Source organism: Hippoglossus stenolepis, chromosome 14, assembly GCF_022539355.2.
Source record: "Hippoglossus stenolepis isolate QCI-W04-F060 chromosome 14, HSTE1.2, whole genome shotgun sequence".
In the NCBI taxonomy this organism is placed as follows: Eukaryota; Metazoa; Chordata; class Actinopteri; order Pleuronectiformes; family Pleuronectidae; genus Hippoglossus; species Hippoglossus stenolepis.
In genome coordinates, this window is record NC_061496.1 from 18,992,686 (window position 1) to 19,239,650 (window position 246,965).

At 42.1% G+C, this 246,965-nt stretch overlaps 7 protein-coding genes across 9 annotated transcripts; 4 read left to right on the top strand and 3 right to left on the bottom strand.

Moving 5' to 3' along the window:
• Positions 1-9,926: 9,926 nt before the first annotated feature.
• Positions 9,927-16,786, top strand: tmem161a (transmembrane protein 161A). Its single transcript, XM_047343132.1, has 11 exons — positions 9,927-10,078; positions 10,558-10,661; positions 10,755-10,838; positions 11,525-11,616; positions 11,836-11,992; positions 12,466-12,681; positions 12,833-12,976; positions 13,097-13,210; positions 13,365-13,539; positions 13,692-13,788; positions 13,953-16,786. Exons 1-11 carry the CDS (start codon positions 10,076-10,078, stop codon positions 14,255-14,257), a joined length of 1,491 nt encoding a protein of 496 aa, XP_047199088.1. The 5' UTR covers positions 9,927-10,075; the 3' UTR covers positions 14,258-16,786.
• A 1,635-nt stretch (positions 16,787-18,421) lies between these two features.
• Positions 18,422-31,537, bottom strand: mef2b (myocyte enhancer factor 2b). Its single transcript, XM_047343133.1, has 9 exons — positions 31,330-31,537; positions 26,993-27,073; positions 25,455-25,658; positions 25,094-25,222; positions 24,691-24,880; positions 22,910-23,058; positions 22,578-22,686; positions 21,950-22,052; positions 18,422-21,186 (listed from the first exon to the last, which is right to left on the bottom strand). Exons 2-9 carry the CDS (start codon positions 27,044-27,046, stop codon positions 20,874-20,876), a joined length of 1,251 nt encoding a protein of 416 aa, XP_047199089.1. The 5' UTR covers positions 27,047-27,073; positions 31,330-31,537; the 3' UTR covers positions 18,422-20,873.
• A 6,514-nt stretch (positions 31,538-38,051) lies between these two features.
• Positions 38,052-43,361, top strand: tmem221 (transmembrane protein 221). Its single transcript, XM_047343134.1, has 3 exons — positions 38,052-38,825; positions 40,452-40,537; positions 41,466-43,361. Exons 1-3 carry the CDS (start codon positions 38,524-38,526, stop codon positions 42,008-42,010), a joined length of 933 nt encoding a protein of 310 aa, XP_047199090.1. The 5' UTR covers positions 38,052-38,523; the 3' UTR covers positions 42,011-43,361.
• Positions 39,206-45,492, bottom strand: borcs8 (BLOC-1 related complex subunit 8). 2 transcript variants are annotated; one of them, XM_047343138.1, is made up of 6 exons: positions 45,340-45,492; positions 45,006-45,118; positions 43,510-43,574; positions 43,313-43,420; positions 42,600-42,691; positions 39,206-41,183 (listed from the first exon to the last, which is right to left on the bottom strand). In XM_047343138.1, exons 1-5 carry the CDS (start codon positions 45,374-45,376, stop codon positions 42,622-42,624), a joined length of 393 nt encoding a protein of 130 aa, XP_047199094.1. In that variant the 5' UTR covers positions 45,377-45,492; the 3' UTR covers positions 39,206-41,183; positions 42,600-42,621. The 2 variants fall into 2 exon arrangements, with proteins under 2 accessions (XP_047199094.1, XP_047199095.1); XM_047343139.1 differs by lacking the exon at positions 42,600-42,691.
• Positions 45,470-47,913, top strand: rfxank (regulatory factor X-associated ankyrin-containing protein). 2 transcript variants are annotated; one of them, XM_047343136.1, is made up of 9 exons: positions 45,470-45,732; positions 45,840-45,938; positions 46,095-46,196; positions 46,280-46,345; positions 46,448-46,548; positions 46,641-46,766; positions 46,889-46,955; positions 47,450-47,530; positions 47,627-47,913. In XM_047343136.1, exons 2-9 carry the CDS (start codon positions 45,845-45,847, stop codon positions 47,686-47,688), a joined length of 699 nt encoding a protein of 232 aa, XP_047199092.1. In that variant the 5' UTR covers positions 45,470-45,732; positions 45,840-45,844; the 3' UTR covers positions 47,689-47,913. The 2 variants fall into 2 exon arrangements, with proteins under 2 accessions (XP_047199092.1, XP_047199091.1); XM_047343135.1 differs by having other exon boundaries at positions 45,471-45,735.
• On the bottom strand, positions 47,885-50,563 carry LOC124854767 (nuclear receptor 2C2-associated protein). Its single transcript, XM_047343137.1, has 5 exons — positions 50,471-50,563; positions 50,215-50,305; positions 48,974-49,079; positions 48,776-48,843; positions 47,885-48,365 (listed from the first exon to the last, which is right to left on the bottom strand). The coding sequence occupies exons 1-5, from the start codon at positions 50,506-50,508 to the stop codon at positions 48,243-48,245; spliced, it is 426 nt and encodes a 141-aa protein (XP_047199093.1). The 5' UTR covers positions 50,509-50,563; the 3' UTR covers positions 47,885-48,242.
• Positions 50,564-87,777: 37,214 nt separating this feature from the next.
• On the top strand, positions 87,778-241,331 carry ncanb (neurocan b). The gene is made up of 16 exons (XM_047343242.1): positions 87,778-88,094; positions 123,970-124,052; positions 135,102-135,325; positions 135,438-135,606; positions 140,088-140,262; positions 142,653-142,780; positions 146,218-146,511; positions 147,496-148,353; positions 154,349-155,545; positions 175,335-175,451; positions 199,692-199,805; positions 217,003-217,161; positions 224,594-224,676; positions 225,125-225,269; positions 233,556-233,738; positions 235,130-241,331. Exons 2-16 carry the CDS (start codon positions 123,980-123,982, stop codon positions 235,264-235,266), a joined length of 4,056 nt encoding a protein of 1,351 aa, XP_047199198.1. The 5' UTR covers positions 87,778-88,094; positions 123,970-123,979; the 3' UTR covers positions 235,267-241,331.
• Positions 241,332-246,965: the final 5,634 nt, after the last annotated feature.

Consider the following 246,965-nt stretch of genomic DNA (forward strand, 5'->3'; position numbering starts at 1 on the left):
TTTACGAGGTTTTTAACACGAGGAATATCAATGGAGGTAACGGCAGAGCATGTTGTATGATGTAGAAACTCCACGCGACAGAGGACAAACTGTAAAGATCACCAGACACAGACTATTCCAGCCAAACAGCGACATCTATCGGCTGAAAGGCGGCGAGGGCGCTCGGGCCTGTGCGAGGTGTGTTCGGCCTAAATCCTCAACACGAAACTAACTCAACTCTCAAACTCACTACGGCATAAAATCTAATAACACCAATATTATATAAATACAACATGTATGATTTTACAGTCGAATATATAACGATCATTTGACTCTTCAGATGGATAAACATGCATGTGATGCGTGAGGCCTTTTCTCTTTTTAAATTCAAACAGATTTGCAGAAATACTGATGAGATTTGAAAATACTAAGTTTAATAATGAGCCTATAATGATAATGGAGGTGTATAAAGATGAATATTTCATCTCGAGGCCCTTGTATGAGTGAACGGTATCGAACAACAGCTCGCTACAGGCCGACATGACGCTGCAGAGGAGAAGGCGTCATTGTACCATTGTACAATTTTGCCGATAAACACGTGATTATCCTCATAATAATAACGATTTGCAGAAACATAAATATGAGTGAAGAAAACAGAAGTATGTCTTTACCCTACGACCAGTAAAATAAATACCGAGATGTACGTGATGTAGAAAATATCATGAGTGGTAGAGTGGTACAGAATTCTATGAATAGACTTTGTAATGATACTATTATGGGATGTTTTGGCTTTATAGAAATAACGGAGGTAATATTGTGGCTTTTACTATACATCATGCGTGAGAGCGTTTGTATTTATGAAAGGTAATGAATGACACAGGAAGTGCTGAATAAATTCATAACAGGCTGCAAAAGTACAATAACGATTTACAGAAATTTCTGAATTGTAAAAATTGAAAACTGAAATTGCTCTATTTTATTGAGATTTGTTTGAATAATATCGCCAGTATTTTAATTAAGAGTTAATGAAGAAACGTGGACCATTATCTTAAAATAATTTGGGTTTATTTAAACCCCTTAATGAATAAATCTACATTTCAGGACAGTAGATAAATACATAGCCTGATTCCCTAAAGCGTATAGTGTTCAACTTATCTAATTAAATTTAATACAAGTTGACTTTTTTGCAGCAAAAGACAAACACGTTTTTCATCTTTGATGTACAATTAGTCGTTAATCACGTGGTTACACAAAGAGTGTGTTGAAAATACATTGTCCTGTGTACAATCTTTGAAAAATACGATTTTGAGAAACATTTTGGTCTTTAAATGCAATAAAACACTTCAACCAAATACACTGCATCAAACGTAGCTCGTGGACATCCAGAGAACAAAGAGCACGAGGTTTATGAAATGTGTTTCTTAAATTAATATAACAAGTCATTCATTGATTTCGTTTGATTTTTGTTTCTATAAAAATGACTTGGAACCATGTGCCCTCTCTGTTTAAGACATCAAAAAACGTTAAATCCAATTCTTTCTAATTTATCTCAATCTATTGGACGTCTGATGATTTTATTACCAATTGGAAATTTTACTCTTTTATAAAAGTGAGAAAATAATATTTCTAACACATTTTTTTCAGTTTTGAAATAAAAAATAAAAAACTTCTGTATCTGACATGCAAACATTTAGATTAAACTAAATGGTGTGTATCACTGCACACATACACACATACACACATATACCACAGTGGCAGAAATGCACAAATCCTGCTTCTCTTCCTTCAAAGTGCCTCCACAATAAATCACTTCATTTGTGTCACATTCGTATGACTGTTGTGTGTCGTCACGCTGCCGAGCCATGTTCCCTTCAATTGTTAATAACTGTCCAATTCAAGTGGCCACTTCTGGGAATTGTAATGGCCGCTCTTCAAAGAGGCTTGACCTGATGCCGGGACATGAAGGTGTCAGAGGTCACACATGAGGACCAACAGGGAGCAAATATTTGTCCTGCCCTCGGTCGTGCCCCCCAATCAGCACCTAAGTATCCTACTTCAGTTAATTCCAATAAATTCAGAGATCGTTGAGTATTTTAAAATCTTCAAATAAATAAGTCCTCGAAACAAATTTTGGCGAAAACCAAAACTTTCCATTGTGAGCTATTATAAAATTCCACAAATATGTATTATCCTAATTATTTTTGTATTACACTATAAAAGGTAACACTTATGATTACTTACATTACATTAGTGCTCTTTACTTATTTGTCGCTATCCAGTTGAATCAACTCATGTAATGCGACTAAAGTACTTGTTTTGCCTAAAAGACGTTTAAAACTATTTTCACTTGGGTGAACTGGACTGCGTTCCCTGAGTAAATGAGAGCTTATATCCTTATATCTGTGGAAAATGTTGAACTCGTCTATTTAATCTTATACATAGTCAGAAAAGAAAAGAGCAACATTTTGAAACATCGAGCGAAGCAGCATCGAGCGAAGCAGCATCTCTCTGAGCGCTCTAATCTGAAATGTGAATATCTTGCTGTATTCACACGACTGATAACATCATACATCTGTTATGAGTCAATGAATGAGAAGTCTGATTGGTTCTCAGTCCTATAGAGTCATGTGCTGTATAGCTTTGCAGCAACTCACATATCATGGTTGTGGGAGAATTATTCATTGAGAAGAAAACACATTTGCCATTCTAGACAATTTTAAAAAATGGAAACAAATATTACAGTAACTGCAATATATTTTCATATGATGTTACACCTCAATTTTTTTCTATTACAGCCCCAATTCCTACAAAAGCGAATGCCGCGAAGTGCTGCAGTTAGATTCCTGAACCGGTGAGGAATAAAACTCTAATATACATAAACTGTCGATTCGCTTAGCAGAAATCATCAACTGGTCTTATGTAGAGGCTTTTCAAGAGAACGACATGTTGGCCTATCAGGAAAACCTGGAATAAAATCACACTCCAGTCTCCAGAATCATAAGAGATGATCAGAGACCCTCCGCCGTGCAGTAAATATCTAACTCTCAGTTTAGAGCCTGCAGGTGGAGGCAGGAGACAAGTGGCATCTCAATAACAACATCAACAATGATCCCATCCAGAAAACCAAAAAGGGCAGATCAAGAAACATTCGCAAAAATTGACTAAATCAATAAAATTATTCTAATAGATTAATCTCAGTTAGTCAAGAGCAGCTAAACAAACTTCCACTTTTCAATCAGAATAAAATAAACTTCAAAATTGAAATTCTATAACCACTTTCGATCACTGTCCCAACTACAAACTATCAACTTACATTACGGCAGCGTCTTCTGCTCCGTCCTGTGCTGAGCGAGTGAGAGATGTTGGTCCATTCCCCAGCATGTGAACACAGACTGGTGTTCCTCCTGCTTGCCTGGTTTAATTGGGAACAGGCGGAGGTTTATGCTAATGAGCGCTGACATCAGTCTTAACAGCCTCCTCTTGATAAAGGAGAGGAGCAAAGGGCCAAAGTCGCGCCTCTTTTCCCAGGCAATTCCATCGGTCAAGTTCAAGCTCAGCGCCGACGTGCACAATTGTCATTCAAAACATAATAATGCACGGAGGGAAATCACTGGGGGGGAGGAGAGAGGCCTGCAAACACATTTAGCTTCACATGTGAAACTGTTGGAATCAGTTGAATCAGTTTCAACATACGAGGTTGTATTCTCTAAAACAAGATGACAGGATAAAGCCACAGTTGGACGCAGTTTCACTTGTGTTTGGGATTTTCCATGAAAAAAATTCTGGAGGAAGTCACTTCACCAGCTTTTACTTTTAATCAGATAAATGAACACAGAAATGTTTGAGTTCATTCTAAAGCGTGGTCAAATTATTTCTTACTTTTCTCACTATCACTTTTCAGGGTTTGAGAGTTTTGGTGAAAACTGGTGAAATGTTGAAGTCACAGTTGTGTTGCCTGTTGTCAAAAAGCACCATTTGAGCTGCAGAGTCTTAGAATGACATGATATGAGCATTGAGCAACGTGAGAATGATGAGTAAAAGACATCGCTTTATATATTTCCTTTAAATAAAAAGTCTATAGCCTCGTATATAACGTTGTCTGGGACGGTGTCTTCTTTTAAGTCTCAGCTAAAAACATGCTTTCTTTGGAAGGCATATTGTTGAATTTACTATTATCATATTTTACATTATTTACTTCCTTCTATATTTTAACAATGTTTTCCTGTTGTGTAGTACATTGTAACTTGTGTTAAGTTATTATTATTATTATTATTATTATATCTGCACAGATCTAGATGAAGAATAAATGAGATTTATAAGGGTGTGAGATAAATGGGGGAGAGATTGTGTAAAAGAGGCTGCCACTTGATGTTGCTGATATTTAGTGTAAATGTAAATTTCTGCAAACATAGTTTCAATAGGCACAAAAAGATTAGAGAAAATTTCATAAAATATATCCTATTAAGTGCCAAATTACACTTATATTCTTATATCCTTATGTATATCTGCATATCTGCATGTGTGCATGTACATCACCCATCTGTGCAGGCTGGCCAGTGGATCAGCCGTGGGATCGTACCAGGAGCACAAACACTACGTTTGTGTAATTACAGTATAAGTGAGCAATCATTCGTGTCGTCGTGATCCAGAATCTGTGTGAGGACGAGACAAAGTAGCAGCTTAACAAGTTACAGCAGAATCAGGCCGAACTAATGCTCCATGTGTTTGAATAGGATCCGGGAGTGAGCTCATAGACCTAATGTCGGAACCAGTGGGCACTGTGGCTGTTTGGCTGGTTTTGTGGTTGAGGCCAGCATGAAAGAAAAACTACAGCAGATGTTACATTTATGTGTTTTGTTAAATCAAGGCCATGACACAAGGTCCGCCCAGGTCCACCGGTCCTCGTAGATTCAATCAAGCTGCACCAAATGTCACACACTCATATCAGTTCCATAAATGTGCCTGGTTCTTTTCATAAGATCCATGGATTTTTGTTTTACCTGTTTGTTCCTGAGTCTTTTTTTTTTTTTTTCCTTTCTGATTTTTTATTTTCACTGTATAAAAACATCTGTCCTGGATAATAATGTCCTGTTAGAAGAGGTGAGACCATTACGGGACAGAGGGCAATGGATGAGGGTAGAGGCAAAGATGTGTATGGGTAGTGTCGGTTGAGTTTGAACATGTGCTTGGAAGAGAGTAAACCTGAAGGGAGTTTGTAAATTTGGAGGAAAGAGTTATATATAATATAATAAAATGTTGTCAAAACTTTAACGTGTATATGTTTAACTTTGGCCAATAAACATTAAGTTGACAAAAAAAAAGAAAAAAGATACATGAATTATTCCCTGGGGAAATTGACGTTAAAAAAAGTAAAGAAATATTCCTCCAGTAGTTTTTGTGTAATCTTGTTCACAAACCAACAGACAGGGGTAAAAACATAACCTCCTTGGTGCAGGTAATGATAAAGGCAGGTGCAGGATAGTCATACTTCTCTAGATTACAGTATCAGTCTATTCTATCTTTGAATGGACTTTGACATGGTGGTTATTGCCTTTTTTACAGTAGAACAATTCAAACACAATGTGTTGAATATTATTGCAATGACTAAAAGACAATCAACAAGACACATACCAGGCTATGTGAGTGACACCTGCTATTTGACGGAAGAGAATTACCACATTCATCTCCTGTACATCATGTCTGACATTCACAACCATGATGTTTGATTTGATTGTGCAAAGACAGTAAAGATAATAAAGAGCGATCAGGGGAAAAGATGGTGAATCACCACAGCATCGACTTTACAGGCTCTTCCCATCCAGTCTCTTCCCGGTGATATACAGTATGTCCATGTCTGGTAATTAACAGTCATGAGTCACTCGTCCTATAAATAAATCCCCTGTGACAAAGCAAATCTAACCCTCCGTAGCTGGTTCCCACAGCTCCCCCCCACACTGCAGAGGAGGCAGCATTTAGGAATGAGACAAAAAGGAAAAGAGCGGGGAAAATGAAGGGAGGAAAAAAAAAACTTGGCGGTATGGGAGTTTCCTTTGACGGGGCACCATTGCAACATTTGCATATATTCAAATTGGGCAATGAATACCATGCACAGGGCGGCAAACAAAGACAGGCCAATGGGAGGCCTGCGTCCCTGCTGCGGGCTCAGAAGCAGCCGCCAGTATCCCAGCAGCACCCTGGGAGGGAGACAGGGAAGTGGTGTGGGAACCGGGAGGCCCCCGAGCCGCGCAGAGGGAGGGGAGCCACTTGTATTCCGCGGTGAATTAGCATTTTATTTGTGTCCATTTTCCTCAGTAATTTCTGCCACGCCACTTCAGCTACAGATGGCTAACATGGCAGAGGGATTAGCATTTGTGTAAAAGATGATAATGATGGAAGAGTTTTTCCACCCAGACAGAGACGTTTCTTCTCACAGTGTCAAAGGCGTTTTAGAGGTTGGGCAAATGTACATTTCAGAGTCCTTTTGCTGTTTGTCTCTCTGGCTGATGTTGGCCTTTAAAAAAAGTTAATGTTAGAGGATGCTATGGCACTGAGTAAAACAGAACGTATTTCTCTGTACACGAAGAGGTCATTAAATGATCAGTCCATGTAGAGTATAATGTTTGTGTATTTATCTTCAGCAGCATCGAGAGCAGGATAAACAAGCACCTTCGTTCCACCCTTAAAGGTAATATGCAAAAATAATGATTAAAGCCAGATCACTTCATTTCCCCTCAGAATTGCAGCCACTAATTGCCTCGGGGTAAAGACCAGAGTTGCATCAACACACTCGCAGAGATCAAACCACCACACAGAGTATTGATACGGAGCTAAACAACTCATTTTATGTTGTTCGTGTTTACAGATGCCTGCCCAGCGGTGCGTACTGCTTGCCCACCAGAGATGCTGCTGCCTCGTCGCACAAAGCTCTGTTTGATTAAACTCGCAGCTCTCACTGAAATGTCACGGCCGCCTGCGCAAATTCAGGGGGCAAAGGATCAGACACATCTTCAGCAGAAGGGGTGCCACCAATTAGCAGGGAAAAAATGGGAATTCAATCAAACTCGGGCAGACCACCCAAATAACATGGGCGCACGCACATGCTAAACACAGATTTGAATGCGGTGAATGGTTTTGGTAAGAGATCTTCGGAGAGCGTGCTGCTGGAAACACTCGGCACTGTTGGAGGCACATGGGGCCTCCGCATTGTGCAGAGGATGAGCTGACATTATAATGCATGTACACAGTGTGCATGTGTTTGCGTGTGTGTGTGTGTGTGTGTGTGTGTGTGTGTGTGTGTGCGTGTGTGTGTGTGCAGACAATCATTCTCATTCTGATTGACCAAGCATACCACACATGCAGGATGCACCAACGCACCCTGAGCCGTCGTCCTTCTCCCACATTACTCCCCAAACACCTCATGGCTTATTATAATCTGCGGCTAAGACATCATCTTAATGCATTTAACAAATTACAAAGGTATCGCTTTGTTTTATACAGCACACGCTTTGCCAAACCTGTTGTTGTTGTAAAGCTCTCTCCCACATTTTTATCCATCTTAATAGAAAAATAATGCTTCAATACATTTTTACATCAAAATACTGCCCTCCTCTTCTTTCCTCCTCTCCCTGGTGTCTGTGTGCCTTAATTCCTGAGTGGAGAGAAGAGACTTTAAACCCAGCAATTTGCATAATGTTTGTTTTCATCCAATGAAATGTTAAGATACGTGGTGGTGGGAGCATAAAACGTGGAGATTATCATTAGCAGGGCGTTCAGGGGTGTTGAGAAAGAACAAGGAACTAAGTTGGATATAATCTTACATTTTAATTAGAGAAGAGGAGCAGGGGGAGCAGACTTTTAAATTAAAACTGCTGAACTAGTTTCCTACTAGATATTGTATTCTTTTTCTATTTGAGCAGAATAGATATGCCTGACCTAAAAGACACATATTTTGACCCCTGTCCACCTTCAAAAACATCTAAATGGGCCCATGAATGTCAGAATTGGACCGTAGAGCAATGGAGGAAGGTGGAATCATCTGATGGATCCAGTTTTTTCTTGACATCTTGTGCACGGCTGGGTCTGTGAAGATTGTTTACCTGGGAAATAAATGGCACCAGGATGGATTATGGGAAGAAGGCAAGGCAGCGGAGGCAATCTGATGATGGGAGATGAAGAGATGAAACCTTGGGTCCTAGCGTTCATGTGGATGTTACTTTTACTCTTTCAGCAGGATAATGTGCACTGCTCAAAACCTGTTCAGGAATAGTTCAAGGTGTTGACTTTGCCATCAAATTACCCAGATCTCAATCGGACCGAACTGGGCTGGAAAAGTGTGCCCAATTCATGGATATCCTACATAACAATATATAGAGACAGACCTTTAAGTATTAGATCCTAAAGACAAGGTGCCATATCAGGAAACCTTCTAGGTTTGGTGCAGTCTATGCATCAGAGCTGATTTGACAGCACGAGGAAATCTACACAATATTACGCAGGTTGTTTAAATTGGGCTGCGGGATGATAAAACAATATAAATATATATCGCAATATAACTTTCATAAATAGCAATGTAGCAATGGCTCAATCTAATCTACATGATCGTTATGTATTATGTAAGTACAGTAAGAGGAGGTATAATGTATAATTGATCTATCTAAGATTTGTAAAATGCTTTGCTCAAGTGTCATTCTCTGTCCACAAAGAAGAGTTTTAAACCTTCGCTCAGGAACAAAAGTCAGTCTTTAAACTTAAAGACTAAAAGAAATAATAATGTGACATTAATCATGATAATTATTGATACTGGCAGCCTACCAGCGTTGCTGGATGGGAAATGTTGAAGATCAAAATTATCGTAATTTGAGGGAAACAACAAGAGTAGGAATGGGATGCTCAACACCTATGTTTTGAAGCTTTGTCGAGATTCCAAAGCTCAGTTGTTTTGAAACACTACTCCGATATGTGGTTAAAAACCGTCATGTGACCGTGGTGACACTTCGGTGCATCACACCGTACTCACAAGCATGATTGGCTGGAAAGACGACACATGAGAAGAGATGTGTAAACACAGAAATTATCAATATTCTACTATTCAGATTACAACTGATAATACTAAGTGTCAAAAAATGTATAAATTATCTTACATCATGGACATTTTGGCATTGTTGATCATACATCGTACAGAGGGTACAATCATTGTACAAATATGATAATTATCGCACATCTGGCAACACTGTAGCCTACGCTGATAGAGGCACAAAGGTGTTTGTAGTTGTAGTGGTGGAAAAGTAGTATAAGGTACTATATGTTAGTTACCCGCCCACTGATATTCTTCCTTAACCAATCCTAATTTTTCACCCAATCAAAGGAGGGAGCTGATGTTGGTGATGGTAGCTCATTACTTGTCTTAGCCAATAACTAATAATGTGCTTTGACTCATGCTTCTTAGTTAGTAGCAATAGACCCTTTTCCCAGCAGCCATTTTGTGATAAGCAACTCCTGTGTTTACTGACTATTTCATGTCGAAATGGCTGTTGTGAAAAAGGTGATTAGTAACAAAAGCCTAATCTAACTTATAGCCTCCTTATTAAACAAAATATGGAAAAATACTGTAAGTAATAGTTTTGCAATTAAAACTGATGTAAAATTCAAAAAGTATTATTTATAATATTCAACACAACACTTACTGAGCTTGAGTTCTCAATCAGATCAATGTAATGTTAAAGTGTAACTCTCACAGAAGGTACTTATAATTACAGCAGTAGAGTAAACCCACCACACACAGATTCACAAAATCTAAACCTTCAAGTAAAACCCAGGCGACTGAAAATACTCTAAAGCACAGTACTTCAGTAACGTGGCTACTTCCTCACCTCCCACCTCAGGGTTGTACAGCAGGAGTTATAAACAGTCTGTGGTTTCAGCTGACGTTTCACAGAGATTCACAGAGTTTCCCCCGGAGCCCCTGAACGCAGCGCGTGACTCCGGTAGTACATCCGGGACACTGCTCGGCTTCACATGTGTGTTGGTGCAGCTGTCAGCTGGAGAAGAGGAGCTGCTGAGCTCGGTTCGGCTCGAAACGCGTCTCTCCGCAGAGGAAATGGTAAAAAAAACCCGCATCCTGCTACACCCGCATGCTGTCACCAGTGTCAACACTCTGCTGTTTAATCCACCAACGAGCTCATTTAGCTCATTTAGCTCATTTAGCCCGTGTGGCTAACTGCAGTCAGAGCTTGTGTGCTAATGCTAGGTCGCTAGCTCACGCCTGCAGCAGTGACAGGTGGTGAAGTTTAGCTGCAACACATTCTCTATTCGAGGTTATTTAACGTGTTAGCTCACTCTCGTTAGCTTTTAAACTCCTTCATTTAAACGAGTGCATTTTAAAAAGTGAGTTAGCTTAAATGGAGCTAAGTCCACGTCCTGCTGGAACTTTCTTGTGTCTTGTGCTGAGTCGACACATTATAGTGTCATGATGACAGACTGCCACAGTTGTAGACAAGGCTGTCCTGCTGGGTGATGCATTACTGACACACCCACACACGCACAGATGGAGCTTCTCATGTTCGGTGTTTCCTCTGACAGGCTCTGGTGGGGATTCAGCTCGTGGTCAGCTTGCTGGCTGCCAGCATCATGCAGAAGATGGCTCCACACTGCTCTTTTGCACGTTGGCTCCTCTGCAACGGCAGGTACTGTCTCTCCTATAATCCGATTTATGCACCTCTATACACGTTGTGTGCCGTGCCCTGTTTATTTACATGTGGTCGCTGTTTTTCTTCCAGCTTGTTCCGGTTCAAACACCCTTCAGAAGGAGAGCTGTGCGCGCTGGCCGGAAAGCAGATGCCCAAACAGAACAGGAGAGACAGGTGGGAGTTGGGGCAAAGTCACATTAATGCAACACCTCGTTCAGACCTGGCATTTATATCCATCCTGAGAGACCTGCTCTCAAATAGCCTGCGCCAAGTCCATGTGTGAACAAACCCTAATGTGTCCTCAATTCATATCGAGATCTGATCACTCAAACCACTTTCAAGGTGGTCTGGGATGTGGCCACTTTCTTTTAGCTGTGTGAACACACACATGTCCTGGTTCCTGCTTTCTCAGCTCACCTTCTCTGACCTGCTGCAGTTTCTCTATGAATCAAACGTATTTTTCCTCCTTTCAGTGTCCTTAAATTCATTTTAATTTGTGGCCACCACCACGTTGTCAACACTGACCACCACATAATGATTTCTATATTTTATTTACAAAAAAGTCAAATCTACCTATCCGGTGTAGCAGAATGATGCGCTCTGCATTGATTCATTAGCCCTTCCTCGTGTGCTTTAGGGCCTAGAGGAAGATATCTTAAAAAAACTCCCATTTATTGTTCTTTGTGCTCTTTGAAATAAAGGTGCATAGTTGTACTTCACTGTCACTTAACCTCTGAGCTAAATGCCCACTCCAGTCAGACTAGCAAGTTTCTCTCTTAGTTTTTATTCCTCATTAAACACCATAACAAATGTGTATTTGTTTCTAACACGACCACATGTTCTCTTTGTGTTATTTCCAGACGGCAGAATGGAGAAAGCAAGCCTCTCACTGTGCCCAAAGACATTGACCTTCACCTGGAAAAAGCTCCAGTTAACGTCATTGACGCTCTTGGTAAAACAAACACTTCTCTGTCGACACTATAGTGACATTGTGCAAGTTCAAACAGTGCTTAGGCTCAGCTGTAGGCTCACAAGCAACCCAATTTACATTTGAAATATTTTAATTTTTATGATCCCTCCATCAAAGCAATGAATGAAATCTAATTTATATCAACAGCTAGAGCCCAAAGAAGAATACTAATGTTCTTTCTGTCCTTGTTTCTACTCTCAGTGCTGCGCTTCTTCCTGGAATATCAGTGGCTGGTAGATTTTGCCGTCTATGCGATGGGTGTCTTCCTGTTCACCGAGTGTTACTACAATGTGGTGGATGCCAGCAAGGAGGTCAATATTGGAGCTCTCTGGTGTGTCCTGACTGTTCTCTTCAGTGTGTATCCTTCAACTGCCAAGCAATCGCATATCACAAGTTAGCAGACACATCTTAAAACGTCCAGACTGAGAACGTACCAATCTTATTTCAAAGCTACAGTCTCAAACTTCGTCCATGATCAAATGGCAAAGATGATGAATGATCTAGTCACATTTGCAAAATTGTAACCTTTTATTATCAGGGTCCATGTTTTCTTTTAATATTTCTAGATGTTTACATTAAGTTTTAAGTTAGCATGTTTTTCCCGTGTCTGCGTGAGTTTTGTCCAGATACTCGAGCTTCCACCCACAGTCTGAAGACTCTAAATTGACTCGTAGGTGTGAATGTGAGTGTGTATGATTGTTTTTTTCTGTTTGTTGGCCCTGTGATACGCTGGTGACTTGTCCTGGACCCCGCTTCTTTCCCAATGTCAGCTGGGTTCTGCTCCTCACTATCTGTCCTTACCATAGTTTGTCCTTAATGTGCAACACTCAGAAAGACCCTTCACACTATGATGAGTCACTATTTCCGCTCTGAAGAAGGCGGCGAGCGATCCGTGTGCCTCGCCTTTGGTTTTCTGTCTCTGCTCGTGGCCATGCTGGTGCTGGTGGTCAGAGAGGATTACCTGGAGTTCGGCCTGGAGTCTGGCTTTTCCAACCTCTTTGACAACTTGGAAGTCTTCGCCAAACAGCAGGGCTACGCTGACTGGTCGTAAGTGCAAATCCAACCAGTGACTGAAACGCTGCTTTGTAAAGCTGAATATCAGACCCACCACTTTAGCTTAGTTCAATGCGTGGGGCAGCGACAGACTGTACTTGATGTATCTCTGTTAGCTAACTGTTGGATGTTGTTTTGACACCAGAATCCCAGTGACGAAGCTGACAGTGAAGCTGGGTCTCGCCGCTGTCTGTGCTTACATCGGTGCTCTGCTGGCTTTCCCCGGACTGCGAATGGCTCAGACTCATCTTGATGCTGTAAAGATGAACTCAGGCCGACCATTCATCCAGTAGGACACCATAAATTCACACTGCAGAAAACTGTTCTCCATACCTTTTTTTTATAAAAATAAAAAAAATACATTAGCAGTATTTAGCTCTCTCAGTGGTGTCCCTAATATTTCCCACAGGATTCTGCTGCAGATAAGTTTCCTGTCTCCTGTCATTGTGTTGATTCTCTGGGTGAAACCCATTGCAAGAGACTTCCTGGCCAACGCACCCATGGGGAAGACCTCTATCACAATGTGAGTGCAGATATACATGTGCTTATTTTACCCACTGCAAGCATCATAAATTCTCTAAACTAAAACAGCTATCAAGAAATGCAATGTTACACCCAAACTGTCTAGTGGGGATCTGGCTTACGCTGACCTTTGTTGCTCTGATCCTCTCTTGCAGAGTTCCCAGTGAATTATTCGACAGCGTGCGTCTGTGGATCATCGTGGTGCTGTGTGTGCTGCGCTTAGCACTGACTCGCTACCACCTGCAGGCCTACCTCAACCTGGCTCAGAAGTGGGTGGAGCAGATGAAGAAGGAAGCAGGACGCATCGCTGCCATTGACATTCAGAAGAAGGTCAGAACCAATATTCATGTTTTATGTAATAAATGAGCCATAAACAACTAAATTTCAACAATGGAGAGTTGACTTTTTGGTTTACTTCCGAGTTCAGATTTTCAAACTCTGTAACTTCCTGTAATGATTCAAGTCAACATGTTGTTTTTCAGGTTACACGTGTGTTTTGCTATCTGACTGTCATCACTCTCCAGTATCTGGTTCCTATTTTTCTCATCCTGTTTTCCGCACTGTCACTCAAGGCACTAGGTAAGTGAAAGGCCCACACCACCATCACCACAACCACTGTATTAATCTAAGATCCTCTGTTTGTTGAATATGAAGCTAGGAGCCCACTAGCTTAAATAGCCGAAATGGCTACTGCTTCAGACCAAATCTAGTCTATAGTAACTGATCTTTTATGACCCCTTCAGGGGACTTCTCTTGGGGAACGGCTGCAGAAGACACCCCCGGGGTCACACCGGCCCTGCTGATGCCCACAGCGGCACCTGTGCTCCCTGGCAGTCTTGATGAAGATGAAGAGGGGGTAGAGGACATGGACGAAGACATCCAGGCCACAGTAGCTCACCTGTCGGCGACCTTCACAGCGCTGCGGTCTGTCCTCACTCCACTTTTCTTCAGAGGCTTCTTCGCCTTCCTCACCTGGTGGGTGGCGGCCTGTCAGGTCATCAGCTCTCTGTTTGGCATCTACTTCCACCAGTACCTCATGCAGAACTAAGCGAGGAGGTCAGAGCGCCATGCTGCTGTACCTGCAATGCAACCATAGCCCTAAGCTATTTGTACTGTTGCATTGTATTGATGCTGCAGAGGTGGGACATTTCATTAAAACACACAACTAGAGACAGAATGCTCCAGGTTTTTGGATGAAAGAAGAACCGATCAAGGTTTGTTGAGGGAAAAAACGGTAGTGGGCACTGTCTGCTGCAAATGACTTTAAATGACCAGCATAGTACTGGTATCAATAACACCAATATACAGACAGAACTGGAGCCTGTATCAGGAAGCAGGGTAACTTAGTCTGGCTTTCTTTGGGTTTCCTGGCTTTACTCTGTCTGAACAAAAGTGTCACAGAGCTGGATAACAACTGGCTCACTTCCCTGAGTTGACGGGTCCACCATGAGCATGTTCATACAACTTACAGCTGTGGGAAAACCAGACTATTGCAGTAGAACTACATAATGCTCAGTGAAGTGAAATATAAACAACAAAAATCTGAGAATACTTGTGACTGATTTAGAAAACTATCAAACTATTCCAATGGACTCTAGAAAACCAGAGTCCTGTGGAATCACACCAGCAGGTGATGTCTGGCAAGATGTTGACAATCTGACCCATGAGCACTCAGCAGTCATTACTATATTATTACATGAGTACTTAGTACTTCGAACTTGGCCTTCATTTCATTATCAACTAAACGCGTGTAATGCTTTGTCCACACACAATATTTTCTGAACCACACTATATACACACAAGACAATACCAGCCACGCCACATTTTAGCTGCTGATATCTCCCAGTTTTCCCAGTGACATCACCATCACATTAACCATGCAGCATAGGTTGTCGTGGTGATCCATTCCAGTTAAAAGTGAGCCTGTTTCATGATATCAAGAAATTCAGAGTTAAATGGATAATTGAAGTCAATCATTATCTACTCACCACTTTGTCGATGGAGGGAAGGGTGAAGTGTTTGAGTCCACAAACCACTTTAGAGTGTAAGGGGTAAACTTTGTTGCAGCAGAATCCTACAATAGAAGTCAATGGTGAGTCCTTCTTCAGACGTAATAAAAACAGAAAATACATAACATGTTGCCTCCTTACTGCTTGTGTGGTGTCATCCAAGTGTCAGCAGGCCCTGACATTCATATTCGACGAGGCCATTAACACCATGTTTAATGCATAAAAGTCCACAGGAAGTAGCTAAGCTAGCGGCCATAGCAACACGATGGTGTGTCCGGGGGTCTGTGGTTGCACTTCGTAGGAAGATATCGGCTAAAAGCACGTTACCTTGTTTCGAGTCTAATACACTTTGGACTCAGACACTTGCGGCATGTTATGTTTTTTCTGTTTTATTACGTCTGAAGAAAGTCTCACCATTGACTAAAATTGTATTGTATCTGCTGCAACAAAGTTTGCCCCTGAGACTCCAGTAGTGTTTTGCGGACTCAAACACTTTTCACCCACCCCTCCATCAGAATAGTGGCGAGTAGATAATGAGTGAATTTTCCTTTTTCCGGTGAACTATCCATTTAAGCCCTAAGACAGCCGACTAACCCTCTAGTCTTACTTTGTGATCATCTTCCAGTTACTTCAATAAAACATTTTCTGCAATTTATCAGACATATCTATGCCAGTGTTCCCCACATTGTTCTTACGAGAACATTAAATGCTGCATTTTAGATATTTAATAATACCAGGTCGAGCGTTAGTGTTTGTCCCAGTGTAGATGAGACACTTTATTTTTATTTTATCTTAAAGGGATGTTTAGTCTCCTTTTTAAGGAACCGATTCAAGCGTGCTAAATGTTTGTTTTTTTTATTATCTTTTTCTGCTTTTACTGTTTTAGTTGTGACGAAGTAGTTAATCTCCGATCCAGCCTATTGAATTAAACACCGCTGAACATGCATCAGTGAAAACTGAACTTGAACGGTTGCTTTTCTATAACAAGTCTCCTTTTGATATCCTAAGTGCCTGGGAGTTGAGGGATTTTGAGTCGTCTTTTAAAATCTCCTTCCTCCATGTTGAGATATATAAATATATATATATATATAATGAGAATGAATACAATCTGTTGATGGATGAAATTTAACACTCCTGACCCATTTTTTTTATTTCTCATTTTCAAACAATATTCACTGGCAACATTTGTAGTTGCAGTGACTTCATTAGCTGAATTTACTTTTAGTTTTTATTGCCAATCAGTCGTGTACATGTCGCAGTCAATCTAAATTAGTTTTGCATTAGTGTGTTGTATTTATTTATTTATGATACATTAACTTCTGTTGTTTAGAAAAGATACAGATGTTTGAACTCTTATGTTTGTGGCACGTTTTTTGGTTTTGTGTGTTTTTGTTGTAGGTAGCTTATTTGAATTGAACGCTCTGAAATCATCATACTGTGAAGGTCAAAGGAAAAAGTTGCTTCTTTTTTAAAAATATTTTTCTGAATGCATGGTGTGCAAACGTTTGGCTGTAACCTGAACAATTTAAGTTTTGTTTGTATGGCTTAATAAAAAAACGTTATGATCACGTCAGTCTGATCTTCCCACTTAAATCTATCTTCCGCTGAGGAGCGTGGGAGATATCGCCGATTAAACATTTCCTTTTCAGGATCGTGGCTGCGATTTGACAAAAGACATCACGCATGACAATGGAGTGTCTCGCCGCTGAGCCGGTTCCTGACCTCTGACCCCAACCTCCTAAAGAGATCATTCTTTAATCACTGTTAATTACTATGAACCCGGTTCCCCCTGAAGGCTCCAGGAAGAAATATGATCCAACAGCCAAGATGAACAGTTGAATTTTCTGAACGTCTTTTCACACAAATTGCATCCAAATGATCCCCCATCTTTTCAGTGCAGCCTAAAATCATCCAAACTCAGTTTAAAAGCTTTATGACCTTATCAAAACATTTCGATTTATGCAACCACAGTTAAGGAACGTGACCTTTCTCCAGAGCGAGACCGGAGACGTTCCTTTGTCTGAACGCTGACATGATTTATGGTTGATATCATTCGACTTCCACGTCCAATCAGAAGGGTCTCTCCAACTTTGGGCAGGCAGGGCCACCTCGCTGGTTTTTATGTGCACAGCGACATGCTTTATTGCACGATGATCGCAAAGACAAATAAGAGGAGAAATTTGGGAGGGCACAAATAGGGAGGGAAAACATAAACTGTGTGGGACATGTTTGTCTCGTAAGAACTGTGGCCAACACGGTTCCTGGTTCTCATCTCATTTCGGATTTCTTTGTGGTCTTTCCTGGTACTGCAGCTTCCTCCCACAGTCCAAAGACATGAAATTTGGGTTAATTGAAGACTCTAAATTGACTTGAGATGTGAAAGTGACTGTGAATGGTTGTTTGTCTCTGTATGTTGGCCCTGTGATGCACTGGCGACCTGTCCAGGGTGCACTCCACGCCTCGGCCGATGTCACCTGGGATTGGCTGCAGTTGGCCTAATGAACTGAAAGGTGATAAGGTTGCCATATCTTTAAAATCACATTTATTACGTGCAAGTGGTGGAGGCCAAGTCAGGCAGCCATGGCTGGTTGTGGTTGCCATAGAAACCGGTGTGTGTGTGTGTTTACAGGACCCAGACATGCCCCACAGACTGCGGCCTGGCCTCGTCTCAGGGGAGCAGCCCAGACATGACCCCGGTGAGAGCCTCTTTTCATTCAAGGGGGAGAGACGACAGAGACGGACCGTCCGGGGCTCCACTCTGCTTTTTAGTTGAAATGGAAAAGAAGCCAACGGCTCCGTAGGGGCGAGCGTAAGAAAGTGTTCAGGCATAGTTACACAGTGAGATGACCAGCGTTAAGAAAGAAATGTGCTTCTTTTTTTTTTTTGAAGACATAAAGGTCTCCGGGCTTTAAAGTAACATCCGTGCTCCTCTCGTTATGTGGCTGCGTTTTGAGCTGCCTGACAGGGGCCAGACACGATAATGAGGAAATGTGTGCGCGTTCAAAAGACGGGAACCGAGGTGAATAAGACTAAACAAATGGACACATGAAAGCTTGATAGCTACACAACAGAAGGCATTTTATCTGTCTTTGTACTGGATGTTCATGAAGAAAAAGAACAGAATCCCATTTTTCCTTCAAAAGAAATCAAATAAAGTACACGTCCTTTGTAGCAGTAAAAAAAAAAAAACAGCCAAGCAAACATACAAATCAAACCATTTTTTATTTAAAAGAAATCACCACAAATGTCAAATAAAAAAAACTGTCTCTGTTCTGCTAGTGAAGCGTTCAGCGAATATGAAAAACAAAATCCAAAACATCAGAATACTGATAAAATTGCTTTTTCATGCTGATAATAAACCACATAACTGCATTTTTAAAAAGGAAAGAAAAGCGAACTCCACAGCAGCACTTGAACTTGAAGTCGTCCACCAGCCGCTTCACAGAGTCTGCAGAGTTTGCCATGACGCGTTTGTAAAACGTCTTCAGGGTGAACCACTACTTATCAATCGCAGATATTCATTAGATCATTTATCACCAATAGTTAAGGCTGCTCTGCAATTTAGAAGATGACCCCTTGTGGACAGTAAGCGTAACTCCAATCCAAACTCTGTAAGTACTGCATATCTACCATTTGCAGGACAAAAGTTGAATATGCCAAAAAAAACAACACTCAGATATCCAGTGCACAAAAACACAGTGCAAAGTAAAGTTATATGTAAAAAAAACAAAACATAATTTGTGTTTTTTTAAAGAAATATCCTCTGAATAATGAATTGGACTCATTCATTACACAGCGTCTCATATATTTCTAAATATCAATACACACTAAGCTAAGCCCTTCAGAAAGAGGAATTGATTGTATTGTTATATTATTTAATAGACCTGCTATAGATAAATACATACATCTTTGGGTGTTGCGGTATTTGATTGTGATGCATGGGGACTGTATTCAAACACTTTGGTCTTTATTTAAAGCAGATTGTCGTAAATCTTAGTATTGAGTTATATATTATATTATTAGATTTAAAGGATGAAACTATAATTATTTGTAAGAATAATATAAACTGTAATTTAGCTCATCCACCACTATAGTCTTATGCACAAACATGGAAAGAAACGATATCTTAAACTTTCCTGAGATCCACTGATGCCCATATTTTTAAAGGGTCAGTTCACTTTTTTCCCCCCCAAACATGTCCATGTGTACATTGATGCAGGTCACTTTAAATGTTCTTAATGTTACGCCACAGAAACTCATCAGTCCTCATTACCTCCGCTACAAGGAGGTTATGTTTTCATCTGTGTTTGTTTGTGTTACTTAGCAGCATTAGGCAAATGCTACTGGACAGGACTTGGTGGAAGAATGTGGTGTGGGTCAGAGAAGAACCCATTAAGTTTTGATCTGGGTCAGGGGGGGCGGATCCAGCGAATTTTCTTTTTCACTTTCTTTAACATCATGAGAGAGGACGTTTTACCACATTTTCATTGATTTCTCCGAAAACAATTAATGGATCTCGATGAGGAAAAGGTGCAATTTAGTTCAGCTCCAAATAAAAATCTAGGTCTCGTGAATTTAGTGAGTGAGTTCTAGTTTTGTATAAAATGTATTAAATCTATTTAATAGATCTTTTGTGCAAAACTCTCTTGATTCTTTGACTCTTTGATTGTAAAGAACTTAATTGTGTGAGAGATATCAAATAAACTGAACCTCCCCTGTAACTAACACTGCCTATAGGGAAATTTATATTTAAAAAAAACCTAATTTGGTTTGAGTGGCCATTAGAGTCTCATACTAGCTGAATTTGAGAATGAATCATTGTGCTGAATGAACGGATTTTGTCATTTCTTAAATTAGAAATGTCTTCTTAAGGAATCTTTTCACGGCCGGGACCAATTACAGTGACTAAAACCTGAAAAATAATATGCTACTCTCCTTTAAGATGTTCAGGCTCATTTCATCATTTCAAACAAGGCCAAGGCTCCATTGATTTTTAATGTGTAACTTTTTTTTAATGTGGGGAGGCCATGTTGCTGGTTTGGGGCTAAAGGCTAAAACAGATTGTACTGTAGAGACATTGCTTCTTCTGGCTGGTGTAAAGAGTCTTCTCCAGCTCCCATCTGCTTTTCATTCTAACATTTATACCAAGACAGTGTAGAGTGTAATTTTACAGCTATTTACCAATTAACACGCCAAACCTCAAACACCGGAGGCTGCTTTGAAAGCCCAAAATATACGTCCACACGTTTTAGAGAAATTCAGTTGGTCCCACTGTGCTGCTGTGACTAACTTCAATAAAGTCACAGAACAAGACAAACACGTTTCCGAATGTATTTCCTTTTGATTCACATTATCTCCTCACAGGAAACGTATATACTAACCAAACAAAAAGCAAAATGTCTGTTTTTATCTGTCTCCTCACGGGATCAATCGAGTGATGCAGAGAAATAATTTGCCCAGGGAGAGTCCAGCTCTGTGTGATGAGACAAAGAAAGGTGTTCCTCTCTGGGATGATGGGGACGAATCAACCCCACCTCGACCTCTTCTGTGTGTGCGTGTGTGTGCGTGTGTGTGCGTGTGTGTGCGTGTGTGTGTGATTGGAGGAAAGCTGTGTGAATGGGACATGTGGTGCTTACAGTGGACTGCAGCACTCAGCTATCTCTGCCAGCCGTCACTCATCTCTAAATGCCTGAGCGGCTGCCCTCCTTCCTTCTCATCCTGTGGGAAGCCAGCTTTGGGATACTCCTTCGTCTCATTGGCCGCCTGGGTTTCTGGAGGGCTATGGCAGGCTGAGCCCAGGTCGCTGATTGGAGAATGCTGTCTGAGGTGGTGCAGAGGAGGGGAGGTGGGCGAGGACCTGTGCTCAGGAGAGCTGCGCTCAGATTTGATGCTCAGGGTCAGGGAGGGCAGATGCGGGGAGGCTGAGGAGCAACACTGAGAAGGGAAGGAGCACCCTCCGCTGGACATCCTGGAAACAGCAAGAGGAAAGACAAGAGAAGTGAGAAAGAGAAAAACTTTGAACAAACGTCACAGTTCTCCAAATACGCTTTATGTGTCAGGTGCAACTAGATTACAATTCGTAACTGTGCCGTTTGGAATTGACTTGCCAGTTTCAACAGGACATTTCTAATTCTTATATATTAACACCAATAAATGATATAAAACCAGTGGTTCCCCAAATTCAACTGAAGAACATACATGAACGTATGATTCAATGTAACAAAACTACCCTAAAATCCAGAGAACATAACCCTACCAGAGTTGGAAATTCTAAAATCCCACAAAAAAATACACACACACCAAAATGGTGGTAAACTACAGTTTTTATTTCAAGTGTATATTTACTTTTTATGTATATATTACATATATATATTATTATGATTTTTCTACATATACATTAGCTTTTATTTAATTATTTATTCAATCTTTACTGATTTTTTTTAATACATTTTCTTTTTTTCTTTTCCGTTTTTTTGTTCTGTTTATCATATTGTTTACATTCCAGTTATCGACAATTGTGGTCGATCATTACTTGATTGTTTGCAGAATACACAAACTGTACAAAGCTATCATTTTGAGATATGTAACACATGTAACGTGGTCAGTGCTGTTTTGTAACTAATGAAGATCTAATTGTTCGAAATGTTGAACAGCAACAGTGAAAAAGAAAACATTCTATATTCTATAATTGACCCACACAGCAGCCCCACATTACATGTTGATATACTGACCCTGGACTTATATGGTGCTCCTGAGGCAGCTGAACTGTTTGCCAGGGGTTCACTGCTCCTCGCTGTAGACTAACAGAGTGATAAAAACCAGGCTGGCTGTACTCTGGAAACAGAGGAAGGACAACAGGAATATAAATTATAGTATTTAAAAAAGGAAACAAAATACATTTTTAGTATATATATATATATATATATATATATATGTATTTCACAAACCAGCATCCTCAAATAAATGGATATATAAGCTTCACCTGAAATAAATGTTAAAAAAAAATACCAATACCACTCTCATGCCTGTACTTTACTCTAAATATGAAGCTAGTATCATCAGCCAATTAGATGATCCTAGTTTAGCGTAGCCTACGGTTCGCCTGGGTGGCTGGATATACGTTTTTACTTCATGTGCTTTACGGGTGGATTTTGCTTCCTTTGCACAGAGCTGAAATCTCTCCTTGTTTCCAATCTTTATGCTAAGCTACGCTAACTGGCTGCCAGCAGCAGCTTCAGTTTTGCCACACAGACAGGAGAGTGATATCAATCTTTTGATCTAACTTTGTAATTGTTCCCGAGACAGATTCCTAAAATGTCAAACATCTCCTTCACAGTTTATTTTCATCTGAAGAAGTACCAGGGGGCGTTCCAGGGGAGGGAAGGCTGTAGCCTCCCAAACTGTGGCCCAGCTTGCCCATGGCCATCATGGAGCTGCCAGTGTGCAGACCCTGGTACAGGAGACCCCTCTGATGGACAGGCAAAGAGAAACTGATCACACATCACTGTACACACAGTAGACTATATAAAACATATGAATATTACAACTATGAAAGGTGTGAGTGAGTGAGAAAAAACTGCGAAAACTGCTTGTCAATCAGCGTGAGTTGGTTCAGGAGCACTGCTGCGTACAGAATGTGTCAGATGTCCCTGACACCTATTTGATCACACTGAATCATAACAGCCACTTACAGCAGAGTTGTGGTTAACACGTGTGGCGCCCATGGCCTGATTAGCAGCGTCCCCCCGCAGGTTGTCGCCGCCCAGGCTCAGAGACGGAGGGCTCTTCATGTCCAGAGCTCGATTCAGGTTGCCATGGGACAACACGGAGTAGCCGATACCTAGGCAGAGAAAGAGAAAAAGAAAAAATGAGCAGGAAGTGAAAGAGATGTGAGCTTGTTTCGCTCACAGAGGAATAATTTACTTCTTTCTTCACCTTCCCTCTGTGAAAATAAACTTCCTCTATTAAGCTGATACGAGATCTTTATAGGACAACGGGCCGCCATCACTTATAAGTTCATGATCAAATTTTAATATAGTGTTATGCACTGCTGAAAATGACAGAAACCATCTGGAATTTATCCTAAACAGTGTCAATTATTAGAAACATATTATTCATATATTTGAAATCATCGATTTTCAATAACATCATAGTTTGTTAAAATAGTTGGACACAGAAGAAGAGGCTGACATGACAGGTGTGATACGTTCTGTACAGAAACCACAAAACTGGTTACAGCCACTGTTACAGTGGTGAAGGGCCAGTTTCACTAAACACACCATGTGTGGATTAGTGTACGCACACACGCACACACACACACACACACACACACACACACACACACTTCCTGTGAGTTCACAGCCAGCTGCACGAGGTTGGCAGTACATGTGAATTTTATAGCAAGATTATTAAGCAGGAAGGCCACAAGAGCGTGGATGGATTTTCACACTTAGCTATTTTAGGGTAGAAAAATGTTCATTGCTCAATATTTCAAACACACGGTACCAATTTGGAATATTCATTTGTAAAAAGAACAACTATGAGTTGCTAATTCCCTTAATGTCATTGAATTAAAGAGCAATTTTCCATTCAGCACAGTATAGATTTAATGGGAGTAATCACTTGGTCACTGTCAGATTTATTTTAATTACATTTTGCAATGAAACAGTTTTATTGACCCAGAGTAACTAAGATGTTAAACATTGGTATTATGAATGAGTATAAAACTACATTCAATCACTGAATGAATTCAGTTATAGATGTTGTGTTGAGTCTTTGTTATAGACAGTGCTGTTTATGACACTGACAGGACTGAGGGTTCATGGACCACATAGAATATGTGTCAGCTACAACTAACTCTCACGTTAGTAAATATATTTCTACATGGAATATTGAAATACATCCCTTTTAATTCACGTTTGTATGCATCATTATCATTTCCACCAGCAGCCTGCTACGATTAAAGACACAGACGTGTAAACGGTCCAGCCAAGATAACAACATGAGGTCGTTTTCTATAGCCACAAATGCAGAACTCAAGATGAATAGTAGAACTGTATCCATTGAGCCATTGAGACTTAACGGCTCTATACTGAAGGAGCTCAGACAGCTCTTTCCATCCACAAGGATATGAGTAACAAGCCAGTGGGAAGAAGTAACCAGCTACTGGGGTGCAGGGGCCGTAAAAGCCCACATTCGGTGCCCCTGGTATGATTTAATACCACTGTTCCTTCATATACACTGAACTTAATTACATATTGTATAATTAAGAATAAGCATTCTCTGCAGGCAGGCCAGAGAAAACATCACAAAGAGCTGTTTCCCGGGCCACTAGTTGATTGGCCATATACAGTGATACCATCTCTTCAGCATCAACATGCTTTTGCACATATTCCTGTACGTTCTGCAAATACTACACTTTATAAATGAAATGATTCCCAGTGTTTCGCAGGATCAGCCGAGTTACACTCACCGGAGTGTGGAGACATGAACGCGGTGTGTGCGTGTGACGCAGCAGGGCTGGCAGAGCCGGGTCTGGAGCTGACAGATTTAAATCCAGGGGGTCTGTGGGACGCCACGCTGGCTGCAGAGCAGTTGGGGAAGCCGTTCTCGCAGCCTGCAGACACCAGGAACTGGGCCTCGGGTGAGAGCAGTGAAGGAGCCTGGAGTAGAAGAAAAGCAACAGCATAGCAGCATGAGAGGTGTGAGCAAGTCGGGTACATTTATGGAGAAAAAGTGTCTTAACCACTGAAATAATCAGGAAATTATTTAAGGCTTAAGTTTTAACTTAGGTCAACTAAGTGCTCTTCGGTTGTCTGTGTGCTCATGCTTGTGTACAATGTGGTGAATGCGTAGAAGTGTGTGTGTGGACTGACGTAGAAGCGCTGGCGTGCCACAGAGAGATCCATGCCTTCGCTGAGAGGATATTTTTCTGCAGCCACCTGCGCGCTCTCCTCAGGTTCCAGCTCTGCGTTGTCAAGACCGAGGCCCTTCCTGCGCAGAGTCTGATGCAGAACAGAAAGTGCACAAATTAGGAAAATATGCAGAGTGAATGCAGGAAGGTTCAGAAAAGTAAGACTGAGATATGAGGGGTTTATTCCAAAATATAAGACTATATACATTCATTTTTTCTAAAAGTTGCCATTTGATTTCATGACTATGCTTCCTTTTAGAAAATCCATTCTGTTATCTTCATACATTCTGCTTTATTTCCTTTAATAGCAGCCTGTAGAGTACCTCCAGTATGTCTGTGTTGGTGCGGCTCTCGTGCGGCTCGCTGTACTCCGTGTACTTGAGCAGCACCTTGTCCATGTCTGTGCTGGCGTACTGGAACAGGCGGTTGGTGCTGTTGAAGATGATGAGGGCGATCTCACAGTCACACAGCACGCTCAGCTCGTACGCCTTCTTCATCAGACCGAACTTACGCTTGGTGAAGGTCACCTGTCACACCAAAAACACACTGAGGATTGAGTCTCACCTTTAACTTTAGCTGATTACTGCTGAAGTCTGAAATCTAAAGTCAGGTTTAGGAAAAGACAAATAATATTTTCCTCATTATTGCTGCATGAATAGGTTGATTGGGATAATTCTATTTGAATCCAAATTGTGTTGTGGCAGAATTTACAGAGGCAAAAATATTATAATCTTGACTATAAAAAAAAATTGGATACAGATATATTGACCGATAAAAATTGACAATGTTTACTAAGATGTCGCTTTCAAACCCCCCTCACATTCAGATACAAACAGTGTTGACAGTTAAATATAAATATATAACTGTCAATAAATATTGACAGTATATATATAGAGATATTTTATCTCTCTCTCTCTATATATATAGAGAGAGAGATAAAATGAAAGTTTGTCACTGAAAGTTTTACAGTATGTGCAACAAACCACACAGTCTACCCTCAAACCCCTGATCCAGATAAGGAAAAACTTCGAAAACAAAACAAAGCTTATCACTAACAAAACACATTCAGTCACAAATATCAGATACAAGAAACAAACTGTATTCGCCAGAACCCTGAATATGATTTAATATATATTTATTGTTGTCTACACTGATCCAGATTTTTTTAATTTACAGCAGGGGGGTTGTTGTCCTTTTGGGCAAAATACAGCTCCAACTTTCATAATGTAAGTTTAGCAGTCAACAAAGTGAGAAAACAAGCTAAGTTAAAAAAACATGATCTTACTATACCTCACATTCTAGATGCCATAATGTGATTTTTCTTCACGCAGTTTAACTGTATCGTTCCATCCACAGGAGCTATGTCTCTGCTTCACAATGCAGAAAACCAACTCTATCTATTTACATCCGCAGCGTGATCCCTGCTCCACTGCACATTTCCACGAACAGTATGCTGCTGTTCTGACTAATGCATCTCAGAACTTGCAGTATGTCACTACACTACTCATACTACTTAATCTTAAAATCTATAAAATGTCAGAACAGAACTGTCAAAATCAATCAGGTAGTGTACAGTTCTCCAGAGCACGAGGTGATCTTCAAATGTCTTGTTGTTCACAAGCAAGAATCTAAAACCAGAAGAGTTTCAGTAATATAGAAGAGAGAAAAGCAGCAAATCCTCATGTATAAAAATGTATATTTGGTCAGAACAGTTGCTAAATAATTTACTGATCATAAACTAATTGATTAATTTATTCCCTTGTGATCACTGAATGTGTTAGCTCTGTACAAATGTCACTTTATATACTTAATATCAAACATGTGTTTAAAATTATTATATAAAGTATAAACCAACACCCACCTGTCTATTCCTCTGGTCCAGAATACGAGAAATCTGTATTTTCTTTCGTCCCATTCTTTCTGTCGTCTGTAACTCTGACACCTGTGACAGAAAACACAACAATGTTATCGTATCAGTACACAATGTTTGTGTTACTGGCATTAATGCTGCTCCAGCGAGAATTTAAGAAACACGACATTAAACATTAATATTTACAACGATCTCTAGTTCAAGACAAACAAAAGGTGGGTGACAAACACTTTCGGTGGGCACTAGATGTTTGGTTACTGGATCAAAGTTTTTTCAGTGGCAGCTTTAATGTTCAATATCTTCACGCTCATATAATTATGGTGGGAAAATGTCATCCATTTGGTTGTGACTCGTCTCCCTTCCCCCTCGGTAAGAGTAGGGTGTTTATTTTTACCACCATGAGGCGATGCAGTCTAAAGTTAGAGCGGCCCTCGCAGGACCAGCAGTCCACGCAGTCTAACACCCCCACAGTCTGGGTTACCCCCGGGCCCACAGCAGCAGTGCTCGGCTGCACCGCGTGGCCCCGAGAGACAGGGTTAAAAATACAGTTGGCAGCTCCTTTTAAAGGTTCAGCAGGCAATCGCTGAAACCAAACAGTCGCAGGAAAACGGTGTGTTTTTGAAAGATGGCCGAAGCTAAAAGCCACCCACTCCTCTCTCATGAGCGGCCAGGTCAGGGGAAAGGGAAAAAAAAGAAGCAGGTTTTGGATTCGGAGGGGCAGAAGGCAGAGATGTGGATGGATTGTGGTTAGTCTGAGAATGTCCATTTTTGAAAGTCACACCCGCTGTTTATCTGTTTTTCTTGGTCTAGAAAACCCCGCTCCCGCCCCTGCCCCTATAGAACCATATAGAGCTGCACACTGGAGCAGCGTGGGGATTTTTTTATTCACTCTTTGCATCATGGGAGACAGCCATGAAAAGACGGCTGCAACACCGTACAGCACAAACTCAAACTGAATTTCCCTATGTAGGAGTTATCTGCATTTTACACTCAATGTCGGACATGAAGTGGTGATCTGACTCCGCTGACCTGACCAGTACGTCTCCAAAGCCCCCAAAGGACTTTTCACTGGTTTTTCCCCTCAATACTCTCCGCATATGTGACTTCTCTATATTTAGTTCCCTGTCCCTCCTGATGGTGGCTGAGCGGATATGGCGTGCGTGTTCCCACGACCCCCGGAGTGCCCGGCGCCCCTCAACGTAAGCTTGGCACACAGGCATGTGGGGCATTTCTGCAGGAATCCACCTCTTCGCCGTCATTATTACCTTATAAAGTCCTGTGATATATATGCAGAGATATGACACACCTCAACAACTTACAGCTGCCGACATGCTCATCACCGCCGTTACCTCTGTGGTAAAACACACACAAAAACACTGCGGACAAATGGCTCTCGTTTTATAATCCATCCGTCTATTTATCAACTCGACTACCACAAAGCTCTGATCTCACAGCAGCGCTGGTACAGAAGTACGACAATTCAACCTCGCATCAAGGCATGTTGATGGTGAGAGGAGAGGGAAGTGGGACGTATGTGTTCTAAACAAGGCCAGAAAGATCTTTATCTCAGAAAGTTCCTCTAGTCTCAGATATGAACAAGGAACGGATATCTCTAGAACACACGACTTATCTGGTTAAATATAACATTACCTCCAGTCCAACAGCGAACAGGTTTGCGACTGAACTCTATGTGGTTTAGATGGTTAGTCGAGGGCCCGAACGCCGACACGAGCAGCAGAAGACTGGCAGTGCCTCACACCTCAGCTAATTCTAGATGTTTTCCCAAAACAACAACTGTCATTTCATGTCCGTGAAAGTTCCAGAGCTTGAGACCAGCCTCTGTTTGTGACCTTTCATCGCTACGATCAACTCCTGAAATCCTCAATGCTGACAAGAGGTGGAAAGAAAGGAAAGGCAGATATCTTTTTAAAACTCTAAATGTCGTCAACTAGTCCCTGAAGTCCTATGAAAAGATATGAATGCAAAACAGAGTCACTGTGTGTCTGTAATAGGGCAATAATTACACGTACACACTCACACACACACACACACTTGCCCCTGAGTCTTGACGCTTCTATGGGGAAAGACAGCACGTTTGTCACAGACCCTCCCAGAGGCCAGACAGTGGAAAAACCTGAGTGCAGACACACGGCAGGCACCTGCAGCCCTGCTCTCTGACATATACCCAGGGAGCCTCCGTCTTATCAACAACAAACAATTACACCGGGTTTGATCGGTTGTTGTGACAACTCTGGTGAATAGATTGCACTAGATGGCTTTTCTCACTGCAGTGAACTGTACATGCATGAATGATAAGGGGGGGAAAGAAGTAGGGCATTCGTAGAGTATTGGGGGTTCTGCTTTGGTGGTTTTCTTTCCATGAGTCATTCAGAGCATGAGATGTTTCAGAAACATGGTAAACAAGTGAATGCACATTAGCCAAAGAAGCATACAGCTTATTCTGACGTGGGAAAGTGCATTCATTTAATCACAATCCAAAAAAACGACATATCAGAATTATCCAAAGGCTGCTGTTGCTGTGATATATATTATTTGACATACCTTTCATTCATTCATGGGTTGAATGTAAACTCAAATCACAGTTGCCCCTTCTGTGACTGTTGCATTACGCAGGACTCCAAACCAGCAGCCCTCGTTTTCACTGTTTGATTCATTTTAGTCAAACGCCATATGTGTAAAATATGAAACCAGACCCATAGCTGCCTCCAAAAATAGAAGATGTGAACCACATTTGCATGAACCAAGACATTACTCATCCAAAACTCAAGTCGAAAAAGATTGATGGAAAATTATAACTTTGAAATAAACCGTGAGAAACAAACCTGACGTGCATTTTAAGAGGAGAAAAACAATTGTGCTGCGGATTATTCCTTCAAGATTTATCTCTCTGCTCACTTCAGGCCATGGCGAGGTTTCTTCAAACAGCGAACATGTTAACTTAAATAATGTCACGTTTATGTCAAAGGACAAGTTGCCCTATTCAGGATGGATGGATAAATGCATGTCTATGTGTGTGTGTGTGTGTGTGTGTGTGTGTTACATCTTCAGGGGTCACGCGGTTCATGTGCTCGCCGGGCCTTCGCAGTGAAATGGTGAGGAAATATTTGTCTAATTTTAACAGGAGATAATTGAATTGCCTCGATATTTTTTGATAGAGCCAGAATAGCATTAGAACACGCAGGCATGGACAAGCTGAACATCTGATCTGTCCACGAATAGAGAAAAAAATGCCTTTGTATAAAGTTGCTCTCGAGATCTGGCGGACTCACAATGGAGACACACCTTTGTGACAGCTGACGGACGGACACTTATTTTGGTGGCGGTTGTTAAACTGGCTGAAAAAAAGTTTCATCTTGAACCAACGGTCTCATTTAATGTCTGAGCAGTGAAATTAGGGGGAATATTCAATCTATATTCTATCTATCTATCTATCTATCTATCTGTCTGTCTGTCTGTCTGTCTGTCTGTCTGTCTGTCTGTCTGTCTGTCTGTCTGTCTGTCTATCTATCTATCTGTCTGTCTGTCTATCTATCTATCTAATAACTATCTACCTATCTATCAACTATCTATCTATCTATCTGTCTATCTATCTGTCTGTCTGTCTGTCTGTCTGTCTGTCTGTCTGTCTGTCTGTCTGTCTATCTATCTAATAACTATCTATCTATCTATCTATCTATCTATCTATCTATCTATCTGTCTGTCTGTCTGTCTATCAACTATCTATCTATCTATCAACTATCTATCGAATAACTATCTATCTATCAACTATCTATCGAATAACTATCTATCTATCAACTATCTATCTAATAACTATCTATCTATCAACTATCTATCTAATAACTATCTATCTAATAACTATCTATCTATCTATCTATCTATCTATCTATCTATCTATCTATCTATCTATCTATCTATCTATCTATCTATCTATCTATCTAATAAGTATTAGATAGATAGTATATCTATCTCAAAGGATAAACGTGGAACAGTTGGAGCTGCAGTCGAACAGCGAGCTAAAACTAAAAACAGCATAAATACATAAAATGTTGGCAGAGAATTAGGCCAAACAAATTGCCGACGTCATCCAAAACAGAGCGTGTAAGAATAGCCTGTCTGGCCACGAGTTGCCAAGCATCCCTGTCTAATATAGCCCGATCCATAGGCGGCTGTCAATACCACTGCAACAGGTAGTGCTCCCACAGCTGCTGGCTCGTGGATCCGAACACCCAGGAAACTCATTTACATTCACAAACCACAGATATTAACACAGAAACACTGAAAATGAAAATCAGAGCATCTTCTCTCACCTGCTCCCTCGATCTTCTCCTTCTCTGTTTCCTTCTGGGTTTCCGAGATCAACGCCCTAAGCGATCGGTCAAACAGGCGAGGGAGCGAGTGATGAAGAAAGAGGAGACATAGATGTGTGTGTGTGGAGGAGAGCGAGTCCCGGGCTGATGGACAGATATTCACCTGATGCAGCAGCAGTAGTAGTAAGCGGATGGTTGAGGGGAGCTGCTCTCTAACAGCTGGCTGCGAAGGCCCGCCTCCCCCCTGTCTGCACAGCCCGCCCCCCGAGCGCTGCCATTGGACACACTCCTCCAACTCCCAGCCTCCATCCGAACACCCCCCACCCCCCCACCCCCGAACAGGCCGTCAGCAAGTTCACTGCAGAAGTTACTCCACTTCTACTGAATCACTTTATTTTATTATGACGGACAGAAATTATTTTAAAGGGATAGTTCAACCAAAAACTTATTATCTACTCCCCACTATGCCGGTGCAGTGGTGGGTGAAGTGTTTGAGTCCACAAAACACTTTGGGAGATTCAGGGGTAATCCAACCAAATCCAATACAGTTGAAGTAACTGAAGACCAAGGCTACAAACAGAAAAAAAACTACAGAAAAAATAAATAAAATGCCTCCATGCTGCTCCTGTGGTGTCATCAAGTGTCCGTAAGCCCCGACATTTAAATTTGTCCTGAAACGGCTTCACTCGCACCATGTTTAAAGCCTAAGTGTCCCAAAAGGGTTTTGTGGACTCAAACACGTCACCCACCCCTCCATCAGCATAGAGGTGAATTTTTGGGTGAACTATTCCTTAAATGGAGACCGCCTAAAGCCCCCCTAATGGACTTCATTGAAGGATCCCGCTTCACGTTCTGAGAACCAGCGCTTCTCATTAATGTCCTCGCTTCAATACAATACAAAACAACTATAATGAGGGTTAAACACCGTCCAGTTAAAACCACACTAAAACAACAACACAATACAGAGCTGTTGAGCTAAAAGTGTAATTTCTTTAAAAATACTAAAAGTGATCCAAAATAGATAAATTCAATAATTCACATGACAGATGGGTGTTTTTTTTTCTTCCTGTAATGCCTTGTTCACCAGGTGAATGACTATAGGCCATCACAGTTATTAGAATAATGCCACATTGCATCTTTGTAACTGTTATAAGCTGTTAATTAATTTCCCTTGAACTGATGTGTGTAAAGCCATAATGTTTTTTTGCTCATGAACAACGTCTACATGAAATAATGAAAATAATAATAACAACTTTATTTGTGCAGCACTTTTCAATTCAAGTAACAAAGTGCTTTACAACAGACAATATGAAACTCACAAACACAAAATCAGAGAATAATAACAACTAGGGCTACGTTGTAGCACTTAACGGGCCCGAGCACACGCAACTCGGGACCTGTTGCTGTTGGTGGAGAGAGCGATCGGCGAGCAGGCACACGGCTCCGCGTTGCATGCGTTTTGCGCACTGCGGGAAGGATAAACGCTTCACTTCCTGCGTCTGTCACGAGACGTCGATCCTTGCCTGCTAATTGCGCATTACGGTCCACGGTATCAATTGCAGATCACACGGTGAAAATTGTATGTAAATCGAATAATAGTTGTAAAACAAAGCTTACTTCCTGTTGCCAGTAGGTGGCGCCATCACTATTATTACATACAGACTAATAGATCTGTTCAAGTAGGGGCTCTGATGTAGCGTGAGCAATTTTAAGTCGATTGGACAATGTTACAACAACTTCATTTTCACACTGATCAGTAGGTGGCGCTATGACTCTGCACTAATATTAATATATGGAGCTGTTCAGGTCAGGATTTTGAGCATAGGTCAGAATTTGGGGGCCGGTTGGATAATGCAGAATGGATTTACAAAGTACTTCCTGTCTCATTGCGAATCAGTAGGTGGCGCTATGACGCTGAGAAAATATTGACACATGAAGCTGTTCAGGCTTGGACTCTGATCATGAGACAGAATTTTGGTGGTGATAGGACAATGCACAGTGGAGTTATGACAACATTGTCTCCTTTGGCGAAGGATGAACCTTCGCCGCACCTCAATGTTTACACGGTTTGAGGAAATGTCACAATTCTGACCATGGTCCTATGACTTGACTGAGCTCTTTTGAGCTGCATATTGTAAAGCAGCCAGGAGCAGTTCATCAAAGTATAAAACATGTCACTTCCTGTTGCCAGCAGGTGGCGCTGTAATGATGAGTGAATATTGACACATGGATCTGATCAGGGCGGGACTGTGAATGTGTGAATGAGGTTTGAGGCTGATAGAACAATGCAGAGAGGAGTTATAATAAATCCTTCTTTCTTGGCGAATCATCAAGATTCCATGCCACGGTCACACCGTGTTATGAAATCCTATATACTGAGGTACTTTATATCTCCATCTTGTTGAGATGACACTCATCTCAATATGAAGTTGATCTGATGAAAGCCCTACGACAAGTTCGTAAAATAAAGTAAAAATGTAAGTAAAAATGTCTAAAATGGCCAAAATGGCCACTAAAGCCAAAATGGCGGGCTTCCTGTTTTGTCTAGCATATCTATCCAAGAGACTTTTTTGTTTGTTATGTAAAGACACATGGCCCTACCGATTTTTGTACATGTCGGCCAATCGTGGTGCCGGGGCTGCACTTTAGGGGGCGCTAGTCAGTTATTTGATCATGCCTAGGCCCTGAAAAAGCCCCAAAAGGGAAATAAAAATCCTTCGAAATACAATAGGGCCTCCCACCGGAGGTGCTCGGGCCCTAACTAGGGCTACGAGCAGCACTGTGCGGGCCTGAGCACTTAAGATCTCGGGACCTGAAGCGGCCGCGGGGAGAACAGGGACCGGGCGAAACGGCTCCTTGTTGCGTGCGTTTTGTGCACCGCGGGAAGGATAAACACGTCACTTCCTGCGTCCGTCATGCACCACTGGACCACGCCCACTAATCACGCATTACGGTCCACGCCATCAAGTTAGACCCCATGGTGAAAATTTGATCTAAATCGAATTTAGTTTTAAAACGAGGCTTACCTCCTTTTGGCAGTAGGTGGGGCTATCCCTATCACTATATACAGACTAATCGATCTGTTCAGGTCAAAAACACTCTTTTCTCTCTTCAGATCGTATAAATCTTTCACCTTTGCATCTAAGACATCGAAGGAATCTAACACCACTGACACTGTGACATTAAAGCAAAGGATTCATTAAGCAAATAATGACTTAAAAGTATTCATTAAGCAAATCATTATTTGTTGTCAGTTTGCTTAAATTATTTAATTTTTAATTATTTGCTTAATGAATCCTTTGAAGTGTTTTTGACCTGAACAGATCTATTAGTCTGTATATAGTGAGTCACAATCAAGTGTTATTCTTTCAGCTTAACCCTTTGATACACAACATGGGTCAAAAGTGATCATGGTCATGGGTCATGGCAATAATTTCCCCAAGTAAATAAGATCAGGGAAATTATTTTTAAAAGTTTAAATATTATTATTTGTTATACATCTTCTGTGATGTCTGCCTTTTCCAAAAAGATGAAAGCCCTGGGACAAGTTCGTCAAAGTAAAAATGTGGAAAATGGCCGAAATGGCCACTAAATCCAAAATGGCGGGCTTCCTGTTGTGTTTTTCACAATCCACCTCTAGACTGTTTTGTGCGTCTGGTCATGATACACAGGTGTCCCGATTTTTGTGAAGATCGGTGAAAGCTAACTGAGGGGCTTTTCCTTAGATGGCGCTGTTGAGCCATTTTGCCACGCCCATTTCAAATTACTCCAGAATTCAAATATTTTTTAGGGTTTGAATTTCCTGCAACCTTTGGTGAGAATTTGAGCATGGCTAGGCCCTGAAAAAGCCCCAAAAGGGAAATAAAAATCCTTCGAAATACAATAGGGCCTCCCACCGTCGGTGCTCGGGCCCTAATTATGATGAACATACAGATAATAAAAGCGCGAGACATCACATGATAAAATAGTTTTTATAAAGATGTGTCTTGAGAAGTGTGAGCCTGATCAACACCGGCTTCAGGAGTTGTTAGAATGATTTCCTCATTTATACCTTAAGAAGTAAAACTATGCACAAAAGCAAAAGTAAATAAATAATGTGCAGGAAAACAATATTTTAAATGTTAAAGCCACTGCCTTATGAGGACAACTGTACCGTGTTAATCATGAACCTTAATTTACAAGAGTGCAGCATGATTTAATTTCCATTCTGCACTGATATTAGTTTTTTATAATCAATAGAGTCCATTTTAATGTGGGCAAAAATAAAGGAATTGTAGTATTCATAGGAAATATATTATTGCAGTTAAATTGCAGCCTCATTTAAAACAAACATTTGACAGTTTCTGAGAATAAAAACACAATATTTTGTGTACGTTAGGGGCTAAAAACTTACGGTGGTTGAGGAGTCATTTCTTCAGCCATAAGAAGGAGGTTAATGCCAATTGGCAGGAGTTCACTCTGCTGAAGTGTCTTCGGGCAATTTACTGACTCCCCGCAGATTAATTAGGTTTAATATACATCTTTATGTGCTGTGACTCAGTGGATGAGGTCAGGTCACAGTTGCGTCTCCACATCATGGCTGAATTCTGCTGTTGTTTTCAGTAATTGCACAAAATGGAATTTTAACTGAAGTGAATTGTAATTGTGTGTCCACATACAGGCCTATATGGGTTGAACTAAATTACAGGAGCGCCTAACAGCATAGCTCATAACAAGAAGTTACATGAGTTTCCTCTGACTCCTATGTTCTCTACATGAGGTTCACAAGCAAAGTTATTTGTGGCGAGGCCGTCAGAAAGCATCACACTGAAAGCGTTTATATGCGCACCAGTGATCCCGGTTTCAGAAACCTGGATTAAACATAATCCCAGTTTTGAGAATATATGTATATTACCTGCAGTTCTCTGATAGAGACCAGGATAGATTTGTAATTCAAACACCTTAACTATGATTCTGACCCACCTGCTTTTCTCTGTTTATAACCTATGTAAATTAAAATCGCCCCATATAAATAAAATGTATTAATCTTGTTCTTATTCTTATTATTATCTCACAGTGGCTGTGGTGGTGAAAAATCTAGACAAACCTGCAGATGAATGATCAGAAAGCAGTATTATGTAACATGAATATGAATAGCCAGATTTTTCATGTTCCATGTGAACACTTTATCCAGAATAAAAACAGCCTATGTCTGAACTCTAAAAGAAAACCTGTGCACTTCTCCGATATAATGAAAAGGGAATAAAATGATCCAACACAAAGCTACGGGACACCGATGGAAAGCAGCATGCACTCAGCTTAAAAGATATATTTAGAGGTAATAACCCAATGAGCTGCATTATTGACTATTTTTGGGATGTGACAAGATGTACTCCTAAAAATAATATGGTGACAAATTATTTGCACAGATCGTCTGTGGAAGTGTGGACAACAGCTCTATTTCTCTCTCCCACACACACCGACGGGAGCAGACGCAGCAGTCTCACAGAGCCACACACACGGTTCGTGATCCCCAGAGGTTATCTCAAACTGGGAATCTGATGCAATAGTTAGTAACATCCCTGCAGACCGCCGCAGCCCGTACCTCCAGGATTCATCTGCACGGGCCACATGAAGCCGACAGAGGATAGAGCAAAGCCCCAGCAGCTAATCACCTGTAGCTAAGGGGAAATGGTAGTTTCTTCAGTGTGATGTTTATGCACGTACACCTTTATTCTTAGCACTGTAAGAGATCTGTCAATCTGACTGGAGGCTGAATGGAACCATGGTTATAACAGCCATTCAGTAGAAACTACAGAGAGATGAAAGTGCCTTTGAGAACCTTCCTCATCGAGTCCATTTTTTTTTTTCATTTTCCTGAAACTTCTCACTTCTGCTTTCGACAAGATCAGCCGCGACCCTTTATAGAGCCTTGTGGTGAGGCTGTCGAATTCAGAAATAGCCTCCATGGTCAGTGTACATGTGTGAGAACGATTGTTCACATTGTGAACCTTAATAGCTACATTCTTATCTGCGTCTCAACAGAACGAGGGTTGCACCTTCATCGTCTCACCGACCCCCGCAACCTCCAACAGAACAATAAGGCCTCTGTAGCAACAGTCACACACCTTAAGTATGTCAGGGTGTTTGCAGTCCGGCAGCGGTAGCCTATATTAATAACTACATTATATAGTGAATATTAAACATCTTAAATCAAGCATATAGCTATACCTGACAAGTATTAAACATTTTTATTACATGGTCGCAATAGGTGTAGGTTTCAGACCTTGTAAAGTAAGTGGATGCAATGAAAAAAAAAAGTGCATCCCTGGTATGTTTGGCAACAGTCAGACAGTCTGAGGAGTTGCAGCGAGAATAAAAGGGCTTTTCTACAATGAATAGAGGTGAGCTGAGGTGGTTACTGCTGCTGCAAATTCCTGAAAAGTTTGCTGTAATGTATGCAACTGCCATGGTCTCATTTTGCACAGGAACCATTTGAACCTTGAGGAGTCACATTTGATTAAAAATATATTATGTTATTTAATGCATCTTCCTTTATCGGCTTTTGCATTTGAAGCGAGTGGACAATCCCACAGTTATAGTAATCCTTTAATCACTCCATGAGGACAGCAGCCGTACGAATTAGGCTAATCTGACAGAAGACTGCAGAGGTTTCGTCATCATATCAGGGTATAAAAATGCACGTTTTCATCTTGACGATACATTTTGGAACTTTAGCAATTTTTTTTGGGGTGTAACTTTCACTTTATTAATATAAATGCAATGCACTTAAAAGGGTGTTTGATGAGGTGATGATGGGAAGATATAAAAAAGTTTGGAAGCCCTTTGTTCAGCCCCGGTGTTTTTGTGTTTGTTCAGTGAGCTCAGCCTGCATGTGGCGGCGGCATGTCCACGCATTGTTCCCGAGGATCCAGGAGAAAAAGTCCATTGTTGTTGGGAACTTTTTAATCTGGGGATTTAAAGCACATCACATGCTCAGACTGGGCAGCGGGGCGCGCAACAGGCGAAACCACCGCAAACAGCGGCCGTGTGGGAAGGAGAGCGTTCATCCTGGAGGGACACACGACTACTTTGAATAGTGTGTGTGTGTGTGTGCGGTGCCAGCGCACTTTATGGGAGTGTAGGATCGCCGGGGAGATTGTTTTCGAAGCGGATGCAAAGTTTTTACGCGCTGGAACCAGATTCTGGACCAAGATGACGCACAAGTACAGCCAGCGGTCCCTCATCGTCCTGTCTCTGCTGGGGATTTTATCCGCCATCATGTCGGTGCTGTCGGTCATTTTGATTTTCCAGCTCCAGTCGCAGCAGGCGTCGGTGAAGGAGTCTCCCCCCTCCACCTCGGCGGTCATCCCGGCCCATGTGTGGGCTGTGCTGCTGCCGGTGTCCACGGTGCTGTCCGCCCTGTCCCTCACCCTGAACCTCAGCTCCGTGTCGGTGTGTCTCCTGCACAGCTACTTCTCCACTGAGGTCTGCAGAGGAGAGCAGGACACCGACAGGTATTCACCTCCATCACCTGACAGACAGACTGCACCTGCAGCTGCGGCGGCCATTACTTCACTTTACTTATTAGTATTAGTATTACTTAGACAGATAGTTCCGGCCACTCCTGATGGGCTGCGTCACGTTTAAAGGCTTTAACACACCTGGGACCTCACTACACTTACAGTATCAATACGCACAGGAGAATCACCATTCCTTTGTCTGTACGTTTTAAAATAACAAATCAATTAATTTTTTTATCATTTAGAAGTTAAATGCTTAATTCATCATTTAATAATAATAATAATAATAATAATAGTAATTACAGGCTACTAATTAATAGTAAGAATGATAGTTTTGTGTCTGGTGGCAAAGGTAAGCAAGCTCTTGAAAGACATTTTTCTCTTTCCCTTGAATAAACTTTATTCAACAAAATCTTTAAAAATAAAACATGACTAGGAAAGAAGACAGCAATGAACATCATTCAGTCCACAATGGTGGCGATAACATTACAGTGCCATAACATGAGACAAATAAATGAGGAACCGACTGAAAAAACTGGAGAGGACAGGAACTTTGGATCAACATTATGATTATTATTCAATTATCATATTCTATCAATCTTTAGTTTTTTTTACTTCTTCACTGATGCCACTGTTACAGCCTTAAAATGCTTCATTTTAGCATCTGCCATTGTTACTTGGAGCCACAGTCGCTACTCTTTGGCCAAAAGTTACATAATTTCACTTTAACAATGACCTTTCACATGCCTTGAAACCAATATACAATCTAACGTTTCTGTAATAAATAATAAACATGGTGCAAATTAAAATACTTATTATAAAAGTCTTAAAGAGACACAACTTTATCACAAATTTTGTGGCTGTAGTTTGAGGTGAATGGGTTTGCTTTAAAACCTCCCCCTTCCAACACACATGTATTTGGACATTTAAATTGAAATACAGAGCAGAGCAAAACAATACTTCATCTCTTATGGGTTTGTAATTTCTAGTCTTTGATTGTAAGTGTACAACACTGTTGCTTTTAGTGGAAATCAGCATTTAATCTGTTTAGTATGTTTCTCCTGCTCCTTTAATTGTTCCCCTGTAAACCTCAGCCTTATCTAAGTTCAACTGTATTAAGTTTCATTAAAAGAAAACACGGCCTCAGAAGCATAAAAGCCCTCATGTGTCAGAGTGCAGAGGCCCGCACTGCAATGTTGTTGGTCGACCCCCACCTCACAACCCCCGTGAATCCCATCCAAACAATGGCCTTCCTCTCATTATGCACCCAGTGCACGGCCTCTAGCCGGTCCTTTCCCACGTCGGTATACAAATCCAAAAGTATGGCCCTCGACCTCCCCACTGACAGAGGGGACACTCCAAGAAAATGTGAATAGCAATGAGCTACACAAATCATTAAGTAACATACCCAAATAATCAATTGAATGTTTTAGGGCTCACACTTCTGATATGACGACTTATTGGGGGAGAAATAAAAAGGAGCAAGAGAAGTTTGATTATATGGCAAAGAAGGTGCAAAAAAAACTAAAACTAAATATTCATTCTAAAAACTAAAATGTTTAAGTGTACACATACTGCATCTGAAGCATGACATAAACTATATGACATTTCTTTCAACAGAGCAGACTGGTTCCTCTTGGACAGCAGAGCTGTGCGACATGTGGCTATTGGACTCTTCTGCCTGGGGGTCTCTGTCTACTTAGCAGGTAAGAACAAAACTGAATGAATAATGGGATTCTTATGTTTTTAAAGTCTGAATTCTCTCTTGAAGAACATTTTTGCACAATCTGACATGAACATATTCTTAGACACTGAAACACGAGTTGGAGCTGGGAACCTGTTGCTGCCTTCTAGCACACTTTTGTGTGTTTTCAATGTGAATGTGTTTTAAGCTTTTATAATTTATATGCAGGCTACTCACAGTATGTAGCCATCAACAATAAACAAAAAAAGAAAAACAAAACTAAAATCTAGCGTCCAAGACACTGGCATTACTGTTGATTTTCAACAGCAGAAGCAAAAACAGCTCTGCTGCTTTCTCTCTGGTCCGTCCAGCCAGTCCAGAGAGAACAATGCATTCTTTGAGCAGCGTCCATGACTTAAGTGTTTTTAATGCTGAACCTGGCAGCGCTGTGGTGCTCTGTTCCACTCAGCGGCTTGTACTATGGGGCCAGTGGAGGCAGTCACTCCATTGTGATGAGGAGGTGTCGTCCTTATGACCCCACATTAGCCACAATCATGAGGTACCAGAGCTGTAGAAAGCAAAACTGCCTGCTCAGGAAGTCACGTCACATCCCAGAGTTGTGCTTTTCTCCACCTTCCTTTGGTGCGCCAGAGTCAATGGTCCTTTTCCTGCCAAAAAACAGAAAATATCAGATGTGAACACTCTGCCTCTTAAATGACATTTATACAAAATTAAACACGTTTTTGTGATTCCAAACTCCCAAAAATGTGCCTATTAAGACTTGAGCAGGAAGCTGGGGTTTAGTTAGAAAATAACTTTCACAATCTGCTTTGAGTATAGTTATTTAGCTGATTACAGATTAACATTGTTTGCCCAAAATAGAGGGAGGTATTTAACCCTATGTCTGTGAATATAAATTATCTGATTTTCGCCTTCCTCTTCCTCTGCAGCAATGTCCATTTTCATGCTCCTGATATTTGAGGTGGAAACAGGCATTGCCAGTGCTTGTGTCCTCTCTTCAGGGATCCTAGTCCTGCTGGTCATTGTAATCCACTCTCTGGTCAAAGCTTCCCGAAGTTCTAAACGCTATCAAGGCGACCACCTCGACACCCTCTACCAGAACGACCATGGGAGCAGCAGCACGCCTGTATCTCGTCCCTGTGAGCTCAAAATTGGCGTGGACAAACCACGGATGCACCGCACCCAGTCTCACCTCCAACATCAGTTCGCCTACCCTCAATTGGGCCACCCGAGACAGCAAGAACAATACCAGCCGCAGCAGCAGTACTCCCCTGCTCAAGGCTCACAGGGACATGCTAGCGACAAAGATGGCTACAGCAGCAGTGGCAGCGGTCCCCGGATGCACAGGACCCTGTCGACTGAATCAGGTTTGTTGCAGGCCCAGGCAAAACCCTGGAATGGGGTCAACAACGAGATGAGGAGTGTCCTTGCACGCAAGTCTGGGATTTCTGCAAAAGACTCTACCCTTGTTTGACAGTAAGGAAGCTCACCCTCTGATTTAACAATATGATTTAAGACACTGGTGACTTTCATGTACAATTTTTCAAAAGGGGAATGTGAACACAAGAGTCATCTCAAACAGACGAAGAACTTTCAATCTGTATTATAAACACATGTTTATTCTGATTGATTACAGACAACATGCGACTGAGATTGAAAAAAATATACTTCACTATTATCAACTGATTTCTCATGCTGGTATTAGAATTTGTTGAAAAACATATTGAGCATATTTTGTATAATTTGAAGTATTTTGTATCTTTGAACTTGATTTAAATTCATTGCGATTATGTAAATACTTTATTTTGCTGTATATTGTAGCTTTTGCCAAATATCTGTCCACAATGTGCAGATGTGTTTTGTTTTTGTCTTAAATCAAATATGTAAAATATAATTCAATTTCAAAGTAGAATGATTTTTGCATTTAAATAAGACATTAAAACAATGTTCACGAAATCTGAAAAGGTCGTTTTACTGCATGTTTGACTTTCTGGCTGACAAAATGTCTCGCATTGAAATATAGGCCTAAGTTTGATCTTGTCATGTCTGGAGGAACTACTAACCTTGAACACCTCTGTTCAGAGGTCATGAGGAAGAGGGTGGGGCATGTAGAGCAGAGACAAGGGGACTGGGAGGGGGGGTCACATCATGACAGCTGCATGCAAGTGTCATTGGGAGGGGAAAAAGGCACAGACAAACACAACAGAAAATATGAAGCTCCCATTAACTACAAAGAGTTCAGAACAGGCCTGAAGAATACTTTGCAGCTATTGGGGGGATAAAGTGCAAATAAACAAGTCATAATAGCAGATGTCCCAAAATATCAACAAAAATAAATTATTATAAAATATTGATTAGATAATACGAACAGAAAAAAAGGTTATACAGGAACAAAGCTATGATGTGGAATAAAGAATGAAGTGGACATTTTTGTAGGGGTGGACGATCCGGCAAAGACTTATTTTCTACAAGTGTGTGACTTTTTTATCCATTGACGGTAATTGTGTTTGTGACTATGTTTGGTCTGCAAAGATAACTGTGCATGAAAACCACCTTTGAAGATAACCACCCGTTTGGCAAAGTGAGCAAAGCACTGATATTATCGAGGCACTTGGAGAGATTGTGCGCATTTTGTAGAAATAGGTGTTTTGTAGAGATATGTATTATTACTGCTGTCATATATCATCAAGGTTTCAAATATTCACACACACCGAAACCTCTACACTCTGGAGAACACCGTGTCTGTGTATTCTCAATGGTCACTGCTGCCTCCTACCTGCGTCCTTGAGAGTTGTTTATCTGTTCCTTCAAGCTGATGGCTTGACGGAGGAGGCTATCAATGTTTTTGAAATACATGCTGCTGTTGGTCATGCTCTTCACGGCACTGCAGAAAACAGAAGATCAAGTTAAGCATTAACAGTCATGGGAGTGGGCCAGTGGGATTCTGGAAATATGTTCTGTGCGTCTTCTCACCTGCACGCGTACTCCACAGTGTAGATGGCTCCTTGACTCTGCTCCTCCCAGCTCTGCATATCTGTCTGCGTGGGAAGTGACACAAAGTAAAAGTTACAAAAAATCCCACCAAGGTGAGATGGAAAATCCCATCATACTGCTAGTTGTGGCCTTTGGGTTTGATTCACATGACCTAGTTATATTCAGGAAACAGTCAGTTCTCATAGACAATGTGTCAGATTTGGGAAAAAGAGCTGAGTGACTTTGCTGAATCATTATGGCCAGATGAAGCACTGTGTGACCCAGCAACGTGCATGCTCTCATTTAACAGTGGGAAACACACTGACAGTGGTCTGAGAAGGGACAACCCACGAACAAAGGGTATCCTGTCTGGTCCAAAGCAACAGAAGAGCTAAAGTGCTACAAGTTGTAGAAATCTTACAACATGGTTATGACAGGTATTTGTCAGAACACACAGTGCATGAAACCCTGATGCGTATCATAATTTTTTATGATCATTAGTGTACATTTGACGTAAAGTTTGCATCCTGGTAAAAAAAGAACACAAAAGGTAAATTGTACATCGGTCTTCAGAAATCTATAGCTTACAAAGTACTATTCTCAGCTTTTTACTCACTGTACAAATTACAGCAAAAACACTCAACACACAGGTATACGGCTTCCAGGCTGAAAGCTACTAGACAACTATTTCAGCATCAAACACAAAAGACTTTGAAGCTTGAAAAGAAGAAAGAGACTTATACCAGCAAAGATACCTCTTGAATATTATAACTGGATATTGTTGAATTGTACATATACAGTAGGAAAAGCACAGATGTAAATAATAAAATAATGATTGATGAACTCCATTCTGTTGCTTCAGTTTTAGGGTCCTGGTGTTGTACTGTCTGACTCAGTGACACACTCGTGTTGAGACTTAACTGGGACCAGAGCCACTGTTAATGTTAAAGGTAAAACCTTTGCTTTTGCTTCTGTGAGGAGTCAAAGTATCTTGTGAAAATGTCAGTGACAAGAAGAGACAATAAAGGGGAAAATATAATTCATACGCTATATATCTTTATTAGTGTCCTCCTCAGTTTTATGTATTTAAATAACATGTGAAATTAAGAAGAGGGTCAACAGGCTTTTAAAGGTTCAGTGTGTATAATATAGTGACATCTAGTGGTGAAGTTGCATGTTGCAGCTGAATCCCCCTCACCTCACCCTCCAAGCATGACAGAGAACCTCTAGCCTTCAAGTGTCATAAAAACTCAAAAGGTGTATAGTTTGTCCAGTCTGGGCTACTGTAGAAAAAAACATGACCTGCTCCTGATGTAAACGTAAAGTATTTAAATATAAAGAGATCCCATTCTACAACAATTTGTACAATTTAGATGATCACACACTAGTGAAATCATCACTCTGATTATAGCCAATCGACCACCTAAACCTAACACACTGGACCTTTAAGGGTGTTTCAGTCTGCACCAGTGTGAATGGGTGGAAACCTCCATTACCTTGTGCTGCACCAGTTCAGGCAGCGACCTCCTCACGTGCTCCTGCAGTCGGTACAGAGCCACGGACGGCTCGTTGGCCAGCACGTACATGCTCTCTGTGAACTTGTCAGTCACTGCAGGGTCAAACACACACATAGACAACACGACATTAGACACAACACAGGGAAACGTCAGGCATCAGGGGGGACAGGGATAAGAGACGCTCGGCTCAACACAATCCTAGTGGTGCAGCGTTAGCTTAACGGCTAAGGCGAGCTAACGACTACTAGCATGGCTGCGAGGTGACAATGAGGTAAGCGACATGCTGATGCTAATAGATACAGCTGGTATTTACCCCGTCTGACTTTCAGCTGCATCTCCTGGTCCTCCATAGTGAACGGCGATGGTCCCAGTGACAAACTGACAGCAAACCAGCGCGAGCGGTGTCAGCTGACTCCTGCTCCTTCCGTGTTTTTGTTGTCATGTGTCACACTCCAATATTTCCGGACAGAAATAGCGATTGGGAAACAAACCCGATGTTCCCCCACAGAAACACGGTGGCACACGGGACCGATTCAAACGGGTTCGCGTCTCTTTGTGTCGACTAACCGATTGAGTTTAATAGCGAATCAACTGATTGATAAGCAGTGAACGGTGGAACCACTCCGATGACCAGCGGGAACCCACCGCGCGATCTGAAATGATTTACTTTCAGGAAGTTAGCGCAAATGAGACCGTGATGCTGGAGGTGGTGAGAGAATGATATAGATATATATATGCTCTGTAAACACACGAGTTCTACTTGTCTTGTTGGCAGCACAGCACGTAATCATCTGTGTCTTGTTTCTATTGCAGTGATCATGGAGGCCAGAGGTGAAGATGAGGCTGCAGATGTGAGAAATACACGTAACTCTGATGCATGTCCCTGCGACTCCACAGATGACAGGTCCTATGGTATAAGTGCCCTTCGAGTTTTGTATCTAAATATAGAAGTTATATATTATAAAAACTTGAATATAAGTTTCCTATAGTGTCTTTTTAAGCCACCTCATATTTAAAAGAATTTAACGGTGAATGTCTTGCTTCCGCCCACATGGCTGGTGTCTCCAGAGATCATGGATGTGGATGAAGACGATTTGTTCAGGCACTCCACCACTTTGACCAACAAACAGCGTGGGAATGAGGTCACCGTGCGTCCAGCGACGTTAGACTGTAAGCACAGGCACCGGTGCTCTGATGGTGAAGGGCTGAGAAAACTTTGCATTGTCATGACTCGCATCATTTATTTCCACCAGCTCTGTCCATACACCAGCTGGCAGCTCAAGGCGAGGTTTCACAAGTGGCTGCACACCTGAGTAAAGGTGAGGAGGCTGGGAATCGTCCAACAAGCAGAACAACACAATGCACCAGTATTAGGCCGTATAAAATGACTTCTGTTGGCCCGTGACCTTTCCATTTTGCAGACATTTCACTGCTCAGCAAGCAGGACGAACGGGGCTTCACTCCTCTGATGTGGGCAGCAGCGTTTGGAGAGAAAGCAGTGGTGGATTTTCTCTTGGAAAAGGTTAGAAGTAAGCAACTGATGACTAGTTAGAGATGCACATCATTAAGACCGAATGTCCCATCTCACTAATGTATTTTTTTTTTTTTTTTAAGGGGGCAGACCCCAAAACAATAGCAAGGGAGCGAGAGAGTGCCCTGACACTGGCCAGCTCTGGAGGTTACGTGGACATCGTCGAGTCTCTTCTCAGACATGGAGTCGACATCAACACTTACGACTGGGTAAAGTCATGAATTTCTTTTGTCACATGACAAGAAAAACCTGTAAGATTTATTTGTAAACATTGAAGTATAACTACAGTTTGATTTTATTTTTAATGAACACTCGTGTATTTTGATGTCAGAATGGTGGAACTCCTCTTCTCTATGCTGTACGAGGGAACCACATCAAATGTGTGGAGGTGCTCTTAGGTACGTTGCATGTCTACAAGTCATGATGCTTTCAAGCAAACTCAGGGTGTCAATTTCAATTTAAGACTTTTTAAGATCATTTCAATACCAACTGAAATCTAATTTAGGACCCAATACACATAAACTGAGAATATACTTGTACCAAGTTAAAACATTTATGTCCATTAGATTCCACTGCTTTCAACACAAAAGACAGATTGCCTCTTGAGCTCTTCCAGGCACCATCTTTAACCACCATAAACTAGTGAGTAGGCTGACTAGAAAGGCATTAGCTCACTGCATAAACACAACCAGAAACAGATGAACAACACAGCGCATACCAGAACTCTAATTCTTCTTCAGTCTGGCAGAGTAGAGAAAGTTTAGAGGTGACGTGTCTAATAATTAAGAGCCAGAATTTCAGACAGCCTTATTTTGTAAAACTGAATCTAAAGCATCAAACTTGAAGGACCCGCAGTCACCCTGAAATAATATTTTTAAATTTACTCTTTCAGCCAAGGGAGCAGACATGACCATTGAGTCCGACTCTGGGTACAGCCCAACGGCCTTAGCTGTTGCGCTCGGACACAAAAAGAGTATGTATTGTCTTTATACCTGACAAATCCAAGAGATTACTGTAAACAGAAGTTTTGCTGCAGCGAATTAACATTTTCATATCCTTTGTTTCCTAGTTCAGAAAGTGTTGGAGGACCATATTCTGAAACTCTACAAGCCAACACCAACAGCAACATGACAGGAATTTAAATAAATGAAACAGTTGATCTCAGATGACTTAGACCTCTGTTACAACTTATTGTAATAGACTATTACATATGCAGAGACATTTACACTTAGTAAGCTGCATTTGAATTTATAAAGCATTTATTCCATGTATGTGCATTACCCTGTGTGCAGTGGGTGAAGGACAGCAAAAAATGACTGTAAACAAGTTTTAATAAAAATGTATTTTTATACCGTTTGTTCTGCTGGAATGTCGCTTCAGTAAAAAGGCACAATATTGATACAGTTTACAAGTGAATACAAGTGCGTTTATGGTCACAGCAGAGCCACTTAATCTGCAATTAAAACTCTGGTTCAGACTCCACGCCAAGCCTCCTCTCTTTGAGTGACGAAGAGCGATTGCCTGACGGATTCCTGAAAGCGACCCATTCCAAAAAAGGCCTCATTCACATCAGCTGAGGAGTTGGCAGTGCAGATGACATGTTTCCCAAGTGCCACCACACCATCTCGTGCCCTGTACTTTACCCAGGGGTCATTTCCTGTCTCATGAAGGGGTTGAAAAAATGGTCATGAAGCCTTTTCCCCCAGGATGTCCAAGGAGTAAACAATTATTCTCCCAAAAAAGTCGGCACTATTCTCAAATATTATTTTTACTTTGGCCACTGCAGGAGCCTCCTGTATGGGAAAGCTGTGGGTGTGGAGTTAAGAACAAGATAAGTGTGGTAATAATGAAAAGCAGGTCCAGGAAAATATTATCAGATACTTAATATGAACCTAGAAAAGCAACAGGAACAAGAGTGACAGGTACAGCTGGAACTGCTGTAATAACCCTGGTCGAACAGCATTAATTTTACGTTAGTATGCATTTAAAAGAAAAGCAACACTCATTTGGCTGATACAGCAGCTGTGTTTAGACTCAAATATGCTGTAATAAATACATCATGCATGGTAAATTACAGATAATTCAAATGTAATATCTATTTCAACAAATAAAGAGAGCAGCTCTTCAAATTTAGTTTTTCTAATTTCCGCTGCAATGTGTGCCAAGTAACCACTCAAATCTCCCCTGATGAACACTGTGTAATAAGAATAAAGGATATCTGAAGGGAGTTGTTGTCTTCTGGGTAAAACTGGCCGATCACTGTGATGTCTCCATCTTTTGGGCAACCTACAGAAAGCACAAGTGGAAAATCATTAACATTGACTTAGAAAACACTTGCAATAGCAAACACTGAGATGTCACATCATCTGTGACGGGGTTTATCAAAAGGGAAATGTAGTCTCTGGGCGTTTTTTACCTTCTAGTCGGCATGTTTTTGCTGTGAAGCCTCCCTGGAACTGGACCTTTAACTCAGACACCCGGACAGACTGCGGGAACTCCAGAGACACCCACTGACATTCACCCTGCAGAAGATATCATTCCTATAATGACTTCCTAGCTGCTTTCAGACGTGCACTGAACTCTGCAGATCCTCTGTATATTCTCCAGAGGAGGTGCATGTGTGAACGCAAATGTCCGAGGGAAAAGATATGCAGTTTGTGCGGACTTTCTCCAACTGGCCTCCTGGTATAATCTGTAGAAATTCAGGAGAATTCGATGTGTGGACAGATTCACCGCGAGAGAGTGGGGGTGGGGTTAATGAAGCTTCTGAGATGCGACAGACGCAAAAATTTAATAAACAAAAAGAAAAAAGTGAAAGAGCGTCATACACGTAGAAAACACAGATGAAGATGTCAAGAGGGTTTGTGGTGATAAGAGCTGACGCCGGTGTCTGTGTGTTGTAAAGAAAATCACGTGATCTCAACAGTTAATACAACTGCTCCTGTCTCTGTCTGCTGCACCCGGCTGCTCCACCTCTCGCCTGAATAATGTGGAGGATTTGTTGCTCGTTATCTTGTGTATCTCTATTCCATACTATATAAATTGTAAATCAGGGTTTGGGGTATGTTGTGTGTTTACACTGAAAAAGTAACACAGTGAAGTCAAAACAGGAGGTACTACTGGGTACTAAAGACACTCTGATATGACTGCAACTATTCCCCCCTACAATGTAATAAAAAATCTCAATCTAATAGAGCAGGGTATTAGAGAATATCAATATATATAACTCCATCAATAGTAGTAAAAGAAAAGTCCAATATAAACCAATATTGTGGAAGCACAGTGAGGAGGTATAAAACATATTTGATCTGGTTCTGATTTGTAAAATGCTTTGCTGTTCATCAAGTGTCTCTCTGCTCATAATAAAGCGTTTAAAACCACAACGTTCACTCGGGAGTAAAATCTGACTTTAAACTTAAAAGAAAGATGAAGATGAAATGTGAGATTTATCATATTAATAATAATGATATCAACTAAAAAATGAACATTTTTTATCTTGAGTATTGTATCGTTTAGGAAAAAACAACGAAGTATCTGAAGACTTACCAGCTGCAATAATAGAAAACCATAACAGGCAGCAAATAGTACATGCTGTGCAAAGTACAAGGTATAAAGTAGTGTATGTAGTATATGTAGACAGAGCAGCAGTAGTTTTACCTGGTCTGAGTTCCAACATGTCTCTTCATTACTGTCAAACAGGAACTTCTTTCCAAACTGCTTCACATCTCTGTTCAGCACAGTGCTCACCCTGGAGAGAGCACAACAACAACAACACACCAGCTGTTAGCTACACATCTGCTAGCTTCCCTTACACAGCGCAACAACACGTGTACAGCTTAGTACGTGTTGTCATGACAGCTACGTCCCTAACGTGCAAGTCTTCATGAATACACTTGATTTAATGACAGTGTACCTGCTCTGTGTTTCTGTGCATATCACCGATGAAGCCATGTCACCCTGCTTAAATCACACACTGCCGTCAAGCGACGCGGCCACGAGGTGGTTTTTTTGCGACAGTGACGTGCATGTGCAGCTGTTTTATTTCCAGCCACAAGATGGGGGTCTCGTACCGCGGGAACAAGGGAAGAAGGTCCACTGTGAAGGTAAACAATTTATCATTTTTAGCCAAGCTCTCAACTGCTGTAGACTAGAGTTGAAAGCATGTGTGTGTGTGTGTGTGTGTGTGTGTGTGTCATGGCTGTAGAGAGGCGGTGCACGTGCTGACCTCCACCTGTGTGTGTGTGTAGCTGCAGGTGGTTCAGTCCTCTTGTCTGCATGAGCCACACAGATCACATAAGGATCGATCAGGAAGAGAAGGGCTGCACGGACTAAAGGTGAATCGATCAGAGAAACACTGCCCTCCTTTAAAATGGAACATGCAGAACAACAGAGGAAGTCCAGTGCAGGATGTTTTTATATACAGTCTGTGGATGTAACATGTGCGTTCAGGTGAATCCGTGCTGGGCTCTGTTGACTGTTGTGTTATTGATTCACAGCAGATTGGATCTTAAAAGAATCCAAGAACAGAGCTTTACTGCTTTTACTAGAGAGCACAGTTCTGTTTCATAAACCTGGGAAGCAATATGACAGGGTGTGTGTGTGTGTGTGTGTGTGTGTGTGTGTGTGTGTGTGTGTGTGTGTGTGTGTGTGTGTGTGTGTGTGTGTGTGTGTGTGTGTGTGTGTGTGTGTGTGTGTCTCTCTCTCTCTCAGACTACCTTTGGGACAAATTTCAGACTTAGGTCCTATTAGTTGCAGACAGCTTCTCTAATTAGGGGGGACAAGCTGGTCTGTGGTTAAGGTTAGTGTAAAGGGTTATGGAAATTAATGCAAATGTGTGTTATGTCCCCAAAAGTGACCTGTGACTGTGTGTGTGTGTGTGTGTGTGTCTGCTTGATTTTGGACTTTTTCCAGTACAAACACTGACCTTATCAGGACCAGTAGTCTTAATGGGGACAAAGGCCGGTCTAAATGAGGCAAAACATCATTCCTGAGCTCCTTGTTAAGGTTCGGGTTAAGATTTGAATTGTGGTTAGGTTAAGGTTAGGGTTCAGTATGAAGTGGTCACGGTTAGGCTGTTCACAATGAATGGAAGTCAATGCAAAATCCTATCCCCTAAATTGAGGGAAATAGTGGTTGGGTTAGTGTTAGGGGTTGGGTTAAAGAATGCAAATTTATGCAATGTCCTAAAAAGTGATGAGTGTGTGTGTTTGTGTGAGTGTGTGTGAAGGAGAGAGCGTGTACTTGGCTCATGGCTCATTACCGACAGAGAGCTCCTGCTGAGGTTTTGTCACGGTGCCCCCTCACTGCGGATAATCAATAGGTCTGAAATACAAAACCTGATGAAACCCAGCCTCCGTGAAAATTGTGCAGGGGACTGGGTAGGGTGACTGGACTGTGAGGCTGCGACACACACACACACACACACACACACACACACACACACACACACACACACACACACTCTTTGTGAACCTTATATTGCGCGCATTGCAGCATCGGTTCAGGTTTTACAGACTCATGTATTTGAGATTGAGTATAAATTGTGATGGAAAACTACTGTAATAACTTTCACTTCTCATATCTGTGAATGATGGTGACATACTGTATATCTGCGCATGTTTTATACAGGTTTTCATATATTTGCTTGTCAACAACATGAGAGAGTGATGAGCTGGCATTGCAGTTCATTACATGTAGCCTGTGTGGGCTGCTAATGCTGCTAACTAGTGGGGCTCACATGTGCAATCGTGGGCTCTTTTTGTAAATCAAAGACATCTTTAGTGAATGTGAGGCTATCAGGCACAAAACACCCAGCCAATAGTATAGTCCATCATATAACGCCATGTAAAAGGACTACTTGACATTCTGTTGTTATGGATGAACAAACTTGATATAATGTGTTGGCTTTAGAGTATTTTGGCCTTAATAAGAGCCAGGTTAGTATTTCTCATGTCTCCAGTCTATATCCTAAGATAGGATGGTCAGCCTGCTGGCCCTAGCTTGATATACAGTGCCTTGCATAAGTATTCACCCCTTGGACTTTTTCCCATTATGTACTGTTACTAACTGGAATTCAAATAGACTTAAATAAACTTTTCCCGTTTGATCAACAAAACATGCATAGTACTTTGGAGGTGCAAATAAATTTTATTGTGACACAAACAATAATGAGAACAAAAAGTTGACATCTGTTGGGTGCATAAGTATTCACCCCCTGTGTCAATACTTGGTAGAACCCCTTTCGCTGCAATTACAGCTGCAAGTCTTTGGGGTATGTCTCTACCAGCTTTGCACATCTAGAGATGGAAAGGTTTGTCCATTCTTCTTGGCAAAAAGATGAAGCTCAGTCAGATTGGATGGAGACCGTCTGTGAACCGCAATCTTCAAGTCTTGCCATAGATTGTCTATTGGATTGAGGTCTGGGCTTTGACTGGGCCATTTTAAGACATTAACATTCTTTAATCCAAACCATTCCTTTGTAGCTCTGGCTGTATGTTTAGGGTCATTGTCCTGCTGGAAGATGAACCTCCGCCCCAGTCTCAAGTCTTTTGCAGACTGCATCAGATTTTCTTCAAGGATTTCCTGTATTTGGCTCCATCCATCTTTCCCTCTATTCTGACCAGTTTCCTGTACCTGCTGAAGAGAAGCATCCCCACAGCATGATGCTACCACCACCATATTTCACTGTTGGGATGGTGTGCTCAGGGTGATGGGCAGTGTTGGGTTTTCGCCACACATAGCGTTTTGCATTGAGGCCAAAAGTTCTATTTTGGTCTCATCTGACCAGAGCACCTTCTTCCACATGTTTGCTGTGTCTCCCACATGGCTTCTGGCAAACTCCAAACGGGATTTTTATGGATCCCTTTCAACAAGGGCTTTCTTCTTGCCACTCTTCCATAAAGGCCAGATTTGTGGAGTAGACGACTAATAGTTGTCCTGTGGACAGATTCTTCCACCTCAGCTGTGGATCTCTGCAACTCCTCCAGAGTAACCATGGGCCTCCTGGTTGCTTCTCTGATTAATTTTCTCCTTGTCCGACTCTTCAGTTTGGGTGGACGGCCTCCTCTTGGTAGGTTTGCGGTTGTGCCATATTCTTTCCATTTTCTTATGATGGATTTTATGGTGCTCAGAGAGATGTTCAAAGCTCTGGATATTTTTTATAACCTAACCCTGCTTCATATTTCTCCACAACTTTATCCCTGACCTGTTTGGTGAGCTCCTTGGTCTTCATGATGCTGTTTGTTCAGTAATGATCTCCAACAAACTCTGAGTCTGTCACAGAACAGGTGTATTTATACTGAGATTAAATTGCAGACAGGTGGACCCTATTTACTAATTATGTGACTTGCAAATGTGACTTGTGAATGCAATTGGTCGCACCAGATCTTTGTTAGGGGTTTCACAGTAAAGGGGTGAATACATATGCACTCAACACTTTTCAGATTTTTATTTGTAAATAATTGTGAAATCCATGTAATATTTCCCCACTTCCAAATGATGCACTATTTTGTGTTGGTCCATTACATAAACTCACGATGAAATAAATTTTAATCTGTGGTTATACCATGACAAAATGTAGAAAAGTCCAAAGGGGGTGAATACTTATGCAAGGCACTGTATTTACTTTGCAGAAGTGAATCCAAATATACCTGCCATCTTGTGCATTTGGAGCCAGAGTCTGCACGGGGATGGAGCCGCAGTAGCAAATTCCCAGTCCAACCAGTACAAGACTCGACCAATCGTGAGTCAGTCTCAATCATGATGTTTCACCCTGTTTTTATAGTATCAAATGATTAAAACCAAACCTCCTGGAAAAAGAAACATTTGAATAAACGTCAGTGTGATATCAACCACCTGAAGTGACAGAAATCATCTTTGAGAATAAATTATTTGATGTAGTTACATTTTTGGTTTGGTCCATGTCCCATCCAATAACATGGAGGTTGGGGGATTTAGGACTTATATTGCATCTAGCCACCAGGTGGCGATTCAGGCGCTTTGGCTTCACTTTTGGGTTCAGTCATGTTGTCCATCTTTATATACAGCCTATGTGCAGACATGAGGGATCTTCATCTTTTCATCATCACATATAAGCATAATATAAAATGTTGAGTTATTCCTTTAACCCGGGCTTATGACTTGGACACAGATTTTAAAAAGTGTTTTTGCAGTGAACCTCTTTACCTCTTCTACCTAATGATAGACGTCATTCATTATTCATCATCAAAACCTCCTGTTATTCAGTTGCTGAAATTCTTTCACATCTTTCCCATTAGTGATCTTGGCAATAGATCACACTCTTATTTTTCTCTTAATGCTGCCGGGAGAGAACATGAGGTCGTGTGTGTGTGTGAGCGAAACATCTTTTCATAGCCTGAATGTGACCATTAAATATTGTTTCAATGAAAAGTACAGTACGCCCACTGTCCCTGGATGATGGAGCAACGAGGAACATTGCATATCTATTCAAGTGTGGACCTTGGAGCGTATCATTGTGAGAGCTGTCTCCTCATGTCTCAGTGTTCTGAACTCACCACTGACTAAGTCTTATAAGATCCTTTTTCTTTAACGTACTAGGAATGATAAGCATTGAGGCTGCAGCGTCTTTACCTCCACCAACCCTCTCTGTCTTTGGCAGCAGAATTGAGGTCACAGGTGAAACGTATATATTTTTTATTATGTGAACTATTATAAATATACAATTGTTCTTTTTGAGAGAAGTGCATCGATGTTGAAAATCTATTTCTTGTGGTCGAGTGTCGGGTTCAATATATTTTCACCAACATTGTAAAAAATAAATCATTTTATTTTATTATTCATAGGCTCCTGAAAAGAAAAACAATGTCTTTTGTTTGGGTGATTTAATAGTAAATACCATCTTTTAAAATTGAATTCATTTAGTGACTTATTTAACTGGCGCAGCAGCAGATTTGTGGCTAAGAAACTGTAATTCTGCAAAGTTCTGCAAGTGGAAGAGAGAGTGAAACAAGGCCAAGTGATACACAAGTGTCTTTGCTGGTTTCAGAATGACGTAGTTCCTCCCATTTGAAGCGCATAGGAATATTGATCGTAAATGAGCTGTGGACTAGGCCACTAGTGTGGCAGTAGGGACTTTGGTGCTACTAGTGTGGCGCACAGTGTTACTTGTAGAGTTTCTTTTGTAACTAGTTGAACAAAAGTGCCCTAGTTGCTGAAAAAGAGTGACTAGTAAGATTTTTTGCTCATCTACAGTAAGATGCCGAACTAGTGCTGACAAAGACCAAACTAGTGGAGGGGACTGACATGTGATATCAAGGATATGGAATGAATGCTCAAACGGCTTGCCATAGTGGTCAGACACAGTGCTGTCTGGAGTAAACAAACCATGGTCTGTAGTCGCTTTATTAAGGTAGAAGTATGGACCATCACATAGTTGGGTGCAAAATGTGCTCACAAAAAACAGATGATCTGCTCATGCACAAGTGAAAATGAAACGCAGTCTCTCTTACTTCCTGGAGAATCCCAATATCATCGACCTGCACAGCCGGAGAGCCCCTGTCCCCGCCCCCCCAAGCCACCAGTCTGACAAACGCATACACGGAAAACCAAGGGAACCGAAATCTATCAAGGCTGCCAACATTATTTTATATATATATACATTCATTTTCTTGTCTTCTATAAAGTGTGTTGATATTGATTTTTCTTAAATCAATATAAATATTTATTAAGTTAAAACAGCCGTATGCCTACATAATAAACATGAATCTAAAACGGCTATATGCCTACACACACGCACACACACATACAGACTGGAACAGGGACAGGGGCTCTCTGGCTCTGCAGGAGGATGTCTCTCGAGAATCCACCCATAAAAATAGCAATTTGGCAACGAGAGAGCAAGGGCTCTTTATCCAAAATTTTAACCAGGGGTGAAAAAATTGTATTCGACCCGTAATGACCCATTCAAATTCAAAATATACAGTCTCGAGGTGCATCAGATCATCTCAAGTAGTTTGTCTCCTGCTCCAGCAGAGCAAACAATCATGACACCCTAGCATCTGGGAAGCGGCATGTGGAAGTAACGGTCAAATGTGAGGCTGTTTGTCATCTTTGTACCCTGCAACTGCCTGGAGGTTGGATATCTTTGAGCGAATTGTGGCATGTCAAATTCGTTTAAACTTGATCTAGGAAAAACTGACAGCCCTGGTGAAAGCACAACTGGCTTTCAAAGAGAATGGGGAAATGGCAATCTGATCGTTCTTTGCATGTAACAACAGCGGCACTACGGCAACAACGAGTACGACCCTTTTTAACAATGTTCTGGTGCAGCAATCACTTTTTTCCACCATTTAAACTAGCAATGTTGGATTGGAATACAACGCAAATGCACTTGCACCATGTTGTTCAGGGCCAGGCACTATAGATCATCTAGACTGTTAAAACAGAGTTATTGTCCCATGTCATGTGAAATGTGTGCCTGGGTGGGTTGACTGTAGCGAGAGGTAAATGAACAGATGCTTCAGGAGGTAAAACAGTCACCATGTTCAATTCCAGAGTTTATGAACTGTGGGCACTTGTGCAGTTTGTCTTAATGAGTCGGGTGATTGATGCCTGCGCTGCTGTCAGCCGAGGGACACAACATTCAGGCTATCGCGCTGCAGCACATCAAGCTGTGGTCCACATAACGAACTGGCTGCACCAACTCTCTGACCTGACGGATGTTTTTTTGGTTGTGTACTTTGATTATGGAGAAGTCTGGAAACTGGAAACTTTTTTGGGGGCGGTGGGGAGTCAGCAGGTCTATACTGGTTGTGTATTCTGAGGGTGAACAAAATGGATGTGGAACTTTCTAAGTACCTGTTCAATTTGTCTCGTTGGGTACGAATCAGCAGTGTGTGGCAGCTGTGGTTAATGATTTAACACGATCTCAGCTGCCTAAAGCCACAGACAGCATCCGTCCCCATGCCGCTTAGTGGTCGTAAATCATTTTGTTTAGGGAGACAACATTTGGCATTCTTTGGGGGTCTTACTAATTTTAATAAAGCAGGAAATGGGCAGAAACGTGAGGCACATCTGTCGACTGCTGCAGCAATTAACACGGGATCTTGAAGCCGAGGCGGCGTTGTCTGGCAGAGCACCGCGCTCATCTGCGTGTCGAAATTTTCTGCTCCAGTTTTGAGTGAGATTCTCTAATTAAATCATTAAAAAGCAGAGCATTCGCACAATATGCTCCGCTGCCTTCATTACAAAGCACAATCACTTGTAATTTATTCACTCACAATGAGGGGAGCGTCTGATTTGATTCGTAGTCTGCGGCTATGTCTGCAAGAGCAGCGAGGGAGCTCACCGTCTTCTCTGTCCTCTATTAGGATTTCAGGCAGGGTAAAGGTGGACATGCACGCTCTCACTGCTTTAAATTACCGAGAGGTTGATGGATGACTAGAGCATGGTGGCACTCGGATTGTTATCCTGATGGATTGTCAGTGTTGTGTCCAAGATGTTGCTTGATGTATTTTCTATTTGGGGGCACATTGAAGTTATTTTGGAAACCTGATTTAAGATACAGCAGTGTAATAATTTTAGTTGCCTGACAACAGCGAGCTGTAATACAGGTGCACGTCCACGACCATGAGCAACACAGCACGCAAGCAGATCAAAGCTTTTGTTCCCCTCAGGTTTCTGCATCTCCGTCTGTGCAGCGCTGCGGTGGGAAGGATTTATGAACTGTGGCTGCTTCCACTTCACGCTCCAGCAGTCAGAATCCCTGCTTGCTCATGATGTGGTTGGAGGCCCACAGGACATGCCTCGCTCACCAATCTCGGCCTGCTGCCTCACTACAGCAGCCGCATGCCCGGGCCACCGAAGGCCTTCATGGGATAGTGAGGAGACAAGCTGGAGCGTATCATTTTACGGTCGGGCCATGGAGGATTTGTGGTGAGGAATAGCAGGAGATCACATGGTTCAGGGGATTTCTCTTGAATGCTCATGTTCAGGTTGTAGTCTGACAATAGAAGGATAGAAGAGAAATTAGTTGGATTATAAAAGCTGTGACATTCTGTTGTTTTTCGAAGTTGTCGGTGGATTTAGCAATTACACAGCAGTTACACGGCAGTGACGTTCAACATTGAGATATTCTCCGAGCTGTGGAGGAGAACTAATCCTCGCACCCTGTATTGCAGCGGGCGCGTCCAGCTGCATGCATGACCCCACCCCCCCATCCTCTTAATCTCTTTGTCTCACTTTATTCACAGCAGCGCACCTCATGAGCAGCCAAGCGTCGGAGCGGTGCATCCCAGACCCGCCTCGTCCGCCTCCAATCTGTAATGTCAGGTTAGGAACAGGCACTGCACTACATTGTCAGAGATCACTCAGCACCATTTATCGCTCGCTCTTTTCATTGTCAGATGGGATCATCGAGGGCTGGTACGCGGCCACATTGTTTGATTTCCTAAGTACTTGGTTCCAGGTGAAGTGCAGAACTTTACTAACCTGCCGCATCTCAAGGTGGTTTGGAGAGAGTGTAAACCAGTCTTACCACAAAAGGCAAAATCTGAGCAGGACAGAATAATCAATAAAAAAGACAAAAGAATATAAATCTGCTCATTTAAGCCTTTCACGGTTATATCGTCATCAGCGTCTATGTTTGCCGATAGGTGCTGATAGGAAAGCTTTTATTCTCAAGAATAAGCAATGCAGAAAAGATGTGCATATATGTTTACATTCTATGTAAAAAAAAAAATGTTTATCTTCCTGATTCCGAGCGTTTTCTTTAGTTATTTATTGTAAAGTTTATGGTTAAACTGTATAGTATTGAACTTTAATTACACTTCTTTGGCATAAGAGTTTGAGACAACATCTAAGAAACCATTGCCAATTTTATATTCTCCATCCCTCCATCCCTCCATCCATTGTCTTCAGTTTATCCTGGCTCAGGTTGCCATGCGTGGTAGTAGGGTATCCCAGACATCTCTCTCTCTCTCGCCAGGCTTTCCAGCTTTTGGGGGATCCCAAATGGAGGCTCATGGCATCACAATAACAGGCTGAAGTGCTGTTGCCAGGTTGACCACTGTAAAACCCCCACAGTCCGCTGTCTTTAGTTCCAGAGCGCAGTTGAAGCTCATCTCAGGATTCATGCTGGATTGGTTGTGTATGTTAAACATGTCACAACATAACATTTTCCAGATACTCAGATACCTGACTCCAAATACACATCACTTTGTCTGCTGGATGTGTAAAAAGAACCTTTTAACTAACAGTTTAATCCGAAGAATTTTATTAGGTGATAATACATCAGTGCAGTGTTTACAGATTGTTATGCTGCCCCCAATAGATACAACATTCATGAATGCAGCTTGAATATTATGTTTTGGTCTAAACAAACTGGATATTAACTGCAGTTGCATAGGTGCAAGGCAGATTACTCAGGAAGAAGTTTAGAGGGTATAGTCATCCTGATACAGATGCACGTCTCACACATTTTCAGGTCATGTTAAAAGATAAAAAAAAAAAAAGGAGCGATACATTAACTTGGTATGGGTTTTAAATGTCCACATTATATTTTAGGGACAAACGAGGTGAATTGTTTTTTTTCAAGTACAAGGTAATTATTCACACATAAAGGAGATGATGGAAGAGACAGGTGAGTGAATGATGGGGACATAAAAAGACTGTAATAGCGGGAAAAGTAGCCTTCTATCGTGTGGTTGTTTCATATCATTAGAGTGTGTGTCACAGAGCGAGGTCAGGGACATGAACTGCAAAACGTCTCTGGCAGCTGTGATTGTACAGACACCTGAACAGGCACAGCTATCAGGTTTAACCTCTACAAACTGCTTCCACATCAATTAAAATGGATGGCACCTTCAATTAGGAGCTCTCCTTCTCATTATGGCTTCATTTTCTCCCCGGATGTGACAGACAGCCGCAGCAAACACCTGCTGTGTGCCGTCTTTTTCTTTCTGTGGGTGTGTGTACAGTCAATAGGGTCAAGGGTGTTGTGCTGATAGATGTCTGTGTGTATGTCTGTGTCAGGTGAGCTACCTGCTAAAGCGCGCAGCAGTCTGGGCATGTACATGTGCATATGTGTGTGGGTTGATTGGCTTCCATGTGCTGTTTGCTTGCTGTGTGTGTGTGTGTGTGTGTGTGTGTGTGTGTGTGTGTGTGTGTGTGTGTGTGTGTGTGTGTGTGTGTGTGTGTGTGTGTGTGTGTGTGTGTGTGTGTGTGTGTGTGTGTGTGTGTGTGTGTGTGTGTGTGTGTGTGTGTTTAAGCTCCTGTCAGATGGGCTGCCTCTTTAATCTGTGCAGACAGCTTTGTAATTGGAGCACTGCAGACAGGAGACATGCAGCTGATAGTACACCCACAGTCTGAAAGATGGAGAAATAAAAGATGTGGAGGATGGGTGGGCGTCTGGATGGGTGAGTGTGTTGGAGGGGGTGGGTGGGGGTGCTTGTGTTTGGGAGTACAGGGACTGGCGGCAGTCATACTGGGGATCGGGGTCCGTGGTCCGTCACCGAGGCAACGGCATCATTGTCTGGGTCGATTCCCTCGATCGCCGCCTGCTCACCCACTCATTCTGGTCAAAACCAGCTGAGTGCCTGTCTGAATGGAATCCAATGGTCGCTATAAGAGCCTGCCCAATTTTCATTTCAATGCATTTGAAATGCAATTCAAACTGTTTCACTTTCATTCTCCTCCCATCACCGGGGCCCAACCATAATGTTGCCCTCTCCTCCCCGTCCCGGTCTCCTCCCCCAACTACACCCGCCACACAGGAGATGAACTCACCAGACAGGTGCCATACTGCTCAGAATGACAATTTGCCTTTTGGAAATCAGCCTTTGGCTCCATTGTGTTCCCTGGAATTGAGTTAGCCCATCAGCAGACGCTCAACAGCTCCCTCCTGTCCCCTCCTCCCCCCGCCATCTCCCTCTCTCTGTCTCTGTCAGGTCCTTTAATGTTACGTGAGGGGAGTGCTTCTGTTTGAACATGTTCATAATAAAAGCATATTTTAAATAGCCTTGCCTCTTATTCAACCATAGGAAGATGACTGTAATAAAAATACTGGACCATATACAAGTGAACAGACGGAAGGTATTAATTTTCATGAGCACAAATTCTATCTGTGCAGTATATTTTTATGATACCAAATGGGCAGATAGGGTGCAAGTGGCAACCCTCCATGATATGACCCATTGGTTTTTGAATGGCTGTTTTGAACCCTTGAGTTTAGTGTTTTGTCTTGCGCCATCTTGGCTTTTTGAAACCAGAATTAACCATATTTGGAGGAGCGGCGGGGGGGCCTAAACACGAGCTCGGGTACACTGCACACCCAACATCACCTGTGACCCGCTGCCATTGGATGGTAGTAGCTGTTTATCACACTGTGTCCGTGCCCCATTGCTTACCGTGCTTTATCAATATCTGAACATCTCTACTGTCAATGGGGACCATGCATCATGCTGTTTTGAAGAAGACTTGAAACAAGCGATGCAAACTCTGAACTCAATATGAAAACTGACTGATGTGAAAGATGAAAGGCATTTTCTCATAGACTTCTACAGAGCCTGACTTCTATTTGCCACCAGCTCTCTGTTGGGCAACAGAGTAAAGGTTTGCATTGGCTTCTTTTTCCTGACCCAGAGTCTACGTCTATTTTAGTCAATGATAGAGCATTTACAATTAACAAACAAAAGAGCAGCTTTAAAGTAATAGAGCCCCCGCACTCTTCTGTATCTTGAAGTCCCCTAAAGCAACCACCTAGCCCCTGTATCTCCCTCAGAGCTGAGGTGCAGCAACTCATGAGACATTATTTATGACCATGTCGGGCAGTATGCAGAGATCTGCTACTGCAGCTGGCCAACAGAGACACAGTCCTTGGTCAAGCCTAATTAACTACGGCGTCAAAAAGTAAATGAGCTATCCATCAGGAGAAGATGGCGAGAGACCCATCCATCTCAGGTCAACCTGAGAACATATGGTCCCAGATTGGATCATATTGTATCGCACAGGTAGCACAACCAACCTAGTTACTGATGCAGTCAGGCTCACATTAGTGCAGTGACGGCAGGAAGGGCTGCTCCCTTCAGGTAATTGGTCACGTACAACTCCCTGAAGTTAAATGAAGTTATTTGTTAGCAGTAAGAGCTTTTGTAACAGTTGTGGTGTCTTGTAAAGTACTTGCTCTTTGCCAAGCAGTGACAGATAAGCGTAAAATGAATATAGCCATTAGACGTCACATTAAAGGCTTTTGTGTCTTTATTCCCAAAGAGAGGTCAGTTTGTTTAACTGAAACTTTACTGCTGTCACTCACTGGAGGTAGAACAGAGATTTTATCGTGCTGTTTTATCTGTGATCAAACTAATGTACACCTCATTTTAAAGAATGAACAGATACAAATAGGTTCTTTGATCAGTACTGAGAACAATATTCATCAGGGAATAATAGTTAATTTTGTGTAGAACTGACTGAACATCAGTTATCCATTCTTTATCAGTGGACACATTTTGTTCTCCAGGATTTCATAAATGTGCATGGATGTATTAACTTGTTTTCAAAAATCCTGAGTGATATAACTGTTCTCTTTGGCCTCATTCATCCTCAACATAAGATATGTATATAGAAATGGTCCGAGCCCTCTGTCTGTACTCAGTGTTCATTTTGTCTGTATTTGTGAACAATACAGATGAAATGGAGCTACGCCACTGAATCATAGGGGCAGTGTAGTTCAAGTTAAAGTGAGACGACCGTAAGACACAGGGAAGAAATTTCAATCATGGCCGAACGTTTTGAAGAGAGTCTTAACAAGGCTGCCTCCTTAAAATCACTTCAAGGTCGATGCTATCTTCTAATTCTATGTTTTAGAAATGTGTTCCATTTGTGTATGCGGCTCTATTCATACACTAATGTATAGTGAAATGTGTTTTATTTATGTACACTCATTTACTAATTATACTGCATTATACTGCATCCCTCCAACATTTACTGGTTCTTGATTGTTTTATCCGATGTGATTCTGTTCCTCTCTCTAAGTGGTTTCCTGTGTCTTGAGGTTGACAGATGATTCTGTCATCTAGAATGTGAGTGGAAATGAGCTATGAGAAGGCAGCTAATTACTTGTCATACTTTGAACAGAATGTGTGTGTGATTATGTGTAGAGCCTCTTTGCCTTGTGCTGATTCAAGTTTTCTGTGCCTGTCTCTCTAGGAGGTGCTGACAAGAGTAGTTGTCCGAGGTCAAAGGCCAAAATATTGTTGTTTGACTGTTTGGGATCTCCTTCGTAGTGTATATCTGTGCTACTTCTCCTGACATGACAAATGGATCTCCACTTTTTGTTATTTATTAGGGATTTTACAGGAAATGGAAAAGAGAGCGAGAGAGACATGGGTGTCAGAGACTAGATAACCAGGGTGTTGGAGATTATTTCTATTTAAAACAGGATTTAGGACATTTTCACTCCTGAAACTCTGAACCAAGGTTCATATCTTTGTTACATTGTTTCCATGTGATCCAGTTAGATTTGGTGTCACATTGCAATTCATGATAGAGACTTAAGTATTTCATATGACATACCTACCCACTTATATTTGACATGGATTGGTTTTGAATACAGGTGTGTTGATATCTGTGTGTTATCAGTTTTCATTTCAATGAAGAAAATAAATGAACCGATTATTTTCATTGATTTCGTTGTCACTGTAATATCATTATGGGATTACTACCAGCATCACCAACCTCAGAGGCAGAACTTTACACTAGTTTGATTACGGCAAATATTGAATCATCTAGCTGACTAACATGACTTGTATGAATTATATCAGTAGGTTTCCTATAAATAAGACGTACAACAAGCAGCTTAAAACGTTATTATCCACAAATGGTTCAACTGCTACGGATTTACACTGTGTTGTTATGGAATATATGAGAGATTAATATCACAGATTTTAAAGTTGACAATTATTGATGTAACATTAGTTTACAGGGACAATTAGACATTTTCTTCTACTAATTATCCCCAAATACGACAATGTGTTGTTTGGATAATTTAAACACCAGTAATTTCAAGGCAAAAAGTTTCAACATTGCCTCTATCTCAGTTACTACTAATTTACACAGTTGGGTTAGAGACATTGAGGATGTCTGATAAGGCTCTGAGATGAGTTGTGTGGGTTTTCATTTGTAATGTTGCCTGTCTACCACAAGGCGTTACTACTGCTGCCCCATGTAACATGAAGCACAGCCACTGTGCATCGGCCCAGTCCAATACTATTGTTGATATTTCTGTTTTCTAAACGTTTGACTTCTTTTTTTTTTTTACCATTTTGGAATCGATAAGAAACGGAATCGATAAGCAGAATCGGAATCGTTACAATTTGAATGATACCCAACCCTACAAGCAATCCTGTGCCTCCTCTGCTTCTTTTGCTTCCTCAATTGTTTTCTTGCTGGCTCAACTTCATGCAATTGTTCCAAAAGTCCGAACTATGACCGAACCATGCAGTTCGATCTTTCGGTCGAACTAAACTGTCGAATTTAACACTTCTGCAGTAAGTTCTTTAATGCAGTTAGGTCTGGATTTCATGAATGTTCCCTTCGAGCAGAGCGCACATTATTGATATTGGCCAGCACAACACTCCGTCACTCTCCTACCATCACACATGTTATTGTCTCAGACAATATTATTTTATATGAGCCCCATCAGGCGCATTTCCAAAACTGGATAATTGTATTTTCCTTGTTTGTTTACATTTCAGATTCCTCTTGCAGTGTGCAGGTGCTGGAATCTAAATGAAATTACCTTAGCAGTGAATGGAAATGCTCTGGCCCAAAGTAATACATCAATGTCAAGCAGGACTGAGATCTGCTGGTGAAATATGATTTTCTCTCTATCTGTAGAAATAAGTTCCCAACTCAGTAGAATGAAAATAAACTGCTATATTTGCAGGGCACGGCCCATTTACCAGATGGTGGATGTGGATGGTGGGTAAACTGATTTTAAAAAAAGGAGAAATGACTTTATGTACTTCACATCTCGAGGAAGTAGTGAAGAATATGATGCTTGGTCCACAGACAAGTGAAGACATTACAGATGAATGTGGAACTCGAGCACTCCACGCTCTTTACTGCTGAATAAGATCATGAAGAGAAATTGGATTTTCAGATTCCTCTCTGCCACGACTGAGCTCGGTGCTGTGTAGTTCAGAGAGAAGCACGTTTTATGAGTGTGTTTTAATATTAAACCCTGCTCACTAACACCTGAATGGTCCTGCTGCAGCTCTGAAAGAGGTTTCAAACTGCAGCTAAGGCAGCACTAACAGCAACAATAATTGAAACTCCTGTAGTGCAGGAAAGGCTGAAGTGCTTAAGATGTACATCTGCTGGAAAGAGCACAAAACCAGCCTCCTGTCCTCTCTGTCTTTTTTTGCTGTGTCTCGCTCAACACTTTCAAATGGCTCCAAACCCCATAAAAACAATAACTGCAGTCGTTTTTATTATGTTGATGTTCAATGACCCTTGTGAAATAATTGGGGATAAGAGGAAGGTAATGGCAGTTTTTGGCTCATGTCCCTTATCGCCACATCACCTCATCTACAGACCATTTAGCCGAGCCCATGAACAACCTGTAAAAACCTTACGAGGGCTAGTAACCTGAATGGAGCTGAACTGAGACAGATAGTAAAGATCACACTATCCATTCCAGTCTGTACTCCGGCTTGTGTGTGTGTACTTGTTTTTGTTGCCTATTTAGGACCTTTTTCCACTATAAAAGCTGACCTCTTCAGGACCAATCATCCGCACCGGGACCATAATTTCATAACCATAGCCCGGTCCTATTGAGTCAAAATATAATTTCCGAGGGCCTGGTTTAGGTTAGGGTTAAGATGTTAATTGTGGTTAGGTTAAGGTTAGGCATGAATTGGTCATGGTTAAGGCTCATTTATGCTGCCTTTATGTACAAAAACAGATATGTCTGTTTCAAACGCTGTAAACCTTGGCCCACATACTTCCATGCATCCTTAAAGTTGGCATGTTTGTAAAGGAAAACATCCACTAGGGGGCAGCGCAGAGCACAGAGTTTCTGACAACAAACAACAAAAACGACTGTGGAGGTTGTGTTAATTTATCTGTAAATAAAGAGGAGAAAGCGGATTCATATTTCTTCCTTGTGTCCTGCGGTTGTCTTGCTTGAGCTCTTGGCTACACTGCCCCCCACGATATCTGGTGGTACTACTCTGTTTCATCTGTCTCCATAAACCTTCAGGGACCATGCACAGTCTGTGTCCATGTATATATCTAACACTAAGAATAAATAGGCTTTTTAGGTCAAGATTTTGGTTAGGCTGTTAACATTGAATGGAAGCCAATGCAAAGTCTAATAAGAATAACCCCACAAACCTGTGTGTGTGTGTTCAAATGCTAAAAACACCTTTATCCCAAGAAGAAGTTCTAAGTTCTTTAAATTCTGTGGCAGAAAATGGAGCTTGAAACATTATCAGTGGCATCACAGAAGGCAGGATTGTAATTGAAATTTAGTATAGTTTTTTTTGAATAACCTTTATTACTACCTCTACTTTATTTAAAAAATCGTTTGAGCATTTTGTCTTTATTAGATGGTGACTAAAGAAGCAACAAACGAGAGTAGGGAGAGAGATGGGATGGCACCCAGGACAGTGCACAGTCCGACACAACGCCTGTGGTATCCCCTGTTAGTATTCCACAGTATTCCACTGTATTTCATGCTCAACGTGCCCTATTTGTATTCAGTTTGATTTAGCTTGGCTCAACCTCGTGTAGCTGGAGTGTGTCAAGCCCTGCTCAAGTGGGTCCAATGTAGTGTGGAATTGTGGTTTCATGTGTGATTCAGAATTTGTCTCCAGCTATTTTCATTTTAAGTACATATTAACATGTATAAAAGGTTGAAAAATGTCGTGTAACCCATCAGCTGTGAAATATCCAAAGATATTCAGCTTCCATTCATATCAAATAGAAAAAGTTTGATATAACAAACTCATCCTTTGCAGAGGATGCACTTCATTTATAAAATTGATCAGTCCTGATGTCAGTGAAAGAAGGGGTCTTTCACAGCATCTTTCTGCTCAGTCACACTTTAGTTATTGATTCCCCCGACAGTTATGAGGTTCACTGGGCTGCCTGGCTATTTCTGTAGCAGCAGGGGTTAAGGGGAGCACAGGACAGACAATTCTCTTTGTTGCTCATTTCTCTATTTGTTTCTGCCCTTCATAGAGAGAACCACATCCACATATGGCACATCTGTGAGCTGGAAATGAAATATGCGATGCACTTTGATATCCTCAAAAATACTTGGCATCCACAAAACATTTTATTTTGAAATACTTCTTGTTATCATCAAATGGTGATGAACGAAGTTTCTGATTGAAGAGAATGCACAGCACAAAAGTACAGCTACAGTATTAAAGGTTCACTGTGTAAGATTGGGGTGAAAGTGATCTATTGGCAGAAATTGAATATAAGATAATCCTAGGGATGTTTTTACTAGCGTTTTTCATCTAAATTGAACCAATTGTTGTTTTCTTTACACTACAATGGGCCCCTTATATTTACATACTTACATCGGGAGCGGGTCCTCTCTACGGAGGCAGCCATGTTTTCTACCGTAGCCTAGACAGACTAAACACCTTTTGAGTTTTTATGACAACTGAAGGCTGCCACAGGTTCTCTTTCATGTTTGGAAGGGGAGGGTGAGGGGAGGGGTATTCAGCTGCAACATGCAACTTTACCACTAGATGTCACTAAATTTTACACACTGAACCTTTAAAGACAGGGAACATAATTGTGGGGAAATATTTGATTATTTAGTTAGGTATTATTTGGTATAAATCAAATTGATTACAATATTAATAACTGCTCTATGATTTGGCACCATAAAGCAGTATTATCAAAAAATACCAACCTGGTGAGTTAGTATAGCACATAGCTAAAACCCTATAGATCTACACCACGTCAATTACACAAACCTTCACTATGATTTCATGTTTCTACAGGAAAAAATGATGGCACCATAATTCTATTTGCTATGGCGGCTGTGGCTCAGGAGGTAGAGTGGGCCGTTCACTAACCAGTCCGCACTCATCCAGTCTGCATGGTGATGAGTCCTTGGGCCAGACATTGAACCCTAAATGGCCCCTGACAGTGTGTGAATGAAGTGGGATAGAACAAGGGATGTGTGTAGAAGCGCTGTTTGAATGAGTGTGAATGGGTTTCTGTTACTAGAACTGTGAAGCACTTTAAGTGGTCAATTAGACTGGATCAGCGCTATATAAATACACTCAATTAGCATTCAATTTAATGAAAACCTAAAAATCACAGTCCTTGAAAAGATGCTTTCATCATATAAGAGAGACTGTAATTTTACGTTGCCATAAATAAGATACAGTGGTGGTAATGAAGCATTGTGTGAGCAAACTCACCAACCTGCTACAAGCTTATCTTGAGTTAATGAATGATGATGCAAGTAAAACCATCCGACCTTTTAAGGAATGGAAGATATCGTCCATCCAAATGCATCGTTAAGCCTTTTTGTAATCAAATCGCACCATCATGAGATGCATTCAAATTCCCACTCTGGCTGTGCTTTTCTGCCCTTTTCTTTCATCCCTTTATATGGCACCGCTGTGGACGGGTGTGAGAAATGCATGTGTTAAAGCACTCGGGTTACAGCAGTTTGATCATGGATGTATATATGCAGTTTGATGTGGTTGGTGTATCTGCTGCAGATCAGATGCATATCAAGTTGTTGAGATGGTTGTGTATCCAGGCCAACATTAGTTGTGACACGGCCCCTGTTCCTCTGTGTCAGCCGACTGATTCATTTAGAATCACACATCTATTTTGACAGGAGCCAAATGTGTGCAGACAGCTATAACACACATAAGACCCTCCATGTTAGATTGCCAGGGACTATTTTAGCAGCTGTATTGAATTGATCTGTAAGTCAGGGTTGATTGTGTTTAGACTGTGTGTTTGTGTGTGTGTGTGTGTGTGTGTGTATTTGTTAGAGGATAATGAACGACAGATACAGAGCGAGAGAAGAGACAACCTCATTTAAAACATCCTAGATTGCGTTTCTCTTTCAGGATCAAACAGAGCAGTACGAAGCGTATAAGATAACATCTTGAAAGGGGATTTATTCCTTATTTCAAATGAAATCCAACAATGTACAATTGAATAAATAAGGACGAATACATCAGGCAGAGGTGACGTGATCAGAGGACAGGGTCTATCACCCACATCATTATTGGCGTTGAACAAATCTTGTCGAGATGTAAACTAATGATGGATGATTCTGATCTCTCATGGTTCTCCAACACTCACGAGAACCTTGTGCAGCACTTTATATGATATTCTCTCTCTTGTGCCAGCGCTGTGTGCTTCTTGGCCAACAGAAACTCTTTGTTCAAAGAAACAATTAGTTTAATTTCCCCCAGCAATGGAGCCAATTACAAATTTAAACCAACAATGAAGTCATAAGTGTTAACTTAGTTCCTTTTTTAAAAACTTTAAATCAGACAATAATAATGTGGCCCAGACATTAGGCCCCTTTGGTGAGAACAGTCATTTATATGAAGGAATGTTCACCTTTTCTCTGGATGGCTTTTCTCACCACAAATCACACGGTCAGAGGAAACTATAAACTAGTCCAATCGTAAACCAATTTCTCTTTAGAAAGATGTTTTTATGCCACTGATGACATCACCAATGGTCCTGCTCCAGCTTGGCAAGCACCATTCTACCATTCTAGTACTTTACTAATGACTATTGGTATGATTGTTTTTAACCCGATTAAGACAATAGACAATAAAACGCTGCCATGTTCACAGCTTTTCTGATTGCCTTGGTAAAGTCATACTTGGAAGCAATAATTGAATTAAGACATTGTGTATTCTGACCTTAGTTGCATTACGTAGACATCTATATGTCTTAATGGCAGTTTAACTTCCTATTGAGTGTTCACAGCTTTGGCCACTTCTACCAGTGAGCTGTCAGGTTGTGGTGATCCCTCAGAATTGTCGTCATTGAAGAGTAAGGTAGTATGTCATTTGAAAGGTACAAAGTCGACAAACAGCCGTACCTGTGTTAGTTACTTTGCAATCTATGGTGAATCAAAATACTTCAGAACACTGTTTCTCACATGCTTTGTTGTCATACTATCCGCTCAGGACAATAGCATCACAATATATCAAATAGCAATATTTTGGGAATCTTGGGCGTATGATGTAATGATGACATGAGTCATAATAAGACTATGGTCTGTATCATGTAAACTGGAATATGCATGTATAACCATTCTACTAGCAACTCATGTAAACATCATAATCCGAGCATGAATTATTCAGAATAAGGTTAATAGTCAGATTATTGGTCCATGTAAACGTAGCTAGTGACAGTATTTTTTACATTACTGCCTTGAACAGACCTTGTGTGTGTGTGTGTGTGTGTGTGTGTGTGTGTGTGTGTGTGTGTGTGTGTGTGTGTGTGTGTGTGTGTGTGTGTGTGTGTGTGTGTGTGTGTGTGTGTGTGTGTGTGTGTGTGTGTGTGTGTGTGTGTGTGTGTGTGTGTGTGTGACACAGTCATGTTGTTTTTCAATTCATTGCGCCTTCATCTCTGAAACTACAGTATGTGATTCCACTCTGTGTAGCAGCAGTCTGCCAACAACTACATTGCATTGTTGCTGTCTTATGGCAGTTTCAAGCTTCTGATTTCCAGTGGAACCAATCAGCTGCTTCAACAACTCTTTCAATAATAAATGAGACACAAAATAATGTCAGCGCATGGCTGCAGCTACAGGATGGCTTTTGCTTGCCAGTAAAAAAGAAAACTGTTACTCTGGTTGTGCATGACTAATGGACTTCTGGCAACTTGTCCATGGAGTTGCTGCCAGTGTGTGAATATGATGATAATGTTAACTACCCTAATGAGCTTCTTCTGCTTTCAGTATCATATTAAATAATTTTTATTGGAGCAAGAAGCAGCCAACAGCCAACAGCCAATGTGTCTATTTATAGCAACATATTTGGTGTAATGACCTTTTGTCCTGAAGGGGTTCTGTTCATCATCTCTTCGGGGCGTAATGACGCGTCAAAATACAGAATGCGCTTTCAAAAAACATGCTTATACATTAAAGATGCCCTGCAATTTTTTGTGTAAGCACTTGTGTGAGCCAGGGCAGATTAGAGCATCTGGACTTAAAGTTGCGACGTAAACAAAACATGTTCTTTCCCCTGATCCAGATTCACCCTGACAAACACCTCATGCCCGGCCGCTCTCCTGATGAATACACAATGCTAGAGTGAGGTGAAACGCAGTGTGGGGAGAGAGGGGCAGTGTGAGATTAAAGCTGTGTTGATTTGACAGAACGCAGGGGTTGTCTGGAGTTTATCAAATCAACACACACACACACACACACACACACACACACACACACACACACACACACACACACACACACACACACACACACACACACACACACACACACACACACACACACATGTATACACACACACACGCACACAACCCCAGGGCTCTTTCAGGACAGGACTACAAAGACTAACCCCAGCCCCACTGGACCTGGGTTGTAGATCCCCTTCTGCCACTAGTGCCTCACTAACCCTTTGCCTTTTTAACCCCCCGCTTTGCCAAACCAACTCCCCTGCCACCTCCCCTCTTACTCATCTTCTGTCTCCTTTCTTCGCACTGTTTCTTTTCTCTCTGCCCACTATTCTCACACAAAGCCATTTCTCCCCCCTTTTGCCCCCTCAGCCTCCCTCAAGCATAATATCCCCTCATTGTCTGTCTTGCCTTTTGGTTCTCCAGCAACTCAAATAAAATAATCTACATGTAGATGTTTGGAGTTGGTTAATATGATATAGTGTTGTGTTGAAATCTTTTGGCCATGACAGATTTCTTTCACAGTTTATTATTTGTATCCTTTTACTACCTCTGGGTATTTAAGGGCAGTAGCCAAATCAATAATCTGGACGTCTTTACGGCAATATTGAATATACTAGATTTTGCATTAGTTTGATGAATTATTATACCTTGGTTTGTACAGTATATCCACAAAGCAGACCCGTTCTCATCTGATATTATGCATTAAATTACCATAAAAGTTACTATATATAAATATGTCCAAATTGCAGTATAAATAAACAGTGATAAAAGCGTTTATTCATATCTTCTGTCAGTGACGATGTCGTGCTCTGCCATGATTTTCTATTTATTCCAGACTCTTGACCTATTTTTCTCCTCTTTTTCTAACCATGAAACTTGGTGGAAGGATTTAATATGCGTCCGGGAAAAACTCTGTAAACTTTGGTGCTGATCTGGATCAGGGGTCGGATCCAGGAACTTTGTATCCCTATCTGTAACATTGTGAGATAGGGGTGTTTTTCCAATATTTTCATGGATTTCTCAGACAGTAATTAATGGATATTGATGAAAACACTTTTAGGGGACTGACATTAATGAGTGTGTACAATTCGGTGCAGATAAAAAAATGCGGAATTTAAATGTGGTTTGACAAGGGGACTGTTGGGCCAAATCTACTTAGTGCCATTGTAGTTTAATAGTAATTAACTTGGAACTGAAGGAACTGGATCCAAACCACAATTTAAACTTTGACTTAGTTATGACAGAACATTTAAGTTGCACTTGTATGCATTTGGCTGAAACTGCCCATCTACTTGATGTGTAAGATGGTATAGTTGGCAGGGAGGTTTGTTTGGCAAAGTCGGGGGTGGGGGGAAGGCTTAAAAGAGTTGGTGATATACTTACGGCCTATAATGTATAGATTTATATTCTAATTTCTACTTATTGCATATCTAACAATTCAATTCAGTATTTTCCTGACCTCTCAATAGATAGCTTTTGAATGAATATCCTGAACTACATTGAGCCATCGTTCAGCTTTAAAACGTTTTCACGTTACAGCTTTTTTGCTGCCCACAAGCAAAATGTTATCAGCTATCTGTCTCTTCATTGTATAACCTCCTCACTGTTTCATAAGTCCATTACAGCACAGCGGTTTAGAATAGTGTGTCTCATACTGTCCCTTATGGTTGCATTTACAGCATTTAGTGAATGTGAGTACAAAATAGCACCACAGAGCCTAAAAAAAGCTTATTTTCTAGTTAAATGTCAGCTTTTGATCTTTGCACATCTTTCCACCAGATTCTCTCCATACACATGAGTTATTTGCATGTTCTGTTAAACACATCTTTTATCATTCTTCATCTTTATAAATAATATTTAGCTCATGTTTCGATGTACAGCTCCTTCAGTTTTCCTCGAAGACTTTGTAAAAGTCAAAGATGACCAGAGGTCGAAACTGATTAAATGCATTCACAATATTTTAATCTCTATATTCACATCTATGTTGAGGTCAGTCCTCACCCCTATATATAAATCTTTTCATAAAATAAACCTTGATCATATACTTGATCGAATGTTCAACTTTAATATTATTTATCAGTGTTAATTTGGTATACTTGTATAATGCAATTAATTTCAACACAACAGCATTGCCGTAACTTTTACAAAGCTCATGAAGATTTGTCCTGTTACCTCCACCGAGGAGATTATGTTTTCCCCTCTGTACGTTTGTTTTGTATGTTTGTCAACAGGATTACAAAAACTAATGAATAGTTTTCCCTGAGACTAGTGCGAGGACGGGATATGGGCCAAGAAAGAAGCTATTAAATATTTGTGCAGATCCAGTATTTTGTCATCAATCTCTTTAACATTGGGAGATAGGGCATTTTCTTATTCGCCAATGTCAGTCTTATATCCATGAGTTTGTGGAATTTGCTGCAGCTTGATTGATTTGATGGGAGTGTTGTTTAACTGACGTACCTGCTCCACAGAGTGTCATTGTAGTTGACATAGAGGTGTTGATCTTTTAGAAGTCATACTTGTTAGTTGGGTTATTGCTCTGACCTGCAAGAAAGTCTCATTATTAATATGATATAGTTCACTAGAACACTACCTTAAACACTAACCCTGGTAATTAACAAGGGAATTTACATATTTCCAACAACGTCAACAACAACAAATGTCACTTTTGTAAAGCGAGATATTGTGGCAGCGCTGTTGTTCTGGGATCCGTTAGACTACAGAGGAGTCTGATAAAGTTACCACTCAGTATGTTTACACCGATCTCTGCAAGTGTTTGTTGTTCTGTAGGGAATAGTCCTTCCAGCCAAATCCTAGTAACTACCTCAAAGAACAGAGGTGTTTACACTTCAGGTAACTGTATAACCACTGAATTGTTCATTCCATGGAGTGTTTGACTTGACTGAGTGAGACAGTAAATAAAACTGATGCTTTCATGTTTTTTGTGAAACGCATACTTTCGCATCCACGTTGTTATTAGCTGAAGCGGATTAACAATAAAGAAGAGAGATTTCTAGAGGTTTTTGCTGTAATGTTCAAAATGTATGTGACATTCAGTCACCCAGGGACCATATGGTAATGCTGTCAACGTGGCATTTAATACTCCAGGCACAGAGTCATAATAAACATAAAGCTTCCTTTCAACACAACCTTGCAACCGTCAGCATCAGTCACAGAAATTAAATTCTCAACACACTTGGATCTTCACATGAACCACACATCTGACTCGAGCATGGGAAGTTTCATAGGTTGTGTGTAAGAGGAACTGGCAAATAAATGGCGCAGAGGAGGGAGGAGGGGACGAGGGGACGCAACACCTCTTTAAGAAATGTCAATCCAGAAGATGCAGACTCGCCCATGTGTACAAATGGTGTGTGTGTGTGTTTGTACTCATTTTTGTTACACCTTGAGGACCTCTTCCAGTAAAACCACGGATTTTGTCAGGACTTCCTTGTGGGGACCAAACCCCAGTCTTAACGTAGGTCCTGGTTAAGGTCAGTGGTAAGATGTGAATTATGGTTAGGTTAAGGTTAGAGTTAGGCACGAATTGATCATGGTTTAGGCTCATTTATGCTGCCTTTATATATGAAAAGAGATACGTCCATTTTAAACTATGGAACCGCCACTGCCCACAAACTTCCATGTATCCTTTATCACTGGCCTTGAAATTGTTGCTAAGCAATACATCTACTAGAAGGCAGCGTGAAGTGGAGCCCCCTAGGATCTCTGGTGGTACTGCCCTTTTATGTGTGTATACCTAAGCATTCAGAAGACATGCACAAATAATCATAAAATGAACGCAGAGGGCTCCATTCGTTTCTTTGTATGAATCTAACGTTGAGCATAAATGAGTCTTCAAGGTCAGGGATATGGTTTTGTTAGGCTGCCTACAATGAATGGAAGTCAATGCAATGTCCTACTAAGGATAGCTGCACAAACTTGTGTGTGAGGGAGTGTGATAAAGAAAGAGGCGTCTCATCCACCTTCACAAATTCTCAATTGACGAGCATATTTGGCCAGATTTCTGTCTTAATTATGGACAAATGTCTAGAGAAGTGAGTGGCTTCTCGAAAATTGCCCTCTCCTGCTGCGGTAAAGTGGTTTACATCTTCTTTCCTGCCTATTGAACCTGCAGAGCTCCGCTGTGGCACAAATCCCTCCCAAGAAAGTGGAGTGTACATAGCTCTATCTGTGAGCCTCTCCCCCCTGACAGCGTCTGAGTCCTATGTATTTATTCTCCAATGAGATCATTAGAGGAGAAAGAGCTGGAGGCGGCCATATGGACACAACTGCTGCTCAGCTCAGTCTATTATTTAAACAAAGACCCAGTTGAGTCTCTCCATGTGTTGGCATGAGCACATATGTAGGTTGTATGACATTGACTGAATGGCCATATATCACCAAGTGACAGTCACATTTTCAGCATGCCCAAAGCCAAATTATTTATAATTGGCAAAATGTTGGTTTAATATTGAAGACAAAGGAATTACAGGACGTTTTTCTGCACCGAGAGGAGTCACATTGAATCGCGGGATTGAATAAGTCTCCGGTTAAAAAGATGACACCACAGAGCAAGACACAAGAGCTGAATAACAATGATGTGCAATACCGGTGCAAGCGAGCACAGTCACCGTTATTAGAAGTGTCATGAATAAAGAGATATAACCGGCTGATGGAAAGCAAAAAAGCTGCAAATGTGGCCTGAAACTGGTGCTTGACATGAAATCACTCTGTTCACATCATGTTTCTGCATCAGTCATTAGCCCATAACTTATGTTTCGAGATCAGAGGATTTTTCCTTTTAAATGGCCCATTTGAGCAGATGTTCGAAACATTCAAAATCCTACAGATGCATATGACATCTGACATTGTACATTACTGTAACAGCACGATCAACGTTTCTTGAATATTACCATAATGGAGGTAGTAAAAAAGCAGCTTGGCTACTCTTTTTTTTCTTTTACTGTCTGACTCCAGAAGACAAGTGGAAGATCAACATGAAAAAGAAGCAGATTCATTTGGCCTCAGGCATGTTTTGCCATGCTAAAATATGCATAGGAAGCTGTGATTATTATGCCTGCCTCTTTCTGTGGTAACTAATGCAGCTCAGGGTGCTAGTAATGACTGTAGCTGTGTGACTTTGAACAAATGACGAAATGCATTCCTTAGTAAAAAGGTCAAATCTGAGATTCTTGTCTCATCAGTTATCTAGGGGCTAATACATAGATGTGCTGCAGTTTGTTATGTTTGAACCAGACAGTGTATAAAGATGAATGATGCGTCTCCACCTCCTCCCACTATCCAAAGATTAAGTAAAAATACTCTGCATATGAAAGCTGCCATCTTATGCACCTGGAGCCAGAGTCTGCACAGTAGGGATCGGGGGATGGTGCGTCGAAAGTGATGTATGTGCTCGACCAATCACAAGTCGGTCTCAGCTGTCAATCATGACGTTCCACCCCATTTTCATAGCATCAAATAACGAATTAAAACCAAATTAACAAGAAAAACATTAAACATCTGTGTGATAAGAACTACTAAAAATGACAGAACCCATCTCTGAGAAAGATTTATTTATTGTGTACTTTGACTTTTTTTATTTGCTCCGTGTCCCATTTACTAACATGGAGGTGGGATTTATGACTAATATTGCAGCCAGCCACTAAGTGGTGATCAAAATGCAGTCATTCTGTCCCTCTTTATTTCCAATCAATGATTTCAACCAGCACGTATTCATTAATATATGTAAACAGCAAATAGCAAATTTCTATATAAACTAAGTTTAAATTAATAATTAATAAAAAATAATTTTGTAGTTTACAATGTGACCTGTTAGTGAACTTTTGTAGAGATGAGAGACATTTTATTTTAATTTTAAACTTAATTAAAGTAGTAGCAGGAAGTGCTGGAGGTCAGAGAACAGTGTGTTGTAAGAGCAGTGGAAAAAGAGGGCAGGAGTGAAATGATATGCACGACGTAGTCATCTGAAGTGAAGTCTGGGGTGAATAGATGAATAGAGCCAACTGTTCTGCCAATCCCAGATGAATGAGGGGCCCTACAGCTGGACATCGGACGGTTGCGCTGAAATCGTTTTTTTTTCCTGCTCCTCGATTGTACAAATTGTTCCCCGCACCGGTGTATCTACACATGCCGTCTTTTCAGATAAAGCCAAGCCAGGGGGCCCGCGACAGCAAGCTGCGTTTGGACGCTTGATTATGCTGAGAGAGAGCGTGGGGGAGAGAGAACGTTTGGAGACGCTTCAGCACACAGAACACTGCTGGGCCTCTACGGGCTGTGTGTTTGCCGTCCAGCAGCCGAGCGTTGCCGACAGAACTGCTTCCTTGTTGACTGGCCAGACATAAAACGCCCCTGTGGACTGATAGAGCTCTCTGTGGGGAGAGGGAGAAGATAAGGAGGGAAAAGGGTGAAGAGAGCAATGGGGAGAAACCAAGGATAGAAGAAGGAGAGAAAAGTAGAGCGATGTCAGAAAGGGATGACCAGAGGAAAATACTGCAGTTATTTGAAGTTTGTTAGTGCAGTGCTCCCTTTATAACTCTTGGAACTGGATATTATTTACTTGTTTTCATACCATTCGTCTTTCTGCGAGTCCAACTGTACCACGTGTAGACTTTCCCCGGCAGTGAGAGATGCTCAATGCTGCCTGGTGTCGACTTCCTTAACTCCGGCACTTAGCTTGTTTTCTATCATCAGTTTCCTGCCCTCTACCTCGGAGACTCCGGCGTGCTCGTGGATGAGTCCTCCGCAGTTTGGAACGTGGCAGGCATCGTCCATCTGGCTCTCTGCGCCCGCGCCTGCGATTTGTAGAAGTCACACACACCACTGACTGTCAATAATGATGAGCCAGCAAAGAGAGGCAGAGGGAGAGATGAGGTGGTGATTGCCGTTACTGTGTGTGAGTCGATAATGGAGGATATATGCCATGTGCCATTATGCATCTTACTGTGTGCCCATAACCCATATGCTAATTAATGCTGATTTATGCCTCATTATGTTGATTTATAGCAGGGCTACAGGAGGGCTGTTGACGGACTGTAGGAATAAAAAGACCTGGCTCTATTTAAAAATATGATACCACTGTTTTCAGGACAGTTCAGTAAAGCTTTGTATCATTCATTTAAAAATAATTTTACTTACTTACTATGATGATGAATAATACAAATGTGTTCCCGCACCATTAAATAACCAACCTGGGGTTTTTGCATGATTTAGTCATTTAACTGCAAACCATATACTTAATATTAGTGCTGGCCTTTTTCTAATGCATAACTTTGATTTCCTTTCATAAAATATCAAGGCTGTTGAAACAAAGAAAATGTGGTCATTTCTTTCTCTAAGAAGTTACTGTGTGCTGGGATGCTCTCTGCCACAGTATCTTTTAGGACACTTGCATTAAAGGCTCCAATGTTAGAAATGTAAATGTTGTACTAATAAGAGCTTAAAATCTGTGTTAAAGTTTTCTTAAAGTATAATCGCAACAAGCTTTAATTGCTCTGTAAGGTACGGTCATCCCCATACAACAAATGTGGTCCAATGATCACTGTACCTTTTAGCTCAGTTTTGGTCCCCACCACCCTGTGAGTTAAAAACATGGTGATAACATTGAGACTGAACCAACCACCAGTAAAACGACACAAACAGCTGAAAGGTGTTAAAAAGTCCATAATACTGAGGGAAACTGCCAAGGTGGGATGTAATCTGTCATGTGTTCATCTCATTGAGCCCTTCACATTAAAGATAATCATTTCATCTATTGTTAACAGAACATTTTTAATTAGAGCAGCTTTAAAAACAGTTTTAATGACTATATTGCATGTAACAGTGATGGTGTTCATTGTTCCAAACTGCATGTCAAAAAATTGAAAATGAAAGGAGAATATTGTAAACATACTTTTTATGAAGCATTACTGAGAATTATATGAAAGTTAAGGGGTCTAAAATATGCAAAATCATTTGTATAGCTTTGAATTCACCAAGAACCGGTGTTCATTTTCCCTCCTGTTGAAAAACGGATTATACACCTGAATTCCAGGAAATGCATACATACAAACATTAAATCTAGTTATAGAAAAATAGTGTAGGAGCTTAGTATAGGAGTTTAGTTATAGGAGCTCTTATTGTGGCGACACTTGTGCAAATGAGATCTGATATTGATATTCTGAAAGACGACCGTAAAATTGCAAGTCTCGTTGTGTTACTGTCAGGATTTATGGCTCAAGAGATGCAGCTCCTGGCCCTGTGGACCGTGACAGACACATTGACAACTGGCTTTTTCACAATACTGTCCTCTTTAAGGTTTATTGTAACAGTCAGTACTTCCAGTCAGCGATTCAAGGCTCTGCGAGCTCATGAACGATGAGCGGGTCCCACTGATTTTTGTGTGAGATGGGTTGGGTGACGCAGAACCTTTCAAACTGTAGAGTATTGTAAATGCTGCAGTGGTGCAGAAGAATGAAACAGACTCAGGATATTTTGTCCCCAGGAGAGCGAGGGGTCTCCGGTGTCAGTGCTGACGGGGCTGCAGACGCTCAGCAGCTCCTGCTTTGGTTTGTAATATAACCAGGCCGCAGGATGCAGTGTTTGATCATCACTTTGTCTCCCTGACCACAGCTGCTGTTTGAAACTGCTCAAACAGCGGAGGGGCATCAGTTACCACCGTGCCAGAACTACTTTACAAACATCCTTTTGTTTGATTGTCGAACATCTTACAAGATGAACTCTGATAAGATTAATCAACTCTGACCACAAAAAAGCTAAAATAATCCCCGAGTTTCTTTTCCATCGACGCATGGATTGGTGGAGACGAAACACGACAGAGAATATTGAAGTTATTTATGCACAGGGTGTGATTTTCTTTGATCGCACCTTCTGTCTGTCAGCCAACAAGACAGAAGGGGGAGAGCTGCCTGTAGAAACACAGCCAGGAGGTGGATTCCACAGTAATGCCCTTGGAAAGGTGCGAGTTGCTGCCACGAGAACAGATTAGTTGGCTTTCTGACTAAATATGCCAAAACATCAAATTTCAATCAGCTGTAACGTTAGTGGAAGATGGTTAAATATAATCTTGTTTGACCGAGACAATTTCAACTCTTTGTCTGTTGGAGCTTTCGAATACATCGTGTGGCCAATGTGAAATTTTGGATGTGGTAGTTCCAGTTGTAGTTTCAGACCATATGTCCCCTTATAAATGCAGATATGTTTTTCGGACTTTGAGTCATGAATAGTACGCTTTTTTTTTATGCAGCTGGCAAAAGCAAACAGAAGAGACAAAAATAGAATTGGAACAACACCAAAGGTCCGAGAGTTGATGAACATGGTGCTGACCTGTGTTATTATGTTCATGTTTGTACAGTTGGTCCATGAACCCTTTATAAACACACAAGTATATATTGAAACTAGCTTTCGTAGGAAAGTATTAGATATTTTGTCCACTTTTTAAAACTTTTGCATCCTGCCTGAGAACATCATTAAACCTCAAGCCAAATCGTCTGTGCTCCCTGCCTCTGCACCAGGTCAGTGCGGAGTCCTCTGATTGGTCATCTTTTTATCATAGCCCAAGCAAAGCCCAGCTTACAGACCTTTGTCTCCTCCCCCCTCAGCTTCATTCATTATATATCACCTGCCCCCACCTGCACAGCTTCATTACTCCCTCATTTACAGCTTCTCTGGTCGGCAGTGCTTAACACTCCTCCCCGTTCTGCTGTCTCAAACACAAGCATCAGCGACTCTTTGTCTGCCTCCTCGCCTTTTTTCTATCCTTTCTTTCTTTTTACGCCCCCTTCTCAGTTTTACCATCAGGTAATTTAACTCTGCTTGCAGGCAGTCATTCTCTGTGATGGTGAATGACTCTGTGCAGTTTGTTGATTGTGTTTTAGTGCTCGTCTCAGTCGTTTCCGGGTCAGTGAGCCGCAGCGGCACCAGCAGTGACCACTTCATTTATCGCTATCGTCTGGTCAGTCGTTTATACTTGCCTAAAACTTTGGTGTACGGACAAATACACGTTTGAAACTAATGATGTACTCATAAGTTTCCGCTGCACTTTTAGCCCATTTACACTGGACATTCAAATCCATGTTAGGTGTTCAGATTGCAATTTGCTAATTTTTGACCACATGAAACTACAAGTGTAAATGCACCAAAGGATCAGTTGTATTTTCAGTCCACACACAACAACTACATAAATAACAAACACCGTTCCAAACCAGTGAGGGTAACAGCACTAGCAGCCATTAGTCGGTAAACACACAAAGCAGTCCACTCCTCAGTCCTCACGTTATTCAAGACGAAACCAATTGAAAAGCAAGTAAACACAATAGCACAGTTTCATGGATGGCTACCGGCCTCTTGTATTCCTCTGTCAGTTGTTTGTTCTTTTCGTGGATCTGTGAAAATGAGAGGCAGATGTGAGCTGGAGAAAGGACTCAGATCTCAATGTGGCCAATAGAGACACATACAGTATTGACACCAGGTGTGAATGTAATAAGATTAAAAGAGATCTAGATACAATCTGATTTCAAATCCCATTGAGTTTGTGTGTTTAGTTATTCAATTGCAAACATTATCATGTTTTGGTTTGGACTATTCTGTATTTAATCTTTTTAATGCTAGTCTTCTACCGATCTTTGGTTTACTTTGATCTTGCTGTTTAATGTTTCTAATTGTAATAATCCTGTCGTTTTATGAGTTACACTTGGACTGAAAACCATTATTACTGTTATGATGGCAGTGCGTGTAGACTGTACACTTGCTTACTCACAGTTGAGGGATGAAATCCACTGCCTGAAGTCAGAGCTCTGTAAAAAGTACAAGCTGCTTGACAGCTTTGTCTCTGTCTCTGCTACCCGGGCATATTATAATTTGTACATGCAGTCTTCCCCTCTTGCTGTCGCAGTCACCTGATCATCCTCCTTCCTGATGTCCCCAATGGTCATGGGTTCTGGGCCATGCACGCTCCAGTGAGAAGAGTGTTTGTGAAAGAAGAGATATAAAACTACATTGAAATTACAAATATAAAGCTGTATCTATATCAGAACTTCAAATTAATTACAGAGGAAGTGTAAAATATGGTATCTTTAATGCCACTTTGGGCTTTATGATTGTTATGCCTTCAGAGCTGAGTCTTTGTACAAACAGCCCCTGTCTCAGATGAGGAAGCAGGAGTAAACTTTATTCTAAAATCCTCCCAGGGACAAACACATTTCTCTTCCCTGCCTAATTATTCCGCTGGGTTTCAGGGGTGGCTGGACAGTGTTTTAATAAGCCAGTTCTCCAGGGATTAATTTCTCTCATGCTTTGCCTAATTAAGATATTAACAAAATGTAATAAGCCTTAGCCAGAGGATGCTTCCAAGGAGCGCATTGTTTTTAGCTCCAGCTACCACATTAAAAATGTATTTAATCTAAGTATAATGTAGTGGCTGCAGAAGATAAACACATTTACCCCGAGCTATAAAGGCGAGGGATCAATATAAGCTTTTTTTTTGGTCACTTGTTTGTAGTTTGATTGTAGTTTGGTCATTCTGGAAAGTGGAGGAGAAGAAAAGCACAAGAAAGAAGTGGAGAGTAAACTTCACTGTCATGTCAACCATCACCATTATCAAAAGGTGTGGATCCTTCTGATGAGGACAAGACTCAGGGTTTGTGGTGTTGGAGTCCATTTGGTGCAAAAGCCTCTGTAGAGTGTGTAACTATTCTTTAATGCCAAGGAAAGTCTCAAGCACTGTTTTTAACTGTATGAAGCTCAACTAATGGTCTCTTTTCCAACTAAGCTTTGAATAAACTGCAGACTGAACAAAATGCAGCATTACAAGTTCTGACTATGGCCAGAGAAAGAGAATACAGTGAGAATACACTAGTTTAAAACCCCTTTTATTTGCAATTATTATCATTATATACTTTAAAATACTGCTCTTTTTTTAATTCACTCAGCGGACTGGCACCTGAATAATACAAATGCTTAAGTCTTGGTTTAGATGGTTATTTGGGCCTGGACCCATTCCGGCGTGTCCATATAGGCGATCTAGTCAATTGCCTAAAGTGACACTTTGGCAAGGTGTTTGATGCACACATGAAACTTTTGTATAGGAGAGATTTGCACTGGTATTATTTAGTTTGAGGAGCTGAAATTGGATTATTTGAAAATATGCCGCCATGACTCATGATATGGATCTGCAAAATGCCTGCATATTAAGCACACTAGTGTTGCACCAGATCCCACTAGTGATCTAGTGCACTAGCACCTTATGGCATATTAGCGTTTGTGTGTTGTTGCTCGCCACACTCTAACCAAAAGTAAGCATATGTTTCTGTGCTGTGTGTCAGGTTTTTGATACGTTAAGGCAGTGGTTGCCAAATGCTGTGCTGCGAGGTATGTCAAGGTGTGCCGTGAGATTGTGAGAGAGGTTTACAATATTATCATTTCAATACTACTATACTACTACAGGGCTCCAGAGTGGGACCATTTAAATCTGTGAATTGCGACTAAAAACGTTTCCTTTGTCGCACCGTTGTGCCAAACATTTATCTGGTGTGTCTCTGTATCTGATGGAGTCATGTCGCTTCCCCATCTCATCTCCTCTGCGGAGTTTACACTCACACACAGGCCCCTGGCTGGCCCCGCCCCCACTCATTCACACACGGGAAGCAGAGATGAGAAGGTGAACAAGGCGCGAAATGTCCAACAGTGGCGACAAAAAGTGTGAATACAGAGTTTCCACTTCAGACCAACGCTGTAACATTATTAGTGCCACAGCTTCAGGATCAGAGCAGAAACAGCGGTTGGTTTGTACCACGTCAGAGTCTCTTTCTGAGTGTCCTCCCTCCACACTCCTGCTGACCTGTGCTCACTTCACATTTTAACAATAAACACAGACGCTCATCCCAAGTTATTAGCACCTGAACAGTCCTGAAGTTGATTGTGTTTGTTTGATCGCTCCACAGTTTATGAGACATGTATTCAAACACATTGAAAATGTGACGAGCGGACACACACACAACATTGATTATTATGAAGGGCCTACCTTAGAGGGATAGTTCACCCAATAATGAAAATTCACTCATCTACTCACCACTATGCAATCCACCATTTACTTCAATTGTATTTGCTGTTTACCCCCGAAACTCCAAAAGAGTTTTGCGGACTCTAACAGTTCACCCGCCCCTCCATCGGCATAGCGGTGAGTAGATAATGAGTGACTTTTTATTTTTAGGTGAACTTGCAGTTTACATCTTTCGTTTTCTGAGATTTCTTTCTTATCGAGGCAAAGTTATTGTACACTGAAATTCCTTTAACTAAATCAATATTTGAACAAATCAAATGGAATCAAACCCAGCCCAAACCCAACGCATATGGAAACTGTCAAGAAAATGTATAATAGGTATATTACTGCGGTGCCAAAAGGGGCAGTGAAAAACTTTGGGTGCCCCAAAATGATGTGCTGGTGCATCTAAATGAAAAGGGTAAGGCGCACAAGTGCCGCCAATGATTCAAGAGCCCTGCTACAAAACGTTATGAAAAACTTTTTAATTCAATAATCAATACATAGGTAAATTCTTTTCCATAAAAAATCATAAAAAATAAAACATTGCAACCCTAATTTTCGCCTTTGGCGCAGTTGAGCTGTCAGATGATGGCAATTACTACTGTGTGACTTCGGTGTGCCTTAGGCAGAAAAGGTTTGAAAACCACTGCATTAAGGTACAGTATATAATGCACAGGCTGGTCTTCTTAAAGAGAAAAAGTTGTGTGTGTCTATCCATCAAAAAACTTATTTGAGTAAAGGAATATTCAATGTTTCCAGTTGGTTCTAGAGATGACAAAGTTCTTTGTATAAAGTGCATTTCTATATGAACAATATAGTTTTGTTCTGGTATGCAACTAATTTTTTGGGGCGGCTTATGAATCCATGTGGGATCGGCACTTATACAACTAGAATGCCACTCAGTAGAGGTTATACTTCTGCCAAGGCCCAACAGTCCCGTTATGAAACCACATTTATAATCGCTAGATCCGGATTAAAATTTGGATCTGCAACAAATTGCACACACTCAAAGAAACCAATCAAGATCCATGAACATTTTTGAAAAACACCCTATCTCGCAATGTTAAAGAAAGTTTTACAAAAAAGCCCGGCTCGGTACCAAAATTGAATGAGTTCTTGTTTGGGTCACCCCTAATCTGAATTTAATGGAAATTGTTTTTGTGTAATCATGCTAACTAATAAACAAACAAACACAGTCAAAGACAACAGAGGCGAATCTTTAACGATTGTGTTTGTCTTATGTTTACTCATAATATATGATTTTCAAAGTGTCCTTAATGGAAAATGGTATAATTTCCTAATTGTGGTGGGTGAGACAAACAAACAAAAAACTTTTTAAGCAAAGATGTAGACTTACGCTTCACTGTGCAACTTTCAACAGTGGCTTGATTTATTCATTGTAGATTAGAATCTTCAGTCTTCCATGCGCTGGAAACAATTAATGAACCAACATAAATAAATCAATTGGTAACATGAAAATGAATTAAGTTTGTTCAATTAAAATTAGCAAGTTATATCAACACAAGTGTGGACTTTAATTTGAAAAAACGAATTTGTTATTTTTTTGCCATTTTTTAAAAAGTTGGTAAATATTTTTCTTTTATCAGTGTGTTTATGTGAACGCTCCATAGATTCACTGTTTCAGCACCACGGACAGCTCCGCTGGTCTTCAGAGGCTCCAAACTTTCCTTCTATTGTGTTTTCTTCATTAAAACATCCTCTCTTATGTTATAAAACGATACTGCTGGCATTTGGAGAAAAAAAGACTTCTGCCTATAGATTCATTTTTTTGTTAAACCAACAAAATAATTAATGCAAGTGACCCGAGCTGTACAACTCTGCTGAACAAAGCGTTAATCTTCCTGCATGCAGCATGAACGTCTCATGGGGGATCGTTATTCTTTCTATGCAACAAAGCGGTGGGTCGCTCACACTGTCTATGAACGTTATAGCAACACCCCTTTTAAATGACTGCAGGCATCGCAATCCAACTGTGCTTTTAACAAGGACCATAACAATGATCTTTATGTTCTGCCATCACGCTATAAAGTCTAAGAAATACCTAGGAGGCATGTGCGCCTTATTGCTGTTGTGGTCAAATTCCCTCAGTCAGGTGAAACGTGTTGAATCACCGTTTTCTGCTTAAAGCCATGTCGGCTAAATCCCAGGAAATATGTGCTAATCTAATTTGATAGCCTAAGCCATCCCCATTGCATGTAGATCTGCAGGTCGAGGTCAGTGCCGAGCTGCCAAACAAGGTAATTCCATCCCTGCGGTTATTAATTACAGCGCTCAGACAAAGGCAGGGACAGGATTATAGGGCCTGGAGTATAGGACAGAGATGCCAAATCATGTCTGTCTATAACCAAACCCTCCCTCCATCCCTGCATCCCTCCCTCACTGGCTGACTAATGGCTCATTTATCACACTGAACAAACAATAACACGTCAGTGGGGTATCACTCACAAGCAGGAGCTTCCATTCAATGCAGTTTTAAATAAAAAAAGAAACAAATACTTTTGGCGTGAGATTGTGCCAGACGCATGAACTTCTCTCTTCTTTGCGTCACAACCATGACCAGATGCAGCCCTCTCAACTCACGAAACGCGCACGCACACGCACGCACATAACCCCCCTCCTCCTCCGCCATCCCTCTCTCTCTCTCTCTCTCTCTCTCTCTCTCTCTCTCTCTCTCTCTCTCTCTCTCCCTCTCCTGCTATTTGAATCGAGAGCCTGCAGAGCGCTCTTTTGTTCAGTAGCGCTCAGCTGCTGGAGAGGTGAGCACCACTCCGGCGGCCTCTCCTCCACTTCATCGCGGCTGCAGCCTCGGCTCCGAGACAGAGAGACAGAGAGAGACCCACTGTCTCTGAACACGACCCAGTCCTTCACACGTCGGCCTGCCCCCTCTCCGCTGCGTTTTTCTTCACGCACACTCGCGGAGCTGCTTTTTACGCGTGGTTGGATGGTTTTCGGTTCCCCCGTCTGCGGCGCTGTACACCACCTGCACCGCTCCTGGCTCAGGCTGCAGCATCGCTCCACATTCCTGTGAACCGGACCTCACTCAGTCCGAAAGGTGAAGGCGAGTTGTTTGCACGTGTTTTCTTTTGGCATTCCTCTGCGGGAAAAGCCTTTTAAAGTCAAATAGTTGTAATTTTTACTCCCAAACACGTGGAAAAAGGTGTTTGACAGATTTTGTTGGCTACGGTCAGTGATAATTTGGGGATGAGGATGTCAGCATTGTTCTAATGACAGAGATATGTGGCTTTGATTTGAACATTATTCATTGATTAAAAGCCTTTAGACTGATCTTATTAATGCTTATGTGGCAGATTTGAATGTGTCAGATATTTATTTCAGTTTTATAAAATACTTTTTAAAATTGTCATATTTTCTTTTTCGATCCTTGTCACTAAGTCCACGCTACAACCTGGAAATGAGGTTATTTTTCTTTTAGAAATCTTGACCGGTTTTACCATACTGTGGTGATTTTTATCATTTTTCTGCCGTATAGTCCAACTCTGCTGTAATACATGTAGCACAGAACATTTCCTCCTTTGTTTTATCCATGAGAAGCTATTTACAGTAGCACTACCACAAATGTCTTCATGTCAACCTTATTTAAAGAAATACAGTAAGTTACTGTGAATTGCATTTTGCATCATGCATTATTCTCATAATGCCATTCAAGATAAGATGAAACTTTATTGATCCACACAATGGGGAAAATTCAGTTGTTACAGCAGCAGGCACGTCAGAATGAGGTAGACAAGCGAATAAAAAATATAAAAGGCAATAGAATAAAAAAAAGAATTAAATAAAAGTTTGAGTATGTACATTATATTCACCTTTGTATGAAATGTTATAAGGAAAGTGCAGTGGCACAGGATGATTGTACATTGCGGTATCTAACCGTATTTGAGGTATTTAAATGTATATATATACAGCACAGGTTAACAGTGTATCCGGTCTGTCCACCTCTGGCCACTGCTCTTGCCCCTGTAAGGCTGCAGGTGAGGCAGATATAGGGAGAGAGGGAGTCTGGTGAAAGCCAATAGGCAGCGGCGCCCCCGGCTGTCAGCGCTGTCAGCAAACCAAAGCGGGGAGACCCGAGACATTATCTGTGGATGGCACTCACACACGCTATTGTTTCTGGTGGAGGGTGAACTTTGCTGTTACAAGGCAGCACCTCAAGTCTACAAGCTGATCAAAAGTGAAGCAGGTCCGTGCACTGTGGCGGGCTGCCACAGTCATTTACTGCAACATGGCTGCTATATACCTTTCAGGGCAGGATGTTGTTGGCAGTGGAAGAAAATGAAAGTAAAACAAAATTGGGCTTATTTTGTCTTCATTGTGGGTGTATGGCTGTGTGTCAGGTGGAGAATGGCAGCGGGAGTGGGAGCAGAGTTGCTCATGACCCCTTGGGAAATTAAGCAGAGATTCAACCAAGCAGTTTGTGAAACGGTTACTTGTCTCTCTCTCTCTCCTGCTCTGGCTCTGTTAGCCTCTTAGTCTGTCGTTATTTTCAGCGTGTCTCTCTTGTTTGCACATACAAAGGCACAACACACAGTCGCTCAGACAGTTTACCTTCAGTGTCCACAAGCAGTCCCTGGCAGCATTGACTCTGCACTTCTTTTCATTGATATTGTGTCCATCCCTAATGCCCGTCATCACACATGTGTGCTTCTGTATTTGGCCTTAACACTGGCAAACTGATTCTTTCTGTCCTGGGTCATAGTTGGTACCTGCAGACAGGCTGGCTGATTAATGCATGGATGGAGCTACTGTTTCCCAGCTGATGTAGAAGAGTCTCCCAGCTTAATATTCATTCTCTGCCTGACCTAAGATCAAATGTTCACTTCTCATTGGTTGAGCAGCTGTGTGCTTGCCATTTTGTACATGATACATGTTGGCTCCTGTGTGTGTCTGTTGGCTGCTTGTGCTGCCCGCTCCTGAACTGTGTCGGTGAAGTATCGTCATCCTCAGCTCCAGCTGCACTAATAGGACCTGGCTCCACATTAAACTGCTCTTTTAGTCCTTCTGCTGCCTTTCACTTCTTCTTTCCGCCTCTTGCGCTGTCTTGCATATTGTATCAGGTGTCTGTTTTTGTCTCCCGGTCCTCCTCTTGTCGCCTCGCTCTGTTTGGACTCCTTCCCTCTTGCACCGGATCACTGGCTCCACTGTTAACGGCATTGTTCTCAGAAGAAGTGTTTCCTTCTCTGGCATTGCCAGTTCACTGCCCACATTTTTTCCCATTTTCTGTCTGATGAGGCATTACAGTAGATGAACAATATTCCTTTAGAGAGAGGTCTATCACGTCTTAGTGGCTCCACTCCAATTGTGGTCAGGAGCAAAACGCAGCTCAAAAATGTTGTCATCACACCTCAGGAGTATTGGAGAAAATGAAAGAAAGCAGAGGGGCGAGAGAGAGAGAGAGAGAGAGGGTGTGAAGGTGCTAACAGACTGGGAGAATTTTCACAGCATTATCTGCTCTTTGCATGAGGATGTCTTGTCACATATTTCAATAATGTGTCTTTTCTGCCTGGCTGCGCTCAGCTTAGCGCAGACACTTGTAGCCGAGGACGTGAATGGGCGAGAATTCAATTTTGCACTTGAGTAGTGTCCAAGCAAGTGAATGGGGAAACTGAATTTTTTTACAGAGATTTTGCAAATGTCGAACATTAATATTCCTACATTGAACCCTTCTGCCATTCTTAAAACAAACAAAGCAGCCCTTGGCACTGGAAGAAACGAGGCAGATCAGCAAAGCGACTGCACAGAGGATCTCTGAGCTTAAGTTTGGCTGTTTGACTGTTGAAGGCCTCCAGCTATAGTTGGAAGAAAAGTTGGCTGATAATTTTACAGTAGAAAAAAAAAAATTCAATATAATGTTTTTATGTTATTGCTGAAGGTTGAAAGCTATTGGCCCACTGCATATGTTGCACGTGGCTATATGGTGTTTGGCAGTGGTGTGAGAAGGGGTGGGAGGGATGCTGTCGGTCTCCTGCAGAGAGAGACTAATTTACAGACTTAGAAACCCTGATCCAATTAAGCAGTGGAAAGCCTCACAGCAGCCTATACACATATTCAATTCTGTTTGTGTAAATGATGGAGGACAGTGTGCCTTCTCTTGTCAGATTAACGTCACTTTGTGTGTGGCAGTGGAGCACCTATGCTCGCCCATATGACCATAAATCATAATTTAGGCTGTGATCCATTTGGCACCTCCATTCCCTCCGTCGCAGGGTCGTTTCATCGGCTTAATGAAGGCTGTACCTCTGCTCGCTGGCGGACGTCAATCCACTTGATTGACAGCCCTGCATCCTTTCAATCCCCCAACTTGACACCACGGCGCAGATGGAGTCGAGCCTAAGTGGGCCGTTGTTAGCTTCGCCTCGGCTAGTAATATAATAGTTTGGCATTGGCCGCTATTGAGCTCGCCACCGCAACAGAGAGCCAAGCAAATGAGCAGCACGGTTGGGCCAACGTGGTCAGTGGCAGAGCAAACAAAGCCTAGAGGTACAGAGCCAGAAAAAAAGGTAGTTTACACACAATCCCTCCAGACGCAGCTCATGAATATTCATCAAAGACCCCCGTCCCCCTCCTCTTCACCCAGTCCTCTTCGTCCTCCAACCCTGCGCTGCACCCCTCTCCCACCAAATGTATTATTCAAAGAAAGCATTTTCCCTATTAAATACTATAAATAATTAATGACATCTGGTAACAGTTTTTGTCAGCCGAATTAATGACAGGGGCACAGTCAAGTGTCTTCCAGTGATTGTAGGAGGGGGTGTCGGAGGGTGAATTTCCTCACGGCTACCTCTCCTCTCCTGGCCTTTTCTTTGTCTCAGCACCAGTTGAGTGCGATGCCTCCTTTGTTGAAGTCAGGTAGCGTGTCAGTACATGTGAATGAGATTGTGGCTTTATTACTCACTCGCTAAAACACCCTGGAGGGGAAAGCAAATACTAGATAGCTGTTTATTTTGCTATTATGCCAGTGTTGTCCTGTGTGAGTTAATCCTCAGGAAAAGAAAAGCTCCCTGTGGGCTCTTTATGTGGTTTCAGCACCGGACAGCTCCTGAAGCGTCGTCTGTTTTGTCTACCTCCTCGTTTTTCTTTCGTGGTTAACAAAAACTCGACAGTCCCATCTTCGCCAGACAAAGTGAATGACTACGAGGTGCATCACTGAAGGATACTAAGTAATGTAATGTTGGCATCAGCGCTGTACAGGATGCATGTGTCAGACTCTGATGAGCTGGTAAACAGAGACTGCTCAAGAGGCCTACAGATGGCCATTGTGTTCCACTCTTGTGTGCTGCCATTCCCAAAGGAGAAGTGAATTTTGTCCCTTGTGTGCAAGTGTTGGATTTTAATTTGTAAAGGTAGAGGAGCCCCCCGGATCTGATTGTGTATTTCCAGTCAGGAAGGTTGTGAATATAGCTCGAGAAAAGCGAGACACAAGTGGGTGGAAGAAGGGAAACGTTAGAGAGACAGATTTCTGTCTGTCTTCCTCTACCTCACCCTGTCTGTGGTCCACACAGCGGGGATATTTATGAAGCCGGTCACCAGTGTGATGCCTATAAAGCTGTCCTTGCTAATCAGAGATGCATCTCTGGGGTTGCTCAGACAACTCAAAGGGATTCATGGGAGAGAAGAGGAAAGTAGTATAATTAATTTTATTCAGATCCTTTGCGCCAAAGTTGGGCTGATCCATGCTTGCTGACTTCCTGACTTTTATCCTCCTCGTTAGCTTTGTTGGCTTGTGCGTGACAGTATTTGACCGTCATTATGTGCACAGTGCCTTAGTCTATAGTTTCTGTAAAATATTTCAGCGTCAAAAGGTTTGTTGTTAGTGTATTTTGTCGTTTTGAGAAAAAAACCCAGCTCTGCTTTTTATTCCATACACCAACCAGAAAAAACAGGTTCCTCTAATCCTCCTGTCTGGCTCCCTGTGGGCGCTGAACTATAATTCTTTTTTTTTTTTAATGCTTTTTTTGTTATGCTAATATGGAAATACTTCCCTTTTGATATTTTCCCGCATCACTCAGTTTTTTTTAATCATGCAGCTTTATACAAAGTAAGACAGACGCATACCTACAGACAGAGACAATCAAACACAATGACACTGCTAACTTGTGCTCATTTACCAACTTAGTTTAGCTTAGCATACTTGGCGCTAAACACAAAGTACAGCTGAGGCTAATGCAAATGTTATTTTGCTTGTGTTTGGTCACAAAGTTGTGGACATAATGTAATGTTGACCTGCTGGTGGTGAAAGTCAAGGGGTCCCCAAAGTTACTTGTATCAATCCTGAGGGGAACAATAATGTGTGTTTCAACTTTCATTACAATCCATACAACAGTTGTCAAGACATCTTACACAAAACCACAGATTTCAGTCGTGAGGGTCTGTGCACTGTGAAATTGAATTCTGTGGTAATCTTTGTTGTAGATAATTTGTTATGAGTGCAAAAACCCAATTGAAGCTCGCATTATCAATCCAATACTTACTAGTAAAAAATAAAAAAGGCCCAACTCTTGGTGTTTGAGTTAAGCGAAGGTGTCCTCACAGTTAGGCTTCCTCCACTCGTCTCTATGGAACTTCGTACAAAATTTCACATGGCTGTAGCACAGAATCTCACAAATGCTTTTGTTTGTGTCTTGACCAAAGTGATGGATCGACTGAACGTCATCACCATCAATAGAGTCATTAACTTGTCTAAGAGCAACAAAGTATGGCATTCACCGGCAGCCATTCAAAAGGCTGTCAGCAAAGATTCAGACAAATGAGAGACAGATAAAGACACAGACAGACAGAGAAACAGAAGAGTGACAGAGTGATATCTAACAATCCATCCAACTTATCATTGCTATAATTGCTCAGTGTGTCTAATATCACCCCCTCAGGCTCTTTACAATGAGCAGAAGTAAAATTATAGTATCTTATCCTATTAGAATTTGATTCCTTGATTTCACCTCAGCTCCCCTGCAGCACCTCAGGATGTAGAATAAAAAGTGGAGACACTATCAAATTGATTAAATGTGGAATTTCTAAGCATCACAGTCCTGCCAGTTCTTTCTCAAGTTGTTCTGCAGTCCGTAGAAGATTGCCATCGCTGCACAGAGTGGTGGATGAGGGGTGGATGAGGGGTGGGGGGGCTAGCAGATGTGTTTGTGTGAGCAGGTCATAGCTTGAAAGTTTTGTTTCAGGCCTTTGTTTAATGTGGGATTTAACCAACATTTTGGGGAAGGAGTGCATTTAGTGTTTCTTAAATTGTTCAAAGGAAAACTTTTCCAAATCAGGTGAAAAAAAAATCATTAACCTTGGTGGTCAAAAGTACAACAGAATACAGAGGTTACTTTCTTTGGTTGCAGATTTTGTTACGCACTAGGCTGTTAAACAATTAGCCTTTTGTGGCTTCCTGCTGCTGAAGCTCTGCACACAAATCCCTCTGTGGTGGTTTGAGTAGCTTTTAATTTCCGTTCTGCTAAATTCAAAAATCAACTCTTAGGGTGGTTAACAGTTCAGTGTTTGTAAATAACTGTCATACTGCAGAATTAATGTAGATGAAAATAGAGCATGCGAAATGCAGAAAATGGGGAGATGTTGCTGCAGTCAAACAAATATTAGTCGGGCAAAGAATCATTTATATGAGAGAGTTCTTGCTCAAACATCCCTTGTTTTCCCTTGACCCTTTCAACTACTAAATTGAGAAATCTCTCTCTCTGTCCTTTGATTTTCTCAACACCGCCTATGCAGGTGTATAACTCGAGGAAGTGCAGTATCAGTCAAGGATTTCTGAATCTCTTTCGAGAAAATCTAAATGGTACAGACGTAAAAATATTCTATATCAGAACAAAGCAACCAACCAACAGTCAGAGCTGTGTCTCAATCCAGGGGCGGCATCCTTCAGAGGATGCATTTGAAGGATTGCACCACAGCGGGGTAACCTCCTTTTATTTCCAAGAAATGAAGGTTCCAGCTGCTGGATTCTTTTCGCCCCAACCTATCCCAGGTCCTGTGCTTAAGTATCATGTTTCAATTTGAACTGAACAGCTAATGGCACACACATTAAAAAAACACCAAAGCCCGTTAGAACTTTCTCATTGTTTCTTACTTCCGCTCTGTTGCTCGACTGTTTCATTATGATTTGGCCTTCACGGTCAACCCAGCCCACGAAGACTACCTCCTTCTCCTCCGAAGGATGCAGCCACTGAATTTAGACGCAGCTACAGTGATATGTTATATATTTATTCTGTCTTTGATTAGGACAGAAGAATTTTGCTCTGTGACATCATAAAGGATGACAATGTCACCTGAAGTGGACATTCTTCATCTGTTCTCAAGAAAGCTGACATGAGTGGAGAGGTGGAGCTCCATTACAAGGGCAGTGCGGCAGCAGGACAATTTACATCGTGCCTGTATTCCAGGGTTTTTATGAGAGGCATAACTGAAATGTGACGGCAATTTCTACGCCATCATCACCCATATTTTGGCCGGGAGTGGCCATGTTCTGCTGTAAAAAAAACAACTAACCACACACACTGCAGCCCAGAAATAACACAGGCCAAGGAATCAAGCCCTACCAACAGGAAGATTTGGAACAGGACTGCAGTGTTCACGATCAACCATGATGAAATACTGTATGTCCCCCTGTGTCCTTTCTCTGTCAACCTCCTTTTTCGCCCCTCAGCTGTAATTAAAGAGATTGTCCGTCTGTCCTGATAATTGCCCTTTGTGCAGAAGGGCTGGAGCCCTCCGGTTTACTCTTTGATAAATTTGGCAACTGCTCCCAGGACTGTTGCTAGGGCACCTCCACTGACTGAGCAAGCCTGTGACTTGGCATGTATGTGCTTCTCGGCGTGCGCATGTGTGATAGAGCAGTTTGTCCAAGAGTGTTGCTGTTCCCAGGAGTCCAGCTCTGTGCTCAGATTGATTGGGGACTGCTGTCGGTGATGGATCTGTCTCTGCCCCAGACTGGTGGCTGAGCTGTTGATCACTGACCACTGTCTGTCACTGTGTAGGGGTTACTCCAGCTGCACTGAGGACTGTGCTTTACTGTGATTGTGTCTGTGCATTCGTGAATAAATAATTGTTTTACTCCGACTCTTCTTATCTCTGTTTACTTGCGCCGTCCAGCCGTCACATTAGTGCTCGTGGGCCTAGCAGAGAGCGGCAGAGAAAACAGAGCAGCGTGTTTGTTGAAGGCATAATTGTAGTAAAATGACTCTCGTCGCTGATGTCCTTTTCTTTGCATTAATGTAAGTGTGGACGTGTGTTCTCATAATGCTTGCTGATTTTGTCGTGCACATGCTCCCAAGAAAAAGGAAAAAAAACCACAAACTCCAAACGCAGAAAAGCAGAAGGATTTCCGAAAGCAGTCAGGGCAGCAGGCACCTCAGGCGTTTGAGGACGAGGCCTAATTGGCCTCATCTTAGTGTGACCTTCGTTGTTTTGACAGAGGGGGGATCAGAGGGAGACACTCCAGAGCTGAGGTTATCCCATCTCTTCGTCCCTCTTCTCCTCTTCACGTCAAACCCCTTGGCTCAGCAGTGGAGAAAGAATGTTCGGGCGGCCATTAGCTGCCTCCCTGAGCTTTTCCAAAAGGGTCAAAGCTGTCTGAAGCTGTGGAGTGGATGTTTTAGCACTCACCTTAGTGTGTTTGTGTTGGTCTGTGTGTATCTTGTGTTTGTCTTGGCTGTGGCAGCCCAAGATGCGCAGGCCGAGAACGGTCCAAATAGCGAGTCAGCTCTCCAGTGCGTGATGTGATTTACTGCTGAGCCATTAGCAGTCAAGCTGTGTGGGCTTCAGGTGTTCTCGGAGGGAGAGGAGAAAGAAATACTCCCCGACGCAGCGCACACAGATTTTAAAAGTTCCCCTGTGATTTATTAGGAAAACATTTTCCCCCGGTCCAACCACCTTCACTTCGCCACCATACAAGCTACAGATGCATTGAGTTTGCACGCACTCATACGCTCAGTGCTGAGGTAGCAGGAGAGCAATTTGGAGTGGATTTAAAGAGGCCAGTGGAGAATCACACTGAATCAATCCTGAAGATTCTCGTTACTGAACTGTGTGTGCAGGAGGATGTACTTGTGTGGGGTGTTGTGGTGCCACAGACATCACCCTCTCTTCGCCTGGTTCCTCCTTCCATGCGTCTCTGAATGCAACTCATCAACGTCACATTTGACCTCTCGCATTTTTGGGCCAAATCCACAATCATGCTTCTTGATTTCTTGATTGCGCTGTTCGTCGTTAATCAGGATCTGAGACAGGACAGCAACAGACAGACGCCAGCGCATCCGCCCACACCGCAGCAATCACAGCAACATTTCTTATCTATCACTAACGGCTTTGATTGGCTACTGTTCCCCTGCAACCACACTACTGTTGCTGCTGCTGCTGCCACGGATGAAGCTGTTCAGGATTAAAAGGATGAAATTAGCATTATAAACAAATTCTCAAGATTGCTATTTGAATGGAAGTGCCATTTATAAATGGCTGTAGGAAGTGGTGTGTTTTTTCTTTCTCTTTCAGATGGATCTTGCTCTTGATCACTCAGCGTTATGTGTCCCCTGACCTGGCTGGTTTTATTTCGGGGCTGAGCTTTGTTTAAACTGCCCACCCGTGAGCCATCGAGCAGCGGTATATGGCCAAGTTGCTAATGCTTTTTTCCCTGCCCGAACCTCAGGCAGCTAATCTTGTCACGGCGACGGATCTGACCAGTGGCTTTCCGGGCCTCCTGTGGCATCTGCTCTTTGCATCGGCCACCAGATAAATGAGGTGTTTGCTTTTCTCTGGCAGAGCGGTAGATTTCAGAAGGTCAGAGAAGGTGGCGTCACGAGGGAAGTGAGCTCCGCTGGTGCAGCTCATCACTCACTTCTTTAAAAAGGAATAGTGGTTCTGAATCTGGTGGCCCATTAACCACAAATCGTGTATGCTTTAGGTTACTGCCATCCATTAGCAACCTGTTCCAATGCTGTACAGTCACACAGGTTGAAAAAATGTTTCTGCAGTTTTTACATCTTTGCACATTTATGGGAAGTCCAACATTTCAGATTTGTATCTGCTACTTTACAAAGGTTTCGAATCCGAAACCAAACAAACATCACTGTCTTTGCAAATCTCATTTTTGGATGATCCGTTTTTCAGGCGTGATTTTCAGATTTCAATCCTTTTTAGCTGCCATTTCCCAAGGTTTTGTTGCAACATCTTATTTGGCCTAAATGCTAAGTAGAGTTCTCAAGACTCGCTGCTGCCATTAATAAATCAACTAAATGTTCACTGTGATTAGATACAAGCGTGTGAAACAGAATTAGATTTTCCACTGACATGAATTAGAAATGGGGCCTCCTAGAACGTTGGGAAATACTAAGATATTCCCATTTTTTCGCCATTTGGATGGTTAAGTCTTTCAACTAGATTTAAGGATCTCAATGTTTTTTGGATTGATTGCGGTGAAATGCGGTTATTTAATAGGGGCCATGCACAACACAACTGTTGAGGCAGAGATCGCTATGTGTGGTTATTTGCATCTGCGGTCCCTGGGCAGGAAAACCTAAAAGCCAATACCAAGCACTGCCAACAGAGCCACTAGCATGGCTGGGGCGTATTGTGTTTTTTCAAACATGGCTAATGAAGGGAAATTCATGGTCTGACAAACCGTAATCATAGTGGAATACATTGTGTGTTTATTGTAAGGAAGCAGGATGTCAGTTTGGATGCACAATGTGACATTTGAAAGCTGTGCAATGGATTTGATGTAGTTAGTCTTTGCAGATATACAGTGTAATCCACAGATTGGGGATTTTCTTGTTGTAATTAACTGTGGGGTTGAGACTTGCACAGAAGTCCTCAGAATGAAAACATTTAAGAATCTGTCATTTCTTTCCTTTTTGAGTATTTTTGCAGACTTGTCTGCATGGCGGTGCCGTGGTTAGTTTTGTTGCCTCACAGCAAGTAGGTTTTTTTTCAGTTCCTTTCTTTGTGGAGTTTACATTTTGTTGTTGTTTTTCCTGGCTTCCTCCCACAGTCCAAAGACATGAAGGTTTGGGGTTAGGAGAGTTGTGAATGTGAGAGTGAATGGTTGCTTGTCTTTGTATGCTGGCACTGTGATTCACCGGCAGCCAGTCCAGAGTGAACCCCGTCTCTCGCTCGATGTCAGCTGGGATATGCTCCAGCCGCCTCCACAGCCCTGAAAGGATAAACGGTACAGAGGCAACAGAGAAACGACAGGGTATGACATGCAACTATGGTCTCCTGCTGGACTCAAACTACCAGATTTATTAATCTATTATACAAAACAACAAAAACCTTTGGGGTGAGAAGATTTTTGTTTTCTTTCGATGGGTCACCCTTGAGTGAAACTATAATTGAATACAATCTGTGCCAACATCCTCAGTCAGCAACTCTCCCTCCGTGTACCGATGTTTAATATTCTTTAACCTGTGCGTGCTACGCCAACCTTCCACTCAGCTACTTTCCCACCGCTCCTCACTCACCTCCCCTCTTCCGTTTCTTTCAATTAAACCTTCCGGCTGATAATTTACTTAACAAATTTCCCTCCCGGCACCGCCCGCCCCCCCGTCTCGTGCCTCCGCTCAGCCACTGCGAGGTATTGAATTAGTGCCAGGTGTTTGTTTTTCCTCTCTCAGTAAACATTGTTTGATGAGTTAAATTAGCTTTGCAGACGCCTCCTCCTTCAGAGAGAGGAGACGTGGCGTGGGAACAACAGTGTAACTGAAGGGCTCTGGTACAAATAACTGAGTAAATAAATAAATAAATAAACAACGACACACTGCTTGAGCACCAAGGCTTCGGATTCGTTCTCGGAGTTCACGGCCAGGCTCTCAGCTTTGATTAGCTTTTTAATGTGGAAAATAACAAAGCCCACTTAGTCTTTTGGAGTCAACATGCTTCAGTGCCCTTTGTGACTTTCCTCATTCTGTGGCCTGTCTGGAGCTGTCTTTTCTTTTTTCTTCCTCAGGTAATGTTTAAATCCCCCAGCGTCTGGATGTAGCCAGTGGTCTGCAGCTAGCTTCCACTGTGACTCATTATCTTGCAGCAGTCCGGGCTCTCGTGTTCGTTGTAATTAATTATACAATCCCTACATAAATATTGAGCGCGTAAGGAGCTCATACCATTAACATGGCGACTGTGCGCTTCTGATCTTCTGACTCACTGCTTCTTGTTTCTTTGTTTGAGCCTCTCTCACACCCAGAGGGAGTCATTTCACACAAAGCTGTGGCATAATATTAACAAGATATTGCACACGAAAGCTTTTATTTCTTACAAACATCTAATACATATATGTAAGACAAAAAAAGGAAGTTGTAAAATATCAATAAAGTATCAAACATCTCTGTCTCCTTCCCGTGCTTTTCAAAAAGATCTAAAAGTCTTTTTCACCTCTTTCCACTGTCTGTGTCTGACAGAAGAGTTTAGTTTTTTGCCCCACACAGCAGCAACAGTGATAGCAGGTATTCATCTGTGGTCTTGTAGCTGTCAGAGTGGATGAGGGGGAACAAATTTTTGAGGTAGAAAAATGTCCAGTTCATATCTGGACTATCGTTTTAATATTCTGAAATGAAATTTTAAAGATAAAAAGATGTTGCCTGACAAGTTGTATCGAGGGAGTTTGGTAAAAGTTAAATGAAATTAAATCCAGAGAGAGAGAGAGAGAGAGCGGTGTGCCGGTCCGGGCAGCAGTCCAAATTCACTTTATGTGTATTATATTAAAGGTTAAATGAATAAGTTCAACTTTTTGAGAAATGAACTTTCTTGTTAAGAGTTAGGGAATGACAAGAGGGTCAATCCTGCTGTCTGTCGGCTAAATATGAAGCTACGAGCAGCAGCTGGTCAACTCCAGCTCCTCTTAAGGCTCCATTTCCCCAGTCGTGAAATCACTGTTCCAACTTCAGTGCGTTTGTGCTTTGAAGTCGGAAAGTGGAAACAACACTGTAAATAAAATGAGTTGGATTTATGTGTTAAGAACATTTAGACAACACTTTGACCCCTTCCCAGTATTTGCATGACAATGCAGAGCAAAGAAAAAGGATCAGGTGCGACAGGCATGTAAATCATTTAAAACATATCTACGTTAATCATAAAAATGTCTTTACTGGCTAAGAAGTCTTGTGTTTGGAGCTTGTGAACTGGACATGCAGTTTTCAAGTGAAAAAATGTGACAATTTCACATTAAAAGCTACAATTTGAAGCTGATTGTAAAATTACGTGAGTTTGATTATAAGTGATGACGTCAGCAACTTGGCAACTCACATCCCCAAATCTTTGCCGACTCTACGCCGACTTTCCGAGTTGTTGTTTTGACGAGATGCCATGAATTTTTGGATTATTCTGAATGATGATCAGACTAAAGTTGTGGATATATATACGTAATACTGAACATATCAAGACAGCAGGTAAACATGAAGAAGTTTCGGTTCACATCAACCAATCAGGAGGAAAGATCTGCTCTGTGCCACTGAAGTTGCTGAGAGTTTACACAGTTTAATGGACAGACTTTGGAGTTGAATCCACTTCTCATCTATTTCTTAGCATGAAATCAATTACTCCTTCATTGTGTTGCACGGTCCTGTCTATACAGCACTTCCTTAATTTCCACTCCTGTCTCTCACATTATAACACTGTCATTGCTCTGTCTCTTCCTCTGTCAATGTTATGATGTGTTGTGAACACTGATCCAGACACTTGAACTGCTATCAGAGACACATTATTCACACCCCACGGCTGGAGAATATGCCCCTTTTCTCATAATGCAATGCATTGCTTCTCCAATGGATTATCCAGTGTCTGTTAGCTCCCTCTTTGACTGCAGCATGAAGTCCCCCTCCAGTGAAAATCAAGTGTTAATGGATATTTCCATCTTTTTTTCCACCAACACTGCAGTTAACAAATGCGGAAAAAGAAAACGTATTCAGAATGCTAGGGTTTGTGATGTAATAAACTTAAGCAACCAATCCTTTCAACTTGTGGGTGTGGCTTAGTAGCTAGAGAGGGCTTCTACTAGAGTACGGCTCTGGCTGCAATTTTCTGTCCGAACCCGAAAAAAAACTACCCTTGCCAAACCCGGCAGGCATTCTGTTTTTTGCGTCCGAACCCTGAGTCGGTTTTCCCTGATTGCAGTGTAAATAATCAAATCGATAGCCCTGCCAATGTGACCCAACCTGACTGGTTTGGTCCCGTCAGGGTCTTGACAGGCTCCTGACAGGCTTTGGTTCAAGTATCCACTCTCTAACTCCTACACTCTGAGATAGCTGTGAGTGATGGGTGGGGCCATATCAGCATAATCATAGATCCCAGTCACAAATAAGGAAGGAAGCTGTTAAAGTTACATTTAAGCTGTTTTAAGGTCCTGAGGGAAAACATTTTAGGAAAAAACTTTTAAATATGGATTATTAAAGAACAAAGAAGAGTTTAAAGTGCTGTAATGAGCTACTGGAAAGAGACTGTAACCTCCAGCCACTCTTAGTAACCCAGACCAAACTGTGAGTCAGCACCGTCAGAGCAGGGAAAGTAACCTCTATAAACAGATTGTGAATATACTGAGTGTATATAGAGGGGGACACGTTTTTGGAGCTAGAAGCCTTCTGGTTTCTGTTTGTAGTTTGACCAATCAGGGTTGAGCAGTCCATGGCTGCCCGCAGGTACACGTGGAGTGAAAAAGAGGTGAAACGCATCGGCTCTCTGAGTTTTAATTTATCTGCATTCATATGCAGATAGCTGTTGATAAAGATTAGCCAAAATGTCTTCTGGTCCTAAAACACCTCCAAAAAGTACAATTGTTTGTGTTTTGTGTGGAGAGACCTTCGACCTGTTTGAAAAAAGAAACTAGTTGGACTGTAAGCAGTGAAAGGACAACAGAAGATTGAGTCTTGGTTTGGATATCTGCCGTCTACCCCAGAAACCCCAAAATATTGGTCCTTCCCTGCGGACGCATATGTTTTGTCAGACGAGAGAACAATTTTCAGGAGTCTTGCATCTTGGTCTGTTTACCCAAAAGGTTTCGTCAGTTGTATTTGGTGATTATGTAGTGATTTGTAGATATTCCATCCTCATATTTAACTGCAAATCTTCATAGATATTTTTCGGGGGGAATTAATTGAACATGTGTGAAGCAGCCATTAAAATCCAATGTGTCCCTGGGCTCGCAGCACTGCGTCTGGGGAAAGGTTGGGAATGGAGGGATGAACGGCAGACGTTACTTGAACAGTTGGCTGCACCGACAGGGCAGCATTCATCAGGCAAGTTACCACATACGAGCCCCAAGGAGGGGGGGGGGGCTAATAGGCTGCATTAATAAACACATTCACATAGTACACCAATATCATCATCAGTGCATGTGAGATATGAAAAGCAGATTTTTTTTTTTCTTTCATGGAGATAATTATGGACCATGTCTCTGCAATTTGCCTCAGTGGCTGTAGTGGGACCCATTACTCGATGTAAGACTCCTCCATCGCACATCATGACTGTGAATTCCCTCTACAGTGGTAATGCGCGAGGGCAGCTGAGAACCTGTGGCTGTGTGTGGTAGCGATGAGATGTGTAATTAGCCAATGCCGCTTGACAAACTGCTGCCGGTGCATGAGACATGAGGGGTAGAGGGTAGAGAATCGGAGAGGACAGAGGTTACTGTAGGCTATAAAATCCAAGGTCGATCCATTTTGGGTTTTTTTATGCAATCGTATTTCAGTGTTTTATCTGTATCTCAATACCAGACCCATATCTGAACTCCCCTCGATTTAGACACTTTCCATTTGGGGTGTTCCAGAGTGGTTTGAGGACCGTCGCAGTATTCAGGACAAATGGTTGAACAGGGAACAAGGCTAAAGTATGAATCAGCTGGTTGGTTTGCACCACTGAGTGTCCAGGTGGAAGAGGTGGAGGTTAACGTCACCGATCAATGTAATTAATTGCTGCAATTTAGTCATTAGGTGTTGAGTTGGAACCGAGAGCGGAGACCTGCGGTGTCGCAAAGAGAGTCGCAAAGAGAAAGAGATGGAAAGAGAGAGGGAGTGAGGAGGGAGGGTAGAGAAGTATTGACCGTGTCCTTTTTTCAAGCGGGAAATAAAACTAACAATGAATCAGATTTAATTACACTCACAGAAATCGGTTATGTTATTGTATAAAAGTCATATTCTTTCTGCCTGTGGTATAAAGTGTGTGTGTGGGTGGGGGGGCGATCATTGAGGGGATTTCTGAAAGGGCCCCTGGAGCGAGACCTTCACTGGGTCTACTGCTGCCGAGACACTCGTCAGTTCTCCCACAGAGAGGGAGGGACGGCAGGGAAATGGATGTAGTGAGAGAAAAAAGAAAGGTAGAGCAGAGAGAGAGAGAGAAATATAGCTGAAAGAAATAATCAAGGTAAAAAAGAAAAAACTTTAAAAAAAATAGAACCACAAAAACGAACAAGATATAGTAGTAATATAATGTCAAATTTGAAGTTGATGTAACTTTGAATAACCTTGAGAGGTCCAGTTTCCGATAAGTGTAATGCCTGCTGAAATATCAGAGGATGTCAAATAAAAATGTATTTTTTTATTAGAATAAGGAAAGCTTGTTCTGTCTCAAAAACATTTACACACATCTACATTTCAAGTGGTCGCTTGTCGTCATGTGATTAATGACTATCACTGGGTGATATGTCATCGTATTGTTCACATGGATTGTAAGACAGACAATGGGTTTGACTTTGACACTGGAGACTTTCCATCTAATCTAGTTGACCTTTGATAATGTAGGTTTCAAATGAATGAATCCTTTGCTTGAAGCTAATTGTCTTAATCCACGTTGAAAAATCCACAGGGCCACTGGGTAGAGTTTAACTGTTAACTTCACACAGAAAAATAACTGCCAAATAAAAATGATCCATTTCCAAATATGTCAAAACTACAACAGCACTCAGTAGAGCACATACTTCCGCCAAGGCCCAACATTCCCCTATAATTCAATCAAGCACACACTCAAATGTCTTCTTGATCAGTTAAATATTTCTTGGGAAATTGGTAAAAATTTGCAACTTTCAAAGTTAAAGAAATGTTAAAAAACATCTGCTTCTGCAACCAAATTTAATCGGTTCTTTCTGATCTATATCACATCCTGCAACCAAGTTTTGCGGTAATGCGTCTGGCAGCTTTTGTGTATTGCAGTTTATATAATGCAGCTAACTACCAGACCTACAGGTTCTTTTACAAGGCCCAGACTTATAATCTTCATAGGCAAAGTGTTTCATAAACGTTAGCATTATTTTTATCTTTCACAATGTTGGTGGGGTGTTCATTGCATGGATTGTAGTAACTTAGTGGAGGTATAATAGGGATATGAATGTTTTTGTAAAGGTCACATTTGTCATTATGGGAGATGGTAAAATAGTATGATCCTGCTGACTCCAGATCAGAAAAGTCCCTTGTAGTTCAATTTAGATGACGATGACAAAAATAACCCATTTTGTCTTTTAAGTACGAGGACTTGTTGAAAGAGAATGTAACATTATGGACGAGCAGAGAAAACATTACATTTGGGGGGAGGGAGTGAAGAGAAATGCAAAACAAAAATATAGAACATATGAGGACGATGCTTCTGAAGATATTTAGATGAAGGAAAAGCCGGAGGGAGGGGACAAGGCAAGTTTAAACAAGCAATAAGTAGGACGTCATCCAGAGAAATTGTCTGCTCCCGGGCTCTCCGTCTAAAGATTTTGTGTACAAGTGGGTTTTCATGTAACGGATGGTCCGAGGAGCCTGCCCTGCATCAGGTCGGCCCGATAAAGAGGAGAAGGATGGTGTTGATGATACAGGCTGCCTCCTCTTCCTAAATCATCCCCAACTTTGTAAATCTTTTTTCACTTCTACTATTGTCAACTTAGCCTCGTCTACCTCTGTTTTCTACTCTTCGTCTTCCTGTCTTTCTTTCACAACTCTTTGTCAAACCTGCCTCGTGCCCTGTGTTTTCCTCCCCTGTTCCACTGCTGACTAAACACTGCACAGGCTGGAGCAGGTTACTCTGGCACACCAACGCAACTTCTCTCTGATATTCAAATGAGCCTTTGCATCCTTGTTTGTCATCACTTCAATGGCGTATTTGTGTTTGAATGTGTGTGTGTGCTCATGTGGTGTTGAATCTCTTATTTGGAGTATCACCAGCTAAAGGCATTAACATCGGTCGGGTGAGAAATTAGAAGCGGGGCTGATTAATTCCTGGAGAAAGGGGGATTAAAGCACACATCCCTGCTCTACACTCTTTGGTGTGGGACCAGAATTTACTTGCACTGTGGTTGAAGGTGGCTACTCGGTGCTGCCACTGTCATGAATAATCACCAGCCTTCAGGAAGATTCATGCTGCCACGAGCCGCTTGGTGCAAAACACTTAGCCATTGCACATGACACTGAGGGCTTGATATATGACGGGCTAATAGCTCCGCACTCCAGCACCAATAATGGGGCAACAACAGAACTATTAAGCTATTATCAACATGATTAGATCCACCACTTAACATAAATGGCAGCTGTATCACAACGGGTGAGTGTAATCCAAATTAGGATTGTTTTTTATTTGTTTTTGTTCAGTATAAACAGAATCGGTTTGTGAATATGCAGAATCTGTAGATGAGGGCCGGGAGCTTCTGGTTTCCATTTCTAGTTTGACCAATAAACGTTTGAGCAGGAAACAAAATGACAAAAAACACCAAGGCACTCTATTAAAATGCCTTTGTTTTCATGGCATGGTCTCAAAAAACAAAGCTCCCATGCATTTCAGCATCTAGCCTTCGTCAGGGAGTCAAACAGATCTTTGGCGATTTTGCGATTAACATGTTGAGCTAAACATCACTATCTGATGGAGTTTTTATGTGGCCACACCCAATATCTGAGTAGCAGTTTCCTGTCCTTGGCTGTCCTCCCCTTCTCAAACCTTTTCACATTTGAGCATGCTTTAGTTGCCCACAGGTAAACAGTCCATGTGGGAGCAAAAGAGGCAGAACACAACGGCTAAGATGCATCGGCTAATTGCTTTTTAATTTATCTGATTTCATAACCAGATGACTGTCAATATAGATAAGTCAGAATGACGTCTTTCATCTTGTGTACAGCGATTGGAAGATGGAGCCTTGGCCCAAACATCTGTTGTCTATACTGGAAACCCCAAAATATTGAGTGTTGAAGTTAATTCATTCAGGCTCTGAGTGGTGTTGGTCTAAAGGAGGACTTCTCTTTAGGACGTGTGTGTGTGTGTGTGTGTGTTTGAGCATGTGGTGTGACATGTTATTGGGAAAACACACCAACGCTGTTGAGTTATCATTACCATTTAAACAACATTCCTGAGTGAACTCCTTTAGCGCTGCGGTGCTGAAATGATTAATCAACTCACAAGTACAAAGTTAAAAGTCCCCCATCTCTTCATCCTTTCTTCTGAGCAAGTGAAAGTATAATAAATGTGACCAGATTTACAGGCTGCTAACACTGTTCATCACAGTAACGCTGGTTAATTTACTTCCAATAAAGCAGCAGTAGAAACTAAATCACTTTATGACTTCATATTCAGGCTGGAGCACCTTCATTTTTTTCTTGACTTTCCCACTGAAGGTGGATTCAGCGGAGAGGAATTAGCACTTAATAGTTGGCTTTAATTTCCCCCCGTCTAATCTGTTTCATTACATTAACTCAGGTGATAAGGCCACTTATCATTTCTTTAAACGCTCCAGTACAGACTCATGTAGCTCCTAAAACTTGTATGCTTGAACTAATTCTAAATGCTGAAGTTTTGGTAAAGTTTTAATGTTGTTAATCTCTATGTGTTTGTCTGGTAATTACTTGGTCAAGTCTCGTCACGTGTAAAAGAGATTTTTAATCTCATTGGAACTAACCTGAATAAATAAAGAGCAGTAAGTAGATGTAGTAATGGGGATATTTTGTAATGGATAATTTCCCCTCCATTAAAAAAAAAACCATCCACACACAATCGGTCATTTTAATAAAATATCTCCCTCCAGTCGAGAAACACAAAATGACTGTAAACGCTCGAACAAGCCACCAGGCCGGTAGGTGGCGATGCAGTCTACTTCAACCATCCATCAAATACCACAGAAAAACACTGTGGTCCAAGTATTGTATTGTCCAAGTGTGTATTGGCGATACAGACACCTGTGAATGCCAGTAATGTGATACTGTAACTTAGCTGCAAACAACAGTTAGCATACGCTCGATGTCATAGTTTCCCAAACGATCCATTTTACATGTTAACAGTGGTACACGGAAACTGGAGTTTTTGAAAATCTCCTCTTTGAAAAATGTTCTGTTTTAGTGACTTAAAATTCCATTTGCATGGAGGAAAAAGTTATTATTGCAAAATATCAACATTAGTGTGGATATGGCGTTAATGTGCCATATGTCAAAACCCGATGAAAATGTAATTTATATGTATTAAATACAGATTCCCTATTGAATTGGAAAGTTTTTGCAGATATAAGGACAGCAACAAGGACATATTTCGAGCAAGCCGTCTGCTGTGTACATGAAATACAACAGCCATTATATATATATATATATCGGAGGACGTCGAGGATTTTCATGTGTGCACGTTGTAGGGGAAGCATCCGGGATCCGAGGACTGTCAATTACTGATAGGAACACGATAGAGCTGAGCTGATCAAAGGTTTGCCTCATGTAGTCTGGCCTCTTTGTTCCTGTCTCAAGGGATGGGGGAAGGGTGGGTGTATTGATGCTCTGCTACATCTGGTTCACACTTTGAGGGCTTCTCATCAATTCCTACACACACAAACACACACACACATATATATATATATATATATATATAAATATACACACACACATTAGTCCACATCAGAAAACAAACACAAATTGAATGCACATGGCTTCACACAAACTTGAACGCACATCCGTGAACACGTATGCACTGACTCACTCATCCGAACATGAGAAGGCCCAGTGGTTTGTCACATCACACATCCGTCACAGCCGTGTGCACAACACGTAGGGGCACGGAAAGCTTCAAACTGTGTCAAAGTGATATCACGCATATCCCTGTCGTGGCTCCCAGAGAGACCTGCCAGGTCAGGGAGATGATCGCCGTGCCTGAGATTGCTTCTGAGTTTTGCCACTAATTATTTCATGCCGCCATTTGAACTGTCTGTTGAAATCCAATTATCAGCCGGTCTGTGTAGCTTACAAAAGCGGGGCAGCGACTAAAGGGAGGGGGGGGGGGGACTGGGAGGGCTATGAGGGAGATAACATGTCACAGGAAAACACATCGTCAGGCTGTGACATATGATGGATTTCGTTGAGGGAAAAGCATCGTACAAAGATGTTTAGACACTTTAGCAAAGTGGGACCACATGGGACCACATGGGTGTTAAAGCCTGCAGTAGTGAGTCCCTGCTTGTACTCCTGATTGGCTGGACCCTTTGACGCACGGCTATTTTAATTACCTCAGCCAAGGAGGTTATGTTTTCACTTATGTCTGTTTGTTTGTTGGTTGGTTTGTGAGACATAAACACAAGTGTAGAAATTACAGTTCCCAACAGTACCCTCCTTTTTTAAAACGCCTTTCTACAGATGAATTAATTAAGATATAATAAGATATTTTTAGATTTGTAAATCTGGTACGTAGATTTTGTCACTTTCAGGACAAGACAGGATAACTGCTGTTTGAAGTCTTTATGCTAAGCTGAGATAACCAAATACTGCCTGTAGCTTTAGGTTCACCTCACAAATACGAAAGTGGATTTTATGTTATATTTTGCAACTCTCAGCCAAAAGGTAAATAAAGGTCTTCCACAAAATGTCAAAGAGGAGCCAACCTAACTTATAATACGGTGTCAAAGTGAAAGGACGCCTCTGGACATCTCTGTCGTCGATTAAGAACTGAAAAGATGACGGGATGTAATTTGAAAAGTGTAAACTTTGCAGCGGGGAGTAAAGCAGATAGCTAGTTTTAAATTGATCCCTGTGGTAGCAGGCTGCATCATAATCACACTGCAGAAACAGCCTAAAACTACCAATCAAGTGCACCTCGAATGAAACTGCGCCCCTCTGTGAGATCTCTATTTGGGTTGGCGGCACCTTCTTGATGTATGGGGCTTGTGCACAGTGTAGGTGGCCTAATGCATGCTCAATTTCTCTCTCTCTCTCTCACACACACACACACACACACACACACACACACACACACACACACACACACACACACACACACCCCTTAAAATCAGTTTATCACGCTTGGACATGGCTGGGGTCCCTGCAGGTAGCCCCCGCATTTTCAGACAGATGGAGCCAGAGCCGCCCTCAGATAAATAAGTAAATAAAACTTGGCCTAAGGCAGGTCTCATCAAGTCTGATTCTTCTAAATGAGTGTGGCTGACAATCGATCTACCTCGAGGACCCCAGACTGTCTCCGTCTCAAACCTGGGAATCATGCTGGGACGGAATTCGGAACACCGCTCAGCAGGAAAGTCAGAAACAGCCAGGCAGCGCCATTAAACCCCCCCGACTCGCTCACTGAAATCGCTCTTTCCAATCCTCAATCTCTCAATCTTTTTTTAACCGAGGTGTGTTAACTCTCCCTGCAGTCGTTCCTCTCATCTGCATCTCCAACGGCTTCCCCCCCCCCATCAGCGTCTCACACCTTCCTCACCCTCTTTATTTACACCTTAACAGCTCTCTCTCTCTCTCTCTGTTTGGCCATTTTTAACGGTAGAGCGGAAACATCTGCACACTTTCATGACTCATTAGTCATTCTAGGAGTGATTATTTAATAAGTCGAGACTCTGATGCTGCCGCCACCGTCAGCATCCACCTTGTTTTATATTCACCCTCCCTTTTCTTTCCCCCGCTGGCGTTTCTTTTCTTGGTGCTTTGAGCGTTTGATTTCTTCCTCTTTCATTCCCACACTTCGATTCCATTTCCCCGGCACAGTTATCACAGCGCGGCGTCTTTCTCCTTCACACCGTGTCTTTTCTCACACTGTCTCCATCTTTTCCTCCCCTGTCAAAATCAGGTTTTCTCCGGCCGCTGTAGTTCCAATTCCAATTTCTGCTCAATTTATTCGCTGTACTGTGAAGCTCCTCATCTTGTCTCTGTCTCTCATCACTAAAAGAAAAAAAGAAAAGTCATTTATTTGGAACATTTCTGTCTCCGTTTCTTTCCATGCCATTCACAATCTGGGAGATTTTGTCAGTGCTAAACTATCGTCAATGTGCACACACTAATGCTGCTGCCAGTTTTCTCTCTTTTCAGTTGTGTGTCACTAAGACCAACTTTCTCTCTCCTCCACTTCAGGCATTACTAAGACATATTACCCACAATTCACTCATTTTATTCCATGTATAGAAGAATCAAGCCAATATGGAACGTGCAGAAGAGATTATTGTAAAACTGAGGTGGATAATAATAGTGCACTTTGTCAATATAATCACTCTAGATGATTTCTGTGTAGATATTGTAGTGAAACATATTTATAATCTATTTATAATTAATTATCTCATTTCTCATTTGTTTCAAACCTTTAGCGTTAAGACATTATGTTTCATAAAGTACAAATTAGTTGAATACTCTCGCTATACTGTAATGACTGTTTTCATTCTGCAGTCACAGACACTACTCATTGTTTTTACACAAGTGGTGGGTGTATTCTTACACACACACACATTAATATAATTTAAGCCGCCTGCAGTTCACTGTCTTTCCTTTACTGTGTTTGTCAAACGAAGAACTTAACTGTTTAAACCTGATATGAGTTTTAGCCACGTTAGCAGCCATGAAATTCAATGCAGACATTCATGGTCCCCAGATGATGAAGTTCCTGCTATAGAGGAGGCTGCTGTATTGTCCTTGTTTCATCCCTTTACTCTATTGGAGCTTGTTATATGTAATGTACAGATTTGGAAAGTCTAAGCTGCATGATTACATTATTTTATTCATGTCTGTGGGAGCCAGCAGGAGGTCAGTCAGCTTGACTGAAGAGCGATATAGCGCACACGCCCTAACAATATCCTAACACGCAAACCTACGATCATTATAATATGATACAAACTAATCATCACAATGTTAACACAGCACTGTGTCTCAGTGAAGCCACGCAGGGCTCCTGGCATGGCTGTGGTCTTTCTTTCAGCCTTTTGCAGTTCACGTCTTTATTTGAATATAATCCCCCTAAATGTTTCATACAAACATGATTTGTCTCTGCCGCAAAATTACTTCACATGTTATTAGCTGTAACAGTCAACAGCATTTTACTTTTTTGCCCCCACACACACACAAACACGCCTGATCGGAAACCTACAGGCATTCTTGTTTTTAAGTGTCAGAGCCTCTATTAGGTGGACAGCACAGCCAACCTGACTGAACCAGACACAAGCCCCAATATCATTTAAAAACAATGGGTTCAGTTCAGGTACCCACACTCTACCCCACACACATTATTTTTCAGGGGCACCTTCACTGCATCCTTGGCAACCAACGCCCAATGCGATTGTGACTGGTTTAAAGAAACACAAACAATCCAGAGGGTTTTTCTTTGCCCACAGCAGAATGATATTAGCTGCAGCCAGACTATTCTCCAGCGCTGACACACAGCGCTGTGGTGAAAGGGCACACTCCAGTCTGTCTGAGTCCTCACTGGGTCAGAGGCTCCCTCTCAGGTGCACGAAGCACCGGGCCAGACATCCCGCCCCCACGAACATGATACAAACACACCATCTGTCTGTCTGCACCCTGCTGATTTGGATGTGTGTGTGCACACAAAGTATCATCATTATCGTGTGTGTGTGTGTGTGTGTGTGTGTGTGTGTGTGTGTGTGTGTGTGTGTGTGTGTGTGTGTGTGTGTGTGTGTGTGTGTGTGTGTGTGTGTGTGTGTGTGTGTGTGTGTGTGTGTGTGTGTGTGTGTGATGACTAACTGTCCATCAAAACAGCAGATTACTCCCACCACTGGGCTTTAATGTGTACGTGTGTGTGGACATTGAAGTCAGAGACGAATGCTTCTCAGTGTGTTTGTTTATTAGATAATTTTAAGAGCATATATATGGATGAGATGGAATTTTGAATTTGAAAAGCTTAGATATTGGATTGGACTGTTGTAAGACATAAACACTGGACAATGTCAATAAATTGGGTTTGGACATTTTCCACTGGACAATGTCAATAAATTGGGTTCGGACATTTTCCAGTGTTTGCCTTTCGCAGATGGAGAACGCAGCAGGAGAGTGTCCAGGTCAGACACATTCACAACAATAGGAAAATGATCATTGAGGCGGGCAGTGGTGCCTGAGTAGAGCACACAGCACACAGACGGAAATAAGTTGTTTTATTTACAGCACATCAACACTGCCGTTGGCCCCGTATCACCAAAAGCTCTCGAATCTGGTTGTCTTTTCAAGTTCAAATCTTTGTTACCATCTTCAAAGTGTATACATTTTACTCAGGGGGGCTAGCAGGAAAAGTTCAGGAAAATGTCTAGAGCAACTGACTTGGATATTTGCGTTCTAGAACCCCTCCAGAAAATATCAGCGGTTCGTGCAGTCTGGAGTTGAGTGCATGTCTGAAAGCAGCTTTGGTGTCGCATGGGGGTATCTGAATATCTGTCCTTATTCCATCGATCGCTCCCCTTCTTTTCCAACCCCTCCTCATCTCCCAGGCTGCTTCTCAACTTCCTTGAGAAAAAATACACGAGATGATTAGATGAGTTCCCTCAACGACAGACAGCTCTCATCCCTCTGTTAATCAGACTGGTCTCTTGGTGTGGCTGAACGGTGTGACAAGGGAGGAGGAGAAATGAAGGAAGGGAGAGTTTGTCAGGTTAAAGAATGGAATATTTGCTGTTTTTAGTTATTGCATGATATATTAGAGGGCTTTGTGACCTAACATACAGACATTACCTTCCTGATCAAGGTTCATGGGTCTGTCATGAATCATCCTGCATGTGCACCGGGGTAAAACTATAATTGTATTTCTTCATAAAGACCATATCCGCATGATGCAGTGTGACTCCAAGACATAAACCATAGTATTTACTTATCACTCTGCGCTCCACCAACGCAACTTCAAGGCTGCAGGTCAAGAGCCAAGCTCCAACTCGCTCATGACACTTCATCTGATAAAAATCCTGCTGATCAATTGACCACCACTGTGTTTATTCTGATGGGGGGATCTGGTGCAGGGTTGATAGTGCGAGTTCTGACGGACTCCCGGCCCTTTGCCCCGGCATGATTCAGTGTCCCTGCTCCACTGACTTTGATTAACTGAGGAGTCTTTACAGCCTGCAGTCAACAGCGAGGATTTACTGAATCCCAGATGCCCCTGGATCCTGCAGAGAGGGAGCGAGAGAGAGAGAGAGAGACACACATTACAGCAATGTGCGCGAAGGAGAGCGGAAATACAGTGCGGAGTGGAGTGACAGAGAAAAGAAACAATGTAGAGAAGAGAGGAAAAGGGTGAGAGTGGAGTGGAGGAGAAGTACAAACCTGGCTGCCAGCCCAGTGAAATATGTCCTGCTCTCAGACCTGCCTTAATAAACTGATAAGATCCTTTCACCACAAACACATACGGCTATATACGAGGTATATTGTGTGTGTGTGTGTGTGTGTGTGTGTGTGTGTGTGTGTGTGTGTGTGTGTGTGTGTGTGTGTGTGTGTGTGTGTGTGTGTGTGTGTGTGTGTGTGTGTGTGTGTGTGTGTGTGTGTGTGTGTGTGTGTGTGTGTGGAAGGATGTGGGTCATACATCTGACTTAATAATGAACCATGGCATAAAAATACTACAAGGGGATGAGTATATATTAATAGATATAATTTAATGTCTTCATGCTTTATTGTGTGTTATATGACATGTAAGCAACCTTGACAGAGACGGTAGTGATACATGGGTGAGCTAGATTTGCCAATATTTAGTTACAGTCTTTTGATCAGAGAACCTAGGAAATCTACTGATGACGAATACAAATGTTAATTTTAACAGAAAAGGGTTCACAAGCATTCACTGGTTTAAAATTTAAAAAAATCTTATCACCTTTTTTTATGATTCTGAATCATTATATTGTGTTTTTATATAAAAATCATCTGGAGGTGACACCTTGGACTCTTGGAACTTCTAATGAGCATTCATTTCGATTTTAAAAGTAAATGTCATTGAAAACATGTATTTGTCCTTCATCCACACCCTCTCCGTGGGGATGAGTAGACTGACAGTCTTTTGTCTTTCGTGTGACACTGTATTCACCACTCTGCATTCTTAAACTCCTGTGTACAAGATGTCGGGCATTTTTTTCTTTCCCTGTGCACTCGTCTCAAGACGCATTTAAATTCCAGGCGAAGACAAGCAGGCGGCCAAGGAGACCTTGATGTGCCCAGAACAAGTTTAACATTTGCCACCATATAAAGTGGCTTTGCAGCTCGGCAAATGAGAAGCCTCAGACATTTGAAAATTGCCTGGCCGCCCTTCCTGCACGTACAAAGCTTTGTGTCACCTCATTTTTCAAGAGAATCTCTCCCTCCGTCCCTCCCTCCTTTCTCTTCGGTACAGTATCTCACCCTTTCACAAGATCTTTTCTCATCTTTTCTTCTCCATTTCTCACCCTCGCTCTTTTTCAATTCACATGTACGAGATGACCTTGTCTTTTCCAGCCACAGAGAGCAAGGCAAAAAGCATTTAACAAAACAAATGAGTGATAGTCGATTCCAGCCTTCTCTTGACCAGGGTGCCTGCTGTTTGTTGGCCGGTGGTCAGCTGCATTTTATCAATAAGGGAGAGCGCGGTGGTTTTCAGCTGTAAGTAATAGGTTTCTATATAGTTTTGGGCAGCCCTAAAGCTTATTCCTGCTCTGCACCATCACACTGCTCAGCAATGCCATCTCTGCTTTGTGCGGTAGAGCCTGGTGTTGTGTGGTACTCAGCCTCTCTCCTTTGTCTTTTCCCGAAAATCATGTTTATTTCCAATTGAAGAATTTTTTGCAAAAAAAGCCAATAAATGAAAACATTGATTCCACCCCAAGCACTTACTTAACGCACAGTGAGCGATGTGTGGGTTTATACGTGCACGCTGTGCAGTAAAACACTTAACTTTAATTGACAGCACTTTTCAGCTCCGTGGTGATAACGCCTGAACAAGCACGGCCTCATCCTTGCTTTTATTCTCTCTCTCTCTCGTCCTTCCTTTCATCCCTCTGTCGGTCTTTGCCCAACTCCTGATTAACTGCACTCTTCATGTGAGCACGACGAGAGCGTATTAATCATAATCTGCATTTCTATAGCACCTTTCCACATAACAGTAACAGACAGTTTTACATCATAATATTTATATATATGTATCAGTAAAACCTTATTGAGAGAATGATGAAAAACTGAGACAGTAACAATGAAAAACATTGTTTCACAATTCTTTTTTTCTTTAGTTTTATTGTTACATTCCTTGTGTATCTTTGACTCCATTGTCCTGCGTTTTCCTGATGTGCTGCTCGACTGTATATTTTGAATTCAAACACATCACTACAGGTTAAACACAGACTCTTCCCCCCACGTCCAAAATGACTGTTCGATTTTCAAATTAAAAGTGGCAGCCGTGCGTCTGCATTTGGGTCCTCATCTGATTCCAAAAGTGACATGGAGGGATGATGCATATCCTGCCTGTGCAAATTTAAGACCTGAATCAGGCAATACAGATTTTTTATCTTGTAATATTTCATAATGATGTCATTATGACACAATGATGAGTGGTTGATCTAAATAAGCTATAGATGGTGTCTCTAATCTTATTGATTAAGCAAATGTATTAATATACTATAAGTTGTCATCTTCTTACATAGTGATATCAATCCTACTTCATCATTGATTATTTTTCGATCTATAGAAACTTTAAGTCGTGTCTCTTTAGCCATAGGATGCAGAGATGCCTCAAAAAAGGCACAATGAAGAATGCCATTTTCTGATTCCATTGTGACTTACTTCTTCATGACGTCCCTTATCATATGATATTATATCATCAGGAATAATCATCTGATCAATAGAAACTTTAGATTGTCTCTCGAGCTCTGTTATTATATCTCAGAAAATATGTATTTTTGACGCTGACCTTTGAATTGAAGTAATTCATCTGCACATACCCTCCCAAGTAATAATCCCTCCAACCACCAAGACTGAGTAATTTTTCTCTTGTTTAAAAAAACAAAACAACCCTGCTTCCCCTCACACCAGCATGCAGGGTAATAAAATAGAACCAAAAGCATCCAAGTGTGTGTTGAGTGGAGACGTATGCACAGATGCATGCGCTAATGAGTTTCTATCATGTGCACGCACGCAGATGTGTGTCTGAGTGCGTGTCTCCAGACTCTCTCACGAGCATCTGTCATTCCTCATGTCATTCTCCACTCTACTCACACTCCACAAGTGCACAGGTACATTTGCATTCCCATAGGTATTTTGTACACCGCACATTCAGTGTTCATAATATCGCAGACTTCATTATAATGCAGAACTCTCGGAAGCCTCCTCCCTCATAACTGGCATCTTCCTCTTCCTCTCAGGCGGTATGAGGAAAATGTTACTGCCTGTGTGTGCGCAGTGCATGTGTGTATGTGTATGTGGGAGTGTGCACGTGTGCGAGTCCTTGTGATGGAATGAAACTGTCTCTGGCGTGTGCTGTGTCTAAGCCCATATGGTGGGCTCTGAATCAGATGGCAATTTCTTCATTTTTGGGAGCCCAGCCACAGTCTCACACTGGTCTTCCAGCTCTCTTTCTCCTCCAAGCATATACATACAACGACAGGCCCAGCAAAGCATCAGGGGAAATTTATGGCTGCGTAAGATTTTGGTTCCCTGTCAACTCCCCCCTTCTCTCTATTTTCGCACCCTCTTTTTCCTGACTTCGTCTTCCTCTGAACAGCCCACCACCTCTTTCGTCCCCTCACAACCTCTGTCTTTGCCACCTCTCTCTTTCTTCTATGGTGATTGGGCTTATCAGTGTGTTATCAGTGACTCATCTGGATTGTCTTCCGCTCAGTGTCTTCATTTCTGGCCCACAGCTTCTTCTTTTTTTTTTTTTTTCTCCTGGCGGAAACCGAGGAGTCCTGCTGTTCCACCTTGTACAGGTTTTATCAGCCGGAGTGTAGCCACCCACTCATACATTGTTTTCATCTAAGTGCTTTTATACTGCACCTCCCAAGCAACGGCAAGAAACAGAAACCACAGTGAGGATGATGTATTCCATAAGACAGGTGCAAATGCAGAAACGGCCCCATTTGTGCAGAAAATTCCGAAGCACTAAAGCCATTTATGTTTGACGCAGTTTGACAGGTTGCTTACTAAAAACCTTGGTAATATCCTCCTGGAAGGAAAACAGTCTTTTGTCACCTGAAGGGTAGCCTCATTTTTCACTCTAAAGGACTTATCCATAGACATTGATGGGACTAACTCCCCCTGTGAAACCTGCGCCATTGTGTGTATGCCTGAATGAGTGTGTGTGTGTGTGTGTGTGTGTGTGTGTGTGTGTGTGTGTGTGTGTGTGTGTGTGTGTGTGTGTGTGTGTGTGTGTGTGTGTGTGTGTGTGTGTGTGTGTGCGAGCGCTCATACATGCTGCAGGAACAAGAGCCATGTGTGGTGATGGAGTGACAGACAGGCAGCCTGAGTGATTAATGAGCCCACTTAATAATGCATCCTGGTGAGGGGAAGAGTGACGGAACAATTTGAGAGGAGCAAGGGAAATAAAAGTAAAAGAGAGAAAAAGAACATAGAAATTGTGAGTCGTGGACGCAGATGGTGGCAGACGTTGATTGGCAGCTAAATTTTTCCCAAATATAGACGGACAGAATAAGGTGGAGGGTGAGCGGGAACGACAGATGGGACCAGACCTGACTTCTCCGAGACAGGCTGCAGGTCGGGCTTCTGACGGTGTTACTGACAGGGACAGAAAACAAAGTGCAACAGCTTGGCTCTGGATCTTTCTCCGGTGTGTCTGTGTCTTTGTCTGCCTGTCTGTCTGAAAGCACCAAGCTGTCTGTCTCCTGCTCTGTGTGTCACAACTACAGTATCGGTGACAGGCTTGGTAGGGAACAGTGCACCTGTCTGACATTTGGAGACCTGGCTGGATCTCTCCAGCTGGTATTAAACACAGCAGGAGAGCTACCACTCACTCTGATTTAGATCCCTCAGGTTAAGTTTGGAGAAGTTGGCACTTAAATGTTGAATGACAGTCCACTAATCCCGCTCTCTGTAGTTACTGTTGCTACCTCTGTCAGTCTTTCTGTAATCGCACCCACACGTGCATTTTATTCTGATGACAATGTTAAATGTACCACTTCATTTTTTTAAACGGGTCTTAAGTTACTCATGAAAGTAAATTAAATCTTCTCATCTCTAGCCAACCATCGTGGATTTTGTGGACTGACAGTACGTCTGTCACTAGCAAATCATATCAACCACAGCGTAGGATATATTATTTATGCTGTAACCGTGAGTTGTCTTTTAAATGTTTCTTGCTAATTAGACTTAAACCATAATCCTCTGAGATCTTAAACACATGTCTTTAATATAAATACTGACGCTACAGCAACATAGCTCATTCAAAAAATCAATATCTCCACCACCTAATAAGGAACAGCATGGTTGGAGGAGGTTATGTTTTTACTGCTGAGCTGATTTCGGGTGGAGCAGAGGCCATTATTCAAGGTTTTGAATAAGGGGCTGATCAAGGAATTAGTTTTCATTTCATTTAACATTGCATTTTTTGAAATTTTGGGGGATTTTTCAATATGAAATCTATATGAACAAAATTATTTCATGTGTAGAGTGTTGATATCTATAAACAGGTTGCAGATCCCGCTAATGATCTGGATGTATCTGGCCTCAATACATGTTTATACCATATGGTGAGATAGTGGCCAATCAGGCTTGGCAGAGGTGTTCGTTCTCCCAGGTCCCTTCAAGTAAAGTAAAGAATAAGAGTCAAGCAAACATGAAATGAATGTTATTAACTCCAACATATGCGAGGAAGGGTTCAGAGGCTTCAAAACTACTTTATTTTTATAAGGAAAGAGAAAAAGCAGCATTAATGATAACCAATAAGTTAAGCAAATGCACATAATCTAAAACTAGTTTGGCCGGAGTTATGTGTAAACTCCCCGACAACTAAGTAAAGAGCTCAGCAAAAGAAGAACACCCAAAGCTCGACAGTCGTGCCTTGCTGCGATTGCTAAGTTATGATTGGACAATCACATTTTTTTTAGGCGGAGCTCAACGGAAATTGATTTATAATCAAGTTAATCAAACCTTTGTAATATAAGACTGCAATGAAAAATTCCAACCTACATCTTCCATCACCGTCCAAACTGTGGCTATGGATGTGTGTGTGTGTGTGTGTGGGGGGTGCAGCTGAGTCTACAATAGAAGGGAGTGTAATGTCAGGTCTGAATCAAGGGAATTTTCAGCAAGTTGCCTGTCCCCTACCTGCTTCTGCACACACACACACACACACACCTACATTTACGAAACTAGGATTCTTCTAATGGCAGGAGTCCTACAGTGGAGATACAGTAGATGGATAACGATGCATCACAAAGGGAAAGAAGGGCACGGATCTGGCAACACAGAGGTCAGAGCCTCTGCTATATGCTCGAGAAGAGGCCCAGTCAAAAGAGGAAGAAAAGGTTATTCAGCTGTTGCACTTTGAATTCGTCGTGAATGTGTGAGCTTCAGAAAAGGCCTCAATGTAATAATAATCAATAGCAGAGTAAGTGCGCTTAGAGAGAGGTGAAGAAATAATAGATGGAGTATATACTAGTATAGTCACAGTAAACATAGCCTTGACCCTGCGAGCACACATGAGGAGCTGCTACTGATGAACTAAAGATTTGAAGAAAAAAAAAAGAGAGGGTATGAAACTGGCTCAGTATTTCATTAAAAGAAGAATCACTTGCGTTTTCATTGTGGTTGGGCTTTAAACCGTATAATGAAAAAGCCAAAGCAGCAGTCCAGGTAGCCTTTCTGTATCCATGCACAGTTTAATTGGAGATTTATGAAAGCTGCAATACAACAAACACAAACTGTCCTTTTAGCTTCATTTTTAATAACCCAGACTTTACTCTCCAGTGTAATGTCAGGTCTGTTGTGTATCTCCCATCTAATTAGAGCAGGCCCTGTGAATGTGATGCTGTGAATCATTAGTCAGAGGTCCAGCTCTGTTGTTAAAGAGGCGTGTTTATTCCCCTTTGTCACCAACAACAAAGCAGCACATGAAAGAAGCTTCAGGGTTTCAACGAATTCAGTATCACTGTAAAATGAGCAAAATATCCCAAATAAAGACTTTGGATACAAGTATACAAAACATCTGAAAAACAACACAGAGGAGACGATACCTCAGGCTTCGAGGTTATTGAATGTGTTTTCTTGTTCCCTTCATTTAAGGAAGCCAGCATTTTCTGTAAACTCTAGCAATGAAAATCAACTCATTAGGGTTTTCTTGAGTCATATCATCATTAATCTCGACAAAAAGATTCTGCATTTTAATTTACAGAATCTGTAGGCGGGGGAGGAGATTTTGCGGGCTAGTTCGACCAATCACGTGTGAGAAGGCTTTGGCTGCCATCAGTCCATGTGGAGATCAAATGCATTGTTTATCAGCGTATCTATCTGAATTCATATGCTGATAGCTGTTGATAGAAATTATAATAATGTTTAAACTCGCTAGTTGTGGGAAAAAACTCATACTCCATTCTCACATCTCAATGTGCTGGTCAGACTGTGAACAGCAAATTGAAGCCTCAAGCCCCAAAACATTTGCCGTTGCCCCCGGAGACTAATTTGTCATCAAACGATGAACGATGGGCTCCAAAGTTGTCTTCAATAATGTCAAAGTAATGTTAGAGTTAAATGACAGTTAGCTACTTATATAGCTGCATTCAAATGCTTGTTAGATGGCACAGATAATAAGCTAAGAAAAAAGTCATAGAAGGCCTTAAAAAGTTGACACCAATTTGGAAAAATTGCTGATTTCCTGATTATAAGCATTTTACACAAGTAAACTAACCCATAGTAGTTTATTTTTCCTACCTTAATAGTACTAAATGATTTGTTTAGTTATATGATTTGTATCTGTCACATATACTGTGAATGCACAACAAACTCCTACACATTTAAATCAGCTTCAGCTTCAGCTGTGGCTCAGCAGAGCTGTTTGGTACGAGGTCAGTGTATTTGTCCTTGGCTGCATCTACTGAGATTGACTCAGAGTGACCAGCGCTGCTGTAACTGACACTGGCTATCTGTTTCCAGCATCTCTGCTACCAGCCGCCAAACCCACCTCCTCCTCCTCCTCCTCCTCCCCCAAACTGCTCTCCTGTCCTCGGGCCCCGCTCGGCCCGCCGTGTCTCCGGAGATGTCACATTCATTATTTACACTCAGGGTTTCTGGGGCCCCACGGCGCTGGCTGACTTACCTCATTTGGTCTCTATCCCTTGGCTCTTGTGACACACACATATTACAGTAGCAAATAGTCAAATTCACAAAAATAAATGCACAGATTTATTTACATGAACATAAACACGCACGCACACGAGTGCAAGGAAATTAATTCAGCCTTGTTCACCTCTGTTTCCATTTCTTGTTTCCTTTCTCGCTCTAGGCTGTTGTAGCTACACAGATAAAACTGAAAGGTTCTGAAGACTGCAGAAAACTGCAGTATAGGTCATAAATCCCGCCTCCTCCATGTTGGAGGAGGGGACATGGACCAAACTAAAAAGTCAAAGTACACTTCATATACATTTTTCTCAAGGTTTCTGTCATTTAAGTAGTTCTTACCACATTGATGTTTAATCAAGTTAAAATTTGTCTAGTAAGTTTGTTTTTAATTAGTTATTTGATGCTATAAAAACAGGATAAAATGTTATGATTGAAAGCAGAAACTGACTCACGATTGGTCGATTGCATGATTCTGTGGGACCTGGCTACATCCCCTGATCGCTACTGTGCAGACTGTGGCTCCAAATGTGCAAGGTGGCAGCGTTCGTCTAGGTGCTCTTTTAGCTTTATTTCTGGATAGTAGGAGGAAGTGGAGAGAGGTCGTCCATCTTTATGCACAGTCTGGCGGTACAGGCAGAAATCAGGACATTTGGACACCAATGCAAAATTTTACTATCTATTATTAACTCTGGTCTTACTTTTAGACATTGCTGTTTCTTCTTCATGTCGTATTTTCTGCAACTAAGCACTTGAATGCTCATGTTATGTGTTTTCAAGTGTGTTAGTGTGAACGGAAAGTATTTCTGATACGGAGCTAAAATGCTTGTCTGGATGGAGATTGTTTTATTTAAAAAACACTTTTTTTGAAATGAAAACCAGTGTGAACGAAGCCTCAGTGTTCAGCCCAATTGGCTCCATGGTAACATAGATTTCAACCCAGTGTTGAAGCTGGAGCTCTTCAGTATAATGTGAGCATCATGCGTCTCTGTAATACCCTGGAAATCTGCCATTTCAACACACTCATCCTGTGTTTTTTTTTTTTTCTTCCTTTTCCTTAGTGTATGTTAAAGTAGGGTTAACTACCCTGTAAACCTGAATAGTGATGCACTTTTAAAGACAATAGTTAAACAAAGCCCTTAAAATATCATTCTCTGTGAAGTATTGTGAAATGAAAAGAAAACACATTTCTACATTATACTTGCAAAAGATCAAACATGACGGCTCTTAAAAACCCTTAATCACAGTCAGAGCTTCAGCGCACCCACATTATGAAACTGTAAAGTGAAGAATGAACTGACAACCCTGTAACCTGAGGCCCTGTCGAGAGAAAAGGAGGAAAACAAAATCCCATGAAAAGGAATTCCTATGAGTGACTTATCCAAGTCTACGGTGTGCATTAGAAAACCCTCACGGGGCGAATGTGTTGATTCCAGTTTCCTTTGTGAACTCACGCTCTCTCCCTCTCTGTTCGTCTGTGTCCAGGTGCAGCAGGATGCAGGGTGTACTGCCTGTGTGTGGACTGCAGCCCCTGCTGGCCCTCCTTCTGCTTCAGACTGCAGTCTGTGGTGAGTACTCATTACACTGGAGGCCGTCCCCGTCACCGGAGCCTCAGTGTGCTGTGCAGAACCTCGCATGATTCTACCAAACATTTCCAGCCAGTAACCTCTGGTCTCTCGCGCAAGTGTTCTGCCACACAAATCATCAGCTGCTTTCGGACATGCACTTAACTGGATAATCTGGAGGGGCTGTAGGATAGTGTTGGAATGAGCCCATATGTGAACAGAAGGAGATTGTGCAGAGAATGCACCGCGAGCGAGTGGGCACGTAAATTACATTTCCAACAAACAAAAGACAAAAGAAAAAAAGGAGCACAAATGTCTCCTGATGATTAAGAGAGCTTTCACAATAAGAGCCGACCCCAGTGTCCACGTGCTGTGAACAAAAACACATTAAACATTTATTCATTACATCTCATACGCATCGGCTGCAAGTTCAGTTCTTACCCAGCTCTTAACTGCATCTTCCCAAAAATGCCCCAAACATCTGAAAATCTGTATTTGAATTCTAAATTGTACTTTCGCAACTTGTGCACCCCTCATCATGCAACTTCAATACACGAAGCACCTTGGATCAAAATACCATCGAGTATGGCCCTGTTACATATGACTTCCATACCAACCTTGATGCACACAATGAGACAAATGATGCTTTCACTGCGATTCATCTGGGATGAATGTCTGCAGCGCAGGGGGAGGACACGGGGACTGGATGAGAGGCAGGGTGATGTGTGAGTAAGGTAATCAAGCATGTCCCTCCAATCAGAGATGAGTAAATCCCACATCAACTCGAGGAAGCCAAACAGCAAGCAATCACTGTGTGCTGTAGGCTGAGCGCTCCAAGTGAGAAGCATTGAGAAACTTCAACTGCCACATTTGTTCAGATAATTGAAGTCACAGGTAGCTGTTTGTATGGTCTGTATCTTAAAGCTTAGAAAATCATTAAGATTCCAGTGTAAGGTCAACAAATTGAATATTTTGTTACTTTCTTATACATGTAAGATGAGGTAAAAAGGAATACATTCTCACATTACAGAACCAGGAACTGGTGCTTTTCCATAAAAATGGCTTTTAAATGATTAATAACTAAATATCTGCTGATTAATTGTCTGCTGATCTAATCACATCAAATATTCATGACTAACAATCAATTTAAAATCTGTCCTGTGTTCAGTTGACACCAATGTGTGGGTGTCGTTTGGTCTTCATTGTGGACTGTGGCTTGGTAACAGCTGATTCAACTGTTACATGGGAAAATAAGCCAGTGAGAAAGTCTGAGAAAAGCTCAGTGTTTGATTTTCTCCCCTTGGTTTTTCACACTGGTTAAAAATGAGAAAAACAACTGATTCACACAAACAGAGAATTCTCAAGTACAATAGAACAACACTGTTCTAACTTTGGCAGAAAAATATGTCTTCATGCTGGTGCTTTTCATTCATAGAGAGAAGTCTGTTGGGAAAATGCTCATGAAACTTTCAGACATGTGTTTTCAAACTACTACAACAACCCATCCATCCATTATCTATAGCGTTTATCCTTTGAGGGCTGGAGCCAATCCCAGCCAACATTGGGCGAGAGGCGGGGTTACACCCTGGACAGCTCGCCAGTGTATCACAGCTCCAACATACAGACAGTTTAGAGTCTCCAATTAACTTAACCCCATTCTGCATGTCTTTGATCTGTGTGAGGAAGAAAACCCATGTAGACAAAGGGAGGACATGCAAACTCCACAGAGAGAGGCTCAGGCCGCCCTGGGATTTAAACTAAGAACCATTTTACCACCGTGCCACCTAGTAGCTTAATTAGTTTAGCCAAATTATAGAAGACAGAAAAATAATGACTCACCTGATCTCTAGGAAAGAATGGTCAGAATTTGTGATTCGTAGTCGTGCTCTGTTGTAGCTGTCGCCTCACACGTTAGACCTGGTCACGCTGATGTAACAGAGTCGATACCTTGAACTACTGCACTTGCAAAAATATGGAAAACAAAATTGTGAAGCTCACATTCATGCAGTCAGACCTTTTGAAATGGAAGCTCATTAAAACGAGCTTTGATTCGGCTGAAAAGCTGAAGTTTAGGATCTTAATCCTCCTATTATGTGTCAGTAAATTGTCCAAACTCTGGAGAGAGACTTGACATTTAGAATCTTTCTGTATATCTGTTTTACTGACTTCTTTTAAACCCTCTCTTTTACTGAGAAGGTCAGTGTGGCAGAAGCACATGATAGGGTATACAGGAAAGAATGTCTACCCCGTCTTACAGTTACTTACACAGAAACTTGTGTGTAACTCATTCTCACTATCAGTACGTCTGGTTGCTCCACAGCCTCCCCTGCACGTCTCTTTGGCAGTTTATCCATCCATACCACAGAGCTCTGCAGGGAAGAGAACACGGATTCACATCCCTCAGTCCGTCTTTGCCTTCCTTATTGTCTCCTTTGTTCTCCCTTCCTGGGTATCTGCATGTGTTTGTGTGCACGTATAGGACAGAATGCACGCCTCCTCGTTGCTCCCGTTGGCCTCCCCAGCGGTCTGCTCCTCTCTGTGTTGTATTGTTTCTGGCTTCTGTTGCGGCAAAAGTTATTTATTTATTTATTTTTTTTTACATCCACCGACCTGGCACCGGGGCCTTTCTGTGACTCAGGGCCTCAGATTCACAGTCAGAGATGATGAAAATACAGCCAACTCCTCTGTCTCTCTCTGCGTGGGTCTATGTTTGTGAGGAAACCCTCAGGTTACATCTGCCAGGTGGTTTAGGCAGCCAATTTGCAGAGCAGCAGAAGCGTAACACACACACACGTATACACGCACACGCACAAACACTCGGCATCTCCTAGGAGCCTGACAACACACACAATACATGTGCCTGTCAGAGAGTGTATGTCATGCAAATACTCCCTGCTCCTCTGCTCTGGAGGAGTTTAGTTAACGTCTCCTGTTCTCGCTTTCTTCCTCAACCTTCCTGCACATTGTACTTTTTTTTGTTTCTGGCTGAGCGACCCTGGGAATAGTCAATGGGAGGTAGAGGAGTAGAGGAAGGCTTGGCACTGAGGCTTACCCCACAACACTGTGCTTGACAGCCCAGAGATTGGAAAGCGGGTGGCCGTGAGGGGGAGTAGGACAGATTAGGGGCGAGCCTTTTGCTCGGATGCGTTTGGGTTGCTGATCACGTGGGCATTCCTGCACGTTTGGTACATGCTCTTCTGTAAGTAGCTATGAATTTAAGATGTTGCATGTTACACAAGATTTATGTGTCATTATGCCTCAGAAGGTGCAGAATTAGTCACAGCAGCAGCAGGGAGCTCCTGACATGGCCTGGTTGGGAGTCGGCTCAGACAGGGAGAGAGCTGCAGTGACCAGGAAAAAGAGGAGGAGGAAAGAGGAGGGTGTCCCGGTCCAAACACGTTTGAGGGATGATAAGAGTTTACAGTAAATGATTGGAAAATTGGGGAAAATGGGAAATGAGAAGATGGGAAACAGATGAGTAACAAGGAGGGGGTGAAAGAGGCAAAGTCACTTAAGCACTTGAAAGGAAGCACTTAAAAAAGAGGGATCCCAGAGGCTGCAATAATAATCGTCTCCTTCACAGACATTCGTGCTCCGCAGGTAAATTTCCTACTCTCCTTTTTTCCTCCTTCAGGCAAATTTCATCCCTCATTTCCGTAAAAGTTAAAAAAAAAAAAAAAATCTAATCTCTTCGAGTCGATCACCAGTCAATCACATGTCACCTGTAATCACACAATGCCTTTCCAAATCGCTCCCTCATATCCAGCAGAAAATGAACGGGGGCAAACTTTTGTGTTGCCGAGGGCCACATTCAGCAGGTCCTCACTGTAATTATCAAGCGAACATCAAGCGAATTGTCGAGGCGGTGCGGTTGCATCCCGAGTTAATGGAAAGACATAATTAGATGCAAATTCACCCTGGGCAGCACAAATTGATTTAACTCGTATGCAAAAAAAAAAAAATTATGGGAGTTAGAAATGCATCAGAAAATGTGCACATATCCCTGGGCTTCGCGAATGGGCTTCATAAACCTACAGAGTGAATGTAGAGAATCCTCTGGTGGGATCTGAGACCAGTCAGAGGCCCCCCAAAATAATTTGAATAAAACCCCACAGGAACACTCCCACTTACACAGTTACTGTCCAGATGTGGTCAAATTTGTGCAAATGATACGATGCAACAATTTTACTTTGCTTTCTGTCTGAACACAGTTTCCATATTTGAGTATATATTATATTCCATGGTTACAAATGTTACTCTTGTCCAATGCAAGCTTAGTGGAAAATGTTGACCGTCAACATTTAGACAAACAAGGTCCACGTCTGTCTGCTTAGTGGTAACAAAAACGAACTGGGTTCAACTCTTTCTGATGGTTGTTCTTTCTCAGGTGGTATTATGCAGAAGGCCTGATCACTATCTGGGTTTTTCAACCTTGGCCCTATGTTTATAAATCTGAGTGTGTAAATGAATAGTGCTTACAAAATCTTTTTGAACTGGTCTAGTTCAGCTGCTGCTGGACAATAGCGACAGTCCGGTCTCAAATTGGTATTCTGGGTCTTTGCTAAGAGTCCTTACAACGTTAGACATCAGATCTCGTAAGACTTGGAAGCAGGAAGTGGAAATGTGAGTGATCATATATAGAACAATAACCAATTAAGAGCTTATATTCTGCAGATGCATGCAAACATATTTATTTGTTTCTTCACAGCATTGTTTCCTGTCTTCACAGTTTTGTTTTTGCAGTAAAAATTATCTGGGGATGTTTTTTCACTAACTTGCACTGTTAAAGTGAGAATAACAGAGAATGTGATAAAGTAGGTGGAAGGGGAAGTAACACTGGATTGATGGGGAAAATAGAGGAGGAGATGAGTAAGAGAGGAGACAGCGAGTGAGATGAAGGTAAGAAAAGACAGGAAGGTATGGGAAGAAGAAATATAGCACAGAAGAAAACATCAGGTGGCTGAGAGGAGGCGGAGAATAGTAAAGGAAGGAAGGTAAGGGAGTAAGGAGGAGGCGGGTAGGAGTTGGAGGGGATGGTTTTGGGGAGAAGATCGCAAACCAGACAATGTCAGCATGGAAACATCATTTCAATACCCTGCATGATGTTTGTCTGACAGACCTGCTGTGTTTAGACAGGCAACATGAAAACACACACACACACACACACACACACACACACACACACACACACACACACACACACACACACACACACACACACACACACACACACACACACACACACACACACACACACACACACACACACACGTGTGTGTGTGTCCGCGCACTTCCTGTAGTGGAAAGGCGTCTGCACTGCAGTGAAACACAGACCAGTGATCAAACACAGTAGAAAGAAGCAGGACACCCCCTCATTCAATTTACATTATACACTACGCAGCCTCAGATCTGTTCTTTGAAGAGGCCACCAAAGCATTGTAGTGTGTGTGTGTGTGTACTTTTATCTTTCTGAGGACCTATGAGACTCTTTCCCCCTCACTTTTTGGCCAATCATCACTTTCCGACTCCCTCAAAGGGTTGTTTGGTAATGCATTCAGTGAGCGTCCTCACAAATATAGAAGTGTGTGTGTGTGTGTGTGTGTGTGTACACTTGCACGCGCATGCTTGCATACATGCGTATGTTTTCTGCCATGCTTAAAAGTTCTTTCCTTACTCCATCCATGGTACCTCTGTTGCCATGGTTATCATTTGAGCATCTTTCCGCCTAAACGATAGCGTATCAGTGTTTTAGAGCAGCCACCGCTCTGTTCATGTTATCATTTCCCTGTCCCTTGTTTTCTCTGTGTGTCTCTGCACGTCGAGCAAGGTCTTTTTAAAAGGATGCATTTCCCCACATCCAAAAAACAAAACAATAAAAACAGTGAACAGTTTTGTCAGACCATCCAGTCGCACAAAAAAACAAACCCACACTTGCCGCAGATGCTCCTGAAATGTTTTATTCATATAAGGAGATAAAAAATGATTCACCTTCCTCCTCCTCGTTCCAAAGTTTCGCTTAATTCTTGTTTGTATGTTTTTTTTTTTACATACCATGTGTTTTATAGCAATTTAACAGGCTGTTCGTTATATCTTTGATTTGTAATATTTACTTTTTAATGATGAAATGAGATGGACTTACTTAGAAAGAAGGTGATACAGTATCTAATTGTATATTCATGGTTCCTGGAGATCAGTGGTGGAATCTAACTGAATTTATTTATGTACTGTACTGGGGAATTTCCATTTTATGCTACTTCATTCTTCAACCCTAAATATCCACTGCAGTTTTACTCCACTGCATGAGTCTGTGGGCTGTTTTTACTTGGTACTTTTCAGGCTTAGATTTTACATATAAAATATGATACATTTCTATCAAAAAACAGTATACAAAATGGTTCAGAAGAAAGCGAGAGAGAAAGAAAAATAGAAAAGGGAAGGGAAGAAGGAATGATGTTCCTGATTGTGTTCGTATTGCGGTGAAAATGCTATTACCGCCCACCCTGTGTCTGTGTGCAGCCCCGTGCCAGCCACATAACGGCTCTCCGACTGTGTTTAATAATTCGAGAGCACCTCTAAAGCGAAGACAGATGGGCCAACGGTGATGATCACGTAGACGCCGCACTGTGACCCAGCAGCAAGAAAATAAGAAAATCCCAGCTCTACCTGCAAGCTGCTGGAAGTTCAGCATCCAGGTGGAGCTGGAGCGACGAGCCTGCCCTTTCTTAACGCTGCACACTGACAAAGACACAACACGCGACGAGGTCAATAAAAGAGCCGCCTGTTAACATTAAACAAAGTCCTCCACACTGACTCGTCTTTACAATCCGATGTTTTCATTAGGAGGAGTTTTAGCTTTGCCCATTTTCACCACTTTCCTACATTTTGTTGACATTCAGCTCCAGTATTTTCTTTTCCTTTTTATAACCCAACATCCAGTTGAGCCTTGTTTGCAAAAGGACAACAAAAAGCAATATGAAACACAAATAGATATCCAAACAAACGGCAGTCTTGTTGGGGTTACGCCTGTGATAACATTTCCATCTAAATGCAGATTTGAGGTAGCGATGGAATTGGGGGGGCCCAATCACCATGATGGAGGAGAGTAATGGTTTGGTTTCTGCTTTTTGTTTCTGCTTTTTGTTTTATTTTAACCTGGTCTCCTTCACGAATCTAAATCTAATCTCAAGGAAGAATCTGTGTGATTTCAGGTGATTTAGTTGTGAAAATTACTGCACCAGCCGGCAAACAAAGATAAACATTTGTCCAAATAAAGTGGACGGAGAGAGTGAAAGGGGGGGAGGTGGGAATGAGATTGCGATTGTGAAGGCTGGCACATACGTAACGAAATGTTACCTAAATGGTGCTCGCCCGGGTGGAACTTGGCTGGAAACTGGCAAGCAGATTAAACATTGTTGATGCCTCCAAGCTGAAGAAGACATTTGCCTGTTTCTGTTCCATGCAAGGTCTCTGCAAGGTGTTGGAGAAATTGCAGTTTCTCTTCTTGGACCGCACTTGGACTAACTCAGCGAGTGTCTTCTGTGTTGAGAGGGAAGGGCACATGCGTGACTGTGTGGTAAACAAAGATGAGTGCCACATCCTCCAGGGGGATAAGGCAAAGAGAGTGACAGCAGGGAGAGCAGGGAGTGGAGTCTGATCGCCTCTTCTAAAAGATGTGTTTAAGTGTGTGTGTGTGTGTGTGTGTGTGTGTGTGTGTGTGTGTGTGTGTGTGTGTGTGTGTGTGTGTGTGTGTGTGTGTGTGTGTGTGTGTGTGTGTGTCTGTGAGAGCATGTATGTGCCTCCCGAAACACAACAATGCATCACCACTTTTTCCATCATCTCCTCTTGACTCCTTTTCCACGTTGCATCACTCCAATTCCCCCTGTTACACGTCTCCACCTTTTTCACTTCCATTTGTGTTTTCCCTCGCTGGCCTCCTCCTGCCGCTGTCACTCCTGCACTGTGTTCTGCCGGAGTCAATTGTGCCTGTTCATCTTTTCCATTCGCTGTTTTGCCCCCATGTCAGTGTGAGAAAAAAAGTACACTGCTGCTTCTTTCAGGTATTTAATAGTGAATCGTTTTTTATGTAACCCTACTCCCACTGCAGAGAATATTGCAACACTGACCTTGAGCACAAACTGTGTTCAAAGAGACTGTTTGTGTTCAGCAATGTCTTGTAACTCAAAGTGTCATTTTAACCTGCAGTTAGTGTGGGATGTAAAATATTTTTCATTTGTTAAAAAAAAAAAATCCAGTCTAGAACATTCAAATAAAAGAAATGCTCATCCAACATTATAAATAAGATGATATTAATATGATAAAATATGCGTTGGCCTATTTGTTTAAATGTTAAACAACACCACTCTCATGTCTTAGCCTAGCTTAGCATAAAGACGGAAAGCAGTACAACAGCTAGTCTCTAACAGCTAACTCTGTCAAATTATACTAAATCTGCACTTCTAAAGTCAACACATATCTTGTTTGTTTATATGTGTCAAATAGTGTGAAAATGACAAATGTAAAAATGAGGTGCTCAACCATGGACTGTATATAAAGATGGACCCCACTTCCTCCCGATATCCAGAATGCTGCCATCTTTCCTATTTGGAGCTAGAGTCAGTGCAGGAGTGACCAGGAGATGAAGCTGCAGGATCAAGGTCCCGGCGATACATGCGCCCCGACCAATCGCGAGTCAGTCTCAGCTGAAATCCATAGGTGTATTTCCCCCCAAAAAATACATTATTTTTTTTCTTATAGTAATATCATCCTTCAGAAACTGTCTTGATCATAGCTCTTAGTGACCCAAAGTGCTTTGCTCATTTATTCCTCACCTCCCCTTTCTTCTCCTCTTATCCCCCTGCCTTTGAAAGACTGATGTATTTTCACGGGTCATCTCACTCAACAGGCTTAACTCTAAATAAGAGGCCAATTCAAAGCACAGGTCCTGTTTGATACAAGCATGTGGAGCGACACAGATCAGTAGCTCAGAGACATTGTCTAAGACGTTGACAGTGGGAGAAGCAGAGAAGTGGGCAGTTATCTGCCTTCATGTGTCCGAGGGGAAGATTTTATGAGAGGGTTGATGCTAAGGTATCAGGGAAGAGACACTCAACCTTTTAGCTTGAGCATAACATCTGAAGGAATGAGCCATGACAGGCATTTGCTATTTGTATGTGTTTGAAGGCACATTCACTATCGTGTGTGTGTGTGTGTGAGTGTGTGTGAGTGTGTGAGTGAGTGAGTGAGTGAGTGAGTGAGTGAGAGTGTGTGAGTGAGAGTGTGTGAGTGAGAGTGTGTGAGACACTGTAATGGCATCAAAGACGAGGCAAGTCATCCAAAGTTGAATGATGAAGCGGCTCAGAGACAAATCAAATCCTGAAAATAAAACATCAGACAAACATGCATTGTATCTTTGTACAAAAGCTAAACATGAAACAAAAATGAGATGAAAAATTGTCGGATGTGAGGAAAAGCTGAGTTGAAATGCTCATTTGAAAGCTGGCAGGCTGCCGTACTGCGGGAGAGGAGGCAGGAAAAGAGAATAGCAGGAGACGGAGGCAGGGATGCCGGAGCAGGGAGGCGGACGGAGAGGTTGAGTGACGCTCGCAGCAGTGTGCCTTTGACCGCTGGAAAGACATTGTTCCACCAATCTGCCATTTAATTACAGACAGGAGGGGCCACGGCTGTAGCATGTAGCGCTTTACCATGCATCCAATCAAACAGGCGTGCAAGCAGGACCACACACACTGTGTGCACTGTATACTGACACTAATGAAAAGAAATCAATTGTCTCATTTTCTCCGACGTTCAACCTTACTGTTGGTCCCACCCACTGAGTTGTTTTTTTCTGATCCTTCATCTTACTCACTTTGTTCTCTTTCATGCTTCACTTATTTTTACAGCTTAACATTAGGTTTCCTATTGTAAAACGTTGGCATGGATAAAAAGAGGCAAGCTCACTGCGAATGTACTGATGCTGGACTTTGGGGCCGATGAGACTTAGTGTCTTGTTTTAGCAGTTTCCTCAGGAGTAATTCTGTAAGAAAGGAAACAGAGATAATAGACGAGGTGTAACGCTTACGTCTTGTTACCACATGCGAGTGAACCAGAAGTGTATTTATTCTGATGGCAACCTCCATGATCCATGATGTGTTGCGAAACATCCATCCCCACACTCTTTCGGTTCGGGATTGTCTCATGTACGTTGAAAACATTTAACTTTTGTGGTGGACAAAATTCACAAAATTCGCTTTCTCCCATGTTTGCAGTGACTCCTATATCCATCCCTAAAGAAAATGATTTCAGTTTCTTGAACACTAGGGGGCGAAGTGTATGAAACGGAATTGCGAGCACGAAACTGTGTGGAAAAGAGGCGTTAAACCTCACACGCCGTGCACACTGGATAACCATATACAGACACAAACGCATGTACTACACAGATGCTAGCAGCACAAAGATGATAACCTCAATTACTATTGTGTTAGAGTGGGATTCCCATTCCACTGTAAATGAAGCACCTCTGTCTTTTCAGCCAAGGTGACAGAGGATTAGAGTAGGATATGAAGGTATGACTACCGGTGTAAAATGAGTTTTACAGAACAAAATGGCAGATAACGAGCTGCTCTGAATGCACCACATTCTCCTACGACTATAACCTTTCCCTGTCATCAGTTGCATTAATGAAAGGGATTTTTGTATCTCTGTGGTGCAGGTGTTACAAGGCTGCAAAGAGGTGGTTGGTATTGATCCAATAATGTATATCACGGTGATGTATGGTGTCTGAAAAGACTTGCCTGCCTCCCACGTTTTAGGAAGAGAAGTAATGGTCCTCTGGATCAATAAGCAATAATCTGAGAGGCAAAATGAGCCTCTGTTCTTTCCCTTTTTCTTCACAATCAGGAAGAGCTGATGGAACAAAAGAACCTGGAAGCAAAGCACATGTTATCTTCTACAAGAAGCAATTACCCAACATCTCTTTAACGTAATGAGAAATAACGTTGTGTAGCTTCATTTACAAGACGGCATTGATTATCTTCTCTCCTCTGCTCTCCTCAGGCGTGACCAGTGCCGACACTGTGGTGAATATGCGCAAAGTGACCCATCTGACCATAAGCGAGGAGCTATCCAAAACCGTTCTCCTCCCCTGCCTCTTCACCCTCCGCCAGAGCTCATCCCATGAACCGCCCAGGATCAAGTGGACCAAGGTCTGGGGCCAAAGAGGCTCTGACGGCCTGCAGAAGGAACAGTCCGTCCTGGTGGCCAAGGACAATGTGGTCAAGGTTCGACTACCGATGAGAGCGAAGTGTCTGGCTCAGTGGTGATTTAGTTGTTTACCTCGTTCATTTTCATCATTCCTTTTTCCCTTCTCCCCCCCCGCCTGTCCTCTCTCAGGTGAAGAAGTCCTTCCAAGGTCGTGTAACGTTGCCTGGTTACAGCATCAATCGCTACAATGCCAGTCTTGCTCTGACAGGGCTGCGTTCCAGTGACTCTGGTTTGTATCGCTGTGAGGTCGTGGTGGGCATCAACGATGAGCAGGACACAGTTCCCCTGGAGGTCACAGGTGAATAACGCACACTCTTTTACCCTAAGACAGCCATTTTGAATTTAACTCACACTTGGGTTGGGAAATTTCGTGCTCGAGCATACCTTCACTCAACAGTGTACTGTATTAACATAGGGAATTTGATGATTATGATAAGGTCCCAGGAGTTGTTATATAGTATAATTAAGCAATTTGATAGCTAATAAATCTAATTTCTCATTAATTGATTGAGGTAACAAAAGACCAATTAAGCCTGTACACAAGTAATTAAAGATTTGATGAAGTATTTAAATTAAGCATCAAATAATTAACTGCTGTGGCTACAACTTCACTCAGAGGAAATTGGTGCATTTGGATATAACACACCATATCTTTGACTATGTACCAGAAATATACCATTAAAATTCAAACAAAATTTGTAATGTTGCTAATGTTTTAAAAATAATTTTAAAAAATATTTTTGTTAAATGGGCACATTTAAAAACAAGTATTGACCAAGGTGCTTAATAAAGCAAAGATTAAGATTGTTCCCATCTGTAGTTTGAAGTTAACACCTTGCCATAGCTATGTTTTCTTTTAATGTGGATCGATGGATCCCACATATTAGTCCTTAGCTCCATAGCTTTGAGCACACATCATATAGTATATTTTGAAAACTGTTCCTTGTTCAAGCACATTGAATTCCTCGAAAATGCAAGATAATAGAAAAACTGAGATGACGCGGCACTTCAAGGGCAAATCTGATTTCAGATGGGCCCAGTGCCCCCCTGGTCCCGCCCCTGGATCCGCCCCTCATAGATATGATAGAATATTTAAGTAAAAGTACTAGACAAACAGTGTGATAATGTAATGTTCGGGGGACACAGTGCAAAGTATGAATGTTTTTACGGTGCTGAAAATTCTGACGGGAATGACCTCCTGTACTGCTCCACTGTGGTTGAATGCGTTTGTGACTGAAGTTGCTGTTTAGCTTGTCAGATGTTTTTTATTCATTGTCTGTGATTGTCTGTAGTTTTGCTGCCATTGCGTCCATTGCCACTTCCTCCTAAGTGCTTAACTTTGACCCCACCAAAGATCCAGCCTTTTTATTCAGTTTGTTTTAGTCTGTTTGCGTCCTTAGCTTTGATGCCTGCTCCCCAGCACACCACAGCATAGAAGATGGTGCTTGTTTAGGAATGTTGATAGTGGACACTCATACTCATAAAGCATTACTGTAATATAGAGAGGGAGGATAAGAGGGCAAGCAGAAAGTACTCTTGTAATCATGATTATAGTCATAGTAATTAACCAGTACTCAACATCATTTATCTCATTATAGACAATATGCATGTTTTTACCTACACATGCTTTTGTCTGAGCACATCAACACTCCACTCTTCGGTTGTTAAAGCTCCCTCGTTGCTCTCAAGGTCCGCCACTATGAATAATAATGACCCTGGTTTCCATGTCAGACTTAATACAGCCATTACAGCCAGGGCTGTTGACTGTTCGTGCAGAATGTATGATGATGGGGGAAAAGGTGAGGCAACTAGAACACATTACGCATCATTGACCCGGTGCCACTCAGGTGCTGTTCATGCACTGAAAGCATAATGAAACCAATAAGCTAGGAACCCAGCAGTTTGCGCTATTGACAAATAGTGTTACTCCGAGAGCTCTGTATTGCTCTCAGTGGCTTAGCTAAATAGACAACCCATTTAGTGAATTATCCGTTTCCAGGACACCCGTTTTTTTGCACCACACCACCAGAAGGCACTTCACAGTAGTGTAACAATAATTACTGTGTCAGAGTATTTTAGCTGCAGAGCTTTCATCAGATTCTTTCCAGGTCACTCGCTACTTTTAATAATAAGCTATTATCATAATGACCACAGGGAATCAGACAATGCATTAGCCACTTTACATGATGCTGCTGCTCGCCACAAATCCATGCTAATGCGAATAGCAGCTGGAAAAGCCCAGTAGCCCTAGACACAGCACGCTACAATGACTACACAGTCTGCAATCCAAAGTAGCTCATAGCCTCCATTCTACTGCCTGCACACGGCTCATATGTGGAAGCATGGGCATGTGTGTATGCGTTGGCATGAGCCTCTATGTCTGTATAATCTCCATATTTCAGGCAAAATACTTTCTGGTTGTCTCAGGCGGGCGGAGCACTGTAACCCCTCTCCATAAAAACACTTTACATTTAGTGAGCAAGACCCCTGTCACCACGCTTGGGAGAACCCGTGTCCTCCCCCTTTTGGCCAATCGATTAACACGCTATGAAAACCACTCCTTCAGAGGGAAACCAATTACAAAGCCGGCGACGGGTAGCCATTTCCAGGGCTTAGTCTTAATTGGCAGTCACGCTACATGGCCGACCGCAGCCGTCTTCACACTAATTCTACTCAGTGCTCAACGTATTAATTAGCAGGTATTGATACTGCTCGGCTATATCAATATCATATTAATCCAAACTGCCCTCCTCATAAACTTACTTGAGTGTCTAAGCCTCAGCGAGATGCCCTCTCCTCTTTTAATTTCTCCGTCTTGCCGTCTCTCTGTTTGTCCGTCGTCCTCTTGGCACATATTGACTGGGTAATTGGCTGCGTCTCACCAATCACAACACAGTGCCATTGATTGTGTGTGTCAGCCATTGTCTGTGGTGAGGACAATAGATAGTACATCAGCACTGGGCATGGCGAAAAGCTGCCGGAATTATTTGTGCAACCTCTGGGATGTAGCAGACTTTTAGCATGGGTCTATATAGTTTGTACACTCCAAGTTGGAACACAGGCCTCCAGATCCGCCTCAGCGTTGCCTGATGTAGGCTTTAAGTGTCTGGAGGGATGGAAATTCAAATACTTGAGCACAGGCGCTAGCCAATCAATTCAGGTTAATCCAGAAGTGAGGCTGAGGCAGCTGGAGAATCTGGTCACGTGTTCCTCTGATTGTGGATTTTATTACCCATGTACTTACCTTTAGCATTGCATATGATTGCGAGCATGGGACACTAGCCTGAAGGCTGGCTATGTTGTGTGTCCCAAGCATCAAACTGTAATTGTTGTCGTTAATACGATCGCGCCAGCACCATTGGTCAAGCCCACTATCAAGCGTTAACACAATCCATATGTGTGAGTCTTGTGTAAGGAATGTAAGCAGGGGAATAAGTGAGGCTGTGTCTCCATTATTCACCTACCGGCACCTCTGGATAGAGGCTCACAAGCAGTTTCCCCCTTTTTCAGTCTTAGTGCTAAGCAAAGAAATAAGCATCTTTTCCAAGAGGCAAGGGACATCGACTGCCACAATGAGGGCATCCTACAGTCACCAGTGGTGCCTTCCTCTCCCTGGAGACTGTGTGAGGATATAAAATATAAAAATAGTTTCATGAAGAACTGAGTATATGACCCTCCTGTGGAATGCGACCAATACGAAGAGGAAGCCAATTTGTCTCACTGGTGTATGAATTAGCCAGCTTGCTATAGAATCTCTGTTTGAACAAGATCCCGGAGCCACAAAGGAAGAAAGGATGGAAACCGAGAAATTAGGTAGAAAGAGAGGGAAGAAAACATTTTCTGCTCCACATCTAAGGATGAGACTGAGATGACGGACTGGTTGGATGCACTGCTGTTGGAAACCGCTGTGCGAGTGTGTCACACAAACACACAAGGCCCGCCTTGCTTTTCGTGGCCATAGCCCGAAGAGCCGATGCTCAAATTGCAGCACAGGCCTCCACCTCACTAGAATCTCTGTCCCTCTCAGAGACAGCCGGACAAAGATAAAGGAGTCGTGTATGAAGCCAAACGCCCGCTTGCTTCTATGTCACTGATTGCTGCAGGGCGAGGTGAGGATGGACACTTCTGAAGCGATTCCAATCCCATTTAAGTGGAATATATGCTCCTTTCACAGCTCAGGAATCAGTGTCTCATTCTTTTCCCATGTTTTTATTCTCAGTTTTTTTGGGCTACCTTTTTTTTTTTCAACCACAATTGTTCGCCTTCCTATCGACTTCTCACCTTCTCTCTCTGTCACTGTGGTTCAGCACATACATTTCTTTGAATGCAGTGCATCTCTCTCTGTTTGTGTCTGCCTTCATCGTCTTTCCATCACGGAGGCAGACCGAGTGCAGCAGGATGACACTGTGTGTGTGTGTACTCTTCAAGCAGTAAAATAAACATCACCACTGTCTGTCACATGCTGTATCCAAGGGTAACATCTCTTTTCTCCAACGATAAGCCGACCAGCTCTCGGATGCAAATGAGACTGGCAGTGCACGGGTTGCTGAGGCTGAATGTTTTTGTCTCCGCTTGCACAGATGAAACAATATGATGAGGACGTCTATAGGGCTTTTGTGTACGTGTCTGTGAGCGTGTACATATTCGTGTTATAATGGCTCAAGGTTGCAGTTCATAAATATTTCTCTAACCCAGAGGTCGCAGGTCATAAATTTATGCAAGTGTTTTTTGGAGCCCCCACCCTGTTTGTTATCATGTATTATTATCTGTTTCCTCAAGGTGTGGTATTTCACTACCGGGCCCCTCATGACCGCTACGCTCTGTCCTTCACCGACGCCAAGAGGGTGTGCGTGGAGAACTCGGCGGTCATCGCAACACCAGGCCAGCTGCAGGCTACCTTCGCGGACGGTTACGACAACTGTGATGCTGGCTGGCTGTCAGACCAGACCGTCCGGTGAGGCTTGTATATCTGGGTATACACATGCTGCATGTGGTTCAAAAAGTCAAAGGTTAAAGGGATTGTTCACTTAAAAATGAAAATTCACTCATTATCTACTCACCACCATGCCGATGGAGGGGTGGCTGATAGTGTTTACTATCGCCGTGGTTACTAATATAATGTGACAAGAGTCATACTGTCAGTAATCCTCACAATCATAGTAAAGGCTGATACTTAAAGAATAGTGTGTATGCAGGAGAAAAGACAATGATGAAGACTCCTGGTCACAGTTGGCATGGAAACAAATAAATGCAGCTTCAGCTTGAGCACTTCTTCAAATGATAAGAGTACATCCTGTAATATGCGCAGTACTTACCTGTGGGGAAAGTCATGCATCATCCAGCATCTAATATATAAAAATAATTTTTTCATGTTTAAAATGTTCAGACAAGGCTGTGTGTGTGTGTGTGTGTGTGTGTGTGCGTGCGTGTGTGCGTGTGTGCGTGCGCGCGTGCGTGCGCGCGCGTGCGTGCATTCTGAACCCACCCTCGCTGACTCGTTTGTCGGGGGTTTGAATTAGCGCTTAATTTTCCTTCATTAAAGTTTATTTACCAAGTTTTAATGTCGCTGTCTGAGCTCCACGCGCTGAGAAAACAGGAGGCTTGTTCGGTAGCAGTTGTTGGATTTGGTGTTAGATGTATGGACTCTGCTCAGACAAGGACACGGTTTTTACTCGCACAACAGATTACAACTACCAAGTAGAATAGCAATGCCTCTTCCATTCATCCCACACACAAACAAGCACACAAAACCTCATATCACAGTCCACACACACACACACACACATGCGGCCTTGTTTCAAATACACACACTCTCTCAAAACTGGCCCGGCAGATTTTTTTTGTAGCATGAGCGACGTATATATCACACTGCACAGTCCAGTGGGAGATGCTTTCTTCCATCAAACAGAAAAGAACAATAGTCAAGGAAAGTCATGGCTAGACTATTGTCAAGTCTGCACGAAAAGCATTCTATTGACGTTCCCCTTACATGACAACCATTTCTGGATCTTCTTGACAATACGGTAATTGACAGTCCTGGAGAGAAACTGTTTGCTGACAGCTTATGTTTGTTTCTGTGTCACATTTTTTTTTATCATTTTCAAATCGATCAAAAATTGTTATAGAAATAAAAACTAAATGCGCTCTGCTTCTAAAAAAAAGTGTCTAAAGACAGAAACCTACTGTATGTGGAAGTTTGGCAGCGTGAAAGTCAGTTTGATCTTTTTTGGAGATTTTATAAACGGAAACTGTGCCACGTAATTGCTTGTTTGCACAACGGAAACACTGTAAACTACATCTGCCCTCTCTCAGCTGTCTGTGCTTCTGGGTCCACATTTTAATTTCAAATCGCTGTTGCTCCAGAAGCAGACTGACTGCTGTCTTCCCAACGGTGTGTCTCACAACCTTCTCGGGGGATATCGCTGCCCTCCCTCGTTTTTCGTTCTCTCGTTCTGTCTTGCGCTCCTGTTGTTTTCACTCGGGGGGGGATTTCTAATTGGTCCGGCTCCAGGAGGCTCCGAAGGGAAAGTGTCCAATTAATACGGAGGGAAACGATACAGACATCAGCCGTTGCTCCATCAGAAATAAAGAGGCTGAACCCAGACTCGGTTCTCTTGCTATGCTCCGTGGGTTTATGACTCTGTGCAGGAATGTGTGTCTTCTGCATGTATATTTGACTCTGTGTTGGTGCATTTGTGAGTGTGTATGTGTATGTGTGTGTTTTCCAAGCACTCCATAAGTCCCTGTATACCCAGCATAATCTTTTAATCAGCTTCTTTGCCTGTGCCCAGGTGCTGCTGGAATCAATGTTCCTAGAGCAATAATTGCACAGTCGGAGTCTGAATATAGTAAACCGCTGTTTTGTCGGCCCCACGCTGCCAAGCCGCTGACGAAATTCATGATTCTCTCAAAGGCATTACTGTTAGTGCTCGAGCATTTAACACGTTCCAAAATGCTCACGGAGCAGTAGGGTAGCGTATTTGTTCTGTTGAAACTCATGATGAGGGCAGAATAATTAAAATAAGAAACTGTACTTATTGAAGTGTTGTTGTGACATGTGTACCTGACTGTGGCCTTTGTGTCGTGCTCACGGGGGAGATTTATGTGTTCATTTTATTCTTTCAGGGAAATGTATTTGGATAATCTCTGGGAGGAAGAAATGCTTAAATTTGTAGTATTCAGAGGAGGCGATGATAAAAGTGTAGTTCAGTTTTCATCTTATTCTGTATGCGTGTGAACACAGACTCATCCCCTGGGAGCCAAGTTTGTCTGTGGCTGCCTCTTTCAAGGCCAGGCTATATTAATCTCCCTCTCCCTCCGTTTCTCTCTCGCTTTTCTCCGCAGGTATCCCATCCAGTCGCCTCGGCCAGGTTGCTATGGCGACCGTGAGGACTCACCTGGAGTCCGTAACTACGGCAATAGGGCCCCCGATGAGCTGTTTGATGTTTACTGCTTTGCTGAGCAGCTTCAAGGTAGGAGTCAGGAGCTCGAACCATAAATTTGGGTTTAGTCATGCACGGGCACACTAAGCAATCGGTGCAGCGCAGGAACGCTGTGACTGGGACTTAATACTGTGTTAGCGCTGAAAGGAAGAGGGCAGAGTGAGAGGAAGGGTCAGGGAGTCAATACTGAGTCCAGCTGACGTGTTGCCTCCTCAAACCTTTCGATTTTCAGTGCTACAGGCAGATGTGGCAAAGACCTAGAGCAGGTGGATACAATGTCTGTATGTGGATGGAACATCTTGAGAACCGCTCATCTTATTGGCTTGACACATGACTTGTGCAATGTTAAGAGACCAGGGAAGTGCAGTGTCGAATTTGGTGTGATTTGGACACGTGATACAGTCAATATTGAGGGTGGGGCACTGTGCCTTGTTAACAGTCTGGGGACCAAGTTGAATGTGGCTTCTTCTACCTCCTCAGACAAGCTACAGGAACAGATGTTTTCACTTCCCGTAGTGAGTAACAAGCACCATCAGATAACCTACAAGTACGGCTCCACTCAAATGCTGGACTCTATAACCACGGGTGTCATGTTAAAGCAAGCGAAGAATACGCTTATATGGACTTATTTTTCCCAGGGAACCCAAGTGTCCTTGAGTTTTTCTGACTGCAAGTTGAGGCATCTTGAATGTGTGTTTTCCTATGAACCACTGTGTGTTCACCTGGGGATTCTGACCATGACTAGCCACAACAAATGTAGACACAGCAGGAATGTCCTGTGAAGCTTTTGATTTCATGCTGATGCAGTGTACATGGGGCTGTATCATCTACCTGAGACAAACAGTTTGAGATGCTGTGCCTTTTCTAGCCAAGGATACAAAAGAAAACGTGTGAGGAGTGGTTTAAACAGTGTTTATTTTACATATTCTGCTCTAATGCAAGCTTTAAACCTCAGCAAGTCCCGCTGAATAACTTTCTAGTTACCTCACACAGCTTTTTTTCCATCGTAAATGGCAAAGCATGACGTATATTATGACCGTTTACCTGGAACATTTAGCGTCCGCGTTTTAGCAAGATGCAATGTACAGTATGGCCATCAAACATATATTTAAGGCCTTCTTACATGCTCCTCAACTAAACTAAAACTATCAACTAGTCAACTGAAGATGGACTTTTCAACCAACTCATGGAATGAGCCTCAATTACCTGACTAACGGCAGCATGGGAAAACTGTTGGAGCAGAAATGAGAAGCCTGCTGTATAAAAACACCCCACTGTTCCAATAATAATCTCCCGACACTGTCCCTTGACAGACATAGCACCAGTAATTGAGGGGTTAATTGAAAAAGTGCTGCAGTGAACAGCCAATATGAGAACCCACTTCACTTTGAACCCTGGTGGAAGATGAGCTTCACACCTCCTGCTATGTAAGGGAAATGAAAGTCATCATGTTATCTATTTTTGCATATCTAGTCTAGTTCACCGTTCAGTTCAAGAGCAGGAATGTATATTTGATTGACTTATTAGTAAATCCGCTGGGAAATTAATCGTTATAGACTTAATATCTTGCAATGTAAGTCATACAAAACAAAAGAAAAACATTTTTCTGACATGATATTTTTATAAATGGTCCTTTGATCACTGTACTGGTTGTAAACATGCCTGTGTTCACCCGTTTATTCAAGGTTCAGTAAAGTGTTAAGCTGGACCCCAAACTGGAGAATTAGTGGTTGTTGCTGTTGCTGATATTGAACGTATAACGTGTCCAGATCGCACCAAATTCGACACTGCCCTTCCTTGGGCTCTTAACAATACACCTGTCAAGTGTGAAGCTGATAAGATGAACAGTTCTCAAGATGTGTGTTCCACAGAGCGGAATTATTAGAAAGATAGATGAGAGTGTGTATGGTAGATGAATCAATAAAGTAAATAATCATTAGTTGGACAGTTTAAAGAGGTTAAAGATAAATTACAACAGCTGGCAGTTGGCTTTTGATACAATGCTGTTGTTTTTAGACGTTGATAAAGCAGTCAAATGTAGTCCTCTGTTCGTGTGACGCTCTCTTCTCACTCAAACACCACACTCTTGTCATTGTTGTGGTGTGTTTAAGACATCTCTCCTGTACACAGCCCTTTGTTTCCCTTCCATAAACCACACCTCCATCCCAGCATTCACCTGCAGCCTCGTAGTTTAAATCCCCACGGGGAGAAAGCACTCATCATCGCAGTGAGTCCCTGCTGTGCTGAGCTCGGCGTTTCTTCGTGGGTGGTGACGAGACCAGAGCCTCGATATCAACACTACACGTATTCTACTTACAATCATGCCAGTGTGAAATGTGTTCCCCTTCTGCATATTCAAAACCCAATCAGAGACGCAGCAGGGTTTGAGCAGCTCAATGGGGTGACTTTGTGCAGGCCACTTGTTATTAAGTGAAGCCACCACAACTGTCATTAAGTGAAACAGTTGTAAAAATATTTATAGATTATTTTAAATTACCACCTCCAGACTTTGTAAACAGTATTCTATAATATCATTGAGTCAAATTAACAACCTGATTGAAACACGCAGGAGATAATTATCTGCAATCAAACTGGAAAGTCTTTCTGCAGCCGTTCCAATAAATATTTCAGGCATCTTCTAGCTATAGACTCACTCTTCACACAATCCCATTCTGCTTCTTTCTCCCTTCATTGTATTCACGTCTTCACCCCTGACCTTTCGCCTCTCCATCTCAGTGCCATAAATCAGTAATAGCTCCTTTTACTCTCCAGCATAAAGCTCCGGGATCCTCACGTCAGACTCGCTCCTCTGTTCAGCACTCCTCATTCACACTTCCCACTCCACCAGCTCATATTTGTTTCATCACTCCCTGAGTCACTAGTGGATCATCTGACCGTATCATTTCATTTGTGCTGTGCAGACACAGTGGTCCTCCCGAGCTCACTCTCTCTATTTTGCATCACTATGTCAGGCACATCACCGCTACCTTTCTTCTTCTGCTTCAGTCACTTCTCTGCGCTTTCTCCCTGATTGCAACTGCTTTGAACTCAAAGAATTGCCTTTATATATAGTCTCTACTTTGAATTACTCATGATTTGTATTATTATTTTAGGTAAAAATAAAATGTATTCTGATGCATAGCAAGTAAAACCTTTCTTTCATCCCTCTGCTTCAAGTCTCTTCCTTGTATTGCTTTGACAAATGATGAAGAAGATGGCTGGAACGGTTTTGCATTTAAAGTAAAAGAAAATGCTGTCAGACTCATCTGCGCTCAAAAAACAAATGTAACTTGAAGTACAGATCTCACTTTGTACAGCACAGAACACAACAATAACTAAATCAATTCTCAAAATCTGAACCTACTGAACAAAGGTGATCTCAGTCTGACAATCCCTCCTGGCAATCAACCCTTAGCTGAACTCCTCACTCTCTTCCCCTCACTTCTCCCTCCACCTTCTCCTCCCAGGCGAGGTCTTCCACTCCACGGTGCCTGAGAGGCTGAGCCTGGCCACGGCCTCCACCCACTGCCACTCCCTGGGGGCCCAGCTGGCCACTGTTGGGCAGCTGTACCTCGCCTGGCAGGCTGGTGTGGACCAGTGTGACCCCGGCTGGCTGGCGGACGGCAGTGTCCGCTACCCCATCAACGTCCCACGGAAGAACTGCGGCGGGGACGAGCCCGGGGTGCGGACCGTCTACAATAACCCCAACCGCACCGGTTTCCCTGACACCACAGCGCTGTTCGACGCCTTCTGCTACCGAGGTGATAAACTTGTTTTGGTAGTTGCCATTGCAATAATACGGGCTCGGAGGGGGTCTGGTAACTTGTTTCTATTCCGGGGTTTTTAATTAGTAGAAGATGTTTATGTCACACATGAAGTAGTTGAGAAGAGGCTGTGTGACATTTGCATTACCCTCTTGTGGTTTTGAGGACTTGGATGTTGTGCGTAGGGAAGAGAGAGAGAAGGGGATGATGGGAAAGAAAGAAGACGATGAGTAGGGTTTGATGTGACTAGTCTGCAGAGGATTTCCGTGAGACATAGCTTGTGTCTGACCTTTTAATATTTTATCTTCACACCATATACATTATAACTCACCATATATAACCACATATAAGTTTTGCATTTAAAGAGTATTTTGGTTTTTCCGGCTTTTAATGATTGTAGCAGATCACAGATAGATAGATGGGGAAAAAAAGGAAAGCATGACGTTTTCATCCCTCACAATGACAGCTTATAAAATTTTCATTGAAGCGAGACAATTGCATAACCCAATAATTTTAAGAAAACAAGAATGGCATGAGAGCGGAGCAGCAGTGTAGCTGTCAAAACAAAGAGCTGATAGATTACACTCATCGCAAATTTACATTATTATCTAAAATAAATGATGATAGTTCAAAGAAGATAACATTTTGTAACATGTTTTATTTAGTAAGAGAAATTTGGTCTGTGTAAAGATTGTCAATGCAATCTGCTAATATGACATGAACAACATAAATCCATGTTTTCTCATGTTTGGATTTAGTAAAAGAATCAGAGCCACAAATGAGATAAAACTGTCAATTCAAAAACCGTGGAGCAGCTCTGATATAAATTTTGTGTTGGATGGCAATAACAGCTTTACTGTCATATGAGCAGAGAAAAAAAGTGAGGTCAAGTGCTACATTGTGCAGCAGCATACAAAGCAGAGCAAGTGACAAACGGCACAAACGTTGGTTTTAGTGAAATGTTGCTCTTGTGTGTTGCAGCACGCCAGCCTGCAGGGATCCAGACTGCAGAGGTTCAGGCTTCACACCAGACCGTCAACGCAGCAGCACAGGCCACCTCCTCAGTCACTGAAGCCCAGCACACTTCCCCTTTCCCCAAGACTTCCACCTGGACCGGCCTGGTCGACCTGGACAAAGCAGGAGTGCGCTCTATCGCCGGGATCGACAACTCCTCTGAGATCTCTGAGGAGCATGTCGTCATCCACTTAAGGCCTCAGGTGGGTTGGAAAGACGGACAGGATGTTATGAGAAGCAGCCAGGAGAATGATCCTCAGATTAGCAGCAACACCTTGGGCCTTTCTGACCTTGAGAGCGTAGAGAGTCATGGAGGCTCTGCCCACGAGGAAGAAGACGGCGGCTTTTTGGGATCTGACAACCCAAGATTATCCTCCACAGCCTCTTCAACTCCACAGCCTCAAACCACCAACAGTGTGCTGGCCGAGTTTGTGAACACTCTTATGAGACCCTTAAGGCACTGGGCTGGAGGTGGGGAGGGTGAGAAGACGGAGAAGGGACTTTCAGTGCCTGAGGAAAACGTAGGAGAGAACCAGACGCAGGGTGAAGCATCCAGCAGAAACCTCAGTGTGCCCAACGCCGTCAGAAACAAGGGCAACGTGGACAACGCCATCACAGAGCAGAGGAGCGGGTTCTTTTCCTTCAGGGCTCCTGCCAGTCGACAGTCGAGTACAGCAGAAGGTCTGTCAGAGCAGGAGAGAGAGGTGATGCCATTGTTTCGCTTAGTGCCTGCAGTCAAAAAGACAGGGCATATCCAGACCAGCACCCAGGCAGGAGAACGAGTCTCCAGCACGTCTGCAGATGCCCCTCTGTCCACTGCTCATGGTAAGAGCCCAACACAAATTTCACGTATTTCACCTTTAACCTTTAAAACAATTAAAATACAAAACGAAGAAAAAGAAACACGGGTGATTGAAACGGTTTTATTCCAAATTGAGTCGTGGTGCAGTTAAATGTTGTTGGTAAATGTAGGATCTTTTTAAAAGGTCTCTGCCTCTCCATTCCTCTCTCTCTTGTTTTTCCTCTGAGTAAACTGTAATATATTCCTCCACAGGGCAATTTGATGTATCTCTGTAAATTAAATTAAACAAAACAGTAATAGCAAACTAACAAAAAGGGCATAGCATGTACGGTAGTGCACAAGGTAGAAGTGGAGCTTTAATTTGAATAAGTCTTAATTTTATTAAAGGTTAGCTCACATATGTGTTTAGAGAAAAGCAAACCTGCATCACACAGGTTATTTTTAGGTGTCATTGATGTGCTGGGTTTAGCTGTTGAGTAATGAATAAATTAAACTGATGAGAAAAACAATGCAACTCCACCAGATAAAGAAGGCAGTTAAAAAACCTACTCGAGTGAAAATCAAGGTTTTAATCTTGTTAACGTGTCCTCATGCGTTTTATATGATACATATCATAGCATGAAGGAACTAAGCTGAAACACCATGGCAGAGTACTTCCACCTTGGAACTGCAGTGTTTTATTGACGAACTCGAAAAACCAATTCAGACAGGCAGTACATTTCCCGTAATATAAAGAACCAATCATAAACTCGTGAGGTTGCGCTTTCTGTATTATTTCGCTAGTGCATTTCTCTGATGCACCTTGTTTCGCCATAGCATTACGTAGATTATCAGTTGTAGCCATGCACTGTATATAAATATGGACGAAGTATCCAGGATACGAACGCTGCCATCTTGCACATTTGGAGCCAGAGTCTGCGCATTAGCAATTAGGGGATGGAGCCGCGCTAGTGACGTCCCGCAGATATATCCACGCGGCCAATCAGTCTCAGCTGTCAATCATGATGTATCACCCTAATATCACATAATATCACCTATTGCAACGAGTAACTAATTAAAACCAAAATTGACAGAAATAATCTTTGAGAAAATAATATTTGATGTGTAAGATTGTTTAGTTTGTACCATGTCCCTTCTGCTAAAGAAGGAGGCAGGGCTTATGACCTTTACTACAGCCAGCCACCAGGGGGCAATTCCACGATACCACTCACCATTGTGTACCATAGAGTAACTCGCAAAAAAGAAAACAAGCAGAGGTTTGTGTGTTTGATGAGCAGAGTCGCTGCTGGTGAGCAGCTGAGGGGTGGGTGAAGATAGACCCTAACGCTACATTAGTAATTTTCAGAAGTAGCAATGAGTTTCAGGGGTTTGATCAATGCTAGAAAAAGAACCTGAAGGACTGCTGAGACACAGAGAATGTTGTGAGGGCTTTAGGGAAGAGGTCTATTGTTATTCTCAGTGTGTGTGTACGTGCACATTGCATGTGTATGTGTTGAAGAACCTTTACACCCTGTCAGACGGATAACCTCTAGCAAAAACAGAAGAGGGGGAGTCGAGCAGTGGACCACCGGCAAGGTTAGAAAAGGTTAGCTTATGTCTTATTGAAAACACCCTGGCTCCAAACCCCAAAATCACTTCCTCTAGTTAAGTTCAGGGATAAAGATGGAGTAAAGATTAGAGGAACGACTCGTGGCTGGAAGGATCCTGGACCAATAACCACTGGAGCAGGGTCCATTTACACCACGTTACAGCTCAGGAAAGAAATACACGGACAGAAACTAAAAAGAATGTCTATCACGCCCTTGGGTGGAAAAGGCAGTTTTCTTTTAATGGCCACCACAAATAACACATCCTTGGCATCAGAGAAAATGGGAGGATACAAAGTAAGACTAACGCTCTCCCACAGACAGCCAGAAGAATTCAATAAAGGTGTTCAGCTTTTTCCACCTATAGCAATTGCAGGCTGTATTCATATAAATACTCACTGCTGTTCTACCTGAAATTCAATGCCACCCCCCGAGGTATTAATGAAAATCCAAGCTTTACTCAGTATGTATTATTCACAACCGTATCCAATTAGCGTGGAGGTTGGGTTGCTCTGCCATCCCCCCTCACCTCCATCTTTGTCTCTGCCAATTAAGGCCCGGCTCTCTGAAGGTAGGCGGTAATGATCACTACAGCGAGGATGAGTGGCACAAGAGGGGGATGAGTCGGCTGAGGAAGAGGGAAGAAAGGGGGAGATGGAGAAAGGTGCTGAGGAGGAGATGATTTCTCTTCTTAAACCAGCATCATTGAGCTGAATTAACTCTGTTTTACACATTTCATTGTAAATGATAACTTTAATGCTCAACTCTCCTCAGTAATTTATTGGGCCAAGTTGCCTCCTTGACTGGATTTTAAATATTGGATCAAACTTTTTAGAAAATTGGAAAACAGTCTCTGAACTAAGGGCCATAAGTTTAGTTTTTTGGGGGAAGTGGGTAAAAGTATTTGTCTTCTGCACCCCAGTCTTGATGAGACTAAAATAATCTAAATCGATTTTGAGTTCCATTTTTAACTGATTTACTTTAAGCAGGGAAGCTAAACCTCTCCCATGTGCCCGCTGTCATGAGCTCCCCAAATGACAAGCACTGAACCATTAAAGATATTGATTTATAGATTTTTTTTTTTTTAATGGTCCACTGGCTCACCCCACCCATGAGGCGACCCCCTCTCCGTGCGCTCTGGATGGCCAGTCCGGCTATGATTCAAAACAATCACTCAAAATCAGCAGGGGGAGGAGGCAGAACGGACAACATTAATTTGTTCACAAACTTTGATAGTAACAAAGAAGGTGCTGGATCCAGACTGTAAATAAAGATGGATGACATGTCTCCTCGTCCTCCCACTGTCCAGAAGTGAAGCCAAAACATCCCGGATACAAATGCTGCCATCTTGCATATTCTGAGCCATAGTCTGCCCAGTAGCAATCAGGGGAGGGGAGCCGCGATATTGAGGTTCCACTGATACATGACCAATTGCAAGTCAGTCTTAGCTGTCAATCAAGACGTTTCATTAACAGACATCAGTGTGATGAGAACTGAACTACTGAAAATGACAGAAGCCATCCTTTATCAATCACCATCAGGTTGGTCCATGTTGTATTTACTAACATGGAGGAGGCAGGGTTTATGAACTATGGTGGTGAAGACCCGTTGGCTTCTCTTTGAGGGAGCTGGCTTGTCGTCCATTTTCATAAACAGTCGGGATCCAATCCCTCTTCAGGATCTGCTTAATATTGAGCCCTGAATATAACGTAGTCATGGCAACGGGTACACATCCCCCTTATTAGGAGAGAGTTTACATTATATGGCAAATTTGGACTTTAAATGAGTATTACAATAACAAACTACCAAAAATAATCTTTGCAGTCAGAACTTCACATCTCGTCAACCCCATGAACTTTGGAGTGTGTGTGTGTGCGCTGACTCTAGATGCTCCTGACAGGATTCACGTGGCCATGCAATAACGTCTGCTCAGTGTTTTTTTTTTATTGGACGACATATCTACAGATGGGCAGAGGTGGCCATTGTCTCTCTCACTCCTTCCGTCTCGCTCGTTGTCAGCCTCTGCTCCCGCAATCTAATAAAATGACTGTGTGACTGGAGGGATTCTCTAGGCTCGTTTACTCCAGTAAAGTGGAGTCAACACAGCAGAACCACTCACAGTGGAGGCACGAAATGACTGTCTGAATGGGGTTTATTATGAGTTTGTTTGTGTTGGTGTGCGGTTTTTCCACCAAACAGATTTACAGCAGTGGAGATGAACTTTAACCGCGCTCTGAGTAGCACCATGAAATCAGCCAAGCCGACGCCTAATTGTCTCATTTTATTTATTACATGGGTCATTACATAGATGATCAAACCAGATTAATGTGTTTAATTACTCTCACTTCCATCCGCGTGTGTAGTAAAAGTATGTAATTAGCTATTTGGATTATTAATAGCACAATTACACTGGGCTACACGGCTCTTATGGAAATGAACCTCAGGCTCATAAACCTCACTTAGGCATGAGGCAACAGCAGAGCTAATGAATAATTTACATACATTTTAATATTTGATGCATGGACATATTTGTATATGTTTTCCCTCTCGTGGTAATTTGTTGTGCTGCGTTGTGTTGCGTTGCTTTTAAGACATGTTAACTGAACTGAGGAAAGCCAAACCATGCTGAGCGATGACGGGGGTAGCGATGCTAGCCGGGCCTCTCAGTAACACCGCTGTACTGCTGCTCAAAAAAAAATAAAAAACACACAACAGCCGTGAGTCACACATGCAGACGCGATGAATTATTGATGGTGTGGACAGAGTCTGGTTTAACGTAAGCTGATAACCACTTCATCTGAATAAACATGTCTAGCTGGAGCCCGTTGCGGAGCGAGTCATTCGCCGATCACGTTGAGAGTGTTCCTGTGTTTTTCCACGTGGCTTCTCTCACCACAGGCCAGCGCATCCAGCAGGCTATTTTGGGTAAAAGAATCCACACGGAAAGAATGAGAAAACAGGGACAGAGAAGTGTGAAATGACTTTGAATACATCTCTCCATCCGTTTGGTGTGTGTGTTCATCGGCCCCTCTCTATTTGTCTACAAACTCCAGCAACCTCAGTCACCACGCTGAGCGGAGCCACTGGTGGGGAACGAAGCTCACAATATCCAACTTACTGTAAATAAGAGTTCACAGCTACTTTCAGTTCTCTACAAACAAACAAGCAAGAAAGTTATGCTGAACTCCCAGTTACATTTTGAAGTCTTTAAACTACATTTTGACAGACTCCAAAAATCTCCTCATACATTAGACATCATACAGTACAGGCTGATGAGAAATTGGTTGTTTTCCGTGTGGGAAATGACGACCCTTTATTAATTGAACTGTACATGCCCTGCATCTCAGTTTCCCTGATATTTTAGCGAGCGAATGCAAGAATGAGTAAAAATTGCATGGCCACTGCTAGAAATATTAAATTTAAGAGCTGCCTTGGAAAAGCAGAGACTGAGAAAGTTATATTGTTGAGGTCAAGAACTGCTTTTGTTTGATCTGGGCTCATCATTGTGAAACTGATTTCTCTATATGTGAAAAAGATAAGTGGTCAAAGTGTTATTCCAAAAGTTTTGAAGAAATCTTGGATGGATCAGATTTTGGCCTTGTTAGACGATTCAGTGTTAAGACCCACAGAAGGAACTAAAAACTTTTTTTTGCATGAGAGTTATAACAATTTTGGTCATTTAACATGAATTCTTTCTATATTTGTGTTCTAATTACTGGTTTGAAGTGGACGGATCGCAATCTTAAGCCAGTTTTAGGGTTAATTGTTTTGTGTCGCCAGGCAACTGGCAACCAAATCTAAACAGTGATCTGTGTCTTTAAACCCTGTTGTGTTTTCGTTTGTTTGACTTTTGTATCGTTACAAATTAGTGAATAGTTATGGTTGTATTTATATATGTATGAAAACGAATGAATGGGTGTGTACAATCATGTATATGATATATATCTATTTGTTTCAATGTAAATGCTGCTCATATTCAGTAGTTAACTGTGAGTATGAATGTTAATAACTCAAACTCACATTCTTTACAAGTGGGGACACAGTCCCAGAGGATGTGGACTAAATTTCTACACACTGTCTGCTCTCGGTTGATTAATTTCATTATCCCAAACAGAAACTGGTTTGCTCTGGGCACAGAAAAAAAGAGCAACCAAAACAAATTACAGACATAGTCCACACGTGACTAAAACCCATATCAGTGAATAAACACCACACCATGCTCATCCCGGTAAATGCAGCAGACTCTAGTCCAGGATGAAGATACCGTTTCATGTTCCCATAATACCTCTGAAACTCTACTCCCTATGTGTGTGCCATTTGGCTCATGTAAACCAGGCTCAATTTTTTAATTGGTTTTTCCAAATCCATAAAATGAAATCCTCCTCCTCCCCCGATAATCGAATCCTATCTTCTGTCTCTTTGTTCCCTGTAGAATTCACTGCACCAAGACCCAATGAGGGATCACCTCCCAGTGGACATGTCAACATATCCGTCCCTCAGGGACCCAGAGGAGTTCCAGCTTTTGCTCCAGACCCCAGCAGGCACTTTCAGTGGGTCATTGAGTCCATGCGTGTCTCTAAAGCAGGACCCCATGGAAATGTGGCCTACGTGGGTAAACATCCAACCTGGGGGCCCATGGAAGCCAAAGCAGGGCCCCTTGAGGTTATGACCCTTCCCACCTCCCTTCGACAGGACAACCAAGAAAATTATTCAGGCGAGGGGAGGGATAAGGACGTAGAAGAGGCGACACCTCCATCAGCTGGTCGAACAGTGTCAGAGGAGGAGAGGGAGATGGAGGGGAGCGGAGAAGGAAGCAGGTTTCCTGGTGGGTTTGGAGTAAAAGTCAACAATATGAGCAGCGGTGGTGTCCAACCGAGCCTTGAAACAGAGTCCTCGCTCAGCCAGAGTGAGCTTGTGACTGTGTCTGAGCTCACCACCCTGTCCCAGTGGCAGCTAGTGGATCAGCCCGCCACCTCACCTCATTCTCAGAAGACAGACACAGCAGAGGAGGCCATAGGGGGGGTGTTCTACGTCCGCCGGCCCACTGAAAACCTCTCCTCAGCCTCCTCACACAGAGGGAAAGATACGTCAAACTCAGGATTTACTCCTGTTTTTAGGAAGAATAGCAAAGACACAAGCAGAGAGGAGTTGGAGACTTCCACAGCCGAGGCCTTGATGGAGGTGCTGACAACCTCTGCGGTGACCACACCGGAGCTTCTGATGACCAGACACACTCAAAGGACAGATCCTACAACAACAGACAATCCCTCTCACAGCTCCCCAACAGAGGAGCCATCTATTTCCATTTCATGGGTTCAGGAGGACAAAACAAGTACACCCAACATTCAGGAAGATCGAGCCACTCCAGCACCTAGTGTGGGACCTCAAACGACTACGGGAGTCCTTCAGTTGACTACTCTTGCATCCGACTCCAAAGTTGGCGCCACAGAAATGGAATCCAGGTCTGCAGTGTCTGACTCTTTCATCGTGGGCAGTCGGTGGACACCTTTCAAAGGAGTGGGCCAAAAATCCGAGGAACACAAGGCCAAGGAGACGACGGACAACAAAGACAGAAGCAACCCTTTCGGCATTCTCATACCCAACTGGGCCTTTGGTCTCATCCCTTCAGGTACGTGAGCTCCCCGGTGTTCCAGATGAATGAACCTCACTGTCATCATTATCGTCATGATTATGAGCGATTATCTAATCAGCAGCGATTTATTGGATTATGTATGCAGCTCAGTGACATACGGCACAGTAACAGCAGTTGTACACGGCTGCATACCCTCCACCTGGGTTCACAGCCTGTGCTCGGTTATACTTTAAATACACCTCTATTTCCTTACTCGCCCTGTCTCCTGTTGTTCCATTCTACATCTCCCCTCTCGCTCTGCCTCTCTGACAGACGTCATGCATTCTTAATCCAGGCCTGTTTTCTTTTCTGCACTCGCATCCCCTTTCTCTCTCCATCCCTTCCTCCCATGTTGGTGTGAAGGGAGCTCCACGCAGCGAGCCAGTGCACTGAGGTGAGACCAACTAGGTCTCAGTGAAGTAATTAGTGGGTCACAGCGAGTGCAATTAGGTGAACCAGGGGAGAGCCAGAGATCCTGGTCCCCAACAAATCAATGTAGACACAAACTACGAGAGGGAGCTCGTAATTGACTGCGGCCTCTTCTCCGCTCTCATTTTCTAGTTTGGCCATGTTCAGCTCAACTCTCATTTCTCTCTCACTCTATCCCTGAACTTGTTGTACGTAATAAATATCAGTGTCTGTGCCGTTTGTCCTAGATTGCTTGCATTGATTTTCTTTGATAGTTAATCGACTTTCTACTGTGGCAGAACTTCACAAAGCGAATTAACATAACACAAGCTGTAAACCCAGGGCCACTTGTCACTTACTCATCTAAAATTGTGATCTTAACAACCAAAATATGTTTGCTTACTGTTTAATGCACCTCTCTTTGGAGACAGCGATGTTTATTATTGTGTGTTTTTGCTACACTAACACTCATCCTCAGCCAAGTGTTTCTGCTATTTCCTTGGGTTTTGAAAATACATATTTAAAAGGTATGACTCAGAAAGTAAGTCATCCTGCTCAGTTAAGTGGATTTCTAAAACTTTTCTTCATATGGAGAAGGTAGGAACTCAGTAGGTGCACTTATGTAAAGCCTTTCGTGCGACAAGTAATCATGATAGCAACCTGTTTTAAGAACATCTGTCTGTCTGCATGTGGCTCACATATCTCCAGATCCACTCATCTTGTCTGCTTCACACTTGGAATATGTATCGTTAAGGTCCCATGGAAGTGTAGTCTCGATTTTGCTGCAATTTGGAGACGTGATAAACTTTGTATAGACAGCATGACCAGCGGGGTCCTGCGTACTGAGTCGAGCTTCACCAAACAGGTGAACAGCTCTTTGTGCAGCAGAGGTGGTGTTGATGCCAATTCATGTTCCTGTGGACTGAGTCCTGCAGCAAGTTTCAGAGAGCTGCAACCAGTATTACCACAGCAGGCCAAATAAACATCCCAGACATATTCAGAACACGCACTGCACTAGTCTGTCTATAAAGGCAAAGAAAACTTTAATACAGTAACTTAATTCATGTAAAAAGAAGTTGAAAAACCCTTTTTAATAGTGTACAGATGATATATTTCATAAACTGTGAAGGTCCTTCCAGTTGAAGAGTCTTACTATGCATTTACCTACTTGCTCACTGAGCGTGCATCAGAGACCTTCTCCTGGGAACATTCACCACTGGACTGCATTCTTTGTTTTGTCAATCAGAAGCACGCTCCACCAGTAGTGGCCATTTTCAATGTAGTGCATCAGTCTCTGAGGTACCTTCTGCGGGACATCGAGGTTTTAATTGAAAACACAGCAGCAAACCAATAACAGCGCAAAGCCTCCATACGAGTCCATTGTGTTTGCTTGAGATGGTTCAGGATATTTTCCATTTTCTAAATGCCTTCTTTAAACCCTCAGCCAGTCATTTCAGTCAGTGAACATGTAAGACCTTGAGATTGATTTCTATAAAAAAAGGAACATTTTGAATTTTGTAATTACAGCTCAAGCACACAAGTTTTCATTATATAAGACCACTCAAAGAAAACAGTCAGGACAAGAGCACTGTTTTTCATCAGTATTTCTGATCTGCTGACATTTGAATGGAGTGAGTGGGCCGTGCTCTGGTTGAGTCATTAGAGGGATAAGACCCCTCCCTGTGCGTGACCTTTTGTAGTTGTCAGTTATAGTACAGGGAAAATTACAGCAATGGGTTGTCTGCCCATTACAGCCGAGAGATAGAGACAGGAGAGGAGGGAAAGGGCAGGAGGATGGACAGGAGAGGAAGAACAGGGGGAGGGGGTTAGAGGAAGAGAGGTGAGAGTGTCCTCCACAAAGTGTGGGTAGGAGTACATAAACCTCTTTAATCGATGATCAGAGACTTCACTAACACAGTCCCATGGGCCTCCAGAGAGCACATCGTCCCTCCTCGTCTTTTTTTCTTCTTCCTCCTTTCCTTCCCCTTCCTTGCCTTTCCTTTTATTTCTTGTCCTCTCCTCTCCTCTTCCTCTCGTCTTCCTCTCCTCTCCTTCTTTCTTTACGTTCCTTTTAATCGGGACCGTCTCAGCGTCCCTGCGTCTTATTTGCCCATATATCAGAGTGATTAGACACTGGTTTTTAATGCCTCATCCAGATTTTCCAATTCATCAGTCACTCTGGCCTCCAGCTAAAAACCCACACAGATGGGTGGACGTTCACACACATAAAAAGTGAATATATGCAAAGAAACAGCAGCACAGAAATCTCACTCAGGAGTAAACCTTGATAATCCATCCCACATGTTGAATCACATGAACACACAGTATATGTCTTAATCCTCCAGCTATGAATGTTGAGAGAAAGTAAACACATTTCATTCTATTTATTTATTTTTTTTATCCATATCGCCATTTCCATATTGGATAATCCTAGCGACATTGTTTAGTAAAGTTTGAAACGGCACAGAAAAAGTGTTTTTAGAGCACTGGCAGGCAAACCGAGTCATACAGTGATGTCAACTGTCCGTCCGGCCTCTAAATGACCAGTGGCCCGTCTGATACTCTGGCAAACAGGGTGCCGGATAACCCTGAGTTATAACCAGCTCGACCCAAGCCTCGTCTGTGACTCGAGATGGAACAGACCTCTGGCGACATCAATAACACTGCAGCCAGCCCTCAACCAAATGAGAGTGTTAAATTTGGAGGAGAAGAGACAGTAGGTTGAAGTGTGTGTGTGTGTGTGTGTGTGTGTGTGTGTGTGTGTGTGTGTGTGTGTGTGTGTGTGTGTGTGTGTGTGTGTGTGTGTGTGTGTGTGTGTGTGTGTGTGTGTGTGTGTGTGTGTGTGTGTGTGTGTGTGGTGGAGGGTGAGGAGATAAATGGACCCAGGCCTACACTGGGGTGGCGTATCATCAGTATGGGTCTGTGGTTAGATTCAGTTTGTCTGCCGGCTGTCAGAGTCCTTGGATAGGTTGTCTGGAGCAGTGAGGGGGCACATCCTCAACGCTGCATATAGAAAAGTCGATTGATTTCCCTGCCTCTCCCTCCTTGTGTCTCCCGTCATTTCTTTCCTCCTCTATCCCTCTTTCTCTCTCTTCTACTTGCTTCCCCCCCCCCATCTCCCTCACTCCCTCGCCATCTCCCTGACTTTATGTCTTTTATTACTCCTCTGGTCACTGTTATGAGACTCCATGGCATAATGTTGTCATAGCCTCTTGAACTCCAATGTGGAACAACACAAGGCAGTCAGTTGCCGTCTAAGCGCATCTGTCCCCTGTAGGACCCTCAGCCTCAGCAGGATCCTTGTCACCTCCTTTTAATTCCTAATCTGTCCCCCTCCTATCTGCTTCTCATCTCCAACTTTCCATTCTTTCTTTCTTTTTATGGTGTAATTCCACCATTTTTCCATATCAAACCCTGCTGCTGAATCTAATCCTGTGCTATTGGCTGCTGCTTATTAAATGAATGGGATTTGTTAAAAGAAAAGCCTTGAGGGACGCTGGGCTCCATCGCTGTGTGGGTTGAAGCTGTGTTACACATGGCTCTGTGCTGACTGAGCAGAGGCTCTTTGTATCCTATTAACCAGGGAAATAACGAAGCAGCCGGCGTGGTGAAAATGAGCCGAAGTAGAAGGTGGTGAGAAATCCAGTGCCTCCAGGATGTTGAGCTCGAAACAGTTAATCAAGACTCAACCGATCCTCCTGACCTTCGGTGTGACCTTGCAACTTTGCCCAATTACCACAACTTTCTTCACACATCTGACCAATCCCTGCGGTTCCTCACATGTGTGACTGATCATAGCAACAGCCCATTCAAAACGTTGAGCCACACATCACTAAAACCACTGTCCTGTGTCTGGTTGTTAACATGCAGACGTGTGTGTGTGACACAAACTCATAGAGACCAGATTACTCCTTTTTTATACTGCGTACAATGTTGTAGTGCAACACAAAACAAAAGTGAGTGACAAACTCTACTGCAAAACACATCACATTGACAATATACATACCGACATCATTATATGACAAATCAGGATGATACAAGCTGTTTAATCCGGAATTACAGCAAGTGCTGAAAAAAGGCATGCTGAGTTAAATGTGTATGGTCAGTGGAAACATTACTAAGTTACAAGTGATGGAGGCAGGCTTGCATCTTTGTGTGTGAGTGTGTGTGTACGTGCTTGTGTTTCTTCAGGATGTCTGTAACCCTGAACCGTTACAGCTAAGTCACTTTCTGCAAAGATTGGTTTATAGTGATTCAAGTTCCCTGCAGGTTTAAGGAATTATACAAAAAAAAGAAAAACACAATTTTCACAATTATCACTTGCTCCCAGGATTTCATTGCATTCCTAATAACATCCTAACTTGCATCGTAATTCTTTTTAAAAGGTTGCTGTGAGATCACACACACATGGGAAAAAAAAATGTTTTATCCGCATGCGGCTTAAACACTAAGATTAGTAATAAGTATTAGTTAGGAAGGTAGCAAATAAAAACTAATATATAACTAAAACTAAGCATTATGAAAACAGTAGAAAAGAATAAGAATGAAGAGATTAAGACACAACACTGAGGAGAGCACAGAAAGTCAAACAAATTGTATATGTTGAATTTCATCTCACAGCATTTTTCGGCCATCAAGAGATTTTCTTCCACATGACTGTGAGCTCAGCAGATCATGATGCATGTCCGTCAATAGAAAATAGTGTAGTACTGAGGTTGGAAAGGTCATTGAACATTAGCGTGAGGGCTGATATGAAAGGCAAATACTTGCTACTTAGCTCAAATAAAATATCTGTCCAGTGGCATTTTGGGGATGGAAAAGTATTGAATTACACTCGTAAAAGTCATTGAAACAAACAGCAACGTTTGTAAAGTTAATGCGGCATCGAAATGTGAGTTTAGTGTTGTGCAGTGAGCCTGAACCAACATGTGAAAAGCCGTCTTAAACAGGTATTTTTATGGCATCATAAAATTGCTTTATTATCTTTGCTGTCACAACAAAACCTGGTGATTATTCAGCCTCAGGAGCCCATCACAGGCAGCTGTATTTTATTTTCCAGATCCTATGACCCATAGCTCCCATTATGGCAGATGAATGACTGAGTCTCTTGACTGTTACTGGCAGCAGATCTGCAGCAGGATTAAGAAAACCGAGTTGGGTTTTTGTGTTCATGAATATTTTCTCTTCTTACTCTCGTCCTCTTAAAGATCAGTCGATGTTCTGCTAATTTTAGTAGCCCAGTAACAATGGACACTTTGCTCTGGTTTTCAGTTTCCCTGGGCACAACATATGCTTTTTAATCATGCCTTTGTTTTATCACTTCACTGCCTTAAGCTCACATATATCCATAAAGCATTGATGTGAGAGATAATTTTATTTCTTATATTTAACTTTAAAAACCTACTTTTGATTTGAACAATAATCAGTGCTATTCCCATGTCAATTAATATAATGAGCATTTGTTCCTCTGGGCTTTTGGACACGACACAGTCAAACAAACACACTCGACGAGGAATAGAAGTTGTAAAAGTGAAACATTTAGCCACATGGTAGATGAAAACATCAACTGCTTGTTGGAGCATTAAGCCGCCCTCATCTCCTCAGATTTTATTGGAGTCGTTTTCATTCAGCTGCCTCTGAAAAGTAGATAAGAGGAGACCTCTGTTGAGCCATATGTCACCCCATTAAAAACACAGTCAGTGATTCCCACAGCGTTCTGTTTTTTTTGTTTTTACTATTTCTTCCCAGATGCATCCCTATCTGTGACTTTTTATTGTCAAGTACAGCCTTAGGGCCCCCGAGGCTGCATAAAGTTTCATAGAGCAGCGAACAGCATCACCTCTGTGTGCCACCGGTGGGGAGATGACGGGAGGGAGAGAACAAGCATGGCAGGGAGCTGTCACAGGGAATATAATCCTCTGTGTGGAGTCTTTGTGCGGCTGTTTCAGAGCGGAAGAGACCAACCAGGATGGGCTGTTTGGGTAACTGTTCCAGCATTCTGCATTCCTGCTTTATCCGAATAAACGTCAGGGAACCCGATTCCTTTTGCTGAAAGAACATTTCACTTTTCTATCTGTGTGACCTATTGGAGGACGAAGATGTAAGAGGAACTCAGTAAACAGCCGTGCTGCCTTTCAGATCCGTTAACTTTTATCGCCCCTTAAATAAGATTAATCGGGATGTAGATTTATTAAGATGGGAAACTGCTCAGCAGACAGTACAAATGGGGGCTCTATTATGCCTGTAGCACATCCAACAGAGAAGAGATGTTACTCTTGCATTTTCATTCTCCATTTGCAGTCAGTCAGACACTCGTACGTCTGTCAGCGACTCCGCCAGGCACACGTGCGGCCACGCGCTGATGAAAATGGAGCCGCCTGCCATCAAGGTTAACAGCGAAATGCACGATTTCAAATTGAGGTACTTTCAAGCTACACAGGAGTGGCAGCCGAGAGGATGAGTGCGCCCAGCTGTTTTTTTTCTCCGAGCAGCCAGATTGCCTGTCTGACTCTCACCGGCAGATCGGAGCGACGGCAGGGGCGCTTGGCTCCCGGCGTCAGTTGCAAAGCATCACGCAGCAGCCAGCCCACAGCGGGTGGAAGGGGTTGAGGAGGTCTCTTCATGTAGGTCATGTCAGACACACCCATCTGTCCCAGCAGGGGGGGAGGTATTCATAGACAGGGAGACGTCTCAAGAGGAGGAGGGTTTCTAAATGGGTACAGGTGGTGGTTATGTAGGTGTAAATTACAGAGTCTGATGAGATTTTTAAAGAGAAAGGGTTTGTTTGCACATTGTGATGATTGCATGAAGGTATGTTGGGCAACTAGCCTCTTCACAGACGTCCCTCTGACAGGGGCAGTGTTCGGTCTGTGATGGTTTTCTGTGAGCGGGTGAAGGAGAACTCAGAAGCAGCTTATGTCTCACGCTGAAGGGTTTATTGCAAGCTTGATGTACATCAGAGACCCGGGATGAAACAATATCAACGTTAACAGTGAAACATGAGCAACTGTCACCCCTCAAGTCTCCTCTCCTCCCCACCTTGCATCCCCCATTCCACTGACACGTCTATAAAAGGATTGAGTTGCTGTCACTTTCTATAGCTGCTGAAAACAGCTATAGAAAGAGACTTAGAGCCTCCGGATTATCTGCAGATTTTCTCCGCCTGGGCTCCTAGTATCAAGTCCACAGAAATTCGTGAGAATCCGATGTGAGAACACAGTAGGGGACCCCACACAGAAGACTCAGACGGAAATGTCTAGAGAGTTTGTGGTGATAAGAGCTGACGACAGTGTTTGTGTGTTGTCAAGAAAATTATGTGATCGCAGCAATCGAGTTAATACGTCACTTCCTGCCTCACCTGAATAATGAGGAGGATTTGTTGCTGTTGTGAACGCGTCTCTTCAGAGAACCTCCCGCTGTGTTGTGCATGTGTGAAAAGCAAACTGCAGGTAAAGTCTGGACCCAATTCTCCGGACTTTATCTGCAGGTCATGTCTGAAAATGGCTTAAGTAAATGTAAGTGTTCCCCCACACCTACATCATGATGTTGTGTCCCTATGTCTTGCTTCTGCTCTAATTTAGAGAAGGGCCTCTCTCTCTGGGACATTGGAATTAGATTCCCTGAGCCTGGACGTTACAGTTTACAGCTAGTTTTCCCTTTATCGATAACCTGGCCTTGGGTATTGCTAGGAGAGAGGGGAGTATGTGTAGATTGAGAAGGACACTGTCTTCTTAATAGTTAACAAATAGCTGATGTGCGCACACGGTCGGGCAAAGGAATGTGTGTGTGTGTGTGTGTGTCCCTCTATTTCTTTCCGGTTTGGAGCATATTTATATTGTGATAATTTAGCAACTCACCGCACAACACGTTAGATGGCATGAGCAGGGTCAGTGAAGGCTTATCTAAGCCCACTTGTTGTTTTTCTGAATATTGGCTCCGAGTTTGGTGATTGATCACCGTCGTCTCAGCCAGTGCGCATTATTGCTCTCATCCCTTTTAAGCAGCTGTGCCAATCACAGTGGGACATGATGAAAACCGCTGAATGGAGACAAGAGCAAAGCAGCTTCTCCAAGCAGTGAAATAGTGTCTTTGAGCTGCAGCATGGCAGAACAACAGACATCCAGCACTGCAAAATGATGTGCCTCTGTTAGCTGGATTTATATTGGTGGAGATAAAAGTCTGGTTAGCTTGTTTTCCATAATGATGCATCGTATTATGGTGAAACACAGTGATCCATTCATTAGCTATTCTGTAAAGTTTGTCAAGTCATCATCAGATTTCAGCCAAAACTGTGATCCCCTGTCGTGATGACAGTGTATTATACTGAAGAATTGCATTTAAATTGCATTCTCCTTGTGTGCTTTTCCCTTTGTAATAAATTAAACTTTTGAATCATTATCATAATAATGAAATGCTTTTCTTGGTACCCACAGATACTTTATAAACAAGAAAACATTTATGAAGAAGTTTTGCAGCAAAGTCTAGAGTCAAAACGACAATAATCAAGGTTTCCACAGGGTCTTAAAAAGTCTGACAGTCTAAAATTCTTAAATATGTCAAAATATTACGTTCTAGGTCTTGAATATATTTAAGTATACATCTTAATTATTCGACAATTTAACGCTACTTCAGTCACGCTTCAAAAATTAGGTTTCTTGCTTGCATAGTTTGTCATGTCTCTGTGGGTTTTACATCTTTTTTCAAGAATACAGATATTAGCACGCTGTAATCAAACTACAAACAAGACCAACGTGCAGCTGATTACTGGGTCTACAAACATCCCTGTCAGAATTGATCTCAGTACACTCGGCTTGGTCGCTGGTAAGAATATAGATACCTACTGTCTCTGCCTGTAGTTTGTGAGATAACGTGACATTTAAAAGGTTATTCTACTCGGCTACTTCAATGTATCTTCAATTATAGGAAAGTATTCTAGGACTCTGATATGCCTTCATATCTGTTGTACTTCATATCTTACATTTCTTTCATAATGGTCTTAGAAAGGTTTTAAAAAGTCTTACATTTCATTTTTTGACACCCTGATAAACTCCATTGGTTCATTAAGCAATTTGACATTTTCAAGCAGAAACTGTAGAGGCCTCTCCTTTTGCCTTTTGGTGGATTTATTGTGTCAAAGTATTCAATTATAAGTAGATTTTGATATGAAGTCAGGATTATTCTGGCTGGCTCGAAGATTTACGTTAACAACTGAGTAAAACAAAGACCCAATTGTAGCTGGACTGCCGACACCCCTGTTTCCACGACTCAATTTGCATTGAGCTCCTCTATGTTGCATCTAGCCTCCTGCACTCCCTGCATACTTGCTGCACAGAACACAAACAGACTATAACTGTTAATCTGTGCTATTTGCAAACCATTATGTGAAATGTAAAAGTCCAAATAGTCAAACAATAGTTAAAACCATTTGTTCAACATCTGTCATTTAATTAGATGGCACTATAACAATACATGCATGATTGCACTTGATGTGTAACACCGCATGTTCCTTGCAGTAACCAAGTTACAATATGAATAATTCATAACCTATCACTGACACTGGCGGTTACCCGCTTCTCTTTTTCCTCCTCTCGGTTGACTGTGTCTAAAATATTGTTGGGTAATTCTCTTTAAAAAAATGCGGTTGATTCAATATTGTCATTTCACAAAGCCCTGCAAACTGGTGCAAAGACACACTGAAGAGAAGAGAGGAAAAACACTCACAGTGGATAGAATGTGTTTGTGATGATAAGCCAGGATGGATTATTTTCCTGCTACTCTTGACAGCTCAGATAATGAAATTTATTTAGGACGAATGGAGACGCCACAAGTGCCGCTCTTGTAACAATAGACCCTCAATTTCTTCGTCAGTCTCGCCATGCTGGCCCACTGAATTGGGTTGTATTGAATTGCTGGCGAGTTGCTCTTCGCTGGTCCTCGCCAGGCTGATTCAGTGTGACGCTGGGTCCACGAGGTGCTCACTAAGAGCACATCAGCTGCTTTCTGCTGTCTCAGGCCTCTGGCTCTGTGGCTAATTGCAAGTGTCATGCTTTTTCCTAGTTTGTGTAAGTACGCGTGTGTGTGTGTGTGTGTGCGTGTGTGCGCGCGCACATGCATGTCTGTTTGTGTTTGCTTGTGCAGAGAGGAGGAACACATTTTACGCAGTTGAAAAGAGGTGAAGTTGAAAATTGGAAGTTTCAATTTACAATGACGGGGACGCTGCATGGAAATAGAATCAGAGATGCTGTTCTAAAATTGTCTACGTGAATTTTTTACTATTGTATTTTCGTACATTGTTATTGCAAAAGTCTCTTCTAATTTAGTCAGGCTTCTTTTTTTCCTGCATATCCACAGCTCCATCTCTTACATACACCGGATTTACACCAGGGGTGGAGTCATTCAAATGTTTAGAACAGAATTTAAGGCCAATGCTAATTTACTCAACACATATATCACACTGACCTCGTCAATGCAATGACTGCTTCACTTTGTTGAGGCGTCTGATGTCAGATGGTAGTGATGACGCAGCTGGTTCGTCAGGTTTGAGTCGGGCAGTTTCCAGAGTCTTGGCCAGACTATTAAAAAGAACATCTAACCTGTCAGATGTCATTACAGGCTCTTTGTTTATGCTGGAACGTGCACAGTGGGACCTTGTTAAAGTTGCACTTGCCGGAGCTTTAATTACACTTCAAATGGTTCACGTCAGCTGTAAGAGTTAATTGGTACCATGGAGGCTAAATCACACACCCACATATGACCGTGTGATCACTGACTTCTATGAGAGGTTTTCTCCTCATCTCCATGAGTGTTTTTTCCTTTTGTTTGTAAAACTGTGTGAGAATATTTGCACGACTCAGACGAGACACCTCTCAATCACACCCTCCGCGTTTGCTGAATTTCACGGTGTAATCAACAGTTTTCATTACGTTGTTGAGCGTTCTGGAATGTGCATGTTGCTTCTCTCGATGTGTGACACAGTGACATGCAACTAAACCAACTTGGATCAATATTAAAACAAAGTCATTTCTTTTTATGACCATGTTAAACTCGGTTTGGCAATTTGTTACTTTAGTAGTTCGCCTTCTAACTGTGCCAAAGAGCTGTAACCTGACTCATCTCTTAACTCATCACGTTTCGAGTTGTAACGAAGCTCTAGAGTGTGTGTGTGTGTGTGTGTGTTTTTTTCATCACTGCCTCTCCACGAACTAGGAATACCACTCACACTCCAGGGACAAACCTAATGGGCTTGTTAGTCATTATTTTATATTGTATTTCTTTTATCACAGGAGAAGTTATTGCTGTTATGAGATACTTATTTTGTGTTTGTGAGTTGCTTTTTTCATGTCTGTGTTTGAATGATCTTGTGCGCTGATTAAAACTGCTTCATGGGCCGTATATACCCATGATTTACAACATAAAGATTGGACTGGGAATAGATAATATTACTATTTAAATAAATAAAAACTTGGAACGGTTTTGTGTTTTGGCAAGGTTGTCGTTGTCATTTGAGAAATCCAGTGTTAATTGCAACTTAAACCGTCTATAAAAAATTTATGCTATCATCGGATTACATGTGAAACTGTTAGACATTACAGAATGCAGTCTCCATCCATCAAGTGTTGTTTTCACCCTTTTCACCCTTGGACACACACACACACACACACACACACACACGGTTGCGTATATGCTGCCAGATCGAGCAGACAGACAAAAATAGCTGCCCCCTCCCCTGCAGTGTTCATCAATCCTAGTTTTTCCGAGGTTGCTCTCCTCAAACTCAGTCCAGTAATCACATCTCTCCACCTGCTTCATCTACAACCTTCCCTCCAAGACATGAGCACAGTCCCAAAGGATGCAGGGTGCAGCCTCTCCACTGGGCAAACTGAGCCCTCGGCTGGTAGAGCTGCCGCCCCAACCAGGCAAGGCCTCAACCCGCAGAGGCCTGGGTTCGATTCCGACCCGCGACCATTTAGGCATATCTTCCCCCACTCTCTCCTTCCCCGCTTTCACAAGCTTACTACTGTCCTATCCATTAAAAGTGATAAAAAGCCCCCAAAATAGATTCAAAAGCTTGAGCACTGACTTTCTGCCACTTAGGGAAGAGCCAGTGGCTGAACATGTGCTCTGACCCCCCTTTGCTGAAGAGATCAATTAAAATGTTTATTATTCTGTACAACAACTGACTTTATACTGTATGTGACTCCTTTGATTAATAGTGTTGAAGTTGTCTGGCCTTTTTACAACCACATGTCCAGATTCATTTCATCACTTATTGTTTTGCATCACAGTTTTCACAGTTTTGCACCAGCTCCATTTTCCTCCTTCAGCAGGTAAATGAAACCTCTGTCCGTCTACGTTCCTCCTCTTTTCTTCCTCCACCTTCTTGGCCTCCTTATCCGCCCTCATGTAGCTCACCTCTGTAAATCGATCACTGTGAAGTAATCTGAGACTATATTAGGGTCTGCATCTCTGCTGTGCTAGAGAAGAATATTAGAGCAGGAATGGGTTTTTGTATTTCCCCTTGGTCTGTAATCATTGCACACACACACACGTTTGTGCCGCTATCCTTTCTAAGACTTTGCAGCAAATTCAATTCATTGTGGAAAGCCTAACCACAACAAGTCACATTTTTCCCAAACCTTAACAAGGGCCTCAGAAATAACATTTGGCCTCATTAGGAGCTCATTATATAATTGTGTGTATGTATGATTGTGTATCAGCTATGTAATGAGAGCAAAAATTCCAAAACGTAATCCTTAAAAGACTATAGCTACTTTACACAAAGAGAAAACAAAGAGAACTAATAAAATATTTACCCAGTTTCTCCCCTGTAAACATCTAACATTTGCATATGTAAACTGTCCAATGAATAACTGACTACATTTGTGATTGAACGTTACTTCTGCCAAAGAGGTTATGTTTTCACCCTTGTCTGTTGGTTGATTATTGGTTTGTTTCTTAGCAAGATTTCACAAAATCTACTGGACTGGATTATCACTAAACTTGGCGGGAGGATGTGGTATGTGTCGGGGACGAACCCATTACATTTTGGTGCAGATCCAAAGAAATGGGCGGATCCGGGGAATTTTTTCCTCACTTTCTTTAACCTCGTGACACGGGCGTTTCTCGACATTGCCTTTGATTCCTCCGAGAACAGATCATGGATCATGATGAAAAAATCGGACATGTTTGGGGACTGATATTTATATTTTGGTACAGATCCAAATAAAAAACGGGATCTACTGAATTTAAATGTGGTTTCATAAGGGGACTGTTGGTCCTTGTCGGGGGTGTGTGCTCTACTGATTGACATTCTAGTTTTGGCATTTATTTCTCTCCTTTGTTGGATTTGGCTGCAGCAAGGCTTCCAGGTTTCAGTACAAATGGAGTGGCCAAACATCTCATGTACTTTGTTCTATTTAAAAGCGACTTTGAGTTATATGCAGAAAAGTCTGCATTTAGTTTTGCTCCCGATGCAGGTGCTGTGTTGTTGAACCTGATTTAGGTGACACTCAGCATTGTCAGGGCCACTTTCACTGATCCATAATGTATGTTTTCTCTTGCTCCACATCAACACTGAATGCATCAAACACGCGTTCACTGTAGCAATCGTGCCAGTGACAATATGAATATTTCACCTTATACAGGCTCATAGAGGCATTAGAGAGATGACGATGACTGTATTTAAGCCGTTTAGCGCAACCATCCACATGGCTCTTACTGTTCCGTGTGCCTCGGTACCTTTTAGGGATGTACTGTAGCATTAAATTTTAACGGGACAGCTCTTGCCGGGCCCAGGTGATGGCTTATCACGCCCAGAGAGAAGGAACACTTGAACAGGCTGAGGCATGATCTGTCTCAGCAAAGCTATTACAAGGTTCAGTGAGTCTAAGCACAGCCACACAACGGGTGATAAGCAGGTGTATCCACAGTAAATGCAAGTGCGTGCGTGTGCAGCTCTCCTGAATGTGGGTGTGTGTCGCACGTTTGTTTGTGCAGTTTCTCTCAGCACAATTTTTTCTGCAGACTCGCACTCGGATGAATTTGCGAACCACTCAGCTTCAGACTTCAAAACATTTCCGACTATCGCAATCCTCTTTCATGGTCCTTTCTAAATCCCGGGTGTATGCGGGCGTTGACATTGGGGAGTAGATTTCCCAAATATGCCACAACGCCAACATAATCTCTCTCCTCACAGGCGTAGAAAAAAAACGTCAGATGACCTCAGAGAGCAAAGAAATGTCACACACAAGAACATATTTCAAGATATTCTGCCCAGCGCTGAGAAGAAGTCGCAGCATCTGTTCCCGAAGACTTTAACTTATCTATCTTCCGAGTGTAAATTACTGTCACAACACAAACCTCAGCCCTGAGATCTGAACCCGTGCGAGCTTTAAATTTATTTCTGCCTGTCTCCGTGTTGTGTTTATGTTTCTACACAGATTGTCTCCCTCCTCTCTTTTCAGACTCGTGCTTGCTCTTCTTCCCTCTATCTTACACACAGAAAAAGGAAGACACACAGTTGAGATGGAAGAGGCAACCTATTTTAGGACTGCCGTGTAATTAATCATAAGCTAGCAGCGAGCATTAGGAGAGGAGGATATGTATGATAGCTCCCTGTGTGACTTTCTGTCCCAACCTTCCTGACATTTCCTCTCTCGTTCTCCGTGCATCTCTTCCTCTTATACTTGTGCTTCTAAATTTTAATTTGTATCCTGTCCTTTCCTCTTCCCCAAGGGACCAAGGGTTTTCCCTCTATTAGTCAGTTTGTTATTCTGTTCTCGTGTACACACACCTATACGCACAAACGAGCTGCTTTCACACATACACTAAACTCCGGATATTGTCCTGAAATCATCTGAAGGAAGTGAATGTGAGAATACAAATATCCGAGTCATTTGCAGGGGGAAACTCTGGATGATGTCTGAAGGACCACATGTCGGATCGGGCACTTTGATGATGTTTCTGACAAGCAACAGACGCAAAACTGATTAAAAACAAAAAAGACTACAAATATCTCAGAAGTGAAAATAGGTGACATACACATAGAATGGTCTGTATTTATATGGGCAACACTTCTCTATGAGGGGCAATTCAGAGATCAGTGTCTTGCCCAAGGAGACTTTGGCATGCAGATGGGGAAGAGTGGGATCGAACCGCCCCAAGAAGATGTCAGCTGAGAAAGAAAATGAGATTCGAGAGCTCTTGGTGATAAGGACTGACGGCACTGTTGATGTGCGGTAAACAGATACATGTGACTTCCACAGGGGAAAGTTAAAAGTTACATCCTGCCCTCTGCATGCTGCCCTCCCCCTCGCTTGAACACTTTGGAGATTTTGCTGTTGTTGTGAACAGCATCCATAGAAACTATATCCTAGCACATCTCATTTGAAGTTATCTGTGAAAGGCTGATTCATGCAGAACATTTTCCTGTACTGAGATGTTGCTGCGGTCACACAATCCATAACCGCTCAGTCTCTCCTGTTTTCTGTACGTATGATGTTTCTGCTAAGTGTGCAGGATGCAGACAGATGGTGAAGAGCACAGTCTCATTTGGGTGTAATAAGTCGTTTCTAATTGTCTGCAGATTGGATCAATGTCCTATTCTGCTGCAGCTCAGTGCTTTGTCTGTATTACTGCAGACAGTGCAGCCAACATTCATCAGTGCTGGTGGATGGTATCTGAGGAAAAGTCCTCTTTATCTCATTATTAGGGCAATTTTGCCAGAAATGGTTGAATTATGTCAGAATAACTGGACCAATAGGTATTCACTTTTCAGGTCTTCAAGGCATTTAACACATGCATGCCCACACACACAAATGAACACAGATGTCACTCGCTGGCTTTGCTCAAATTATCCAATCAGTTGGTAATAACATCCACTTAAAACCTGAGGATTTTATGCTTTACTTTTTAAGTTGTCACTCATTTTTCATGATGCTGACATTAACAGAAGCTGAGCTGCAGTTTTACTGTCAGTGTCGTGATTGACTCTGACAGTCATCATAACGTCACCTTTTGGCTCTGGAAGTGATCTTCACTGAGGCTACTTGATGACCCAGTCCTCAGCTGTCAGTTACACTGTGTGCATCGCTGCATTTTCCACTGTAGCAGATACACGTCCACCTGAGACACAGTGTGAGACGTTTGTGTGGCTCTGATTTAAAACCATGAGCACATGCAGAGATACTCAGATGTCAGACAGGCAGTTTCACACTTTCATACTGTGGTCAGATGACGTGAAATGGCCCACAAAGTCCAGTTGGAGAAACAGGTTGTTGTTCTATTGTTGTGTTTTTAAACACATCGACTTCTCCTGGATTTCTACGGACATTATACTAGGAATGTATGTTTCTATGGAGAGTGTCTCACTCGGACATTAGCGTTCACTCCTCTGGAGAATATACGGAGGTACTGCAGAGTTTAGTGCACGTCTGAGAGCAGCTTGAGACATTTTGGCTCCATATTCTGGATAGTGGGAGGAAGTGGATAACCATTGAATCTTTATTTACAGTCTATGGGCATGACAGAGAGCCAGCATGGACAATGCTAGCCCCATGGAGGTAGCTCACTTAAATGGAATGCAGTTATAATGTTGTTACAACACCTGTGCATCTCCCTCTTTGACCTGCCAAAATGTCTGATGCAAAAAAGGTGCAGTGGATGGTCGTTATTACTAGAATCGTGTTTTCTTTCTCTGTTCTTTTTCTTAGGAGTCTTCTTCTGTGTTGTTTTGCTTAATCATGCGTCTCAAACAGGACAGCTCTGCTTTGGGTATTTGGTTTAATTTCTGCCTCGGGTTACTGTTAGCACCAATTCTTTTTCTTTCAAAGCTTCATGCGATTTCCAAACTGCTTTGCATGCAGCATTCTTGAAAACCTTATATGGGGATAATACAAATCCCCTCTCTGTTTTGCCTTAGGTTTTTTAACACAACCAGTTTCAAGGGCAAACACCTGGAATCTGGGATAGAGCCATAATGCATCAATGCTACTAAACCAGGACACACATTATTGTGCATTAACTAGTTTCCAAGCATGATTCTCTTATATTCACAATTTTCAGCTTTTGCAACAGATGCTGGGTTCCCTTCACCTCAAATGAGATGTGGTCTTTATTTTACTTTTTGGCAAAATTATTTTACCCAATAAAATCCGTACCATTGAACTGAAAGACCTACCTTTTAGTTGAAAGTGACCATTTGGAATTGAAGGTACTTTTAGCATTTTTATACAAAAGTGATACACAAGCCACTTTGAAAAGGTTATTCTACAAAAATGCTGTACTTTGACACTTTGGATTTGTTACCCCGAGTGGGTGTAATCCAAGTTAGCTGATAATCTCTCTCGCCACCTATTTTCCCTCAGGAAAACACTGTGTTTTTAATCAATGTGACAGAAAAGTACAATACATAGCCAAGTTTTCCACAATTTGGCAACAGCAAAACCATCGTTTGTATGCTTTCATATTTTGAGTGAGTTTTAAATTTAAAGCACTCAGGATTCTTTGAACTGAAGCTTCACTACAAGCTACTCAGAAAACAAAGCTCAACACAACATGGCTACCTGTGGACTGAGGTCAACACAGGGGAGCACAAAATGTAAGTCTGTTCTCTTCCCTCAAATAGAGGGAGACTATACTCTCCTCCCATGGCTGGGGTGAAGACTTGGGTCAAGTTATAGTTGTAGTGATGCTCTGATACCTGGCAGGGGTCAGTGTGAGGTTCACATCACAGATGGTTGAGGTTTTTATGCTTAGTTTAAAGTGAGAGGGAACACAAATTGATGGTGATGAAGCATTTGGTTTCATGGATTTGAACTAGTGTCATGTTAAAGATGTGAACTGGTTCATACATTTTCTCTTATCAAACAGAAAGACTAGTACTTGCCTAACTGACAACAGCAGCCCACACAGGTGATGACAACAAGTATGTGTGTATAGTCTTTAGTGCACTCCTAGAATTACAATATGACACTAAAACTGACCATGGTGTAGAGTTGCAGGTGTGAAAACGCCCTTAATGCTTATCAGCCGACATTCACCTCTGATGGATGGATGGATGGATCCTTTGCTTCACCTCTTACTTTCCTCCATCTGTTCTCCTCCATTACCCGACATTAGCAAACCCAACCAGGCGCTCAGTTTGACCATATTCAGTGTGCAGTTTTTATTTGACATGTCATGCGCTGCTCAGCACTCTCGGATTTTATCTCCATCAGTATATCATTAACCTTTAAGCAATATATGTTTTCATATCACGTACAGTATTTCTCTCCCCCTCTCCGCTGTTGAGTTAAGGAATGAGCTTGTCTCTAATGGTTTTTCTCATTCAACGTATCACTCTTACGTATTTTCCAAGGCAGCCCTTCCATCATCTCCCCTGCCCAGTGTATCAACAGCAGCGATGGGAGTCTATCACCCTGCTTCACAGGAAATTGAACACACACTCACATTATATCTCACCAGCATGCAATGATTCAGACCAGAATCCAGAAATACAAGCACACACACACACACACACATACTTGCACACAAACATAAACCCTCACACACACATAAAATGACAGTATTCCCAGACTTTCAGAGGAGCAGCACTCTGTGTTCTGCACATCATCTCTGCACTCATATATGATTAAGTGAGTCTGGCTGTTATTATGGGGAAGATGCAGAGTATAAGATGGCCTGACAGATTGTGTCAGGGGCTGCAATCCCATCAGTATTTGATAATAAAAAGACACTTAATCTCGCCAGTCCTTCATGGCCCAGAAAAAATAAAGAATCCGGATGCCCGCTTTGCGCTCTTACCATCCTTGTCATATTCTCCTCCCACTGCTCCATCTAAAAATATAAGAGCAATAATTACGACTTAATCTTCTTAATATCCGCCATTCATCCGCCAAAACACATCCCAGGGACAGGCGTGCAGTTATAGCACAGCAACGGAAAATCTGTTTATTATCCTCTGCGACGCACTTATGTACCATAAAAATACCAGTATGTACGACTGGGGGATGATCAGGAAATGTATAGGGACCTTGTGCTCGTGTGTGGGACCTGGGATGAGAGGCAGGAGAACAGCAGGAGGGGGTCGACTCTGCACGTTGTCCTTTTCCCGGCGAGCAGCAGACATGATAAACAGTGGGCACGACAGTCGCAACAACAGCCAATCTGTCACCTTGCCGAAAGTCATAGAGGCAGGGATGAGTCTGCCCACTCTTCTCCTTCTCCCATCTCTGTCAGATGGCAGCAAGAGGGTGGGCTGGGTAAGGATAATGAGACGGTTATAATGCCGACTCATGGCCTTGTCATGGTTTGTCAACACTTTCGTAATTGCTCCTCCTCTGTAGTAAATAACTCACCGGTCCCTCTCTCTATTTTTCAGTGGAGAATAACCCGTGCCAGACCAACCCCTGTCTCCATGGAGGGAGCTGCCTGCAGGAAGGTGACGGCTATAGCTGCTACTGCCCTCAGGGCTTCTCTGGGGAGAGCTGCGAGATCGGTGAGTCACTGCCGGGTCAGGTCTGAGCCAGGGAAGCCTGCGAGGTCAGCGGCTGCACATGCATGCTGTGTCACTGTATGCTAAATAACATTTAGCTGTTGTACACTTCTGTGCAGTGGATTCAGGAGGAGAACACCAGTGATTTTTTTTAGTTGGAGTCTGGATCCAATCACAAATGTCAAGAGCAGCTTCCCTGTCAGATCCAGTAGTGCTTGGATCCAGCTGCCTGACTGAAAGTGATCTGGGAATATCCATATGCTGCAAGTCACTCAGTTGTGACAGAGGCTGTTCAATATGTGTGTGTGTGTGTGTGTGTGTGTGTGTGTGTGTGTGTGTGTGTGTGTGTGTGTGTGTGTGTGTGTGTGTGTGTGTGTGTGTGTGTGTGTGTGTGTGTGTGTGTGTGTTCACCTTCTGCCCCAAGAGTAGTAGGCATCTCTTCCTTCCACTCTTCCTTCCACATTGAGAATGTGGCTGTCAGAAAATGGTACTGTCTCAGGTGTGTGTGTGTGAGAGAGAGAGAGAGAGAGAGAGAGCAAGAGACACAGACAGACACTTAAGGACACATGGGCCCCAGCGGAGGGATGAGCTCAGTCAGGGGTGGAGCAGCTGATTAAAGTGTCGGCACTTTAATCATGAGGGAGGACAGAAAAATAAAGGAAAGAGAAGGTAGAAATGGTACATGGCGAAAAATCGCAAAGTAATTTTCTTACTCTGAAGGAACATGTGGTTACAACACGTACCCCACAGGATTCGAATGAGTTTGAAAACATCACAGTTGGTGCAAAAGTTGTTGTTGACAGCGTTCAGCCTGGCACATTGATTCTGGGCCCTGGCCAAAGCATCGTGGGTTGAATGATATTGTAAATATTAAAGTACATACATGAGCCACACTGGTGTAACGTGGGTGTTTAAAACTCCTGGCTTACATTTTTGGCTGCCAAGGCTTGTCTGTTCTTTTGGCAGCTACCTTCTAGTAACACATCTTATTTTCAATGTTTAGCTCCAGTTTCTGTTTTCAAGGCCTTTTGTAGCAGATCAGTAAGGTCATCCAGTTCTTCCTATTAAATATGTGGTGTTTATTTGAGTGAAACCTCTTCGATGTGTAGACACTGACAACAAGATGCCACATAAACAATCACAGAGCTTATTGACTCATCCTATTTTATAAGCTCTATGTGTTCCACGTTCATGCCTACAAAGACCAGATGGGGTTTAACGGGTCATTACTTATGGACAAAGGTTCATAGATCAGGGGTCAGGGGTCAAAAGAGGCGTATTGTCCTGGGTCTGTTTATCTGATAGATGTATGTGTGCATTAACATCATCGGAGAGCAATCAACATTGAAGCTTTGGATCAATAAGTTGTGACAAATGTATCTTAACTGCATGAATTACACACGTATTTTGCAATGATCTGTTGCGATCAATTTGTTTGGTGTTTTTTATTGACATAGATAAAACGTATTGGTTTTGAGAGGCTATTGGAATAAACTAAGACATTTCCGCCGACAGTTTAAGAGAAAAATATTTTAGTTCTGCACTTTCCTTCAGCCTTCTTCTCTCAGGAGTGTTTAATTGCTTTTTCCGGTGTTACTTTAGTGTTATTATGTCACTGAACTGCTGCAAATCTGATATTTTTTAATATTAATCATAGCTAAAGGCAAAAAGGTTAATTGCTTGAAACAGCATATATACAACCACAATTTAACCGACACAACACAGACAAATTAAGCTGTAGGAAATATACAGTGGGTCATAATCTCTGTGTTGCATTTCACACACACAGCTGAGCTTATTCTAGGCCTCTTGTTGATAGAGCCAGAGAGGCATATTCACCAGTATCCTCTGCTCTGCTGCCGCTCTCCATGTGAAATCATTATTTAGTCAAAATGAGGCAGTGGCACCACAGCTGCAGTGATCCTGTCTCCAGGACCTGGCTGCTAGCTGCAATTATTTGGGAAGATGCATTTTGGGGAGCTGCATTATTAATGGCTTGTGTTTCTACTGTGAGTCAGTGGTTAATATTTATGAGAGAGAGAGAGGGAGAGAGGGAAAAGATAGTGTGGACTTCTCAGCGTTCGCACTCCAGCCCCACTAGATCCTTATCTTTGTAAAGTTCTTACTTAGTAGTAGTAATCATTCTAACTCATTCAATGGTATTAGTACCAGCATACCTCTGTCAAGGCTAATGCCTTATCTTGCCATGTTGAAGAAAGTTTTTTAAAAGTTTCAAGTTCCACCTGTTTATCTAAATCCACTCCGACATATGGCCCCTCATTGGGTCAAGCCCCAACCCTCCACAAAGTTTCATGGAAATCCGTTGAGTAGTTTTTTCGATCAGAATAGACAAAGAAATGCAAGAAATCCGAACCTCCTTTGCGAAAGTAATAATGTAAAAACACCCACAGAAATGTAAGCTTAACTGTCGCTTCCCTTGTAGAGTAGAGTACGTACTACATGTAAAGGCTGAATCCCATGAAACCCAGCAGGCTGCCTCAAGAACCTACTGCAGATGGCACCGAGTCAGCAGGTGGTTGGCAAAGTAACATTCTTACCTCCACGACCTCCACAATAGATATGGAACTGACTTTGATTATCATTAGCAATGCTAGGCTAACCCTGAGCATTAAAATGCTAACCACTAGCATACCTAAGCTAGCTCCTAAATATACGTGGAAACATGGCTCGTGATTTTCACAGTTAAAGCTGCTTTGCATGCGTTCTCACTGAAAACGAATGATGCCACTGTTGTGTCATTGTGACAATAATGGAATACAGATAATGACGTTCTGTTTTTAATGGCTTGTTGTTGGAGTAGCTGTATCTTGGTTGCCGGTTTAGTGCAGATAAGTTTTTTTTTCTAAGGATCTCCATGATAGTAGCAGGGCTGCATGCAAGATAAAACAGTAAAACATGGAATAAACAAGTCAACACTGAGAAATGTGGGTAAATTTCAGAAAAATATTTTCCTGGCAGTAATTTTAGTAACATGTTTTTGTGTTTTAAATACCATGCCATCTGAGAAGATCACAAGGAACATGGTTTGAATATATGCTTTAAGCTGACTAATATAACTGTCATCCAAGGTATTACAATATACCATACCTGCCACTTCTGTAATGACACCATTTATATGTAAGACAATATAGTGATTAAGTCAAACTTGTTTCATTTATTAGAGTGTGGATACCTGAACCAAGCACGCCAGGAAAGAAAAATGCAGCTCAAGTCATCATGTGACCAGTTATAAAAGAGCTTTTACTGTGAAATAGCCATGTTTGTATGTTGTTTTTTGAGCAAGCTGTATGTATACTTGCAACTATCCTATGCTAATGGTTAGCCTAGCAGGTTGGCTCGCCTCGGAGAGAGATGACCCCGGCTCCTCATTTACCACTGCTGAGAAGGATGTATACTGGAGCCTCCACCAACTCTTAATTTTGTCTCGTACCCTGCTGCATGTCACCCTCTCCCTCTCTCCTGCTTTTTCTGTCTCTCTACACGTCTATAGAAAAATTATAATAAAGGCAGGAATGCCAAAAAAGAAGAAGAAGGAATCTAAGCTCGAGGTTGTTCTTTCCTTTTGATCATTAGAACCAGTTGGTGAAGCCTGAATCCTGCAGCAGAATAAGTGATTAATGAGACACAACACAGCCTGTCACTTTGATGGCTATGTGGTGAGATACAGTAATGAATTATATTTTCCTTCACCACAGCTGGAATGAACATTTTTTCACAGATATGACAGAATAAAATATAGCCCAAAATAAACAACTAAAAAAAAAAAGCCACCCTCAGGGATTATACGCCGCTGAAGATGTTCAGATAAAATAGTCAAATATCTCTGTTTTAGTGTCTCTAATCCTTCCTGTGATGTACACAAAAATCTAGATAAGCAGTGACGTACAAGCAAGTAAAAAAGAGGCTCACCGTCCTGTACAGCCCTCACACAACCATGGTACAGAGGTGTTGTACTGACTTTGATTGATTAGACCTCAATCAGTTTTGGTGAACTCATTAGGATGACATTATGTCTGTGAAGATTCTCAGTCATCCAGGTCATGGTATATCCAAGTGCTAAATGACAGGTCAACAGGACTTGGTTGAGTTACTTGAAGACGTTTCACCTCTCATCCAAGAGGCCTCTTCAGTTCTAACTGAGTGCTGGGAGCCCCAGGTATTTAACTTGTAGGGTGGTTAGGAGTCGTTTAATTTAACCTGAGAGTCTGGGCCCACCCTGCTGTTGGTTTCACTGGGAGTCGTTTTTCCGGGTCGTTGAGTATACTCAATCGCATTGTCCAAAATATTCTTCACAGGTTATATATGTTTTGGAAATAAATCTAAAAATGCAGCTCAAACAAGCCATTTATACAGTTCCCCTGAGAGCTCAACACACTGCAACTTAAGAAAACACATATAAACAACGTGTCAATAGAGAAAACACCTGAATCGATTTGACAATACATATGTGGCAAATAGAAAAGGGCTGCAAGTACTAACAACCCAACCAAATTCTACACAACCAATCACTCACAACACGACCAATTACTCACAACACGACCAAATACTCACAACACAACCAAATACAACACGACCAAATACTCGCAACACAACCAAATACTCACACCATGACAAAATACTTACAACTCAACCACATACAACACAACCAAATAGTCACAACATAACTAAATATTCACAACACAACCAAATATTTGTAACACAACCAAATACTCACAACGCGACCGAATGCTCACAGCAGGACCAAATACAATCAAATACCCACAACTAAATATAATACAACCAAATACTCACAACATAAACAAATACTTGTATTACATTTTGTATTGCTGTGCATGTGTTGCTGAATTGATGACAATCTCGATTTACATGTTTTTTTATCTATTTGTTCATGTTTTCTGAAACTGTCTGCCTCGGAGCTCTCAGATACATTTAGTAGTATGGACAGGAAACCAATACCAGCATGTAACCAGGACAAAGTAGGCTACATGTATATTACTACAGTTTTCAATTTGGAAACTTTACTTTCTAAAACTACACATGTGTAGCATTAAGTAATAAAGTTGTTTCCATGTGGTTAACTTAAAACAAACTTAAAACTTTTTTGGGTCAAGTAGGAAAATCACCGGTGTAACATGAAAACTAAACATTACAATCAATACCTGCACTGTTTCAAATATGACAAGCCAAAATGTCTACTGTAAAAAACACCACTGTTCTTTCTTTTTGAAATTCATTAATGTGCCAGTAATCTGAAAATGTTTTGACTGACAATTCGGCAAGTGTACGTAATTCTTGAATTCAAAACAAACACACAGTGAAGTGCTGACCAGTTTAAGCTTCAATGAAAGTCCACAAAAATGTTAACATGTCGCACAAGTTTTCTCCAAGTAAACCGTGCTTTATTCACTAATAAAGGTGTAACTAATAAAAACACTGACTTCAGTGGACCAGTATCGGCATCACAGCCTGTTCTGCATGTCTGGCTCACTGCCACACTGCCGACAGAATAACTCATCAAAAACTCATTTTCCTGCTATGACAAGTCATATCTCATTATTCACAGATTTATCTCAAGCACTGCAAACGTACACTGTTAATCTACACTACACAGCTCTGCAGGTGACAGTTCATTCATTGCTTTATGGAAACATTAGAGGATTAAAAATATCTTAACTCAAGGTCAATTTACTAGCTTGTTTTGAAGCTTTTCAACCACATGGCCCTCCTCAGCTCATTGTTCAGCTGCCAACATCAACACAGACAACTTTACTTTCAAGATGTTAGAATCACAGACAGACAACTATGCAGAGTGTTTGTTCCAGTCAAAGCACCGACACAAGCTGAGGAGCATACATACATATGCATGCTCCTCATAGCACCACTTTTCACTTTTTCTCTCTTTTCTTTTGCGTCTGTTCTCCACACATGGAAAATCAGGTCAACACAGCACGTTATTGGCATGTCAGTTAAATTAATGAAGGGACATAAACTCCCACACATTTCCTTTTCTCAAAGCCTGTGCCTGCAGTAAACATGTTGATATTACAGCATTAAAAGGGCTTTAAGTCCCGTAGTTTTATTTAAATTCAAGAACCTACTGATACAGAGACAAAGTATTGAGTGATTGTTTTAAAAGTAAAGATACAGCTTTCTGTTTATATTGTCTCCTTTTTTCCTTTATCATCTCTAAAACTGAAATCGTATTCTTTTTGACAACTGCTGCTATTTCTGTCAAGTTCACGTGCCGTTTGTTGTACAGGAAACACATTTCAAACAAAGAATGTGTCGTGGGATCAAGATGGAAAATATCCCTGTAAAAAGGAGGGAATTACTCTGATCACACTATTCTCTTCTCAAGTTAATCAACACTGTTCTCCCTCCTCTCCTCCATCTTTCCCACCAACCAGTGTGATTCTCCCCCCCTCCATTTTCTCTGTAGCTTAGAGGAGATAACAGAACCTGAGCTGCTTCACAGAGCCTCAACAGTTTTGACAAAAGCGACACGCTTCGTGGGCTGTGTGGATTGTCTTTGTCTTTGTCGTCCTTATCAACATTCCTCCTTTATTGCTCCTCTGCTCTTTAACAACTCCTCAAGCAGATCAATCAGAAACAAGGAGCAGAGTGCAGGAGGGCGTAACACAACGTGTGTGAAAAGGCGTACACACTAGAGTTTGGATACTTAATCTGAGCCCCAGAAATGTTGACCAAAGTTTTGGACAAAAACATTGACGTTTATTTTTGACAGAAATTTAAGATTAAAAAATGTAGACCAAGAATTTTGACAACAATTTAGTCACAATTTTGGGATAAAGATATGACAAAAATTTTGGACCAAAAACATTTTTCATTATTCACAGATTTATCTCAATCACTGCAAACGTACAAAAAATTATAATGCTACCCATGTTGGCCGAGCTATCTACTTGATTTTTTATCCTGCACATGCCCATTATCAGGAAAAGCCTGACCCAGATTTGGGCTTGATCAGTTTTCTCTCGGGCTCGGTTGAGTTTAATAACTGTAACACGCACCTATACACTCTTATCACCATCTGAAAACCTACAGTAACGTTTAAAGAAGTTCCAAGTCAACCTCCACCAAACAGAATGAACAGCAGCATCTTGTACAGCACCTGGCCACAGGGTTGGTTTTCTGCTCAACAGACATCACACCTGATTTTTTTTATTTCATTTTTCACCTCCCCACACACTCTGGCCTCTTTTTCCAATCATGGTGATTAGATCTGAGTCTCCTCTGCCGCTTCCTTCCTCTCCATCCCTCCCCTGTACTTTGAATCGAATTTGATTTTTCTTTTCCTTACATTTATTTCTCTGACCACATCTTCATATTTTTACTCCTGTTGCTGCCTCACCCGCCCTCTTCTTGTCATTTTTTTACCACTCTCCTATTTTTTATTAATCCTCCATTTCTCTCTATTTTTCTTTGTCCTCCTTTTATCACCCTTTTTCTCATTTTTCTCTCCCCTCTACAGCCCACTCCATCTCCCTGCCCTCCTCTCTTCCTCCCCTCACCCCTCCACCACCACGCTGCTCCTTCGCGAGACCTACAGTGTAGCGCCGTATTTGAAATTGCTTGGCAGAGCAGAGATTGGGGTGAGAACAAGTCTGTAGCAGGCCCCCTCCCCAACAGCATCTCTCCCAAATAACACATTTCATTTCCTGCCACTGCACTTCCTCACTCACCCAACACCTCTAACCTCTCTCTGGCTCCCAGCTCATGTCTCTACCCCTTCTCCTGCTCTTTATTTTCCTATCAAAAACCAAGACAATTATTTATACAAAAATGCCTCTGTACTGATGCATAAGATGAAACTTATTCAAGTTCACACGGTCGCTCATATCCAGACTCAAATCCCCAAATATGCTCACAAGGTTGTGCACAAAATATCCTCTATTTTTCTCCTTTTCTCCCAGAAATGGACTCTGACACACACACACACACACACACACACCCACACCTGTTTGGGCCTGTCCTATATAAAACCAATATGTGCTCAAGACTATGTGAAGAGCTAATGCATAGCTCATGTTTAAAGAGGCCACGAGAAACGGTCCTGCCGGGTTTCTGTATTAGCTAATTCCTCCTCTGGGACCCACTCCACTCACATCAGCTCGTATGATTGAGTCTGAAAGATTCATGAGGCTGAGGCTAATAATATAACCGGCCCCTAACGCACCTTAGCAGTGTGTCCACAGATCTGAGCGATGAGGTCAAAGATGACAGGGGGGAAATGGGGAGGGACAGGTTGTATAACTGAGGATTATAAATGTTTTATTGTAGGTACACACAGGCTGTTGAGGTATTTGTCGGCAGATCCCTAAGAATCTGGGGGCTTTTGGGGCGAACTGAGGCAGAGAGTGAAATTGGCAATATGTTTGACCTAGAGCTGCTGTATAAGATATAGCAAAGAGTTATAACCCAAAGCACAGAACCAGAAAAGAAAGAAACCAACAGACAGATTGATTCTCAGTGAGGTGCAAGGGTTCGTAAAAGAACCCTTGCACCGCTGCTGCCATGCTGCTCCCCGCAGGACATCCCATTCATTACTTCATTAAGGAGGGAATAGATTTATGTGTTTGGCTCCAAATTCTCCAAGTTCTCGCAGTTAGGTCAATATGCTGTGGAGTTTTACTGCTATTTCTTGTCTTCTGCTTCTTCTGCAATGTTGCTTTTATTGACCACAGGGGTGAAAGAAAACACCATTATAAAACAATGGTTCATATAATGATGAACAATTTGATGGCTCACACACAACAACAACACCTAATAGACATAATAGATTCCTGGAATACTGGAAAGTCAGATATTTAATGGAAATCTGTTTCCTTTTCCTGGCAAAAATACTGTAACTCTATAGGAACTTGATATTTGTATTTCTTATCTGTGCTTGTGTCCTGATGAGTGAAACAAAGGTCCTGTTCAACATTAGCTATGGTCTGGGGTGAAAGGGGCTGATTGAATCAATTTTCTGTGGGAAGCTATAAGATTTTACACGTTAAAAATAGTAAAAAACTGAACCAATAGAAAATCAATATGTGCTGGGAAGTGTTGATATTGTGGCAGTAGCCACAAATAAATCAACACCTCCCAAAGACTGACACATAGAAATAGGACACATTCGTGTTCACACTGCTGATAGAATGTGGCAGAATGCGTCCCAGACCCTGATCGGACCTGGAATCAACATTTGTCTCGAGTGATATGATCACAAGTGGAGAGCTGTGAGTATGTCAGTTCTTTCAAGGCATTAGAATGCATCTCCACATACAACTCCCATTACACTTGTGCTCAGACTTCACTTTCCCGCCCTGTTAGCCATAATGCACGTATGTCATTTCTGTTTCGCAAAGACCAAATTATGTTGCATTTACCCAGTCTGACTTTAAAGAGAGAGAGAGAGTGGGGCCAGGAGTGGCCGAGCAAATCAATGCACAGGGCGAAGCTTGACTCTTGAATGATTCATTATTTCAGCCGTTTGAAATAGTAAAGAAGAAAAAAAAAAGAAAATCAATATGTGGAGGTTAGTGTTAATTGTACCAGCAGTCACAAATAAATCGGTACATGGGAAACACTGAGAAGTAGTAAAATGTTTTCAGTTCATTATCAAACAGTAATGGGTCAGAGGACGTCGCTGTGGCCCAGGACACATTTGTATTCATAAGGCTAAAAGAATGTGGCCACTTTCAAGTGTCTATAAAAAACATGCTGGCAGTTCAGCAAGGGGCTTAAAGTATCTCAGCATACAGATGAAAGTGGAAACAATCTCAGTCCCAAGTCTTTTTTTTATACCCAGAATTCAAACTGTTCCTTGAGTCTATGTTTCGGCCTCAATCTCCAAAAACAGAGTACAGACTAGGTTTCAATAGATGGAGCATTAAGGGCAAGACAAACACCACAGTGGGTGCATGTGACAGTTTCCCTTCCCCTGCACATAATAATCACCTCAGCTGAGCATGAAGATGGTCATATGATCACACGAGCATTGAAAAGTTAAGATCATACGGAAAAAAACTGAGGTTACATGATTCTGTATGGTAGCATTGTATTTTTGACACAACAAAGATTAAGCTCTGGTAATTGTTCTGCTAAAAACATGAGGGCACAATGAAATAGTCAGAGAATGTGAAAATACAACATTTTATGAGGAATTGAAATTTCTTGTTTACCTAAGCAGGTGCTGCAGTCTGACAGTAACACAACAAATGACTCGGCACAGATGAGCCATGCATGGGGCCGGACGGGACAGTGAGTGTGCAAATGGCGGAGTGTGTGTGATTGATGACCGGCGGTTTGTCACAGTTTGTCGGCGGCACAGGAGCTCTTAACAGGCTATGATGGGCTGGATCAGCCTGCACTCACATGCCTCATTAATTCATCCACACCGCTGGATTCCTCAGTCAGCATTATGGCTGGCAGCACCCCCACACCCCCCACCACCACGCATACGCTTTTACCTCCGATCCCTCCAACAACACCGGGAAGACCTGATTGGAGCTGCTCGGAATGCAGCTGATTCAGGCAGTGATACATGAATACGCAAAATCTGTCTGACACACTTACACACACAAATGCAGTCTAAAAAATGTACAATTTCCCCTGTTATTAAAAAAATCTAACATTCTGCCTCCAACCTGCACATGGAGACCCACAGATACAAGTTCAGACACCTGTGTGTGTGTACCGTCAAGCAGTTAAACTTTGTCCACACTAGATTAGAGTTAGGTGAACGATTTAATTTGCTAGTTTTCAATCAGCTTGGACGCTCTTTCCTCTGCAGACTCCTCAGGACAATGAGAGACAAAGGACACACAGGCTGCAGAGATGAATGAGAATGAGCTGCAGGGCTGTGTGTGTGTGTGTGTGTGTGTGTGTGTGTGTGTGTGTGTGTGTGTGTGTGTGTGTGTGTGTGTGTGTGTGTGTGTGTGTGTGTGTGTGTGTGTGTGTGTGTGTGTGTGTGAGAGAGAAAGAGAGAGAGAGGGAGTTCTGCATGCAGTATCTCTTCGGTATAAACACAGTGCAGATTAATGAGCTGCTGGCAAAGTTGCCAGTACACTCACCCCTCTTCCTTTATCTCTTTTTCACTCTCTCTGTCCAACACACACACACACACACCCTCCCTTATACACACACATTCACACACTTGCCACTTCATTTTGACCGCTCCTTATGTAATTTAATCGTCAGCTAAGGTATAGAATATGCACGCATGTGGCTGATGATTAGCTCTGTCAGTGTGTGTGTGTGTGTGTGCGTTGCTCTGGATGAATGGAGGCAGTGACTACATACACTGGATGACGGCTGTAGGAGGCAGTGAAGCATATAAAAGCCGGCCACGTAGAAAGCGGGGCAAATTGATTTCCCTTGAATACCAGGAACTGGGCTTTAATAAGCGTTCCAGAAACGACGGCACAACAAACACTCGCCCACTGGGACACTGGTTCATCTTTATACTTGATGACTTATGTCATCAAGTATAAAGATGAACAGATCACATGTGCTGCATTCACATGAGAGGTCACACAAACATAAAAAAAACATACATACACACTGTGGTGACCCAGTAATACAAAGAGGATTTTTTTTTTCTTATCTTCATGTTAGCAGACCAGCGATAAAAAAAAATAGCTGAAGTCAAGAATGAGAGAGAGACCAAGGAGCCGAGAAAAAGAAGGCGACACAGCAAAGATGATTGAGTAGATAAAGTCCTTGACCAGGCTTCAGTACGACTGACTGTTAAATACAAATTACCTTAAAAACAATGAAATCCTCCTTATAGTTTACAAGGTACCAGTGATTAATTGATTCTGACACCACTAAGGAAAAAATGGATAATTTAACTCTAGGATTTGCTCTTTAAGTATGTCAGAAATAGTGACAGGAGGCAGAGAATAGCCTGTCATTCATCCCTCTGGGGACCTGCTCTACTTTAAGAGTACAAGTATTGCATTTCTTAAGCGTGTAGGAGTAAGGACAGAGAGAGGAGGAAGTGAGTAAGGAAGGAGGGAAGGTAAGAGCAAAGGGAGGATGGCAGGGTAATGAGGTGGAAAGAAGGAAAATTAAGTCTTCGAGGGGAGTGAGGAGAGAATTCAAAGAATGATGACAGATTGAAACAATTTAACTAAAGCCTTGTCTACACTGCTTTGAATATAACCACAAACCAGAGAATACAAGAAACACTCAATCAACCATGTCGGGCCAGTAGGTGGCGATAAAGTCTACATTAACAATCTGTCGGATACTAGAGAAGAACATTTTCAGTCCCAGTAATACATGGGCAACACCCGTGAATGTCGGTGATGTGGTGCAGTGATGCTAACTTTAGGTGGAAATGTGTAATGAGACCTAGCAGTGCTAACCAAACGAAGAGAAACCCAAATGTTGCCCCATTGTTGTTTCTGAGACGTTTGTAAAAATCTGTTTTAGTGAATTAAAAGGCTGTTTGCGTGTAGACGAGAAGCTCAAATGCAGAATGGTGTGGACAGAGCATAAGTAAGGAAGGAAAGAAAGATAGGAGAGGGAGGAATAGAAGAGGAGAAAAGGAAGGAGTCAGCAGGCGAGATTTGACAGTGTGAGCAATCCATTTGAAGAGTTGGGTGTGTATCTCCTTTAAGGGGAGTTGAGGTATGTTAATGATCACCCTTGGGTGTCCAAGGTAGATGAAGTTGTCAAAGAACAGGCCAGACCCTGCACGGCCCTGAGGGACGCCGCCACCACCACTCGTAACACCACAAGCCCAGAAGGGACACCTGTAAACCCACAGACTCAAAGGAAATTAGCCCGGTAAGACTCACAGGGCGAAGGAGGATAAACTTGCCATTTAGAAATGTCCAGAGGGAAGGAGAGAAAATAGAAGGTGAAGAGACTCAGAAGTGACTAATGAACAAAAAAGTGTGGAGGGAAATGGAGGAGGAAGGGAGATGGAGGTGGAAATAGGAAGGAAATGAGGAAGAGAGAGGGAGTGAAAGTAAATAAGATCTGATGATTGTCTGGATGTATTCTGCATTTCCTGTCATTTTAAACCCTCCCTCTCTCTGTGAGGAGATAGAAATAGAGTGTGGCTTTATGATACTGGTGACAATGTGGCCCATTGCTCAACATTTCCTGTCCCTGGCTCTTTTTATTCCACTGGCCCCCTCCCACACAAAATATTAACTGAAGACGGAGCCATTGAACACACACAGGCTCACACACACACACACACACACACACACACACACACACACACACACACACACACACACACACACACACACACACATTTAACATCAGTGAGCAGAGTCGGGCTGTCAGGGCTGAAGGCTAGCAGAGCGATGTGAGATGTTGTGACACTTTACCTCATTACATTTTCCCAGTGCTGTTGTGATTGTTGCAGCGGTGCTGTCAACCAAAGAGAAGACCTGTCTGAAACATACTGTGGGCATACGCATCCGCCCACACACACACACACAAACACACATGTCACTGACACATTCCCAAATCCACAGTGCAGCACATGAATTGAGATCTTTTCCTGTTTTTATATTTCATGTCGCAGTGTGAATTTTTTTGTGAAATGTCTACAAGGCAGGTTTTAGGCTCACTTTGCTCGATTCCCCCTCGACGCTCAAGGAAATCTTGTAAACCCTGACGATTTGGATCGTTGCCTGCGTGCGGCTCTCACTACATCGTCTGGGCTGCTAGCTGTAATTGCGTCTGGGGCTAGTGGTGAGGTAACATATCCCTGTTCATCCTAATGTCTTAGCCAAGTATAAGGGAAGGAGAAAAAAACAGAGTGCCTGTTTTCACTAGAAACCCCAGGATGAAGGAGTGCGGATCCTCAGATTGGTTGATCTGCATTGCTGTGCGCTCTCTGGGGAGCAGGACAAAGCCTTGGGCTGTACCAGAGCTGCAGCGTAGTCTGTCTGTTTCCTCTTCTCCCTGCTGATCCTGATCCCTTTGTAATCCACCCGCACCCAAACACAGCTGAAGGCACAGGACTCCACACTATACTGCTTACACACACACACACACACAGACAGACACACACACAGCTCAACACAGAGTGCTCGCAGATATACAAGTACAATATCTATACTCTATGATCACAGAATGTACCTCATATATTTCTTATTCTTTACAATACATATCGATTAACTACTCTTGAAAACACTGAAAAAGTTCATTCTTAGTCTTGAACAGAACAGATGACTGAACATGTCACATCCATTTCCCAGGTGTCTTGTCCATTTCAATCATATTACATGATTTTAGTGGAGTTATAAAAGTTCAGATTTCCATTTTTTCTGAGCTCAGATTTCTCATCCATGCGGCTTAAAGGTTGAGAGTGAAATTTATTCTAGAGCTTGGAAACAGGAGTAGACAAATAGTAGAGACCCTGGAGATAAGATTGTTTTGTCAGCTAATGAAGTTTTCTCTGCATGATCCATTGTGTTAGTAAAACTTGTTTACTTCACTTTCAACAGACCTAATTGATTTTTGTTGTACCAATGAAAGTGATTTTCTTTAAAGTTGGTAAACAATGGAAAACAATGACTTGCATGCATAACTCTAACCACTGTTATTAACCATTTTCCTTTACCTGTTAAACAGAAATATTAAATGATCCTGATAAAGGACTGGTGTTGTTTACACTGAAAATCCTGCAGAGAGGAATATTATCATTTTGAAAACCAAATCAATGCTTTCAAAGGCACTAAAATGTTTTACAGAGGAAAACTGCTGGGTTAGATGATCATTCTTTGTGGGTTCATCGTGATTAGAAAACCTCTTCAGATTTCATGTTGTCATTTGATCCAGTAATTAATAAATATTAGTGTTGTTGCCAAATGTGACAAAAATGTGTGCGGACAGAAAGATGCACAATGTAGAGGTATGAGGTTAGAGAATCACATGGTGACTTCACATATGTACTGACTATTTGCCATACACACACACACACACATATACTAAGTTTATGCTTGCAGCTGTGAATATCCAATCTGTAAACACACACAAACACACGCGAATACTAAATACACAATCTTTACACTAACAGATAGGGTCAGGGTGAGGGTCAATTCATTTTATGCTCATGCTCATTAATGCCGCTGCACGCACACAAACACACACCAACATTATAGTTATCGACACAACACAACATGGTCCATTGAGTGGGCTCGCTGTTGTGACGAGCGCTGGTTCAATAGAAAGGTATCCATCTTTGCAGAAGGGCATGGAAATGTCAATGCCCCTCAGCCAGCCAAAGAAAGTCAATCATCCAGGGTCCCGCACAATGAAGGATGACAAACACAAAGCCATTTAGTGAAAAACCTTTGTCTCGCAAACATTTCCATTTCAAAGCCTCCATTTTACAGCATGTCATGTCAATTTATTTTTACATAATGTCGTCTGTGGTTTGGAGGCAATTAGGAGAATTCAAAAAGGGCTGACTAGATCTGTCACTGCTGTTGGTTGATAACAGGGCGGACCGGCACCCGCGGTGTTTGTTCGAGTGTGTTTCTGCATTGCCCTGCGTCACAGAAGGACTGATTGGGATAGTGCTCGAATGAATGTGTCACTGACAAAAAAAAATATGATCCTCTCGTGCCGCATTAATATTGTCCCTTCATGCCCTCCATACCGCCGTGTCAGATGTGAAGTCTGCGGGTGGCATTTACTGTTTCAAAGGTTCTCTGTGTAATTGGTCATACAGCTGTTTGGTCTGTACGGCTGGCATTTGTGCTTTTCTGTCTCAGTCAGGACAAACTCAAGACCTTATTGCTGCTTTTCACATGTCCATTCCTTCCATAAACGGAGGTTTGAAGAGACTGGAGGAAATTCAACATACAATGAGAATTTCTGTGCTCACCTACTATACTCTGCTTGTGTGAGTCTATTACTGTCAACACAATTCTGATGCATGTAACCGTAGACTGTATATATAGATGGACAATATGACACCAAACAGTGAAGTCCAGTTGTCCCGATCGTCCCTGGTGGTTGGTCACATTATAAGTAATAAATCCAGCCTCCTCCATGTTAGTGGATGGGACCAAACTAAAAAGTGGACTTTTGTAAATTTAGCTAGTTTTTATCACACTGATTAGTGCTCACATTTCTTACCTCTTACCATCTCTCTTTTAACTTCTCCGACAAGCTTATGTTTTCACCTCTGTCTATTTGTTGCTTTGTTTGTTTGTTTGTAAGTAATATTATGTAAAAACTACTTGATGGATTACCGTGAAACTTGGTGGAAGGATGCAGAATAGGTCATGGAAGAACCCAAACATTTTTAGTGCGGATCATTGGGCAAATCCAAGATATTTTTTCACATTCGTAACATTTGTTGACATCCTTCCTCCAAGTTTCCTTGCAATCCATCAAGTAGTTTTTGCGTAATCTTGATTACAAACAAACAAACGGACACATTTTGGGGGAGTCACAATTGACCAAAGTAATCGTGCCTGGGACATTTTACATTTCACACAGGCCTCACTCATTAAGAAGGGGGTGGGCCAAGACCATGTAGGAGACTTCCAGTGTATTGTTACGACACAATACCCAGGAAGCGCACCCAGTCGCTCAAGCATGACGTTTCTGACTTAGAGGAACTATAACAAAACGCGCAAGTGTTTTTTCCCCAGAGTTTTTGGGTTGGTAGACATGCCAGATACCCACATTAACCTGTAGAAGCACTAACAAAGTGGAATTTGCATGCTATGTCCCCTTTAACTTAAATCGAGAAAAAGTGAGACGCAGCACTGAATTTCACTGCCCTGCTCTTTCACACAGTCATTGGGGTTAACAAGCAAATGGCTGTAATCGTAACCCTCTCAATAGACATTTGTCGTACTTTTAGCATTCAGAATGGGCAGCCGACATCTTTACTTCCCCTCAACTGCACTCAGCTACACAGCAGGCACAGGAGCAGCAATCACTTAAAATCACAGTCAGAATGAGCCTCTTAAGACAACGACCACAGAGGAAATGTTAGCTATTTTTGTGTCAAAGCAAGATGTCGAGTTAAAAAATATCTTTGATGCTTCTCGCTTTGACGTTTCCTTTTATTTGATGTCGTGGGTGAATATTTATGAGTGTTTTGAAGGAGAGAATAGGGTATTTGCAAAACAGCTCACGGCTGCACAATCAAAAAGATGACCAGATGAAGTCAGATGGCAAAAATCATTTCATCTTAATAAGGAGAACTCTACTGATCCAGTATCCTAATGTTTAACATGTTTACAATGCCGTTTCCTTAACATTACATTTTACAGTTGATACAAAAAATAGATGTAAGATTGCGCAGCTTGTCATATTTGAAATGTCTTCAAGTACCTTATTAAACTCATGTGTTACTGCAAACGGTGTTACCAGGGCAAAAAAGCCCAAAAAATCATACATCTTATTTGAATATCACTGAGATAAGATAAGATCAACTTTGTTGATCCCATACAGAGTAAATGCAAGTATTATGACAGCAGATAGTCAGAATGAGGTAGACCAGAGAAGATGCAAAATAATAATATTAAATATAATAGTCAATCAAATAAAAAAGAATAAAATCAAAATACAGAGAATATAACATAATATACACCTCTCAATAAATAACTCTTGTTTAAGGAAAAGTTAACAAGCACAGTAACCAAAGACAGACCGAGCATACATACAAATTATTGGAAATTTTCAGCAGTACCAACACAGCAGTGATGTGCTAGTGTCCTGACACACCTTAGTGCTCCTCAGCATAACTGCAGCCAGAGGATAAAGCACCAGAGGTGTGGGCAGGTGTGGCTCAGAAGGAATAGTGGGTCGTCCACTAACCAGAAGGCTCCTCCATTCCACAGGCCAACTTGTCCTTGGGCAAGATACTGAGCCCAAGTGGGAGGAGCAGTAAATTACTGACAGAGCCGCTAAAAACTGTAAAAAAACAAAAACCTTCTCACGGTCAAAACATGTATGAAAAGACCCCAAATGAACACTGTAAGTGGACTTAGTGGAGCTAAGGCTCCCTGGGTGTCTGCCCCAGACTTGGTGGGGCTGCGTCCGTAGCCAGGTGTAATTTTTTCAATAAAACCATGTTGTTGCAATGGAAATAATGCTTTTCAGTTTTTTTTCAGTGTCTGCATAGACCTCTTACTGTGTAAGCAGTGAAACCAAAGCACTAAAAAACAAAAACACTGTATGACTAAGCATTTGTTTATATATCGCAAGTCATATCATCATCACAATATTCAACAAGGTTATCGCATATCACATGTTTTCCTAATATCGTGCAGCTCTATCACAGATACAGACCATTTACCGTCAGTCTTTCACTAAAGTATTAAATATTCACAATTAAATAAGAAAATGATGTTGAAAAACTCTGAATGAATGTGCTGGTGTCATTTGATTAGATTTGATTGACAGTGTCCAGACTACGTTTTAACCAGCAACATCAAATCCATTTAAAAAAGCCTTTATATTGTCATTTGTGTCAAATGTGGCCTTATAATTAATATATAGAACTCCCACGATTCTTTAATACTCACTTAGACTCTTCACATTTGATTTAAACAGAATATATTATATCAGGAGTTGAAGAGACCTCCACAAAATTGGCCACTATTAGCCAGGACTCTGCCTCATTATTTGAGCAGAGGATGTTCTTCACTTCCCAATTATTAATAGTAGAATAGACTGTTTCTAAAGTGGACTTTGTAATGTTAGAATCCTGCAGAGTTGAGTTTGACCTTTACAAAAAATCTGTTCCTATTTCACAATAGCTGCTGGATGGCAGCAGAAAGTTACAGAACTGCATATTCCCTCTCTTGAAACCATTTCATACTTTTTATGGCACAGTTACTAGACCACTAAAATAATATATCTTGTTTAAATGCATTGCCAAGCCCAGCAATCCGTCTCTCTGAGCCTTTATTACCCTCTGAGTGGACTCTCTCTGCTTGACTCCCTGGCAAAATCTACAAGGATTTATAGCCATGAAATTGCTGGTTGCATTTGAGGTGTTGTTTATAAAATGGAGAAAGAGCTGTTTACTTTTTATTTGGCCCCAGCATTTACAAACTCTGCGGCTTTGTTGAGAATTGAAAGAATGAATCTCAGAGTTGCAAAGTAGAGAAAGAAGCTGCAGAGTTGCCAGAGCCGGAAACAGAGGGACGGACGAGTGGGTCCTGGTTGATCCTGGGCTGGACACAGGTTTGGTGGAGCACACAGGTTATAAGAATTGAATCTGATCTATTGGACATGACAAATAAAGCCCAGAGGGGAACGGGGGGGGTGGCCCAGGGCCTTCTCCCACCTGTTTTCTGTTTGCTCTCTGTCTCTGCCCCTTCTTTCTGTCTCCCTTTTCAATTATTCATATCCTGGTTTTCGACACATGCCTGCAGTAAGTCTCCAGATATCCTGTCAGCTGACACCACCCACGCTTTGTCTGGCCGCGTTCTCGCCATCCTCCCCCATCTTCCTCTCCCTGTCTCCGTTCCCCCGTCCTCAAACTCGTCAGAGCCGGGGATAAACAACCCGAGCAGGTTACATATTTACATCTGTAATCAAGCATTCCTATTCAAACTATGTATTTTCCAATCAGCGGTGAATCACATTTAAACCTCTATTTCATATTCGAAACTCCTCTGCCATTATATTAGCTTCATCAACTTTCTCTCAGTGATTTGCTGCCACTCCTGACAGATCCAAATGACCGAAAGAAGCATAGTAGCATCACTAGCATGTTAGCTGCACCCAGCAATTACCACAGTGGCTGGCACCTGCTTATCCCCCCCCATCCGTTTCTCAGCCAGCAGATAAGTGGAGCACTGCTCTCCTCCACTCCCCTGGAGACTCCGCTAGTGCCCAGGCCTGATTTCGTTGTACCGGGGAGTGAGCCAGAGAGTGATTGACACACATACAAATGCACAAATACAGACCCACAAATGCACACACACGCTGCCACCTGCTTAAGTTGGATGGTTGTCTCATTAAGCCAGTTGGGCAGAGTGGAGACTGAGTGGACTTTGAGTGGATGTGGGCCTGCTGTGATTTGGCCCTCATCGCTCTGTTTGAGGAGAGCAAAGGGAGGTAGACGCATAGACACTGTTGGCACAGACATATGGAGCATAGCGATAGGAATAATGATATCTTCATGAAATCAGTTATAGCATGACAATGAAAGGTCCCTCCTCTACTCAAAACATGTTTTGGTTTTTGTTACTTAAAGATGTTTAATTCTTGAGCATTGAAACACTGTGACTTAATAAGTAGATGGACTTTAAGTTTAGGTCATATTGTTCCAGATGCATGTTTTTATTGTTACCAGATCAATATCAGATTTTTAACATTAACGTTTATTAATAAATTTATAATAAAAAAGTGATGTATTCAATACTAAGTAACATAATTGAATAGAATCAATTATAACAAAATCAGCATGTTGTGTGTAAAACTTTATCTTTGAATAAATATCAGACAAAATGAACAAATGATGAAGATGAGGATGATGAATATCCTGTAGAGTTTTTACACAAAAGATTGTATTTAAAATCTGTATAGATTTGTTTTTGTATATAAATACACAACAGAAACACTGGTTATGATGATACACTTAAATATGGTCAGGGTTTCCAATGAAATATCCAGACTCTGGCAACCTGCCACATTCTAATTTGTCACTCGACATAATGAACCAACATTTTTTTACACTTTCTCATAACGTTAAAGATCTTAACTTGGTGTGTGCCGCGCTGTTGACGGTGTGCTCGCTCGCGCTGTGGTCCTGTCACTCTGAATCTGTTGCTCTCGAGAGTGACCTTCGTTACAACCATAGATTGAATTGATTCTGTGAAATGCTGATGGTGAGAAAAACGCTGTTCTGCAGATGACATTTTATTATTGGAAAAACATATGTTTCCCTGTTTATGCAGTATGTCTGTTTGATCTCTGGTGGACAAACTATGGACACCTGATCAAGTGATGCATCAGCATGGACACTTATTGACGCAGCTCTGTTTTCTATCAGTGTTGTTGTAGACAGGACACATGAGCGTTACCTTCACCACACTCAAACCCGGAGCTACTGTTTCTTTCAGCTGCTAATCAACATCTCCATCTCATCAAGCTCTTAGAGGTTTGCAGAAAATCTCATTAAAAACTGTGAGTTTTTGCCCCAAGGCTACGAAACTGGTTCTGAGAAACTAAGAATGCTAATCTTTAGAAGTTAAATGTCTTTCTGAATACACGTTTTCAAAGGGGACAGCACATTGAAGATTGGTTTGGTCTATATATATATATTCATTTGTACCATTTGTGTTTAAATTTCTTCAGATATCTGTGAACTTGAACTTGAATTGCCCACAGTGGCACCATGTTGTCATCACGGATAATACCACTGTATCTACCTGCCTATTGTGGCCACTGTATAGCGGATGGTCCGAGCTGTACTCTTCTGACCCCAGTGCTCCTGAAATGCGAGGGGTGGTCCGACTCTTTACCCCTGTGCTGCAGGACTTAATGAGGCCAGATGCTGGCTCATATTAGTCCCAGTAGCTTTTTCTTTCTCTTTTTTTCAAACAGCTGTACTGACAACCTGCTCGTCTGTTGGTTCACAGCGAGTGCAAGGGGAGGGATATTTTCACTGTCTATCGTTCATCATGCCGAATATTTCAATTACACCACAGAGGTTCATTCGGGGATCTGTTCTCATGTTGTCACATTTAATATCAGACTATTGTGTCACATCATTCGCTCCAGTCTCTAGCTGCACCTGTGGTCTGCACCAGAAATAATAGGATTTTGAATATCTGGGGAAATCATGTGTTTTGTCTGCCTGATTTAAAATATATCAATAGCAATAATATCAAACTGAATTTTTATAGAGACACTAAATACAAATATTCACGCACACATGTCATCACACCTTTTAACTTCCTCAGACTAGTTTGACTGACTTGGTTGGACTAAAATACAGCGACACTGTAACACTCTGGTACCCTTTTTCACCAAAGGCAGTTCCAGAACCAGTTTGGATCCAATGCCTGATGTGGAACCAGTTGTTTGTGTCTCTACAGCCAAAGAACTGGTTCCAAAAAGATGGTTTCAGAGTCGCGAGCGGGAGAGGGGCGAGGGAGCAGAGGGGCTGAATAAAAGAATGAATGCGCCTCTATAAAAAAATATTTTACTCAATGATTAAACATATCGATCATTATGTGAGGATCAGTGTTCATAACCTGGTGGTGGTTAGAAACAAACCATCATTTAAACTGTAGCGGGTCAGAGATGTCAGCTGAGTCAGTGTGTGCATCAATAATATATAATGCCAGTTTGTGGTTTCATTTATACACTTGAGACTTAGAGACGTAGACTCTGACGTATTTGGTGACGTAATGGCGCGGCTCTAAGGCGGCTCTAGCCCATGGAAAAGCAAACTGGTTCTTAAAAGGTTTGCAAATTGAACATAATCTGGACCAGCAGCACTAACACTCGGATCACTTTGGTGGAAAGTAGCTCAGTATTCTCTTGTTAGAGAGGAGTAGACCATGGACCAGTCCTTGATGTATCCGTTAATTGGTTTGACCAGTCTTTCCTCCAAATAATGTGGCTAACAAAAAAAAAAAAATGTTTATTGATTGTCACACCTCTACTCCTGCCCCCTGTGTGATGAAGGCTGAACCAGTGGCAGCAGTGTAGCAAACGTATTCGGTCCTGGATTAGAAGCCTAATTTTGATGCAGATAAGAGAGGCTCCTGCAGCGATTTAGTTTTGCACTTGAGGACATTACCATTGTAAGAACAATACAGTAAAAAAATGGAGGCATTCGAGGTTGAGATGTACCGTTCTGTCTCCTATTGCTCTTTTTTCATACCGAACCGTCCACTTTTTAATGCACACAACATTTCATTCTGAGGCCAAAGCTGTGTTGACCCTGATGACACCACGATGACATCATCTGCGGTATTTCTATTAGCAAGCTCCTTTCAAACAACTGAAGATCTTATGTTTGTGACATTTGAACTAAACTTCATGTGTAAAATAAGTGGACATTTAAAGCTTAATAGAGATCAAGTTTTTGATTATCCTGTCCCGTAAAAGTCGGACATGTTGATATCACATTATTTTAACCAAACTAGTTTCTTGTTGTCGTGTTCTTTGCTGTTTTCTCTCTGGCTCTGCCTGCTTTCTTATTTCTCTTTTTTTATATTCTTCTTATTCCACCCCATCATGAGTCAGACAGTTATACATGGATATATGATATACGACACACTAAACCAACACACCATCTCATTCCACCTCCTCCGGAGCCTTTAATATCAGTCAGCAGAGCCGCAGCAATGAAGCTGCCACACTGTTTTATCCAAACAGGCCTGAAATGACGTCTTCCTGCAAAGCTCCTGTAATCCAACCCTGAAACCTGCCAGCTCCTCAGATTCATAGCATCATATTACCTCTCCTCTCTCTTTTTCTTCCTCCAACCTTGTTTTCATCACCTCTCCTCACATCTTCCCTCACTCTTTCGCTTTCAGACTTTCGCCTGACTCCCTCTTCTCCACCCGCCCTCTCCCTCCCCTCTCATGCCGTGACCTCTTGCCTAAGCTCCAGGGACTCGCTCAGTTTTTGTGATGCTGGAGGATTGTGGGATACCAGCTGCAGTTTTAATGATTTTGCCCCCAGGCTCAGATCAGCCAGAGAAACACAGTGACCAATTTTTGACCAAATGAGTAATCTCACCACTGCAACGCCTCTGCAAAATGCATGTGTGGATTAGCATTTTTAGACTTAATTTTGACACTGCATTGAAAGGGATGTGGGATGTCCACAATCACACACACACTGGCACTTGTTTTTTGTGGCTCCTAGCAAAGAGTGTTGATTTTTTAAAGATGGAAGCTCATCCTCCATCTCATCTTTAAGCCTCCTCGCCTACTCTCATGGCTCGGGTTTGATGGCGGGGAGAGCTGCAGCACGTCCCTGTAAACATCCCGCAATTAGCATCATGCGCTTCAGTGCGTCCCAAACCGATCACTGATGAAGCCCAATCAATTCACTTTAATTATAACTCTCTCAAAAACACTTATAATCTCTGCAAAAGTTGGATCTCTCCTGGGTTTGTTCAGTAACGAGCTGTAGCAGATATTTTAAATAGTGTTCCTTTGGAAAGTGCTGTTGGTGCGTGTGTGTGTGTGTGTTTGTATCTAACCCAAGCCGCACCCTCTCTTTTTCTCTTTCTCCCTCCAGACATTGACGACTGCCAGTCTAATCCATGCCAGAATGGAGGAACCTGCATCGATGAGATCAACTCCTTTGTGTGTCTTTGTCTGCCCAGCTACGGAGGAGCTACTTGTGAGAAAGGTAACCATGTGGATAAATAAACACTCCTTTGCTGTTTCACTCATCGATTCACTTCCTGAAGGAGTGTGTACTGAGCGGAGGCAGAGTGGAGCAAGAGGAAGAAGTAGCACAAGAAGTATAATGACGGAGGAGGAGAAAAAAAGAGGAGATGGGGAAAAATGGGTAAAGAATTAAGACAAAGAGGGTGGAGAAGCAATGTGAGGTGAGCAGATGGAGGTAGTAGGATGAATATGAGGAGGGGGGGGAAAGGGAGGGATAGAGGTATGGATGCAGTCCAGAGTTCAGAAGTGGAGCGAAAACAAGGCGGCTGAGAAAGACAGAGTTAATGAGGATGTTTAAACAGACAGTAGAGAATGAGGATGTGAATGTAGACAAAGAGGTGGAGGAGGAGACGGTGGATGCGTGGGGGGCTCTGTGGAATAATGTATCGGCTTCATACAGAACACCTGCGTCCAGCTGGTTCTGTCTCTCATTATGGGAATTCCCCTGTGAGAAGAGCGAGGTGAAGGAGGCTCTTTCACTTAATGCACGTTCCATGAAAACACGGCTGACGAGTCAGAGCAGAACAACACTGAGGGACAACTGAAGCTGTTGTGGAAATTAGGTTTGGTTGTTTCTTCAGCGTGATCGTTTGTAAGAACCTGATCAGTTTAATCAGATTCCCGCCTGGAGTTTGTTTCCCCATGTAGCCAAGATTTGTATATTTCCTTCTGATCACTGCAGGTTAAAGTAAACAAGGTGAAAACAGAGAGAATGGTAAGAAAAATAAATAAGGAATGAAACTAGATATAATGTGTCAGCCTCCCTCAAAGTAAATCTTAAGATTCATTAATTATGCCTTTGGATCCAGGAGTGAAACTCCAGTGAGCAGAGGTTTTCCTTGCTGCTTATTTGCACAAAAACAAAAATGTTTCTTTAATCTCGTAATATTATTAGTTTTTTCTAATTAAGTTTATCCTCATAAATTTATGAATTTTTCTCATTAAATTATTTAAATATTATGATTTATTTTTCATTAAATTACAAGGTTTTTGACTTAATATTCAGACTTTTTTTCCTCATTAAATTACAACTTTATTCTAACAATACTCTATCATAAAAACTGAAATTAATCACTGAGTCAAAACAGTGACTTTATCATGTAGAATGAAACAGAAGCTTTCAAACTGTGTGGATTGTAATGGAGGCATAGAAGGAGTCATAACTTGTCACATCTGAGCACAACGACGTCGTGACACAGATATTTTTAGATTCAACGTGGCCTACACTTTCTAAGTATATCATTATCTCCCTTATGTCCTTCACGAATAAACATCCATGAATCCGCTCAGACTTCACAGTTGAAAGAAGCACCTTGCAGTTCCAGAAACTGCCTGCGAATCGTCACATTTTTAGGTTTGCTTTATTATTAAAGATTCCCGGAGCTAGTTTCTCTAACAGGAACGGCTCATTGGGTGATTCAGCATTATTTGAATTTGACGTATTTGAGGGGACACAGTTGTCACAAACTTTCCGGGTGGTTGTGTTTCATAAGCCCCGCCTCCTCAATCTTAATAGATTGGTCATGGTAGAGGGTTAACTCGAACACTTTACGCATATTCAGATTCAAAACAAGGATTTTTTAGTTCTGATCTGTTTTTTTTAAATAAATGGTCTCTTGCACGTCCCACCACTTCATGGAGGCACAACATGAAGTTGCTGGAGTGTCCCTTTAATCTTACAGCGCTCCAGATTAACTCTTTGGTGCCCTTTTTGATTTTTCACCACAGCAAACGTCACTTTGGTTTCTTACTTTTGTGATTTCCCTGTGGTTGCCTCTTCAATATTCATGCCCCTCCTGCGGTACAGTTCATGAATAAATAAACAAACAAAAGTACAGCGCTGAACGTACAGTATCAGAATTTGGAGAGATGTTTAAATGTGCTTCACTTTAAGGCACTTTCAACTTAAATGTACAGCATCTATAAATCAGGGATGGTCTTTGTGAAATGTGTTTTTTCTCTCTTATTTCCTCAGCCCCAAACACACACAGTCATTGGGATAATGCATTCCATAGCCCCTTACCCTAACCTTAACCATCCAAACTAAATGCCTAACCCTAACCTAAATCTAACTCCAAAACCAAGTCTTTATCCTGAAACAGCCGTTAAAAGTGGGTCAGAAAGTGAGGATCGCCCAAAATGTCCTCACTCCGTAGGTTGTGCTCAAAACGGTCCTCACAAAGATAGCTCTGCAAGCACACACACATACACCACTACAGCATGCCTGACATGCACTGGAGCCTCCGCATGTCTCCTCCCCTGCTGCGCTGCTGCCTTCATGGCTGATTGAGAGCAGCAGGTCTGATTGTGTAGATCTAAAGTGTCTGTTTCCCTGTCGCTTTTATCTCTCACTGCTCTGCGTTTGCAGAAATACAGGATTCGGCAGTGGAAAGTACAATTCGCAACAGGCGTCGCTTTGCCATTTCACCGTGATCTCAGTTTGATATCCAGAGGGAGGTCTGAGCTGCGACATGAACGCTGGAAATGAACTCATTCGCTCCACCGAAGCTTTCATCCATTTAAATGTCATCCAATTGGTCTCTGTCGCTAAAGTGGTCCGGTTCTCTCTGTCTCATTTGCTGTGGGTACTCAAGCTGTGTGTGTGTGTGTGTCTGTGTGTGTTTGTTTGTGCATGTTCAGGTGTATGTATTGTGAGCTAGCAGCCTCGGATGCTGGGTAGATATGGTCCGCTGCTGGTTCGCTCTGTTACCATGGTGATCCCATCTGAGAGTCAATAATAGTAAGTTGACAAGGGCTGGATGTAGTGAGAGAGAAGGAAATGGTTGGTTACTCTGAACTTTTTACAATTACAGTTGGTATAACAACTTATTGTTTGTGTTGTTGTTAATGAGGTTCGATCTCTGTCTGCACTGCTTTATGTAACCAGTGCAGTGCCCGTTCTTTACATTTCAGACCGACAGATATTTCTGACTGACAGATGAAACACTCTTAATGATCTGTATTATCTTACCATTCCATATTATGAATAATACGTGTGTATTATAATTTTAAGAATCCTTGCTTCTTTGATACACTCCAGAGCTTTTTCAGAATTTCTCCCTGTCATTAGTGAGTCCTCCTCAAACTGTTCTGCAAAATACTGTCACTTGTTATTGTTTGTGTGCTGGACGTTTTGTGCAGAGCTTTCTATGATGCAGGGTTAAGTAAGAACACTCTGTGTTCATCCTACCTGGTTTATCTGCAGTGAAGATTTTACAGTCAAAGTTTTTCATAAAATTAAACAGAATTTGCTTTTATTAAAGGGTCCGGTTTATGAATATGTTTGAATAATTTACTTAACTGCTGTTATTTCTTTACATTGCATGTTGACTATTTCAGAAGTCAATCGACACAATCTTCAGAACCAACTGCACAACTTTCCTAGTTAAAAGCTCTGTAATTCAGCGCAATACAAAGCATTGCTTCAACGAAACAAATCTTGTGCTTTTACTTTAAGACAAATTGCTTAAGATGAAGTGATTCTATGAATGTTGATATCATGGTGGTTACAATAAACATGCCAAGTCTGAAGCCACATGAGGTGCATTCCATAAACATACAGACACACATTTGTGGAAGGAGTTGGTGGATTCAGCCCCCATGCAAAACAGCTCAATCTGTGCTTTTGCAGATTTTTTCTTTAAATTGTCTGGTTCATTAATGAATGGATATTTGTTTTAAAGAATAGGCACTAGCAGAGGCATCACTCAGTTGTTTCACTCTCATCTCGTCCCAGCTCTGAAACTCACTGTTGGGTCCTTCCTGCTGGTTTATTTTTTATTTTTTGGTTTGCTGCCTAATCAGCGGAGGCGGAAGCCAAATTTTACTCAGCCTGACTGAAAAGAAAAAAATTGTGAAAAAGACAGAAACTGTATTTTCCCCCATCGTTCATCGCGCCGCAACTTTTTTTTCTCTTCGGCCTTTCTAGGGAGAAAAGCCACATCACATTCACAAGTGTGTGTGGAATTGTTATTTTGCTATTCCACTGTTTCATGTTGCCTTCCTCTTTTTTTCTTTTCTCTCACCACCTTTCTGCTGTCACTCGCTGCATCTTTGTGTGCCTCTCATCTCTGCTGCACAGCAGGAGGCTTCGTCACACTCTGTGACTGTGTTCCTGTTTCGCTGTGTGCGTGTGCGTGTGTGTGTGTGTGTGTGTGTGTGTGTGATACCTCTGCAAAGTTAAAGATCTTTTAGTCACAGACGTTCACACACAGAGACACACACACGCAGATGCATATGTTGTAACTTAAAAAAGACCCGTGTTGCATCTTACATGTCTTAGCCGCCTAACCTCAACCAAATCTCAACCATACTCTGATCTCAGAACCAAACCTTAGCCGTCAAACGTCCCTTTGAAGAAAATAAGGACCAGAAAAAATCACTTCAAGGCCCCAAAACTCTTTATTTCTGTTTCTCTTTTTCCTGCCACACAAACAAACAAATCTCCTTCTACCTACCCATGTACCTTTCCCAAATATCAAAAGATTTCTTTCCTGTCTGTTTATTCAGCAGCATCTCGGATGGCAGTCTCACACTACGACTCCGAGCAGACAAATTAAAGTGCTGTGCAACAACTCTTAGTTACAGAACAACCAACCAAGAATAATCGTATCCACAGGAAATGTGTTCTCTCTCTCACTCTCTGTGTTTCCTAGCAGAACAAATATACAAATTGGAAACAAAAAGCCTGTGTTAAAGGAGTATGTAACTAATTAATGCCACGGTGTTTGGCTGCTGCCTGGTTTTCTTTGAGGAATGTGTTTGCTGCTGCTCTAAACTCACAGAGGAGGACAGCACGGAGTGACTCACTCTTCATCCATCTTCTCACACCCCTCTTCTGTTCCCCCGCCCTGGTTCCATACGTCAAACCATTTATTATTTGAAGACATGCAAAATCCCCCAGTAGAGCCGGACAGCTGCTAGGCCTGCTGGTCAAGCAGAGGCAAACACACAGGTGAGCGTGTCCATCAGGAGGGACTTACATTTGACAGCTGAACACCCATTTGTGAAGTCAGCGAGATGAAAAAAGGTGTGGAAGCCAATGCGTATTATAATAATAATAATAATAATAATAATAATAATAATAGGCCTAACTTAAATTCAGCAGGGTTTACAAAGTGCATTGATAAAGCAGAGACAGGATACTGAGGGGCAATCGCAAAAATGCACTCGATCTGAATAACTAATAATGAAGAAAAGCAATAAGAAGACAGCATCATGTAAAAACAGTTATTACAAATAAAAAGAATAGGAACAATAAATAGAAGATGACAGCATAACAAAGAAGCAAAGAAACATAAAAAGATTAACATAAGAATTCCCCCGTGCAGGGTCTGGACGCTGGTGGTGGTTGATGGTGGGAGTGATGCACTGGAGGAGATTGGGTGGAGGCGGGTCACAGTTGATCACTGAAATGACAGCTGACCATGAGAAAGACCCTGTTAAGACCTGGTAGTAACATCTGTCCTGAGTGAACCGATCAAAGTTATTTGCATCTTAAGATCTGATCACTCAAACCCCAGTGGGAGGCTGTCTGAGTCGCATGTGGCCTCATTCTTTTCACTGTGTGAACATAAATGCATCCTGGGCCACATATGAAGGACCACCTACTCAGTGGTGATGTCTCTGACCCGCCACAATATCAACAGTGATCAGACACTTTTCCTCAACAGGTCAAATCTTTCTTCAGAGCAGAGCTGCCAGAGAGAAGAAAGCATTTGGCAGCAACGTATGATTGGCTGAATGAGGTTCTGGCGGAATCTGATTGGACCATTGAAAAGACCCACAGTCAGCGGATTAAGAAGCAGGAAGAAGGGGAGATGGAGACGTAGATATACAGTATATATATATAGAGAGAGAGGGAGAGAAAGGAGGTGAAAGACAAAAAGAACTGCGAATAATTGTCTCAGAGAAAGTCTTCCTGATTTAACATTCATGACGATGACGAGACAATGAGTTCACCCCAAAAGTGTGTTTGTGAACACAGCGTCTAAACCCAGTTCAAGTTCAATCGTTCTAGGCTGGAAGCACTGCATTTTCAAATACACTCAACATACACACACACACACGTGTACAGACAGGAAAAACAAATACAAGACAGCATCACAGAGAACAAAGTAGAGCAGAACTTTTCCCCCTGAAAGAGGACGACGGGTGAATCTGGGGCAGACGGATGCAGAGACTTTTGAGCACACGGATGTAAACAGCAACAGCAGTGTTGCAGATTGGAGGCAGGCAGCAGATGATGAAGTGAAGCCTACACACTGAGACTAATGACGAGGAGAGCAGACTGAGCTGACTAACAGTGGTGGGAAGTGTAACAGAAAGTACCAGATGCACTTCTTCTCCCGTCACGTCTGTCATCGCACTCGTTCTATCACACATAGGCTTTCATAGTCTGCTCAGGTGATGTCACTTGCATCAGAAGTGGCTGGAACTAAAAACTTGCAGTTTAAAAAATGACTAAAAAGTCTGAGGGAAAAATAAACTATCTCAGCAGACTTCTGTAGCCCACTGCACATCTAAGCTTGAAGCCTGCAGCTTGAGGCAGTGGCTGATTCTACACATCTGAACATACATCCTGCAGCAATGCCCTTTAAAATAAAGATGAATGAACCTTATGGTTAAGGTTTGGTTTGGTAAAGGCATGAGAACAACTTCAGAAAAGATCTTAGTTTGGATGAAATTAACTATTTTGATAAAACCTCTGCACATACATCCGATCATTACAGTCATTAGACCTGGTCAGATTAAAATAGGTTGAAAGTGTAAAGCTGAAACTCACATATATCTGTGAGTTGAGTTAAAAAGTAATCTTTTGTTAAAGTTCGAGGACCTTCCTCATTTATGTTTACAATATCAAACATGTGGTGAGAGTCTGGGAACAAATGATTTAATGCTGGAAATAAAAAACGTGCGACTTGCCGTTGGAAATGGGAAACAAACTGAAACATCATCCACCCTGAGCCTCGCTCTATCTCACTTCCTCCTTTGTTCCCATCATAATAACAGGGCACTGCCGCATGAATGTAAACTTGCTTGCTGAGCACTTGCTAAATTCACTGGTTCTGACCGTTCTTCTAGGGAGGGCAGGCTGGACTGAAACAATGGTAGTTAAGTTGGATTGTGAATAATGTCGGCACCAGGCTTTCACAAGGATAAAGAAAACATTGATAACAGATGATATCTCTGGTTTTGCGGCATGAGTCCCACAATGTTATAGTGGTGCAATGCTTAATTGGTGCAGTACCCGTTTAACCGTATTGTAGTTGTCATAAAGGCAGATTTTGAAATGTGTTTAAAGGAGGAATTTAAAATATGTTTGCATTGAAAGGTTAAAAAAATCAAATATGTCACTCAAATTCCTAATTTTCTATTATTGACGGTTTATAGTCTTGGGTTTTTAATGAAATAGTGTAAATTAATGTTTTACAATAAATCTAAGTCGAAGAGGGACTAAAAAATAAAGATAGAATGAAACAAAATAAAGTTTTGAACATTATGCTGTTATGATAACATTTTGGGTTTTAGATCTGTATTATTTCTTGAGGTAAATTTGAGGTAAGAGACAAGATCAATGTGAATGTAGGTATACTATAGTTTAAATGATTTGACCAAAGTTATGCGTATGTCCTTATTTTGACCTCTTACCTGAAAGACAGCTGCAGTTCTCTACTGATCTGGTCCAAACAATCGCAGGTCATCCCAGCCCTCATGTCATTGACTCTGTGTCTAACGTTTCTTGAGGTTTTATTGGGCAATTAGATCTGTCTCTCTAAGCTATTTACTCTGTACTCTCTTTTTAATCGACAGTACTCCGAGCACTTTGGCTGAACTTTGCCGTTTGATGTTACTTCCTAGTTCTTTATTTATTTGTTTGTTTTTTTCATCTTTATCTTTATTGTTGTTGGAGTGATTGTGTGACTCAGCATCTGCCTCTCTCGGAGTCCACAGAAAGGCTCAGGAGGAAGCCATCGGGAGTTCGCCAACTTTGCTTAATTTCTTATGCTTTGTCCCAGACTGCACCGCCGCCGTCCAAACCGGTGACTCAGCAGAAAGCTCGGCTCAAAATTAATTTCTGTGCGTCCTCCGGGTATTTAGAAGCCATTAATGCTAATGAAGATTCATGCATCCTAATAACATGTCGAGGGGGACACGAGACTGAGAAGCGAGGGAGACGGATCTTCTGGTTTTACCTCGCCCCTGAAGTTTCACGGGAGTACGTTGAATGCCGAAAAACAGGCAGGTACACGTGTTATATATCCCTGAAGTTTTGCCTAAGTCTGGCAGAGGCTGCAGCAAACCATCACTTTCTCTCCGAGCCGATGAGCTTGGAGAGATGAGGGGGGGTAATTCATTCTCATTCAAGGTGCTTAATTAGACAATGTTCCTGAAAATGCCGTCATTCTCTCCTCCTGATTGGAAGGAAGTTCAGTCGGCAGAGAAAGACGCAGTGAAGAAAACGAAGAGGAAGCATCAGAGCAGGTGTTATAATAGATGAAAAGAAAGCGAGAAAGAGATGGAGGGAGAGAGAGAAAGGGAGGAGGGTGTGTGTTCCTCTGCTGTGCAATAATGAACGTTTCAGATGGAGAGGTGTAAAGGAGCACTTTGAGCTCCGCTAGAGGTTTAGTAGCTTTTGTTCTTCTTCGTGCTCATATTTCCAGGAATGATTGTATAAGTCCTCAAACAACAGAAGCCTGGCTCTTACTGTTGCACTCCCTTTTGTCTTTCATTGGCTGGCATCCCGCAGTTGATTTCCTCCACAGGAACTTTTCCATCGAACTTTCTTGGAGCTCATTGTGCACCTTGTTCCAGTTAAGTTTCCTGCTTGCTCCTGTGGCATTACTCTCTATTGACCCTGTATCTCTGCATTTGTTCAAGTTTGCAAAAAGACAATGGCTGCTTGTATCAATATGATGTATGAAAGTGCGTCTGACTTCCTAACTAGTCTCAAAAAGATCACAGAGAAAGAGCACAACATAAAAATGCACTTTACTTAAGTTTTAATGAGATTATGTCTCAAAAAAAAGGAAGCAGAAAACTCCCAGTGGAGTTTTTCTTACAATGGTGGATCTATAATTAAAGGAAAAACCAACATAAGGTTTCTTTGTAAGGTGTTGGGCCATCGCAAGCTGCCAGAACAGCTTCAATGCGCTTTGACATACAAGTCTCTGAACTCTACTGCAGAGGTAAACACCATTCTTCCTAAAGACGTAGCCTCATTTGGTATTTGAACTGGTGCAGTGCCTGTTCTTAAGAGCGGCTGCTGGACTCAGGCCACAGAACTGTAAAGCTGTGTCACCCCTGCTGCACAAAGAGCTGCTCATCTGTTTATTCAAAGTTCAGTGAAGCTTGACTCATGAACTGGAGAATCAGTCGCCAATCGCCGTGTGTGAAATCTTCAAAGATACAATTTGACGAGGTCACTGACACGTCGCCGAATCTGACTAGATTTCTAACGGGCTAAATATCTAGACAAACTAGGAGACAACAACTACAGCCAATCAGAGCGCAGGACGGTGAGTTGGCTCCTAACTTTTGCTAAAAACTATAAAACTATTGTTTTTATGCAAAGTACTAGCAGAGAGAGTCAGCAGAAGCTCCAGTGGCTCTCACTCTGGCCTTTGTGTTAACATACACCTCCTCCGGAGAAACAGTGGAGGACCTCTGGAGTTCAGTTCATGTCTGAAGGCAGCTCTTGAAAGTTGTGTAGTCTGTACTTGGCATTAGCGGCCTTGCAAATTTGTCAAGAATTATTCATGTGAGCATATTACATTTTTTCCGTAAACTTTTTCTTTGAAGACCAGTGTCCCTCCTATATATGTGCCTGTAGAATGCTTGTTCTTGCCGACACAGTCTGATCCCATTGACATTCTCAAACATCTGAGAAAGAGTTGCTTTTCTGCTTTTCCTTTTATGTCGCACTTACGCTCATCAAATGTGAGCGGTTGACCACATTTTCTGGCTTGATTAACTCATGTCTTTCCCACCGCTCTAAATGCAGATTTCACTTCGGTCTCTGTTATTGACACACGCTGCTCAGTGGAGCTTTTGTGAGTGAACCCTCTGCCATGCATGCCCCAACAAGGAACCCATTTTCAAAGTCACTTAGATCTTTTCCGTCTGCAATCTTGCTACAAACTCAGAATCCACTGTGGCTGCTCTAAACATGCCACAGCGCACGACTGGAAGCATCTGCATTCGTTATGTTTCTCCGCTCATTTATTTATTTTTCCATTCATTTATCAGCAGTCTGTAGCTGACGAGTGTTTTCCCTCTTTCTGACCACCTCTGCGTGTCACAAACCTTGGACAGTGTTAAAGCAGTTATTCACGAAAGACGAATCCTTTTTTGGTCTGATTTGCCTTTTTTTTTTTCAAATGTGGTGGAAACACAAATGTGCCAAAAGAAAGATGACTCCCTCGGGCTCCTGACTTCCTGGTAATCTCCCTGAACAGATTTCTTTGGCCACTTGAGGATGGTTAGCAAACAGACGGCCTTTTACACATCCAGCAGACACGGAGCAACATTAGCATTCATTTGAAGTTGTGTTACTTGCCACTAGATTAACATATGTAAAATATTCACTCTACTTTTAGCTTTAAAGAGCTAGTTTGACTCCTGAGGCAAACGTTCACCTCTGCTCACCAGCTACTCACCAACTTTGCCTGTGTGCAGTTTGGGAATGAGCAAATAGAGTAGATTTAGTTTATTAGTTTTTTTTTACTGTAAACACTTCCTTGCTTTTGTTGAAAACAAATCTGATGAGTGTCGAGAATGAAACGATAAAGATGCCGGCCGTAAAAACCAAAGCGATGAGCAGAAAGATGCTGTGAAGCAGTAAAACTTGAGAGTGGGGTGATAATTCTCTGAGGATTTGTTCATGATGATGAAGATGAGGATGGCACATCTGCAATAGAGTGTGGATACCCAACCTGAGCCTCGTCGGTTTAGGCTGACTTTATTTGTTTTTCTCCACTGCACATGTCTGTAATCAGGGAAAACCATCAGGGAGATGGTAACGCAAACTCAGTGCAGCATCGGGTCAGGTTCGGACACTAAAAACCGAATCCTTGTCGGGTTCGGGTCGGGCTCATTTAGTTATCTACTGGGCTCGTGCAATATTCACTGTCTCCTACCTGTACCTTTAATGTACAGTTGCCTGCATTCCCACTCAGTGTAGAATAATACCACAGTGGATACAGACAATGGACATACAGTAAGTGAACACACGTCCTTGTCTGATATACAATTTATAGAAAGACATCCACAGGATCAGCTGTGAACATGCTGTACGAGTTTCTGCCTGTTTGCTGTAAAAGCCTGCGCTGCCCTCCCTTTTACCTCAGTGTCCTCCATCAGCATCAATTCTGCAGAGGGAGTCTTCACACTGGCATCGGTCATAAATGTTCAGCTCTGTAGCTGTGGTACTGTAACATCCATTACTCCTAATTGAGAGAAACGCACAATTAGGATGTTCCATTAATCAACACTGCCCTTGTAATAACCATTAATAATTCCACAACCGTTTGAACATTCTCCTCACATCCTCACCTTTTGGCATCCTCCTCATCTCCCTCTCTCTCTCTATGTCTCTCGCTCTTTCTCACACTTATTTCCCCTCTCTCTCTGGACCGCTGTCATCTGCCCGGTTGCAAATGGGACACTGAGCTGCCAGCGTTCAAAGAGTCACACAGGGAGGAGGCAAAATGGCAGCGCAGGCACACACACGTACACACACACACACACACACAAATGCAAACACAGGCAGTTTCATCATTCAGGGGATCTAAAAAAGCCAAGCCGCAGAAATATCACTCTGTGACGTGGATAAACGACCCAATCAGTCAGCTGGAAGTGCATGGCCTTTTATTTCCTAACCGTCGTGCTCTAAAGTCTGTGGGAATATTAATCGCTGAAACATACCCCCTACCTCTCGCTCTGCTTGACAGAGGGAACACGGGAAAAAGAAGAGAACGACTTGAATGATGTCTAAATATTTGAAGAGGTTGATGTGATGTTGGGCTTTGAGCCTCACTGTCAGCGAGCGGGAGGAGAAATCAGCAGAGACTACGTTGAAGATCTGAGGGGGAGAAAACATGCCTGTTTATTTTTGATCACTCCCTCTTCTTTCTTTCCCTCCATCTCTCTGCCTCTCCATTTCTCCGACTCTTTCATTTTCTTATTCTCGCCCTCTCATTTCTTTCTTCCTCCTATGTGTGTGAAACCTGTCCACACTAATGCAGATATTTTGCGAAATAAACTTTTTCCTCTGCGTTTGAGCCTCTCGTCCACATGCAAACAATCTTTTAAGTTACTAAAACTTGGGATTTTTACAAACACTTTCCAAAGTGATGATTTTCAAAAAGTCTGGTTTCTGTGTATCTGCATGCACCAGACACAACAACAACATCACTGGCGGCTACAGACAGGTTCATCTACGTTTAGGTAGCACTGCTCGGTCATATTACAAGTCTGCAGTTAAATTTGTCATCACTGCACAACATTCACAGGCATCTGCCTCGCCCCATTTATTACTTGGATCCATAGACTGTATATCTTGGATCCCAGCATTACTCTCCGGTATTTCATGGACCGTTGATCTAGACTTTATCGCATTCGCCACCTACTGGCCCGGCATGCTTGTTTGAGCTTTTGAAGTTGTTTTTATGTTCTTGTCTGTAAAACCAAGTTCATGTGGATGGAGATATTTCTCTTAAAAACAGGGGAAAATATCTGATTAAACAAGAATTCTGCAGTAGTGTCGGCAAAGCCCTAATTTGTCTGTCTTAAGGTTTTTGTCTTCCTTGGATACAATGCTTTCTTTAGTAGAAATTGACCAGCACTAGCCTGCACACACACACACTCTTGACTGATGGGCCAGAACACACAGCAACAGAGGTTGTGCGATTTTGTAAAGGTGTGTATGTTTAATTTGTGTGCGTGCGTGTGTGTGCGTGCGTGCGTGCGCGTGTTTCTCTCTCGCCCTGTGACTCCCACCCTTACTCTCCTGTCCCTGTGCCTGTAGATAACCCATTCTCCACCTGCATGAGCCAAAGTGGACCCACTCCTGATGTTAATACAATGAACCTGCTGTAATGTGGGCAAACACTGAGCAGGTGGCTTCCAGTCCAGATGATGGAGTGAGAGAGTAGAGTCAGGAGAGGTGATGACAGCACCAGGGAGGGATTTTGGCCCCGTAAGGCCGGAGATAACAGCAGCAACATTGGACTAGCTAATGTTAATCTATAACTCTGTTCAGATACATGCTCTTATAGCACATAGGAGATGTAAGGCTGCAAAATGCTGATTCAAATGCAGTTGGTTTCTTTTTGAAACTGACTGAATTTTCTAATGTATTATAGATCCCACTGCAACAAAGGTCCGTTGCTGTATGACGATGTTCTGCAGCAAGAGTTGAGCCTGGTTCAAACGTTTTACAGACAAAGCTGCATTTTCACGATTTGTCCTCATTCAAATTAATAAAGCGATTTTATTTTTTACGCAGTTAGTCTGAAGGCAGATAAGCCTTTCCATAAATACCCAGTCCGTCGTCTTTCTTTTCAAGCTTATTTCATCTTGTATTAATCCACAAACAGAGAACCAATCTGCAAAAACCCGTAATGGTTACCAGTTTATTAGTGTCTGAGCACTTACACACAAGGTTTGGATCGAGTGAAAGGTTATAACTAATATTAGCTAGTGATTTTTTTTCCATCTTGTTTCCATACTGTGTGGTCTCATTGAAGCTGTAATCTTCATAATCTACATGATACTTACCCCAATCTCTCTGTCTTTGGACTGGGGGAAGAAGCCGGAGAAAACCCACGCAGACACAGGGAAAACATGCAAACTCCACACAGAAAGACCCCTGTCTGAACCTGGGATTCAGAACAAGAACCTTATTACTGTGATGCACAGGGGCGGGACCAGGGGGCGCTGGCCCTAGCTGAAATCTGATAGGCCCCTTAAGTGGCGTTGTCCTTAAAAAAGTACCCACTTACCAACAATACCAACAACAAATATTAGGATTTTTATTTTCTATGCACAATTTTTCTAAATATATTCAATGACATGTGGCTTTGCTCAAAGCTTTAGAGATAACTGTAAACAAGGAATGTACATGGGTGTCTGACTTATAATTGGCCCCTCTGTGTAAATTGTGGCCCTTTTATGGCCCCTGACTCATAAAAATCCTTGATCCGCCACTGGTGAGGCGACAGTTCTAAACTGAGCATATATCTGTGGAAATTCTCAGTCATCCAGGTCATGGGAGTTGAACATGTGTGCATCTGGACTTGATTGTGTTTCTGAAGCCGTGTCACCTCTCATCTCATTAAGTTAGAAATGAAGAAGCCTCTCGGATAAAAGGGTGAAACTTCAATAAACAGCTGCGTGTGTACAACTGTACAACTGTATAAATTGGCCATGGGTGTGAATGTGAGATGGAATGGTTGTTTGACTCTATATGTTGGCTCTATGATTCACCAGTCACCTGTGCAGGGTGCAACCTGCCTCTCAACCAATGTCCACTGGGATTAGCTCCAGCTGACAGTGTTAACTATGACAATGTCCTGAATGGTTCTTACTCATATCCAAGCAAAGCAAAAGAGTTTGGAGAAAACCATTGTTACTAGAATTTCAATCTAGTTCTGTCCGTCCTCACTGTCCAGTGAATGAATTACCCCACAGAGATTATACTCATGCCCACAGCTACAAGTCGACTGGTGCTCCCACTTGGCATTGTAAAAGGAAATCTATTCTGAAATGAAGAGTACATGCACACTATAGTCCAAATGGGAAGTTTAGCGCAGACTCATTTTTGCTGTTAGGGCAACAGGGTTAACCAGAAAGCCACTGAGCCGCCCACAGGAAGCTGAGTATGTTAAAGTGGCTAATTGGGTTTCATGTCATTAGTGCGTTTCGAGGTCATCAGAATAAATCCCCAGACCAGCAGGAGAAATTTGAGTCGGCAAAGTAATGAAGCAATTCTCCTCTTCTGCATTTACATTTACAATAATTGTCAGAACAACTTACATCATTTCTCTGAAGACATCATTAGACAAAGTAAGGTCAGGAGTAAGATCCAATCATTTTAGCTGAACATCTGACCTGAAGGTCGAGCGCTGCAGGCGCTGCAATGTTTGTGTTGGACGAACAAACTATCTGTGTTGTACAGATAACAATGCTCATATTATTACTGCTGTTTGCTGCTAAAAACTGTAAAACATGTGCGTATGTTACTACATTGTATGTTAAGGACCCAACATGCGTCTGCTGATAGTAATGCCTGCATGTTCCTTCTCCTGTAGTTTGTCAGTGTGTCAGATCTGGTTCTAAAAGGGTTCTCAAGTATTCTGTAAATCTGGTTTAGCCAGATGAGGGACAGGGATGTATCTTTAATGGTACTTTGTCAGTTTTATTTTTATGTGGCTGACATGGATTTATGTTCTCGAAATGTCCGTGGAGTGATAAACCTCATTTAGTATTTAAAGCAATGCTAAGAACTGTTTGTACCATGATCCATGTCAGGCATGAATACCTCCCTCCTCACTCCTCTTTTAATCCACTGTTGTGAGTTAGCTGTTAGTCAGCCCGCCAAGGTAATAAGAGTTAAACCCTGCCTGCTCAGCTATGACTAACACTGGATATCATTTTGAAAGTAGTATTTAAGAGTTTTGGTACATTTTTACTCTCTTTGAGAAATGTTAACATGTTTTATGATTCAAATTTGGTAGTTAAATGTCAAAGGTCAAGGTCACTGTGAACTTATAAAACGTGTGTTCCTCCACAATCTCCTCTAATAACACGCAAAACTAATTTGTATTATTTTATCATTGCCTGTGACATATTCAGATATAGCAGAGACATTTGAAAAAACCTCAGTGAATAGTTTTTGCTCCACACCAAAGCTCTATATGACGCTCACCGCTGCAGCTACACTTGGCTCACATCTCAGACGTGTGCCTCGTGCTGTGTGGCTGCTCTAACCTGTTAATATGAACGCGACCGTCACGCACAATGTGAACCAGTGTATTGCATTTTGTGAAATGATGTCACTGCCCTGAACAACAGTGTGAAAAGAGGAGAGCGACACAGTGTGAAAAGCATTTTCTCTCTCAATGCAGGATGGAGGTGTCTGGGCCTTTATTTCATATTGCATTGTAAAAGGCCTTCCATAATGGACTCCTCTCCTTTCCACAGCCAAAATGCATCTCTCTGCATACTAAGCAGGGCCCCATACTGCCCAATTTACTGGTGTCGCTTCAGATTTGTTGGAAGAAAAGCTCAGACCTTCTCTCCGATCTGTGCACTGTAGGGAGGGGAGGGAGGTGGGCACATGAGGGGAAGCTGAAGGTGGCTGACACATCGAGCCAGAGCCACATCAACTATACATACACACATTCAAATACACACATATTTGCACACCAATCCAGCATGGAACCGAAAGCCACACACACACATCACATTTGAAATGTACAGCTCAGAGTCCCACTGCTAACCCCCAGAGAAACGAGGGAGGGTTGATGAGAGAGAGATGAAGGGAGAGTAGGACGAAGCGATGGAGGGATGGGTGGAGGGAGAGTCGGTGCAGCTACAGGACTGTGACAGGGCTTAATTACCAAGTGAACGCTGCGCACTGGAAGCAGTTTCTAAGGAGTGTTGTCATTTGAATAGATTAAAACGCCCTTTCACTGTACTAAGCTGGCTCACCACAGACTTGCCTCTGCTGTGGATTTAAAGTCCAAGTCAAATCAAAGAGAAGGAGATACAGAAAAGATGGAGGGATGGCGACGGAGAGGAGCGTCACAGAGGGCACGCAAAGTAAAACCGTACTGAAGAAAGAAAAAGAAGACGGGGAGCGGCAGAGGGGGAAAGTGTTATATTGATTTGTGGGCTGTGAGACACATGAAGGAATTTTCTTTGTGGATCCAAAAAGAAATAATCAAAATGTATGTTGGTTTTCCTTTTCTTAGTCCAAAATCCTCTTTCTCCTTTCCTGCACAACACTATAACTCATTTGCAGTTGCCAGCTATCGACGTGTCACGATTGCAAAAGCCACATTTCTCTTCTGACATGGATTTCCCATTGACTAATCACTGTTTTTTTGTAACAATCATTCTCTTTTCCCGCCCCCCTCCCTGTACTCCTGCAGACACAGAGGGCTGCGAGCACACGTGGAGGAAGTTCCACGGCCACTGCTACAGGTACTTCAGCCGCAGACACACCTGGGAGGATGCCGAGAAGGACTGCAGGGAGCACAGCGGTCACCTGGCCAGCATCCACAGCCTGGCCGAGCAGAACTTCATCAGAGGTAAGTGGAGGTTGAGGAGAATGAGAGGACGAGGACGGACTTGGCACAGATAGCAGAGCCTACGTAATCTTATCTGATTACGCAGCAGGAAATCTTAAATTAGGCAGATAAGTGTGGGCATGCAGGCTTCCTTTAGTAAAAGTCCTGTTCATTTTGTGCAGTGTTAGTTAGATTTTTCAGACATGACCTTCGGGTAAAGTCCAGAGAACTGGGTCCGGACTTTACCTGCAGTTTGCTTTCCACACATGCACAACGCAGCGGGAGGTTCTTTGCACAGATACGTTCACAACAGCAACAAATCCTCTGCATTATTCAGCCGAGAGGTGGCGAGAAGAAATATATTAATGTTAGAAGCGACTCAACTCTCGCTCACGTTGAATCCAGCGGGGGATCCCCTGGTGTGCTCACATCAGATTTAGCAGACTTTCTGCTGACCTTATACCAGGGGGCCAGGTGGAGAAAGTCTGCAGATAATCCGCAGGCTCTCACTCAGACATTTGCAATCACACATGTACCTCCTCCAGAGAAAAGTACAGAGAGTTCAGGAGTTCGGTGCATGTCTGAGAGCAGCTTTAGTGAGGAGCATTTCTAAGGTTTGATGGGGATAAAATGTCCCTGGTTAAATCATGAGCTCGTCTCAGCCATGCTCGTGGCTGTGTGGAGCTCGCATGTACCTTGAGCTGAATGCTAATGCTAGCATAGCAACATACATGAAATGACCATCATAACATGTTAATAATACGCAGATGTAATATTCGCCCACCTAGTTTATCATGTTAACAGGCCAACATTTGCTAAACACAGAGTACAGCTGGGGTGAATGTCATCAGATCCATTTTTATGTATTTGGTCTTAAACCAAAATACTGGAGAAGTATTTCAATAAAAACAAATTTATGAATGATTAGTAAAGTTATTAGAATTTGTCCCGAGGGGGACGTGGGTGTCATCATCAGATTTCTTGGTAGGTCATCCAGGGCCACTGCTAGCCATTCGGGTGCCATCGGCATAATTGCTTCGTGGTGCCCGCCCCCTCAAAGAATATGTTTGTGTAAATATTTATTTTTATAAATATTTGTATTTGTAAGAACAACAGAACTGTTCAAAAAGTCACACACACATAACTGAACAAATGTCACATAACTTTGCAAAGACTATTTATTGCACCGTAGCACCTACAAAACAGCAACACACACATAAGCATTTGAAAGTGCAATCTTATTCAATAAAAGAAACCACGGAAATATATGTTAATTATCAATGTTGCTACGGTTGTGAAAAAATAAATAGGCCTAAAAAATAAGAGAAACAGAACTTTTCAATTAGTCACACACATGACTGAAGAAATGTCTCAAAATGCAAACTTTGCAAACACACACACACACACACACACACACACACACACACACACACACACACACACACACACACACACACACACACACACACACACACACACACACACACAGTCCCAGGGAGCCATGCACAGCTCCACTGTTCCAGCCATGGTGTGCACAGCCCGGCCACAGCACCACCAAGCCCTGGGGAAAGCACCCAGCCCGCCTGCGCAGCTCTCCAGGGGGCGGTGTCAGTTGCTAAACAACATCCAGCAACATTCTGACACTCAGGCCCCACCGGCTGCGTGTCGCAGTTCTTCACAGGGAGCGTGTAGCACAGCTGCTTCTTGAGGTCTCTGGTATAACTCCTGTATTTTCTTGAATATAAGTCGGGTTATGTACTCATCTAAATGCCCGGACTCTACCTGAGGAAGCCGCGCATCTTCTGGTGTTGTGATACCAGTGTCTCTGGCTCCTCAATCACTCACCAATTTATAATTATGAATAATTATTAACATTATGATTATAATTGTGGTGTCCCCTCCGCCACTTGATGCCCTACGCACAGTGTGTGATGCGCTTGATGGGAGCGGCGGCCATGAGTTCATGTTGCTTGCACTAAATAAGCAACTTAGTTAGAAAAGCGTTTTTGATAAAACCGTCATTGTAACATGGCAGCACATTTAAATGTAAATAGAGAAGCTGTCAATAGAATACGAGCACAATCTTGAATTTCTTACAGGGTAAGTGCATTGCTAATGCTAGAGGAGCTGAAGCGTGTTCTTTGAAACCTGGTGAAACACTTTGCAGTTCATCGCGGTTCACTTTCACATTCTGGGTCACTGTGAGGTGAACTCAGCAGCTATGATGCTGCTTTCGGTTCCTGTTGAAATAATACGAGGTTTTGAATTTGCTGCAGCTCTGATTCACTTCTCTAATTAGATTTCTCTCCATAGCAACAGCAGCCGAGCCACAGCTTGGGTTTAGATGTGTTTGTCTTTCTCAAGTTAAAAATATGTAATAATAATGTTTCCAAAGTTGCCTGTTGTTAGATTATGCAGAGGACCTCCATGTTTTTTTATGTTAACGAGAGCTAGGAATAAAACTTTGGAAATAAATCTTAAAAAAAAGAAAATGTATTGCCATGAGAATAGTTTTAAAACTAGCTGTCCCTTGTACTTTACAGCTTTACAGGAGTCAGGCAGATTGGACTTACACATTCCAAACATGAATTTTAAGTTGTTTGGATAAACGTAGCTTTACAACCATGTCTGTAGGCAGGAGCATTAAGTAACTGTTAAGCAGTAATGCATAAAAATCAGGTTAAAATTTTACAATTAGATTTAAATATGTCTGTGTCTATTGGGCCTACATTGTTTGAATGTGATCAGGTAATTTGTGTTCGTTAAATAGCACAGGCACATAATAATAAACCTACATGCTGAGCACAGTGAGCGGTACCTGCTCTTCCTCTCTCATCTCCATCACCTGCTTCCTCTCCTTTTCTCCCAGTCGCATCTCTTCACTTCTCAAAGCTGAGCCTTGATTCATGCAGTCTTTTCCTTTTCGTCTTCAGTGAGGATGGTAAACACAGGGTCAGATGATATTTATATGTAAATGTTGCCAGCCTCCGCAAGGATAACCTTGTAATGAAAATAAAAAATATAGCGTTGTAATAATATAACGTCCATTTCAAATCTTTACACAAAATGAATTGAAAGAAAAGTATTTCAACTTTCATTCAAAGTTTCAGACATTGGCTGAAAGGAAAATAACATAGGCTAACAAGCTAAGAAAATTATTCAAATGAAACTAACTATCCTGCGTCTTGTTGGATCACCACTGTTTACTGTAGTGCAATCTGAACGGATGATATCTGGGGTTGAACAGCTTTGAACTACGACTTACCTCCATCATGTGCCGGCCGATTTAGCTGCATTCAGGTTTGTTGACATAATCAGACAAACCCTGGGTTGAGTCAAGATTTAATATTAACAACAAGGTTGTTCTCTCACTCACCCACACACCAGCTGTGGTGCTGCTGATAGGACTGTCACAACGGATGCCAGGAACACAGGAAATAGGACCAAATAGCAGATGCAGAGAAAATGCAGTTCACTGATTTATTAAATAAAAGAAAACAAAGGTTTACAAGACGGTGAAGCTGTCCACGGTCAAAACAGCAAGACGGCTGAAAATAGGCAAACAGGTCCGACAATCGGTGACAAAAATCAAAATCCATGAAGAGAGCTAATGAGAGCTTTTATCAACTGTGTTAGAACAATTTCGAGATAATTGATGGAAAATACTGTGGAGGTCTGGAACAGATGTCAGTCACACCGCCGACTTAGAACAAGGAGCAGCTGTCCATCAGACTGCTGACTGGAGATGAGCTGGTGTTTGGATGGGAGACTCAGGGACCAGCTGGGGGCCTGGCTGGACATTGATCACGGTGATCTGCAACAGATTTAGCGCTGCTGGGCAAAGCAGAGTCGGGTTCAATAGACAGCTGTGTCTCTTTGGTGCTGGACAGCTTGGGGCGTTGATGCCACCATGACCCACGCTTCTCTCTAGGAGGAGACAGGAAGCTGGAATGCAGTCTGGAGACTATCAGGGGGAAGTTGCACCTCCTGGTACCCCCCTGCTAAAATCTTTTTTTCCACTCAGCATCTATTCACCTGATGGTGTAACATCAATTCTGAAACTGAGATTAAAACTGTGATACAAACATCCACAGTCTCGTATTGTATCAGAGGATGATGGAGATATATTAACACTACTTCATTATTAACACTATAACACATGCAAACAAGCTTCATTACACCTGTTTCTTCCAACTGCATGTGTCACATGACTGTATTGGTCCAGTCGTAATTGAGTTCACTAAAAGTTGAGTTTCATTTGCTCAAGATGGATAATGACCCCGAGACTGCAGAAACCCAGAGAACTCGTACAAGTGGCTGCCATTGAAAATGAAAAAACACAAAGACAGCAAGTAAAAACCCAAAACAGACACATAAGGAAATAAACTTCGAAATAAAAACAGGGAATAATACAGTCCAGGAAGTCACACAGGGGCAGAGTGTGGAAGTTGGTGACCTTGGCGTTGTACTGTAAAATTGAAGAGATTAGTGAACTATCTTCAGACTTAATAAAACAACAGAAAAAAGCACAACATGCCTCCATGCTGCTCATGTGGTCTCACCAAAGTGTCCGCAAGCCCCAACATTCATATCTGACTCGGTGTTTTAAGGCTAAAAGTCAACCAGAAGTGGCTATGCTAGTGGACGTAAGCATTTCCAACGGTCCCTGAATGCACCTCGTCGGGAGATATCAGCTGACATTTAGGCTTAAAACTTGGTGTAAATTACCTCGTTTCGAGTCAGATATGAATGTCGGGGCTTGCGGACACTTTGATGATACCACACAAGCAGTATGGAGGCATGTTATGTTTTATTTCTGTAGTTTTTTTATGTCTGAATAATTTTCATTTCTGGGTGAACTCTCCCTTTAACACAAATATTCTATAACTCTTATTTTACACACCTCAGAAGGAATACTGATGTCTGGACCTCAGTGGTGGGTACGTTCATGAAGAGGGGACAAGTGAACAAAAGGATCCATTTTGGTCTTTCTTTTGTGAAGGTGTGGATGGAACCAGCCTCCTCCCCCCTTGAGATTGTCTAACTCAGAAATAATCTATAGACTCTCACAGTCACCAATCACATCTAACAAAACACCAATCAGTTTTAATAGTGTCCATTATTTATCTCTCAGCTCTCCCTGTACTGTCTGCCCCCAACCTGCGACACCCGGCTGCTCCTCGCTGCTGATTTACTTCATATCTGCTCCTCTGCTTTATTACGGCCGCTCTCTGCGATGGCACCTCTTGTTTTACGTGTATTCCATAACTCGGTGATAAACGTCTGTCTGCTTCGGCTTTGAACCTTTGAAGGGGTTTATTGCGTTTCCCCGCTGAAAAACGCCCTCAAGTGCCGAGCCTGTGCAGCCAAATAAATGTGTGTCGCCTTTTTTTTTTTTTAGATGAAATGCTGCTACAGGCTCTGATGTAAGTGTTTGTGACACAGCATTTAATAGACTATCACGTTGTTTCTTCCAATGTGATTTGAGGGGGAGGTGTCGGCATTTGCGTCCAATGAAGTAATGCAAGTGTCAATATGTAAACACTATTAGCCCAGTTTTGGGAGGTATAAATGATTTAATTGATACTTGTTGTTTTCCTGCAAAAAAGATGATAAACTTCCTTATGAGTTATTTATGTTTATCTTAGTCTATATATATGTACATTTTTTTTCAATTTAGTGACAATATTTCTGTTTTTTTAGACATATTTGCAGCCTGTTCAGTGGATGAGATGTTCTTGTCAAGTAATTTTAATATTGCATTTATTTGTAATATTTAACAATGTTATTCATTATATAGTTTTGCTCTGGTTGTCTAAACCATCTGCTGTAGATTGTGTTGCCCCATGTAACAAAACCAGCCCATCTGTTTTTTCATGTTTTCCTGAATTATTCGCAAAAATCGTATCATAATTTTTGGCACAGGAGCAAAAAATCAAGGAAAGAAACATTGCTGCACTTATGTTTTAGTGCAAACTTTTTGGGGGTGTTCTTCTTTGCCTTAAATATTTGACCACAGAGAGCAGTTTGTCTGTGCCAGGCAGCTTTATCACACTTATATCAATTCCGTCTTTTTTGGTGCCTCATAAACCTTCATCTCCTCATTCTTAGCTTCTCGCCCCCCTGGCAGCGCTCCACAGCCACTTGTGCTGTAATAAGGCCGGATCACCAAGCATCTGTAATATCGGATCCAATATTATCCTCTGTACCCTCGGACAGATGCCAAGGCAGTGCCGTCCGTCTCCCACCCATCTTTCTTCTGCACACACACGGTTACCAAAAAGTGTGTTTAATCGCCTCGAAAATGGGCGTCTCCACCCCTGCAATAAGAGGATCAAAGCCATTAGGAAGATTAATGGGCCTGGTAATGGTGTTAATCAGATACACCATGATTGGAATTCCATTACATATACGCATGCACGCGCCTGTGCCACCAATGCACACAGACACTCCAACATACACACAAGTGAGACTTAAAGGCCATTATTGAGTTTTCCTTTCACACACTAACAAAAATCTCATCACCAGGGAATCACAGGCAGAAACGGTCTTAGTTAATGTGGAGAACAGAACATGTCAGAACAGAAATCCTCCAAGTGAACGTGTGGAATATAAAAGTTTATGGCATTTACTATAGCCACAGGTGGGCTAATGGAAACATTCTATTTGTTGACTCTGTGAAGTTTATTTTGATTCATCTTAGAAACTAAAAATAAGGAAATTCACCCTCTGGTTTTGACTCTGATTTGAACCTTGATTACATCTTCTTCTTTGTGAGTGTGGATCTATTTATTGGATATGTATCAGCACATTTAACCCCTGCCTACCAGTCATGCTTGCCTTTGTGCTGTATTCATAAAAACTCTGTTACCCTGTAATGAGAACAGATCCAGTGAATTATTCATGATGTACATTAAGCACGTGAATGTGTCACTCAAGCGTCTGTCTCCACTGAGGTGTCAAATCATTACGTCTCTGTGGAGGGACAGAGGGACTGGAACCTTCCACGAGACGACATATTTCATGTCCCACAGGATTTTTATATTGTTGGAATTTTGTCTGCTATTGTTTTGATAATACATACTTAATACCCAATTGACTACTTTAACAGCAGCTAAATTGAAAATTAGCACCAACTGTTGATTTCAATAGGATCAACTCCAAATATTCAGGCAACATAAAGGGAATTGAAATGCAATTTTCTTTTGCAGATTTACTGGAAAGTACTATTTAGATGTAAAACTGCCTAAAGACACCTGATTGTCTAATCTGTGTCTGAGAGCTGTTCATTGAAAGTCAATTTAGGCTTTTCCTATCGCTTTCATACTTTTTTTTTTACTAATTATTGGCCTACTTTATGCCTTTTAATGTCCGGGTGTGTGTGTACTTGATATGTACTTTTTCCTTCTCTGTAAGTGTGTATTCATGTCTCTCTGCATTACCTCTCACGCAGGTCTGAGCCACGACAACACCTGGATCGGTTTAAATGATCGAACAGTGGAGGACGACTTTCAGTGGACCGACAAGATGGACCTGGTGAGGGAGCAGCTGTGACTGTTTTTTTCTGTTAATCCAAGTGGAAGTAAATATAATATTTTCTACGAGTAACAGAAAACCAGAGACGCCTATTATTGCAGCTTGAAACATCCCTAACAGCAGTTTGTTGAAAAAATGTATTCATTAGAAGAAATCGGTTCCATTTACCTCTGCACAGAGTCGTATTCTCATTTTCCATGTTTACATACAACACAAAAAGATCACAACGTTAAAAGAGGAAAAATAAAAGAGGAAATTGGGGAATGAAAATAAATACAGAATTATTACTATTTCTGTACAGATCATTAAAAAATGTAGACTTGCAAAAAATATGGTGTGTGGATATTATAATTACAGTTCAAGAAAGAGGGTAGTACTGGCTTCTCAAATGTATTTCTCTAACCGTGTGTGCTTGTCTGTGTGTGTGTGTATGTGTGTGTGTGCGCAGCAATATGAGAACTGGCGTGAAAACCAGCCAGACAACTTCTTCGCTGGAGGAGAGGACTGCGTGGTTATGATATCTCATGAGAATGGCAAATGGAACGACGTGCCCTGCAACTACAATCTGCCCTACGTCTGCAAGAAGGGAACAGGTGAGATGGAGCCGATAGAGGAGGAGAGAGTGACACTGTAGTACGCTGCTACTACTGCAGGTGGTTAACATGACACACGGAGAGGTAGAGGGAGGCGCAGGATGTAGGAAGGGGGACACTGGAAAAGAGATGGACAGACGGAGGCAGAGGGAGGTGCTTTTTGGCAGCTGACGAGTGTTGCAGCCTCTTTTACGTTGCAGCACAGAGACTGACAGCACCTTCAGGTAGTTCTGAACATAATGGGCGGTGTCATATTTAACATTACACAGCTCTCTGTGCACTGGAAGAGACGAGCAGAGCCTCTTCCATCAGTGCAGGTACAGGTTCACTCTCATTATCGCTCAGCGGCTCTGCTCCTTCCATCTGTCATCATCCTCCAGCTCAACGTCTCCACACACTCCTCAAATGTTGAGCTTGAAGCGTGTCGTGTGAGGCAGAAAGCGAGACACACTTTCTGTAGCGGAACAGCTTTGTTTTCATTTGGGTGATAACGTAAACGTGTTAGAGCAGTTACACTACCTGGATGGTGGTGGAGGTTTGCACTATTATTTATGTGTGTGCACAAAATGCATTTAGTTTATAATATTGGTATTAAAACAATAGTTTGAAGTTTGTAAAAATGTGGTTTTGTGTCATGTATGTCTGGGGAGGGGACTCTTTTGGTCCGGGGCCCCCAGACTACCTTGAAGCACTGCTGGTCATGTTTACATTAGATACAACTGAGCCTTTCACTGTGGTTTCAGTGTCTCAGGTGAAGAACAGTACTTTTCTGGCTGAATGATCATTTTCATTGATGGACATCATCCAGGTGTTGACAGACAGAGCTGGCCCACAGTTGGATGTGTAGAGGTGCATGAGAGCTGCAGCAGTTCAGTAACTATCTCCGCTTCATGTCCTCTTTTGCAGCTGCTCGCTCTCAGTGCAGGAGTGAGGCCGCTACCTGCTCCACTGAGAGCATATTACAGCTTATTTTTGCCATACATTTGCATACAGGTCAGAGTTATGACCAATGGCATGAAGACAGACGTATTTATAGCCAAGTGTAGATGAAGCTGAAATACTGGGACACAAGAAGCCACTAGTGGCTGAATCCCCCCAATTGTTCTGCAGCTTGTAATAGGAGCAGCTTTGGGTTTCAGGTGTAGATCAAAGTCTGTATTTTTCACACTGCTAAAAGTTTTGACTTGATAAAAGTTAAGTGTCTTTTACTTCTATCAACAAACTTATGAGTGAAAGCTTCATATCACACAGCAAATTAACAGGTCAGCATTCATAGTACAGTCATTGTACAAAATATCATTGATCATGATGAATAATGTATTCGCTGAAACAATATAGGTTTAATTCACAACAATTTAGTTTTGGCCTCTTGTTTAAATTAGATTTGAATACACTGCACCTCACCTGACAACAACCATTATGTTAACGTGACTTAAAGGAAACGTGAGCGTTTTCACAAATCTGACAAAATATATATATATTTTTTAAATGTTGTTTGACAGAAGTGACACACCTCATATCCAAGGACCCTTCCCCCTTTCCATTGACTCACAAACCTGAGGTCACAGTTGGAAGATTGCCATGAAGTAAAGTTACTTGGCAAATGTGTTTTATTCTGCACTTGTGCAAAGAATTAATTGAATTCTGTAATTGACTCTTTAGTGCAGTGAATATGGGACTATCCAAAACTTCCACCTTGATCTAGACATGGATGTTGTCGATAGACGAGGATATTAATCTACTTAAAATCAGCTAAATGATCTCTTTCATGGGCATTTAAGCCTTTATTACAAACAGCGCAGAAATGAAAACTAGAATGACCCTCCACCAAGGCCCGATGGTTGCCTTAAATTAATTCAGGGCTGCACCACATTGCACACACTCATAGATATCAGTTCTCCAAGTATGACTGATGTTTTTCCATCAAGATCCATGAATTATTCCCTGGGAAATCAGTGTCCGCACCCCCGATCCGGATCTGCCCCAAATGCGTGTTTAAGTGTGTTGAACCTGAATTCTATAAATCTAACTAGAATACCTTCCATTATCCTCCCTGAATTTTTAAAAAGCCTGAATGTTAAAGCCTCGGACTCCTGACTGGTGTCATTATGTTAATTGAAACAAACCAGATGTTTTGTCATCAGGAGCCACAAGTGCAGAGAAGTTACTTGTGAAGCCTCCGGAGATCCTGTTCTCCTCTTACATGAAAGCAAAGGTATTTCCCTCTGAAGCTCAGTGTTGCACCACCTGTGATGCACACTGTCACCAGTCCCCAGCATCCTGCCCACCTCTAACCTTAATCAGTCACTTACAATTACCAGCATCTTTTCATCGCTCCGCCGCCCCAGCTCCCCATCAGCCTCTTTTCCACTCTGAGTAACCCAAATGTAATGTCTCGTCTTATCAGTGGAGTATTCTCCGTCTGATTTCTATTGCTCGCATCTCATCTGATCTGTTTGTCTGCTCATCGCTGGCCCCTGGGACTGATGGCGGGCGCTTTAATCAGTCATCCCGGGGCCCAGTCTGGGCGACGTGTCACGCAGATGGTGATGATATATATATATATTTTTTCATATCACTGAAAAGAGGTGAGAATGTCATCTGACGAGACGATAGTGGGAAAGCCTCATCATGCAGATTATTTGTGCAGACAAATTGCACAGGCCCCAAAATCATCAATCACACACATATTAAACCTGCTGATTTGGCCTCACCCTTGATTTTTCTGGAAGGAAAAAGCTGAAATTGAAAGAAATTGGCGAAAATCTTTTGATTGAGCCATCCGCCCAGTTAAATATTAAGTGGCAGACGTTTCATTTTCTGTTGTACACATTTTTTCCCATCATTGAAAAGGCTCTACAGACCCATCAAAGTGCGGAATTTACCCAACTTTGTGACATTTTAAGTCGGAACATTTTCTAATTAAATAAATATGTTTCAACATTTAGACGCAGTATTAGAATTTTGGTTCAACATTGAATAAGAAAGGAACAAAATTGTTTAATAGAAATAAGCACAGGCTGTTGACATGTAGATTATAGTGAGAAGGGAATCACAGTTTTCTGCCTCTGAGCTCTTCCCGTGTGGATGTGAGAGAATTTAGCCGCAACGGAACATGTAAGTATTGTGAAATTATTCCACGGTTTTGATGGTTTATTATGTACAGAGAGAGGAAATCTAATTTTTGCATGACATTCTCAGCTTGCTCTCAGAGTGCTTTAGGAATTGACACGCACCAACGTGCCTATTTGTGTGTAATGTGATCACTGTGGGATACACACATATAACCCTGGCTTTTCTGAAGTGCTTTTTGACATAAAGGGGAACAGCTATTTTCATTTCTGTACAAGTTACCTAACCAGCTGGAGAGCATGTTTGCAGTGTGTGTGCGTGTGTGTGTGTGTGTGTGTGCGTGCATAAAAATGATCCTAATTTGTTTATTAGTGCTGATGATGAGTTGAGGCTCTTTTCATGCGGCTGTGCTTGGGAGCATGAAGAGGGCTGTGGCTCAGTAGAGATCAGGATCAGTAGTTGATCCAGTAGTTGTCGACTGACCAGAGGGTCGGTAGTTTGATCCCAGGGGGTCATAGTCTGCGCCCTTCTCTTTACTTTGGTTTCAAACTTTTGAAAGACTTTTGATTTTTTTACATAATACTTGATGTGTAGCTACTTTCACGTGATCCCTCATGTATGTTGTCATAGTTCCTGTTTTATTTTGTCATGCACTTCACCTGCTGTTCCGCCTGTGTCTAGTTGTTGTGGTCACTTTAATTCCAATTGTCTCCACCTGTTCTAATGTGTTCCACCTTTGATCCCTGCCTCCCTGGTGTGTTTAGCCTCTGTGTTTCCATTTGTCTTTGTCAGTTTGTCTGTTCACATCTCTGGATTTCTTTGTGCTCCAGTGGAAACTGGAGTTTTTTCAATTTTTATTTCACTCTTCTGCAAGTCTAGAAAAGTGCTGCATAAATGGTTCATTTTACCTGTCAAACCATGGTCTACAATAACATGATGTCATTGTAGACATTTATCATCAATCATCAATGTTCCAGCTGAAGCCTTGTTTAATTTTAACTTTACTACCGAACCCTAAATTGCCTCTGACAATGTATGAATGGTGTGTGATAGTGAAAGCGCTGGGTATTGAAGTTTAGTATGAATGTGTATGTGTGAATGGGTGAGTGCAACTTGTACAATAAGGGCCGGTCACACATACATGAATGTAGCAGTGGAGAACCTTCGTCTAAAGTTCACTTCCAATCTGTGTAAGCGGGGGGGGGAATAAATATTTGCCTCCTGTGGCAAAGCAAATCCACAGTGTGGCTTCGCATGGAGTTCAGCTTTGGTGAACTTTGATCCATGATATTCTCTTCCTATTTGCCCTTAAGCGCTTCAGTGGTCAATACGTCTGGGAGAGAGCTGTATTTATCTTCTCTCATATCAAACTGCAGCTGCTTCAGCAATCAAAAGCTGTTTACCTTCCGGGTGGAACGCCTCACTGGATAAAGTTTGGCTCCTATTTATAGAACTGAGCTCTGATTGGCTCCTACAATATTATTATGTATAATAATAATAACAAAATATAATTATGTACTTGTCTTTGTTTACTGGTTTTTGGGTGATAGACCGATCAATATACAGCAGAAGCTGTGGACACTGGAGGTTATAGCTGTGGTTTTTGAGCCATGTTGGATTTATTTTGTTCACAATAATCTAAAGCTCCACCGTCGTCTGCCTTCCTATCCCTCGCTATCAGTTGGTCTGAGCTGCTGTCACCGGCACCTCAGAGGACAAACCTACACAAACAACAGTGGTGGTTTGGTTTTGGAATTTTTCTTTTTTTTTTAATAAACAAGACAGCGTTTGTCCTCATCCGCTGCTTCCATGAGAGACCGACTCCCAGTAGTGGGAGACTGCACACACACACTTTCATGTGTCTGATTCGCTCTAAAATGATGCCGGTAGGTGAGCAGATGCTTTGAGGCCAAGGAGAAGCGCAGAGAGGAACCAGCATCTCAGTGCCGGCAGCTGTCCCAGTGTCTCTAACTCACAGTGACTACCTCCTGCAGACACAGGCCTGCACTGACAGCAAGCACCTCTCCCAGTGTGTTGTTCTCAAGTGTACAGCTGCTTTCTTGTGTGTGACCTGCATGGAGGAGTGACTTCAAACTTTAGATAAACCTGAAGTCACTGCTAGAATTTATAGCACCTATGATATTACTCAAAGTAACATATGACTCACTCGTTTTTTACTTTTGGACAAGAAACTCATCTTTTCACCTTCCTCCCTTCTTTGGGATCTCTGACTCTTGTCTCCAACTCGCCCAGACGTCTGTCTTCCTACATTTTTTTTTTTATATTGAACTTATTACTTGTCTTGTTCGTCAAAAGTTGGGGTGCAGACACTTTTGATGAGTGTCCTTAGGGTCGCAAATATAATATTTAAGGCCTCTCCAGCAGCTTATTACAGCCCCTAAAACTTTTCTTTATTCCCAAAAATTACATATTTAAACAGTCTGTCATGAAAAATTCCCCTCATTGCCTTAAAATGTTACTCTAAGCTTCCTTCCACATTTCGTGACTGAGATCTGTGAATATATTAATATGGACCCCGCCTGCCCCCCTTACAGCTCACTTGCAGCCAAGGAGCCTTTTCCAGGTACTGATCCCCGCCCACAATTTGACAGGGTTGGTTTCTTAGGTTTGTGACATCACAAACTCTGGCTGTCTGAATCCAGTTTTTAATGACTGGATTTTGTTTAATGCTGTGTTAAGGTGGAAATATTCATGGTGCTGACTGGTTCTTTTTCTCAAAATATGTCTTTGATCATAAAAGGCATCAGGGGGCATGTTAAAAAATTTGATTTTCACCAGAGAGGGATTTTAAATCTGACTCTGTCTGTGTGGATGTTGCAAGTGTGACACTCTTGAAACTTTAAGTCAAAGCTTAAAAGAAGGAAAAGTGGCTTTGGAGAATTTGTTTAGAGTACATTATTATGGGCTTTTTCTAGGAAATCAAGGTCCTCACTCACAGCCGACTACATCCTTCAGGCTTTATTCCTCCAAAGACCTTTCCTGAATTAAAGAGTCATAAAATCATGGGTCCATTTGCCTTTGCTTGAGTTTAGTGACATTTCCTTTAATCCCTTCTTCAATAGATTCCGACTTCCCTCGCTCCCGCGATGGGAAATCGTTCAACAGTGTTCACAGGTGAGGGCTAATGGAAAACTACCTCTTTAGCCTTCCATTCGCTTTGAGTCAGACGTGGTCTCATGTGAGGAGGGAAGTGCTTATTGCCCCTTCCTTCCACAACACATTAAACTGTAAATGTGGCACTAAACCTTTCATCAGAGTTAATGACACTGCTCTCCCTTATTAAGAATTTAGGAGGTATTAGGACAAGGACAAAGGAATTAAGAGGGACTGTAAACATTCTCTGATCAGCTGGTTTCATTTTGGGGAGTATTGAATCAGGATGGTGCACTGGTCCAAATTGGCATTACTTGGGTATGGTAGAGGCCACATTTACTGTAGGTTTCACCAAAATTAGGGGAAAGTTTCAAGAGAAACCTGAATTTTTTTAAGATTTCCTGTTAAAATCTAAATGATACAGGTTTAGTGGACATTTGTGGGTATTAGTCAATACAGTTAGATTTAAAAAGTCTAAATATTGGTGTTTTAATGACGGGGACACCGCTGAAAAACTGCAGTTAGCATGATAGAATAAAATTGTCGCCTTATTGAGACTGTATAAAAAGATGGACGACATCACAGCTCCCTTGAAGTTAAACCAAATCACCTTGATCGCCCCCTGGTGGCTGGTTGCAGTATAGCCATAAGCTCCATCTCCTCCATGTTAACAGATAGGACATGAGCCCAATTAATAAATTTAATACATTTTCCCAAAGATGAATTCTTTCATGTTGTTTTTATCACAACAATGTTTGTTCAGTTGTTGATTTTTTTTAATGTGAGTTTTGTTTTAATTAGTTATTTGATGCTATAAAAATAGGGTGAAATGTCATAATTGACAGCTGAGGCTGACTCAACATTGGTCTAGCATTTGCAAAGGTGGGACCTAGATACCACGGCTCCTCACTACTATTGCGTAGACTCCAAAATACATTAAAAGTACAAGATGGTAAAGTTAATATCTGGGATATGTAAGCTCATAACTTACTTAAAGAGAAGCTGCTAAATGCCTGAACACGGCAATCAATCAAATATTACTTCCCCTTCTACTTTTGCTGCTCTAACCAGTCAAAATGTCTGCTGTTAGATTACAGATCTGTGATTTTAAAAGCATTTTTTATAAGGCTTGATGTTTGCAAGGCTGTAAAGGATCAGGTTAGCATCATTTATTCAGAAACCAGAACAACATGTAAAGTGAAAGATGGACCGACCTTCGACAGGGAAAAGAGAAAAACTGTGAATATTGATCAAACAAACACAGAAGAAATAAATAAAAAGAAACATATAGTTAATCTTCTTTTCAATGTTATTTCAATTGAATATATGTACATAGCCTTTTTGTTTCTAGTGTAAAAATGATAAAACACATTCAATGTTACAATGCGACCTGCTGCTCAGTTGAAAATATCCTCAGCACTGCATTGAAACTGGAGCTTCTTCCACTTCCACTTCTTGTTAACAGTGAGTTCAGCCGCTTCAGTGACTCATGAAAGCTTTTTGGTCCATGTCGCTAATTTTCAAATGCAGGGAAATGGACATTTATGAAGGAGACTTAAAACTCGAGACCATTTCATAATGGTGGCCTTTAGCTGTATGATTACTATCATACTATATACTACCATCTACTATACAATCCCCTGCTGCCTCCACTGAGTAGAGACTGGCCCCCACTGACATGAGAGTTTAAAAATACCTGTGGGGTTCTGACCAGTCTCTGTCCAGAGTGTCAGTCCTCTCTCCGTCTCCTCTCGTGTAGAGATTTCTCGGTTTCTGCCTCTTTCTGTGTCCAAAATGCTTTTTTCCTTTGACAGGCGCACACTCCCACTTGGACAGACACGTTGACCTGCAGACATTTAATCCACATTTTGATGTTTGTGCTGTGACTGGTTTTCTAAGGGGAAGTTTCATGTGTCCTTAAAGTGGCGATACACTGAAATATTTTTTAATTAAGAAAGGTAATCAGAAGAATCCAGGTAAAAGTCATAGTCATGTGGGCTTCGAATCTACCTCCTTCATTAAATGTATCCTAATCACACTGGAGGACATGGACAGAAGTGGACAACCTGAATAATGTTCTCCATTTCTCTGCCCCTACAGTGCTTTGTGGAGCCCCGCCCCCTGTGGATAACGCCTTCCTGATTGGTCGGAAGCGTTCCCACTACGACATCCACTCCGTTGTGCGCTACCAGTGCGGCGACGGCTTCCTGCAACGCCACGTGCCCACTGCTAAGTGCCGCGCCAATGGCAAATGGGACCGACCCAAAATCATCTGCATAAAATGTGAGTTTTACACGACGTGGTTTTTTTTCACAGAGTAAGAGGCAGCGCAACAAGACTTGAAGCAGTATTTCCATTTGTTAGGTCATTTTCACATTTACACTTTCTTCTTATTTTTAGCGAACGCACCACCTCAGGTCCGCGAAGCCGACCTCTTACATTAACTGCCCTCGGGAGCTGCTGTCACCGGTGCATTCAGGCTTCCCATCCGTGCTCTCATTATTAATAATTGTAAGCAAAAAGATAACTGTGGTTGCAGACTAAATTAAATCCCCTGGGCTCACTTAGAAGTGGTAGAGTCTTCTTTGAAGTGATTCATGCTTGAGGTGGAATCCATTTTTCTGCAACGGCTTGACCGTCTGTGGAATACAAAAGCTGTGACTTAAAACCTAAAAATGTTCAACCACAGTGAAATATAATTTTTATACCCCATGTCATTTAAGAGCTTTTGGGGCAGATGGAGTAAAATCCTGCAGAACATATTCCCATATCCGCTCAGAGTTTTTTAAATGGAGCAAAATGATGACATTACTATGTCACTGCAGAAGCAACCACTTATTTTAGGGCAGTGCAGAATCTAAAATCAGCAATAACACAATTTTATTATGCAACTGTTTTGCACGTTATCTCCTTTGAGCCTTGAACTAAACTTAAAATAAATGTTTTTTTTTTCCAGAATGTTTTTAAAGCACTCACTCTGACTATAACAGAATAGAGGTCATAACTTTTCAGCATAATTTCTTGCTTCCTCAGAGATATGAGGGGTTGATGTATATAAATATTCAGCAAACCGGGCCGTGTATTTCATTTCACTCCGCTCACAATGTGACAGTAATGATGAAATACTGGAATAATGTAGCCTCTGTTCAAAGTGATAAAGATTCCTTTGCTTATGACTCTTTATCTTTGGAGTTGTTTTACGGCCTGGAGTTATAGCATCATTATCATTCAACGCAGATGACGTTTCTTTGTTGGCGAAATCCGGAAAGGGACAGAGCAACCTAATTTGGCAGTACACCCCAGGAACAGGCTTACGCTGCGGCTGTGAGTGGGTGGCTGTAGCTCAGTGTGCTCTTGCCGAAGGCGCCCAGTCGACTGAACGCGAGATAAAACGGATTCTTTCAGTGCGGTGGAAACAGTTAAACCATCTACAGACAACATGTGGTTTCGACCTTTCGGCTTTTAGATCCCTCACGTCTGTACCTAGTTTCACCTCGGTCCGACTGTCTGTCTGAATGCCTCTGATGCTTGTCAATGATTCATCTCCCTCTTACATCAGTTTTCCACTTTCATCTCATTCCAGCTCCGACATGTTTCTTCAGATAGATGAATAAATAAAGTGTCCCGTCTTTTTATATTATTTCACTGTCTTTTTCCTCCGCTTGCTCCACCAGCCCGGCGAGCCCACCGCTACCGGCGCCACCACCACAAGGGCAGGAGGGAGCGCAGGAAGCACAAGAGGCACGGCCACAGAGAGGGGGGCCACCACGGAGGGGAGGCGGGCCAGGGCCACAACCACGTCCACTTCTGAACCAAAACATCCCCTTTTTCTCCTGTGCTGCCGACTTCAGTTTGCCTGACTCCCTCTTGTCCACATTTCACAACCTTACAGCCCAAAACTCTCTACCCAAGCCCTCCCCCAAACCCACCCTTCCTCCCTGCACTGCCCTGCCCTTAGCTCCGAGTCAGCCTGTGTCATTGTCGAGTCTGAGGCCTGACAAAGCGCTGCCAGGTTTTACCAGGACTGAAAAACAACTCCCTTTATACTCTTTTTACTTTCTTTTCCCTCTTTTACTTTCCTGTCTTAAGCTGTCTGTCTCTTGACCCAGTTTCTCTCCCTTTCAAGCTCAACAATGACCTGAAACATGGGGCTACGCTGACCTGTTTTTTGAAAAAAAAAAAAAAGAAATACCTTTGAGATCCACAGCGAACAATCTTCAGAGAGAAGTGGTTTAGTACAACCTGTAAATAGGGACATCGCTGAAAATGCCATATCAAAATCAGACGAGTCAAGGAAGTTTGAGCCTCATGTTGTTGACTTGAGCATTTTGTCTGTTGAACACATTTTTCTTTTTTACTGACTGTGTTTCATTTCTTGACTCTGCTGCTTTTGGTTTGCTCTTTGTAAGACAATGTATTTGACTTTAAACGACATGGAGTTCTCCTGCAACATATTTGATTGATTTTCTTTGAATCAGAGGAGCAGCTGTAATTGTTTAATTTGATTGTTAGCGTTGTATCTTATTGTCGGTGTGAGACAGTTACTTTAGATCAGATGATAAACCCCCATAGGAGAATGGAAAATGCATTATAACTCAATTCAGTTTCGCACATTACACATCAGTCACTGTTCAGATGTGTCGAACGATCTCAAACGTCTCTTGTTGTGTCAGACGTCCTCAGCTGTTGTCGTCGAGGGTTAATCTGAGCGATTGATGTCAGTTTGTCTGAGCTTAGCTCAGTTTTCCCATATTTACTTTGTCTTTCCTCATCGTTTGTGCTGCTGAAGGAACATGTGCTGTGAATTAATCAAGCTGATGCAGCAGGATCAAGTTCATCTCATTCATCTCTCTTTCTTTTATGTTGGAGTTTAACTTGTTTGGTCTGATGAGAAGAATTTATGCTGTCAGCTGTGTTTAGTACAAAGAGAGCCTTCTCATATGTCACAGGCGGCACAAGATATGACAAGTCCGATAAGAGTCGGTTTAGGCTGCGTCCTAATTTAGGGCCATGTAGACTGCAAAGGCCGAACCAAATGTTCGGTCTACGGAGGATTTCCCTGATTTGTGTCAGCAGCTTGTCCCAGCCTTTGCCCCTTGATTTTTTAACAAGAGTTGAAGCCCGACACATACTTTTAAACATGTGAGCATTGGATGTTTTTGTCTAGTTGCTTGCCGCCACCATTATCTCTTTAAAAAAACAGTTCGTCACCAAAGCGCAATGAATCCGGGGATATGTTGGCTCGAGAAGGAATCACCTACTGGAGCCTTCATTGCTCGGTGACTCTTTTGTTGGCCTCATATGAGGGAGGCTTCTAAACGGAAGAGTCTAGTCAAGGGATAAATGTTTATTTTATGTTTATCCCAACTAAAACTTATCATTACATTCTGTCAGGTTGAGAAATGTCTTGCATTTTTTAACACTTAAACCATCATAAATTGTTTTATTTACATATATTCACATATTTACATATAACGTTCATCTTATAAAGTTGTAAACTATTGACTATTTACACATTCAGCAGATATGGAACACCATTACAATACTAACCTTGTGGAATATTTGCAGTCTTTTAGCTCAGTTTTGGTCTCCTCCAACCTCTGAGGTAAAAGCAGCTAAATAAAATGTCACTGTGTTCATTAGGTTATCACTTACTTTGTCTTTCTCGAAGATAGCGTTTAGTAAAAATGTTTTAAATCAGTTTGCTGCAGCTGCAAATAACACTGAGAGCAGTGAGAGAGAATCAAAATGGGTGATAAATAAAACAATTTATTGAAGCAGCATTAAATATTAGATTAAACTAACTTAAGATAACAGTTTTTACAGTACTCTGTGTTTGTGTGTGTGTGTACTTGTACTTATGAGGACCATTTTAAGAATAGACCTTACAAATTGAGGGCATTTTGGAAAAGACTGCTCTTAAGGTTAAGCCCAATTCATGCTTCTGCGTCGACCGGCGTCGTAGCTCCGGTGAAGCCTAAGCGTAGACGTGTTCCCTACAGGGAACTCTACACAGTACCCTGAAGGGCACCTCCCCAAAAACTACACGTCGAGGCGATGCAGATGCAAGAGCTGTGATTGGTCCGCTTGGTAGCATCGTATTTCCAGCAGAGAGTATTTTCGGAATCTCCTGCTTTGCCTCAATCGGTTTAAATGTCGTACAGACCATCTCCTCCAATGTCTTTCTACACACCTACGCACAGTGTCCTCACTAAGATAGAAGTACAAGAATGTATGTGTGTGTGTGTTTGTGTTTATGATTGAAGATGTTGACAGTGGCTCCTCAGTGGATGATGATAGAGAGCGGCAGCGGAGATTAAGACTTCCCCATTTCTGGGGCAGACGGAGTCTCGGCGCTCTCACACCTGTGCTTGTTCCTGCTGCGTGTCCTGCTTTAAAGAGCAGATCGAGACGACTACTACAGGCGCTCTGCTCTCTTTTCCCCTCCACTTTACTGCCGGGTTAAATTGCTGTTTTCTTAAACCCAGCACTTAACGTGGGAGCTCCTGGGATTATATCCCAAACACTGACTCCGACACTTTTTATCCTTTATGATTCTCCATCTCGTTCTGCTTTTTCCCCCTTCAACACCTCTTTTTATTTATCTCCCTCACTAAATTTTCTTTTCACTGTCTTTTTACAACTGAAAAATAGTGGAAGATAAGCACAGTTAAATTTAATTTAACCTGCTCTTTTATTACGAAGAGAATACACGCAGTGTTTTCAGCAGTCTGTCAAACAAACTATAAAAATAACACTAAAGCAGAATTGAGTATTATAAAGCCACATGAGGTAAAAGAAAAAAAAAATCAATCATGTGCACATTAATTCTCCTCCTTTGTTTGTCTCCTCTCACCTTGACAATGACACCAGTCTTCTGCATGGAGGGGGACCGTGATCCTTACACCTCTGTATCAGTTTAATTAATCTACCACATCACTAATTAACAAGCTGCATTATCTGCAGAACCACAGAGCAGCGATGACGGGGGAAGGGTTAGGGTGACGGACAGGGGGTCCAGAGAACTGTCGCAGCCGTCAAACCACCGTCGTCTCATAGATGTCAGACTGCCGGGGGCCTCTTCTTTTTGGGGAAGATGGATTGACCACGCGGGAATGACAGACAGGAGGAATTCAAATCTGAGCCGATGCCCTGAGACAGTGCAATTAGAGATTCATTAAAGCTCAGCACAAACTTTCTGAAAAAATGATGTGATGTAGATAGGGAAGTAAAATCAGGCTGGAAAACAGTAGCGGAGACAAATTGGGACAAAATTAAATGGAAGAATAGAAGACAATTTATTGAACTGTTGATGGATCTTCTTCCATGTCTTTGTCTTGCCTCTACAGAGATTATTAGGTCTTGAACAAAAATACCACACATTTATGCAAATCCTCAACTGTCACTCAAATTGATTATACTGATTATTGTGTTTTTTTTGTAAAGTTTGACCTGACATCTTCCACCAAACCGTCAAAATAAAACTGTTTGCTGTGGTGATGCTGCCTCCTGGGCTGTGTGGTATTTTCTGTCAGTCAGAGCTTTTTTGCTTTGTGCTTTGTGACGGCGTGAGGCTTTCTCAAAGCAGCTCCCTCACAATAACACTTTAAGTATCGAATGCACAAAAACACATTTTTGCATCTTTAGATTTCAAAATGGCTGTCCCTCTTTCCTTTTAACTCCTCCTTTTATCATCTCCTCTGTTCCCGCACCCTCTCGCTTCCCCTCATCTCAAGTTGAAGCCCAGAAAAAGCAGACAGACAGCAACGAAGCCTCGTGATTGTGAGTCTTAATTTCTCTCAATTAATCTCACGCTGTGTCCCGGCCCAGCAGCGAGTCTCACACCTGAGGCGAGAGCTGCAGGCAGAGCATCGGACGCCGTCACCGTGCCGCAGGTCTCTCCTCAGGCTTAGCAACAGATCCTAATCGTGACCCCGTCGTTCCCCTCACAGCTGAGGTCGTCTGAGTTCAGCCGAGATGAGATTGAAAAGGGAGTGAGTTTGCGGTGTCACTCTCGTCTAAACAGCTGAGGCAGGAACACAAGATTGTTACACAAAACATCTTTTGTGGAAGAATGTGTGTTTTTGTTGAATCAGTGTGACAGAAGTGTGTGAACAAGTCAGAGGATATTGACTGTGTGTGTGTGTGTGTTTGTGTCCCAGCAGGTGGGAGCAGCAGCATTCTTAGTATTCTTACACAAATAAAAAGCACAACACAACCACAATATACAAAAAATGTTTTATATATGGGAGAGAAACACAGTAATGGGAATATGGAACACTCACATTTCTTCAAGCATTACATTAAATAAAGTAAAACATAAGAAGCCAATCAGACCTCCTTAAAGCATTTACCTGCATGATATACAAATTCAATATTTTGTGTCTTTATGATACCTAAAGGCCAGATTCTCTATGGTCTATGGACAATATCAAAAACATGGAAACGAATAAGCCGCATTGTTCTTGTTCCTCTGTAGAGTGAGGTCACTTTGCCCTATAGAATAATTAAAGCTACTTAACATTTTGAAGGTTATGTTTGAGCAGATAAATCCATCCAGTACACTTTTCATCATGAGTATCACTCTCATTAGAGCCCATTGTTATGTTGAGAAATCCAAAGCTTGACCGACCTACTGGGCTTGGTGAACGGTTGTTAAGATCTGATTGGAGGGAGTTAGATTCTGACCCTGTGTTTAAGTCCATTCACAAACTAAGTGTGACAGAAAACTAAGAATCTCTTGTTTCCTACATGAGCTGTAACGACTTTCCTTTTCTGTAAACCTCAGGCACGTGAACGCAGAACTCGTCGGGCAATGACAACCTCGTGGAAGTGGTAGAGGCTGTTGTCCTCAGCCGCACACAGACAGACTATTGATTTCATGATTAGCCCGTCTGTCTTTGATTCCTATTTAGTCTGTCGATGGCATTGACGGCACAATTGCGTCGATTGACCGCTGGATATTTTCTAAACGACAGGAAAACAGACCGTCCTTGTTTACTCCGCTCCTCTGTGTCATTTGACAGGTTCTACTCAACTATTGTTTATCATCATCATCTCATATTCTTGTTCTTATCTTCAGCTCATCAGACCTTTCAACACTCTCTCTCTCCTTCTTCGCCTCTTGTGCTTTACTGCATCGCCCCTTAACTTCTTATGTACAGTTGCACCCCTGCTGGTATTTGTGTGACACTGCGTCTCTGTCTGATGCCGAGTCGAGGCGATTCATCCCTGTCAAGAGAATGGCTGTGTTGTGTTGGGATGGATGGACGGATGAATGGACACGTATTACAGTGAGCGACTGAGTAATGAAAGAGACAAACAGCAGAAATCAATAACAAACACTCCGTCTCTCCTCTGTGATGTAAATACTCTGAAGCTTCTCCTTTTGATTTGTTTTAAATCCATTTAAACTCTGAGGTGTGTTTGTTGCTTAGCCTCCCTGGACCACGTTCATACAGCCAGTGAAGATCCGAAACCTGTCATCTCCCTCTTTCTGTTCCTCCCTCACACACACACACACACACACACACACTGCTGTTTTAAACTGCTGCATCAGAGCAACAGACGCGCTGGACTACACACGGTGCAGGAGAGCCAGAAGCAAGGTGACAGTTCACCGCACAGACCAACATTTCTCCTTTGGCTCTGGTCCCTGCACAACACTTCAGAATGTGGCTGCTGTAGCTGTGTGTTAACTGTGAGCACAGACACAATATATCTGCAACTGAGCCCGTCTGCTGCCGTGTGAATGTGGTCCACAAGTATTTTTCCATATTTATTGATGTATGTTCTTATGAATTCCAGTCCTGTCATTGTATTATATTCTTTACAAGACAAGCGATCATTAAAGGAACCTCTTGTTTGGATCTGTTATCTGGCTCAATTGTGTTTATTCGTGTGGTATATTTAAAGCCACAGTACATGTATGTGTGTTTAAAGCTGCTGTAATGTCTTTAAAGAGGATCTAATATAATCATAAAAAGAACATAACATGTGTTATTAGTGTTTTTCTTAATGGGGAATTCCAGTATTTTTTAACCTTAATCCTAATCTGAAATAAAACTGGTTGTTTAAATGAATGGTACTCTCAAAATCTTTTGGAATCGGCTACAATTTATTCTTATGGGGCAACAGCGGTGGTCCACAAAATGTTTACTAAAAGTTTTTCTTTCCTAAGATTTTTGGGTCTTTGCCGAGAGTTTGGCAACATTACATGTCTCACTCAACGAGAGGTGTCACTCTCTAGTCTCCTGAACTCCTCAGCTTGTTCTCTCTCTCTCTCTCTCTCTCTCTCTCTCTCTCTCTCTCTCTCTCTCCTTGCGCGTGCTTTAATTTGTGGCGGCTCCTCATCAGCATTTAGCTTTTCAAATCCAAACTCCTCTCTCCCACTCTCACTCTCATTATGTTTCCAGCTCCGTCTTCCTGCAACAGCCCAAGTCTGACGAGACTTGAGAGTAAGACTTCTCGTTGAGCGAGACATGTTGACAAGGAGATGTAAGTCATAATTCAGTTTAAGACCAGTTTAGCTTTAGCATGAATACTGGAAACGCAGAAGCAGCTAGCCTGGGTTAAACCAGTTTAATCTGTCCAAAAGCTCACGTGCGAAAACCAGAAATCGCTTCCATTTGGAACCAGTTGCCAGGCAACCAGCAGAGACTCCAGGAAGTTTCCATTTTGTACAATGTTGTTCAAGGCTACAGATCTCGTGTCTGAAACTGAGTCTCTGTGCATGTACAACATGTGTTGATTCGAAACTTAAATGAAGAAAAACAGACCATGAACGTTTCTAAACCCATTAAATCAAAGTTTTAAACCCAATGCAGCAGCAAGACTAAACATTTGAAATGATCATGTTCTGAAAAAACACACACTGAGGGAAACGTTCATTCAGCTCCACACAGAGATTTGTGATTGTATCGACCACTTTGAGTTTATTATTCATTCCTGAAAAGTGCATGTAAAAAATATTTGTGTTCTCTCTTTGCTGTCTTCCTGGTTCTCTGTGCACCAAATCTTCGATTACGCACTAAGCTGCTGATGTTTTTTTTCCCCGGAGAACAATCTGCGCCTCTCTGACCTTCATGTGTTGAACAGATGCATCTGTAAATCTCTTTGGATTCAGCTGAAATATTTTTCCTCTACTGCCAAGATATCAATAACACCAATACAATTTTGCTCCCAGGTTTTTTTTTATTTTTATGAATATATTCCAACTCTCTGGCTGCATTCAACAGAGGAGGTCGCCAAGGGCAAGCCCCCCTGCAGCATGAGCGGTGGAGTAGGAGGAAAAGAGGAGACGGACAAGTGAGGGGGGGGATCAGAGGTAACGGAAAGAAGGGAGGAGGGTGAACGTGGAAGAGGAGAGAGTGACAGAGACCTGTTCTGAATACACCTACTGTTGTACAGTCTAACCCGAGAGACCTTCAATTCACCTGAACTTCCTCTGATGAGATGAATGTGAGAGTCTCTCTCTTATCACCGAATGGTTTCATTTCCTCACAGCTCCTGTAAAAACACAACCACCTCTGTCTCTCTGTCGTTCCCTCTGCCTCTCCTTTTGGATATGTGACTCGCTTCGCTTCATTATTATTCAGAAACACCGGAAGAAGCCACAATGCCGGGGTTTCTGCTTTTCTGTCGACAATCAATCAGACTGAATATAGAATCTCCTTTACATCCTCTGCCTCTGTTCTGGCTGCCTCACTGATGTTTTATTTTTTGCCCCGCTCAGTCAATTCCAGGAGCAGGGCTCATTAACGCTGCTCACCGTGGAGTTTCTCTTATTCACAGCTCCAGATGACCTTCAGCTCTCCTCTGTTGCAGAGCAGTGGAGAGAGATTTGTTACAGCCACTTAAAGAGGCACCCCAAACGATAAATAGCGTGAAGTCCTGAGCCCTGAGATAGTTGCCTCCGAGGACCAGTGTGCACTTGTTCGTTAAAGTCTTTGTGAAGCTTAAAGAAACATACCCCAGCATCCTAGAACTTCCTCATAATAACCAATGAAAAGATTTAAAAACATGCTATTGATAGTCCAGATTTGTCCTGGTTCTTGTTGTACAACTTGGCTTTGAGCTGAGCAGATAACTTCCAGGCGTGGAAAGACTGCTCATCATAACCTTGTTCCTGGGTCGATATCAGCCTCATCTGGCAGGCGTGGCGAATCTCCAGCGTTATCTCCTAATGACGCTGCCAAAGTTCAAGAAGATTAAAAAAAAAGCAACAGGGGATTTGCATCATCTTAGAGGCCATGAAGTCTCCGACTCAACCCCGACGCCGCTCTGCCTCCTCCTCCCAGAAATACCGTCTTTATCTCTGACATAAACATAAGAGGCTGGAGGCACAAGTGCACTTTTTTCAATTTTTTTTAATTCTTTTCTCTTCCTCCGCGCACACCAAGCTGCTTATCCAAATCAAAAAAGGATTAATATGCATCGTAACCCTGTTTATCTTCCTCATCTTTATTGCAGCCAGGTTGTTGAATAGCTTCACCCATGAATCTGCATCCACACACCCGCCCTAATTATGGCTGCAGATGGCGGCGCGTCAGCTCACTAACAGCTCCTTTTACAGTGTAAGAGTGTGTGTGTGTGTGTGTGTGTGTGTGTGTGTGTGTGTGTGTGTGTGTGTGTGTGTGTGTGTGTGTGTGTGTGTGTGTGTGTGTGTGTGTAGGCGTGTGAGTGCGTGTAAGGGGAGGAAAGCCAGCAAAAACATCAGTGTGAGCCAGGTCTTTCATCCACTTTGCCTTCACATTCTGCTCTGCCAGCTGTGTACACAGAGAGCAGTGTTTTGTTGGATGACCCTGACTGACAATATTGGAAATCCGGCTTTATCAAGCAGATTTAAGCTCATCTACCAACACAGTACATTTACGTGTACTTCACTTCAGTATTCCAATGTTGTGCTTCTCACTCCAACTTTGCTACATTCCAGTCGAACATTTTGTATTTTTTGGGGAATATTTACAAGATGTTTAAATTGTAGTTAAGAACAGATCTTGGGTAACTTTACATTCCACTGCTTGCATGTATTACGCACGTTAAAGCGTCCAGCACACATGGACTCATAAGTCACAGGAAATACAGTTGCAGTGGTGAAACCTTTGTCCCATTTCAAGTCTTACATATATTTATAGATGCGAACAAAAAAGCCCCCCCTCCATGAACATCACTCAAGTTGAACCAGGAGAAATGATCAGAGAATGAAGATATTTTACTAAAAACTGCATAATGATATATAAATGATTTTGTCCTCAGTCTCACTTAAATCATACTGAAAAAACAGCCTTTTTTATTCATTGCTTTGTAGCTAATGTAACAAACACACTAAAAATACAAGCACTTTGAATTTGTTAGTTGTTTTACTTTTTATATTAAAAGTACATTTTGCTGATATAATTTAAGTCGTTTCATTTACACCTGCAACAAACAAGTTGAGAAGACAAAATTAGAAGATAATGTTGACGCTGTGAACTTGTTAGCACTGATAAGGAAAACATTTTTGTATTTAGAACATTTAAAAGACTTTTGAATTGTCTTCAGAATCTTTGTGTTGAATTGAAAGACTCTGTGGCCTTTTTGTATATTTGGTTGTTTGGACTTGTTTTGTATTAACAGACTTTGGCCGAGTTATTTTCATTGCGTTTGGTTCTTGTATTTGGATTTATATCTCAGTTGTTTGTACTTTAAGTTTATCATTTAATAGTTCCTGTTTCACTTTGGAGTTTCCTTTTGTGTCTCTTACATTACTTCCTCTCTTTGTCTGATTTTCTCGCTCCTGTGATTGTCTTCACCCCAATGTGTCACTTATCCTGCCTCCTTTGTGTGGATATATCGTCTCTGTGCTCCACATTGTCTTCTGGCAGTTTGCTTTTAAACATCTCTGGGTTTCCTTGTGTTTTTTTACTTTTGCTTAGCTTTCTGTTTGTTTTTTTTATTTTGTTCTTTTAAGTTTAGACTTTTAGTTGTCTTGCTTGCTTTATTAAAGTTTAATACCCATCCGTACCGACCTTGCACATTTGGTCTGCCACAGACAAAATGTGACACAATATTCACGTAAATCTCTTTCTAATATCTATTAAAGCCACTTAAAGTAAAACTTTTAATGCAGGACTATCAGCTGTAACAAAGTAAATTTACTCTGCTGTATTGACACTTTACTTTAAAGAAGACTTTCTCAGTTTTTCCCTTTCACTGAGTGTGATTAATAGGTTTGTGTGTTACAGGTTAAACTGTCCACAGTTAACAGATGTCCTCTCCCACAAAGAGACTCTTATTGAAGATCACCTAGGCTGTGTATGAAATCCCCCACTCACACACTAACCCATACTCACTATACAGGGACTTCTATGTAGAGGTCTATATAGTGAGCTCATCTGCAAAACGCTTTTAGGCACTACTCAGTTCACTTCCTCTGCGCCGGTAACTACGTCATTGTCACAAGATCATGAAGTGCAACAATAATAAAGTCGAATCCCATAATAGATTTTAAATATATACTGAATAAAACATGTGAACACGAAGGAGAGAATAAAGTAAGTTAAGGATCTGAGTCGGTTACTTTGTCCACCACTGTCTCCCCACAATGGTATTTTTGACATCTGGTGAGGACAGCTGCTTTATTTTTAAACTTTGAACTCCCTCTACTTTCTACTCTCTGTACTCGAGGTTATCTGAGGAGAAATGGCAGGGCAGTATGATAGGTCCACTGATCTTATAAAATATTAAACGAGAAAGATGTGTGATACAGCTGCTAAACAGACATAGAAAAAGCTTCACAGTTTTTAGGGTCAGAAGTTTGGGCTCTTAACGCCGGCTTCCTCCGGGAGGTCACTTCAAATTCTTCGGAGGATGGAAGTGCACTCGGCCCGTGAAGTGAATAGTGTGTGTTGTGGCAGCAGTTTTTGTGACTGAGGTGTGATAAGGTTCAGCGGTTCGTGCACTTTCAGGAGCCACTCAGTTCCTTCTCTTCCCTGCAGGACCACAATAGCTCAGTGACCAGCCAATTTCTGCATGCTGGTGCAGGGCCCCCCCCCCCCATACCCTTGAGACTTCCTGCTTTTCTCCCTTTCCCCACCTTTACCTCTTATCTCTCCGCTTTCATTTTCATCCCTTCACCCTTTCTCCCACCTATCTCCCCTCCGCACTTCTCCTTCTCTGTGCCTGCCTTTCACTCCGTCCTTCCCTGTGACTTTGTGTTCGTGGTGAGACTGACTCCACACACACACACACACACACACACACACCCACACACACACACACGCACACACACACGCACGCACACACGCACACACATTGACGACTGCATTCCCACACAAATGGCTCGAACTGTTTCATTAACCTCCCACTATTCTCATTCGACCCAATCCAGGACTGTTGAAAGTGCCAAGTGAGTAAACAAGTGTGATTCACTGTTGATGTGGTGAGTGTGGCAGCTTTTCACTGAAGCAAAGAACTAATGGAAAGATGGAGGTTGAACGTGATAAGTCTAAAGTTCACCTTTGCTGCATC

Coding starts and splice junctions, on each gene's coding strand:
- tmem161a (XM_047343132.1), top strand. Junction 10,839..11,524: donor AAACAGAACAGGAGAGACAG/GTGGGAGTTGGG, acceptor TGTTATTTCCAG/ACGGCAGAATGGAGAAAGCA. Junction 13,789..13,952: donor ACTGTCACTCAAGGCACTAG/GTAAGTGAAAGG, acceptor TGACCCCTTCAG/GGGACTTCTCTTGGGGAACG.
- mef2b (XM_047343133.1), bottom strand. CDS start 27,046: ATGGGACGAAAGAAAATACAGATTTCTCGTATTCTGGACCAGAGGAAT. Junction 25,223..25,454: donor CCAACACAGACATACTGGAG/GTACTCTACAGG, acceptor GTTCTGCATCAG/ACTCTGCGCAGGAAGGGCCT. Junction 21,187..21,949: donor GAGCACCATATAAGTCCAGG/GTCAGTATATCA, acceptor TGCTGTTTCCAG/GATGTCCAGCGGAGGGTGCT.
- tmem221 (XM_047343134.1), top strand. CDS start 38,524: ATGACGCACAAGTACAGCCAGCGGTCCCTCATCGTCCTGTCTCTGCTG. Junction 38,826..40,451: donor GGAGAGCAGGACACCGACAG/GTATTCACCTCC, acceptor TTCTTTCAACAG/AGCAGACTGGTTCCTCTTGG. Junction 40,538..41,465: donor GGTCTCTGTCTACTTAGCAG/GTAAGAACAAAA, acceptor CTTCCTCTGCAG/CAATGTCCATTTTCATGCTC.
- borcs8 (XM_047343138.1), bottom strand. CDS start 45,376: ATGGAGGACCAGGAGATGCAGCTGAAAGTCAGACGGG. Junction 43,575..45,005: donor CTGAACTGGTGCAGCACAAG/GTAATGGAGGTT, acceptor CTTCCCACGCAG/ACAGATATGCAGAGCTGGGA. Junction 42,692..43,312: donor AACAACTCTCAAGGACGCAG/GTAGGAGGCAGC, acceptor ACTTGCATGCAG/CTGTCATGATGTGACCCCCC.
- rfxank (XM_047343136.1), top strand. CDS start 45,845: ATGGAGGCCAGAGGTGAAGATGAGGCTGCAGATGTGAGAAATACACGT. Junction 46,197..46,279: donor GCGTCCAGCGACGTTAGACT/GTAAGCACAGGC, acceptor TATTTCCACCAG/CTCTGTCCATACACCAGCTG. Junction 46,346..46,447: donor GGCTGCACACCTGAGTAAAG/GTGAGGAGGCTG, acceptor TCCATTTTGCAG/ACATTTCACTGCTCAGCAAG.
- LOC124854767 (XM_047343137.1), bottom strand. CDS start 50,508: ATGGCTTCATCGGTGATATGCACAGAAACACAGAGCAG. Junction 49,080..50,214: donor CATGTTGGAACTCAGACCAG/GTAAAACTACTG, acceptor TATCTTCTGCAG/GGTGAATGTCAGTGGGTGTC. Junction 48,366..48,775: donor AAGACAACAACTCCCTTCAG/ATATCCTTTATT, acceptor CTCCACACCCAC/AGCTTTCCCATACAGGAGGC.
- ncanb (XM_047343242.1), top strand. CDS start 123,980: ATGCAGGGTGTACTGCCTGTGTGTGGACTGCAGCCCCTGCTGGCCCTC. Junction 142,781..146,217: donor CTTTGCTGAGCAGCTTCAAG/GTAGGAGTCAGG, acceptor TTCTCCTCCCAG/GCGAGGTCTTCCACTCCACG. Junction 224,677..225,124: donor GGACCGACAAGATGGACCTG/GTGAGGGAGCAG, acceptor GTGTGTGCGCAG/CAATATGAGAACTGGCGTGA.